The sequence below is a fragment of the Geotrypetes seraphini genome, chromosome 15 (genome assembly GCF_902459505.1).
Source record: "Geotrypetes seraphini chromosome 15, aGeoSer1.1, whole genome shotgun sequence".
Taxonomy (NCBI): Eukaryota; Metazoa; Chordata; class Amphibia; order Gymnophiona; family Dermophiidae; genus Geotrypetes; species Geotrypetes seraphini.
This window is the reverse complement of record NC_047098.1, coordinates 35,139,346-35,352,013: the sequence shown is the minus strand read 5'-3', so window position 1 is coordinate 35,352,013 and position 212,668 is coordinate 35,139,346. Positions and strand designations below refer to the sequence as shown.

At 43.5% G+C, this 212,668-nt stretch overlaps 2 protein-coding genes across 4 annotated transcripts; both read right to left on the bottom strand.

Moving 5' to 3' along the window:
- Positions 1 to 24,907: 24,907 nt before the first annotated feature.
- On the bottom strand, positions 24,908 to 99,570 carry NSRP1 (nuclear speckle splicing regulatory protein 1). The gene is made up of 7 exons (XM_033922710.1): positions 99,350 to 99,570; positions 83,355 to 83,442; positions 61,503 to 61,559; positions 54,088 to 54,216; positions 50,907 to 51,114; positions 37,616 to 37,724; positions 24,908 to 27,370 (listed from the first exon to the last, which is right to left on the bottom strand). The coding sequence occupies exons 1-7, from the start codon at positions 99,367 to 99,369 to the stop codon at positions 26,452 to 26,454; spliced, it is 1,530 nt and encodes a 509-aa protein (XP_033778601.1). The 5' UTR covers positions 99,370 to 99,570; the 3' UTR covers positions 24,908 to 26,451.
- A 10,992-nt stretch (positions 99,571 to 110,562) lies between these two features.
- EFCAB5 (EF-hand calcium binding domain 5) lies at positions 110,563 to 208,891 on the bottom strand. Of its 3 annotated transcripts, XM_033921236.1 has the most exons (22): positions 208,756 to 208,891; positions 204,533 to 205,082; positions 202,910 to 203,066; positions 196,129 to 196,192; positions 195,111 to 195,181; positions 185,830 to 185,985; positions 183,665 to 183,767; positions 180,124 to 180,426; positions 165,559 to 165,861; positions 157,027 to 157,116; positions 156,817 to 156,909; positions 154,458 to 154,672; positions 152,905 to 153,061; positions 143,406 to 143,692; positions 140,765 to 140,937; positions 137,831 to 138,059; positions 131,817 to 131,969; positions 130,911 to 131,017; positions 128,924 to 129,177; positions 119,562 to 119,791; positions 115,695 to 115,791; positions 110,563 to 111,169 (listed from the first exon to the last, which is right to left on the bottom strand). In XM_033921236.1, exons 2-22 carry the CDS (start codon positions 205,066 to 205,068, stop codon positions 110,967 to 110,969), a joined length of 3,981 nt encoding a protein of 1,326 aa, XP_033777127.1. In that variant the 5' UTR covers positions 205,069 to 205,082; positions 208,756 to 208,891; the 3' UTR covers positions 110,563 to 110,966. The 3 variants fall into 3 exon arrangements, with proteins under 3 accessions (XP_033777127.1, XP_033777128.1, XP_033777129.1); XM_033921238.1 differs by lacking the exons at positions 110,563 to 111,169; positions 115,695 to 115,791 and adding an exon at positions 117,811 to 118,035; XM_033921237.1 differs by lacking the exons at positions 195,111 to 195,181; positions 196,129 to 196,192.
- Positions 208,892 to 212,668: the final 3,777 nt, after the last annotated feature.

Sequence of the window (212,668 nt, the reverse complement as noted above, 5' to 3'; positions counted from 1 at the left end):
CAGCGGCAATTCTTATGTTCTGCTCCTCCACTCCACAAATGCAAATGGGTATAATGTAAGCCAATTTCCAAGTACCTGTGTTCCTCTCTGGCATTGAAAATCAGCACTAATGTGTATGGGAATATTTAAACAAAAGCAAAGCCTAGCCTAGCAGCAAACTTAAATTTCCAGAAAAAGGCTAACTCTTGCTTTCATTTAGCTTGGTATATCCCGATAAGTTTGAGATGAGACAAATTTACATCATGTACAAAAGTCTTACATCATCGTTTTGATTTTTTTTTTTTTTAGACTTATGTGCAGAGGCATAGTCAAACAACCAATTTAGGGTATTCCTGAGACCAAAGTAGATGGGCCCAAAATTTCATCTCCATCTCCCCTTCAGCTATAAGAAATACCTAAATTTTATGTCTGCCCATCCCCCTCCAAACTTTAAAAAAAACCAACCCAAAACCTGAGCTAGCAGGGTTCTCTCAAGTCCTACCAGTTGAAGATCTCCTTCCCATCAAACTTACACCTTCTACAATGAGCAGCAAAAGTGTCCTCATGCTGCCTTCGGCCTTCACACATGCTCAGTTTCAAGCATGTAGGCGAGCCAGAGGCTGTCAGCAGTGGCTCAGACATATACCTTGTGTGGTGAGTGGCAGTAAGTTCTTTCAGCAGGGAGGAGATCTTCAGCTGTAGGGATTTGGGGATCCCCACCAGCCACATTAATGGAATACAAATTTTAGCTATAGCACTGCTTATGTAAAGCACAGAGACAACCTACCTGTACCCTTCAAGAAACACAGGCTGAATGAGGGTATTTTCAAATCAACCTCAGTTTCATAGGGTGGGAAATGGTACAGGCAAGTCAGGAACTGGAGACCCTATTAATAATAGGAATACTTCCCAGAAAGGGCTCTGAGTCTGGGAATTAGTCTTTCTTCACCAGTGAACAAGTCCTGCCATTTATCTTTGCCAGAGAATGTGATACAGGCAACCGAGGCCCATTGCCAGAGCAGGAGGTTGGATTTTCACTAATACAGAAAGCAATTATGGATTTTAAAACTGCATTTTAACCTGGGTAATCTAGACAGACATACCTCGGAGAGATTTTTTTTTTTCTTTGAGCATGTGCGGTGCCCAGCCATAAGGAGAAGCAGATGGGTTGTGTTGCTGACTATCCTGCTGTCCATGGAGAACCTACATTACAGGTAAATACACTTTCTCCTAGGTCCCTAGGACAAGCAGGATGAGTCAGCCACATATGGGTGACTCCCTAGCCGAGGGATGTACCAATTAGCTTGTGGACTTGCACCCTTGCGCCTCGTTCCTCTCTTGCTTGGCTGTGGAGGCCATGCCAGGCAGGATAATTTGTGCAAATAAGGTTTTGTGTTTTTTTTTTTTTTAAATAAAGGTCTGTGTTACGGGCACTGGAAAAAGCAATAACTGGTCAACAACAATCAAGGGACAGTGAAAAACCAACTGGTCAACAGTGACAATCCGTAAAAGCATATTCAACATTCAGTCTACTTAATTAATGTCTATAACAACTTGGAACTCGTGTCCAACAGATAAGAGGTGACACTGAGGTAGCGTGTAGCTGACACACCATAGGTAGCACTATTTCAGCTTCAGGTTAGAAGACTGTAGGCACAGTCACAATTTGCTTGTGAAGGCTGTGAGGGGGAGGAAGTTCCCCCGGCCTGTGGCTGCTTTCCCTCCCGGGAGGTAAGGACCGCTTGCAAGACTGTTCGGCCGAATGCATTCGGGGCCTGGAATGCTCTGTCGAGGCAGTAGTGCTTGGTAAAGGTATGCATGGACCATGTGGCTGCATTACAGATCTCCTCTATTGGGGTGTGGTGTAGGTTAGCCAAGGTGGTGGCTATGGCTCTGAGCTGGTGGGCATGGGCTCCCGATGGCAGTTCGTGATGTGCTCTTCTATAGGTGAAGGAAATGCACTGGGCTATCCAGCGGAAGAGTGTGCGTCAGGTCTGTTGTGGTCATAGGAGATGAACAGTTGTGAGTTTCAAGTTTCAAGTTTCAAGTTTCAAGTTTATTCAGTTTTTGATGAATCGCCTATTATAAATTCTAGGCGATGTACATGATACAATTTTAATATAAGAAACTTACAAAATAGTTCAAAAATACAGGATATAAACGATACATACATGACTTAAGGAAAAGGGGGAAAAGTTACAATAATAGGGAGTTGTTAAAATAAAGGAAAGAACAATAGGGAAGGTATTATAAAAAACCAGAGCACAAGATAAAAAAAAAGAATTCCGAAATTGTGTTAAGAATCATAGGCGTCTTTAAATAAAAAAGTCTTTAAAAGAGATTTGAATTTAACAGAATCAGGTTCAGAACGGATATACTGTGGTAACATATTCCACCACTGAGGGCCCATAACTGTAAAAATGTCTAGTCTTCTGGTTCCAATAACCTTTAAAGACGGAACTGAAAGGAGACTCTGTTCTGATGATCTTAATGATCGTTTTGGTTTGTATGGAATTAATAACTTAGATATGAATTGCGGTTCGTTAAAAGCTAAAGTTTTAAAAATAAGAAATATTATTTTAAACATGATCCTATGGCCAATTGGTAGCCAATGCGCATCCTTCAAAAGAGGTGAAACATGGTCGTACTTTTTTGCGTTATAGATTAATTTTACTGCAGTGTTCTGGATAATCTGTAATCTCCGTTTCTCCTTGTTTGTAATATTTAGAAATAAAGCGTTACAGTAATCGAGTTTTGATATTATAAAAGAATGGATTAAAATTTTCAGGGATGAAGTAGTAAGGAATTTAGAGATTGATCTGATTTGACGAAGTTTAAAGAAACAGGTTTTAATTATAAGAGAAATGTGATCATGGTATGACAGATTCGCATCAAGAACTATTCCAAGGATTTTAACTGAAGGAACCAATTCAATTTGAATTTGCTTAAGATAAAAAGGATTACTAAGTGTTATTTCTTTTTTCCATGTAAACAGAATGGATTTAGTTTTATTAATATTTAACGCAAGTTTATTAGTATCCAACCAATTTTGAATTTTTTCCAATTTTTGATTTATATCTAAGATTTCTGAATAATTTCCAGGATCCAAGGGGTGTATTAGTTGTATGTCATCGGCGTAAGAGAATGGTATAAAACCTAAGGCCTGACTAATTTCTAGTAACGGAGATAAAAAGATATTGAATAATAAGGGGGAAAGTATTGAACCTTGAGGTATACCAAAAGAAGTGGTAAATGAGTTCGAATTTTCATTGTTAAATCTGACTATTGAAGTTCTATTTGAGAGGTAAGATTTGAACCATTGAAGTACTTGATCATTTATTCCTATTTCCTCAAGTCTAATTAAAAGTAAATCATGATCAATGGTATCAAAAGCTGCCGAAATATCAAGGGAGAAAAGAATAACAGATCTGTGGTGGTCTAAATAGTATTGAATATTGGTGGTCAGTCCTATTAAAGAGTATTCTGTATTATGAAATCTTCTAAAACCAGTTTGGTTCGGATGTAGTACGTTTGTTTTCTCTATAAAATCGGAGAGCTGATTATAAATTAACTTTTCTGTTAATTTTGCTATGAATGGTATATTAGCGATCGGCCGGAAGTTTGAAACTTCATTTATACTAGCTTTATGATCTTTGATGATAGGTGTAATGGAAGCCATTTTCCAATGTGAAGGGACAGAAGATGTAAGCAAACTGTTCTGAATAAGAGATAGTATAAATGGTCCGAAATGTGAAAAATATTTTTTAAGGTAGAATGGGGGTATCAAATCGAATTGAGAACTTTTTAGGTTCATATGCTGAAATAAGGATAGAATTTCTTGAAGAGATGGAACTTTGAAATTAGAACATTTTGACGTTGGAATAAATATGGAAGGAGAGTCTAATTTATTTAAAACAGACGGTGAAGAATGAGAAAATGTGTTTCGGATTTTATTTATTTTTTGGGTAAATGCATCTGCTAATTCTTGAGCTGTTAAAGTGGAATTTTGTATAGAATTAGTTTTATTGTTTCTTGGGTCCATTGATTTTAAGATTTTATATAGCATCGATGTGTTTTTTGCTTTTTCGATTTTTTTAGAATAAAAAAGTTTTTTTACTGAATTAATCTTTATTTTATAATATGAAACCTTATCTCTATATATTTGAAGATTCTCAGTTGTTTTATTCTTTCTCCATTTTCTTTCTAGGGAACACACTTGTTGTTTAATTAATTTTAGTTCTGAATTGTACCATGGATTGTTTTTATGACTAAAGGAGAGTAATTTAGTTTTTAACGGTGAAAATTTATCAAGGAGGTTAATCAGAGATGTGTTCCATGCCGACATCTGAGTTTCGATGGTATTTGAATGTATTGTTAATATTTCTGGGTCTAGTAATGAGGTTATATCTATGTTTTCTAAGTTATCATAATCTCTATAAGATATAGTTTTAGTTTTAGAGGGTATGGAAAGATTAGAGTTGTTAGTAAAATTGAACATAAATGTTATAAAATGATGATCCGACCAAGGAACAGTTACAACCGAAAGATCTGTAAGATTTGTTTGTTGAACTTGTGGTAATAGTATCATATCAATTGTGTGATTAGCTAAATGCGTGGGAATTGATATTTGTGGAAGCATCTGAAGTGGCGTTAAAATGTTAAGTAAATCCTTTGTATTGGAATTGTCTAAATCATCAAAGTGTACATTAAAATCTCCTAATATACACGGAATATCATTAGTAGTAGAAAAATCAAAAATAGTGTCCTGAAGCTGTGTCAATTTAGTTGAATCTACTGGAGGAGGTAAATATAATAGTAGAAAATGGACCTTGTCATTTAAATTACATTTTAAGTGTAGATATTCAATGATAGAGGCTTTTGGAGATTGGTCGATTAAATTTAAGAAATTATCTTTATAGATAACCGCAAGTCCTCCACCTTTACGGTTATAACGATGATTATAGAGAAAATTGTAATTAATAGGGCAACAGTATGATAAATATGCTTCCTCCCCCTCTGTTAACCAAGTTTCTGTGATAAATAGAGCATGTAATTTCTTATTTTCAATTTCGTCTTTTATTAAATGATGTTTGTTTTTAATAGATCTAGAGTTAATTAGCCCCAATTTTAGATTATTAATATTACATTTTCCTGAAATATTACTAAAAGGTAAAGAAATAGGGATTTGTAAAAGAGAAGAAGGAGTAGTTTTATGTGTTTTAAAGTTATTAATTATAGGTCTGTGTCCCCAAAAAGATGGGATATTGTTACCAATTGGGTTTGGTAACATCTTGTTCCATGATTGATTATTTGGGTTAGGAGAGAAATCCATAGTGAAAAAAATATTAAACAATAATGGGTTAATAAAAATAAAAGAAAGTAGACTATTGATTAAAAAAACGATCGTAAGGGTTTGAAATAGAAATTCGCCCTCAGGCTGCGCACGAAGGAGCGCACCAAGGAGCAGGGACTGCTCCTTATGCGCGCTCCTTCGGCGCGCGCCGAAGGCGTGCGCCGCAGTAGGCTGGAATATATAGTACATCAGCTGACCTGATGGGGGCGGAGTCCGGCGCGCCGCCGCTACGCGGCGGCTGAAGGAGCAGAAGGGTGCTGTAAGGCTGGAAGAAGGGTTAAATGGCACAACGATTAAAAGCAGGTACTTGAAAATAGTAAAACAAATAAAACCAATAAAAATACAGCAGTTAAAGTGCCTAGCATCAGGTGCAGGGTGCAGAGTGCAGTGGTTCAGCGTGCGCCGCAGTAGGCTGGAATATATAGTACATCAGCTGACCTGATGGGGGCGGAGTCCGGCGCGCCGCCGCTACGCGGCGGCTGAAGGAGCAGAAGGGTGCTGTAAGGCTGATGGGGGCGGAATGGTGCTGTAAGGCTGGAAGAAGGGTTAAATGGCACAACGATTAAAAGCAGGTACTTGAAAATAGTAAAACAAATAAAACCAATAAAAATACAGCAGTTAAAGTGCCTAGCATCAGGTGCAGGGTGCAGAGTGCCTAGTCCATTGTATCCTGTTGATGTATGTGGCCAGGGCCCACACATAGTCCAGGAGGTATCGCTGGGGTGCTCTGAACGTCCCTGTGGATGGGTGTAGAGTGCGGAGAGGATTATGACACTGAAGCCACCTTCGGCAAGAATTGGGGGTGGGTTCTGAGCACCACCCGGTCCTCGTACAGGAGTGCGTAGGGTGGGTGATGGACCAGGGCCTGGATCTCGCTGATGCAGCTGGCTGATGTGATGGAGGTTAGGAAGAGGGTTTTCCAGGTGAGGAATCTGGGATCTGCCTCCCCCAATGATTCGAATGGGTTGAGGGTGAGTTGATGCACAGCCAGGTTGAGGTTCCATCCAGGCAGTGGTGGTCTGACCAGTGGGTGCAAATTGGACAGTTCTTTCATGAATTTTGCAATTATTGGATGTCCCAACACCGGTGCGTTGTCTATGCCAGTGTGTTAAGCCGCTATCACGCTTAGGTGGATCTTGATGGGTGGTGGGTTTCAGATCTCCCTGGAATAAGCTGAGTAGGTACTGCAGGATGTCTGTGATGGGGCAGTCATAAGAGTCTCTCTGCGTGTTTGTGCACCAGTAGCAGAACCGGCTCCATTTCAACCCATAGCATTTCCTGGTTGAGGGTCTTCTGGCTGCCACAAGGATGTGCTCAATGTTGCGTAGTAAGTTCATCCTCTCAATACCCATGTTGTCAGGGCTAGAGACTGCAGGTTGTGGTGGACAGTGGAGCTCCCGTGTTGTGTCATGAGATCTGCAGTGACCGGGAGGCGGAGAGGTGGGTGAACCACTATCCATTGTAGGAACGGGAACCACGGTTGCTGGGGCCAGAACGGGGCAATCATAATCACCATTGCTCTGTCCTAGAGGATCGTCTGCAGGACCTTGGATATGAGAGGCATTGGTGGGTATGCATAGAGAAGTCAGTGGTTCCAACTCAGAGACAGGCTGTCAGGGCTGAGGCGGCAATGGGTCGGTCTCTTTGAGCAGAAGGCCATGCATTTGGAGTTCTGTTCTGTGGTGAACAGATCAATACTTGGTGTGCCCCAGGCACTGAAGATTTCCTTCATCACCGTGGGGTAGAGAGACCACTCGTAGGGATCCAGCTGGTGGCTCAGGCTTTTGGCCAAGGTATTCTGCTTCCCCGGGAGGTAGGTGGCCTTGATGGGGCAGTGTATGGAGTTGGCGAACTCTCATATGCGGCAAGCTTCCTTGCAGAGCGATGCTGACCCCGCCCCTCCCTGCCTGCTGGTTGTCCATTTGAATGAGGACTGTCCTGCCTACCACCCATTGTTTGAAGGTCTTGAGGGCATTCCCTATGGCCCTGAGCTCCAGTAGGTTGATATGAAGTGTGGACACCTGGGCAGATCATGTGTCCCTGGTGTGAAGGTGAAGAAGGTGTACCCCTCATCCGTGCTTGGAGGCATCTGTGGTGGCCACAAGCTGGTGAGGAGGTGGTCTGAATGGCTTTCCCTTTGCTAGGTTGTCTCGGGCAATCCACCAGTACAGAGTCTTGTGTATGGGCCAGCAAATGGGTATCTGAGTGACCAGTGATTATATATACTGGTTCCAGTGGCATCTGAGATGCCATTGCAGGGATAAGGTGAGGACGAGGAAGGGCTGGAAGGGGATGATGCGCTGCATGATTGCTGCTGCCCCTCTCTCTGGACCTCAGTGGCTGTGTCTCCTGCGTCCAGGAGAATGGTGGTTGCGCCTCCTGTCACCTCTCCTGTGGCTGTGGTGGTGGCGGCGAGAGTGCTCTCCCCGGGAGGATCTGGAGGCATGTCTCTGTCCTTTGTGCCGATGGGGAGAGTGCCGATGCCCCTCTCTGTGATGCACTGTGTTCTGCAGTGTTTTTGGGGCTTCTGCGCCATTAGCCTCCGTGGATTGGGAGGGCGTGTCCCAGCAATCTCCCTGCTCAATGACGTCAGCGATGGTGTGAGGAGCGAGTCCCCATTGAATTTTCCCTTCAGGGAGGCATGTCTGGCTGCTGATTGGCTGGTTCTGCAGGAGGTGAGATCCCGGAAGGTGATCCTCTGTTGCTGGGGGGCATGGCTGAGTGCTGGCTTGCTGCTTCTCAGGCTGCCCGCTGATTCGCTGCTCCTCCATTGCTGGGAGGTATGACCTGCCACTGGAACACAAGCTAGGAGCAGGGAGATGGTGTCACTTCCAGCCAACACATGGGGGTGAGGGTGAGACTGGGAGGTGCCCCGAGGGATGGCCACAATGATGAAGAGGCAAAGGGTGCTCTGGGGCGACAGTAGACCTCAGGAGGGAGGGGCTGGTGGGGGAACCTCGATCGGCTGCATGCAGGGGCTCAGGGAGAGACTTCTCTACAGGGTGCAGACAGAGGTAGTTGCTGGGCCAGGGCATCCTGGAGGCTCCTTACCACTGCTATTTTTTTAATCCTCCGCTGCTGCATTTCGATCAGGCTGGCTCATGCAGGATTATTCTCGAACCTCATTTCTCTTCAGGAAGTCTCTCAGTGCCCTCTTCCTCAGCTTGTGTGCGCACAGGGACATGCAGGCACAATGCAAACAGGACTGGTCGTCGTGCGCCGGACCCAAGCAGCGGACACACAATTCATGAAGATCCAGTGTATTCATCCTTTTTCTGCATCCCGGGCATTTGTTTGATGATTCAGGCATCTTCAAGATGGTGAATAGAAAAGCTGTAATGCAGAGCTGCAGAAAATCTGACTGATGGGAGCAGGCAGAGACTGAAGATGGGATTAGGGGGAAATGGGTAGTGCTTGGGCATGGGCCTCGGGCACCACACATGCTCAGAAAGAAAAAAAAATAGCTATTGGAGAGCTTATCTGCAAATGGGAGCTGTTGGGACATCACCCCCCCCCCCCCACACACACACACACACACACATGTGGCTGACTTATACTGCTTGTCCTAGGAGAAACACGAGAACTCAAGACTTTATACTGGCCTCTCACAAGCCTCAACCAGAAAGGGAACGAAAGGATAGGTAGAGCCCTTCTACTCACTCCAGGAATAAAGTCTGCAAGTAAAATTTCCCATTGCTTTCCATATCTAGTAACAGCGATATGGAATGAACTGCCACCTTGTATAAGATCTTGTCTATCTCTTCCACTCTTCTGCAAAATCTTAAAAACTGATTTGTTCCAACATTTTTTTAGGTAATACCTCCAAGTGCAAATAGATTCCTTTTCAGTAATCTAATTTATGTAAACTGAATCGAGCTCTTAACTTCAAGAGATGGCTCAGTATATAAGTATAAGATTTAGATTAGATTAGATTAGACTACAGAACTGCCAAATTACTCAGTTTCAGATATTATCTTTCGTGCATGCCACCTATGTGAAATAAATCACAAAAAGGTAGCAACACATGGCCTCAAAAATTCACTAGCTAGGATAGGAATAGAGGTGAAAGATCTCAGCATACAAGGGAAAATCAAAGGGGGGGTCAGCTGTCCCTTGCACCCTACAAGCACTGAAAGGACTGTCTCCATTAGCAGGAGTCCCTATAAGCCATTGTCTCCTGCTATTTACACTTTCCTGTGTAAATTGAGGATGTTTCAAGCTTTAGTAACCTACTCAACTGGAGTTATTTGTACATAATGAAACAGCTCTTCAATTACCTGTACATTATCACCTGCATTAAGTAATGCAGCTATTTAGGTTATGAATGTTCCAGAATGGATTGTAAGTCATCAGTATGTGCCTTTGTATTGTTAAACTGTCATTGTAATAAATTTAATCTCATATTAAATGGAGATAAATTTGTTGTACTTTCTGTTCTCTGGAAACTCACAGGTAAATTTACAGCCCTCTGTCTTTAAGAAAGGCTTTCCAAAAATTCAGTTTGGGGGTCATTTAAGATGGTCTAGATAGGTACATTGCCCATGCACTTTAACAATACGCATGCATTTGCAGTTTGAAAATCATCTAAGATAAAAGAGTTCCAATCATTTGCTAATTTATACAGCTAGTTTTTCTAAGGAAAAGAGACATGCAACTTTAGAAGATTCAAAAGTATACATGTACTTCCAAACTCCACTCCCATGGGTAAAAGAACACAGGGGATGAACAATGTGTAAAAGCCCATTTCTGTGAGTAAATTACAACTAAAAAATAACCCACAGCATCACTAGTTCAGTGAAACCTTTTCCAGGGCTGATCTGAATTCTAAAGGTGAACCCTAAACTACAGCCTTTATAGGCTTCTACAGCTAGGGAAGGAAAGAGGTAATTTGGAACTTTTTGAAGAACACTTTCCTTGAGTTTCAAATCCAAGAAGGCACTTGCAACACATGGAAAAGATTGCAGACACTTAGTAAGTATGTGCAGGTATTTTATAGATAGACCACTACCTGATTCTAAGGTCCATACTAGAGAGTTGCATGTGAATGGAGATTGTGGGACTCCTGCATGTATGAAGTACCATAGAATTCCCACAGAGTGCAGTCAAAATCTCTGGTGACTTCTGAATGAAGCTTGGAATACACTGATAAGAGGCAACTAGAGCACCAGAATGAAGCTTGGAATGCCCAAAAAGGCAGTTGTAGAGTTACCCTATGGCTCCAGAAAAAGGACGGATTGAGACATCCAGGTTTTACTTCCACTGAAAGCAATAGAAGCAAAACCCGGATGTGTCAATGCATCCTCCTTTTTCTGGAGCCATATGGTAACCCTAGGCCAGGGGTAGGCAATTCCAGTCCTTGAGAGCTGGAGCCAGGTCAGGTTTTCAGGATATCCACAATAAATATGCATGAGATAGATACATATTTGTGATATCTCATACATGTTCATTGTGGATATCATTAAAACCTGACCTGGCTCTCGAGGACCGGAATTGCCTACCCCTGCCCTAGGAATACCAGACTGAAGCTTGAAACAGTCATTGGTAGAATAGTGAATACCTTTGGGAATAGATGAGATTAATTAGGAATGGAATGGAGCTTAGTGGGGATGGATTACATTTTGATCCCCATGCAACTTTCTAGTCCATACCAGTGCCTGGAATCTGTTCTTGGTTCCTCTCAAGTGACACCACAGTAACACAGTAAATGATGGCAGATTTAAAAAAAACAACCCCAAAACAAAATGATCCATCTATTCTTCCCAGTTAAGATGTATCCACTTTGGGCAGAACATTAATTCTCATATACAACTCCCATGTCTTGAACTGTCCTATCAATCTTTATCCCACCAGTGCCCTCCATAGCTGTACCAGATACCCTCTACAAGCTGCTGATGTTTGGAGCATAGGTGAACCTCCTGATAAAGGTTATTCAGTTCAGTTCAAGAGCCCCACCCCTTCACTTCTTTGCTTTAAAATTTGGAATTGACTGCTGGGGCTTTCATTGGCCCTAGGATAACAACTTATTACCATCCTTCCTGCCCCATGGAGACTGGTGTGCCACACAATGGGCTTCTAACTGTAGGTGTGTCTTGGGATTTAAAACCGTTGGGAAACTTGTTCCAGTCTTAGACCTGCATCTCCTCATTTTTGGGCACAAGGTGGACGACGCATCGCTGTCATTGTCCTGTTAATGTACTTACATAAACATTCAGCTTTATAGTGAAAACTTCAGAAGACACAGAGGGACCTTTTACCAGGGCAGGATTAACCAATACGCCAAGTATTCATGTGCCTAGGGCCCAAAATGGTCAGGGGAGCCCGATGAAGGAGGGCATCAACATTGTTTTTTCCATACGGCAATGGGCCCCTCCAACATTGATCGGCAACGCGCCCAACCCCCCCTCCTCCCCCCATTGACAGAAAGTAAGACAAGCAAGCAACGCGGGTAAGAAAGGCAACAGGAACTGTAATTTTGCAAGCGGTGCTGCTTGCCCAAAGCTTCCCTCTGACGCAGCTTCCTGTTTCCACCTGGGCGCATGGTGGGGGTGGGGCGGGGCAAGGGGCCCAGTATACTTGTGTGTCTAGGGGCCCTCGATGAATTAATCCTGCCCTGCCTTTTACTAAAGTGTGGTAAATCCATAGTTACAATTCAGGCTAAACCATCAATGGATACGAAAGGGAAAACTGGTAAATATTTGTTTCAGTGCTTTTTTCAATGAACATGGTTTATATAATTTACCCAGTTTTCTCCGAGCTTGATGTCGCTGCTTTCTTGGCTTCATCGTCCAACATGTTCCAGGATTCTGGGAAGGCGCCAGGTCTAACAAAAGGAGAGCTGTCTTCTACTATTTAATCTAAGGCTTTCCTCTTTCATAGGCTGTGCATTGTAGTCTCCAGAAAGATTGAAATTTTCCTTTTTTTATATATGAAATGCTTTTGGTTTTCAGTGCATCATTGGTGAGATATTCCTCCTGGCAGTAGAGGTCCAACTATTATAGCTCACGGTCATTTATCAGAGTTGGGCTTTGGACACATTATGTGGTACGCCCTCTTGAGCTCATAACTGGAGACTACCAACCATTCTGCAAAAAAGCAGATATCCAATAAAGCCTTTACAAAGGCTCTAGGGCAGGGGTGTCCAGCCTTTTGGCTTCCCTGGGCCGCACTGGCCGAAAAGAATGTTTCTGGGGCTGCACAAACGCTGCAGCAAGACAGAGGAGGGAGCTGACAAGACGGTAAACACCCAGGGGCAGCAGAGGAAAACACTGCATCACCCTCAACCGGGGCCACAGGTTGGACACCCCTGCTCTAGGATCTGTTAACTCAGCGCTACCCCCACCCCCACCCCAGGACACCAAACATTTTTATGTTAGATCGGTGAATCTGATTTTCTTCCCATCTGCCTAATCTTAATTCCCCTCTCCACTCTATTCTCATCTCCTAGAGTCCCCCCACTTGCCCCTCTCAAGGCAGGCTGCCATGCCTTCACATTTCTTTAATCTTTCTGCCTTTAACCTTTTCCTATCGTAATAAATTGTACGCTACGCTGGTTCCAATCGTAATTATTTTAGCAAAGTTTTGTATTATTTAGCGTTATCATTTACGGCTATTGTAAACATAATGTAAATAAGTCATAAGTCTGTAAATTCAAATATTTTGTGTTCCTGGCTCTTTATTAGTCCATACAGACTGTTTATCCACTGTCTATGTCATTTTTGGAATGTCTCGTCATCCGGGATACATGATAGGAGAAGGTTAATTCAAGAAGCTCCTGAGATCAATCTCTGGCTCTTTTTCACCCTCATGTGATAGTTTGGATGTTTCTGCTTTAAGGCACTGTTCGGCTTTAGCCCCTAAATATATAACTGACCTTTTCTCCTTCCCAACCAACAAACATAAGAGAAGCTCACACTTAAATTTTGTATCTCCATCAGTTAAAGCATGTAAATTGAAGTCGCCACCAACATCTTCTCTCATATCAAGCAGTATTATGGGGTAAAGACCTGGAACAGTTACTTATGCTAGCTAATACTTACGGAGAATTTAGGAAATACCTAAAACATATCTGTTCCTGAACTACTTCGGCAACTGATTTGTACAATCTTTCCCACTTAACTGATCCCTAGAGCCACGATTCACTAATATTAACTTGTCAGTTCCACTCACTTTGTACTATTTTTAATCATTGTAAACCGCATAGAACTTCACGGTCCTGCGGTATATAAACTGTTATTATTATTAAGCTATCACCATCTTGTCTTTAAATGATCCAGGGATTGGTGACTTTTTAGCTTTTTCCAAGGTCTGCCTTGAACTGCAAGGTATAGGCGGAATAGAAGTCCCTAATGTAATGTAATGTAATTTATGCAAGTAATAGTCAAGTCTTCCCCACAGCAATTTTGGCGTATCTGTGGACTTATCAAGACCACTTCAGGATTCTCAAGTAATAGTCAAGTTTAATAATTTGGGCCTGTGGGAGCTTCCTCATATCAGCTCATATGTGGGCCAGAACCTGAAGTCACTAGACACAAACTTTGAGCACAACAAAGTTAAGACCACCGCTAGAGGCAATATTGGCAGCTGGGTGTCTATAATTCACAACTCTAAGCTATAAACCAATGATTACACTGCCTGTGCTGGTTCTTGAACCAATAGATCATCCATGAGATCAATTTTTAATGGTAGGCCAATCATATAACTTTAAACAGATAAAGTCCTATGTTAAATAAATTGTGAGCTCACTGGGACAGGGGAAATGCTTGAGTACCTGATTGTAAACCGCTTAGATAACTTTGATAGGCAGTATAGAAATACCTAAATAAATAAAAAAAGCTAGTTAAAAGCATGTGGTTTTTCAGCAATGCCACCTGAGCAGATGACATCACAGAAAATTAGCATAAAACCTGAAATAAATATACCTTTTGTACCCTTAGTAAAATGTTTGTTCCCACTGTCGTTGAACCCATGAATTATATATTCTCTCTATACATTGGGGGTCTTTTACTAAAGTGTGCTATGTTTTTGCACTTAGCACACCTTAACAGCAAAACATAAAACACACTAAATTCAAAGGCTTGGTGTAGTGGCGTAGTGAGGGCAGAAGGAACCCGAAGTGGTGGCACCCCCTGCACCTCTTTAAATCTTTGCCAGCATAAGCAGCTTCTTGGGCCTACTGCTTGTGCCAGCATTGGCTTTTCCTCTGACATCACTTCCTGGCCCCATGACCAGGAAGTAATTTCAGAATAGAGAGTTGCACAGGGACAGAAATCCCACCCGTTCCCACCCGTCACCGTGAGGAATCTCTCCATCCCCATCTGTCCCTGCGAGGAATCCCCTCTGTCCCAACCCATCCCCGCGAAGAATCCCTTCCGTCCCCATAAACTTCAGAAATAGTTATTTCATTTAATTATGCTACTGAATTAAAGGCTCTGGTAGAAACCCATTTACAAATAAGCAAAAAGACTTTATTAATTTGTAAATATTAATTGGGAAGAATACATACTTTGTAAACGAGTTTCTACCACAGCCTCTAATGTTTATAAATTTTTATCAACACAACTAATATACTACTTTATCCTGAAGCAAAAAAAAAAAAAAAAGAAATAGAATTTTTTCCCCTACCTTTGTTGCCTGGTTTCTGCTTTCCTCATGTTCTCATTCAATTCCTTCCATCCACTATCTCTCTTCTCTCTGCGTCTTCCATTTGCTCTGTTACTGTGCCTCTCCCTTTCTCCCCCCTTCCAAATTGGTCTGGCACCCATCTTCCTCCTCTCCGTTCCCCCCATAGTCAGGCATCTCTGTCTTCTTCCCTGCCAGCGTCTTCTCCCCACTCTCTCTTCCCCATTTCCTTTCAGCGTCCTTCTCCCCCCTCTGTCTTCCCCATGTCCTTTCAGCGTCCTCCCCCCATCTTCTCCATGTCCTTTCAGCGTCCTTCTCCCTCTCTGTCTTCCCCATGTCTTTTCAGCATCCTTCTCCCCCGTCTTCCCTATGTGCTTTCAGCGTCCTTCTCCACCCCTTTGTCTTCCCCAGTGCTTTCAGCGTCCTTCTCCCCCCTCAGTTTTACCCATTTCCCTTAAGCGCCTTTTCCTCTCCATTCCACCTTTCCTCCCTTTCTCTCTCCCTGCCCCTTACCTTCGTGGTGCTTCCCCGCCCGCCCGACAACAGAACAGGCCCGGTCCAACAAACCTCCCTGCCCTGTAGCCGCGAATCTAAATTACCTTCTTACAGCAGCTGGAGTATTGAAGCTGCTGTAAGAAGGTAATTTAGATTTGCGGCTAGAGGGCAGGGAGGTTTGTCGGACCGGGCCTGTTGTCGGTCAGTTGGGGGAAGCGCCACAAAGGTAAAGGGACCTGGCCAGCTGTGCACCCCCCCTAAGGCTGCACCCGGGGTGGACTGCCCTCCCCCCCCCCCCCCCCCCCCCCTTTGGTACACCACTGCCTTTCCCTACCTGCCCTGCTGCAGCACACAGCCAACCGGAAGTCTTCCTGATGTCAGCGCTGACGTCGGAGGAAGGGAGGGCTTTGCTTAAGCCCTCTCTCCGACATCAGCGCTGACATCGTGGAAGACTTCCGATCGGCTGTGTGCTGCGGCAGGGCAGGTAGGGAGAAGACGAGCTTCGCGAGTACATCCAACCCCGTAGGAACCCCGCGACCCTAGGGGGCGTCCCCACGGGATCCCCACGACCCTAGGGGGCGTCCCCACGGGCTCCCCATGACCTTAGGGGGTGTCCCCACGGGTTCCCCGTGACCCTAGAGGGCGTCCCCACAGGATCCCACTGACCCAAAGGGGGAACCCGCGGGATCCCTGTGGGTCCCGTGGGATTCCCGTCGTCCCCGTTCCTGTGCAGCTCTCTATTCCAGAAGGGACCCAGGCCAGCATGAAAGCAGGCTGGAGAAGTTGCTCATATTGGTGAAGATTTAAAGAGGTATGGGGCGGGGAAATGGATGGGGGCGAGCCTGGAGTGAGGGGAAGGAGAGGTGCTGGCACCTGGGGTGGTCCGCCCTCCCCTTCCTACGCTACTGGCTATGTGGTAATTGTTTTTAGGCATCCACTGAAAACTTCATTAGCACACCTAAACTTGATTGCAGTTAACATGAGGGCACTAAGTAAACCTGTGTGATATTGAACATAACAGCCATACTTCAGCCCGTACCCTGTTTCTAACAGTGGCCAATACCTGGCAGAATCCCAAAGAGTAGCAACATTCCCCCATGTCTATATCAATAACAGACTATGTACTTTTCCTCCAGGAACTTACTCAATCTTTTTTAAAAACCCAGATACTCTAACGTCTAACTGCTTTTACCACATCCTCTGGCATCGAGTTCCAGAGTTTCACTGAGTGAAAAAAATATTTCATCCTATTTGTTTCATCTGTGATTTAAGCCTGTGAAAAGAGATTTGCATACCTGTCACTTCTATTATATGCAAATCTCTCTCATGCATATTCATTAGGGACATCTTGAAAACCCGACTGGCTGGGGGTCCCCCAGAACAGGGTTGGGAACCACTTCTCTAAAGTATAATGTAGGCTTTTAAAACCCTGGCCTACATGTTTCAGATTTGCACCATTCTATAATGCCTAAGTGTGAGTGCCATGAAATAGGTGCCTTTCAGGCTCCCAATTACAGAATCTGTCCTATAGGTTTTCTTTTACTGCCATCTATGGAGACCATGTTGTGCTAATTTCCATAGTTAAACTATTACTCTATAATTGGTAGCCTACCTGTGTTTAATATGACTGATTTTTTTTTCTTCTATAAATTGCTTCAAAGTGTGTCATAAAAGGCTGCATTTCAAATTAATAAACGGTTAGAGCTATCTGTATAACTTTATTTTTATTTCTCTAAAATTATTGTATCTTTACCCTGCTAATACATGTCCTTTGAGTCTCTCTTCTGAATTGGATACATGTTCCAAACAGCTTTGCTACATTTCAGGAAGGTGGAACTGCATATGCAATTGGTGCTGCCACTGACCACATTAGTGTTTCAGATAAAAGGGCTGTATTTCTAAGTGCTATGTATTAATAGTTGGAGCCCTGCTTAAATTATTACATTCCCTCCTGTGACAGACTTGTAGTAACAAGAATGATAAATGAAAATGGTACTGAATGGCTGTAAAATGTTATGAAGTACAGAGAGCGCAGTGGTCACATCATGACTCAGCTGCTTGATTTAGTGGTCTACTTGTTTTCTGTATTATGTTTATAGATTTATTATTTCATGTATTTGCTGTTCATCACTCAAGACTGTAAATAGCTGGTGTATAAGATTCCCAAATGCATGCATTCCAACTCCCGCTCTTCTGCTTTTCTCTTGCTGCCCTTCATCTACATAAAAAGAACAGAAATGCCCACTTATTGGCTTTCTGTTCTTTAGGAGCAGTCAGGATCTGCATAGCAATAACTGAAATGAAGAGAGTGCAGGAGCGGCTGGGGCCCATATGCATGAAATTCGCCATGCTTTAGCGATCATTGCTAAACCAGTTTTAACCAATTTAGCATCAAAGTAGTGCATCTATCGATGGCCAAAACGGCAAATCATGGTCTTTTCCATGGTTTGTAGCAGCCTCCAATAATCGTATGTAAATATGTTACAATGAGCTCATCAATATTAAAATGAGCACTCCGATCAATGTCCACATGATGCACAAAAATGAAGCACCAATTTTTAACACTCTGAAATCTCCAACAGGTCTGGAGGTGCTGGTAGCGTTTAAACAAAAAAAAATAAATAAATAAAAAAAGTGCTTATGAGCAACTTTTTTAAAAAATGGGCATAGATGTGCATGTGTGTGTGTTACACACACACATTATCTGTTCCCATTAAAAATAAAAAGTCATGCTGGGACCTCCCCACAACAGCTCACATCCCCCGAACCTCAAAAAAAAAAAAAATGGTCAGGAGGGAAGCCTACACCCTCCTGCTTTGCCCACCCAGGCCTCTGCTCCCCTCACCTTTAAAGAGCAGCAGGAGGGATGCCCACTCCCTCCTGCCACTGACACCTCAACCCCATACCTTTTTATGAAAATCTGGCACGAGGGAGGCCCACTCCCTCCTGCCAGCAGGCCTGCCTCTTCAAAATGGTAGGCCTTCCCAGTGCATCTTGGGATGCACTGGGAGGAGCCTAAGATTCTGATTGGCCCAGGCACCTAAGGCCCCTCCCACAGGAGACATCTGGGCCAATTAGGGCAATAGGTCCCTTCCTGGTGCATCCTATGGCCAATCAGAGTCTTAGGCCCCTCCCAGTGAATGCCCTGGGCATCCCTCCTGCTAGATTTTCATCAAAAAGGTACAGGATTCTGGAGGGTGTCGAGGGACCTGGTGGCAGCAGGAGTGAATGGGCATCCTTCCTGTTGATCTTCTATTTAAAGGTAGGGAAGTTTGTGAGGAGAGGGAGATGTTCGTGGTGGGGGGGGGGCCCTGGCAGCAAGAGGAAGTGAGCATCCCTCCTGCTAAGTTTCATCAAAAAGGTATGGGGTTGTAGGGGATGTCAAGAGTTTGGGGGGGCATCGGGGGATCATGGGGGCCCCGGTGTCATGAAGGAGTGGTCATCCCTCCTGCCTATATTCAATTTAAAGGTGGGGGGTCTGAGTGGTTTAGGCAGGAGAGAGTGGGCTTTGCTCCTGCTGATATATACAGTATATACAGCAGTGTTCTCCCCAGCGCTTTTCAGCCGGGCGTGCCGCCCAGCAAATTTAGATTACCGCCCGGCTGTCATCTGCCGAATCCTGCTGCCACCACTGCTTAACGCGCAGCCTGAAGAGCCGCCGAAAGACTCCCGCCGGACTTTAAAATAAACAAAACCCAGCAAGCGACTCGAACCCGGCTTCCCTCCGAAACCGGAAGTTACGTCGGGGGGGGGGAGGGGGGTAGAGAAGAGAAGCCGGCACGGACCATTAGAGCACCGGAGCATGCGGGAGATAGGCCTGCCACGGAGGGAAGCTTACTTGCTCTTGCTTACTTCAGGTCTTTCTCGCTGCCGGGTCCTGCCTACTTTCTGTTTCCGCGAAGGCAGGACCCGGCAACGAGAAAGGCCCGAAGTAAGCAAGAGCAGCAAGTTGTAAGCTTCCCTCTGTCCCTGACCTTTGGGAGATAGGTCAGCGACGAAGGGAAACTTGCAACTTGCCTTTGTCTGTAGCGAATCTGCCGGGTGTGTGAGACGGGGGGGGGGGGGTGTGAATGGGAGGAGAAATGCTGCTGTACCCAATTAGAGGGGGAGGGGGAAGAGAAATGCTGGTGCTTCTGCTGTACCCAATTGTGTGTGTGTGTGGGGGGGGGGGGGGTTAAGAGAAATGCTGATGATGCTGCTGCTGCTGTACCCAATAGGGGGAGGAGGAAGAGTCATGCTGCTGCACACAATTAGAGGGGAGGGGGAAGAGTCATGCTGCTGCACACAATTAGGGGGGAGGGTGAAGAGAAATGCTGCTTCTGCTGTACCAAATTGGGGGGAGGAAAGAGAAATGGTGATGATACTGCTGTACCTAATGGGGGGAGGGGAAGAGAAATGCTGCTGCACCCATTTGGGGAGAGAGAGGGAAGGAGGGAGAAGGAAGATCAGGAAAAGGAGGAAAAAGATGCAAAGACCATGGGAGGGAGAGAAAGGAGATACCATACCATGGAATGGAAGAGAGAGATGTCAGGGCATATGGGGGGGAGGGGAAGCAGGGCCGGATTAAAGGATAGGCCCAGTAGGCACAGGCCTAGGGCCTGAAATGGCCAGGGGGGTCCTGCCAGTGCTGTGCTTTGGGGCCTCACCCTTGCTGGATTCGCTGGCAGCAGCAGCAGCAGCCTCATCATCATCCCGGGCACCCCCCCAACTCGATCTGACCCTCCTATCTCTCCCTCCTTCCCTCATCAGTGACGTGCCAGAGGGAATCACGGCAGGAGAAAGCCCTGAAGCAGCCTGCTTAGAGTAAAGCAGTGCTGTTTAGAGTCTCGTGATGGGAGGGAGGAAGAGATAGGAAGGTCGTGGGGGGGAGAGTAGCAGTCTGCCCCGGGTACTCAGCCTGGCATCATGAACTTCTTCGGCTAGCAACAGCATTTACAATTCACTGCTGTTGCCAGCTTCAGGCCTTCCTCTCTGCCGGGTCCTGCCTACTTCTTTTTCTATGAAGGCAGGACCCGACAGAGAAGAAGGCCCGAAGCTGGCAACAGCAGCGAATTGTGAATGCTGTTGCCTGAAGAAGTTCATGACGCCAGGCCTTGGGTGACAGAAGGAGGAAAGGGAGCAGAGGGGAAGAGACTTGCTGCACCCAACTGGAGGGAGAAAGAAGATAAGGGAGGGAATGAAACGAGATGCCAGGGATTGGAGGGAAGGAGGAAAGTATGCCAAACCAAGGGAAAAGGAAGGGGGAAAGGAAGAAGAACATGTCAGAGCATGGAGGGAGAGGGAGAGATGGAAGAAAAGGAAAGAAGTGAGATGCCAGAGAATCAGGGAAGGGAAGATACCAGACTGTGGGGTGTGAAGGAAAGAAAGGAGAAGAGAGAGTTCCCAGAGCATAGGGGACGGGGTGTTGACAGAGAGAGAAAAATGGAGAGGTGGCAGAGCTGAAATCAATCATGTCCAAAGGAGAAGAGAAGGGGCACAGGATAGACAGTTTATTGAAGGAGGGAAGATGCCCTATGGAATGGGGAGAGGGCGGACAGTGGATGGAAGGGGCAGATGCTGCATGGAAGACAGAGCGTACAGATGCTGGCTAGAAAAAAGAGTGAAGACAAGATGATTAAAGCAGAAACGACAAAAGGTAGAAAAAATTTTTTTTTGTTGCTTTACGTAGAATCAAGTAGTATTGTATCTATTGATTAAAGTTTATAAATAGGAAATGAAAATAAGGCAGTTTTTTGGGGACTAAACCCCTTTCCTCAGGTCAGGACAGGATACCATACCATAACAGCAGGGGTGCCCAAATGGTCGAGCGCGATCGACCAGTAGATCACAAAGGCAATGTGAGTCGATCGCGTTGCCTTGGCAATCTTTTTCTTCCTGCCTCCCTGAGCCAGGCCAGGCACGTACAAGCGCTGGACTCATAAGACTTCACCTCTGACGTCAATTCTGACGTCAGAGAGGAAGTTCTAGGCCAGCCAATCGCTGCCTGGCTCTTCCTCTACGACATAAGAATTGACATCAGAGGTGAAGTCTTGTGAGTCCAGCGCTTGTACATTCCTGGTCTGGCTCGTGGAAGCAGGGAGAAATCGGCATGGTGGCTTAGGGGGTAGGGAAAGAATCGGGTAAGTGGAGAAATTGGCGTGATGGCTTGGGGGGGGAGGCAGGGGGCGCGAGAAAGAAAGAGAGACAGAAAGAAAAGGGGAGGGGCAGAAAGAAAAAAATATTGGATTTATAGTCAGAAGAAGGAAGTGCAAACAGAGACTCATGACAAAAAGGTAGGAAAAATGATTTTATTTTCAGTTTAGTGATCAAAATATGTCTGTTTTAAGAATTTATATCTGCTTTCTATATTTTGCACTATGGCCCCCTTTTACTAAACCGCAATAGCGGTTTTTAGCGCAGGGAGCCTATGAGCATCGAGAGCAGCGCAGGGCATTCAGTGCATCTCCCTGCTCTAAAAACCAGTATTACAATTTAGTACAAAGGGAGGGGGTATATTTGTCTATTTTTGTATAGTTGTTCCTGAGGTGACATTGCATAGAATCGTCTGCCTTGACCTCTTTGAAAACCCGCGGAATATAAATGATAATTAACATTTTCTCTGCATACAGTGTGCTTTGTGTTTTTTTTTTAAATTTTATTGTTGGTAGATCATTTTGACTTGGTCATTTTAAAAGTAGCTTGCAAGCCCAAAAAGTGTGGGCACCCCTGCTGTACAGTCATTTCTTGTATGACTGGATGAGCTATATTTATCTTTTTTTTTAGTTGTTTAAATTCATGCAGAAATAAATGGCTAGATTGAACCTAATGACTTCATTAATGCCTTTCCCTTTTTTAGACCTCTATACCATTTGAAGAGGGCAAATACTTCTTAAATTTAGTAAAAATATTCTGGCACAAGTGTCAAACCTTAAAAAAGGAAGTCATATTGAGCATTGGAAAATAATAATAATAATTAACTAATAAAAATAGTATACATTTAGGGTTCCTTTTACTAAGTTCCGATAGTGGTTTTAGTGTGCGCTTAGCGCGCGGAGGAATTGCCATGCGCGCTAGATGCTAACGCCAGCATTGAGTTGGCGCTAGTTTTCCCATGTAGCGCAGGGGTTTGCGCGTGCTAAAAATGCTAGCGCACCTTAGTAAAAGAGGGGATTAATTTTCCCCACCACCAAATTTCCCCATCCCGCCCCACCCGGCTACTTTTTCATGCCACCCGGCTGGAAAAAATTTCTGGGGAGAACACCGATACAGTGTGTGTATACATATATATATATATATATATATATATATATATATATATATATATATATACTACTGTTTAAGCCCGTTAGATTAACGGGTGCTAGATGACCGCCTCTCCTGCTTTTGAACCTGGGCAGGGGCAGAGGCAGAGCCGGGGCGGGAGGGAGTGACGGTGGGAGAGCAATTTCAAAGCCTCGGAAGCGGCGGCTCCTTGACCAATCCGTGCTTACAACGTCCCCACACTCGCGGTCTGGCTGGCTCCCCCACCAAAGCCCTTCACAGTGGCAGCCCCTCCCGCATCCGTCCCCGCGTCCCAAGCCTCTCCGAAGGCCGGCTCACACGAAAATGGTACCCCTCTGTCCAAAGCCGTGGCGGCAGCCTCCCTCAAAACACATTTCAAATCTGACATATTGTAATCACAAAACAGAAAATAAAATTATTTTTCTTACCTTTTGTTGTCTGGTCATTATTCATATCATGTAGGGGTCCCAGGCTGGCTTTTGATAACTCGCTTGCCAGGGCCCCTTCTTTCTTCTTCCCTCTCTCCATCCCTGCAGCTGAAGACAGGCACCTCCCCCCAGTGGTCTGAGACAGGAGGGAGCAGTTAGGAGAGGGTCTGAGGGCAAAGAGGGGCTCAACAGCGCCCAACCACCTTTCCTTCCCTCCCTCCATCAGGTGCAGTGAATCAACCAATGTTAAAAGGAGCCGCGTCGAAATCGGAGGCCTGCCACTGCCGTAGCACGTTCCCCTCTGCCTTGGTCCCGCCCCTTCTCTGACATATGGGACCGCGGCAGAGGGAACGTGTTACGGTGGCGGCAGGGCTCCAATTTCAAAGCAGCTGCTTTTAACATAGACGGAGCTGAACTGACCTGATGGAGGAAGGGAAGGAACGGTGGGGCAAATTTCGGCAACGGCAGGAATTGTTTGGCGGGCCAAGCACCGGTTTCTTTAGGCAGCCCCGGTTGTTTACTTGGATTCAATGTGAGCCGGGTGAGGAAGTCCGCCGCAACCTTGCGGCTAGGTAGGGGGACAACAATGGCGCTTATGCTCAAGCCCCCGCCGCAGCTCCTCTCTCGATCCTGGTACGGTTCGAGAGAGGAGTCGTGGCGGCGGCTTGAGCATAAGCGCCATTGTTGTCCCCCTACCTAGCGGCGAGGCTGCGGCGGCCTTCCTCACCCGGCTCTCACGGCTGGCGTCCGGCGAACCCTAATGCTGACATTGAATCCAAGTAAACAACCGGGGCTGCCTAAAGAAAGATGGTAATCATATTCTGTTCTGAAAGCCCCCGCCGCAGCTCCTAGGCAGTTGAGGGTGGAAGGTTGTGTTCGGAGTTGCTAGGCTGCAGCGGATTGTGAGTTGCGAGTGTGGGGCCTGTAGCGGCGCGAGGTGGAGAGCAGGCTGTGGTGACGTAGTAGGCGCGCATGCGCACTCGTGTTTCCGCGACGGGACCAGGGAACACGATTTTTTTAGTGCGCATGCGCGTCCTACCATTTTATTATATTAGATATATGTATATATATTTATATTTAAAGTGGGGGGGGCAGCACAACTTTTTTTTTTAAGGGGACAGATGTGAAACACATGCTCATTTGTGCCCATTATTTAAAAAACCCCCAACTACTCTTCCTGCCCCAAACAGCTGAGTGGTAGGAGGCTGCTTCAGGTCTTCCCCTGCCGGCTCTACACATATGTCAATCACTTTCTCCAATGACTGATTGGATGGGATTACAGCGGACCTCTGGGAAACTCATTTGCATGCAAAATTGTTTGAACATCAATCCCCATTTTCAAATTGTACTATTTACCAGCCCCATAGCGACCCACGGATTTTAACGGCAATTTTAGAGCATCTGGGCCCTGGTCTTTAGAACAGCAAGTTGATAACTAGGAAAGCCAGAATTCAAATCCTGTTTCTCCCATTCATGCTTTATGGGATCTCGGGGAAGTCACGTCACCCTCCATTTTCTAACATAGCAAGTTCTCTTGGGCATGTACCTATAGGTGCAAATCATCTTGGAAAAGGTGAGTAGTTAAAATGCCTGGAACTACAGCCATAACTATATATCAATATTTCCTAAGGAAACATTGAATATGGCCTGAAAAAGAAACGTACCGATCATATAACCTCTATGGACACACAAGAGACAGACGCTCTGCACCCAGTAGAGAGAGTCAGAAAGACAATGTATATCCAAAGGCAGACGAGTACTCTAAATCTGCTGGAGGAAAAGACTGCATACTTTTTTCAGTTTATTTAAGGTTTGTGCAATAAAGAGATAAATGAACAAACTTAACAGCACATATATGGAAATCTTTACAAACATAGCCAAAAAAACTCGGATATTGTGAAAAAATCAATAATATTGAGAAAACACTTTCACAAGAAAAATGCACAATGTCTGATGGATAGAAACAGCACAGCTCAGGCTTAATTACAAAGTGCAATTGAAAAACAGGAGGAAAAAGCCTCAGACTAGGGCCCTCCCACCGCCACAAGAGGTGGTTGAAGGTGGTTAGGCGTTAACCTCATCGGCAAAAAACCTCCATTTCACTGCAAAGGATAAAAGCCTTGTGTGGTGCTATTTTGTGCTAACAGAGAGAAGAAAAGAGATTCAACTTATCTTTTGGTTGATCGGTACACCAACGGTGGCCAGCGTTTCACAAGTCTGCTGCCTCAGGGTGTAACGTATCCGATCAAGCTTCAAATGGGACGCCAAAATGCATCTCCTGCATCAATTGCACTTTGTAATTAAGCCTGAGCTGTGCTGTTTCTATGCATTTTTCTTGTGAAAGCGTTTTCTCAATATACTTTACAAACATATACTAATTCTTTCCCCCACATTTTTTGTTATTTATATAACGCAACATCTCTTTGCCACTTCCAAATTCTGAGAAAGGATTTTTCCTCCTAATAGCTAAACCTGCCCCTCGCTCCTGCTGTGAAGACCTACAATAATAACATGCAGAAAGAGCAGGAGTATTTAATAGGAGTTTTATGCAAACCCTCACCACCCTTCAGGATAAACTGTGTTGGCATGCAAAAAGACAACCATCACTCGTGCCGTTTTTTCTTCTCTTTCTTTCAGTGTGAAAACGGCCCTTTAATGTTTGAAGTACAAAACAAGCTGAAATTTACCAACCAAAGGATATGAATTCTCTCCACTGCTGCCAGGCACAGAGACACTACAATAGAATCTGCAATTAGAGGTGCATCTCTAGTGAGACAAAAGGAATCATCCAAAGGCAGGGAGCTCATTATACCAAACTAGGCTGCAGTTTACCGAGGTCAAACTCCATGTGTCTCTTCTGTACCTTGTAGAACAAATCCAAACAGTACACAGTAGAGCAGGGAGTGTATCCCGCTACAAACACAGTCTGCACTAAGCTAGAGAAACGACGGAGAAAATAAGCAGTATCCAGTGAAGCATCTAAAAGATAAGATATGTTTGCTTTTTCTTTTCTTTTTTCATTGTGATTCAAGCTGGCATTTTACTGCTTAGTTATTAGCCAGTGTTTGTGAACTATACAATACTTAAGACAGGGGTGGGGGGGGGGAGCCGTTGAGAAGGTATAGCTCCCCTTCATAGCTCCGATGCAAAGATTTGCCCCGTGGCTTCTGAGGCTTTTTCCCCTTTTTCTTACAGTAAAAAAGAGTCCCCTATTGGAGTTTCTGGCAATAGTGGTTGGGTCATAGGTGGCATCAATTGATCATAAGTGATGATCAATTGGTTTCCTCTTCTGCACCTGCCCTCTTCCATTTGCCAAGGCTAATCCTCCTCCTTCTCTATGTATGGCTTTGCACTCACACGTGCCATTTGCCTAGCGAGATATCTATCTCGTGCCGACAATATGGTTTCTTCATTGCTGCGCTTGGCAAACTTGCTGACATTATCTGGTTCTCTTTCCGCTGGCTCAGTTCCTTCATCTGCCCCCTCTTCCTCTGCTGCCTTCCGCTTTGTCTCTGGCAGTCCACTCAGCCTGGCACTGCTCTCTGGGTTCTGATTGTCCACCAAGGCCTCATCTTTGTCCCAGCCAGGCTGTCTCTCCTTTTCTGAAGGTAGGGAGCTGCTTTCCTCTCTCTCTTGGGTTTTTTCTATCTTCTCTCTCTTTTCATCTTTAGTAGGGTGCTGTCTCTGTCTGTGTTTCTCACTTCTTTCCCTGGCTTTGTCTCGGCATTTCTCACTTCTTTCTCTAGATCTGCCATCTTTACCATTTTTGTCTCTCTCTCTTTTGTGTTCCTTACTTCTGTTGCTCTCTTTTCTGTCTCTCTCTCTCTGCCTGACCTCCTCTTCGCTTGTCCTATAATTCCTGGTTGAAAAATGCTCCTCTTTTTCTTTTCTATCAGGTTTTTCACATTTCTCCTCATGCTCGTCATCTTTTTCCTTCTGGTCCATTTCACCATCTCCCTTCCTGTGGCTTTTCTTCTGCTCCCAATGGCTGTGACTCTCTCCACCATGAGCTTCTTTCTGCTTGTCATGACTAGAGTCCTCATCGCTGCTCACCAAGTTCTTCTTGCTAGCAAGCACTTGGTCTCCCTTCTGCACTTCCTTGTCTTCAGCACCACTGCTGCTATCACTTCCCAAGTCACTGTCAGCATCTGGATTCTTCTCCTGATGTACAGCCATTTGTGACCTCTTAATCTGACTGGGTTCATCAGCATAACCCTTGACCTTCTCTTCCTTAACCCTAGAAAGACAGAAATTGTCAGTTAGCCATTTTATTTACTAATCTTCAGAAACATGGTCTACTTATTTTCTACTAGCTGATGCCCCGGCGTTGCACGGGTATTTAATTATAGCAATAACACTGTAAATGGATTCAAATAAAGATACTTTATAGTGGTGAATGAAAGTATTTTTTTACAGCTTAATAAAAAGTACAATATTCAAATTATAAAGTGAAATATTTGACAAAATGAATACAATACAACTAACGCAAAACGTGATTATAAACAACAATTTTAGTTTCACCTCCTTGAGCAAGAACATATAAATTCTTGGGTGAACCCACCCTTGAGCAAGCAAAACAGAGTTATGGGCCGTGAGACCCCCAGAACATATCACCCCAGGTAGTGAGGGATCTGCATACCAAGTTTCGTCCAAATCGGTCAAGCCGTTTTTGAATTACAGTGAGAATGGCAGCTTTTTACATATTTTCCATTGACATGAATGGGTGAAATCTGATTTTCTGTTTGTAGCTCCGCCTACGTGCGCAGGAGGGCCGCGAGACCCCCAGAACATATCAACCCAGGTAGTGAGGGATCTGCATACCAAGTTTCGTTCAAATCGGTCAAGCCGGTTTTGAATTACTGTGAGAATGGCAGCTTTTTACATTTTTTCCATTGACATGAATGGGTGAAATCTGATTTTCTGTTTGTAGCTCCGCCCACGTGTGCAGGAGGGCCGCGAGACCCCCCAGAACATATCAACCCAGGTAGTGAGGGATCTGCATACCAAGTTTCGTTCAAATCGGTCAAGCCGGTTTTGAATTACTGTGAGAATGGCAGCTTTTTACATTTTTTCCATTGACATGAATGGGTGAAATCTGATTTTCTGTTTGTAGCTCCGCCCACGTGTGCAGGTGGGCCGCGAGACCCCCAGAACATATCATCCCAGGTAGTGAGGGATCTGCATACCAAGTTTCGTCCAAATTGGTCACAGTGAGAATGGCAGCTTTTTACATTTTTTCCATTGACATGAATGGATGAAATCTGATTTTCTGTTTGTAGCTCCGCCCACGTGTGCAGGAGGGCCGCGAGACCCCCCAGAACATATCACCCCAGGTAGTGAGGGATCTGCATACCAAGTTTCATTCAAATCGGTCAAGCCGTTTTTGAATTACTGTAAGAATGGCAGCGTTTTACATTTTTTCCATTGACATGAATGGGTGAAATCTGATTTTCTGTTTGTAGCTCCGCCCACGTATGCAGGAGGGCCGCGAGACCCCCCAGAACATATCACCCCAGGTAGTGAGGGATCTGCATACCAAGTTTCGTTCAAATCGGTCAAGCCGTTTTTGAATTACTGTAAGAATGGCAGCGTTTTACATTTTTTCCATTGACATGAATGGGTGAAATCCGATTTTCTGTTTGTAGCTCCGCCCACGTGTGCAGGTGGGCCGCGAGACCCCCAGAACATATCATCCCAGGTAGTGAGGGATCTGCATACCAAGTTTCGTTCAAATCGGTCAAGCCGTTTTTGCGTGATCGCGGCACATACACACACACATACATACACACATACATACCTCCGATTTTATATACAGTGGTGCCTCACACAACGAACTTAATCCATTCCAGGAGCAAGTTTGTTATGTGAAACGTTCGTTGTGTGAAACGCGTTTTCCCATAAGAATACATGTAAAACAAAATAATTCGTTCTGTAGCATAAAATATGCTAAGATGACATAAAAAAAGATAAATTTTTGGTTATTATTTTTATTTAGATACATCTAAAAACATAATTGTTTTTTAAAACAACACACATTTTTTAAATTTAAAGACAGACTAAGTAGAGTCTAATTTTACAGTGAGAGGGCAGAGTCTCAGCGGCAAAAACTGGGACTTAACTGTTCATTTTTTTTTTTTTTTCTACCGTGTTTCCCCGATGATAAGGCAGGGCCATCAAATAAGACAGCCCCCCCTTTTTAGAAAAAAATGTAAAATAAGGCACCCCCCCGCAAATAAGCCACCCACCGATACCTGCGCTTACCCGAATCGGGTGGTACGGTGGGTGACTCCGTGTAGTCCCTGGCACCCCCGACACGATCGGGGCAAGAGGGAGCTCAAGCCCTCTTGCCCCCCCGACTCCCCGACACGATTGGGGCAAGAGGGAGCTCAAGCCCTCTTGCCCCCCCCCGACTCCCCGACACGATCGGGGCAAGAGGGAGCTCAAGCCCTCTTGCCCCCCCGACTCCCCGACACGATCGGGGCAAGAGGGAGCTCAAGCCCTCTTGCCCCCCCGACTCCCCGACACGATCGGGGCAAAAGGGAGCTCAAGCCCTCTTGCCCCCCCGACTCCCCGACACGATCGGGGCAAAAGGGAGCCCAAGCCCTCTTGCCCCGCCGATTCCCCAACTCCCCGACAATATCGGGCCAGGAGGGAGCCCAAGTCCTCCTGGCCACGGCGACCCCCTAACCCCACCCTGCACTACATTACGGGCAGGAGGGATCCCAGGCCCTCCTGCCCTCGACGCAAACCCCCCCTCCCCCCAACGACCGCCCCCCCCCCCAAGAACCTCCGACCGCCCCCCCAGCCGACCCGCGACCCCCCTGGCCGACCCCCACGACACCCCCAACCCCCTTCCCCGTACCTTTCTGTAGTTGGCCGGACAGACGGGAGCCAAACCCGCCTGTCCGGCAGGCAGCCATCGACGGAATGAGGCCGGATTGGCCCATCCGTCCCAAAGCTCTGCCTACTGGTGGGGCCTAAGGCGCCTGGGCCAATCAGAATAGGCCCGGGAGCCTTAGGTCCCTCCTGGGGGCAGGGCCTGAGGCACATGGTCGGGTTGGGCCCATGTGCCTCAGGCCCCGCCCCCAGGAGGGACCTAAGGCTCCCGGGCCTATTCTGATTGGCCCAGGCGCCTTAGGCCCCACCAGTAGGCGGAGCTTTGGGACGGATGGGCCAATCCGGCCTCATTCCGTCGATGGCTGCCTGCCGGACAGGCGGGTTTGGCTCCCGTCTGTCCGGCCAACTACAGAAAGGTACGGGGAAGGGGGTTGGGGGTGTCGTGGGGGTCGGCCAGGGGGGTCGCGGGTCGGCTGGGGGGGCGGTCGGAGGTTCTTGGGGGGGGGCGGTCGTTGGGGGGAGGGGGGGTTTGCGTCGAGGGCAGGAGGACCTGGGATCCCTCCTGCCCGTAATGTAGTGCAGGGTGGGGTTAGGGGGTCGCCGTGGCCAGGAGGACTTGGGCTCCCTCCTGGCCCGATATTGTCGGGGAGTTGGGGAATCGGCGGGGCAAGAGGGCTTGGGCTCCCTTTTGCCCCGATCGTGTCGGGGAATCGGCGGGGCAAGAGGGCTTGGGCTCCCTTTTGCCCCGATCGTGTCGGGGAGTCGGGGGGGGCAAGAGGGCTTGAGCTCCCTCTTGCCCCGATCGTGTCGGGGAGTCGGGGGGGCAAGAGGGAACCAGGCGGAGAGAGGGCAGTTAAGCGCAGTGCCTGCGCGGAAGGATGCAGCTCGGGCGACTTCGTTGTGTGAAACGAAGTTCGTTGTACGGATCAAGACATAAAGTTCGTTGTGCGCAGCGTTCGCTGTGCGAGGCGTCCGTTATGCGAGGCACCACTGTATATAGATAGCAGGGGTGTCAAATGTCGGTCCTCGAGGGTCGCAATCCAGTCGGATTTTCAGGATTTCCCCAATAAATATGCATGAGAACTATTGGCATACAATGAAAGCAGTGCATGCAAATAGATCTTATGCATATTCATTAGGGAAATCCTGAAAACCCGACTAGATTGCGGCCCTCAAGGACCGACATTTGACACCCCTGTTCTATAGCAACATCCTACATACAGAATTAAAATCCATCTCTAATTTCAATTGTGGCACGGTAAGGGAAACAGATAGATAAAACATTTTGGAAACTCTTTACTAAAAGGCACTAACCCCTTAATGTACCATTAGTGTACTCTAATAGTCTACTGCAGGACATGTTAAAATGTTTTGCGGTATTTTGCCTGGTTGTGTATGGTAAACTGCACACTACATATTTTTAAAAATAGGGGTGTGTGCCATGGGCAAACATTGGCACGTTATCCGATTAACGAATTAGGATTGTGTGTGCTAAATGGTTTACGAAGAGTTAATGCAGCATCTAGTATCTTCTAAATAGGAAGTGGTAAGTGCTCCTTCCCACATTAATTTTTTGCAGGTTCTGTGCAATAGAGGGAACAATGGTGCATAACCTGCAAAAAACTGCAAACAATTTAAAAAAAGAAAAAGCCCTACAACTACGTCATGTTAAATCTGAGATTAGCAGAAAACTCCACGTTAGAATGTGCTAAGCCCAGATTTTACTGCACATTAATAAGAAAGTTCCTTAATGAAGAGACTAACAGGATACTTTCTTTTGAAACTTTACAATAATATTAGGGGTAGGAGATTTATGACAGCTTTAAATATTTACAAGCACGACATTATGCAGACGAGTTGTTATATCAGCTAGGACTGCGGTTAGAGATCATCAATAGAATTTAGTTGGGGAAGAATGAAGATTAATTGGGAAGTTTTACAAATATATTATGGCTAAGAGTGAAGGAATCCCCTTTTCAGACCATGATAGATAATGGGCACAAGATTAAGGGAAGGACCAAGTGGGGTCGAATTCCTTAGAACCCCACTAAGAAAGTGTTACAACTACAAAAGAATAGGAAAACATTCTCCTGTCATTTAAAAATGATAAAAAGACATTTTATGCAAAAAATCTAGCAATATTTTATTAAATGAACCTTCAATATCTGCATTTTATTATGGAAAATAACAGAAATTTAACATACTTGGCAAATAGCTAAACATGTACACTTTGGTGTAGTCATCTACCAATGGTGTTCCAAACACTCAAACATTCAATGTCTTCTTCAAACAGTCATGATAAAGCCTGTGATGCTGTTCAACAACTTGCAACAAGGCCTCATGCTGTCTTTCTTGATACAGGATATAGAGAGCCTGAAGAGTTATGGAATGACATCAAAACTGTAATTAGTGATGAAGCTAAAAAAAACACTCCAAAAGAGACCGAAAACCAAGAAATCGCCTTGGATCTCAGAAGAAACCAAAAAAGTAGCAGAACAAAGAAGACAAACAAAACTTTCTGATGATAGAAAAAAAAGTGTCACAAATGAACTGCAACATGTAAACAGAAAAACTAGATTAGTGTACCAGGATGTTAAGAGATTGCAGAAGAAATTCCAACCTCGATTAGGGAGGTTTAAAGATGCCAATGGAAGGATATTGAATGATACAGAGAGCATTAAAAAGAGATGGAAAATGCATATAAAAAAGGCAATGATGATAACATTGGGAAAATTGAATTGGAAACTGATGCTGAAGAAACATATTTTAAAAGAAGAAGTGATAGCAGCAATTAAAGCTTTATTGAAATACAAGTCATCTGGTATCAATGGTATTCCAATTGAATTAATCAAAGGCTTAGAAAGTGCTATAATGGCCCTCACTCAACTGTGTCAACAGATTTGGAAGGAAAAAATATAGCCAACCAATTGGAGAAGATCACTGTTCATACCTATACCAAAGAAAGGTGATGCCAAAGACTGTAACAACTATAGAACAATTGCATTAATTCCACAGGCCAGAAAAATATTGCTGAAAATAATGCAACGAAGGTTACAATCATACGTTGAGCAAGAACTACCTGAAGTTCAGGCTGGTTTCAGAAAAGGTCAAGGAATAAGAGATATTATTGCCAATGTTAGATGAAAATTGGAGAAGAGCAAAGAATACCAAAAGCCCCTATACTTTTGCTTCAACGACCACAGCAAAACTTTTGACAGTGTGCACCATAATAAACTATGAAGAACTCTAACATAAAATGGGAATACCCAGACATATAACTCAGCTGATAAAGAACCTCTACGAAAATCAAGAAACTACAGTGCGAACATAATATGACAACACTGATTGGAACGTGGCATCAGGCACCAGTAGCAGCATCACTAGTATTATAAACAAAATACATCCCAGCCCTCCCCCAGAAGAAAATATGAGCAATGGCTATGAAACAAGACAGATATAACAATGCAAGAAGAAAATGGCAAATACAATAATCACCCTCCCTTTGTCCCACAAACCCATCCAACTCACACAATCCCCCACTAAAAACCTGACCAAATAACAACCAGCTTAACCAACCCCAAACTGTTTTATAAAAGGAAGCTCTATCTCCTTTGGTGTACTAAATTGCATTATTGGAATTATCCTAACAGGGGTCACAAGGGAGATTAAAATCTACCCCCCAGCAAAATACCTTCCAGAAAGGAAACAAGTTTCTGCTCCAGGGTCACATAAAAATTTTCCTGATCTTTATTAGGAGCGTAGACATTTACTAATGTATATAATTGTCCCACCAATTCTACTTCCAAAAATAAAAAATCTACCGCCAGGGTCTCACTTATGCTCCTGAACTGTGCGCCATATAGACCTGTGAATCAGAATTCCCACTCCACAGATTTTCTGCCAGATTTATTGGAAGTCAAAAACACATTAGGATATCGCTTGTGATAAAACAAATATTCATGATGTGGCAAAAAATGTGTTTCCTGCATAAAACCAATGCCCATTTTTAAGTGCATCACCTCTTTAAAGTACAGTTGTCTCTTATAACATTATAAGAAAGAAATGTCAAGTTAGCCATAAGAGGATAAACATCAGCAGACTTCTAGCAAATGTCTCACAACCCCCGCTCACCACACTCATCCATACATCACACCTTCCAACCTCCCAACCCCCTCGCCCCTGCAGACACAGCATCATCACAAACTCCTAATTTTCCCCATTCACAAAACACATGATCATCCATTCATCATACTATAACCCCTCCCTGCCCCCTTATAAGCCATCCGAAGCATCCCCTTTAGCCCTCCCTATCCCCCCATTCTATTCCTCTCTCAAAATAGATACCTGCCATATCATAGCAGATCATTAGAAGAGACTAACACCTTAGCTTTAAGTCCTACCCTCCCTCCCCACTCTATGGGGAAAGAGGAGAGGCATAAGATCTCCAACCAAAAGTAGAAATAGCCAAAGTAAAAATTAAAGGCCAAATGTCTGATAGGAATTGTCATCCAGGCCCTGTGAGCCAGGTCCAAGAGTCTGGAAGCAAATCTTCCAGTGAGCAGATCTGATACTGTTTTCTAGCAACCATAAAAGATATTCCAATCAGGGAGAGCCATCAGTACCCAATTCATTTATTGTGAAGGATTTCAGTCCAGCCCTGGTACTCCTTCCGATGTTTAAATGTTGCTGGAGCCACGTCCAAGTAGATTCAATCTTGGAATCCCATACTATAGGGCCCATCATGTCTCCTCGCAGCTCAAAGTATCTGCTCCTCATCTGTGAAGTTATGGAAACAAACTATATCACCACGAGGGAAATTCCATTCTCTAGGTTCTGCCACTGTGTGCCCACTCAATTAATAATTCTCTTGTTGAAAGTTTATTGTGCTATTCTTGTAATATTATATGTATATGAATTACTTGTTGCACAATTGTAGTTTGAAAATTCAATAAAGATATAAAAAAAAAAAATTCTCTTGTTGAGGATGTGGTAGATGTATTTTGCAATAATTAATTGCAACACAACCTCTCTGCATTGGGCATCCACTACCATTTTCAGGAAGCCATGAAATCGAAGATTTTGGCAGGAGATCGGTTTTCTAAATCTTCTAATTTCAGGAGTATGGTCAATTGTAAAAGGAAGCAGGGGAGACCAAAGGACCTTTGACTGGATACCATCAAGAATGACACAAGAATGAACATCAAACAATTGAAAGAAGCCATGAAAAACAGGGAAGCATGACAAAGACTGGGTTACAGAGTATCCAAGGGTTGGATACGACTGAATGGATAGTAGTAGTAGTCTTCTTTTGCATCACTCTAGACTGATCACCTGCTCTCTGTAGGCATTCATATGGGTCTCCACCTTCCCCAATCGAACTCCAAAATCTTCAAGATCCATAACACTTAGGCAGACCCATTGTTATGTGCGCCTTAAAGATTACAAGTTCTCTGTTTAGCTCTGAAAAGTCTTCTCTGATCTCTTCCTGAATGTTGGTGTAGTCTCCACCTAGTTTAGTCTCTTGATCAATAGGCTTCATGGGTTCCATTGAGATCTGCACCATTTTTGCTGCCTTCCTTGCATTCTGTGGCATTATGACTTGAGAATAAGATTTAATATTGTTTTGGTGTGTTTTGACACTATTGCTCAGCATTAAAGAGTATTCTTGCCAAAGATACTCCAGTTTGGATAGCTCCCTTCGTTCAGGTCAGAGAATTTCAGATAAATTTGTCGGCGTGCCTAAGAGCTAAGCTCTTAGGCTGCCATCTCTGGTTGTGAGATCACTTCCTCCAAGGTAGGGCCTTTTTGAGAATAATAAAGGAATTTAATGGATGAAGACAAAGGAGAAGGGAAGGGGGAAATTTGGGCCTAGAATGCTTTTCTAAAACAATGAACAATTCAGATGTTTATTTGAAGGCCTGTATCTCTCTTTATATGTTCCATATAATGTACGAGTATAAGTTTACATTACTCTGGGAGATGGGTGGGGGCAGGAAGTTGGGGAAAGAATGAAACTGTAAAAATCTGAACAATCTGAGTGCTCATGAGATTGAACCTACATTTTTTGTTTGTTCAATAAAATTGTTTAAAGATAATGAAGTCGGGAAAAAATCTGACATGCATTTTCGGCTCTTTCACCATGGAACTGCACAGTACCATTTTGAATTTAATTCAATTTGGATTGAGTTATAGTTATGTGCTTATAGGGGGTGGGACAGAGAGTTCGGGAGGGGGGGAGATGCTGGGGAAGGGAAATGGAAAATGTTAAAATTATTAATTTTCACAGTTGTAACAGCTGGTGGTGTTCCAGTGTGAATTTTGGTACTGTGGCTGTATATGTGGCGGTACAGGGATTCAAACAGGGATTGGACGGATTCCTGAAGGATAAAGGGATCATGGGATACTGAGGGAGGAGCTGGGATGTAACACAAGTATAGAAAGCTAACCAGGTAATGAGTATAGAAACCAAACCAGGTCGTGCATGTGTAAGACCGGAGGGTTAGGACTTCGATAGGAAGACAGGACTTAAATGAGAAACCAAGGTGGCAAGGGAGCCCTTCTGGTGATACAGACAGGTCGTGACCTGTTTGGGCCGCCGCGGGAGCGGACTGCTGGGCAGGATGGACCTATGGTCTGACCCGGCGGAGGCACTGCTTATGTTCTTATGTCACAATCATAATTAAGATGATTTTTCTTAAAATCCATCTCTATTTCAAAATCTCTATGTGACAGTTCTACAGCTCGATCTCTTTCATGAAGCCTGCCTAGTAACGGCAGCTAAGAAGGCAACACACAAGCTGTCATTCAGGACTCGGGCTTCTTCAGGGTTGGGGCCTGCATGACAATTTCCAAAGGGGGGAACATGTTGCAAATAGTTTACTAACCCCCTCTTTTACAAAACCGCAGAAGCGGTTTTTAGCACAGGCCGATGCACTGAATGCTCTGCGCTGCTCCTGACACTCAGGAACTCTTGCGTGTTGGGAGCAGTGCAGAGCAGTTTTGTAAAAGAGGGGGGGGGGGGGGTAAATAAATTGGATCAGCAGCCTATTACATCTGGGTGACCTTTAGCATAGCTCTACACCAATTCTCACAGCCAGTGGCGCAGCAAGAGTGAGAGGCGCCTGGGGCAGTGGGGCCCCTCCCCTTTCCTTTTCTCCGCTCCTCTTCCTTTTCTCCGCCCCCCCAACTCTACATATTCCTTCTACGCCCCCTCCTGCAAAGTGCATGCCACTTCCCTTCCCCAGACCTCTGTTAACGTTCCTGGTGCGAGCAGCAACCACCCAGCTGCTGTCATGCCAGCGTTGGCTCTTCCTCTGCTGTCACTTCCCAGAAGCGGGTCCAGGAGTGACATCAGAGGAAGAGTCGATGCTGGTGTGACAGCAGGTTAGGAGTTGCTGTTCGCACCAGAAATGTTACAGAGGTACAGGGGAAGAGAAGCGAACTGAACGGGACTTGTCCATGGAAAAGCTATTTTTTAAAAGGCAGGAATCCTGGTTCTCAGTCTCATGCATCAGGCCACTCCCACCTCCTGATACAAATACTGGGCAAATATTGGCTTATTGAACTATTTCATCTATTTGAGAGCAGTGTTTCTATAAACTCAGAAAACCTGTGCAGGTAGCTTCGTCTTGAGGCTTTTACTTACCGAATTTCTCGCAAACTGCACTCGGGTGTCTGCTCCTCTCCCACAGTCTGGTTCAAAAGATGCCTGTAAAATCCACTGAGGTCTTTCTGTTTGGTGACATCCAAAGATGCTGGGGAGGGGACAGATCAACTGAATGTTACTATTGTGCGACAATGTTTCACTCCATTTTAGGCCAGCATTGAGTTTCGGGTACGATATTAATTCACTAACAGCTCTGAATCAAGATGATGATGATACAACAGTAGGTACAGGAAGGGACATCTTCTCAGCAGCTCTGAAGGATGCACTGAATAGAATCAGCTTCATAGCAGTCTCCCATCAAGTGCAACCAACATAAACTGATATGGTCAAGTTAGTCCAATGGTTCCGTAATTAATGCTCTGCACTGCCGGAGACCTGGGTTCTACTCCTGGGCCAAACCCATGGACCAAAGTCTGGCTGGAATAGTGTTGCTAAAGCCCTGAAAAACAGTGATCTGCTTCTCATTCATGTGATATACGAGGCAACCTCAACAGAAGCTGAAAAGTCTAATTGGTTTGGTCACTAATTTTCATTTAAGATTTCTAGGGAGTCATTTAATTACAGTATTTGCTTTCCCTCCCTCACCACTCCTGGCTCTTTGCAAGTTGAAGTTGGGTAAAATACTTATCCTGCCTAAAGAGAACATATAACCACATCTTTAAGATGTGCAACCAGAACTGCACATAATATTCAAGATATAATTACCATGTGGCGATACAGAGGCTTTACATTACGCTCTGTCTTGCTCTCAACTCCTTTCCTACTGAGTCCTAACATTCAATTTGCTTTTTAACTGCTACCACACACTGAATTGAGGATTTTAACATATTGTCCTCGATTATGCCTAGATCCGTTTCCTGGGTGGTGACTCTTAGGCCTGGATTCTGTAACCAGCACCGTGATCAGCGGCCGCCAATTGTGCATGAATCATGTGATGACGCCGGGTACAGAATCTTGTCTCCAGCAAAGTTAGGTGCCGGAAATAAGCCAGGGCTTTTCCTGGCCTACATTTCTGGCACCTACCTATGATGTCAATCGCGCCTAAAGAGGTGCTTTAGGCCACCTAACGCCACTTTCGGCATTATCCACACCCACAGTGGCGTTCGCCAGCCTAAAGCGCCTCTGTATGCACAATTCCAGTGTCGATTTTTTTTTTTTTAAGCACCAGTAGGCGCCTTAAAACTAAGTTAAAATGTCATTTGAATGGTGTTTTTAACTGAGTTTGGGTGCCTAATGGTACCTCAAAATTTGGCGCCAGTTCAAGAATCCAGGCCTTAATGTGGAATCGAACACTGTGTAGTCTGAATTAGTTTACCCTATGTGCATTACTTTGCGCTTGTCCACAGCAGGGCATCACCATTTGGGCACCCCAGTAATGAGAGGCGAGAACCTCTTCCATATGGACACTTAGGCACCCAAGTGTCCTTACGGAATACTAGTATACATTTAGGCAGCCTCTTTTATACCTGTCATACATGGGGGTGCCAAAATACTGCAGGCACATGGGAAACTTGCAGTATTCTGTATGTTCAATCCAATCCTTAGGTCTGCATCTGATTGCACTTTTAGAAAATTAGTTAAGACCTATTTGTTCAAGAAATTTGTTACCTGATTGATGACTATGTTATAGTCTTCATACTGTATTTTTATAATTGGAATATTGTACTGTGCCTTTTAGACTGCTTTGTATTATCACTGGAATGTTCATTCTTCTTATTTTGTGAACCGCCTAGAACTTTTTGGGTGTTGGCGGTATAGAAAAATAAAATTATTATTATTATTTATACCGGGTCATCCCTATGAAAGGGCTCGACTCGGTTTACAAGAATTGATTCTTCACATTAAGTTAGATCATTACAATTAAAATATACAAAATAGAAAAGCATCATTATTAATAATCATCTAATGTAAATTAGGAGAATCTATTAATGACTTCTGAAACAGTAGCGTTTTTAAAGATTTACAAAAACTTTGAAGTGAGGTATGGATTCTGATTTCATTCCAAATTTTTGCAAAGATAAATACAAATGAACGTTGCCCATCTAAATGTTTGCTCTGCTTTGCTCCTCCCCTCCTCCATTTATAAATACGCACTATGCCATTTGAGTGTCTAGTTGTAGGATACCATTTAGGTGCCCAAATGACATTTTCATGGGTAACTGTACACTTAGATGCCGCATAGTTGGCACTTGTCATAGACTTGCCCTTTAAATTTCATCTGCCGTCTGGATGTCCAGTCTCCCAGTATTGCAATTTCTCACAATCTGCTTGTAATTTAACAATTTGAATAATTTTGTGAAGTCTGCAGATTTGATCACCTCGCTCGTTCCCTTTCCAGACTGTTTATAAATATGTCAAAAAGCTCCAGTCTCAGTATAAATCCCTGGGCCACTTTACTATTTACCTTTATCCATTCAGAAAACTATTTAGATTTACTCTCTGTTTCCTATCTTTTAATTAGATCCCAAACTACAATAGGACATCGCTTCCTATCCCATGACTTTAGAATTTTCTCAGAGCCTCTCACGACAAATCTTCTGAAAATCTAGAAAAACTATGGGCTCCTTTTACGAAGCCGCATTAGCGGTTTAACGCGCATAATAGCGTGCGCTAATTTGCCGGCCACGCTCGCCGCTACCGCCTCCTCTTGAGCAGGCAGTAGTTTTTCGGCTAGAGCACACTAAAAATGTGCGTGCGATAAAGCCGCTAACGCGGCTTCGTAAAAGGAGCCCTATATCAACCAGCTCATCTTTATCCTTTAAAACAAGTAGCAAACTGGTGAAACCCAACTTCCCTTGGCTATATTCATGTAGGCTCTGTCTCATTAAATCATATCTATCAATATGCCGGCCAGGATAACACCTCGTTGAAAAACCAGAACACTGCATCAATGATTTTGCAGTGAGTATACTAAAAGGAAATTTTAAGACAATCCAGGAAGGTGAGACTTTGAAATCAGAATAAGAACATAAGACATTAAAATAGCCATACTGGGTCAGGCTAATGGTCCATGAAGCCCAGTATCCTGTTTCCACAGAGGCTAATCCAGCTCACAAGTACCTGGCAAACCCCCGAATAGTAGCAACATTCCATGCTACCAATCTCAGGGCAATCAATGGTTTCTCCAATGTCTGTCTCAATAGCAGACTATGGACTTTTTCTCCAGGAAGGTGTCCAAACCTTATTTAAACCCAGCTATATTAGCCACTGTTACCACATCCTCTAGCAACATGTTCCAGAGCTTAACTATTCTCTAAGTAAAAAAAATATTTCCTCCTATTGGTTTTAAAAGCTTTTTTTTTTTTTGAACATCATTTTTATTAAAGAGACCACAAGAGAAACAAGCATGTGTTTACTTTATCAAGTGTCCCCTAGTCTTTGTAATTCTTGATGAAGTAAAAAAAAAAAAAATCAATTCATTTGTACCCGTTCTACACACACCACTCAGGATTTTGTAGACTTCAATCATATTTCCCCTCAGCCATCTCTTTTCCAAGCTGAAGACTATATAATCTCTTTAGCCTTTCCTCATACTAGAGAAGTTTCATCCCCTTTATCATCTTGGTCACTTGTCTTTGAACCTTTTCTAATTCTATCTTTTTTAAGATAAGGTGACCAGAATTGAACACAGTACTCAGGTGGGGTCACACCTTGGAGCAATATAGAGGCATTATAATATTGTCAGTCTTATTTACCATACCTTTTCTTATTCCTAGCACATTGGGCAGGTTTCAGCATATTGTCTACAATGATACCTAGATCTTTTTCTTGGGTGCTGACTCCTAAGGTGGACCCTAGCATCCGGTAACTATGATTTAGATTATTCTTCCCAATCTGGATCACTTTGCACTTGTCTACATTCAATCTCATCTGCCATTAGGATATCCAGTCTCTAACTTCCTAAGGTCTACCTGCAATTTAACAACTTTGAACAGTTTAGTGTCATCTGCAAATTTAATCACCTCACTCATCGTTCCAATTTCCAGATCATTAATAAAATGTTAAATAGCACTCCACTATTTACCCTCTTCCATTTAACCCTACCCTGTGTTTTCTGCCCAATAATAAATTCCTAATCCACAACAGAACATTGCCCCCTATCTCATGTCTCTAAATTTCACAGGATAAGACCTAACAAATATCTTGGGTTTCTATAGCATTACAAACCATAGAATTATACTCCTTTGTCATCTTATCACCCAAACATATCTCTGTCTCTCACCCACCCAGCCCTCCCTGTTTCTCAGCTTGCCCACCCCTTCCCTCGTTCTGTGAGACCGCCCAGTGAAATGCTTGGTTCATAGACAAAATCACGCGAGACAACGGCACGCAGACAACTGAGTGCAGACAACTGAGCGCAAGGTTGACGGTGCGCTGAAGAAAAGCACTATTTTAAAGGGTTCCAACGGGGGGTGTTGGTGGGGAACCCCCCTATTTTACTTAACAGATATGGCGCTGGCGTTGTGGGGAGTTTGGGGGGTTGTAACCCCTCTCATTATACTTGAAACCGAACTTTTTGCCTGTTTTTTAGAGAAAAAGTTCAGTTTTAAGTATAATGTGGGGGGTTACAACCCCCCAAACCCCCCACAATGCCAGCGCAATGTCTGTTAAGTAAAGTGGGGGGGGGGTCCCCCACACACCCCCCGTCGGAGCCTTTTAAAATAGTGCTTTTCTTCGGCGCGCCGTCAACCTTGCGCTCAGTTGTCTGCACTCAGTTGTCGGCACGCCGTTGTCTCGCGCGATTTAGTCCCATCACCGAAAGCACAGTTACTTACCGTAATAGGTGTTATCCAGGGACAGCAGGCAGATATTCTTAACGCATGGGTGACGTCACCGACGGAGCCCCGGTACGGACACTTTTAACTAGAAAGTTCTAGTTGGCCGCACCGCGCATGCGCGAGTGCCTTCCCGCCCGACGGAGGAGAGCGTGGTCCCCAGTTAAGGTAAGCCAGCTAAGAAGCCAACCCGGGGAGGAGGGTGGGTCGTAAGAATATCTGCCTGCTGTCCCTGGATAACACCTGTTACGGTAAGTAACTGTGCTTTATCCCAGGACAAGCAGGCAGCATATTCTTAATGCATGGGTGACCTCCAAGCTAACAGAGAGGGAGGAGGGATGGTTGGCCATTAGGAAAATAAATTCTGTAACACAGATTGGCCGAAGTGCCCATCCCGTCTGGAGAAGGCATCCAGACAGTAGTGAACGTGTGGACTGAGGACCAAGTGGCAGCCTTGCAGATTTCCTCGATGGGCGTGGAACGGAGGAAAGCGACAGAAGCAGCCATAGCTCTAACCCTGTGGGCCGTGACAGCACCTTCCAGTGAGAGACCGGCCCGAGCATAACAGGACGCAATGCAGGCAGCAAGCCAGTTAGAAAGCGTCCGTTTAGAAACAGGGTGCCCCAGACGGTTGGGGTCAAAGGACAAAAAGTTGAGGTGAAGAGCGGTGAGCCCTGGTACGGTCCAGGTAGTATGCAAGGGCCCGTTTACAGTCTAGCGTGTGCAACGCCTGTTCCCCAGGATGAGCATGGGGTTTTGGGAAAAAGACAGGCAAGACAATGGACTGGTTGAGGTGGAAGTCCGAGACCATCTTGGGAAGGAATTTAGGGTGGGTACGCAGAACCACCTTGTCATGGTGAAAAATAGTAAAAGGTGGGTCGGCAACCAGTGCATGCAGCTCACTAACCCTCCTGGCAGAGGTGATGGCAATGAGGAAAAGCACCTTCCACGTCAGAAATTTGAGTGAAATAGTGGCAAGAGGCTCAAACGGAGGTTTCATGAGAACTGATAATACCACATTCAGGTCCCAGACGACAGGAGGAGGCTTCAGAGGTGGTTTGACATTGAAGAGGCCTCTCATGAACTGGGAAACCAGTGGATGAGCCGTGAGAGGTTTTCCGAGAATAGGCTCATGAAACGCAGTGATGGCACTGAGGTGGACTCTGATTGAGGTAGACTTCAGGCCAGCGTTGGATAAAGAGAGCAAATAATCCAATACAGTTTCCACTGCCAATGAGGTGGGGTCGTGGCGATGCAGGAGACACCAACAGGAGAACCTGGTCCACTTCTGATGGTAACATTGGAGGGTGGCCGGTTTCCTGGAGGCATCCAAAATGCGACGGACAGGCTGAGACAGATTCTCTGGAGAGGTCAGCCCGAGAGAAACCAAGCTGTCAGGTGTAGCGATGACAGATTGGGATGTAGTAGAGACTGATGCTGCTGCGTAAGTAGAGTAGGAAACACAGGAAGAGGAATGGGCTCCCTGGAGCTGAGGTGGAGCAGGAGGGAGAACCAGTGTTGGCGAGGCCACCGAGGAGCGATGAGAATCATGGTAGCTCTGTCCCTGCGGAGTTTGAATAGCGTCCGCAACATTAGAGGCAGTGGAGGAAAGGCATAGAGGAACCGATCCGTCCAGTCGAGCAGGAATGCATCCGGGGTCAGACGATGAGGGGAGTAGAGTCTGGAGCAGAACTGGGGCAGCTGATGGTTGTGAGGAGCTGCAAAGAGGTCCACCTGAGGAGTGCCCCAGAGAGCAAAGATGGAGTGGAGTGTGGGAGGATCCAAGGTCCACTCGTGAGGTTGAAGGATGTGGCTGAGGTTGTCGGCCAGGGAGTTCTATTCGCCCTGGATATAGACGGCCTTGAGGAAGAGACTGCGGGCCGTGGCCCAGGTCCATATGCGGATGGCCTCCTGACAGAGGAGGGGGGATCCGGTGCTGCCCTGCTTGTTTATGTAGTACATGGCGACTTGGTTGTCTGTGCACATGAGAAGAACCTGAGGGTAGAGAAGGTGCTGGAAGGCCTTGAGGGCATAGAACATGGCCCTGAGTTCCAGGAAATTGATGTGATGTTGACGTTCCTGAGGGGTCCAAAGGCCCTGAGTGCGAAGCTCCCCCAGGTGAGCGCCCCATGCATAGGGGGAGGCATCTGTGGTTATGATCATGGAGTGAGGGGGTAGATGAAAGAGTAGACCCCTGGAAAGATTGGATGAGTTTAACCACCATTGAAGAGATTGCTGAAGAGACGATGTCACAGAGATGGGATGAGAAAGAGGATCCGTGGTTTGTGACCATTGGTTGGCTAGAGTCCATTGAGGTGTCCTGAGGTGGAGTCGCGCCAGAGGAAGCACATGAACCGTCGAGGCCATGTGGCCCAGGAGGACCATCATCTGCCGAGCTGGAATGGAGTGTTGAAGGAGCACCTGGCGGCAGAGGCGGAGCAGGGTCCGTTGGCGGTCGGAGGGGAGAAAGGCTCTCATCAGAGTAGTGTCGAGGACGGCTCCGATAAACTGAAGTCGCTGTGTGGGAAGCAGATGCGACTTGGGGTAGTTGAGCTCGAATCCCAGGAGGTGAAGGAAGGAGATGGTGAGCTGAGTGGCTTGTAGCACAAGTGGAGACGTAGGCGCTTTTATCAACCAATCGTCCAAGTAGGGGAACACCTGAAGGTTGTGAGACCTGAGGAAGGCCGCTACCACAATCAGGCACTTGGTGAACACCCAGGGCAATGATGCAAGGCCAAAGGGCAGCACCTTGTACTGGTAGTGATGGTGCTGTATCTGAAAACGGAGGTAGCGACGTGAAGTGTGATGGATGGGGATGTGAGTGTAGGCCTCCTTGAGGTCTAGGGAACATAGCCAGTCGTGTTGAGATAGAAGAGGGTAGAGCGTGGCAAGGGAGAGCATTCTGAACTTTTCCTTGACCAAGCATTTGTTGAGGTCCCTGAGGTCGAGGATGGGACGAAGGTCTCCCGTTTTCTTGGGTACCAGGAAGTAGCGGGAGTAGAATCCCTGACCTCTTTGGTCTGGTGGAACTTCTTCGATGGCATTGAGGAGGAGGAGGGATTGGACCTCCCGTAGGAGGAGTGGAGTTTGGGAGGAGTGAGAAGCAGACTCTACGGGAGGATTGTCTGATGGAAGAGTCTGGAAATTGAGTGAGTATCCGTGACGGATGATGTTGAGTACCCACTGGTCTGATGTGATGACCTCCCAGCGTTGGAGAAAGATGGTGAGGCGGCCTCCGATGGGTTGAGGGAGAGGCACTGAAGGGTGGAGACTGGCTATGCCCTGGAGAAAAGAGTCAAAAGGGCTGAGTGGGTTTAGACTGTGGAGGAGGCTTGGCAGGCTGGTGAGATTGAGGACGGGCCTGGGCGTGCTGTTGTTGTCGAGGCCGGCGAGATTGCTGTTGAGGAGGATTGAGAGGTCTTGCTGTGAACCTACGCTGATAAGAAGAGTGTGGCCTGTAAGGTCGGGCAGGTGGAGTCTTCTTCTTAGGTTTTATCAGCGTGTCCCATCTGGTCTCATGGGCGGAGAGTTTCTGGGTAGTTGAGTCCAGAGACTCTCCAAAGAGTTCGTCACCCAGGCAGGGTGCATTAGCGAGGCGGTCTTGGTGGTTTACGTCTAAGTCAGACACCCTCAGCCATGCCAGACGCCGCATGGCAACAGCCAGTGCAGATGCTCGAGATGTGAGTTTGAATGAATCATAGATAGAGCGCACCATGAATTTACGGAGTTGAAGAAGGTTAGAAATCTGCTGCTGGAAAAGCGGGATCTTACGCTCAGGAAGGTATTTTTGCAGGGCAGATAGTTGTTGGACCAAGTGCTTCATATAAAAAGAGAAGTGGAAGGTATAATTATTCGCCCTGTTAGCCAGCATGGCATTCTGATAAAGGCGTTTGCCGAATTTATCCATTGTCTTACCCTCTCTGCCAGGAGGGGTAGAGGCATAGACACTGGAGCCCTGAGTCTTTTTTAAAGTGGACTCGACGAGAAGACTCTCATGGGGTAGTTGAGGCTTATCAAATCCCGGAATAGGGATTACTCTATATAAACTGTCCAGTTTCCGAGGGGCACCCGGGATAGTGAGAGGGTTCTCCCAATTTTTATAAAAAGTTTCCCGTAAAATATCATGGACGGGTAATTTAAGAAATTCCTTGGGAGGTTGGTCGAAGTCCAAAGCATCTAAAAAAGCTTGGGACTTTTTAGAGTCGGACTCTAACGGTATGGAAAGGGCCGTCGACATCTCCCTAAGGAATTTAGTAAAGGAGGACTGTTCAGGCTTTGAAATGGTATCCGCCATTGAGGGTTCCTCATCTGTGGAAGAGGCATCCTCCTCGGTACCGGGCGGAGATTGTTCCCATAAGTCCGGGTCCCTGATGGCAGGCTCAGTGTGGTGGGTCTTGGAAAGAGATTTTCCAGAGCGCATGGAAACGGTACCGGGAGAGGAAGATCGGTGTCGATCTCTGTCCCGGGAGGAACGGTGCCTTTCCGGGTCCCGGGAAGACCGTAGTCGATCCCGGTCCTGGGAAGGGTCCTCCGCAGCTAGAGTGTGCAGCTCAGGTTGAGCGGACAAGACCGGCATGGAGGTGTTAAGCGGTACCGAGGAGGCGGACACCGATGTGCGGGGCTCGGGCCGGTCCGGTACCGGAAGAAGCGGTGCCAATAGGGTTGGTAAAAGGTGTTGGAGTTGCTGCTGGAGCTGCTCCTGTAACTTATCCTGGAGGATGGCTGTGATGCGGTCCTCTAATGGGGGCACCGGTACCGTTTTTGTTTTCTTGGGTACCATAGGTGCCGCTCCACGCCCCGGCGATGAGGAGGCCGATGACGAGGCACTCACCGATATCAGGGCGGAGCGTTTACGGGGTCGGCGTGACGTCGGAAGGACCGGCGTCGCTACCATGGTAGGAGGGCGCTCAAGGGAAGTGGAAGGCTTCTTAGCCGGCTTACCTGGTGCCATCGACCCCGAGGAAGAAGGATCAGGTGGCGTCGAGGTAGTCGGTGCCGGTTTTTGCGGCGCCGTCGACGTCGGGGCAGGATCCATAGCAGAACCGGTGCCAAAGAGGAGATTCTGCTGGATCTGTCGGTTCTTAAGAGTGTGTTTCTTAAGCGTGGCACAGCGGGTGCAAGTGTCAGCCCGATGCTCTGGACCCAAACACTGCAGGCACCAGTTGTGTGGGTCAGTTAGAGAGATCGGGCGTGCACACCGCTGGCACTTCTTGAAACCCGGTTGGGGGGGCATGAAGGGGAACACGGCCTCCGCAAAATCAAACCCGGAGGCCTGTATGATGACAACAGGCCCCGCTGGGGCCGGTTGAAAAAATTAGAGAAAAAAACAAAAATTTTTTTTTTTTTTTGTAAAGTAGAAAATAATGAACCCGAAAGGGAAAAACCGAAAAAAGGATCAAAAAATCGCGAGCGGGAAGGCAAAAAGAGAGTTTTCAACAGCCGTTGAAAGCACATGCGTCTTCTTTGCTCCGCGGAAACGAAGAAACTGGGGACCACGCTTTCCTCCGTCGGGCGGGAAGGCACTCGCGCATGCGCGGTGCGGCCAACTAGAACTTTCTAGTTAAAAGTGTCCGTACCGGGGCTCCGTCGGTGACGTCACCCATGCGTTAAGAATATGCTGCCTGCTTGTCCTGGGATAAATGCTTTTATGCTTCACTTATATACACTGATGTTTGTCAACATTTGCTTATTTCTGATCTAAAGAAGTGTTACCTACAAAAGCTAAAAAAATAGTCCAATGAAAAAGGTATCACCTCATTTAATTTATGTTTTGTTTTATTTCTGTATATTACCAGTTCATTCCCAGAGGCCTTTTTAAAGACTGGCATTACACTAACCACCTTTCCAATCTTCAAGTACCATAGACAATTTGAATGAGTTACAAATGACCAATAATAAGTCTGTAAATTCACAGTTCTGAGTTCTTTCAGAACTCTAGAATGTATGCTTTCAGTTAAGTGATTTGCTACTCTTTAGTTTATTGTGATTTATGATTTTTGTTTATCCATATTTATTGATAATATTCATATTATGTAATAGTAGAAGGGAGACTCCCCCAGGTTCAGCTCCTGAAGAGGCATCATTTGTGAAACAAAAGACTATGTCGGGCTGAATTGTTGAACAAACTCCTGAAAACCAGAGAGTATAATGCAACAAGGAGAAACCTTGAGAGTGAGATTGTGGCTTACACTTGAAACAGGAGAAATCTGGCAATAATTCATAAGATTCAAGTGGTGAAAGTGTGGACTTTGGGGTGATTGAATTGGATGGGAGGGTTTTCATATATGATATGTGTTGAATGAATGTGCTTTTTTATATATGATTGTATGGATTTGATAAATTATTATGAATACCGTATTTCCTCATGTATAGGCCGCGGCTTATACATGGGTTTTACAAACCGGCCTAGTGGGTGCGGCTTGCTTAAATGGGGCGGCCTATCTTAAAATGCTGTGACAAAGTGCAGGAAGGCTGTGGCTACAAACCCGCCGTTGGAGCCAAGTGACTGACACTTGTTGCCGAGCAGTCCCCCACACACCGAAACAAGGCCTACATCCGCGAGAACATGTGTGCGTGCTCTCCCTCGATTGCGCGCCCCGGTCTCCTGCTTCTCTCGAGTTTAAGTAGAACTAACCCTGAATCAGAAGTGGCTACTGCCGGCTGGAGCACGTGAGGGGTTCACATGCAAGGTCCCTGATGAGGACTGTTTGACACAGTATCACCCTGCTCCCAGCACACAAACTTACTTGGACTGCTGCAGTCAGACGGGACATTACCTGCTGGACAGCTGCCGGTTGCCTCCTCCAATCTCGCTGTGCATGGCAGGAATTATGTTTTCGATCTCAAGCCTGACCCCCCCGCGCCACTTCCTGAATGGCTGCTGTCAGTTCTCGCAAGTACCGCGAGGGGGGAGGGGGAGGGGGTGGGGGGAGGGAGTGGGGAGGGGGAGGGGAGGGGATGATTTCCAAAAAGTTCAGCTACTCCAAGTACAGTATCGCCGCAGCTTATCTAATAAGGTAGCTTATCTAAAAGGTTTAAAATGGACATCGGCATTTTCTGCGGCCTATACAAAAGGAAATAGGGTATATTAAAAATTAAAATTTGAATAATTACTATTGTAGCAAATAGCGATTTGTGTAGGTAAATACTGAATATGCATGAGAGAGATTTGCATGTCTGTTACCTCCATTATATGCAAATCTCTCTCATGCATATGCAGTAGGGATATTCTGAAAACCTGACTGGCCTGTAGGCCCCCAGATATTCCTGATGGAATTCTGCGCAAATAAATTTAAAATTCTGCACAAAAAAATCCAATTTCTGTGCACAAAATTTGCACATTTTGAAAGTTTATTTGACAACATTTAAACAATATTCTTGCTAATTATTATCCAGAATTTCAGAACAATTTAGTATTTTTATTAAATTATACAAGAGAAAACAAAGAGCCTTCATGTTTTTCTTGCTTAGTGACTTTCTTCTAGAAGAAAGTATTAAACTGAACAGTGAAAAACTTCTCTCCGCATCTGTGAAATTAGAAATGATATTTATACAACTGAAGGTCAGGCTACATTGTGAACCAACCATTCCCTCCCCACCCCCCCCCCCCCCCCGATACCTGTTATGGTCAGCATTCTACAAAAAACATCAAATATCAACAATTTTGGGGAATTTCCAACCAAAGATTGAAAGAAATGCACTTTGGACAACTTTTTGAAACCTCTTAGACAGATTAGGCTGGTAGCATGAGGCCAAGAGCCATTTAAATGGCACTCAGTGTTCAAGCTGTCAAAGAACTGATCCCATGGAAACCATTTACTGCCCCCAAGATTCAAAATATTTTGAAATGCTATTCAGCATACAATTAGGTTTCTGTGTGCCAAAAATGATTGATATTTGACCAGTTTTGTAGAAGTTACGCTGACCATAACAGAGGTCTGGGTTTTGGTTTACAGTGTAGAATTTCAGTTAAACCCAGTATTTTCATTTAAATTATAGTAGAGAAAATAAAGAGCCTTCAAGTTTTTCTCACTTGGTGATTTCCTTCTAGAAAAAAAGCATCAAATTGTACAGTGAAAAACTTCTCTCTGCATCACCTCTCATTCTCTCTCCCTTATCCTCCCCGAGCCAACATTTATTGCCCTCCCTGTCCCCTTGAGCCAGCACCTTCTACTCTTTCTCCATCCTATCCTTCTGCAGGCTTCCCTTTGCCATTGAGAAAGAGGAAGTGACATCATCAAGGGCAGGAATGTGGTAGAGGGAAGCCTGTAGAGCCCATGCAGGCTGCTCAAAGATGTTGCCAGCAGCGATTTGTGCCACAGATGGAGAGAGGGAGTGCCAATGCCAAATTCTGCTCAGAACAGAGATAATTCTGTGTGCCTGGGGAATTCTACACAAATTCTGCATTGTGAGTTGCGAAGAATTCTGCCAGGAATACGCCTAGGACAGGTTTGCATACCCCTAGTCTAAAATATTAAATAAGAAATAGATCCCACCTTCTAGTGCTGCTTCTCTCCTCTCTCTCTCATCTTCTTCTGCCCTTTCTTGCAGCTTCTTTTTGTAAGCAGAGGTCACAAATGCCTCTTTGTCCTTGAACTCTTCTCCTTCCATCTCCCTCTCTTTTTGAACCTTCCTCTCGGTCCGTCTCTCCTGCTCCTTCTTCCTCATTTCTACTGCTTTCAGCAGACTTTGGATGTACTTAGGCTGTAAGAATTAAAATTAATCAGTTAGTCAAATGTCAAACATTAGAAAAAGATTGGATTCCAAAGTAGGGAAACATCAGGAGGCCACTATGCATAAAAAGTTATGCATTTGCTGCATCAAACAAACGCATTACTTGCCCAGGGCTGGCCTTAAAAAGAGGTGACAGGGTTAATCGCACAGGGCCCCACACTTCAATAAGTCAGCTTTGCAACTGGCCCTGACCAAAGTTAAGCTTCCTTTCCATCTCCATCTTTCTCTGGTTTTTTTCTCTCTCTCTCTCCCTCCCTCCCTCAATAATGGTGCTCTTCAGCACTGACATGCTACACTCTTACTGCACATCTCCTCCCCCTTGCCCTTTGATTTTACACTTTCAGAGGGACAGCACCATTTTATTGCCTTTTTGGTCCAGGGTTTCTCAAGTTTGTAAATCACTAAGATTACAATAAAGGATAAAGGGGGATGATATAGGGCTATGACAAAGCAAACTGATCGTGTACCAATCGGTTTGCGATCACTTTCCAACTATGGCTCGATTCACTAACCTTCCTCCAGACCCCATCTGCACCCAATCCGATCTGCACATGCAAATGAGTAAAAAGGCATGTAAATTTCTTAAGGTATCGATTCATGAAACCATTTCATCCAAACTGACTGGCCTTTCCGAACCAAAAAATTTTGGCTGCTGAGGACCAGTCACTTTACTTCCTCACCAACTATTCCTGCCTAGCAACTGCCATGTGCATGTTAAGAACCCCATTAAAAATATATATCTACCCCACAAAAAATCCAAAATATATCTAAACTTTAAATATATGTAAACTTTCATGTACATAAGCGTTAAAAATCTTTTTTAGATTTTTTTTGGAATGCGCATAGCGAGCGTGGGAGTGAATCTCAATTTTGTAATGCACATGGTGAGAAAATCACGGATTAACCCCGTGCTCTCCTTGTGCATTGTACATTTCATATATCGATGCCAAATTAAAAAAAAAAATCAAAAATAACTTTTAAGAGCCAGCTATCCCTCCCCCCCTTCTTTCCAGCTAGATTGTCTCATGCATCTGATGTCATGGGGTTGCCTTTAGTTGCTTCGTGCTCCACGGCAGAAAGAGCCGCACAGCCTCCTGGGATTCGTAGGCTGTATATAACAGTGTGTGATCCCAGAGCATTCAACTGCTGTTAACTGTTGTGCCTTCTAGCACTTAACTGTTGTGCCTTCTAGCACTTAACTGTTCTTTTCTTGAGTTGTTAAGCTGTTTGGAAGCGCGCAATAAACTTCGAGATAGATCCATAAAAATAGGACAAAATCGAAGAATTCCACAGCTCGTTCACAAACCTCCAATGCTATTTCTCCTTAAACCTCTTCAACAAATTTTTCAAAAAGCTACGGTCACAGCTTATACAGCTTGCAACAGCACTTAAGAAAAAAAGAGAGGTTGGTAAAAATTACAGTTCTTATATCGCATTTTTTATGACAACAATGCTTTGCGGTAGGCGCATTCGGAGCCCGCCAATGACGTCCACGATTAAACCCTGCCCCATTTCTACGCAGTGAAGTCCTAAAGAGCTAGCACATGTGTTATGTGCTTCAAAACCAACAAGGATACAGTGCGCACGTGCATCGATCGATGTTACAGCGAGACGTGTGTGCGAATGGGGGCGTGTTTACAATTTGATCATTTGCATGGACAAGCTTTACTGAATCGATCGGCCAGAATGACTCGGAAACGGATAGGACATGAATCGGATAGATTTGTGGACTTTAGTGAACCTAGGCCATAGTTGGCAATTGTATATCCCTGACACTTCATTTGCAATCTTAAGTCCCAGGCGGGAAAGGGCAACAAAATGGTCTACACAGGGCTCCACAATTGTTAAGGCCGGTCCTGCATTTGCCTAGCCACATACTGTAATTTCAGCTATTATATGGTGAAAATCTGAACTTTCAGCTTGCTAAATGGCCAGATTTTCCCATATAATAAGAGAGCTGGCAATTACTCATTTAGCTTCTAAACGGACAAGTTATCCATTTAATTCAGGTCTGCCAGATAGTGCCGTTACCACTTACACATATATTTATTAACAGTACTGTCTAAATGCTTTTAGTTCAGTATTAGGGCCAATACTTAAATCAGGGGTCCTCAAACTTTTTAAACAGGGAGCCAGTTACCTGTCCCTCAGACTGTTGGAGAGCCGGACTATAGTTTAAAAAAAAAAAACTATGAACAAATTCCTATGCACTTCAGAAAAAAAAGGACCCCCTTAACAGCAATAAAAGGCCCTACTAACTGCAAAATTAAAAAAAAAAAAAAAAAAAAAATAGATCTCCTAACTTAAAAAAAAAAAAAATCCTAACTTGTTCTTATCTCGGTCCTCAGGTAGCAGCAGGCTCTGCACAGGCAAGCTCGTGACTTGTCCGATCACACTCGAGACTGAGAGGAGGAGTCGAGAGACAGAGAGGAGGGGAATCGGAAGATGAGTCAGCTGCTAAGCAGGACAGGCAGTGGCGGCAAAAACACCCGGCGGACCGGATAAATGTTTTCAGCGGGCCGCATGTGGCCCGTGGGCCATAGTATGAGGATCCCTGCTTTAAATAGTGGCTAAATCAGGCCCAGATTTCCAAAGTGAACCAACTTTAGCAGGAAACGTGTATCAAACAAACTAGTTTTGGCCATGAAAAAAAAAGTCACAAAATAATTTCTCCTATAGACAAGGAAAGGGAGACGATACTCATATAATTAGGAGGAACATTATAAATTATTACTCAAAAGCAAAACAGAAATAAATTCAATATATCTCCTAAAAAGTCTTCTCAGTGAAAATGGGGAAACCACAAGTGCTAAATCAGTGGTGATCCTGCAGGCCAGGGCCAAAATTATGGCAACTATTAGACCACAAACTGCTTGCTGCCTCAGGTCTTATTATTTAAAATCTTTCAATGATGGTTCCACCAGTACACATAGTTGGCGCTACCTTTTTGTCTTTGACAGAGAGCAGCTTGGCATTATTCTCCTCCTTCTTACGCTGCAGGTCCATGTAAATGCTGTCATACTCATAGACTGTGGCATCTTCCTCCAAGGCCTTCTGCATCTCCAGTTTGGTCTTTATTAAAATAAAAATTTCAATGAAAGGTCAAAATCTTCAAATATGAAAAAAAGAAAAGCCCTCATCCTCTCTAAGGCTGCAGTTACAAGACCTGTGAGGGCAAATTCCACAACAGGGCACCTATGTGAGAAGTTCAAAAAGGTGCCTATAAGCCCTTACAAAAAAGTCTCCTACCATGTCCTCCAATAGCACACAAATCCTATATTTTGTAAAATATGTATGCCTATCACAAGCCCACCCTAACTATGCCTCAGGGAACGCCTAGGCATCGTGTACATCTTATTACAGTGCATGCTTACAGACATATTCATTTCAGATACAGTATGCAATTGTATAAGAGCCATTTTCTGATTATAAAACATACTCTACATGTGGAAAATGTTTTATAAAGTTACCCTCAAATCAAAGAAGGTAATTCCAGAGATCTTGTCCACAATGAGGGGACTGATATTCAAACTGTGGATATTCAATGCTGGGCCATTTTTGATGATCTGCATTGAATATCCGGGGGGGGGGGGGGTGTGTTATTGGCTGCTAAAATGTTAACTGGCTAAACCAGTGTATTGCAAACTGTGCTGCAGCAGATTCTAGGTGTGCTGCAAGATGCCCAAGTGGGAGAGGTGCCGGCGCCAGTTGACTGCTTCCAGGATGTGCCTCTTGTGGCGAGAGGCATGTCCTATAGGTAGTCAGCCGGCCCTGGTGTCTTTCCTGCTATCCGCACCTCTTCCTCTCTAGAACCCCACCACCGGTGGCAATAGGAGTCTCAGGGCCACGGCTGGAGCACATCTGCGGATGTCTATGTAATGACATCACACACACACATGATGTCATCACGTCGATATCCACGCCCTTCCGGATGCTCTCCAGGCACGGGCCCGCGTTTAGTGTGCCACAGCTTTAAAAAGTTTGCAGCACATTGGGCTCAACCAATATTCAGTGCTGACCGGTTGATAATGACTAAAGATAGGACTGCTCTTTATGTGGCCTGATTTGGCCACTAAACTTGACTGGTCAGCCCTCAATATTGGCAGTTATTGCGTGTTATAGCCAGTTAACGTTTAGCCGCTAATTGCAAATATTCAGCAGAGATAACTGGTTATCACGCTGAATATTCACATTTAACCAGCTATGCACTATTTAACTAATCAGCATCGTTTCTGGCCGATAGGTGCCTACAGTTCAGGCGCTAAGTGCGAATTCTACAAATGCAATTACACGCATAATTGCCATTACAGAATACTGACGTAAATCTGCAGTTAATTGTGAAACTTTAGGTGCAACCACTTATGCCATGTGAATGGCCCATGTCCCTAGGCACCCGGAGATTTCAGTCTATTCAGTTAACTCCGATTCTAGTGTGATGTTTAGAAACAAAACTTGCCAACTATTTAAATAGTATTTGCAGTGTTCACTTAGTAAGTTCAGCTGAATTTTCATTTAGGGGGAAGATTCTCAAAACTAAAATGTGCCAGAGCACAGTACAGGGGTTCAAGGAAGGTTTAGATAGGTTCCTAAAGGATAAGGGGATTGAGGGGTACAGATAGAAGCAGAGGTAGGTTATAGAAATGGTCAGGAACCACTTCACAGGTCATAGACCTGATGGGCCGCCGCGGGAGCGGACCGCTGGGCGCGATGGACCTCTGGTCTGACCCAGTGGAGGCAACTTCTTATGTTCTTATGTTAACGTACTCGCTAAACCAGTTCCGGCCAGTTTAGCATGCATGTATTTCAGCTGTGGAGAATCAAAACAGCTTACCGTGTTCTTTTCTGAATTTCCCAGCAGTCTCCAAAACTGCCATGCAAATGTAACACAATGAGGTCATTAATATTAAAATGAGCATCCTGAGCGATTCTCTATCATCGCCAAGTGATTCCCTAACCTTGTTGTGTCACATTTGCAGCCAAAATTTGCTGACAGGTCTTAGCTGTCATAGCCTTACTTTCTGTGCTCAGGCACTGACAGGAAAGTAAGGTTTGACAGCTCAGACCCTCTCCCCACGCCAATTAAAAACAAAAAATCAAATTGAAGATTGGCAGGAGAGATGCCCATTCTGTCCCGCTGTGACATGCAATCCCCCAGCACTACAACCCACCCCTCTACCCCACAGCGGGAGAAATGCCCATTCCCTTCTGCTGTCGCCCAATCCCCCCCCCCCAACAACTCCCCCTGTGCCCATGATGACCCCCCCGCCCCTCCCTGCTTAATTCATGAAGTCCAGCCAGAAGGATACCTACCCGCTCAGGCTGGTAGACCTGCCTATTACAAAATGGCAGGCCTTCCTCTTCCTGGTGCATCCTGGGATGCGCCGGGGAGGAGCCTAAGGCTCTGATTGGCCCAGGCACCTAAGGTCCCTCTTAGGAAGGCATTTGTGTGCTACTGGGGGGATTTTATAAATCCATATGCAAGTTCATGTTATCTTTACAAAATAGGTACCTTTTTAAACTTCACAAATACGAGAGGTGCCTTGTTATAAAATTAGCCCCTTAGAGTAAACATTTGAAAAGTGTTTCTCAAACGTTAACATGATTCACTCCAATCAATTTCTGAGTCTTGTTGTGCAATACTGAAAACCCTTGTGAGACTAAAGTCTTGAGCATTTCCAAGGGGGATGGGGCAGAAGCAAAACCAAGAGGACTTAAGGAGTAAGGAAGGCATAATCAAGATTGCAGAGTGTGAGTAGATATATCTAATGTGCTTTTTCCTAAGCCCTTGTTCTGAAGATTTTCTTAACTGTATCTGCATCTCCAGTACAAAGCAATGAAAAGAACTCTTCTAATTAAGAATTCTGGTGTTTTGTCTCTGCATTTTATAATCTCTAGTACAGCTAGTAATACTGTGATGAAAGCATGGATTCCTCTGAGACGTATTTGCTTCTTTATTAAATGGCTTGGGTTCTTAGAAATGAAACTTCTGTGAAATAAAAGATGAGGTAGAGCCAGGGGCCATGGTGTGGAAAGATTTTGTTAGAAGTAGCAGTTCCCTTGCAGCCAAAAGAAATTCAGTGTTTATGTAGTACGTAAATGAGCAAAGATTAGATGGTTTGGATTAGAGCAGGGGTGTCGAACTCAATCACGTAAGGGCCGAAATCTAAAACATAGGCTAAGTCATGGGCCAGATTTTTTATTAAGATACTTAGTTTCCTTTTATTAAAGTACGCTAACCGATTTAGCGCACGCTAAATGCACACCTTAATAAAAGGCCCTCTTAGTCTTAGTAGAAGTATAGGGTTACAACCTCTCCAACCCCACGCTGGCTCTGTGACGTAAACAAAATAAATAAATAAGACTTTTCCTCTCTCTTTTAGCTCCTAGTTCACGCTTGCTGTCTAACACCAGCTCTGGAAAAATACACATTTCAATTGGGGGAAAAAGTTGACTTGAGTATCAACCAAGGGTTTATATATAAGTATAGGTATTAGTAGTCCAGTGGTGAGCCGGGACAGGAGTAATCCCTCCTTGTCCTGTCCCGGCCGGATCTGCACCCCCCTGCCCCCTCCCTGACCTGTTGCAGGCCTCCCTGGGTCTGCCTTAAGTCCTGGTGGTCCTGCGGTGAGCTGGGACGGGAGCGACTCTTCCTGTCACCTGTTCTGGTTGGCTCTACACCACCTCACCTTCCCAACCTCCTGGACCCAGCCAAGGCTTACCTTGTATGCCCTGGTGGTCCAGCGATGACCCAGGGCAGGAATGTTCCTGTTATTCTCCTGCCCCATGCAGAGCCGCTAAAGAAAATGGCTACCGCAAGTTCCCGCTGCAACCTTGTGAGTTTGGCACAAAAAATCTTGGTTTATATTTGAGTATATATAGTATGTGCTAACCTTTTAGAATACCATCAGTTACATGCATTAGAGTGGGCTAGCATTTAAGCGTGAACACACAACTTGGCAACCACCAAGTCATCAGATTTGACAAAAAAAAAACCCCAAAAAACCTCTTGGATTAACTCCAAATTTTTAGGACTAAAGGATTAATTTCCTTATAGCATCAACACTGCTTGGAGGATTAAAACACTGCTGTGTTAGAAATCTAATCAGCATATCAAGGTTTATCTCCAGGGGAAATACAATTGTCCCTTCATGGGTTAGCACAGTGTATTGCAAACTGTGTGCTGTGATAGATTCCAGGTGTGCCGCGAGACGCCGGAAAGGAGGAGAGACACTGGCTGACTGCTTACAGGACATACCTCTTGTAGCGAGAGGCATATCCTGTAGGCAGTCAGCCGATGCCGACGACTTTCTTCCTCACCAGCATCTCTCCTTCTCTCCCTGCACCTCCTTTCTTCGAGGATCCCCCACTGGCGAAGTGACAGATTCAGGGTCTTGGCACTTCCGGATGCCTTCTAGCTGCGGCATTGGGTTTAGTGTGCTGTGGCGCTGAAATGTTTGTGGGACACTGGGTTAGAGGACAAACTGAAAGTGAAAACAAATGGATATCCACAATTAAACTATTTAAAAAACGCAAATATTTCCTAGGTAAATTCTCAATAACTCTTATGCAGCTACAGGACCACCTATATTCTGCCCCTGCTGAATCTGAGGATAGGATTACAAGAGGAAGCTACATATATGTATTTGAATATTCAGTAAATATAGATGCCTAGTAAATCTAGCAAGCAAGACTTAGATGCTCTGTGCTGTCATTAGCTGGTGAGATTCCTTTAAAAATTGCCCTCCACTTTTGCAGTTGCAAAATTAGTCAATGGCTCCCACACCTCTATAAAATTCTTCAATCTTCCCTGTTTGGCCATACAACGCTCCATTTTATATGTATAACACAGGGATTCCCATCAGAATGTATAGTTCAACCTATCCCAGTTTTTCCAATTTCTTAAAATAAGCTGCATGGCAACCCCTGTCATCATTAAAAGAAGCTTGTTATTATTCATTGATAGTTGACTTTTGGCTCTCATAAGAGTACCATATAAAATGGTATCATAAGATAAATCCACTGGATTTTCTAACATGTTATTTACTTGATTCCAAATAGACCTCCAAAACTGCAGAATCAAGGGACAATAGTAAAGTAAACGATCTAAAGTTCCAGCATCAAGATGACAATGCCAACATCTATTTGACTTGGAACTATCTAATTTATGTAAACGAACAGGGGTCCAGAAAGCTCTATGTAATAAGAAAAACCAAGTTTGTCTCATAGATGCTGACATCGTATATCTCATCCTCCAAGACCAAATTTGTGGCCATTGAGACACAAGTTAATGTGCTGCATGAGATACAGTTCTTTGAAAATTAGACTAATTTAAGAAACATAGAAACATGATGGCAGATAAAGGCCAAATGGGCCATCCAGTCTGCTCATCTGCAGTAACCATTATCCCTTCCTTTCTCTAAGAGATTCCATGCTTTCTTGAATTCAGACACACTCTCTGTCTCCACCACCTTTACTGGGAGAATGTTCCACCCTTTCTGTATAAAACTATTTCCTTACATTACTCCTGAGCCTATCACCTCTTAACTTCATCCTATGCCCTCTCATTCCAGAGCTTCCTTGCAAATGAAAGAGACTCGACTCATGCGCATTTACGCCACATAGGTATTTAAACATCTCTGACATATCTCCCCTCTCCCGTCTTTCCTCTAAAGTATACATATTGAAATCTTTAAGTCTGTCTCCATATGCCTCATGACAAAGCCTTCCTCTAAACCGACTCCATCCTTTTTATATCTTTTTGAAGGTGTGGCCTCCAGAATTGTACACAATATTCTAAATGAGGTCTCACCAGAGTCTTATACAGAGGCATCAACATCTCCTTTTTCCTACTGGCCATACCTCTCCCTATGCACCCTAGCATCCTTCTAGCTTTTGCCGTCACCTTTTCAACCTGTTTGGCTACCTTAAGATCATCACATACAATCGCATACAAATGGCTGCCACTAAAAATGGGATATTGTTGATTTTCATAAGATTTGGGATGATTTTATCCTATGAAACATAGAGAAACATAGAGTATGACGGTAGAAAAGGGCCATAGGCCCAACATGTCTGCCCATTCGAAGAACCCTCCCCCTAAGCACTTCCTCGAAGTGAACCCACATGTTTATCCCATTTTTTCTTAAAATCGAGCTACCTGAAGTGGAAGATCATTCCAACAATCAACCGCCCACTACCTCAATCTCAGCTATAAGAATAATGAATTTGAGAAGGTGATGGGGGGATTTTGATTTTGTTTCCTTTCCTATTAGCAATGCCATGCAAATATTTATGCATTTATATACAGAATACAAAGGGATTTGGATTTAGCGCACACATTTTAGTAGTGGTTCAAGATAGAGGTACAGTAAATATTTCTCTATCTTCAAAGGGCTTTCAATCTAAGTTTTTCACTTAATGCAATGGAGGGTTGAGGGACTTGCCCAATATTACAAGGAGCATCAGTAGGATGTGAACCCTAACTTCCTTGGTTCTCAGACTCCTGCTTCAATCACTAGGTTACTGTATCAACAAAGAACTTATATGCTGAACCTTCCGCCCAATGTGTGGCTGCGGTCAAAAAAGCAAACAAGATGCTAGGAATTATTACAAAAGGGTTGGTAAACAAGACTAAGAATGTTATAATGCCTCTGTATCACTCAATAGTGCAACCTCACCTTAAGTATTGCATTCAGTTCTGGTCTCCTTATCTCAAAAAAGATATAGCGGCACTAGAAAAGGTTCAAAGAAGAGCAACCAAGATGATAAAAGAGATGGAACTCCTCTCATATGAGGAAACATCAAAGAGATTAGGGCTTTTCAGCTTGGAAAAGAGAGGGCTGAGGGGAGATATGATTGAAGTCTACAACATCCTGAGTGGTCTAGAACAGGTACAAGTGGATCAATTTTTTTACTCTGTCAAAAATTACAAATATTAGAGGGCACTCAATGAAGTTACAGTGATACTTTTAAAAACAATAGGAGGAAATATTTTTTCACTCAGAGAATAGTTAAGCTCTAGAATGCATTGCCAGAGGATGTAGTAAGAGCGGTTAATGTATCTGGTTTTAAAAAAAGGTTAAGACAAGTTCCTGGAGGAAAAGTCCATAGTCTGCTGTTGAGATGGACATGGGGGAAGCCACTGCTTGCCCTGGATCAGTGTTGTGAAATGCTGCTACTATTTGTTTTTTTTGCCTGGTACTTGTGACTTGGATTGGCCTCCGTGAAGACGGGATACTGGGCTTGACAGACCATTGGTCTGAAACAGTAAGGCTATTCTTATGTTCTTAACCTGGTCCTCACTTTTCCAAAAGAACGGCAAAGATTTTCTGTCTCCTACAGACAGTCAGACACAGTACCTGCTTCATCACTCGCTTCTTCAGGGCTTCCTTTTGAAGGCTCTCACCAACAGACTCCTGAAAGAAAAGACAAGCCTTTAAAAGAAACACATAATCAGACATCATATTTAAAGAGGGATTATGAGATCAAGATTTTGTTGTTTGCTGTCTGGAGAGCTATAAGAGCCCAAGCCTTTCAGATTCTGAATGCAGATTGGTTCATGGGGAAGGGTGGGGGGTGATGTAGGATTGAAATTGTTGGAAAAATTCATTCTTTGGTTGACATTAATTTACTGAATGTTATGTCTATGTTTTTGTATTTATTCATATGTAGATTCTGTAACCCATGAAACAGGTGGCTTTTGCCAAAACACGGCTCCATTTCAGGTCTGTTATATTGTGATGCTTTACTAATAAACCTTTTGTTTCAGATCTGCCTTTTGACTCCTTGTAGATTTCTATTGTTCTAACCTACTTTCTCTCTTTTTTAGAACTTGAACTCCAATCTTAGGAGCCAATATTTATACTCATAACCCAGTAATAGGAAATCAGAACAAAAGAAAAAGCAGGATAAAAAATGAACAAATATTGTTGCATGTTTCCTAAAGGGAATTAAGCCTTAACATGTGTTAACAGGGGTACCACATGGCAGTATTAAGGCATTCTTTGGTAACAGGGAACTTTTCTGGAAGAAGGCGTGACATCCGAATGGCCACATTATTCTGCTAGAGCATTCTAGTGAAACTGCACCAATTGGATAACAGCTGAGTTAACTGTGGGTCACTTAGCACCTCCTATGTTAAATCCTAGCTTTCACTGCAAGCTACCGTAATGACTACAGTACCCCCTCCGAATCCGTGGTTTCAGTACCTGTGGATTCGATTTTTCGCAATTTTTTTTTTTTAAAGAAACGCTGCATCCCAGACCTTACCTGGTGGTCTAGCGGCGACACGGGGCAGGATCGATCGTCCTACGCTCCTGCCCCGTGCAGAGCCATCATCAAAATGGCTGCCGTGAGTTCCCGTTGTAGTCGCTAGACCACCAGATAAGGTCTGGGGAAGGTCTGGAACGCAGGAGGGAGGCGGGAGTGGGTCAGAGCCGGCCCTGAAAGTTATCCGCGATATTTCAATATTCGCAGGCCGGCTCTGCCCCTAACCCCCGTGAACATTGAGGGTCTGCTGTATATTGAATCACAACGTGCTTAAAATATTCCCTCAAAAAGAAAAGCATTAGATTTACCTTAAATCCATGTTAACTCCTTTAGAAAACATGCCCCGTTATCGATTAAAAGTACCCTCTGGCAAAGCTGTAATCTTTAAAAAGATCAGATAGCAACATTAGCTGCCATTAGCTTAGACTTATTTGCGCATGCAACCAGTATCACCCATATTAGCACCCATTTTTTGCACTGGGCTTATTTACATATCACTTGGTTACTGCACTGGAAAGCAAACATTGGTGTTACTCCTGTTTTAGGAATCTGTGCACTAAAGCATTAGAATAAAGCTTTAACGCAGCATTTCTGCATCTGTCCCTGAGTTAATGGAGAGTTAAGTGATTTGTCCAAAATCACAAAGAGCACCAGTAGCATTTGAACCTGGCTTCCCTGGTTCCCAGCTTCCTGATCTAATCAGACTACGGTACTTCTCCATCTAGATCTATTCTTTGGCTGTTCCCTGGGGAATGTATCAGGCAGCCACTGCACACTTCAAACACCAGAATCCCATTTGTCAACTCCTTTGCTTGGCAATGGAAGTAGAGAAACAATCAGAAAAAGACAATACCAGCTTCTGAGCATTCATTTCTGCCCTCACTCCACCAATTTTCTGAGGATTTTGCTGGCCCAAGAACCAGAGGTCCGAGGAAACAAGGCAGCAGATGGCTTGCAAGATCCAAGATGGCGCAGACAAATAGCAGACCAGATAAAGAATATTCACCACAACATATAATAAAAACTATATGGGTGAAATGTGGCCAAAACGGCCTTAAAAAACCAAAATTATATATTACCAATAGTACGATAAATCCAAATCACAAGAATTGGTAAACAGATATTAATCTCCTCAACTGGACATCCTACAATGGAAAGATCATTGCACCGTCAGCTATGTTCCAATAAACGAACCATTCAAATAGGAAATAATAAAGAAAGGCAATCAGTACAGCCTTTCTTTATTATTTCCTATTTGAATGGTTCGTTTATTGGAACATAGCTGACGGTGCAATGATCTTTCCATTGTAGGATGTCCAGTTGAGGAGATTAATATCTGTTTACCAATTCTTGTGATTTGAAATGTGGCCAAGTCAGGCATTTACGGCCTCTTTTACAAAGCCGCACTAACGGCTGCGCTGCGCTAATGGCCCTGAAGCTCATAGAGATTTAAAGGGATTTGGGGCTGTTGCTGCGCAGCTTTGTAAAAGAGGCCATTAGTTTTATTATACTTTGTGGTAACTAAGGGCCCCTTTTACAAAGTCACGGTAGCAAGTCCTGGCCCAGCAAATGTGACACATCCCACAGGAATTGACTGAGCTGTATTGCATTTGCTGCGCGGAATCACTACTGCGGCTTTGTAAAAGGAGTCCTAAATTTAGTGACACTCTTCATCTGATCTGCTATTTGTCTGTGCCACCAAGAACCAGAGGGACACTTCCTTTTTAGTGGACACAACATGACAGTTGTCCATCTTCCCTCCCCCTCTCCTTGTGTCTGAAGGCACCGGTTTTGTGCCATACCCAGCTTTATTGGTCCAAACCCCTTATCCTCCTTTCTGCAGCACTTCTGCCACAGAACCAGCCCAATGACAGACTATTCCAACGTATTACTTGTCCTACAAATTTTACCAACATTACAAGCCACATGTGCAACTTGTACTGTTATGTCTGTAACTATTTATTCTTAACTACACAGTATATTTGCTTAGGTTAAAACAAAGCCAGAGGGCCATTCCATCCAACTTTCTAATTCTTGGCTGACCCTGTATCAACTACTTTTCCTCAAACACCATGTAATTGTTGCTGGCTCTCCGATAGAAAGATAATGAGAAAAAGGAGAGAGAGAACCACAGACAAAGAAAACAGACACAGCCAACTACATGGAACCATGAAACGGTGAAGACTCAGCCCCTCAATGTCTCCAGCTCCTGATTTCTTGGACATAGCTGCACTGCATCCTTTGAGTTCTCTGGTTTTAGTCAAGAACACATTAATAAGCAGAGCTCATACATGGAAAACAATGTCAGCTTTTGAATCCAGGCCATAAAGAGGGTAATATTACATAATAGAAAGCATAGGTTGGAATTCCAAATGAACATTTATTTTAAGGTTACTTTATAGATCAGGGATGGGCAAACTTTTTGACTCGTGGGCCACAAATTTGACAAAGGGGTTGGACCAAGAGCATTTTTCTATCTTTCCCTCCCTCCCATCCCTTGAGCAGCAGAACCCTTGAGCCACCACCGCGCAGCCGAACCCATGCTGACCTTCCATCTTTCCCTCCCATCCGAACCCTGCCGACCGTGACCCCTACATACCTCCCTTCAGAGCAGCGTTGGGCTGGCAGAGTTCTAAACAGGCTGATTCGCAGCCTTCTCTCGTCGGGGCCTTCCATGTGCTATGTTACTGATGACATCATCAGTGATGCAGCAGAGGGAATTCCCCGATGAGAGAAGACTGCGGAGCAGCCTGTTTAGACTGCTGCCGGCCCGAAGCTGCTCTGGAGAGAGGATTGTAGGGCTCACGGTCAGCGAGGTTTGGATGGTCGGCGGGCTGGATTAAAAAACTAAAACGGGCTGGATATAGCCAACGGCCGTAGTTTTCCCATGACTGTTATAGACACATAAAGGCCCATTTTAGATAGACTGTGGAGGGGGGAATTGAAACATCCAAGTTGAAATGTGCTCAGTTCCCCTGTATTTTACTAAAGGCTCTGCTGCACACAGAACCTTCTGTAAAATATCTAGAAGGGCATGCTGAAGTGCATGCTCCTTTGGAGGAATGTCCAGTGGGAACAGCAGTTTTAGAAATAAAGAGCTTGAAAAGAAGATTGTCCCCTTTTCATACTTTTGTGTTGTTACAACCAGAAATACAGCAGCTTCCTGGCTACAGCAAACCAAATAGCAGACCCTAAGTCAGGCCCACTGTCTGTAAAAGGGCCAGTGGTGGTTCAAGTCCTCCCCCCACCTCAAATGATATTGGCGAGCCCCATTTCATCCTCTTCCTACACCCTTCCCTGATATCACTAAAGATGATCCCTCCCTATCTCTGATATCTCACTGGGTTATCCTGGTGGCCCAGCAAGGAGCAGAAGAAACACCCAATTGCTTTTGCTCCTGTTATTCCTTGGTGTTTCTTAGGAGTTGGGGGTAAAAGGCCAAAAAGCTCCTCTAGTGGCAACACTCTGTTGAATGCCCAAGAAATAGTTTTTCTCATCCTTAGCAGTAGTCTTGCAATACTACCACTAGGGGTCAGTGGCATACCAAGTGGGGGGTGCGGTCCGCCGTGGGTGCATGCCCCAAGGGGGCGCACAGCTGGCCTCCCACCGGGGAATAGGCTGCCGCCGTGGAAAGGCTGCCACTGCCGCCATCGGGAACAGGCCAACGCCGAGTTCTCCCTCCCTGCTTCTCTTCCCTGCGGGCCGACCAACTCTCACCGCCCGACGTCATTTCTGACATCGGAGAGGATGTTCTGGGCCAGCCAATCTGCCTGGCTGGCCCGGAACGTCCTCTCCGACGTTAGAATTAACATTGGGCGGCGAAAGTTGGCCGGCCCGCGGGGAAGAGAAGTGGGGCGAATTCGGCGCCAGCCTGTTCCCGATGGCAGCAGTGGCAGCCTTTTCCCGGTGGCAGTGGCAGCAGCATGTTTCCCAATGGCAGTGGCATGGGGGAGGGCAGGGAGAAAGAAAGAAAGGAGGCAGGGTGAAACAAAGAAAGAAAGAATAAAATGGGGCATGGGGAGAGAGAGAGAAAGACAGACATAGAGAAAGAAAGGGGGCATGGAGAGAGAAAGAAAGAAGGGGGCAGGGTTAAAGAAAGAAAGAAATGGGGCACGGAGAGAGAGAGAGAGAGAGAGAAAGACAGAGAAAGAAAGGGGGCATGGGGAGAGAGAAAGAAAGAAGGGGGCAGGGTGAAAGAATGAAATGGGGCACGGAGAGAGAGAGCGAGAAAGACAAACATAGAGAAAGAAAGGGGGTATGGGGAGAGAGAAAGAAAGAAAGGGGCAGGGTGAAAGAAAGAAAGAAATGGGGCATGGAGAGAGAGAGAAAGACAGACAGACATACAGAAAGAAAGGGCATGGAGAGAGAAAGAAAGAAGGGGCAGGATCAAACAAAGAAAAAGTTGGGGGAGGGAATGAGGTCTGGAGGAGAGGAAGCATACAGGAGGCTGAAAGAAGGGAAGAAATATTGGATGCACAGTCAGAAGAAGAAAGTGCAACCAGAGACTCATGAAATTACCAAACAAAGGTAGGAAAAATGATTTTATTTTCAATTTAGTGATCAAAATGTGTCTGTTTTGAGAATTTATATATGCTATCTATATTTTGCACTATGGCCCCCTTTTACTAAACCACAATAGTGGTTTTTAGCGCAGGGAGCCTATGAGCGTCGAAAGCAGCATGGGGCATTCAGCGCAGCTCCCTGCACTAAAAAACACTATCACGGTTTAGTAAAAAGGGAGGGGGTATATTTGTCTATTTTTGTATAGTTGTTACTGAGGTGACATTGCATAAAGTCATCTGCCTTGACCTCTTTGAAAACCTGCAGAATATAAATGATAATTAACATTTTCTCTGCATATAGTGTGCTTTGTGTTTTTTAAATTTTATTGTTGGTAGATCATTTTGACTTGGCCACGAAGGTAAGAGGGAGGGAGGGAGGGAGGTGAGCTGCTGAAAGACATCTAGTAATCCTTGCAGGCTTGACTGTGCAGGAAATTATTTTTGTAAAATCATGTTTTGTTATATGACTGGCATTATTTAAACTTTAATTTCTATGAATGAATAGAATGAAAATGATATAAAATTACTTGCTTGTTTTTATGTGCGTGCGCTGAAGGAAAGTGGAGAGACAGTAGGCTGAGGATGCTGAAGGGAAATGGGGAAGAGAGAGTAGCGAGAAGATGCTGATTTATAAATTGACAATTGTATAGAATATTGTTTCTTTTTATACTTTAATATAATAAGTTCAATATAAACAATTCAAGGCTTGTGGGGGTGGAATCAGGTGGTTTGTGGGGACGGGGACTGAGCTTACGGGGATTAGTCCAATAAAATGGTATTTTCTTATTTCTCATTATTTTTTTATTTTTATTTGTTAATTTGTAAAGTGGTGATTGTTATGTATCAGTTTTTTCAAATTTACATCTACTGTCTTTATATTTTGCACAGTATTAGAGGACATGTATTACTGTTTTTGTGGTGTTGTGGTGTTGCATTGTATGCAGAGTCTGGTTTCTTGGCGGTTCAGTTTAACTTTTGTCTACATATTTCTATTTTTAGTTTGTGATTATTCCATATTGGGCGAGGGTATATCTGTCTGTGTGTATGAAAGGGACATGGCTTTCTGATAGCATCGACTGTACAGGATCAATTGACTGTGTAGGATCTGGTTTGTTTAGTTTTACAATGTATGTGTTGGTGTTCTAGTGCTCACTGCAGTATTTAAGATGCTGCCTTTTCCTAGGTACACTCTTGTTGTGCGATATGTGGATTGTTACTAAAAATCATATTTTTCATATAGATGGGGGGGGTCAAAAAATGATGGGCCCCAGGTGTCACATATGCTAGGTACGCAAGCTGCCAAATAGAGCCAAGTGAAGGTGCCAACTCAGATGGTGTTGGGGACTTCACTGAAACCTGGTGTGACAAGTACTTGCCACAAACGAGGCTGTTGCTGACACTTTTGATTCCCAAAGCTAGTGCTTCAAATTGCCATTTAAGAATCACGTCCACCTTGCAATTTTGTGCATCCTTTAACATCACTCCTCCCTCACTAGGGAGGGAGGTGGAATCCACCTTTGACTGACTAAACAGCTGCTGAAATTCCGGAGCCATAGGGTAAAGTTTGGAAATAGTTTTGGCCACTTTTAGGGAGCCTTCTTAAGTCTCTCATTGTTCAGTGACAAGCAAGGTAATGTCCGGATGCAAGGAAAAAAAGGTGGTCTGGTATTTGTGCCGCTAATGACTATAAACTCTGAGGTGGAGGCTGCTGAGGCTCCAACTTCAACTCCCTGAGTGTATCCATAATGATATGTGGGATGGTAGCCAACTTGAATAGTTGCCGCGTCGATGGATCATCTCCCTGGTCGAGAGTAGAGAATGACACGGGGACATATTTTTCCCTGTCCCCACAGGAACTAATTTTCCCATCCCGGTGAGTTCTTTTCCTGTCCCTGCCCCATTCCTGCAAGCTCTGTCCTCATCCGCACAAGCCTCAAACACTTTAAAGTCATAAGTGTTGAGGCTGTGTGGTTAAGGCAGAACTTACAGGAATGGTGCAGGGACAAGGACAGTAACAAAACTCACAGGGACGTCAGAATTGACATCAGGGGAAGGCTTGTGAGTAGGCCGCATGAGAGTCGCTGCACGCACCATGGCCCGTCCCTGCACGGATTATTGCTGGGGGGGGGAGCATGTTGACTCTAGAGAGGTTACAAAACACGAACCCAAAAAAATATATAAAGGGAGGAAAAAATATAATATATAACTATAGCAAAACCTCCCCAACCCCAAGAAAAACAACCGACAAGGGGGAGAGACAAGAGAACTCTGACCACGACCTGAATTAACCTACAATTAATATAATGTGAAACAGGAAAACCCTCAGTAACACAGCCACCCGCTTGGGGAAAGGCTGTCACCGGCTGACACTCAGAAAGAGTGTAAACTGTGAAACATCCCCGGGTTTTTCCTGTTTCCAGGAAAAACCCGGGGATGTTTCACAGTTTACACTCTTTCTGAGTGTCAGCCGGTGACAGCCTTTCCCCAAGCGGGTGGCTGTGTTACTGAGGGTTTTCCTGTTTCACATTATATTAATTGTAGGTTAATTCAGGTCGTGGTCAGAGTTCTCTTGTCTCTCCCCCTTGTCGGTTGTTTTTCTTGGGGTTGGGGAGGTTTTGCTATAGACTCTAGAGAGGTGGCAGGGTCAGCTTTGGGGGTGGTGCAGTGGGCAGGCAGACAGGGAGGGATCCCTGGCAGTGGCAGTTTCAGCGGGGGGCAGCAGGGATCCCCAGCGGGAGGCATCCCCAGTGGGTATTTTTCCCTATCTGTCCCAGTGGACTCACAATCTACCTACAGTATCTGGGGCAATGGAGGGTTAAGTGACTTGTCCAGGGTCATAAGGAGCAACATGGGGATCGAACCCATGACCTCAGGATGTTGAGGCAGCAGTTCTAACCACTAGGCCACTCCTACAGAGCTGATTCATGAAACAAATATGTGTTTCTGCATTTTTGTTAATACATTTGTTGTTTTTGTCAACTTTCAGATGATTTGAGCAACCTCTAGAAATTCAAATAAAATATTCAAACTTTTAGGCAAATATTTTTATATAAGATGAAACTAGAGGGGTAAGACCTTAAATCAGCATATTTATTTTTCCTATTCTTTAAGCTTCACCCTATCGGAGATGTTGCATGTGTAGACTTTTCTCTATTGGCTTGAAATTGGAAGAGTTCTGCTAGTCCAGCACATTGGACTTTTTGGTGTAAGATAAGCCTCAAGCTGCTGCTGATCTTGACTGCTTTTATTTTATTTTTGCAACCAGTGTTCACACTGAGCGTCAGCTATCCAGGAGCGTTTACGGATTTTACTCAACATTGCTGTAATCCATATAGTTCTCAACTAATGAAGCATAGGACAACTCGGACCCCTGAGGAAGGAGTGTTTCTCTGAAACACCAACCGTGTTGGGTCCTGTCCCCTTGCACACGAGAGCCATCCTTTGGATATAATTTTATTGTATTTTTTTTTAAAAAAATTTTTATTTATAAGATTTTCAATTTTAAATACAAGCATTGCTTTTGCATGATGCTACAGATCCAAAAATTATATTCAATAAAACTTATAAAGGAAACATTAACTATCTCTTATTTAGTCCACAAAAAAGGGATCAAGAAAAGAAATAAACTTCCAAGGAGAAATAACAAAATTAATTAAGGTCACGGCATTAGACTCCCGAATTACAGCCAGTTGGTAGGTCATACATCGCTAGACATGGTTACCAACTTTTCTTTTGATCCAATAAATTCTAAAAGTTGTTTAGGCTCAAAGAAAAGAAAATTCTTATCTTGATAAGATACATAACACTTTGTAGGAAATTTAACAAGAAATGTAGTCCCCAAAGCAAGAGTTCTTGGCCTCAAGGACAAGAACTCTTTCCTACGTCTCTGGGTTTTCTGAGCTAGATCTGGAAAAACTCGAACATTAGAGCCTAAAAACTTATCATTTATATGACGAAAATACAAACGAAGAATAAATTCCCTATCACTCTCCAAGGCTCGAGTTAACAGCATGGTAGTTCTATGGGTGACAACCTCAAGGAAGTTTTCCAGGAACGAAGACAAGTTCATGTCCACTGCTTTATCCACGGGAATTTCTGTAGGAGTGGATTCCCCTTGTGGCATCTTTATATTCAAATAAGCTCTAACAATTGGAGGTAAATTTTCTGGTGGAATGGCTAAAGTTTCACGGAAATATTTTCTAGCCATCTCAACTGGTGATATAATAGGGCACTTTGGAAAGTTCAAAAATCTTAAGTTATTTTTCCTCAGTTGATTTTCAAAATTCTCCATCTTATGGGAAACATAAGATCTCTCTTTAATCAATTCCATTTGTACCTTCTTTACTTCATTCAAATTATTTTCTTGTTCCTCCAACTTTTCACTCAAGTTAGTAAGAAGTACCTCCTGTTGTTCCACCTTGGAAAAGACAGTTCCATAGTTTGTTTTAATAGTAGATAAACTCAATTTAAGATTGGAATCCATGACTGATATGGCCTGCCACAGCGCCTCCATATCTATTTTATCTGGTTTCTTCATCTCCCCAAAGCTGATAATGTTCTCTCCCGAAGCGCCTCTCACCTCTTCCTCTAAAGTGCAGGGAGATTTCTGATGGTTCCCATCTCCTCCTTCTTCCGAAGGGCTTAGTAGGGATGTCCCTCCTATGCTGGGGTCGAGCTCTCCCTCTCGGGGCCGCCGGACTCCAGACATTCCCTGGAGCACTTCCGGGTTGGGGAGGAACCAGCCTCTGCTCGGGGCTCAACAAAGCCCGACTCTCTGCGCTGAGGTCCCCCAAAGATTCCGGACTTCCCCCCAAAGTAGTTCGGGTCACCTCACCCGAATGAGCAAAGACGCTCGTTAACATCATCTGGATCAGCCGTTGAGGGGACTCGACTGCTGGAGGGGCAAAGCGGGAACTCCCTTTCTCTTCCCATACCGGGAAGGAAACTTACAATGCGCCTCCAGGTGAAACGAACAGCACAGTTCACTCAGGCATCTGCTCCCAACACCATCTTGAATCCTCCTCCCATTCTAATTTTATTGTATTTTTAATAAAGTTCCTGCAACTTGTACATTTTCCTCTGCAGTTTCTTTTTGTTCTACCTGTTCACTGCAAATCTGTTGAATTTCTCTTTGTTTTTGCTTCACTGCTTTTGGACAACAAGGTCTAGTTTCCACTGTGAGTAGACGAGATTGGCGATTCCAGAGACTTGGCTTCTCTTCTCCAGCTGACATTGATGATTACTCTGAGTGCCGGCTACCAAGAACAGAAATCTCTGCTGTACTGTCTCTCTCATCATTTAAAGGGCAGGGAGTTCTTGGCTTGGTTAAGTTTTGCATTATCAGCTCCTACAAACCCCCTAATCCCTTTAAAAGGTTGTGCTCCATTCCGTAAATCTTTGGCTCTTTCAGGGCTCCATCCATCTAGTCTTCCTGTTATAATAAATTATCTTTTGAGAATATTCAGCTGCTATTTTCTCTCATAATAATGGTATGGTACCTGGCTCCAACTGAAGTGTCAGACAGGTTCATGAATTCCAAAATGAATTGGGCAAGGCTTTTAAATTCCCCATTTTCATTGTTGCAATGGTGTTAATCAGAAAGAAAAGCTGTCTACAAGAAACACTCTTTCTCCAAGTGTTTCATGTGGAAACCCTTGTTTTCTCATCCTTGGTAGACTGATGCACTTCCTCACATCATGGACAGCATAATTTAGTTAGTGTTTTCCAGTTTTCTGTTACTAATTTATTTTGAAACATTAAAAAAATGCATTTTCATAGTATTTCTGGAACTTGGTTTTTTGGTTGTTTTTTTGGGGTTTGTTTTTTTTTTTTGGGGGGGTTACCATTTTTCTTCTTCATCTATCCTCAGTATAAATTGTGAGATCATGGTTCCTGTTGGTGACTCAGGACTGACTGGGAGAACTGTTTTGTTACTTCCATACTAGCTGAGGTATCATTATACCGGTACTTGTCTTGGAGCCTGAGCACCTCACTTGACACACGCTCAAATACAAATCATCTGTACTTTAGCTCCAGTCTAAGAAATACTACTCGGAGCGGCATTGAATAAAGAGATGTATTCTACAGGATTTTGCTTCTTAATATATATATATATATATATATATTATGAGGCCATTATTTAAAATAATTTGTTTTCATTTAGAGACCTGTGGAATGTTACATTTTGGCATTTCAAGTGGCTGAATGCCCAGAATTTATCATCTCAGTTTGGGTGGGACTGGAGCCAAGTTTAAAGCTATATGGCCAAACAGCAAGTATAACTTTAAATGGGTAGGTTATCAGTATAAAATAATATTCACCACCACTGAAGATATGTATAAAACTTAAAGAGATTAGGTTCTTACCTTGCTAATATCTTTTCTAGTAGATAGGTGCTTCTCCTGACAAGCAGCAGTGGCAAAATAAGCAAGAGCACAGACAGTATTCAGGCATGTGCTGTTGGCTTGCTGGTCCCCTGCCCTGGAACAGGAAGTTGATGTCAGAGGGCGCAGGGAACTAGCAGAGCTGACAGCACGTTTCTGAAGACTCTTCCTTATTTTGCTGTTGCTCATCAGCAGCAGTGACTCAGCAGAAATTCCCGCTTTGATGAGAGATGACCCGTCAAAGTGGGAGGCTTGGCAGGTCTGAATTGACCCCCCTCTGCTGCTTTTTACCGTTTTGCCGCTGCTGTTGCTCATCTAGAGAAGCAACAGCGGCTGCAAGGAACAGAAGACACCACATGGAGGGAGACGCAGGAGATGATGAACAGAAGGGGGAAGGAACGCGCTTTTGGTCTTCCATTATTCATGTTATGGGATTGGGTCTGGGCTCACCTATTTTGTTGGATCCCTGGGTGTGCTTGTTGGGCTTCCACGACAGGTGAGGATGCCGCTGGAAAGTGTGCTTTAAGAGACTTTGCTTTGCAGAGGCTAAATGCGCCATAGCGCTCAAATGGAAGCAATCGTGTGGCCCAACACTTTTAGATTGGCGTTTGAAATTGACATCCTTGGTCGAATTGAAAGGTCACTTGGACACACAAAGTCAGAGGCGTGAAGAAAGTACAAGAGGTTTATTCACAGCATGCCGGACTCTAGTGCAGTTAACAGCCTGCCTACTAGAGTGTCAGAAACAGGAAATACACGGACTTTTATGCCCTTTTCGCAAACTAATATATGCAAAAACTACAATTTTCATTTGTTACTTCTATAACTTTCTACAATTATTATTGGTCCTAAGCCAGCACTTATGATAGGTTCAGGGATACAACTTATAGTCCTATAGGAAACTAGCTCATTTCTCTGCTTATCTAAATTTTACAGGTCTAAATGTTACATGTACAGAAGGGCAGGGCACATCAAGGCTCAAACTCTTATCTATTCAGCTTACAATGTGTTAAGGCAGAGACATACATTTCAGGCAGATGAAGTCAATAGATTGTACACTGTTTTCAGCTATGTAGGCCAGAGCAATATTTTAAACAACAGTTAACTATTTCATGACCCTACAGAACTGGAAAAACTGGCTGATAAATATCATGGTCATTATGACCTCCACTCAAGAATTATGGACTCAGTTGGATTAGATTTTGCACAAGTAATTTGGGGAGGTTTGGTACAGTGGGGCTGATTCTACTGTTCATTTCTTTTTGCCGACTTCTGCTGTAGGGTGCACTTGGTATGGGGGGAAGGTGTCTAAGTGAATTTCTTTGGGGTACATATTTGCTGGGTTTTTTAAATTGGTTTTGTGCATTTGTGCCCCCATGGGGGGTTGTTGCAAAGAATTTTTTATGCTCTACCAAAAGGTTAACAAAAATTTATTGAAAACAAAAAGGAGGAAGGAACTAGATGGAAGAGGTTTTGGCATCTGAAAGCTCATCAAAAAATGTATTAGGCTACTAGTCCAATAAAAATGTATCATATTCCTTTTCCAAGTGCCTGAACTGAGCATACACAGGAATGCAGGCATCGTGGACTTCTGCATTGCTCAAACAGCACAGCAAGAGGCACAGCCATGAGGTAGAGTAGGCAGAGCTGGGGCATGTACTAAAGTCTCCTTCCCAAAAAGGCAACTCCATCAATACATGGAGGTTCGTGATACCTATTGAGCAGATCAATAATACTGATAAAGTGGAATACAAACATTTAAATGAAATCTATATATATATATAAAATCGGAGGTATGTATGTGTGTATGTATGTATGTATGTATGTGTGTGTATGTGCCGCGATCACGCAAAAATGGCTTGACCGATTTGAACTAAACTTGGTATGCAGATCCCTCACTACCTGGGGTGATATGTTCTGGGGGTCTCGCGGCCCACCTGCACACGTAGGCGGAGCTACAAACAGAACATCAGATTTCACCCATTCATGTCAATGGAAAAAATGTAAAAAGCTGCCATTCTCACAGTAATTCAAAAACGGCTTGACCGCTTTGAACGAAACTTGGTATGCCGATCCCTCACTACCTGGGGTGATATGTTCTGGGGGTCTCGCGGCCCACCTGCACACGTGGGCGGAGCTACAAACAGAAAATCAGATTTCACCCATTCATGTCAATGGAAAAAATGTAAAAAGCTGCCATTCTCACAGTAATTCCAACTACCTGGGGTGATATGTTCTGGGGGTCTCGCGGCCCACCTGCACACGTGGGCGGAGCTACAAACAGAACATCAGATTTCGCCCATTCATGTCAATGGAAAAAATGTAAAAAGCTGCCATTCTCACAGTAATTCAAAACCGGCTTGACCGCTTTGAATGAAACTTGGTATGCCGATCCCTCACTACCTGGGGTGATATGTTCTGGGGGTCTCACGGCCAACCTGCACACGTGGGCGGAGCTACAAACAGAAAATCAGATTTCACCCATTCATGTCAATGGAAAAAATGTAAAAAGCTGCCATTCTCACAGTAATTCCAACTACCTGGGGTGATATGTTCTGGGGGTCTCGCGGCCCACCTGCACACGTGGGCGGAGCTACAAACAGAACATCAGATTTCGCCCATTCATGTCAATGGAAAAAATGTAAAAAGCTGCCATTCTCACAGTAATTCAAAACCGGCTTGACCGCTTTGAATGAAACTTGGTATGCCGATCCCTCACTACCTGGGGTGATATGTTCTGGGGGTCTCACGGCCAACCTGCACACGTGGGCGGAGCTACAAACAGAAAATCATATTTCACCCATTCATGTCAATGGAAAAAATGTAAAAAGCTGCCATTCTCACAGTAATTCCAACTATAAAACACTTTCTATGACACTATAACCACTAGGGACATCGTTTCTATTCTACCACGGACACCATACATATAGAGTTTGTATGTTCTAACTGTGTTTGTAACTGTTTCCTTCATGCACCCCAGTTCATAATGTTATTATATTACATGAGTACTCACATATGCTGAACTAGGAACACAGGTTCCATTCTGAACCGGGAAAAAACTGCATGGAGTTTCTTTTCAACCTGAGTTTCCACATATTGAGTTGTTTAAATCAATACTGAAACTTTTGGATGCCACTTATTCCAACAGATCTTCCTTTTCAGTTTAAGAGATTGCAAATTCCAGTGAGACTTGCATTCTCTATCACAATCAACAAATCACAGGGACAGACTATTACATACTGTGGAGTGGATTTAAGATCCCCCTGTTTTTCCCATGGACAACTCTATGTTGCTTGATCAAGGGTGGGTTCACCCAAGAATTTATATGTTCTTGCTCCTGGAGGTGAAACTAAAAATGTTGTTTATAATCAAGTTTTGTGTTAGTTGTATTGTATTCATTTTGTCAAATATTTCACATTATAATTTGAATATTGTACTTTTTATAAAGCTGTAAAAATATAATTTCATTCACCACTATAAAGTATCTTTATTTCAAACCATTTACTGTGTTATTGCTATAATTAAATACCCATGCAACGCCGGGGCATCAGCTAGTAATATAATATATACAACCAGCACACCTGTTGACAGCAAAACAACAAAGCACACTCATGATGAGTATACAGGGGCTATATACATAGGGTTACTAGATTTTCCTGAAGGAAAATACGGACCCATGGCCAAGCCCCCAGGTCCGTCCAGTTCCGCCCACATCACACCCCCTTCCTGCTCCCAGCCTCATCCCCTTAACCTGTTCATGCGATGGGACAGTGTTCACAGAAGCCATCCCGACGTCAGAAGCTTTTCAAAACCCAAAGTGCCGGGTTTTGAAAAGCCGTCCGGACCTCCGGACATGTCCTCAAAAGGAAGACATGTCCGAGGAAATCCGGACGTCTGGTAGCCCTAGCTATACATGCATGCACACTTGCTAGATCAAACACATGCACCGCTCTTTACACCAGACACTCTGTGTACTTCTACCCCACATTTACACATGAGTTCCCTGAATACCGGGCCTCAAAACTCTGGATTTGATAATAAATTTGCTTGCTTAATAAAAAAGATTCTTCATCATTCTTCTTTTTCTGATAAAATGCTGAAGAGGCCCACCTGCTGCTTATTTGCGCAACGTGTCGGCAAAGTTTGCTAACAGCAACTGCCTGCAAATACCTCTCCCATGACAATTTCCTGCAGTGCCACCAGCACTGATAGATGCTGACTTCCTGTTCTTTTGTCTTGTCTTTACTTATCATCAGCCCTTTTATTAAAGGCCCTGCAATTCAGCAATCTGTTTTCATGCTTCTCTGTTTGCCCAAACCCCAGCTTTTCTTTTAGAGGCTCAGCTTGCATTTTAAAATCTTTTCTTCAAGGTGATAATGTATTAACTCTTCAAGGCTAGCAGAGTCCCATTTTAATATACTGCATTCATTTATAACATTATGCCATCACTCAGACTTGTCTGTGACGAGTTTTTTTTCCCCATACTATACTATACTGACACAACCTCGTTTCATGTAATCCGACCTTGAACTGAATAGGTAAAGGCAGAATAGAAAACCTGATTAATAGGATAAAACATAACATACTGAGGGGGATTCAAATACTCAATGCAATCTTTCAATCCATTTCTTCTCTCACACGTCTTTCTTACTTATAGGTCCCAAACTGAAAATAAAAAATAAAAAAAAGTATGTGGCCAAGAATTAGAAGCAGCCTCCAAAGTACACTGTTCTCACAGATGTCATCTTAAGCATGAACCATGGGTGCTCTAAGCCAGAATTTGGTCTGCCAGGAGGGCAAGTCTGGCCTTTTTCACTCTTCACATTTCATGGATTTAATATAGGTCATGAGGGGTAGGAGCTCATCAAGGAATAGTCATTTGAGTTAAGTTAAATAAATTATTCAAAAACAGTAACTTGATGACTTTAGGAAATCCCATATCCCACTGCCAAACTATCAGTTGTGACCCCTTTGTTGCTTTAGATTCAAACACAACCTTCAGTAGTTGAAGACGTAAATACTGAACCTCCAGAATCAGAACCACTGCTAAAGGAGGTCAATCATTGCCTTTCCCTCGGAGATTGTGCCCCTAGCAATAATCCCTGGTAGTACAAGAAAACCAAGATACTATATCCAGTGAGGTGGGTATAGTCTTAAAATGAAAATACTAGACAGAACCTACATTTCCGTTATTATATACTAAACAGCGGTAAAATGGACTCCATTGAAAAGGTTCTGGAAGAATGCTAAGAGGTCCAGGTTACACACAGTACAATATTATGCCCACACTGAAGTCCAATTGTGGAGGCAGTGGAACTTCACCATCTCCTCAGTACATGTACTAGTGAGCTAAAACCACGAGGAGGCTAGTCATAGGTCTTAAAAGGAATTGGTTGCCAGGATGAAGGAACAAAGACAAAAGGATAAAATATGCAAAGCAATATTTCAAAAGTTGATTCTATCTCCATTCAGATCACTACTACAAAGTCAGGTATACCGAGTCCCTAGCCCAGCCTTTATTACAGTCCAGATATAAATACTCCATCCACCAACACTAGAAATGGATTTCCAAGTGATAAGAGGCAGGAAATGAATCCAGCCAACATGCTTCTCCCTATCTCCCACAACTCAGAAATTATTACACAACTAATAAAGCAATTTTTATAAGAAAATATATATACAACTGATCTTATCTGCTTTTCTTTTTTCTCCAGATAAAGACAATCATAAGAGAGAATGATTATTGCATTTTGCTTCGCTGTATAGCATGCAAAAAGTTAGAGTATTGCAGGACAGTTTTCATTATTCATTCTATGTACTTTCATGAACAATATCCACAGTAATCAGGAGACAGGGAGTTCCAAGTAAGCCAAAGACTCCAGGTCAAATATTCTTAAGGTAATAACAACCTTTCCCCTTGGAATCCTTACAAAAGGCAAGTTCCAGGCTGAGCCAATAGCTTAGTGTCAGCACCGTTCGCTGCCATTCAGGGGATCTGGGTTTGATTTCCAGTCAGTTTTTGGCTCCCCTGGCCAGCTACAGTTAGGACAGCACTCACAGCCCCTAGGGTGAAGGAGAGGGTTCCAGACATGGTGCAATAGCACCAACTAGTGTTCCAGACTTAGGGTGCTATGATGACTGAATTAGATAAGAGAGGGAGGATTGAAGAGGGTTAAAACTAAATGGTTAAATACTCTTGGGTAGTTTCAAATGAAAGCTCATGGCACTACAGCCCAAATAAGGCTCAGCTCTAAGTGAAAGAGTAGTTTGTAAAAATCAAAAAAAGTTATTTTAAGATGGCAGGTAGCATAAACAACATTTTATTCTGCCTTTTTCCCAACATAGTAGATGACGGCAGGTAAGGACTGAAATGGCTGGTTGGTCTTCTGCCTAGTACAAAGCAGTTGATAACAGAGGTTTATAGTTGCAAATGCTCAGCGCGACCGTAGAATACAAGAGCTTCTGGAGCTGAACCAATTTGTCCTCTATTGAATTGCAACCTTTCATCCATTTAAATATGGATTGTCCCATAACACTGTAGGGCTGACTATTTCATATCTTCAGATAGAAACACAGGATTTTAGAGGACTAATATTCAAGTCTTTTCATGCAGGCACAAAAGATACATGAAGATCCAGTTTCAGATTGCCACCCTGCAACAAATGTCATGGCCCCCCAACCTACCATCCAAAAGAGATTAGAAATAATGACATATAGGATTACCAAATTTCCTCTTTAAAAAAGAGGACATCTGGCCCTACCTCATTCCGCTCTGCCCCAGCTCTACCTCCACACGAACAGAGTGTCTCCTTCCCCAAGCTTGGGGCCTTATCTGGATGTCCTCTGCGCATGCCTGTGATATCATCATGTCGACGTCTGCACATGCATAGAGGACATCCAGACACGGCTCCGAGCTTGGGGCCTTCCAAAACCCGAACAAACTGCCAAGCGTAGGAAATCCCTCCAGGCACCTGAGCAGTCCTCTAAAAAGAGGATATGCCTAGGTTTTTCAGGTAACCCTAACTAAAACTTTAGACAAAAACCTAGTATAGAAATATATAGAAATTAGATTGTGCTAGTGGTGGGCCAGCGGTGAACCAGAGCAGGAGCAACCTTCCCATGCTTCTGCCCTGTGGAGAGCTGCTAGTGATTCCTCAACAGTGATATGAAAGACTGATATCAAATTAGTATAATGAATGACTGGCTTCTTGTTATTCTGCCTCTCTTGCCAGCTGCTGTCACATCCCCTCCAAATATTGCAGTTTGCACTGATGAAGATGGTAGGCCATTTTCTGGAGGTTTTCAATCTGAGTGTGGCTCTTGCAGCTTACACATTTATGAAGACACTAGTATTTAAGCCCGTTACATTAATAGGTGCTAGAATATATGTCTGTCTGTCTTTCTTTATTTCTGTCTCTCACCCTCCCACTGTCTTTCTTTCTGTCTGTCTCTCTCCCTGGCCCCCTTTGTCTGTCTGTCTTTCTGTGTCTCTCCCTGCCCCTGTGTCTTTCTTCTTTTCTTTCTGTCTCCCTCCCTACCACTGTCTGTCTTTCCTTCTATCCCTCCCCCTCCATTTTTCTGTATAGCAGCAGCAGCAGCAGCATTTCCCTCCCCCCACCCCACTTCCCTGTGCAGCAGCAACAGCATTTCCCTCCCCCACACTTCCCTGTATACAACAGCTGCAGCAGCATTCCCTCCCCATCCATTTCCCTCCCCTCACATCACTTCCCTGTGCAGCAGCAGCATTTTCCCCTACCCCCTTTCCCTTCCCGCGGTCTGGCCGGCTCCCTTAGTCCCTTGCCGCCCCCCCCCCCCATTCCCATCCCGCGGTCCTGACAAACCTGCCGACTGAAGCAGCATCGGCAGCACTCTTCACACGCTGCTTCGGGGCCTTCTACTGCCTTGATTTACTCTGGCACGTCCTTGATGACATCATCAGAGACACGGCAGAGCAAATCAGGGCAGTAGAAGGCCCCGAAGCAGCATGCGTAGAGTACTGCGGACGCTGCTGGAGTCGGCAGGTTTGTCGGGAAGGGAAGGGGGCAGCAAAGGACTAAGTGAGCTGGTCAGACGCCAGGAAGGGATGGGAGGGTCAACGGGGGTTCGGGTGCTTCAAGAAGGGGTGCGACGGGGAGGTGCGACGAAGAAATTACTTACTGTGAGTGAGGGGGGAGCCGGCAAGACCGCAGAGACCGTTTTATGCACGCATGCGCACTCCTGCCTGCCACGGACATACGGATCACAGAACACGTAGGTAGGAGTGCGCATGCACGCTTAGCATTTTATTATAGTAGATATGAAGGAGGAACCTCATGAGGCCATTCAGCTAGTCATTCATTTACACTAATGGGACAATTTTTTTTTTTGCAATGACGACTTTGAAATGAATGTGAATAATCCCCGATGAAGAGCATTTGCTCAAAACACAGTGCTGAGTTGAATATTTGCACCAGTATTGAAGATTTATACTCTGCTTGATACCAAGATAAATTTCAGTTTTGGACATTGACTTTTAGTTGGGATATTAGTACATACTGCATAGTAAGGATTGTGATTAGTAAAATACTGGATCCGTGATTGATATTACGGTATGCCTGGCAGCACTCAACACTGTCCAACTAAAGTTGTTGATTGTCCTTTATACTGAGGTCTATACCACCTTAAAATTAAATTTTGAAAGAGTGTTTCATTTTGCTATGATATTATGAGTGCTATGTTGAATTTCATAGCAAGGGATATTCTGTTATTGTATTCCTTTGTTTTAATCACTAAGCTAGAGTCAATAAAATCCTTTACAGAGAATTTTACTTCTGAATGACTGAACATTAGGATTTCATAGACTTTTTTTTTCTAGAGACTAGAGATGAGTGAGGAGTTCATATGGCCAGACAGATACATGGGCTGCAGCACCATCTGCTGGAACAAAAGCAGAAACAAAATTCTCAATTTTTTTTTCTAGCAGGAATTTATTAAAGTAAAGAATAGGTAGAATCTCAGTGTTTTAAAACTAGAGTTCTAATGTTTCTGGCTCACCAGTATGGCATCCCAACTGAACTACTGGGTAAAGATGTAAACACTGACGTTCCCAAAGTGTAGAACTCAACAACAAAACAAAAAATAGGAACTGTGACTATTTCAGCCTTTGTAACCAAAGCGGTGTTCAGAACCGTGTAGCGGTGAGAAAATCACAAGTGAGTGTTTTCAATCGTCTATCATTGCACCATCTTCATTTGGTAGAAAGGTAATGAAATAGACTTCAACAAAATTTTAAGTGTTCATTATAGTGTAGGACAAACTCCAAAAACAATTTTTAAATGAAGCTCATAAAATGACATGAAAAATTTTTAAACTTAACTTGACTGGAATAAAAAAGTAAGGAAATTGTTTCACTCCAGCGGGTCCTGACGTGTTTCGCCAGTGGCTTCCTCAGAGAGCCCCCATTTGCTGGCTGTAATCAAAGAGTAAAACTTCTCCCTGACAAAAGAAGAAAGAAAGCCATTGATGATGTAAAACATATCGAACAGGAAGCAATGTAATTTTGGGAGCAGAGTAAGGCATCCACCAGCAGCGACGTGAGTTTGTGTGAAACACTTTATATGTTTTACATCATCAATGGCTTTCTTTCTTCTTTTGTCAGGGAGAAGTTTTACTCGTGATTCTGCGAGTAACTATAGCTTTTTAAGATGTAATTACCCATCTGTAATTAAGATGTTTGTACAAGTCTTGTTTGCTCCATTTTGTGTACATAACTTTTGTAAGGCCGCCTAGGAATAGGCAGTTGACACATTTTTTAAAATAAACAAGTAGCAGAAATTCAAATGTTTTAAACTCTACTTCAGAACTGAACTAAACTCAAAGGAAGCAAGTAAGTACACTTGTTCCAACTAGTACATGAATCAACTAGAAAAAAATTGGCCGATGTTTAAATACGACAGCAGTTCACCTTCTGTGTAAACGCATTTCCAGCAGAATCGCAGTAGTAAGCTCAATGTCTTACCTCTTCATCGGAATCCTCAGCAAATGCCGCATGCCTTGGTACTTCAGAGAGCTTCTGCTGAATTTTCTTTGGTAAAATAAGCCCATACCTGTGACAAGGAAACCACAGAATTATTTTGGGTCAGCTAAACGGCAAAGTTGTGCTGAGAGCCCAAGGGCCAACAAGAGTGCTACAGTTTCAGGGATGGACTTATTCTGGGCACTAAGTCAAACCACTGGACTGTGTATCAGTTTTCAAAGGGAGGAAACAGTCCCTGCAGAGACATGCACCTGCTTTGGGGAGAGTGTGGCGCAGTGGTTAAAACTACAGCCTCAGCACCCTGGGGTTGTGGGTTCAAAACCCACGCTGCTCCTTGTGATCCTGGGCAGGTCACTTAATGCCCCCATTGCCCCAGGTACATTAGGTAGACTGTGAGCCCACCGTGACAGACAGGGAAAAATGCTTGAGTACCTGAATAAATTAATGTAAACCGTTCTGAGCTCTCCTGGGAGAATAGTCTAGAAAACTAAACAAATAAATAAATAAAGGTACTTTTTCAATTGAAAATGCGCATAGGGGGTCTTTTACTAAAGGTTACCACACAATTTATTCCTAAGGACCCCCATAGATTTGAAAATGTCATTTACACATGTTATTTCAACCCCTCCCTTGGGAATGCCTACTTATTACCTTCCTAAAAGCCTGCACATCTTGAGTATACTGCTAGGTGAGTAAAGGCTGGGCAATTTTTAAACAATCAATATATCCAGGTAATGGGTTCTGAAATTGTCTTTTGCAAGCTTAGGACTTATTTCCTTTGAAAATTCACAGCTCCATTTTGACTACAGAGCACAAAGAAAGTTAAAGCTGCATTTTAAGTAGCCAGTAAAAACAGATGGTGATGTTAAAGCGCTCATCAAGGATGTATAGTGCTATATACTCTCGGTAGGAAAAAATAACAATTCAAAGTTACTTCTTCAGTTCAGAGCTTGCTTCCAGATGAAGTTCACACTGCCAAGAAGGAATGAACAAGAGTTCCCATGGTGTATGCCAACCTCAAATCACTGAGGAAATATTTTCATTTAAAACTTTTCTCTTTTTGAGGTTTTTTTAAGTCCACATGCAACATTTTAAATCTAGCAGGCATGATTGCATTACTAGGCCAGCTCTGGAACTAGCTCTGGAAGTCAAACTGTCAAAATAGATATAGATATCAAGCAACCAAGTGAGTCCATGTCAGAATTCAGAGGGTGCGCCAGACAGGCATTACCCGTTACTGCTATGAGCCTGTCATCCTGCCTTGTGAACAGAAATTCTTGACACAACTAATGAATTATGAACTGGCAAAAGACATACAGTATTTTCCATCAAGACACCAGAGCAGATCTATATATGAACAGTATTTTGGTGACTTATATGAAACATGATATGATATGCACGGATGGGGAGAAGGGCCTTGGGGTGATAATGTCTGAAGATCTAAAGGCAAAGAAACAGTGTGACAAGGCAGTGGCAGTTGCCAGAAGGATGCTAGGATGTATAGAGAGAGAGAAGAAAGAAGGTGTTGATGCCCCTGTACAGGTCGATGGTGAGGCCCCACTTGGAGTATTGTGTTCAATTTTGGAGACCGTATCTGGCAAAGGAGATAAGAAGATTTGAAGCGGTCCAGAGAAAGGCAATGAAAATGGTAGGAGGTTTGCACCAAAAGACATACAAGGAGAGACTGGATGCCCTGAATATGTATACCCTAGAGGATAGAAGGGACATAAGAACTGCCATCTCCAGATCAGACCTTCGGTCCATCAAGTCCGGCGATCCGCACACGTGGAGGCCCAGCCAGGTGTACACCTGGCATAATTTTAGTCACCTATATCCCTCTATGCCTCTCGTAAGGAGATGTGCATCTAGTTTGCTTTTAAATCCTAGAACGCTGGATTCCGCAATAACTTCCTCTGGGAGAGCATTCCAGGTGTCCACCACTCGTTGCGTGAAGCAGAAATTCCTGATATTTGTCCTGGACTTGTCCCCCCTTAGCTTCAGTCCAAGTCCTCTTGTCCGTGTCACATTGGACATTGTAAATAATTTTTTTTCCTGCTCTATTTTGTCGATTCCTTTCAGTATTTTGAAAGTCTCGATCATATCCCCTCGCAGTCTCCTTTTCTCAAGGGAGAACAATCCCAGTCTCTTAAGTCATTCCTCGTATTCCAAGTTCTCCATACCTTTTATTAGCTTCGTTGCTCGTCTCTGCACCCTCTCCAGCAGTTTTATATCCTTCTTTAGGTTGGGAGACCAATGTTGGACACAGTATTCCAAGTGTGGTCTGACCATTGCCCTATAAAGCGGCATTATAACTTTCTCCAATCTACATTACATTACGGATTTCTATTCCGCCTATACCTTGCAGTTCAAGGCGGATTACAAAAGATTTGACTGGACATTTCCAGTGATGAACACATTACAAAAGATTTGACTAGACATTTCCAGTGATGAATCTACTTGCGATTCCTTTCTTTATCCTGCCTAACATTCTATTTGCTTTCTTTGCTGCTGCTGCGCATTGTGCTGATGGTTTCAGTATCCTATCTATCAGTACACCCAGGTCCTTTTCTTGTTCGCTCTTACCCAGAGTTGCACCTGACATTCTATACTCGTGTTCCTTGTTCTTTCTGCCTAAATGCATTACTTTGCACTTTTCCACATTAAACTTTATCTGCCATTTCTCCGCCCATTTCTCTGACACAAGTCACTCTGAGTTCTTCACTATCCTTCTGCGATCTGATTGCCCGGCATAGCTTTGTGTCGTCTGCAAACTTGATGATCTCACTGGATGTCCCTTCTTCTAGGTCATTGATGAAAATATTAAATAAGATGGGCCCAAGTACCGAGCCCTGGGGCACACCGCTAGTCACTTTCTCCCAGTCTGAGAACTTCCCATTTATGCCCACTCTCTGCTTTCTGTTCTCTAGCCATTTGCCTATCCATCTTAGTATATCTCCCTCTATTCCATGGCTTTGTAGTTTCCTGAGAAGTATGTCATGTAGAATCTTGTCAAACGCTTTCTGGAAGTCCAAGTATATTATGTCCACCGGTTCTCCATTATCAATTTGTTTGTTCACGGTCTCAAAAAATTGAAGTAAATTCGTCAAACATGATTTCCCTTTCCTGAAGCCATGTTGACTGGATCTCATCAGGTCATGTGTATCCAAGTGCCGGACTATGCTATCTTTAATCAGTGCTTCAACCATCTTTCCAGGGACAGACATAAGATTCACAGGTCTGTAGTTGGCCGGTTCTCCTCTTGATCCTTTATTGAAAATTGACGTGACGTTTGCTATCTTCCAATCGTCTGGTATCTGTCCAGTTCTAACTGACAGGTTGGCAAGTTTTTGCAAAAGCTCTCCGATTTCAACATTCAGTTCTTTTAAGACCCTTAATGTTCTATTGAAAGAAGTGACAATATGCCAAACTCTGTCTCTGGAGGCTTGGCTGGGAGAGGGAGGAGAATGTGAATTATTTTGTTTGAATTTTAATAAATTATTCATTAAGAAATGGGCGATTATTTGTAAACTAGGCAAACTGTAACTTACAAATCACACATCCTCTTCCGGGACACAGCTGTAAGTTTTTGGTGGGGGGGAGGGGGGGTCAGGAGGACCTTACATATGCAGTAATATAAAGATGGAACGCTAATACCAATATTAAATACTATTAAAATGTTTTTAAAAAAAAGTATTACTTTATCAAGAAATAGTCCATTAGTTAAACTGATATCTTTTCTTTATTTCCAGATCTCCAAAAAAACAAACAAAAAACACTTTCTTTCTTTCCACATGTGAATTCCATCAGGTCCAGGGGATTTGTCGCTTTTAAGATTGTCAATCTTGTAGTATATCTGGTCCAAGTCCACTTCTGCTGTGATGAGGCTGTCCTCTATTACTCCTTTGAACACTTTCACTGTTTCTAGGGAGATATGATTCAGACGTTCAAATATTTGAAAGGTATTAACATATAATAAAATCTTTTCCAGAGAAAGGAAAATTGTAAAACCAGAGGGCATAATTTGAGGTTGATGGGTAGTAGACTCAAGAGTAATGTTAGGAAATTCTTCTTTACAGAGAGGGTGGCTGATTCGTGGAATGTGCTCCCGAGGGAGGTGGTGGAGAGGAAAATGGTGACAGAATTCAAACAAGTGTGGGATGAACATAGAAGATATCTAATCAGAAAATAATGGTATATATTGAAGAACTAAGGCCAGTACTGGGCAGACTTGCACAGTCTGTATCCCGTATATGGACTTTCAGTTGAGGACAGGCTGGGGAGGGCTTCGATGGCTAAGATGGTTTAGATGGAGTGAGCTTTGATAGAGTCTCCAGTACCTAAGCACACTACCAGGCAGAGCTTTGGGTTTCTGGCCCAGCAATATCTAACAAAAAGGACCATTTAAATTATTAATTTATACAGTGTGAATGGTTGGGCAGACTGGAAGGACTATTTGGGTCTTTATCTGCCGTCATTTACTATGTTACTATGTTACATGTAAACCTGCAACTCTCCTTCATTAAGTATGAGATTCTCGCTTTGGAAAAACCTCTCCTGCTCAAAATCAGGTCTCTTCCATGTAACACAGGGGACTTGAGACTTATCCCTGGATTCTGTACAGATCATCCAAAGTTGGGTATGGATCCCAAATCCATGTATAAATTAATTAGTCAGTTAGGGCTAATAATTATATTGGAGCTAACAAGCACTTAGTTGTCAATAATTAGGAATTATGCGCAAATATTCCTATGCCCTATCCCAAAACACGTGCACCTAAATTTCATAGCGTGCAACTCAAAAGGGGCATGGCCACGGGTGGATCAGAGGTGTTCCTAGAAATTAGGTGTGATGTCACAGAATTCCAGCATTCACTCACCTAAGTGCCATCTGTTGGGTATGAGCATTTACACCAGCTTTTAGCAGGCATACTGTCTACGCCCAAAGTTAGGTGCGAGCAGTGCACAAAACCAGTATTCTGCACAGAGCGCCCTTTGTAGAATGGTAGCTTAACACAAGGGTGCCTAATTTTGGGCATCATTTACTGAATCTGGCCCTTACTGTCCAGCTTGTCTCTCTCTGACCCAACTACAAACAGCTTAAGTCGCACAGCCCACACGTCCTGATTGCAGGCAGAAACCATCTGCCTGCGAGATTTGAAGATGCTCAGGGCCATTAGAAAAGTGCTACAGAGTGGGTGGAGTGGAGCAGGGTATTGGCATAACATGAGCTGGATTGGGAAGTGGAGCCAAACCTCCTACTGAAAATGTTTAATGTAAGATGTTCATGAGATGATGGTTTAGCACAAGCATTAACACAAGGTTTTCTGAGGAGGTCAAGTATTTGGGTGTATTGATGGACTCAAAATTGACATTTAAAAGCCATGTTCAAGATCTAATCAAAAAGATCTTTTTCAGGCTGCGCCTTTTGGGTAGACTTAGGCCATTTTGCAGGATGGCACATTTAAGATCATTTTACAGTCAATGTTACTATCGTGTCTCAACTATCATAATCTTGTGCTTTTGGGTTTACCCGCAATTTCTTTACGCGCATTGCAGGTTGCGCAAAATTTGGTAATAGGAACATTTTTTCGGTTGGGGTGAACTGAGCATCTGACAGAATGTTATGTGAAGTTATACTGGTTAAAATTGGAGGACCGTCTATGTTATAGGTTGCTTGTATTGGTTTATTTGTGTATGCCCAGCCAAGCACCTGCAAGCCTGATGAGCACTATTCAGTCTTATATTCCATTATCAAAGCTGTGCTCTGTCCATCGCGCAGACTTGCTAGCACCCTTTAGTTAGGTGTCTGAGATTGAACATTACACGAGCAAGCATGTTTTCGTGCATCGGCCCACAGGAATGGAATCGTGTGCCTTCGCTTAGAAATTTTTATAAGCGTTTTTATCAAATTTTAAATAAACTTGAAGTATATAGAACAGCAGGGTAATCTTGGTGTTTTTAAGAAGTTATTGAAGAGACACCTGTTTTATAATATGAAATGTGGGACTTGATATTCTGGTTGCTTGTCTGTTTTAAATGTGTATGATTTGTATTGTATATGTTTATTCTGTTTTGTGAATGAGCTGACATGGTCTGCCCGGATTGGCTGGTTCGTGTTCAGCTGACCTGTCACGTGATCTTTCTCCTGACAGGGCTGGAAACGGTTATAAGCCCCACAACAGTGCTTTGAAAGTTGTGGTTGAAAGCAGCAGTTAGGATCTGTGTACTGTAAATAGTTGAATGAGCTTTTGCTCTTTTTCAACTTTTAGCAGGTGAGCAATTTCATTTCCCTTTTGGGTTTGTGCTTTGTGTTATAGGATAGCCTGGATTTGGAACTAAGGCCCTGAAGCAGTGGTTACCGGCCACGAAACGATCATCTACCTGGCCTGTTTGTGTTTATGGTTTTTACCATTAATCATTCTCAGCTATTTTTTGCTCCCACCTGCTAACTTTAAACTTGTGCAAAAGTTTTTTTGCCTATGATGCTTTGGTGGAAGAGTGTGGGTACACCTCTCCGTTTGTCTGAGGCTTTTCTTTCACTTAAGTAATAAGCTAGCTTTCTTGGCTTGTGTGGTGCTTTTGTTTTGGAGTGATATTTTTGAATTTTTGTACTATACTTCCCTCCATTCCTCCCTGTTTTTTGTGTTTAAATTGTGAGCCACTTTGTAAAAAAGAGGGTTATAAAGCAAAACAAATAAAGCATTACTGGAGTGGGCCCTCACACTGAGATGTGGTAGCAGGCCTTTCAGGCAGGCAAAATGAATGATTGGCTCGGTAAAATTATTACAGGTATTTCATGTTATTATTCTTTTAGAAAATTAGTAAAGACGCAGTTATTTGATAGATTTATCATGTACTTCTTATGATTTGTATAAATCGCTGACTGTTCAGTTTCTCTTGTTGTAAACCACCTTGAACTATCATGGTCTGGCGGTATATAAGAATAAAGTTATTATTATTATTAAAACCATGATAGTTGAGGGCAATTGTCTTGCTAGGGGCTGTGGACGACTGAGCACCAGATACTGGGAAGGTAGAGAGGAAACTTTTTACACTTGTTTATGTTGTTAAATGTGTATAATAGCTCGGGTTGGTTTAACCAAATAAACCACGGCCCTCTTTAAATCCCAGAGTGGTGCTGGGTATGTTTTCCCTTAAAGGTAAGGCAGAATAGGGAGACCAGAACCCTTGACAATGCTAATACTTTTCTTAGCACTGGAGTGCTCCCCTTTTAGTTCCTGCCCCACCACTGCAGCATGTACTTAATACATCTGGCAGGACAGGAGAAAAGAGGGATCAGTCCTGTCCACCACAAAGAGTAGGAGGGAGAGCTGGGGTGTTTTAAAGCACTTTAAAGTACCGTATGTCAGTGATGGCTTGGAAGGATGAGTGCATACCCCTAGCTTCAATAAACAACTGTGCATATGTACCATCATCCCTTCCATGAAAATGTAACTAATCTAAGAGACCAATAACTGAACAAGCATGGGTAATGATTGGAATTTAAAACCACCAAAGACTGATGTTGATTGTGTGTGTGGGGGGGGGGGGTGTCAGACGACGGAGTTTGCACTGCTGTGTGCTACTTTTTATTTAAACAGCTAAGAGACCATTTTTTAAGTCTTTGGCCTGTTACAGAGGCTTGTCTGACAATTTCCCTCCCTTAACCAAGAAAAAAAGTGTGTGAGCTTCCAGAGCATAGCAAATTGTTGGGTTCTTGAACACTGCATGATGGGTAACGCTAATAGCTGTCAAAATGCTGATTGCTGTCTTCTAGCATTTCCTTTCATGAAAGGAATAAGAGTTAAACCTGTTCATAATAAATCCTTTAGTTATCTTTCAGTAAAGTATGGAATTCATTTCCTTTAATTGAAAGTCTTCTAATCAATTTTTGAAAAATGCTGAAATTTTATTTCACACTGTAATATTGTATGCTTATATTTTTGGTTTTGATGTTATATTTAGTTGTTTGATTGTTACCTGCCTTGAACTTGCTTCATCAGGAATATGGTGGGATATACTGTAAGCACTGAACATAACATAATCTAATGCTTAAGTTGAGGGCAGCATGTATACATTAGACTTTCAAACACACAGATGCTGTTTTGCTCTTCCCTTGTTCACACAAACAGCAGGTGCAAATTATACAAGTGCTTTTATCAAAAGCACAGGGAATGTTTGGGTGCTGGAGTAAAGTTTTGGGGTTTACTGATTATATATGCATGATACATTGTACAGTATATCATATTTTATTATAGACCTAATGATTATAACCCAGAAGGATTTTTTTTTTCATAAATTTGCAACAATAAATTAACTGACTGCTTTGCACTAGGCCACTGGTTCTTAAACCTGTCCTGGGGGACTCCCAGTCTTTTGGGTTTTCAAGATATCCCTAATGAGGCATATTTGCATGACCAGTCACCTCTATTATATGCAAATCTGACTCATGCATATTCATTAGGGATATCTTGAAAACCCGACTGGCTGGGGTTCTCCCAGGACAGGTTTAAGCACTAGGATAAGGCTGTCTATATGTGCTATGAACCCAACAGACTACTCAGAATTGCCCTGTTATGTCTGACAGCAGACTTCTGCTTCTAGTATTACCATACTGGAAGTGTCCAAAAGAAAGTTAAAGGGTAAAGCATAATTTTGACCCAAATGTAGAATTTGTGAAGGACAGATCAGTAGCACTACTGCATACTACAGCACTATTCAGATGGTGCCCAATTTGTTCTCTGTAATCTTCTGCTCCCAGGGTCAGCAATGTTGCAAAGGCAGCCATCATACAGCGCCTGGGGTAGGAGGGCGTTATGATCACTGGTTAAGGGTGATACCTAGTGGCAGGATTCAGACTGAGTCAATGGCTGTGGCCAAAAACTGTCACTGAAGTCACTAAGGAACTAAGGAAGAAATATGAGGGAGGACACAAAATAGGAGAAAAATCCCTGGATAGTTGCAAAGAAAGACCCAGCTCCGATTTCAGTTCAACTGGAGCCCAGGGAAAGAACTGGTTGGAAAAAACAAACAATCTCAGGACTAAATGCACGGGTTCCCTTCTGTAAATATTCTGAGCTTAATAGGTTTTCCTGGAAAGGCCAGAAGCAAAAGATAATAGCAGAGGTTTACAAGCATATGAGGGTATAATGAAATAAAACTTTGTAAAAATTATACTGGTAGGAATGATTAAAAAAATAAATAAAACTGAACACACAAAGTAGAAACCAAAAGGTTTTATTATTTTTGCATCTTCGGAGTGAATGATTATTTTAAAACAAGCAAGAAATATGTACAGTTACAAGATTCACACGATACAGAGCTCCTCTCCCAGGAAGAGATGTTAGTATAGCAAATGTTCCAGGTAAATGTTCCTCTCCCATTTTGAGAGATGTTAGTATAGCAAATGTTCCAGGTAAGGAACAGAATGATCAGAGAACTAAAATGCTGCATTGAAATCCTAGCAGAAATGAGATTCTTCAGATGACTTTCTATACGTTTATTCCTAAAATGTCATGGTAAAGCAGCAGAATATGAAACGTCCTTCAAAAATATGTTTAGAAAAAGAATCTCCATCAAAAGGAAGATTGGAGAACTATCAACGGTTAAAACCCAGTCACGTTTCAAGGGCTGGACACAGACCAAATTTAGTATCAAAAGAGCAGAAGTAAGTTGTACTTAGGATGGGAAAACTTTAACCATGTACTGTAACTCATTCAGGGAACATCTCTACAAATGAATGTATCAATAATAAAAAAAAAAGATTTCTACTTTTAATTCTAACAAAGACCTAATTGAGAAATGGTTTAAAATTCCACTCTATACATAAAGCTCTAAATTCTAATCTAGATGCATTAATATATCGTGTAGTAAGCAACGAATCATAGAAAATGATGGCTGATAAAGATCATGGCCTGGATTCTAGAAACAGTGCATAAAACTGCATCCTATTCTGTGATGTGCATGCAACTAAATTGGTTAACAAGCCAACTAGCACCAATAATTGGGTACTAACAATTATTGGCGTTAATTGGCAATACACATGTATGATGCTACAAAAATCTTATATACAGTAGTGGAGGGGGGGACACTGCCACGGGTGCCGTCTTGGTGGGAGCGCCGGCACCTCTCCGCCCCCCCTTGCCACATTTGCGCCCTCCCTTCCCCCACCCCCATAACTTTTTAAAATCTTCACCAGCACAAGCAACTACTCTAGCCTACTGTTCATGATGGCCTGGTTCCCTCTGAAATCACTTCCGGGTCTTGCAGCCAGGAAGTGATGTCAGAGGGAAAGCCAGTGCGAGCAGCAGGCCAGAGAAGCTGCTTGCGCTGGCAAAGATTTAAAGAAGATGACACCAAACTATTTAGGGGAGCTCGGACTAAAGAGGACTGTGAGGAATTGCAAAGAGACTTGAACAAACTAGGGGAATGGGCGACAAAATGGCAAATGAAGTTCAACGTTGAGAAATGTAAAGTATTGCATGTGGGAAGCAGAAACCCGAGGTACAACTATACGATGGGAGGGATGTTATTGAATGAGAGTACCCAAGAGAGGGACTTGGGGGTAATGGTGGACAGGTCAATGAAGCCGACGGCACAGTGCGCAGCGGCTGCTAAGAGAGCGAATAGAATGCTAGGTATAATCAAGAAGGGTATTACAACCAGGACGAAAGAAGTTATCCTGCCGCTGTATCGGGCGATGGTGCGCCCACACCTGGAATACTGCATCCAGTTTTGGTCGCCATACCTTAAGAAGGATATGGCGTTACTCGAGAGAGTTCAGAGAAGAGCGACACGTCTGATAAAGGGGATGGAAAACCTTTCATACGCTGAGAGATTGTAGAAACTGGGTCTCTTTTCCCTGGAGAAGAGGAGACTTAGAGGGGATATGATAGAGACTTATAAGATCATGAGGGGCATAGAGAGAGTAGAGAGGGACAGATTCTTCAAACTTTCAAAAAATAAAAGAACAAGAGGGCATTCGGAAAAGTTGAAAGGAGACAGATTCAATACAAATGCCAGGAAGTTCTTCTTTACCCAACGTGTGGTGGACACTTGGAATGTGTTTCCAGAGGACGTTATAGGGCAGAATACAGTACTGGGATTTAAGAGAGGATTGGACATTTTCCTGCTGGAAAAGGGAATAGAAGGGTATAAATAGAGGATTACTGCTCAGGTCCTGGACCTGTTGGGCCACCGTGTGAGCAGACTGCTGGGCAAGATGGACCTCAGGTCTGACCCAGCAGAGGCATTGCTTATGTTCTTATGTTAATATGGTGTGGGGACGCCACCGCCAAGGGCGCCTCCCATCCTCACTGCTTAAAGCGTGCAAAAGGGAGAGGACATGGGACAAGCATGGGCAGTTCAGGGCATTCACTAAAACTGTGCTTAACTTATTTCAGTTGGTGTAAATCAGTGTCTCTCAAACTTTTCCTGCCCTGTGAGCCGCGGAACACTTAAAATCTCAAAAGGCACACAGTTTGCGATACACTGGTGTAAATCCTCATGAAAATCAGCTCCAAGTGCTATTCTATAAAGATTTCAGAATGAGGGCTGAATTTTGAGTGCCATTTACTGAATCCAGCCCCATATGGCCTGTCCAGTCTGCTCACCATCGAAACATATACACATGATGGCAGCAATTTCTGTCTTCTAGGATTAAATGGCTAACGTCTCTTTAATACATCATCTAATTGTTAAAAGATACTTTAGAGGACTATTATGGCTTAAACTTCCAACAAGGCCACTATTACCAGCATGGCATCTTAACCTTGTTCTGAATACATTCATACATGCTCCCATTGAGCCACTGGAAGAAGCAGATTTTAAATGTTTGACACAGAATACCCTTTCTCTGGTCACAATCACTTCTGCAAGAAGAACAGGGGAAATTCAAGCACTGGTACACTATAGACCATATACCCAGATCTTACAAAGTACTATTACATACTCATCCTTAATTTTTACCAAAGGTGGTCTCGCAATTCCATCTGAATCAAACCATCATCTTATCTACTTTTTGTCCAGCAACGCATTCAACAGACAAGGAACAAAAATTATATACTCTGGGCTGCGCTAGAGCACTCACAATCTATTTGAATCATACTTCTCTCTTATCAATCACTAGCAAACCCAAAGCTGGTGACAAAAAGTACCCTGTCAATTTGGATTGCAACCCTCATACGATTTTGTTATTCGGCTTCACAAGTTCCTTCATCTACTTCTAGTCCACATGTCACAGCCCATGCATTAAGACCAATGGCCACGACACAATCATCTACTCCTAGTCCATGTCACAGCCCATGCATTAAGATCAATGGCCACGACACAAGCTCATTTCTAACGAGCATCACCTCAAGAAATATGTACTATGGTGACATGTACATCAACTCATACATTTACTAGACATTATTGTATTGAAGTGGCATGACAGCAAGATTCGACCTTTGGACGAACAGTTCTTCAGACCTTTATTATGAAGCGTCAACTCACCACCTCCTCCTACGATAAAGGTAACTGATTCCAAATGACTTAAATGATGTTGCTATGCCTATATCTGTTACCTTATCAACTGGGGAGGCACCAGTTGCATGGCTGAACAGATCAGTTGTCCAAGGAGAAATAAAAGTTGCTTACCTGTAATGGCAGTTCTCCTTGGACAGATCTGTTCAGCCACACAAACCCTCCTGAGTTGCCACCAGCTCTATACAGAACTGGGAGGGGAGCGTGTTTTGTACAGTAGGTATAGTGAGTATAGTAGGTGGGAAGGCAAGCATAGAGAGCTTTTCCAGAGTTTTCTAAAGCTTGAGACTAGCTGAGGTTGGCTCCGTCTGGGTGACATCACCAGTTGTGTGGTTGAACAGATCAGCTGTCCAAGAAGAACTACTGTTACAGGTAAACAACTTTTATTTTCCACCAACTCCACTGGGGAGCCGTTCATTACATCCACCACCCTTTCTATAAAGAAGTATTTTCTTAAATTACTCAAGTCTATTTCACCTTTATCCTATGCCCTCTCATTCCAGAGCACCCTTTCAATTGAAAGAGACTTGCTTCCTAGGCATTTATGCCATAGAGCAGTGTATCTCAAACTGTGTGCCGTCGCACACTAGTGTGCCTCCTGAGATTTCAGGTGTGCCATGGCACACTGGGGAGGAGAGGCACCGGCTGACTACAGGACATGCCTCTCACAGTGAGAGGCATGTCCTGTAGGCAATCAGCCGGCACCAAAGCTTCTCCTTCTCCGTCCCTCTTCCCTGCTGGCACCCCCCACTGGCATTTCAGGGCCCATCTGGAAGGCCTTCGCACATCTGCGGACGTGATGATGTGCATGTGCGTAACATCATCACCATGACGTCCGTGTACTTCCGGAAGCCTCGAGCCACGGCTGCTACATTTAGCGTGCCGCAGCTCGAGAAAGTTTGCGGGACACTGCCTTAGAGGTATTTAAATGTCTCCACTATCTCCTTCCTCCCACTGTACAAGAATCACAGCAGGTGCTCTATAGAGTGGAGGAGTTGCCTAATAGCAGCCTGATGGCTTGAGAACCTGGAAAGCTAGGGTTCAGATTCCACCAATGCTCTTTGTGCTCTTGGGCAAGTCACTTAATCTTCCATCGCCTCAGATACAAACTTAGATTACAAGCATGCTGGAGTAGGGAAATACCTACTGTACATGAATGGCCTTGAGCTACTACTGAAAAGGCATGGGCAAAAGCTAAATCCCCTTCCCTTCCTACAGTTACATGCAGACTGAACAAGGAGCCTGACTGGTGTAACATACCCTACCAGAACTGTTCAAATACGATATTTTTCATCTGTTAAAAATAACTTGCAAATCCCTGGTTTCAATCTAGCAGAGACAGAGGCAAAGCTTTAAAAAGTCTCAGGAGAAATCAGGTGACTGTCACATTGACACAGCAGTGCTGTGTTTGCAGATATCTGCTGAAGGAGCTAGTGTCCTATTTCTGTGTGTTTCCATTGAAATTACACCTCAGGCTTCCTGGGACACACCTGAAAGTTCAATAATTTCTGAACTATAGCATAGTCAAAGGTTAACAGCTGTACAATAATTTGTAGGTGGGTCTTCCTAGACTTCAAAATTCTGGGGACGCTTCTTTTGAGAGTTAGAGAAGTGTAGCAGGACAATAAGAACCAGCCATTTTTCCTACTGCGCCTGCACTTTCACGGGCAATTTTGCAACTAAATATCCCCTTTTAGATATCTCAATGCCATGCAGTGAACCCCTATTCTGTAATGACCTCGGCACCAAGATTCCTTTATAGAATACTTGCATAACCTGGCATCTTCTCGCCTAACATTTATGTGCCCCCCTCCCCAGTTAAACCAGCCATAGACCTGGAGTAAATGTGGGTGCTTCAATGTGGTATGTGCACATGCAACTTACAGAATACTGTAAGTGGGAGCCTCGCCTATGTGCTGCCCTTGTGTATGACACTCTTACGGATTAACATCTGGGCACCCTGTTAACACTTACATGTTTAAGTGTGGATTTAGGAATAAAAAAGAAATACAAGAAAAAGGTCTTGGGTTTTTGCCAAGTACTGTGACCTGAATTGGCCACTGTTGGGAACAGGAAACTGAGCTAGATGGACCACTGGTCTGACCCATTATGGCTGCTTTTATGTTCTAAGGGGGAAAAGAAAGAAAAAAAAGAAGAGACTCTAAAATATTACATGACCAAGATTAAAAATGTTAAAAAATATGGTCACTGTGTTAAGCCACTTAAGAATACAGAAATAAGAGCAAACAATCTGCAGGTGGTTCTCATTTATTGGATTATCTAAATGTACTGTTAACTCAATAAAAAAAATATCTCCTGCAGTTTGTTTGCTGACCTTTATTTCTGTGAACTAAAGATGAGAACAAATAAGTCAGACACAAAAGATTTGCTCCAGCTGTTTCCTCTTGTTTCTTTAGGCTCAATCAGAACTAGAGGCTGCCACTATGAGCCATTTTTAACTACCTGGGGATTTTGTTCAGTATTCTCTCCTGGTTTGGAACTCTATACTCATGGCACATGAATCCACCCAATAGTCTAGATCAGTGGTTCCCAGCCCTGTCCTGGAGGACCAACAGGCCAGTTTTTCAGGATAGCCCTAATGAATATGCAAGGAGCAGATTTTCATGCCTGTCACTTCCATTATATGTAGATCTCTCTCACGTATATTCATTAAGGCTATCTTGAAAACCCGACTGGCCTGGTGGTCCTCCAGGACAGGGTTAGGAACCACTGGTCTAGATGCTATATTTAGAGATTTTAGGTGCCATCTTCAAGCAATGACCACAATGTCCTCCTAATCAAGACTAACCCAGGCAGAAGAAAACTCAGCTCAGGGATTGAGCTGGTGATCTTGCATGTGGTACTAACCCCCAAATAATTATAGTTTTCTGAACAGGAGTATTGTACTATTGTATTGAATAACTGTTTACATGATTTTCTGATTGCTTACAGAGCCAGATATAAAGATACTTTGTAAACATTAAACATCTACAGTCTGCAATCCTTATAAGAGACTGTACTACAGTATTGCTCATTTTAAGTCATTAAACCCTTTTGCAGATGCTAGTCAGTAAAAGTCTTTTAGAGTCTGCTATAACTCTGAGGACATTAGACAAAAATAAGCTGCAAGAGCAATTCCATGAGCCACCAAGCCCTGCACTTCTCAGGCCACTGTTGGCATTCTGGGATTTGTAGTGCTGGTTTCAAATATATCGAGGGGGAAAAACAACGCAACACACCACAATTCCCACGATACACCGGAACAGACAGAGACCGTTTGAACGTATGTAAACAGGCCATGCTCGACCCTGTCCTCCAGCCACACGGATTGTCAGTTCGGCAATCGGTTCTGTAAGGCCCCCGTACCCCGCCCAGCCACGATCCACGGTTTCTCCCCCAAGCTCTAGTCTCCGATTATTATTTTTTTCTTTATCAAACCCTGCCTCTCACACTCACTGTTTCTTGGGAGCCGCCATCTTCCCGCCTCACAGCGAGTCTTACGATTCGCAGTCGCAGATTCTGCGGACTACCTGGCAATAATAATAAATATAATAATAAAATATAAAATAGAAGGGATGGACCGAGCTTAGCTATGATGCTACTGCTTGCGGAAGCAGCTCAGCTTTTAAAACTGCCGAGTAGACTTGAAGAAAGTACGGATGCGAAACCTTCTGCTGCCGGGGCCCAGTTCCAAGTAGCCTTTTAAGTATCCTGTGAAAGCTAATGCCATACCTGGGACAGCTCAGACAAGAACGGGAAAGTGATCAATTATTCTCTCTGTTTCCTATCTTTAACAGCATCTTGGTAATTAAAAGATAGGAAATGGTGGGTAGGACTAAAATAATTTGAGTGCCTCAGGGAGCTGTGCTAGTAGGAATGCTGTTTTTTTAGCATACAGTATTTGTAAATGAGAAGAAAAGTGAGATGATCCGCCTTGCAGATGGCACAGAATCATTCGCAGTTATTAAAGCACAAGCAGATAATGGGAAAGTACAGGACTAGTGACTGAGATCAGAGCTGCCAAATTACCCAGTTCCAACTCTATCTTGTCGCATTATGGGACCTGCGGCTCTGATGGCAAGGAGTAGAATCAAGGACTACAAATACCACATTGCTTTCCAGATGCAAGCTCAAAACCTGGACTGGCTAAATATTCTCCATCCCAGAACTGAGTAAATTGGCAGCTTATGAATAGAGACTGGTTAACCAAATGGCATATTAAATTTAATGTGGACAAAGTAAAAGGGATGAAAGACCACAAATTACAAAACCTTCAAAAAAGAAACAAAAACCCTACTCTTCAAAAAATACATAAAACCTATTTAACACAACCAGATCCATCCCAAGCTTCACCTAATATACTATCTACTCCTTATCAAATCTAAAATGTTCTAATTATCCATTATGTATTACCTAATTTTGCGACAATTCTTATGTAATCCGCCTTATATATTTTGTAACATCATGACAATTCTTATGAAATCCGCCTTGAACTGCAAGGTAATGGCGGAATAGAAATCACTAATTTAATTTAATGTAATGTACACATAATATTATTACCTTACTGCTCTTTCTTGTGATTGATATCCAACTCTATAATCTGTCTATAATAAAATAAAGACAAAAGATGAGACAGCTGCCTAGAAACAGGATCAAAATAAGATATAGGAAAAGCAATAATTAGGCAACTTTTTAGCAGGAAAAGTTACTCTCCTTGATAATCATTTGAACCCTGTAAGGTGACCAAATCAGTATCTATTTCTATTAGCATAATTATTCCTTTGGGTATTTTGCATATAAAGCAAGAATGCCTGTGGCAGAGGTTTTGTCAATTTTATCAGTGAAACATGGGTATGTGTATTCACAGACTGTAAAGAAGGGCAAAAACTAGGAGGTTGTAGGGGAACTCAGGCCCATTTCTTCCAAATGGCAGCCTTCCTCTTCCCAGTGCATCTTGGGCCTAAGCCTTTAATTGGCCAAGGCAGCTAAGACCACTCCCATAGGAGGGGCTGTAGGCTCCTGGACCAATCAAGAGCTTAGGCCCTTTCCCAGTGCATCCTGGGATGCAAAGGGAAGGGCCTAAAACTGATTGTTTGAGATACCAAAGACCCCTCCTATGCACTTGGAGGGGCTTGACTCTGATTGGTTCAGATACCAAAGGCCCTGTCTGTTGGTATATACCCTGTTTCCCCGATGATAAGGCAGGGCCATCAAATAAGACAGCCCCCCCTTTTTAGAAAAAAATGTAAAATAAGGCACCCCCCCCCCGCAAATAAGCCACCCACCGATACCTGCGCTTACCCGAATCGGGTGGTACGGTGGGTGACTCCGTGTGGTCCCTCTGTCTACCGTATTTGCCTCCATGGCTGCGTGCCGCGCCTCGTCATAAAGTGAAGAGGAGGAAGTGACAGGACTGCAGCGCGCGCACGTGACTCCGCGCAAGGAAACACAGGCAGCTTCCCTCATCCCTCCCTAACGGAGACTGCAGGAGTTTGTTCACGGCCAGAACATCCAAAATTGAGACACGCAGACAGGTTTCTTTTGCTGTGAGCAATACCACTTACTGTATATAAAGCCTTTTTAAAATGCATACGGTATATAAACAATGGTTTCACATTGTCAAGTCCCCTCTGATGCTGCACTACAGAATAATCTCTTTACTGTGTTTCCCTGATGGAGAACATTGGGGACATTAAATGGTACAATATATGGTATGATGGATAAAGCTGGCCATACACGGTACGATTTTTCGGCCGACCGATTCTTCAGCCGTCAAATAAGACAGCCCCCCCCTTTTTAGAAAAAAATGTAAATAAGGCATCCCCCCCGAAAATAAGCCCTAGAGCATATTTTGGCCTTCCAAAAAAAATAAGACAGTGTCTTACCATCGGGGAAACAGGGTATCTGTTAATTTATCTGCCCTAGGTGCAGTCTATGTGTTAAGAAATTTGAAAAAATTCAGAGTTTCAGGTTTGTTTCCCTTCTGCTGAGTGCATTATTTTCAAGCAATAAAGGTGCTAGTACTCAAATACCAGGCCATTCTTCAAGAGTTGGGTTATCACTGAGGGACCCACCCCACAGTAGCCAGGCCCCCTGCAACCAGTCACAGAATCCTTGAAAAGCCTGCACAATGTGTGTGGAAGCTGAGCTATTAATATTTGGGGACATAGGTCATTTTTATCAAGCAACAGAAAAAGTGCTGGTACTCAGTACCTGAGTTTTCCCTCAAAATAAGTCCTGCTGCTTCTATTGGTTTTGCATGAAAGTCAGCGCTCACCAATCTTTCAGCAACCCCAATTTGTGTCATATAGGAGTATACCCTTGTTCACATTTAGGCAGATAGAATAGATTGGTTTGCTCCTCTTTCTGTATAATCCTTTCACTCAGGTCAATATAGTAACATAGTAGATGACAGCAGATAAAGACCTGAATGGGCCATCCAATCTGCCCAACCTGCAGGGTAGCACTCTTACATGACAGGAAACTGAACAATCAAGACTCTAGCTTGCTAATCAGTAAAATTAAAGATATACCTCTTTCATTGTGCAAAAGTGACCAAACCCCTGACTTCTGGGATAGGGGGAGCTTATTCCAAAAGGATGGACTTCACCTTAACCAGGATGAAACCAGGATGCTGGCACTAATGTTTAAAAAGGAGTAGCTTTAAAATTGAGATGGGGGAAAGCTAACAGTTGCCCAGGAGTGGATGGTTCGGTGTGGAATATCCTTGAAGAATACTATTGAAACAGGATATTTAGGGAGTCCCAATAGAAAGATTTCAATAATGATGAAAGAAAGCCAGGAGTGTTTAAGAGGAAGACAGAGCAAAGGACTCAAATTATGCCTGTCATCTTCTCAGCAGGCTATAGATACAAGGAAAAAACACAATTTGAAGTATCTGTATACAAATGCTAGAAACCTAAAAAATAAAATAGGAGAGTTAGAGTATACTTAAGGTGACCATGCGTCCTGTTTTCAACGGGACCGTCTCTTTATTGGACTGGCCGTCCTGTTGTCCTGACTCACCGTTTCAGGATGCCAAAATGTCCCGTTTTCAAGGACAGCGTCCCAAAGCTGTGCGCAGGAACAACAGGACAGGCGATCACTTCCCCTCCCTCCAGCATTGATTCAAACCCCCCATCCACCCACCGCCGCTGCACCTTCTTCTTCTTCTTGACGCCCAGAAGCCTTCTTCCCAGCGTTAATTCTGACGTCGGAGAGGAAGTTCCGGGCCAGCTAGGCAGCGATGATACCTTTCTAGGCGTAAAAACTTTGAATGACCTTACTGAAATGACCAGGATGGAACCTAACCACACCAAATTCCAGAAGAAACTGAAAACTCATCTATTTGACACCTGCAGGGTAGCACCTGCATGGTAGCACTCTGTAACACTGCAGGGTAGTACAAGTGATGCAAAGGCCCTTCCCTTTGCATCACTTGTATCCTCTTCTCCTCCTGTATCTTCCTGCCCTTCATTGTCCTCCCTACCTTCTTCTAACCCCTTCCTCTGTAATGTCGCCAAGAGCACAAATGGAATAAATAAATAAATATTATAAGCATTTCAGAGATCTGGTGGAAGGTGGACAAATCAATGGCACTCTGTTACCTGGGTACAAATTATATCACAAGGATAGAGTAGTTCAAACATTCTGCATGACATAGATAGGAGTGTGGAATCCATATCAATAGAAATTTCATGTATGAAGGGAAGCAATATGCAGGTAGGGTTATGCTACCATCCTCAGGAACAGAATGAGCAGACAGATGAAGAAATGTTTTTAGAAATTAGGATAGCTGGAAAATTGGGCAACAGTATAATAATGGGTGATTTCAATTACCACAAACACAATTTTCTATTCTACTGAGGAAGAGACCGTAAAAATACTATGGGGTTCATATTAAAAAAAAAAAAAAAAAAAAAACATCTACAAAGTGTCCTAAATGGCTACTTGGACAATCAAAAAGCCTGATTGTCCAAGTACCCATAACCAAAGCTGATTTTTAGATGTATCTAAAACCAAATTAGGCCTTTCCCCTGCCTCTAAACGCACAGAGAGAAAAGAGGCGTGTATAGAGGAGGGGAAAGGGCAGGCGGTGGGCGGGAGGTGGGCCGACCTACACCTTGGCGTACAGCAGGTATAACCAAAACCGTAGGTGGATTGCCTAGTCGGCACTTATACCTTTTTGACTTAGACAAAGTCAAACCAGGTCTAAGTGCTGAAAAAGGGGCCGCTGAGCTAATGGCCGCTGGCGCGATCAGTTCAGTGGCCCGGCAACCTACCCACCCACCCACCGCAACCATCGCGGCAGGAGAGATGCCTCATCTCCCCTGCCGCGATGCCATCACTCCTCTACCCGAACTGCTTGGGCTCCCTCTTGCCCCGATATCTTCGGGGGTGCTGCGGCTGCCGCGGAGCAAGAGGGCTTGGGCTCCCTCTTGCCCCAATGTTGTCGGGGGGGTGGGGTGCCGCCAGTGCCCGGGGCAAGGGGGCTTTGGTTCCCTCCTGCCCCGATGTGTGTGTGTGGGGGGGGGGTTGGGGGGATTCTGTAACCGGTGTTGTTTTTGACAGACACCGGTTACAGAATCCAGCTTTTAGGCGAAGGACTGGCTCCTCCTTCGCCTAAATGCCCTTGTGTTGGACGTTTTGGGCTTATGCATTTTTTTGGTTCATTATGGGGTATAAGTGTAGATGTCATGGGGGTGTACTTGTAGACATAGTGGTTGGCTGGGTGTTTAAACAGCTGAAGGTAGAGGTAGGCCATAATCAGAACAAGGACGTTTGTTTTGGTTATGGACACTTTCCCTGCTTCTGCTTTCAACGTTTTAGGCCTTAGGCCAAAAAGGGACTTAGACAGTTTTTTTTATTATGCCCCTCCACATGTAGATAAAAGACCTCACAATTTGTTAAGGAGCTTAACAAAACTGCCCAAGTTGAAATCTAGTAAACTCACACTTCATCATAGGTCAGAAAAAAACTCACATTTTTTTCTCTACAATTGAAATGTAGTATTTTTGTGGTCTCTTCCTCAGTAGAAGAGAATAGAAAAGTCTGGTTTTGTGATATTATACTATTCTGCCCACTGAGGTTTTGGTCTTTTTGCTAATACAAATGATTTCTATTACCCCAACATTGACTGGGTAAATGTTACAGTACATCAGGCAGGGAGTGGTAGGGAGGTAAAATTCCTAGACATCATAAATGACTGCTTCTTGGAGCAACTTAGGATCCGACAAGAGGAGATATTTTAGATTTGATCCTTAGTGGAATTCAGGGCATAGTACGGGAGGTAATTGTGTTAGGTCTGCTGGGAAACAGTGATCATAGCATGATCAAATTTGAGCTTCTATCAGGAATGACGTTGTTAAAGAAATCTACCCTTTGAAAGGGCGACTACGATAAAATGAGGAAAATAGTTAAAGAGAAGCCTAAAGTATCAGTGGCAAAGGTTAGGACTGTAAACCAGGCTTGTATGTTATTAAAAAAATAAAAAAATATAATGTATTCAGGAACACACTAATACATGAAGAGATAGTTTGCAGTTATTATTATCAAGTGGAGAAAAGACCTCAGTGTCATGTTGGATCAAAAAACTAAATCCTCTGGACAAAACAACTTCAAATAATAATTTGAAGATATGAACACATCCTTGGTCCATGGTCCTTGTTTGAGTAGAAATATAGCATTAGTCAACTGCGGTATACAAACATTGGATGAACAGGGTGGAGTTTTTTAAGACTAAGGATGTGTTCACATCTTCAAATTATTATTTGAAGTTGTTTTGTCCGGAGGATTTAGTTTTTTGATCCAACGTGACACCGATGTCTTTTCTCCACTTGATAATAATAACTGCAAACTATCTCTTCATGTATTAGTTTGTTCCTGAATACATTATATTTTTTGATTTACTATAAAGAGTATTCAACTTGATTGCTGTTATTATTTTTGTTATTTAAAAATACTATTGTAGGATCATTAGGTGATCAAGGTGCAAAAGTTGATGTAGTGTATCTAGATTTTCAGAAAGCTTTTGACAAAGTTCCTCTTGAGAGGTTCCTGAGAAAATGAAAGAGTCATGGGATAGGAGGCAACGTTCAGTTGTGGATAGGACTTGGTTATTGAACAGAAAACATGGGCATCAAAACATCCATCTAAGTCCAATTTGGTCATATGGTGCTAGACGCCCAAGTCGACAGCAGGGAAATGCTCATTCTTGAAAAATATGCCTAGAATATATATTTTTTTGAAAATCATCTATCTGGACATCCAGGCTATTGTTTGTCCAGACCGCCAGTATGTCTATCTTTATACCACATTTTCGACCAAAATTTCGTCCAAGTCCCAAACACCAAGAACAAGACCATGTGGGCGTGGAAGGGGCCAATCTTGCAATGGACTGGCCACATGGCAATATAGCAGTGGGCATTGCTGTAAACTTCACAAAAAGGGTGCCACATAAACATCTCACCACAACTCCCTTATAGGTTATGTGAATCCCTCCCCCCAAAAAAAACCAAAACAAAAAAACATTCCTAAGATCCACTATACCCACCTGTCTACAACCTCAATAGCCCTTATGGCTGCAGGTGGCAGCTATATGACAGTAGAGTAGGGTTTGGGGGGGTTCATGGGTGCACATGTTCCACCATAAATGTAGTGGATATAGTGGCTCATGGACCTGGGTCCTCCTCTCTAAGGTTCACTAGCCAACCCCAGGCTATTTAAGACACCTCTGTACAGCTCTACTAGGCTTTCCTATACCAGGTGCTGATGTTCTGGAGACAGGTATGTATGTTTTTATTCCGATCTTTGTGGTATGTGAGGAGATCAGTGAACACTGGGGGAGTGTGTGTGGGTGTTTACTTTGTTTCTGCAGTGGTTATCTGATCACTTTGGCTACCTTTTTGGCACTTACACCTGTTTTTACATCGTCTAACTCATAATGTTTAAGTTTCATCCAGGATGTCTAGTAAAACCTTTGATTATAATAATAATAATAATAATTTTATTCTTATATACCGCCAAAACCACGATAGTTCAAGGTGGTTTACAACAAGATGTGCTGGACAATCAGCGAAGTGGTTACACTATAGAGTTATCAAATATAAGCCATGATGTTTCGAGGCAGTTTACAATGAAAGGTGCTGGACAAATAGCAAAGTGGTCACAATACAAAGTCATCGAATACAAGCTTACAGAATGGAAGAAATGGAAAGTTATAAAATTCTTAGGTTACAAATCGATTAAACAGATTCGTTTTTATAGATTTTCTAAAATTGAGGTAGGATGAGGAATGCGTGATAATGTTACCCAGCCAATCATTCCATTTGCCTGCCTGAAAGGCGAGAGTTCTGTCCAGGAATCTTTTGTAGTGGCAGGCCTTTATTGTCGGATAGGTGAAAAGATGAATTCTACATGTGAGCCTAATAGAACTATCCAGATTAAATTGAGAGACCAGGTACGTGGGGGCCAGACCAAATGTTGATTTGTAACAAAGACAGAAAAATTTAAACAGAACTCGTGCTTCCAGGGGCAGCCAATGAAGTTTTCTCTGATGAAGATTATCTCTGCAGGACGACTAAGTCTAGATCGGCTCACATCCCGCCCATATCCCACCCTAACCACTCCTTCAGATACGCCCCTTATAGCTCTGGGCACACAGCGGGATTCAGAGGCCTAAAAAGTCCCTCGACACATCCAGAAAATTGACTTGGGTAGGTTTTTAGACGTGTTTAAGTTTTGATTATGAGCCCCATAGTATAGGCTTAAATGACCATTCTTCTCAATGGAGGAGGATAAATAGTGGAGTGCTGCAGGGATATGTACTGGGACTGGTGTTATTTATTTATAAATGATCTGGAAATTGGAATGACAAGTGAGGTGATTATATTTGTAGATGACACCAAACTGTTCAAAGTTGTTAAAATGCATGCAGGCTGTGAAAAACTACAGGAAGACCTTAGGAAATTGGAAGACTGGGCATCCAAATGGCTAATGTGGACAAATGCAAAGTGATGCATATTGGGAAGAATAACCCAAATCATAGTTACCAGATACTAGGGTCCACCTTGGGGGTCAGCACCCAAGAAAAAAATTTGGGTGTCATTGTAGACAATACGCTGAAACTTGCCCAATGTGCAGTGATGGCCCAAAAAGCAAACAAGATGCTAGGAATTATTAAAAAATGAATAATTGCCTCTGTATTGCTTCATGGTACAACTTCACCTAGAGTAGTACATTCATTTCTGGTTGCCTTATCTAAAAAAAAAATTAAAAAAAATACAGTGGAACTAGAAAAGATTCAAAGAAGAGTGACCAAGATGATAAAGGTGATGAAACTCCTCTTGTATGAGGAAAGACTAAAAAGGTTAGGGCTCTTCAGCTTGGAAGAGAGACAACTGAAGGGAGACATGATTGAAGTCTACAAAATCCTGAGTGGTGTAGAACACGTACAAGTGGATAATTTTTTTACTTCATCAAAAATTACAAAAGACTAGGGAACACTCAATGAAATTACAGGGAGATACTTTTAAAACCAATAGGAGGAAATATTTTTTTCACTCAGAGAATTGGTATTTTATGATGTTTTAGTAAGAGTGGTTAACATAGCTGGTTTTGAGAAAGGTTTGAACAATTTCCTGGAGGAAAAGTCCATAGTTTGTTATTGAGACAGCTATGGGGGAAGCCACTTTTGCTATTATTTGGGGTTTTGCTAGGTACTAGTGACCTCAATTGGCCACTGTGAAGATGGGCTACTGGGCTAGATGGACCATTGGTCTGACCCAGTAAAGTTATTCTTATGTTCCTCTTCTGGGAAATATTTACATTCACTGTGACCCCTTAGTGTGTAGTGACAGAAACCCACAAGCAGCAGCAAGGATTATGTGGGGATAGATATGCAGAGCTGCCACATCCACTTCAGTCCATTCATTCACATCTCATTACCTTCAGAATGGGATTCCTAGCAGTGCTCCAAGGACTGTCCAGATGCGTGCATGTTTTTTTCTCACGTGAGCAACAAGTTCTAAAAAAATTGTTTTCGTGTGAACGCCACATTCTAAAACCCAACAAATTTCCAGATTTGCAAGTATTTTTGTGGGCAACCATGTAAAATCTATGAGCGATTGCCCACATGCTTTGCTTAGAGGGAATATACTACAGATTCCCAGAGTGGCGATTTGGTCAGTCTGTCCTCTGGAATCTCTTGAGGTTTAGAATGTACCTCTGTCCTTTGTACGGCCCATTCTTTCATTTTCAGGCTGCTTTCATTAAAAACATAACATTCTAAAATATTTGTGCTTATTAGATACTGCATAAGTATTGTCTCCCTTTTAGTAAGTATTATATAAATAAATATTAGGTCAGCAGTCTCAAGAAAACCTTATGGGAACCTTGTTTGGAAAAATTGATTTATTGGAGATCTGGGGGAAGATGCCTTGGTTGTTGGTCTAGAAACCAGGGTTTTTTGTGTTTTTTTTTTTGGGGGGGAAGTGTATCCTCTATCACTGGATGGGTGATGTTTCCCCACCGCAATGGCTCTAGAAAAATAGACTACATTTGCTTATGCTGCTAGAGCTGTAGCACTTAAGCACACATTTAAGTGGAGGGCTTCCTGCAGATGTGGGAACCATATATACAAGTGCTTCCATCTAGAGCCACAGTCTTATCTTAAATGATTTTGATGAAAACTGATGCCTTAGCCAAGGGACTTAAGATCAAATACTTCTAGGCACAAGGGGATGGCGTAGGTATACGGGGGTGGGGCAGGAGATAATATGCTAGTTGTTAAATGTGTTGTTTGATTATTGAGTTCTCTTTGGATTAATAAAAAAAATTTAAACATGACATGTGCAAAGACATTGTTCCTAGAAATATCCGAGCTGCTAGTCTGAATACCCTCCCCCTTCCGCTGCAAAAGTTAGAAAGCCGTCAAAGCGGGCAGTTAGATAACCATGGAGATCATACACAGTAATAACAGGAGAATCTTATCTGAGAATAAAAAGTATAAAATACACCAGCTCCAGACTCACATTATAAAATAACTGGTAGACATCACATCTCCAGTGAAGAAAAAAAAAATCTCATTTCCCAAATTTTGATTAAAACCCTGCGCCTCCCATCAGATGCATTATTACAAAGATAGAATCTCAGCATTGCCTTAAGCCTGACTTTAGCTGCCTGCTTCAGACACGGCTAAAAATGGCTCAGGCTATCTCATAACTGAGAAGGAAATCAGCACTTGCACAATAGGTTGTATGGTTTCCTATTGAAATGAAGCAGAAGTACTTCTTAACAAGTCCATCAGCCTTCTAGTGGCTTTTTAGTCTCTACAGCAGTCTGCAGATCTGAATTCCCACTGAACAATGGGGTAAAACCAGGACTACCTCTGCCTCTGACTTAGGGATGAGCACAAAAGAGTGACCAGAGGAGGGGCATTATGCCATCCTCATGCATGAATCTGAGCCCGAAAGGAAAGTAGAGTGCACTTTGTCCAGGAACTCATCCTGGAAAACTCCAATCCAAAATTCACTGTTCACTGTAAAACAAATTGATTGTCCTTCGTTCCCAATGGGCATTCTTAATCTTGAATTTGTATATTTAAGGTGTAGAAGAGAGTCAAAGTACAACACATAAACAGAAGCCAAAAGCATCCAAGGGCCATCCAAGTCTGAGGCAATCAAACAGAATTTTATTGTTGGACCCAACATGGGCCGTGTTTCAGCATACATCACCTGCGTCAGGGGTCATGCAATAGAGACAATGTGCAAATGAGAAAACAAAAGTGTTACACCACCATTGAGTGAAATCAGAATTGTACAAACTGAAATTATTTGAGACTGAATACTTGTGCAGCCTATCAGCATCTTCATGGATACATTTGGCTCTCTATCATGCTGTTTAAACTACAGTACTGTTTTACTTAGATCTTATTTGAGTATAACTGGGGCGTGGGAAGAGTTCACACTTGTTTAATAGAATTCTGCAGCTTTGCTTCTTTTCACATGTAAATCCGAGTATGATGGGAACAGTATTACAGATATTTGACATAACACACATAAAATACAGTATAACATCAGGAAGATGAGGGATCTCCATTGGTGCTGGTTTGTTCATTTTCAAATAGAGAGGAGTCTGATGGCAACGTGATCAGAGAAGCTTGCTGTGTTGCTCGCAGCTGGGCAGTGAGCTCCATCAGGGACAGGCAGGTAAAGACCCAGTTATAGAGGTATTCCGCTGGGATGGAACCATGCTTCCAGACTGCTCCTCTCTGAATACCTGCAAAATATCATTTATTTATTTGGGGGAGTCATTTGATATTGCGTTATTGGTTGCAAGATATCACGGTGGTTTTACAGCAGTGTGTCGCAAACTGTGTACCGCACTGTGCCTCCTGAGATTTCAGGTGTGCCGCAACACACTGACGAGGAGGAGTCATTCACGCCGGCTGACTGCCTACAGGACGTGCCTCGCGGTGAGAGGCACGTCCTGTAGGAAGTCAGCTGGCGCAGATGACTCTCCTCCTCTCCCCGCAAGTGCCAGATCCCTCCACCGAAGTGGGTCGCGGCCAGAGGGGCCTCTGCGTATGCATGGATGTCATTGCGTGGACGCCCATGCACTTCTGGGTGCCTTCTGGCCGGGGCACTGGATTTAGCGTGCTGCCAGACGGAAAGTTTGTGAGACACTGTTTTACAATATCACTGTCAGGAGTTGTTTAAAGCATAAAGGCTGATATTTAAAGTGATTTAAACAGCCCAGAGAGGCTCTTGGCCATTTAAGTTTCTTGTGCAGGGCTATTCACAGATACTCAGCAACTCTTTATCAGATAGTGTCACTGAATATCCTCTCTAAATGCCTATGCCAAAACTGGCTAGTTTCTGGGCGTTCCAAGGGCAGAGTTAGTGGCGATTTTCGGTCTGTTCACTGGCCACATAACTGCACAAAATTAGTATGGCAAAACAGTTATCCTAACTTTATGCAGTGAGCAGCAGCCTGAATATAAATGGGTGCCCGGATAACTTCTGGGTTGGTACACCATTCCCGTCCCCATGGATAACCATGGGAAATCGTTCCATGTCAGTCTTTAGTGTCTATCTCAACCTCAGTTCTTTTACACCAGCATTCTTCAATGCAAAGCTTGAGGGTCAGTGGCTGAGCCCATTCATACTATGATTCTTATGTGAGCCAAGTAAAGGATAATGAACCCATTGTGACATCACTGATGAGGTTGGCTCTTAGGCATTGGTGGAATGAGGCATTATGACATCACAATCTCAGCTCTGGAATGTTGCTAGTCTTTGGGTTTCTGCCAGGTACTTGTGACCTGGGTTGGCCACTGCTGGAAACAGGATACTGGGATTGATGGACCTTCAGTCTGTCCCAGTATGGCAACGCTTATGGTCTTATGTTCTAACCATCCTATGTCATTCTTTAGTATATGTCTCAACCTCAGTCCTTCTACACTAGCATTCTTCAATGCAAGGCTTGAGGGTCAATGGCTGTGCCCATTCATACTCTGATTCTTCCCTCTTTCCTTAAAGAATGACATGGAGATGGTTTCCCGCGGTTATCTGCGGGGACGAGAACGGTGATGAGTTTTGTCACCGTGTCGTTCTCTATCAACCAGAAAGCATATATGTCCAGGCACTGAATATTCAGGGTTAGTTCGGCCCATAACTGGAAGTAGCTTAGCAGCCATCTACTACTGTGGACTAAATACTGGATCCTAGCCCCCCCAATTCTATAAAGTATGCCTAAAGTTAGGTGCCTACATAGGTGTCTACATTGGTGGCTAAATCGTCATTCAACACTTCTTTAATTGACACTAATTGGAGTTAATTGAAAGTTAGGCACCTAACTTTGTAGGTGTGATTCTACAACAGTTAGGTGCCTAGTACAAAATGCATAGTTGTTGGGGGCGGATCGTGGGCGTGTATTTGAGTTAGGTGCTGTTGGGCACCTAACTTAGGTTCAGGAATTTAGGCCAAGAAAACCCTGGCCTAAATGGGTTGCACCCAAATGTTAGAACACTTAGTGCCGCTTAAGCGCGCTTAGCCAGGGCTACGCGTGATTCTATAATGGGAAGCTACCTTATATAGAATCGCATTTAGAACCACACTAGTCGGAACCAATTTTTAGGCAGCATTTATAGAATTAGGCCCTAAATGCCAAATGGTTAGTCTAGGACAGTGGTCCCCAACCCTGTCCTGGAGGACCACCAGGCCAATCGGGTTTTCAGGCTGGCCCTAATGAATATGCATGAGAGATTTGCATATAATGGAAGTGACAGGCATGCAAATCTGCTCCATGCATATTCATTAGGCCAATCGGGTTTTCAGGCTGGCCCTAATGAATATGCATGGGAGATTTGCATATAATAGAAGTGACAAGCATGCAAATCTGCTCCATGTATATTCATTAGGCAAATCGGGTTTTCAGGCTGGCCCTAATGAATATGCATGAGAGAAATTTGCATATAATGGAAGTGACAGGCATGCAAATCTGCTCCATGCATATTCATTAGGGCTAGCCTGAAAATCTGATTGGCCTGGTGGTCCTCCAGGACAGGGTTGGGGACCACTGGTCTAGGAAATTACTTTTTATAACTTAGGTCTCTATTGTGGTTCTTATTTTGGTCTGTTCATCTCTCCCCTACATTTGATTTTAGTTAGCTTTGGGGGGGGGGATATTTTGTGAACCACTTTGATATTATTTTTGATTGGCAGTATATCAAATAACAATGATACTTGATAGAGAAAGAACAGAAGCTAAACATTAAAAACATCAGGCCCGTTATTCAAGATAAGCTTAGCCACTAAATTTACGAACCTAATTCGGTCCCTGATCTTCTATTTTCATCGAAACTTGGCAGTCTATGAGCCCTTTTACTAGTTAACATGTGAATTAGCATGCACTGTTACCCCCAGCACTGGTAATTGTTACCGCAGTCGCTTGAAATTTAGGGGGGAATTCATCAACAGGAGCTAAGCAATTAGTGCAGGCTAAACGGTTCATAGTCTTAAGCGCGCGAGATTGACGCGTGCCAACAAACGAGCGCCGACAATTCAGTGCAGGACTTCATCGCGCCGAAGAAAAACCTTCTTTTAAAGGGCTCCGACGGGGGGGTGTCTTGCTGGAGAACCCTCCCACTCTACTTAATAGTGATTGCGCTGGCGTTGGGGGGGTTTTGGGGGGGTTGTAACCCCACATTATACTGTAAACTTAACTTTTTTTCTATTTTTTAGGGAAAAAGTTAAGTTTTCAGTATAATGTGGGGGGTTACACCCCCCCCCCAACGCCAGCACGATCCCTATTAAGTAGAGTGGGGGGGTTCTCCCCCACCCCCCATCGCAGCCCTTTAAAAGAAGGTTTTTCTTCGGTGCAATGAAGTCATAGAAACATAGAAACTGATGGCAGAAAAGGGCCACAGCCCATCTAGTCTGCCCATACCAATGTCCCACCCCCTAACTCCCTCCGTGAAGAGATCCCACGTGCCAATCCCATTTTTTCTTAAAATCTGACACGCTGCTGGCCTCAATTACCTCTAGTGGAAGACTATTCCAGCGATCAACCACTCTTTCGGTGAAGAAATATTTTCTGTTGTCACCATGAAATTTCCCACCCCTGAGTTTCAAGGATGCCCTCTTGTTGCCATGGGACCTTTAAGAAAAAAGATATCTTCCTCCACCTCGATACGGCCCGTGACATATTTGAACGTCTCGATCATGTCCCCCCCTCTCTCTGCGTTCCTCGAGTGAATATAGCTGCAACTTATCCAGCCATTCCCCATACAGGAGATCCTTGAGTCCTGAGACCATCCGGGTGGCCATTCTCTGAACCGACTCAACTCTCCGCACATCTTTGTGGTAATGTGGCCGCCAGAATTGTACACAGTATTCCAGATGGGGTCTCACCAAGGATCTGTACAAAGGCATTAAATCCTGCGCTGAATTGTCGGCGCTTGTTTGTCGGCACGCATCAGTCTCGCGCACTTAAGACCCGTCACCGGCTAAACACTAAGATGCCCATTGAAATATAATGGGGCATCCTAGTGTTTAGCATGTGCTAATCATTAGCATGCTCTAACATGGTTACCACTTACTAAATGGCTTAGTGGTTGTTGATGAATTTTCCCCCTTCTCCCCCCACCCCCTCCTTAATGTGTGCTAATTCATGCTTAGCATGAAAAAGAGTGGACTGCACCTTGTACTGTAGTTAGCCCAACTTAGCTTAATTACATGCAGTTACTGCAGCAGATAATTGGACCCTGAACCCGTCACTTCAGTGAGGGATCCTGGAGGAGGGGCAGGAAGAGGAGGAGAGACGCCGCCAAGGAGAAGAGTTGTCGGCGCCGGCTGACGGTCTGCAGGAGGTGCTTCTTGCCGCGAGAGGCACGTCCTATAAGCAGTCAGCCCATGTCGATACCTCTCCTCCTCACCTGCGTCTTGTCAGGGCCCGTCTGGAATCTGCTGCAGCACACAGTTTGCAATACACTGACTTAAGAGAATACTGTAAATTACATACGCCCCCAGTGCATTTATGTGACTGAAAGGCATGCCAGGTCTATGGCTGGTGTAACTACAGGCATGTATTGAAGGCATGCAAATGCTGTGTTTCACTAGTATTCTCTAACAGAATCTGGGCGTCCAGATGCTGATGTAGAATCGGTTCTTCTTACTGCAAGGCATTGGGGTGCTTTAAAGAGGGCTCTCGCTTAGAGATCTGCGCCCTTACGGTCTAAAGAGCACACAGAGCATTGCTGAGTTGGTGCCGTCATGATTGTAATCAGGGGGGTAAAGTTTACCTTTGATGTATTTTGCCAGCAGCTCTGGTTGGATGTCTACAGATCGAGCAGTTGGATCAAAGCAGGAAATTTTCCGAATCAGGTCATTGTTAACTTTCTGTAATATACAGAAGGAGAATACTTAGTTTAAGGGGAAATATGAGTGCTCGGAGACCTTTCACAGCAGCTGTGAGTCCTTTTCTCTGTCCTTTGTGGGTTTCCACTCTGTCTTTGTAGTCAGAGGTTGTCCTCTACTGCTAACTGCCTCTCAATCCTTGTAACCCCTCCACCTCTACCTCTACCCTCACCTTGTACAGCAGGGATCTCAAAGTCCCTCCTTGAGGGCCGCAATCCAGTCGGGTTTTCAGGATTTCCCCAACGAATATGCATTGAAAGCAGTGCATGCACATAGATTCATGCATATTCATTGGGGAAATCCTGAAAACCCGACTGGATTGCGGCCCCTTTGAGACCACTATTGTACAGGGTACAGTGATGTATGCATTCATATTGATAGGATTGGCAAGGCATCTGCCAAGCCCTATTGAACACAGTAGGAGTGATATAAATACCTCTGCTTTCTCCTGCTCTCCACCCACCCAAACACTTGAAAAATTTCTAGGAGACCCTCTGAGCCCTTTTCTATGCCTATTCCCCAATGACTGTGCTGCCAGTCCCATTTTCCATATAAATTGGTACTCTCTGGAGGTGTTTAAAAGACAGGATAAAAGGTCTATATGGCCCTAAAACTCACCGTGGTATCCTTGATGATTTACTGACATTTACTTCAAAACTGGTGCTGACTCCTGAGTAGCTTGCTACTTTGGAGGGATTTGAACGTGCATTTAGAAGAGGAAAATTCTAGCCTTGTATCATAGTTTTTGGTTGTTAACCAGATGTTAGAGCTGGTTCGTTGTATCAATATCCCCCCCTTAATTTTATTTCATGTCATTGTAGAACAAAAGCTATGCTTGAATCAAAGATATTGTAGTCACTCAGGTTCCTTGGTCTGACTATTTTCTGGTTCATTTTGGAATACAGAGCCATGTAGGGGGGCATGCGCAAGTAGTGAGCAGCGATATAGGCCCATTGGATCAATAAATAATTTGACTCCAGAGAATGTTGGACAAGAAAATTAGCACAAGACCACAAGAATCCAAAACAGAGACATAAAATTTAACAAGGGACCACTTTTAACATAGGAAGAGCCTACACTGCCACTTTTCACAAGAGCAGGCTGCATCAGGGGTCACAATCCTTTGGAAATTGTCTCAATTAAATAAAAACTTGTGGTGCCTCTTAAAGCTGACACACATCAAACAGTCACACAATCTAAATGTAATCAGGGAAAGATTCTCGTACAGGTCACAATGACTAATTGGAGTTATGAGATACAGAAATTAGAGCATGATGTAGGCCGCTGTCCAGGCCTACCTCGGTAATGAGACCTCGAACACTATATACTGGTTTCAATAAGTATATATTTATTTATCCAATCAATAACAGCTTACAGGAATAAATCATTTAGTATATAGCGTAACAGAAGGCGGCTCAGAAGGTGACCTCTAGGCCTAGAGGTCCTCTGATGTCTGTTCTGACCTCTCCCTTCTAAAGGCCTGTTTTTTATACATTTCTTAGTGGCCAACACCACGTTGGTTCACATCACATGATACATCCTTATTGGTTATTTACTTATGCATTACTGCCTAGCTACATTCATTTATTGGCTATTCTCCTCTACGTCATGTTATATGTTTTACTCTGTTTTCCGTAAAACCTACCTTTTCCCCGAAATGCCTGTTTCCCCACCATATTAGTATTTCCGAGCACAAGCCCCCCTCCCAACTTTAAACATCTCCGATACTTTCTATTAGATGATATTTCTTATGAATTCTTTCTTCTGAGAATTCTGTCTTCTGACCACGGTCTGTTTATCTCTTTATGGTATCTGGCTGGGTGGGCCTTGGTGTGAAACCACAGCTAGCCCACAGCCTCAGAACCTGTTGCTTTTTCTCTAGTTTTAGTAGCTAATTGAACTCATAAAACAGCGTATTTCTCCATCTTTGCATGTTCTTCAGTTAATGGTGAAATATCTTTCCATAGTTAATCTATTGTTTCTATCATCTGCAGAGATAGATAAGGTAGATGTCAGTTGCAGGGGGTGAGGGCAGGTTTTTCTGTAAAGAGAAAAGTGATCTTTGTCTTCCTTCCATCCCCCTTCACCTGGCTAATGTCAGGACTTTCCGGGATGTATCCATGCTTTATTCTCTCTCAAGCAGCCTTTGACTTTTTGTTCCCAGTCAAACAAATATATTTGAAGTTGAGGAAATCAACCCCATTGGATTCTTCAGAGCTGAAGAACCTAAAGAATGGGTGTAAGAGGAAGGAAAGGGCATGGCGTAAATCTAGAGAGATCTGAGTATTAGCAGCATGCTACTGAGTATATGAAAGTAATTAAAGCTAGATCACAACTTCAAATGGCTTGATACCATTAACGGATCCATTACTAAATGATCACCTGTAGCTGCTCTCCAGTTCTCTAAAAACATTTCCTTAGACACTCATATACTCCTCAATTACAGTAGCACCAATCTCACTAGAGATCTCAAAAAACACTGAGCTCTGTAGCCTTGTCCTTGTATTCCCTAGAGTTGGGTTAATTAACAGAGCTCTTTAACCTCAGCCTTGTATTCCCTGAAGTGGTTTATGAACACTGAGCTGTATAACCTCAACCTTGAATCCTCTGGAGTGGGTCTATTAACAATGAGTTAAATAACCTCAACCTTGAATCTTCTGGAGTGGGTCTATTAACACTGAGCAACCTCAACCTTGAATCTTCTGGAGGGGTCTATTAACACTGAGCTGAATAACTGCATCGAGTGAATTTAACATACTACTGTCAGCCTAGCATTGCTAGCAGTCAGCATTTTTGGTTGGCCTAACCAATGTCATCAAAGGACTATGGGAGATCATATCATTCATGTCTGATCTTAGGGCGTGTCATTGCAAACAGCCTAAATTAAAGGTAACAAGATGTGTTAATGTCTGGTGCTTAAGATATACAATAAGCTCAGCTGCATGTTCTAGCATAGATAGTTAAGGTAATCAGAAACCATTGTCAAAGAAAGGCATACTGGAAATTACATTTGACTCTAGTCTGTAAGGGACAGGTTCATCCTCTAGTCTTCTCCAGTCTCTCACACCTCACTCACCTTCCTTATCAATGAAACTAACCATTGTTTCAAACAGTTTACAAAAGATAGGGGTACTTAACTTCAATGGATTCAAACGTAGAAATATAATGGGAGATTAGAACTCCGCCCTCCCCCCCCCCCCCCTCTTGCTCTGTGTCTGGAATATCACCACCTTCTTCTCTGTCTTTCCTCTGAACTCTGTAAGGCAGGTAAACTGCCTATTCTCTCTCATTAATTGTAATCCTTGATGTATCTGTATGAATCTTGCTTTTCTGTAATATTAAGCTTATTTCTGCATAATATATATATTTTTTATGCAAGCACTCTTAGCGGTCTTTGTAAGTAATTTTACTTCCTACTGAATCTTCTACGAGGGTATTGAACCTGGGACCTGGCGGATTGTAAGGCTGGTCACCTCAACATTACCCCTCCAAACCTTACATTTGAGGGACTAAACCTTACAACTACGTCATACTAGAGTTATTGGGATTTGCACACATATGCCAGCTATCACTTTTCTATCCACACTGTAATTCCTTTTCTCCTCTCTTATCAATATTTGTATTGTAAAGCACCCAGAGAGTTCTCTGATTGGACAGTACATTGAATAAACTTGAAACCGAGAGTGCATTTTCTCTGAGGGTCTCCAGAATGGAAAATCATTTCTCCATGGGTAAGAGAAAGGAATACTCACTAGTTTGCACTGACTCCAGCTCTCAATCTCAGATGTGCCAGCCCACTGGGGGCAGAAGAGAAGCAGCACAGCCTTCAGGATATCGTGCACCAAGGCAGGAGGCTTCTTATAGCTCTTTAGCTCAGCGAATGACTGTAGGTCGAGTTTCTGCACGCATTCCCTTAGATCTTGTAGCATGAAACGGTGGAATAGGAGCCCCACCCGCTTGTTCTCTCCTATCTGTTCTGCCTCTGTAATGATAAGTACCATTAGAAGCCACCTGGCACCACATCACCAACCAGTCTCAGCTCCTTGCCGTGTTGTGTATCAGCCCTGGTATTCCAATGCCCTTGACTCGAGAGGACTGCAGAATACCAGGATGGATGCCAGGAACCCCACACTGAGCAAAACTAAAAACTCAAGAGTCTAAAGAGCATAACTGAAGAGGAAGAAAAAGATGTCTTGATTTCTGGTACGTACTTTGTTAATAAAGTTGTGTGGTTGCCATGCTAGTTTATCTGAACGCACAGAAATAAAGTTAACATATGAGGATTTATTCATAAGTCATGGCAATTTTTTTTTTCTCTTGAGAATGTGCCAACATTGGAAATCTAATATATACGTTTGAAAGTGTGTGACATGTACTTCTTAATGTTGCCACCAGATGAGAGGTGAGTGCAGTGGTCTCTGGAAGGGGGTAGAGAGTTGCGTGGGGACAGAAATCAAACCTGTCCCTGCTGGAATTGAATCCATTCCTCCCCGTCTCTGCAAGTAATCTCCTCCATCCCCGCTGATCCCCATAAACCTTAGAAGTAGTTATTTCATTTAATTATGCTACTAAATTAAAGGCTCTGGTAGAGACCCATTTACAAATAAGCAGACACTTTTTAAATTTGGAAATATTAATTAGGAAGTATACATACTTTGTAAATGGGTCTCTGCCAGAGTCTCTAATGTAAGTATAAAACATAAATACTCCAGCTGATGAGGACCCTCAAGCTATGTTAGCTGAAGACTTCCTCCGAAGATGGCCAAAAATCCCTTTTACCAAGCTTTGCATGCAGCAGCAATGTCCCTAAGCCACAGATGCTGGCACCTCAATGGTTCTAGGATGTTGCCAACTTAGGGTTAACAGATTTTATGACATGTCCAGGGAAATCCGGACGTCTGGTAACCCTATGCCGACTGCTACACTTGGTAGAAGGGAGTTCTGGCCACCTTTGGAGGAGATCCTCAGCTGATGGTGCCTGGGAATACCCACCAGCTACAGCAAAGGTCAGCAAGTACTTCAACACTGGAGAAATAAAACCAGAAATGCATTTCCTTTTCTGTTGAACACAGTACAAAGACATCTGTTATATACATTTCTAAAAGCTAATATATTTCAGTCAATAAATTCCATTTTTTCCTTTTGTTGTCTGGAGTTTATTTTTCCATCAAGTTGGTTCCAGTTTCTCTTTTTTTTTCTTTTTTTAAATCTTTATTGATTTTCCAAACAACAGTGCAAAACACATATATATATATATACATATAATAATACCAAGAAAAGCACATTCATCTTACAGATATACATGAGCAGTCATTTTAGCCCTCCCCCCCCCCCGATAATTAACAAGAAAACACAAAGCCATAGAATCTTTCTATAACCTTTCCCAATTTGGAATAATAGTGCATTTTCCCCCTTTACCCCCCCCCCCCCCACCCTGGACCAATGTTAATCAATTATCATTCCTTACAGAATTTTGTCAATGGTTCCCAAACATCCATAAATTTCCTATAATGTCACTGTTGTATGGCCATCATACATTCCATTTTAAAAGTGTGGCATAGAGATTCCCACCAGAAAGTATCACTCTACGCTCCTTGCACGCGGCACCTTGTTTTACTTTGTTTTACTATTATTTAAAAATTTTTAATGTTTAGTATTTAAAATTTCAACTGTTTTACCTGATTTTACTTTCTCCTGCAGTCTGTCATCTGACCTTTTGCCGCCACACAGCGGCGGCACGCTGAGGACTCCGCCCCCAATTATCCCGGTACATGGCCTTTAAATTCAAGTCTCTTGCGGCGCACGCTCCTTAGGTGCGCTCCTTCGTGCGCAATCTGAGGGCGCCGCCACCAATATTGCTTTCAGAAGAAATCACAACCAACTCCTCTATTGGAATTTTCACCAAATTAACCTTTTTTTTCTTGGCCTTATTTTCTTGCTAATCATGTTAACCCAAGTCTTCATCCAAAATAACCTGAGCCCAAACTCATCCCTCAGTATACCAATCCATTGGGGCTTTCGTCCCCCTGCTAATAATAAAATACATGTACCACGTCACCCATCATTTATACCAATTGCACTTAAACAATTCATGCTCACCAATAACAATAACTCTATTCCCATTATTTCTCCATTTGTCCGTTGTAATTCCACTACTCCAAGTCAAACGAACTTAAAAATAGGACTCATAAACATCAGATCCATCAAAGGTAAATATCATCTAATCAAGGAAAAGATCATTACAGAAGGTTTCCACCTTCTCTGTTTAGTAGAAACTTGGTTAACAGAAGGGGAAGAAGCCTATTTGTCCTATTGTTGCCCCACAAACTACTCATTTATATTTAATCACCGACAGAAACGAAAAGGAGGAGGACTAGCTATAATCCATTCAAAGGACATCATAAAAACCATTGATCACTCCACAGGAAATGCAGAAATCGAATTTCTTCAAGTTCAACTTAACACTAATCCAAAAACAGATATACTATTGCTCTATATTCCCCCACCAATTGTACAGAATAACCTATTTCTTCTACAAAATCTGATTTTTGACTTCAGCTCCTCTTCTGAATATCCGCTAATCCTGGGAGACTTTAACTTCCATTTTGATGAACCTACTAATTCTCTCACTAAAGAACTTCTATCTTACACTGATGCATTAAATTTACAACCCCACATTCAAGAATCTACACACTTGGCAGGACACATCTTGGACATGATTTTTATTTCAAATACGAACTATCTTTCCTACTCTAATATTCTAAATACACCGGTTCCTTGGTCTGATCACCACCTTATCTCATTTAACTTACTATTAAGAAAGAAAATTGCATTAACTTCCTCTCCAAAAAAAATTACCTATCGAGACTATTCAAAATTAGAACTCTCTTCAGTCTCCTCCTTTCTTCTTTCAAGACCCCCAATCTTAGAGACAGACCCACTTGAAGACCAACTTAACTCATGGAATGAAACAATCCAACTTCTATTAGACAAAGAAGTCCCTTTAATTAACAAAACAGTCTCTAACCAAAAAGTCCGAAACCCCTGGTATTCACCAGAACTCTTACTGATTAAAAGACAACTTAGGTCTATAGAAAGAAAATGGCGTAAAAACAAAACCATTGAAAATATGAAATCATTCAAAGAACAATCTCAATTTTACAAAACCAAAATTAATGAAGCTAAAAGAACTTATTACTCCAACAAAATTAAAATAGCCAAAAACTCATCTATTTTATTTTCTATTATAAAATCTTTTAACTCAAACTCACAACAAGAAATTAAAAGCTCAAGCCTTTCAGCGCAAAACCTGGCAGATGCCTTTTGTAACAAAATTATCAATATACGAAACAAATTCGCCTCTAACCCAATCATTACCCCGCCTGAAACATTTAATAACTACAAACTCCCCTGTGCCAAATGTTCCAACTTCAATATCCCAACATTAACAGAAATTAAACTAATTATCCAACAAATAAACTTAAAGAGTTCTCCATCTGAGATTATTCCCCCAGTAATATTAAAGAAATATCTTTCTTGTTTTGGACCATTTATACATTCTTTTATTAAAAAAAGTCTCAACTCTGGGTTTATACCCAAGACTTGGAAAACATCTACTATACTTCCCATAATAAAAGACCACAAAATCAGTCTTGACGACCCTACGAACTACCGTCCTATTGCAAACATTCCATTCTTAGCGAAAATCACAGAGAGAGTGATATTTAACCAGTTATCAGATTTTGTCAAATCTACAAACATATTGCACCCCAACCAAACTGGTTTTAGGAAACATCATAATACTGAATATTCGTTAATTGGTCTCACAATTAATATTATCTATAATCTTGATCATCACAATTCAGTTATTTTGTTTTCCCTCGACCTTTCGGCAGCATTCGACACTATCGATCACTCTCTCCTCCTAGACAGGCTTCAATCAATAGGCATCGATGACTTATCACTACAATGGTTCACTTCCTTTCTATCTGACCGTATTTCTATGGTACGCTTCAACAATTCTAACTCTAAACCATTTTCCTATAATTACGGAATTCCTCAGGGTTCAATCTTGTCTCCATTGTTATTTAACATCTTTTTATCTCCACTTCTTAACCTTACCCAATCTATAGGTTTCACCACTTACGCCTATGCAGACGACATCCAACTGATTCATCCGGTTAACCCAGAAAATTCCAACGAAATAATGCAAATCAATCAAAAATTAGAAAAAATTAAAAATTGGCTCACACAAAACAAACTCGCCTTAAATATATCAAAGACAAAGGCTTTACTCTTCCCGTCAAAACAGGGATTAAAACTTTCTACCCCTTTTTCAATAGACAATACAACTATTGAATTAGTAACATCACTAAAGATATTAGGAGTAATAATTGATGACAAATTTTCTTATCAAGAGCATATTAGCAATATAGTTAAAAGCTATATTTTATCGTCTACGCTTAATCCGCTCAATGTCTAAATATTTAGAACCACAATCCCTAAACATCTTAATACACTCTCTTATAATATCCAAATTAGATTATTGTAATTCACTTCTGTTAAATATCACCCAAAAAGAAAAAAGACGCCTACAAATAATACAAAATACCACTATTAAAATAATTCACAAAGGGAAGAAATACGACCATGTAACTCCTTTTTTAATAAAATCACATTGGCTGCCCATCAATCAACGAATAACATATAAAATAGCATTACTAGTGTTTAAAACAATATCCACCAATGAACCACAATTCATAGATCGGCTTCTAATACCTCACACTTCAAATCGCTCCCTCCGATCTGATTCACAAGGGTTGCTTATGGTCCCTTCATTGAAAGTAATAGGAACTAGACGTCATGACATTTTTTCAGTCATGGCACCTCTTACCTGGAATACTCTTCCTTTATATATTAGAGAAATTAAGGATCTCAACCTATTTAAAACTAATTTAAAAACTTTTCTTTTCAAAACTACATTTAATCTCTAAAATTAACCATTTCTCTACGATCTAAAATCGGGGACTTCTTTATTAGCAATATCCTAATCCAAATGTTTTACCCTCCCTACTACAACCTCTCTTTCTCCCCTACGGGAAACAACAATTTGTAACTTTACCTCCTTTTGTTTTTTCCTAATGTATCTTAGTTTGTCTGTATTGTCAGTCTATCGCCGCCCCTTTTTTTTATGTAGTATTATATATTTTAATGTTATATGTTAAATCTTTTTTTTTTATTGTAATTCGCTTAGATTATAATAAGCGAAACATCAAATTCAAATAAACTTGAAACTTGAAACTTGATTTAACCGATCCCAGTTTCTCTTTTTTCTGATTTCCTTCTGCTCTGCAAATTCTTCTGCATGTCTTTTTCTTCTCTCTCCTGTCTTGTTCCATTTCCTCACTACAACTGCCTCTGATATATTAATCTTTCCATTCAGCTATCCCCCCCCCTTTTTTTTTTTTCTACCTATGTCCATTCAATTTTTACCCTCTTTCTCCCTTCTCTTCATTTTCAGCTTCTTCTCTCACCCACTATAATCACTATCCTCTGCTCATTTCACTGCCAAACCCCACCTCTCCCACATAGTGCCACCATTCCTTTCCCACTGTACCACAGCTCTCCCTCCCTTCCCTCCACCACCATAGCCAACATTTCTTCCTCTTGCATCCCTTTCCATCTGTCCCACCCTTCTCTCACCATAGCATTCAATATTTTTCCCTCTCTTCTCTCCACCACCATATCCAACAATTTCTCCATTTTCTTCCTTTCCCCATGTGCACCATTTCTCTCTCCCTCCTGATCCATGCACCCATGTCCAACCATTCTCCTTTTCTCTTCCCTCCCCCACCAGCAGCATCTCTCTTTTCTTCACTTCCCACTTCCCAGCCCGTTCAGCATCTCTTATACTCTCTTTCCACCCCTCCAGCATCTCTCTTACCCTCTGTAGCCCATGCAGCATCTCTCTTACCCTCCTTCCCCCCCCCCCCCAGCCTGGGCAACATCTCTCTTACCCTCCCTTCCTCCCAGAGCCTGTACAGCATCTATCTTACATCCCCCCCCCCCCCAGATCATGAAGTTCCAGTTAATTTTTCTAAAATGTGCCACCAGCAGTGGTTACTGCATGCTGCTGGCCGCTGATCTGAAAGGCCTCCCTCTGATGCGTTTTGCTTCAGAGGGAAGGCCTCTATGCAAAATGTGACAGAGCCTTCTGGGTCAGTCATAGCATGTAGGAGGAAGCAGCACTGGAGGCAGTTTGGAAGGTTTCCCTCTGATGCAAAATGTGACAAAGCTTTCAGGGTCAGCAGCAACATGTAGGAGGAAGCAGCGCTGGAGGGAGTTTGGAAGGCTTCCCTTTGATGTGTTTTGCTTCAGAGGGAAGGCTTCCCTCTGATGCAAAATGTGACAGAGCTTTCAGGGTCAGCCGCAGCATGTAGGAGGAAGCAGCGCTGGAGGCAGTTTGGAAGGCTTCCCTCTGATGCGTTTTGCTTCAGTGGGAAGGCTTCCCTCTGATGCAAAATGTGACAGAGCTTTCAGGGTCAACCGCAGCATGTAGGAGGAAGCAGCGCTGGAGGCAGGCAGACTGGCCAGGTGCACTCCCAAGGGAGCCCCCAAGAACCATAATCCATCCCCGTAGGATTCCTGCCAACCCCGTTCCCATGCAGCTATCTAGTAGGGGAAAAGTAAAAAACATGACATTTGAAATCATAGTTTTATTATGGCATACAGTGTACTATATGAAGAACAAAATACAAGTACAAACTGTTTACTGTTAACATCTTTCAAAGTAGTTTTTCAGGTTGTCCTGTGTGTCATTCAGTTTGTGAGGAATACACGGTGAATGCACAATATTACAAGTCATTTCTGCAGTACCACCTGCTTCGTGATAATGCTACACCTACAGCTCACACAGCAGACAGTTGTAACAGCGTTGGGGATGGGAGACTGGAAGGATGCTAACAGTTAAACCAGGGCTGCCCAAGTCCGGTCCTCAAGATCTATCGGCAGGCCAGGTTTTCAGGATATCCACAATGAATATGCATGAGAGAGAGATTTGCATACGAAGAAGGCAGTGCAGACAAATCTCTCTCATGCATATTCATTGTGGATATCCTGAAAACCTGGCCTGCCAGTAGATCTCGAGGACCGGATTTGGGCAGCCCTGAGTTAAACATACTCACTCGCAAGTTAATAAAAACGGTGATTTCAAATGTCATGTTTTTTTGCTTCACCCCTACCAGAGACCACTACACTCATCTCTCATCTGGTGTCAACATTAAGAAGTACATGTCACACATTTTCAAACGTATATATTAGATTTCCTGTGTTGATGCGTTTTCAAAAGAAAAAAAAAAAAATTGTTGCCATGACTTATGAATCAACCCTTGTATAAAAACAACAAAATATTATACTGGACTAACATAGTACATCTCTTATCTAAGTTTTGGGAGCTAAGAGATTGTTGGCTTGAGGAAGGAAGCGTTAGCTCCCAAAAGCTAATCACGAAATGCTAAGTTAGTCCAATAAAAAGAAGCACATTATTTATTTTTGGTTTTATCTATTAACCTTTATTTCTGCAACAGCTTTTAGCCAAAAAAAAACCCCTTGAAGTTACAGTTTATGTCATTTAAGAAACATGCATTTAGCCAACTCTGAGAAGGGTGAATTGGCAGCGCATTGCTGATCTGTACATAGCTTGTCACTTTGAAAAGGAAAGAAAACGTGACATATTCTTTGGAGGGCTCAGGCTCAGCATCGTTTCCATGTGTCCCTTTGGATAGTGTACTCTCTTGGCGCCATCGTGTGGTGAGAAAAAGTATTAGACCCTGGTCCTACTTCAAACACGTAAGGGGCCCTTTTACCAAACAGTGGTAAAAAGTGGCCGTAGGGTGCCCTTACACAGGTTATTCCTGCACGCTAAGGCCATTTTTGCCACTCCAGTAAAATGCCCAATTTTCAGAATTTTTCAATATTGACCACATGTTAATGTCCACATTAGTGTGTGGGCCCTTTCCACCACCTATTTTGTTGGCAGTAGGGACTCGCGTGCCAAACCTACGCTAATCGGTTAACATGCAACGTTGTAGTTGTAATGATTAGCACAGAACATGCCCACTCTCCACCTCCAGACAACATCCCCTGTGCCACAAAATATATATATATATATATATTTTATTTTATTTTTTAGCGCATGGGTAGTATGCTCAATTACCACAGGACACCTCAATGTGGAGCGTGCACAATTTTTTGCAGCAGTGAGCATGGGTTAGTGTTTACCTCAAATTTATAAAAAGGACCCTTAAATAGGCAGGTTTATCCTAAACCCTGTAATGACATATCACAGATTGCCCTATTACAATTTCTTTTCCCCTTGACTGTGTAATAAGACACCATATTTTTTTCTTTTTAAGAAGGGACAGACTCTAGTATATGCCTGCTCCTGTATGATGTGTATAAGTGGATGATGTTATGCCCTGCCAAACTTGAAGTAGTTACTGACAAGCTTTGTGGAATGAGGTTCTAACCCATAAAAGAAAACCAGACGCTGGGATATCCATAAAAGAATTTAAGAGCGCTGGAGGAGCCTCGACCCTGAGGAAGTAAATTGAAACATGATCATGTTGGAAGAGGCGCTCCTTGCAATAGCCTAGAACAGATAAGTGGCTTTGAAAAAAATATTGAGATATAAAAATATGAAATTATAAACATAAAGTGAAATAATAATTAAATAAGAGTAATAGTGAGATTGATCCAATGACAACAGTGGCTCATATGATGGACATATGAACAAGCCTTGAAGAGCCAGCTGAGGATCTATTAAAGAGATAAGAAATTGCTTAGGGGAAATATTGCTATATATGCTGTATATAAGGAGAAGCCCAAGAAAGATAGCTAAAGAAGTGTATATCCTATTGTGGAGTAATTGAAAATGCCCTACTAAGAAGCATCATATGACCATCTCGTGGGGATCAAGAAATGCCACATGAATCACCACAGAAAGCCAGGAACTGGGCTACCTTGAGTCCCTCATCTTTCATTCCTGATTTGCTTCTACTACAGGTCTGTGTTCTGCCCTTCACACAAGCACACTGGACATCAACTTTGCACCGACCTAGAATGAAGATTCTCTGGGTCTCCCCAGATGATTCTTCCAGGATCCCAGAGCAGGCTCCTTGCAGCATCTGGAGCATTTTCTGTAAGTCCTGCATCTCATGATCTGGCAGTTCTCTGCATTGTCCAGTGCTGATGTCAATTACCCCCAGTGCCCGGCCTGTGGGCTCTCGGAGAGGGACCACGATGTGCCGCTCTCCATATGCATCTGTGGTAACGGCCTCCGAGCTGTCAGCACACTTGAAAAGATAATCCCTAACAAAGAAGACCAAAGGTGTTAGAGGAGAGGAGTCCCAAGGATGGGCTGATTCTCTCTTTGCACTGCTCCTTATCTACACAGCCATATTCCAGTCAATCCATCTCTGACTCATGGTTTTAATATGGGCATTTATATTCTGTCCTTCTGGCATCAGCCCAGGCAAATTAGACAATAGATAATAAGATATACAAAAGAAAGTAGAAAACACAAACCAAAAAGAAAAAAATACATGAAATCAAATAAAAAATACAATAATAAAACCAACAAACATTTTAAAACTTTATGCTATAGTTAGCATGATAAGAAAACTGTCTGCTGTACTGTTCATTGACAAATGTTTTGCTCCATCTTAGTTTTGGAACTTACTCCCAGAGCATTGTAGGATTTACAGCCCTACTGCTTCCAATTGAAATGGGTACCACAAAACCAGAGAGCTAGCCTAAAGTCTCCCTACAAGGATCTTGGTTGCTTGGCAGTTCTGTATGGTTCAGCATTATCACCACACCTATGGCCCTGAGCTCAGACAACAGTGCAGAGGTAGGCAACTTAGGTACAAAGAAGGCCACATAGAAAATTTAACACATGTGCCATACAATTCCCCGCCAACAAAACCAAAATTCAATGTGATGACTGAATGAACATACATTATTCCCTCTGATGTGTTTTGCGTCAGAGGGAAGGCTTCTGGGTCAACTGCCGGCAGCGTGTAGGAACTGCTGCCAGTGACCTGAAGAAATGGTACATGGGCTAGGAGGTGGAAAGGGAGGAAGATAGGGAATCTGCTGCATGGGTTGGTGGGGTTAGAAGGGAGGGAGAGAATGACACAGTGACAAAATTCATCACCGTTCCCGTCCCCGCGGATAACCGCGGGAAACCATCTTCATGTCATTCTTTAAGGAGAGAGGGAAGAATCAGAGTATGAATGGCCACAACCACTGAGCCGCAAGCTTTGCTTTGAAGAATGCTGGTGTAGAAGGACTGAGGTTGAAACAGACACTACAGAATGACAGTCTCTGGTATCCAGAGCAGATATTGTAATGTCATAATGCCTCATTCCACCAGTGCCTAAGAGCCAATCACATCAGTGATGTCACAATGGCTTCATTATCCTTGGCTCACATAAGAATGAGAGTATGAATGGCCACAACCACTGACCCTCAAGCTTTGCTTTGAAGAATGCTGGTGTAGAAGGATTGAGGTTGAAATAGATACTAGAAAATGACATGGGATTATTTCCCATGGTTATCTGTGGGGACGGGAACGGTGATGAATTTTGTCACTGTGTCATTCTCTAGGAGGGAGAAAGAGAGAGAATTCTTTGCACAGTTTGTGGAGGTGAGAAGGGTGGGAGAGAGAATTTGCTGCACAGGCTGGGGGTGGGAAGGTACGGAGAGAGAGTCTACTGTACGGGCTGGGGGGTAGGAAAGGCTATGCCACTGGTTACCATAGACTTCTGGCTTTCCAAACAGTTGCTAACACTGCCAAACAAGTTAGTCCTATTGTATCCTTCAATAATTCCACTGGGAACAAAACTCTGGTTATTGACATTTTTGCAAGCTGTTTTTTTCTGTATACTGTACTTCCCATAGTCTCACAGGCCACATGTTGCCCACCCTGCAATAGTGGAACATTTTCAGACAGGCGAGCAGACCATAATCTGACCAAAGTGCTTAGAGCACAGAGGGGAAGGGAGAATCCAGAGAAGCACTAAAGCACAAAATCAGCTGACCTGAAAAGGTTATCCTTCCTGTGCAGGGTGGCAGGGTTCGAGTGGATTTCCGACATCCCTGTGTTATTATCTGTTGTCATCATCTTCCGCAAAACGTAGTCATCTGTCTACAAAGCACACAAACAAGGAACATTCTGGGCCTGAATTCTGATTTTCCTACTAAGACTTCTTGTGATTTTTATCTCCCATTGCCTCAGGTTCTGGGGAGAGACTTATACTCTGCTGAAACAGAATTCTGCTCAGCCCCTAAAGTCCAGCTCCCGTTTTTCCCAGTTTCTGTAGAGAGCTGGGCCTGTAGTTGGGCATGGCCATCAGGCACAAGCAGTGGAGGGCTAAGAGTCATAGGCAGGAGCCAGAGAGTCAATGACCCGAGCGATGGGCTAGTCAGAATCAGATAATAGAAAACCGAGTTGTGATTTATGTGCTGCATTCGCATCATGCTGTTTAACATGTGGGAGGCCTTGTCAGAAAGAGCCAGAAATGAATGAGCCCCCAGGAAGATCACCAGGGAAGGAAGCTCATCTAAATAGATCAGATCAGTGCTGGCAGCCCCCCATAGACTAAATAACACAAGATTAGCACATGTTCCCCTGTCTGGAGTTAGTTAGATACATTTTTCCTGTTTTGAATGGGATTCATTATCTATAATTGTTATGGCAGGCCTGTACCCACAGACTGAATTATTTGGCCAATTTTCTTCTGGGTTTGTGAATCCTTCTGCATGTTTTTATTGGCCTTGTAATCTGTTATGGAATATAAGTGTGGATGTAATCTTGTGAACATATCGCAAACTAACAATCCCTTACTAGTACCAACACCACTCCCAACCCCACCACCTCCAGTAAATAGTCTCCCTATCCTCAAACTGGTTTTCTTCTCTCTCTCTCTCTCTCATCCAATCTGTACCTTCTCCAGGCCGGGTTCCATCATGTAGGTAGTGACAGTGTGGATGGTGGGAGCTCGATTATAGATCCAGGCCAGGGCACTCGCCACCAGCTGCAAGACATTCTGACGGTTTCGGACGTGATGGTAGGCTGTGCTAAACACGTTGCAAACCCCCTGAGGAGAGAAAGAGCAAAATATGCCAACAATATTAACAGAGGGTTCAGCTTCCGTAAAAGCTGGTGAAGGGGGAACATGATCGATGGCCTGGGCATAAGGAAAGAGAGAGCATCATTTAGCTGCCAGCGTGACTTTAGAATAACAGCCTGTGATGGAGAGAATAGCATTCAAACCAACCTTTGCAAAAAAAAAGTTGCAAATCTTGTTAGAGAACATAAGAACATAAGAATTGCCGCTGCTGGGTCAGACCAGTGGTCCATCATGCCCAACAGTCCACTCACACGGCGGCCCTCTGGTCAAAGACCAGCGCCCTAACCGAGACTAGCCCTTTCAGCGTACGTCCTTGTTCAGCAGGAACTTGTCTAACTTTGTCTTGAATCCCTGGAGGGTGTTTTCCCCTATGACAGACTTTGGAAGAGTGTTCCAGTTTTCCACCACTCTCTGGGTGAAGAAGAACTTCCTTATGTTCGTACGGAATCTGTCCCCTCTCATTCTCCCTACCTTGGAGAGGGCGAACAACCTACTAAGTCTATTCCCTTCAGTACCTTGAGCTGCATGAACAGTCCTCAAGGTAGCCACTTCCTGTGAGCGATCTGCACAGGGCAGGAGCGTGGAAAGATCGCTCCTGCCCGAAAACCCGCTAGACCACCAGGTAAGGCTTAAGGGGGGACTCACAGGACTTAAAATAGCCCCAAAAATGAAAATGATTTTTTTGGCAGAAAATTGCGAATAATCGATACCGTAGATACGGAATCCGCAAATACGGAGGGGAAAGTGTACAGCGACCAGAACTGTGGAGCAATACCCTTAAGTCACACCATGGAGCGATACAGAGGCATTATAATGTTCTTGCTCTTATTTACCACCCCAGTTCCATAGCTGGGTGCCACAAATTTCGGCAGGCTAATGCCATGCGCTGAGCACCAATTCTACAATGATCTGTGTGGCATCAAGATGCAATTAGAGAACAGTAGCTTAAGTGGACACTGACGTGTCTAAATGTAGGTGTGAATAGTTAGGCCAGGTGTATGGCAGGTTTAACTGTACAGCTAAGTGTGGCACGCAACCTACAATCCACATGCATATCCCTTACACTTACTGTATGTGCTAAGGCCCGGAGTCTATAAACAGCGCTGCCGCCGCCTTAAAAATGGCCACCGTTCGCATGTCAATCACATAATAGTGCCAATAGTGTCAATCACTGTAGCTTCATGAAAAGTAGGCGCCAGAAATATAGACCAGGATTTTAAAGACCTATATTTCCAGTACCTACCTTTCACGTGAATTGTGCCTATGGAGGCACTTTACGATGCCTAATGCCACTTCTGGCACTAGCCAAGCCTACAGTAGAGAATGACACGAGAACAAATCTTTCCCTGTCCCCATGGGAATTCATTTTCTCGTCCCATCCAGGTGAGTTCTTTTCCTGTCCTGCCCCAATGAGTTCTTTTCCTGTTTCTACCCCATTCCTGCAAGCTCCATCCTCATCTGCACAAGCCTCAAACACTTTAAAATCACAAGTAGCAACATTCTAGAGCTCAGATTGTGATGTCATACTGCCTCATTCCACCAATGCCTAAGCTCTATCCTCATCTGCACAAGCCTCAAACACTTTAAAATCACAAGTAGCAACATTCTAGAGCTCAGATTGTGATGTCATAATGCCTCATTCCACCAATGCCTAAGCTCTGTCCTCATCTGCACGAGCTTCAGGAATGGAGCAGGGATGGAACGGGGAAATTGAGTTTCTGCAGGGACAGAGAAAAATTTGTCCCCATATCATTCTAGTTTCAAGTTTCAAGTTTATTAAAAATTTGATTAATCGCTTAATCCACATTCTAAGCGATTTACATATTACTAAAATTACAATAGAAGGGGAAAAATACACTGAATAAGACTGAAACATACTATTGACAAAAATTTAAAAAATAAAAAAAAAACACATGAAACATGAGGAAAAGCATGGGTAAAAGTTACAATATATTTTAAAGATAGAAAAACAAGTAGGGAAAATACACAAGGAAAAGGAAAAGGCTGAATATTTCAGTAAAAGATTAGAGGTAAAAGAATTATTATTAATTAGTGTAGAAATGATTAATTAGAAAAGGCATCTTTAAAGAGAAAACTCTTCAGCTTACCTTTGAATTTTTCTATGTTTGTTTCTTCCCTTAAATAGATAGGGAGAGAATTCCAGATTTGGGGGGCTGAGACAGAAAAGATAACTTGTCGTCGAGTATTAATGAATTTAAGAGAGGGGACCGATAGCAGATGTTGTTCTGTAGATCTTAATATTCGATTAGTAGTATATGGAATCAAATATTTATGAATAAATGCTGGGGGTTTGAAAAGAAGAGTTTTATATGTAAGCAGGCATATTTTATAAGTTACACGATGTGTGACTGGTAGCCAATGGGCTTCCCTAAGAAGAGGTGTCACATGGTCGAATTTCCTTGCTTTAGTAATCAATTTTATAGATGTGTTTTGAATAATCTGAAGGCGTTTAAGTTCCTTTTGAGCAATACCATTATATAGAGAGTTACAATAGTCTATCTTAGATAAAACGAAAGAATGGATAAGAATTTTAAGAGACTTTTCACAAAGAAATTGAGAAATAGAGCGAATTTGTCTGAGCCTAAAAAAAGATAATTTGACAACACTGCTGATATGATCATGAAAAGTGAGTTTATTATCAAATATAATTCCTAAGATTTTTATTTTTTTAACTTCTTCTAACGGAATGCCCTTGATAGTGATTGGGAAATTAAGACTTAAATTATCTTTCCAGGGAAAGAGCATTATATTTGATTTATTTATATTCAACGCCAGACGATTGATATTTAACCAATCTGATATTTTTTCTAGTTTCATGGTTATTGTTGAAATGTCCAAAGGGTTATTAGTATCAATGGGATGTAATAATTGAATGTCATCGGCATAAGCAAAGACATTAAAGCCGATGGACTGACACAGGGTAAGGAGTGGTGCAAGAAAGATATTGAATAAAAGTGGAGATAATATAGAACCTTGCGGAATACCATATGTTAAGGAGAAATTATTAGAAGTTTCATTATTGAATAACACGGAGGATGTACGATCGGAAAAGTAAGATTGAAACCAATCTCTAGCCTACAGTGGCATTAGCTGTCATTAAATGCCTCTATAGGTATGATGTGGGTCCTGTTTTTTTAGGCACCAGTAGACGCCTTGAATTTTCTTTTAGATTGCTTTTAAATGGCGTTTTGCATTTAACTTAGGCACTGGTAGGGCACCGTTTATAGAATATGGGCCTAAATGATTTGTGCATGCAAATGATAGAATATCACTTTATCTTGGGCATAAGTATTCTATAACATACCTGTAGATGTTTTGCCCCCATTTCATGTGTGCCGTTTCTTGTCTATAGGTGCAGAAATGGCACCTAAATTTTGACACTCTGTTACAAAATTAGGAAGTATATGATTTACGTAATATTAGACAAATATAAATTGGTGTGGGAACTGAAAGTGGAACTGGGGGCAGAGCTTGAGTCCCCCCAAACCAAAAGGCATTCTGGTTTCCCTGGGGAGGGGGATGAAAGAGAAAGAGAGGATGCCAGACAGGGGTGGAGTTGGAGAAGGGAAGAGAGAGAGAGAGGAGATGCTGGCTGGATGGGAGGGGGGGGGGGGAAGACACTGGCTGATAGGTTGCAGGGAGGTGCCAGAAACCTTAACACTAGCCCTGGAGGCTGGTTAAAAGAGGGTATATCTGAGGCAGAAAAGAGGGGTACAGCTAGAGCTGTTCACAATGAGTAAAGATGGAGTCACCTGGGATTAAATATAAAGGAGATGGGACTTGATATACTGCCTTTTCTGTGGTTACAATCAAGGTGGTTTACATATGTCAGACAGGGACTTATTTTGTACCTAAGGCAATGAAGTGTTAAGTGACTTGCCCAGGGTCACAAGGAGCAGCTGGGGACTTAACCTACAACCTCAGGGTGCTAAGGCAGTAGCTGTAACACCTGGCCACACCTCCACTCAATATGGAATGTGCCCTTTGGTTGTTCCTGTAGTTCTGGCATATTATTATTTTTGCATGGCTATCTTTTGTGTGTGGGGGGGGGGAGGAGTATGATATTGTTTGTCACATAAAGTCCTTTTTAAGTTATGTGATGAAGGGATTAATTGATTGGTGGGGGGGAAGGAATTATGAAATATTCTATGTACAATATTTTCTTTGCTAAGTTTCCAAGTTTATTATATAGTTTGATTAATCGCCTATTCTACATTCTAGGCGATGTACAAATTGTTAAAAATATCTAAAATATGGGTAACATATTACATAGACATACAGATATGGACATTCTTATACAGAGATTAAATCATTTAAATTAAATAGTTTGTAAATACAATATCAAAACAACAGGGAAATTATTTAGTGGTTACAATCAATATTAAATTTAATATATTAAGGTAAAAACATTAGGAGGGAAGACAAACATGAAAAAAAGAAATGTAAGATAAGGAGAGATAAAAGAATTATTTATTCACTAAAAGCATCATTAAAAAGGAAACTTTTAAGTTTAGTCTTGAATTTGTCTAAATTCTTTTCCTCTCTTATATATAGTGGGAGATCATTCCAAGACTGAGGAGCAGTCACTGAAAAAATAGTATGACGCCTCGTATTAGCAACTCTCAGTGAGGGAATGGCCAATAAATGTTGATCCTGTGATCTAAGCGTTCTAGAAGTAGTATAGGGAATTAAAACTCTAAAAATAAAGGCGGGAGTTTGGAATATTAATGATTTAAAAGTAAGTAAACATAATTTAAATAAAATGCGATGTGCAACAGGTAGCCAGTGTGCCTCCTTGAGTAATGGTGAAACATGGTCAAATTTTTTAGCTTTGTGAATTAATTTAATAGAGGCGTTCTGAATAATTTGAAGACGTCTAATTTCTTTTTGTGGCAAGCCTTTAAATAAGGCGTTACAATAATCGATTTTGGAGATCACTAGAGAACGTATTAGAATATTCAGGGATTTTGCACATAAAAATTTGGCCACGGAACGAATTTGGCGAAGTCTGTAAAAAGTGGATTTAACCACTTGGCTTATATGATCGTGGTATGATAATTTATTATCAAATATTATTCCTAAAATCCTAATGTTTTGGGTTGTCTGCAATGAAATGCCTTTAATAGAAATTGGAATAAGCAGTGTGCTACAGTCCTTCCATGGAAAGAGCATAACTTTAGTTTTATGAATATTTAAGGCTAGTTGGTAGGGGATATAGCAAAATTTTTGAACTTTTGAATTATTACTGTACATAGTACATAGTAAATGACGGCAGATAAAGACCCAAATGGTCCATCCAGTCTGCCCAACCATACATGCTCCATAAATTAATTTAAATTGTCCTTTTTCTTAGATATTTCTGGGCCAGAAACCCAGAGCCCTGTTGGGTTAATGTGCTTAGGTTCCATCTACTGGAACCTCCATCAAAGCTCACTCCAGCCCATCTTAACCATCCCAGCCATCAAAGCCCTCCCCAGCCAGTCCTCAACTGAATGTCCATATACGGGACACAGACCGTACATACTGATCATTGTTCTATATTTGGTGTTCAATAAAGATTGTTTAAATGTAGAAGGGAGGGATGCGCAGAGTAAGATCAAGGGGCCAGAGAGCAGAGGAACTGGTCAGTAAAGAAATGGCTAAGGCTAAGGCCTGAAGCAAGACCAGGGGGACAGTATACACAGGCAAAGAGTGACCTATGAGGCACAAGAACTACAGCTAAGCAGGAAGCGACTGCTAGTTCAGGGTACACACTGGTACTATAAATACAAAAGCAATGCAAATACGCACACATAGAACATCCGTACCTGGTAAAAACTGATCTCATGGGTATAGAAGATGGTCCTTTCTTGAGTGTCTCGCATGGTGTCAATGGTGAGGGTCCCAAAGGTTCGGTTAATGATATCCTGCAGTGGCATTACCAGCAGTGAGCCCTTCCTCTCCTCTTCCGGGCGCTCCATGTTCCAGAAGTGGACGCTTCCGTGGTACTGGACCTGGGGAGCATGAATGGGCCTCCCCTCGTTGATTGCAGTGAAACTGTGACAAAGAATGCAGTGACTTACAGTGATGCCAGAAATATATTAGCTGTTGGCAAATGTCCCCTCAAACATTTCTGGCCTTTCCACTGTATTGTTAGAGGCAACATTTGTAATAAGAATTGCCGCTATTGGGTCAAACCGGTGGTCCATCATGACCATCAGTCCACTCACGCAGTGGCCCTCTGATCAAAGACCAGCGCCCTAACTGAAACTAGCCCTACCTACGTACATTCCAGTTCAGCAGGAATTTGTCTAACTTTATCTTGAATCCTTGGAGGGTGTTTTCCCCTATGACAGACTCCGGAAGAGCGTTCCAGTTTTCTACTACTCTCTGGGTGAAGAACTTCCTTACGTTTGTACTTTAGAGAGTGCTCTCTTGTTCTCTCTGCCTTGGAGAGGGTGAACAACCTGTCCTTATCTACTAAGTCTATTCCCTTCAGTACCTTGAATGTTTCAATCATGCTCCCTCTCAATCTCCTCTGTTCGAGGGAGAAAAGGCCCAGTTTCTCTAATCTTTCACTATACAGTAACTCCTCCAGCCCCTTAACCATCTTAGTCGCTCTTCTCTGGACCCTTTCGAGTAGTACCGTGTCCTTCTTTATGTATGGCGACCAGTGCTGAACACAGTACTCCAGGTGAGGGCGCACCATGAACTGGTACAGCGACATGATAACCTTGTCCGATCTGTTCGTGATCCCCTTCTTTATCATTCCTAGCATTCTGTTTGCCCTTTACGCCGCCGCCACGAATTGCGCGGACGGCTTCATCGACTTGTCGATCATAACTCCCAAGTCTCTTTCCGGGGTGGTCTTTCCAAGTACTGCCCCGGACATCCTGTATTCGTGCATGATATTTTTGTTACCTACATGCATCACTTTACACTTATCCATGTTGAATATCAGAGATTAAGCACCAGCAATTCCTTATTGTAAATGAAGGAATTTAAGTCTATCTATGGATAGTGGGTTTATGACTTATCTTAAAACCCCGAGGTTTGTGATATCACCAGCATTTTATAACATTAAAATTAGCTTCTGTCATGCTTCCTCCTGTACATTATTCTCTAGGTAAGTGGTCTCCAACCTTTCTCATGTAAAGGGCCGTAGTGTGAATACGAGAGAGCTCTGAAGGCTACCAAAAGATTTCAAGCTTACTGCTAATTTTGTAAACTGCCTTGACCTGCTTGTTCAGACTGGCTAGTAAACATTAAAAATTAATACTAATATTGATTCTACAACACTTCCAAAGATATATTTTTAAAACTTGCCACCAACCCATCCTCAACCATCTCCTACCCTTCCCCCTTCCTCCTGAAAAGAGAAATAGGCAGGAGGGATGCCTACTCCCTCCTGCCACCGGATGCTCCCCCGAACTTCATCCTCACTCCCTGACACCACCCCCCCCCCCCAATACTTTGCTAGATGTTGGGAGTTGGAGGGAAGCACGTCCCTCCAGCTCCAAGCCCCGCCTGTGGAAAATGGCAGGCCTTCCCCTCCCTTGTGCATCATGTGATGTACAGGGAGGAGCCTAAGGCCCTGATTAGCTCAGACGCCTAAAGCTCCTCCCTCTGTATCTGGTGGCAGCAGGGAATGGGCATCCCTCCTGCCTTTTTTTCCCAGGGAGAAAGGTGGGTCTCCATTGACAGGAGGGAATGGACATCCCTCCTGACAATTTTCTCTCATGGGAGGGGGTAGTGGGGACAACATGGCAGGAGGGAGTGAACATCTCATGGGGGGGATTCCTGGCTCCACGTTGTCGGGGGTCGTTGGGGAGGGCTGTCATCGGCGGTGGGAGACTTTTCATTTTATTTTTTATGGGACAGATATTTTGCATATGTAACACATGTAAAAAATCTGTGCCATTGAAAAAAAAATGATAAACCCCCCAGGCAGACCTGTCAGTAACACAGTTTTTTTCTGATAGCTAAAACCCCTGTTTGTTTGTTTTTTGCATAGCCAAGTGATGTTAGTGCATCAATCGCTTGGCTATTTTGCATGGGGTGTTAGGTAATTTGCCGGATCGGAAAATGGCTGGATTGGAAAATGGGCGATCAAGGGGAAAAACACATGGTGAGCCGTTTTGTGCATGGGTCGGTAAAAACGATTGTCACTAAAGCTGTGAAAACAGGTTTAGCGACGATCGCTGACTTTAGTGCATCTAGCCCAAAGTCCCCACTAGGCGGCCTGCCTGACCGGCGCCTTGGTCCATGGTGCCTACAGGTGTCTAGCAATGCTGAAGGCCAGCAGTGAGCACGGGTAGGGCTGGTGCCAGCCTTTAGCATCACCAGGTGACACTAGCCGCGATTCACAAAGGATCCTAGGCTAACGGTATGCCCGATTCTATATGCGGCACCTGTCGGTGATTGACACGTGGCAGGTGCCCATTTGCTAGGCAGCTGCCGCGGCAGGCACCACCTATAGAATCAGCGCCTATGTGCTATTCTATAAATGGCACCTACTTGGGGCATTTTTTCGACATCCAAATTTGGGCGCCATTTGCAGAATCTCGTCCTCTTTGTGCAACCATGCGCTCCATTGCTGGTACAGGAAAAAAATGACATTTCGGATCTTTCCTTTCATTTGGCTTAGAAATGAAATGATACGACGTGAGAAATCCCCATGTGATTTCAAACAAATGCACATCCCCCCCAAAACATAGGATCTGTAGAATGAATGGACAGTAGTTGATGGGATTTTTACTTACCTCACGCCTTGCATGTCAATGTGAAGAGTTTTATTCAAGACATATGGGGCATCCTCACTCGTGCAGGCCACATATCGAAGCTGGACCTCTGACTCGTCACCCTGCTGTGGGTCCTTCTCCAGCAGGCCAATGCTGGCACTGATTCTCTTGTTGTTGCCGTGGGCCTCAGCATCCTATGCAGAGGAATTCTGCTATTACTAAGGAAGGATTTTGCCCCTCAGCTGCCAACAGAGCACACAGAAACACAGATTTCTGCACTAAGACAATGGGTGACCCTTCAAATACGCGCAGGACATTGACGTGCTGACAATTCCACCCCGACAGTTGTGCGCAAAACAAATGTGTGCCGCCCCCATGCCTTCCCATTTGCGCACGTTTGGGGCGGTTTGGGAGGGGTTGGGGGGTGTGGGGGGGACCCCCTACTACACTTAAAACTCACGCTGTCCTCCTGAAGCCTTTCTGTTTCTGCTCTGAGGGGGGTGGGGGTGAACCCCCTCACCATAATTCCACTATCCTTCAGGGGGATGCTGATGCACTCAATTGCTGCAAACCCCCCCCCCCCACACACACACACTACACTTACCATTGCACCCCGAAAATCCCAGTCCCTTCATGCACGCACTTGTCCCTGCGCGCATTTGACAGAGCGGAATTGTCGGCGCACCGATGTCCTGCGTGCTCCTGTCGGTGTACCAAGACAATGCCAACCCTTCAAGATGATATTCTTCTGCTATTAATCCTCGATCTAGAGCAGAGCTGCTTGAACTAGTCCTTGGGTCACACCCAACCAATCTGGTTTTCAGGAAATGCACAATGAATATGCATGCTACCTCCACTATATGTAAATCTATCTCATGCATATTCATCGTGGGTATCCTGAAAACCTGATTGGTAGGGTGGGTCCCGAGGACTGGGTTGAGAATGCCTGCTCTAGAAAAAGCAAACAAAACCGTGCTCTAAGCCAGGGGTAGGCAATTCCGGTCCTCGAGAACCACAGGCAGGTCAGGTTTTCAGGATATCCACAATGAATATATATGAGATGAATTTGCATGCACTGCCTCCTTAAGATGCAAATCTAACTCATGCATATTTATTGTGGATATCCTGAAAACCTGACCTGCCTGTGGCTCTCGAGGACCGGAATTGCCTATCCCTATTCTAAGCTAATGTTTCTCAATTCGGTCCTGGAGTACTTCCCTTACCAGCCAGGTTTTCCAGGATATCCACAATGAATATGCATAAAAGATATGTGCATATAATGGAGGCAGAGTATGCAAATAAAGTTTATGCATATTCATTGTGGATATCCTGAAAACCTGACTGGTAAGGGGAGTACTCCAGGACTGAGCTGAGAAACACCGTTCAATGCAGACAATCCTGGAGAAGGGGACAGAGCTCCCAGATACCTCTCCAGACAATCAGAACCTCCCTGTTTTGTTTTGTTTTTATATCGGGCAACACTTTAGCCTTAGGTCAGGGGTGTCCAACCTGCAGCCCCGTGAAGTATTTTGTGCGGCCCCGGATAAAGGCGATGCAGTGTTTTCCTCTGCTGCCCCTGGGTGTTTACTGTCTTGCCGGCTCCCTCCTCTGTCTTGCTGCAGCGTTTGTGCATTTGTGCGGCCTCAGGAACGTTTTTTTCGGCCAATGCGGCCCAGGGAAGCCAAAAGGTTGGACACCCCTGCCTTAGGTGCTTGTTCTAAAACTGAGCCTGTGAAACATGAGTTTACACCATATTGCAAAACAGTTGTCTTTCACCCCCCCCTCTCCCCCCCACTTCCTTCCATCATCAAGGAACCTGCAGCTGGCTCTTGGGTATTAACACAAACCAATGCCATGAGCAGGGAGAACAGTGCCTGAGTTTCATCCACTATTTGTACAGATCAGTGGCAGAATGCAAACAAGTGAAGTCCAACTAATGGGCAGCCATCCATGACACTGTAAGAAACGGTTCAGCTTTAATGTGGAGCTACTGTCAAATATTTGTGGTGTTGGCTTGAGTGGGCCTGAGCCCAAAGTGGGTAGGCATGACAACCCCACCCCCCTGCTGTCTGGCATCTCTCCTGCCAGATGATGTGTGTGTGTGAGGGGAGGGGGGTTCCCTGACTCCCTCTGATCCCTTTAAATCCTTTTGGTCTTTGCCAGCAGTGAGCAGAAACTCATTCCCCTTGCTCATGCCAACTCTGAATCTTCTTTATGACACAACTTCCTGATCCCATGAACAGGAAGTTGTGTCAGAGGGAAGGCTTGGGCTGGTGCAAGCAGGGAAAATGTGTTGGTGTTTGCTGCCAGCAAAGAACTAAAGGATTTAAAGGTACTGGGTCGGGGGAGTGGCCTTAAGTGACCCCCTGATCTCCTGGAGGAAGAGATGCTGGGAATCTTCAGCTGGCAGGGCTTGGGGGTCCTCATCAGTCACATTGCTGCTGTGCCACTGCTGGGTGGGCCTGAATCCAAAGTGGGTGGACCTGTGCCCACCCGGCCCATCTGGGGCTACACCACTGTTCAGTGTTGCTAGTCAGTGCTGTGTTGAGCAACCCCAGTCATTCTAAAAGTTCAGCTGCTGTACCCTTGCGTGCCACAGATAAGGAGGTGGCTGTGGCACAATCTGATGAATCATGAAGAGGGTCATGGACACAGCACACACCTTGTTCAGTGCCATGAAGACTGCCCGATACACAGGCTCCAGGTTCCCTGCGCTGTTCTCAGCCGCTTGCAGAATTTGGTGCAGCCATTTCCTGCGTGCCGACCCCCGCAGGCGCTCTGTCTTTGTCTTCTCTGTACTCGATGTCAGGTACGCTACCAGGTTCTCGAACCCCATCTCGTGCTCATCCGAGAGCTCTTTGACAATGGATTCAATGTAATGCTGAAAGGTCTTGGCAGATAATCTCAGTTCCCCACTCTGACCCGGGGGAAATAACAGATGATCTCGTCCTAAGAGGGTACAGAAAAGCAAAGAATGCCTAAATTTCTGGAGGCAGACCTCAAATATGAAATCTCCTGGGATTGGGAATTCTAAATATCATTTGTGGTAACATTCATGTATCAAACCATAGTACCCTCTTGTACTGGTTAGTGGTGTGGCTAAGGGGAGATATTGTTTCTGCTGTTGGAGGTTCTCCAGATAAGACTCAGAGAATGCAGAACTTGATGTGACTTTTTTTGTGTGAACTCATGGTTATATAATTACTTAGGATTTAATGAGGTCAATATTCAAAAGCACTTAAGCAGATGGTGCTAACAATTCATTATGCACCCTAAATCACAGTTCTTCAACCACCGGTCCGCGGACCGGTGTCGGTCCGCAAAAAAATCTTGCCGGTCCGCGAAGGATTCAGGACCCCGCTGCAGCAAAAGGTGCTGGCGTCAGCTGACGTGCAACTTCCTGTTGCCGTCGCTATGCCGGCACTCCTGCCTGCCACCACCGACTCCTGACGCGTATGTCTCCGCAACCCCAGAAAAGCAGCGGCAGGGCTGTGTGCTTTTAACTTCGGCACACAGTTGCCCCTAGGCAGTATTTTAGCGCGGTTTCATGAGGCAGCCTCGGGGCCTTTGGTAGGCCCCATCATCGAAGGGGACCGGCCTACCAAAGGCCCCGAGGCTGCCTCATGAAACCGCACTAAAATACTGCTTAGGGGCAGCTGTGTGCCGAAGTTAAAAGCACACAGAGCTTCCGCTAGCCTACATAGAGGAAACATTTGCTGGAGAGGGAAGGAGGGAAGGGAGAAGGGGTACTCCTGGACAAGGGAGGGGAAGGGGCTACTGCTGACAGGGGAGAAGGGGAAGGGAAGGGATGAGAATTACTGTTGGATAAGGGGAGAAGGGGTACTCCTGGACAAGGGAGGGGAAGAGGCTACTGCTGACAGGGGAGAAGGGGAAGGGAAGGGATGAGAATTATTGTTGGATAAGGGGAGGAGGAAAGGGAGAAGGGGTACTCCTGGACAAGGGAGGGGAAGAGGCTACTGCTGACAGGGGAGAAGGGGAAGGGAAGAGAGTTACTGTTGGATAAGGGGAGGAAGAAAGGGAGAAGGTACTGCTGGACAGGGGAGGAGGAACATTGGAAGGAAACAGCTGGCAGGGAGATTAGAGGAGGGGAAGGAGTCAGGATGGAATGGAGAGATCAGATGAGGGAAAGGGGAGAGACAGAGGAATGACAAGGTAGAGAGAGATAGATGCTGGGAAGGGGGGTCAGATGAAAAATAAGGAAAGAGGGACAAAGATGCTAGATCTGGTGTAGGAGAGAGGAGCATAGAAAGAACGCAGATACCATATGGGAGGGGTAGGGGTAGAGGGCAGACAGTGGATGGAAGAGGCAGATGCTGGATTGAAGAGACAGAGGGCAGACGCTGGATGGAAGAGAGTGAAAAGACGATGAAAGCAGAAAACAGAGACGACAAAAGGTAGAAAAAAATAATTTTATTTCTATCTTGTGATTAGAATATATCAGATTTAAAATATGTATCCTGCTAGAGCTGATGTTAGGCACAACTGGTGAGTGCAAAGCCCAGGCAGTGTGCCTTTAGCTTCCAGCTGGTTTAGGGCTCTCTCTGACCAGTTGCCCTAGTTGCACTCCCCCTAACACCATTCCTGCCATGTGTGACTGCGGTATTCTGTTAGCATGATATTTGTGTAGCATTCTGTAATAATTTGGCTTATTCAGTTTTCTTGATAGTAGAGGGGATATGTGTGAAGGGGAGGGGAGACGGGGGTTTTGTTGATCCTTGCCCTGTATTATTTATATTTATAAAATGACAATTGTACAGAATATTGTTTCTTTTTATACTTTAATAAAATATGTTCAATATAAAATCATAACTATTTGAGGCTTGTGCGGATGGGATCAGATGGTTAACGGGACCGAGCTCGCGGGGACAGGGCGGCAATGGGGTTTTAAAAATTTTAGTCTTATTAGTTTGCCGGTCCACGAAATAATTATTTTATTTCCGCCGGTCCATAGGTGTAAAAAGGTTGAAGAACACTGCCCTAAATGATCTATCCAGGAAGGGGACAGAACATAAGACTAGCCATAGTGAGTCAGACCAATGGTCCATCTAGGCCCAGAATCCTGGTTCCACAGTTGCCAATCCAAGTCACAAGTACCTGGTTGAAGCCCAAAGAATACAAGGGAGAAGAACCAAAAGATTCTGCAGTGAAGGGTACGGAAGCAAAACAAAGAAAAACTGCAGAAACCCGTACAATGATGTAGCCTACATCCAGGACAGGATTAATTCATCGAGGGCCCCTACGCACACAAGTACACTGGGCCCCCTGCCCTGCCCCATCCCACCATGTGCCCAGGCGTCGTCAGAGGGAAGCTTTGGGCAAGTAGCACCACTTGCACAATTACAGTTCCCATTGCCGTTGTTACCCATGTTGCTTGCTTGTCTTTCTTTCCGTCGATGGGGAGGGGCTGCGTTGCCGATCGTGGGGGACCTGCATTGCCGATCGATACTGGAGGGGCCCATCGCTGTTTGATGCTCTCCTTCATCGGGCCCCCCTGACCATTTTGGGCCCTAAGGCACGTGCCTACTTGGCCTATTAGTTATTCCTGTCCTGCCTACATCATTGTACGGGTTTCTGCAGTTTTTCTTCGTTTTGCTTGAAGCCCAAAGAATAGCAACATTCTGGAATCCCAAAGAGTAGCAACATTCCATGCTACCGATCCCAGGGCAAGCAGTGGCTTCCCCCATGTATGTCTCAATAGCAGGATTTGGGACATTTCCAAACAGTACAGCACAGGGAGAATTAGCCCTGGAGGTTCAATGCTGGACACTGGCACTGAATATCCAAGGCTAATTTCTAAAGAAAATGAATGTGAGGGCAGGAAAGTATGATGATGGGGTGGGGTTAGGGGGACGGGAGAGATGCCTTAGCCATAACATCCTCTGCAGAAGTCATTCAGAACAATGTAGTAGAATTACTAACAGTGGACACTAGAGGGCACTCATGTACATCTACAAACACCTAGATTTGTGTTTCTGCAAAGGTTGGAAGATTGTATTAATACATGTTCAAAGGGCTTTTGGAGCACGATTGGCATAGACATTTTCATGGGCAAAACATACACACTCTCTATGTGGTGAGGTAGGTAGGCGGGGAGGGACAGCATGAGGCTGTACCACACAAGTATTCATGCAAAGTCCCATTCATTAAGTTGTGTGTTTCGTGCAGTGGCTCCTTTCTCTCCTTCATCAGATAAGAATAGCCTTACTGGATCAGACCAATGGTCCGTCTAGCTCAGACAATCCAAATTACAAGTACCTGGCAAAACACAAATAATAGCAGAATTCCATTCCACCGATCCAGGGCAAGCAGTGGCTTCCCCCATGCCATGTCTTTCTCAACAGTAGACTATGGACTTTTCCTCCAGGAACTTGTCCAAACAGTTTTTGTAACCAGCTACATTAACCGCTCTTACCACATCCTCTGGCAATGCATTCCACCGCTTAACTATTCTCTGAGTGAAAAAATATTTCCTCCTATTGGTTTTTAAAGTATTACTCTGTAACTTCATCAAGTGACCCCTAGTCTTTGTAATTTTTGATGGAGTGAAAAATCGATCCACTTGTACCCGTTCTACACCACTCAGGATTTTGTAGCCTTCAGTCATATCTCCCCTCAGCCGTCTCTTTTCCAAGCTGAAGAGCCCTAACCTTTTTAGTCTTTCCTCATACGAGAGGAGTTCCATCCCCTTTATCATCTTGGTTGCTCTTGTTTGAACCTTTTCTAGTGCAGCTACATCTTTTTTTGAGATAAGGAGACCAGAACTGAACGCAATATTCAAGGTGAGGTCGCACCATTGAGTGATACAGAGGCATTATAACATTCTTAACTTGTTTACCATCCCTTTTCTAATAATTGTAATAATCATTGCTCTGATGAGAAGGTTGCCAACAAGAAATGCAATCAGGTGTCCTCACCAGTAGGAAAAAAATCTTAGTAGACTGCAGTTTTATCTCCTGCCTTCAATGATTGATTAGTTCACTGGGCTCTTAAGAACCAATTAGCCTTGAGGGATTAAGCTGCATTTTCTTCAAATGCACTTTTCAAAGATACAGAGTAGAAGGGAGAGTTAAACAGGGGAATAAAGTGGGAAGAGATTGATTCTCCAAGAACCTCTTGGATTTAACTGACCAGAAACGGCTCCTGGCTGGTTAAATTGCCTGGTCAAGGCTAACTGCCTATAACTGTGGGGTAGTGTGGTTTATAAATGTTTTAAATAAATAGCAAACCACTAATTTTTGTGGGCACTTAGCACTGCTGAAAATAACTGGTTGGCACTCAACTAAAAACTGGCTATTTTGGGGGTGGTCAGGGGTGGAATTGGCACTTAGTAGGTTAAGCGTAGATGTTCAGCATTTAATTGGCAGGTCAACTGCATAAACAGTACCATATAAAAGTTATTCCTGTCTTTATGCAGTAATTCATAGTTGGTTAAGTGCTGAGTATTTATTTATTTATTTGGATTTTTATCCCGTCCTCCCAGTAGCTCAGAACGGTCTACAAATGAACATACACAGTGGAGAGTAACTATACATATAAGTAGTACAACAGGTTTAAGTGATTGGACTTATAGATTGTGGAGAGAATTAAATACAGGGAGAATACAGCAGAATGAGAGAAGGGGGAAATACAGTAGTTTAGTTTAAGGAAAGTTATATGTGTTTAGGTACAATTTGTCGGTGGAGAGAGTAAGAGAGGATTATACTGGAGTTTGGGGAGGTGATAGGAGAGAGGAGGGGTGGGGCGTAAGGGGGGGAGAAGACAGAGGAGATCTTTAGTTGAAGAGGAGGGTCTTTACCGATTTACGGAATGTTAATAATGAGTTCTGTTGTCTGAGTTGGGGGGGGAGTTGGTTCCAGAGGTGTGGAATGAAGTGGCTGTAGGATCGTTTGTGGGCAGTTTCTGTGAGCAGGGATCTTCTGGGGGGGGGGGTGCATAGGCGTATCTCTGATTTTGAGCGAAGGGTGCGAGTGGGGTTGTAGATGGGAAGCTTGGATTTTATGTAGGAGGGGGTGGTGGAATAGATTCTCTTGTGGGCAATTGCCAGGGCTTTGAAAGTACAGCGTTGGCTAATTGGGAGCCAGTGTTCAGCATGGAGTGCCGGGGAGATGGTATCGTGGTAGTTGAGGTTGTGTAGGAGGCGGATGGCTGCATTTTGGACCCGTTGGAGGCGTTTGATATTATTTTTGGTTAGTCCATTAAATAGGGAGTTACAATAATCCATTCTGGAGAGGACATATGCGTATAGGAGTTGGGCGAGGTCTGGTGTGGAGATGTAGGGTTTAATCCTTTTCAGTTGGCGAAGGTAGTAGAAGGAGGTGGAGACTACTTGGGATATGTGGGCAGCTAGGGATAGGTGTCCGTCTAGGGTTACTCCTAGGCTGCGAACTTGATCTGCTGCCGTTAGTAGAGTGGAATCCCATGTTAGTGTAGGTCGCAGGTATTTGGTGTTTTTGTTTCTGATCCATAGGAGTTCGGTTTTGGAGGCGTTAAGTTGAAGTTTGTTGTTTGACATCCAAGTTTTCATGTCAGTGAGGCAGAGTTCGAGGTTAGCAATTTGGGATGGCCGGTTTTCGCCTAAGGGGAGAAGCAGCTGGATGTCATCTGCATAAGAGTGGATTTTGATGTTATATTTTTACGCTATATCGATGACGGGTTTGATGTAGAGGTTGAATAGGAGGGGGGATAGAAGGGCGCCTTGAGGAACACCATATTTGATAGGCTTAGGGTTAGATTTATGTGTCCCTAGTAGGACAGTTTGGGTCCTTGGTGGAGGAAGGAGGTGATCCATTGGAGGGCTGTGCCTTTGATTCCGAGGTCGTGGAGTCTAGATGTGAGGAGGTGGTGGTCAACTGTGTCGAAGGCAGCGCTAAGGTCAAGTAGGACTAGTAGGGCATCACTGCCTTTGTCGAGTATTGACCAGCTGTCGTCGATAATATCAAGGAGTACTGATTCTGTGCTGTGGCCTTTACGGAAGCCGGATTGGGCTGGGGATAGGGCAGCTTGTTCTTCAATGAAAGGGTGTAGACGGTGGAGCACAATTCGTTCAAGGAGTTTGGAGACAATTGGGAGGTTGGAGACTGGGCGATAGTTGCCAGGTTCGTTAGGATCAAGGGAGGGTTTTTTGAGAGTGGGCTTGATAATAGCTGATTTCCAGCTGAGGGGGACAGTTCCAGTAGTTAGAGAGGTGTTAATGATGGGGAGGATGGATTCTGCCATGGCGTCTCCGGCGGACAGCAGGAGGCTGGACGGGCAGGGGTCGAGGATGGTGTTGGAGGGTTTGAGTTCTCTCAGGGTTTCGAGGACCTCCGCATGAGTAGTTAGATGAAATTGGGAGAGAGTGGCGGAAGGGGGGGGTATATGGAATTGGCTGGAGCTGAGTAGGAGTGGGTTTGGTGTTGGCGTCGAGGTTAGCTCGGATGTTTTGTACTTTGGACTGGAAGAAGTCCGAGAGAGTCTCGCTATCGAGTTCTGTTTGGTTGGTTTGATTATTCCTTTGGGCGTTGGTGAAGAGATGGTTGGTGAGGGTGAACAGTTGTTTAGATCTAGAAGGGGCTTGTTGTAGGAGACGAGAGTAGTAGGTCTTTTTTGCTTCTAGAATGGCAGCTTTGTATGTGGTGGATATGCTTTTCCAGTGGGTTTTGGTTTCACACTTTACTGGCTGTGCATTAGCTGGCTCCGCAAACCCAGAAATTCAATGCGGAAGGTCGGTCATAGCCCAGCATTGAATTTCTGGGTTTAAGAAGGGTTTGGACAATTTCCTGGAGGAAAAGTCCATTGTCTATTATTGAGAGAAGCATGGGGCACGCCACTGCATGCCCTGGATCGGTAGCATGGAATGTTGCTACTCTTTGGGTTTTGGCCAAGTACTAGGGACCTGGATTGGCCACCTTGAGAAAAGGCTACTGGGCTAGATGGACCATTGGTCTGACCCAGTATGGTAGTTCTTATGCACTTATGTGTGCCCAGTATAGGACAATCAAGCCATTGTAACATCACTGATGAGGTTGGCTCTGAGGCACTGTGGAATGAGGCATTATGACATCACAATCTCAGCTCTAGAATGTTGCTCTCATTGGGGTTCCGGAATCTTGCTATTCTTTGAGATGCTGGAATGTTGCTTCTCCTTGGGCTTTGTGGCCAAGTACTAGTGACCTGGATTGGCCACCATGAGAACGGGCTACTGGGCTTGATGGACCATTGGTCTGACCCAATATGGCTGTTCTTATGCTCTTATGTAAGCCCGGTGGCAGTCAGCAAAACACTGATCACGCTTGGCCCCAAATTTATAACTAGGGTCATCATATGGCTCCAGAAAAAGGAGGAGGTATTAAGACATCCGGGTTTTAGTTCCACTGCTTGCTTTCAATGGAAGTAAAACCCAGATGTCTCAATCCATCCTCCTTTTTCTGGAGCCATATGGTGACCCTAATAATAACAGTCCTATATGTCTCCCACTTAGGGATCAATGTAATAAGCTGCACCATCCTTTAGCTTGGAGTTTAATCTCAATTTTACTACTAGTAATAATTTCTATAGCACTAGTAGACGATAGTCAGTGCTGTACACATTATGGATCTTTTCCAGATAAGCCCTGCCAAAAAGTTAACCCCCGCCACCCAAAAAAAATTATAAAAAAGAGGCGCGATCTGTAGAAAGTAAAGTGGGGGGGGGGTTCCCCCCCACGCCCCCCCTTAAAAAATGGTCGACAGTTTATCCTATTTTTTTATAATGTTAAGTTTCATATCCTCTTTTTTATAATCTTTTTTGGGTGCTCCGACGGGGGGGCGTGGGGGGTTCCCCCCCACTTTACTTTATACACATCGCGCCACATTGTGGGGCCGTTGTGCTGAGAACTTCACTGGTTAAGGTTGTGTGCGCTGGCAAAAGGTGGCAGGGCTTAACTTTCGGCGCATCCACTTTTTCCATTAGTGGTGGGGCTTATCTGGAAAAGATCCAACATTATATATTCAGCCACTTTCTCTGTCATAGTCTGTTTTTGTACCTGGGACAATGGGGAATTGGGTGACCTGCCCAGGGTCACAAGGAGCTGCAGTGGGAATTGAACCCAGTTTTCTAGGATCAAGGTCTGCTGCATTAACCACTCCTTCACTGTGAGATTGTCTCAGATTAATCTTCCTTAGGGTTACAAGACATCCTTATGTATCCAGACAAGTCCTTTCTTTAGAGGACTGTCCGAATGGCTTTTCAAAACTCGGCACTTTATCTGGATTTTGAAAAGCTGTTCAGATGCACTCCAGGCTCGGCCCGAAGAGTTAAGGTTGGTGTGGGGCTGGGGCGGGGGGGGGTGGAACGGGGCAGAAACATGTGCCCTCTTTTTCCAAATGCATAATCTAGTAACCCTAATCTTACTCCAGACACAATAAGGATTTTTACAGCAGGAAAATTGGCAATAAAAGGTAGAATGGTGGGCCGACAAAAGGCTGAATTTTAAATTGCTCCTGATTTAAAAAATTGTGCTAAATTTAAGTGCAGTTTTTTTTTCTCGCATTTAATCTTAACTCCCGGTCAAGGATCTCCCGTACGAGGAAAGGCTGGATAAATTACAGCTCTACTCACTCGAGGAACGCAGAGAGAGGGGAGACATGATCGAGACGTTCAAGTATCTCAGGGGCCGCATCGAAGTGGAAGAAGATATCTTCCTTCTCAAGGGTCCCACGGCAACCAGGGGGCACCCGTGGAAAATCAGGGGAGGGAAACTGCACAGTGACACCAGGAAATTATTTTTCACTGAAAGAGTGGTTGACCGCTGGAATAGTCTTCCACTTCAGGTCACTGAGGCCAGCAGTGTGCCTGATTTTAAGGCCAAATGGGATAGACACGTGGGATCTATTCACTGAGTTAGGTGGGGGAGGGTCATTGCGGTGGGCAGACTAGATGGGCTGTGGTCCTTATCTGCCGTCTATTTCTATGTTTCTATGTTTCTACGTAAGGCCCTTGCACACCCAGCAGATACAGAGTATCCTGTATTTTTGCCATCCTTCTTCATGCTGGCTGCTCCTCAAAGAGAACGTGCACAGTTTTGCTCCTTTCTGAAAACTAGCCACCGAGACAAATGAGGTGCAGGAAAAGTACTCGCTCACTTTGCAACCAGGTTAGCTACTCAAAATGGCTGCACTCACCTTTCATTATCGCATTAGACTCTGAACCATCCTTGTACTTCAGGAGCTGGGCCTCCAGCTCATTCAGGTGCACAAAACCACAGCCGTCATTATCCAGCTTCTGGAACAGCGCTGTTACCACCAGTTTCCTGTGAGCCCGGAGAGACGCATTTTGAACCTAAGTCGGGAGTGCAAAGAAGAATAACAATCAGACCCAAACCAGAAATTCTGGTTCTTATCAATCTTTTTGTTGCCATGACCCTATAATCACAGCCAAATAAAACTGTGACCTCCCTCCCCACTCCCCCAATGAATTGCAGAATAATGCACTTATTGAGCCCACCCAGGTTGCGACTCCAAATAAGGTTTTGGTGACCCCATTTGAGGTCCTGACCCACAGTATGGGAATCTCTGAGGTATCTCAAGGGAGGTGTGTTAGATTGTACACATTCCTCTCATGTCCTCTTTTTAGAGTCTACAAACCCAAAGCTACTGAAGAATAGCTGAGTAGAGGACATGTCTGGGCGTCCGGAGGGGACGGCTTTCCAAAACCTGACACTTAGGGTTTTGAAAAGCTTCCTCTTTAGATCGCGTCAGGAGGGGGCATCCATGCATGCGCGGATGCCCTTCCAACCGACTAGATCAGGCTGAGGTGGGGGGGGGGGCTAGGGGGAAAGACTGGGGCATGGCATGGGCAGAACAGGGCGGGCCTGGAGGGTGGGTCTATGATTTTACACAAGGAAAATCTGGTTACCCTACTCTCATTTCCACTCTCACACACAGAGATGGAGTTTCCCTCCTCCCTCCTGTCACTGGATTCTTAAACTGGTCTCACTTACTCTCATCACTGGCCTAACACACTATGAGAGAGTGTCTCTCCTCTCATCACTCATCTCACACAGTGTATTACAGGGATCTCAAAGTCCCTCCTTGAGACCTGCTATCCAATCGGGTTTTCAGGATGTCCCCAATGAATATGCATTGAAAGCAGTGCATGCACATAGATCTCATGCATATTCATTGGGGAAATCAAGAAAACCCGACTGGATTGCGGCCTTCAAGGAGGGACTTTAAGATCCCTGGTGTATTGGAACCTCCTCCCATCACTGGCCTCAACTCACTGTGAAAAAGCCTCTCGCCTTTCTTCCATCACTGAATTCATACACTGTGATGGAGCCTCTCAATCTCTTTCCATCATTGGCTTCACGCCATGAAGGAGCCACTCTCCCATCTCCTGTCACTGACTTCGCACACCATGATGGAATCTCTCTCTTTTTTCCCCATCACTCCCCTCATACACTGATGAAGTATCTCTCGTCTTTCTTTCCAACCACCACTGGCCTCACATAGCAGTGATGCTGTATAATTGACTAGAACAAGCCCTTATTTCCTGCTTTCATTAATGAAAGCAGCTATTCTTTTTTTTTTTACCAGGCTACAAGTTTCTAATTTAGCTATAGCGGAAGAAAAAGACTCCAGGGCCTGGCTTGTCTCTTTTTTGAGATATTTGGCCTAACTTGCTGTACATTCCCTCTCCTATTTGCAGCCTCTGCAGAGACCACCACAGCACCTACATTTTCTTGATGCTGGTGTCTTTCCTCTTCTGTCTCCACATAGTTTTTTTTAATGTAGGTTACAAGCTTTTCCACAGCAGACTGGGAGGCCTCTTCCCCGACAAAAGTCTCCATGAGTTGCAGGAACTGTGGAAGGTTTAATGTACTCCTACTGAAGGCGCTTGCTGCACGAGAGGGTCCTTGGGAATCAAGGTCTGTGATGAGTGGCTGCAAGTCTGGATATGAAAACAGAAAATTAAGGTGATCTCAGGAGCCACGTGGACAGAAGTAGCAGAGGCAGACTTACTGTAGAGCAGGGGTGTCAAAGTCCCTCCTCGAGGGCCGCAATCCAGTTGGGTTTTCAGGATTTCCCCAATGAATATGCATGAGATCTATTAGCATACAATGAAAGCAGTGCATGCAAATAGATCTCATGCATATTCATTGGGGAAATCCTGAAACCCTGACTGGATTGCGGCCCTCGAGGAGGGACTTTGACACCCCTGCTATAGAGCATGAAAAATTCAGACTTACTTCTTTATCCTCCATTGCCCTCTCTTCTTACAACAGGATCCTAATATTGTCATAAATCAGGCTTGTCCAACCTAGGGCCAGAATCGGGCCCTCAGAAGCTTGAAAATTCATTTAAGTTTGAACTGAGCAGTGCTGGAAGTTTGGACTAGTCTCACGGTTTCAAGTCTTGTGAGACTTGAAACCATGAGACCAACCTGAACTTCTGGCACCATGGAGCTCAGACTTGAAGAGCCAAGCCGTGGTGGGGAAGCTGGAAGCCCATAGTTTGTTCTGCAACTGAAGCCAGGTGAGGGGAAAGTGACTGGGTAAAATCTGGAGGGTAGGGGGGTACATGAGAAAGAGCAAATAGACTGGATGAAAGCTGCGGGTAGATGAGAGAGAGAGAGTAGCTGGGAGGGGACAACACACTGCTGTATTCTGCCACCATTTGATGAAGCATATGGCAAAACATAACTGTGTGTTTTGGCCCTCTCAATGTTACAAAATATAAAATGTGGTCCCTGATAGAAAAAGGTTGGACAAGCCTGTCATAAATCCTTGATATTCATTCCTATTCTACAAGGGCTGCCAGCATGTGAGATTTTCAGGATATCCCTATTGAATATGAATCAGAGAAATTTGCATACCTGCTAGCTCCAAGGATGATGCTAGAGGGCTTTGTTGGACTAGAACTTGACCAACTTCTTTTTAGATCTTTATCTCATCAAGTCACTAGGACTGGAACCCGAATTGGTGGCACATAACATACAGATAATGAGGAAGAGGCAGATGTGTGGTGTCGATACTTATTTTGCAACAAATATTCATCTACTTGTGTATCCCTGATTAATGTGTACAGTTTCTTTGGTGGGGCATCTTTCCTTTTTTTTGTGCGCACATACACTTATACACTAGCTCTGAAGTAAGCAAATCTTACCCATGCATATTCATTAGGGATATCCTGAGAACCTGACCCATTGGAAGCTCTCAAGAAATGGGATTGAATACTACTGTCATGAATGTCATAGATGTCATCTCCTCTTCCATCTCTGTACCACTGCCATGTACATAATGGATAAACTCTTCCAGTCACAAAGGTCACTATTCAACCCTACATCCAGAGGGAGCGGTTCAATTTAGGGGGTGAAGAACTTCTCTGCAGTAAAGAGGAGTGGGACTTGGGTGTGATAGTATTTGATAATCTTAAGGTGGCCAAACAGATTGAAAAGGTGACAACAAAAGTGCATAGAGAATGGAAAGGCCAGTAGGAAACAGGAGGAATTGATGCCCCTGTATAAGATGCTGGTGAGCTCATTTACAATATTGCATACTGTACAATTCTGGAGACTGAACTTTTAGAAATATATAATCAGGATGGAGTTGGTCCAAAGGAAGGTTACTAAAATGGTTGATGGTCCACTTCATAAGGCCTATGGGGACAGACTTAAAGATCTCAATATGTATACTTTGGAGGAAAGGCAGGAGAGGGGAGACATGATAGAGACGTTTGAATACCTATGTGGCATAAATACACATGAGTCTCTTTCAATTGAAAGGACACTCCAGAGTGAAAGAGCATAGAATGAGGTGAAGAGGTGATAGGCTCAGGAGTAATCTAAAGTAATATTTTTTTGCTTAAGGGGTAGTAGATACATGGAATAGTCTGAATTCAAGAAAGTATAGGAAGAGGAGGGGCTAGTGGATGCTGTGGATGGGCAGACTGGATGGGCCATTTGGTCTTTACTGTATCTACCGTCATATTTCTATGTTTCTAAGTCTCTTTTAGGACCCATGTACACTGCGCCCAGGACTGAAAGACAACAGACTGTTCAGTTGACGTATTATAAGATAAGATCTGATTTAGTACCTTTGAATTTGGAGTTCATTATGTTCCATTCATCCTGGATTTTTTGCTCATATAAATTATATTTGTGTGCAAGGTCAGAGGTCAGCAGGTCACCTTCAACAAAGAAGTAGAGGAGAAAGGGTTAATAAAGCATCTTAAAATGAACTACTATGAGCTGGACTTTGTCTAAAGAAGGCGGTAAACAAATAGCACAATATATAGCATACTCACCAGACCAGACTGTCTCATCCATATCCTTGAACAAGTCTATGCTGGATCTATGGGTAGAATCATGTTCCACCAAAACCTCTGTGGCTGAAGCTTAAAATAAACATATTCACAATCAGAATAAACACTTGAGGCTTTGTTGTTCAGAAGTAACCATACAAGATAATAATAATAATAATAACAACTTTATTCTTTTATACCGCCATAACCAAAAGTTCTAGGCGGTTTACACTAAAAAGATCTGGACAATCAGCGAAATACAATAATACAGTAAAAAATACAAATATTTGTAAAATAGAATTTCAATAATAAAACTCACTAAGTAATAAACTTATCGAACAAAGTGGTCTTAATTTCCGAAAACTGCAATAGGATAACTTAGCTTGCTGAATACATTTACCTAACCAAGATTGTTGCCTTCCAGCTTCAAATGCTAGGGTCCTATCTAAGAAGGTCTTATATCGACACCCATTAATTTTTGGATAAGCAAATAAGTAGAAGTTTCTAGTTTCTCTTGATGGTCTATGCAACACAAATTGAGGAAAAAGGTAAGCTGGAGACAATCCCGATATCAGCTTAAAGCAGATACAGGAAAATTTGAATAATACTCTTGCCTCCGGGACTTCTTGACCCAGACTTTGGGACACACCTGGCTGGTCAGGATTCCCACAATGAATGGGCATGAGATAAATTTACGCTCATGTTTATTGTTTGTTTGTTTATTTATCCCCCGCCCTTTTCCAGGGCGAGTTACACAATTACATAAAAAATAAGGCATCACATTTAACGTATACATCACATTGACATGAGCACACTATAAAACAAATTGCACATTTATATACCAAATATAAAATTATATGACACATACAAGTCGCTTCAACGATAAACATTATAGCCAAGAAAAATGGCCAACCACCCAATTCCTAATAGAAAATTTAAATTCCCCCCCCCTTGAAAATATTCCACCAATAAATAAAGCCTATTATCTATCAATTACTAAGGATACAAAATCTGCTACTGGAGATAAAATAGAAAAAGCACTGGGTGAAGATAACCTGCAAAATTTAACAGCAATATTAGAAGATTCCCTATCTGATGTCAAAGAGAGAGCGACTTTGATTGTAAGTTTTGTCTTTGAACAAGATCTAAATTGGATAATGAAAATGTACTTCAAAAAGGGAGGAATTCTCTTTTGTGGCCAAAAATTGTTAATTTACCCTGATGTCACCATATCCACACAAGAGCGGCATAGAAATTTCCTAGCCATGAGCGAAGAAATGAAGAAGCTTGGGAGCTTCCTTTCTCTTGCCTTATTCTTGCAAGTGCATTGTTAAGTATCTAGATTTGAAATATATTTTTTTCCTTCCTGAACATCTGAGAATCTTTCTGGACCTCAAGCAGTTAACCGGCGCAATGGTCAGAAGTTCAAGTTAATTTACCGTGCGGAAAGCCATCTAAGCTAATTTCTGTATTGACTCAATTTTGTTAAAATTCTCCCTTATTTTTCTTTCTGTATTTCCCCCTCCCCCCCCCATTGTGGTATTTGTTGAGGTCTAAGGAAGAACCTAACCCTTTCTTAACGATTTTTCTGCAACATAATGCTTTACTTTGTTGCTTGATGGTGTTATGATTTCTGTATTTCTTAACAAGTAGTTTTATTTGTAAGTTTTGGAAAATACATCAAATATAAAATTGCATGTAACATACAAGTTGCCTCAACGACGAACGTCATTATAGCCAATGAAACAGACCAGACCATGGAATACATCTGTGAACAGCACTCTTCACTCAATAGTCATCACTCCTCCTCCCTCAGCCAATCTCAGACCCTATATTTCATCTTACAGAACAAGTGTCTTTTCAGTACTTTCTTAAAGTTCTGTAGATTTTGCTGTTGACGAATATATTGGTCATTTGATATACTGCCTTTCACCATAAACAATGTGGTTTAGAATAGAAACATAAAATGAAATTGTAAGGAAGTACAAATTGCATAAAGGAAAGAGAGCTAAAAGAAAAGATGAGAAAAGTAGCAAGGAGAACAGAAGAGAGAAAACATATAACACCCATCCACTCAGCCAAAAAGCCATATCGTGCCAATGCACCTGGCAAAGCTTGAGAAAAAAGATGAGTGATCAATAAGGTTCTGAATAAATAAGAGAGGTTCAGCACAAAGATTTTCAGAGGGTTGTGTTCATGAGGAGCTAGCTAAAATAAAGGTAGACAAAGCAATGGGGCCAAAGTGATGGGCTGGGTCAAGAACTGGTTGAGTGGAAGGCGACAGAGGATAAAGATCAATGGAGATCACGTTGAGGAAAGGGATGTTACCAGTGGTGTGCCTTAAGGTTCTGTTCTTGGGCCTGTTCTTTTTAACATTTTTATAAATGATATTGCTGAAGGGGTTGTCGGGTAAGATTTGCCTCTTTGCGAATGATACCAAAATCTGCAATAGAGTAGACATGCCAGATGGTGTGAATAACATGAAGAAAGACCTGGCGAAGCTTGAAGAATGGTCTAAAATTTGGCAGCTAAATTTAATGCTAAGAAATACAAGGTCATGCATTTGGGCTACAAAAACCAGAGGGAACGGTACAGTTTAGGGATGAAGAACTTATGTGCACGACCGAAGAGCGGTACTTGGGTGTGATTGTATGTGATGATCGTAAGGTGGCCAAACAGGTTGATAAGGTGACACCGAAAGCTAGAAGGATGCTAAGTTGCATAGGGAGAGGTATGGCCAGTAGGAAAAAGGAGGTATTGATGCCTTTGTATAAGACTCATTTAGAATATTGTGTACAATTCTGGAGGCTGCACCTTCAAAAAGATATAAAAAGGATGGAGTTGGTCCAGAGGAAGGCTACTAAAAGGGTTTGTGGTCTTCGTGATAAGGCATATGGGGACAAACTTAAATATCTCAATCTGTGTACTTTGGAGGAAAGACAGGAGAGGGGAGATATCATAGAAATGTTTAAATACCTACATAATATAAATGTGCATGAGTCAAGTTTCTTTCATTTGAAAGGAAGCTCTGGAATGAGAGGGCATAAGATGAAGTTAAGAGGTGATAGGCTCCGAAGTAATCTGAGGAAATACTTTTTTACAGAAAGGGTGGTAGATGCGTGGAACAATCTCCCGGAAGAGGTGGTTAAACGGAGATTGTGTCTGTATTCAAGAGGGCCTGGGATAGGCACGTGGGATCTCTCGGAAAGAGAAAGAAATAATGGTTGCTGTGGATGGGCAGACTAGATGGGCCATTTGCCCTTTATCTGCCATCATGTTTCTATGTTTCTAAGAGGGGGCAAAAGAGCAGCTATAAGTTTCGGGATGGACAAAAAACAAAACAAAACACTCTGCCTATTATATTCAAGCTTAGAGCAATGGAATTAAGGGAATAAATGTTCACTAGCAGAACCAAGGAGCATGAAGGGTTAGTAAGAGCACAGAGGGGGCACTAGTACAGAGAATCTTATGGGCTATCAGGTGGATAACACAAATTTATCTCATGCTTATTCATTATGGTCAGGGACGTAGCTACCACTGAGTGAGCCTGGCAAAATGCCCAGGGCCATCCAATTGTGGAGGCCACCTGAAGTTGGAGCCCTCTTACCCCCCTACCCATACACGTGTAGGTCTGTCATCTGCCTATTTCATTTCCCACGCCCTCCGGACCTCCAAATGCTAGCAGCTCATGGCAGAGGCAGAGCTGAAGGCTGCTCTCTGTCCTCCGGGGCCTTTCTTCTACCACGTCCTGCCCGCAGGAAGTAGCATCAGTGAGGTGGGACATGCCAAAGAAAAGGCCCTATCAGACAGAGAACAGCCTTCAGCACTGCCTCTGCCAAAACCTGCCAACGAATGGAGGTGGTCAGATGTCAAACCCATGTAGGTGGGGTGGGAGGAGCAGGGGAGAAAGCCTGGATCAAAGTGGTTTGAATATGACATTTTAATAGAATGTTATTTTGTAGAGGCAATCCTTAAAACAGTATTACCGAAACATGATTCATAATGGAGAGAGGTCTCCAAGCCCAGTGTTTCTCAACTTCTTCAAGTCAAGTACCCCCTAAGTCTAACAAATATCAACCGAGTACCCCTGCCCAAGCTCTGCCCCTGCTTTTGCCCCTATAATATTATGTAGTACTTACTAATTGTAATGCAGTTTCTTCCATTCATTTTTCATATACACATAATATAATCTTATTAACAATACATAATGGTAACCACAAAATTAAACTACACAAAGCACACTGTACGCAGTGAAAATGTTAATTATTCTGGGGGGGGGGGGGGGGTTTCCAAAGAGGTCAAGGCAGATGACTTTAAAATATGCAAATGTCACCTCAGTAACAGCTACAGAAAAATAGACAAAATGTAGTGCAAAATATAGACAGCAGATATAAATTCTCAAAACTGACACATTTTTTGATTCCTAAATTGAAAATAAAATCATTTTCCCTACTTTTGTTGGCTGGTGATTTTATTTTTTAATCATGCTTTCCCAGTCTCTGGTTGCACTAACTGTGCATCCATTAATTGTTTTTCTCTCCTTCTTCACTTTCTGCCCTGCATCCATCTTTGGCATTAACTTTTAACATTCAACTTTTTTCCCATTTTCTGTTTTCTTCTCAAAATCTACTTTTCCATGTCTTCCCTTCCTATCTCTCTCCTCTCCCATGGTCTGGCATCTCTCTCTCCTTCCCTCCCTCCTCCCAGTAGTCTGACATCTCTCTCCTTCCTTTCCCCCTTTCTACAGTCTGCCATTTCTCTCTCTCTTTCCCTCCTCTTTCCCATGATCTGACATCTCTCTCCCCTCCATCCCCTCGCAGGTCTCTGCACCTCTCATTCTTGTATTTATTTGTGATTGAAGCCAGTGGGCATTCCAGGCAAATAGGAAAATGTAAAGGATCAGAGCTGCCCCTTATATATAGTGACAGGCAGGACTCTGTCATGGCCAAAAAACTCTCTTCCCAGATCAGAACAGGTTAAAAGCAAGCCTATGCCTAATGAGAGAAACAGGATTATAAAACCCCTTAAGGAGGATAAAGCCTCCCTGGAAACACAGAGGCTAGAAACTAGGGTAGAAAGAACCCCCTCCCCCAAACCATCTATTTGCCCTATCATTCCTTTTCCATATCCATCGGGAAAACTGAGTCTGTTTCAGCAGCAAGGCTGCAGGACAAACAAAGGGTTAAAGAAAGGGAAGGTTGTAACAGAGCCAGTAAAATTCAGGCTCATGAAGGTGTGGCCCAGGGAAATGGGAGACAGCTAGCCCTACACTTGAATAAATTCCCTTAAGCTGTGCACAGGGGGTAAGAGACTCAGCTCAGAACTCCTGGGCTGAGGAATGCTCCAGGCATGCTAAGAAGCTTCAAAGGAACCAAGACACTCTTACCAATACCTGGCAGAAAAGTTCAGACAGAGAGCAGTAAGAGAGAAAGGTATTAGCTCCTAAAGATAAGATTTGCAAGGGGAAGTTTTACCTGAAATTTCCCTGTAAATGTTTGGTTAAGTTACAAGATATTGAGTATGCCTTTTGGGACTCTATACAACTACAACAATTTTTAGTTGCACGAGAACAGAAATGAGTTTGTTTCACCTAGCTGAGAATATGAGGAGAATTAACTTAAAATAATATCCCATCTAGTAAGGAATGATTCAAGGCTCTCTAGTGTGAACCGAGAATTATAGTCCTTTATTTTCTTGAATTTACTTGATTAGAAATAGTAATATGTGCTCCCCATTAATGTGGGCTTAAAAGGAATTATGTATGCATGGTTTGATTATGTATTGTTTTGTGTGATTTTCATTTTTTCCTTTTGAATTATTGGATATTGTAATGTATTCAAAATTATAAATAAAAAAAAAAATAAAAAAAGATTTGCAAGGTTGAAGGAATACCTTTCTGGGGAAGAGTTAGAAGCTAATTTAAAGAAGCCTTCACACCCACAGGTACAGGGTGGGGAATCAGAGCCATGAGGAAGAAGCTCCCATGGAGATAGAGGAATATGATGCAGTTCTAAGTGACACAGAATGAGACATGGAATGCTCCTCTGAGCAGGGATATTTAATGTAAGAATGCATGCATGAATGAATTAAGGCAGTGTTTTTCAACCTTTTTTGGGCAAAGGCACACTTGTTTCATGAAAAAAATCACGAGGCACACCACCATTAGAAAATGTTAAAAAATTTAACTCTCTGCCTATATTGACTATATATAAAGTAATTCTCTTGAATAGGAATCAAATAAACACAAAGAAAGTATTTTATAATTACTTTATTACAAAATAAAAATTATAAAAATTATAAAATACTTTATTCAGTGCGAAACCTGGGCCTGTTTGGCTGAACACAAAGCTGATATTCTGGCTGGAATCGAAGAAAGACACACACGTAGCTCTTCGTCAACAGCTCTCAGTCTCTCTCTGTATTTGGTTTTTATAGCATACAAAAATAGACAAATATACCCTCCATCCTTTTTATTAAACCACAATAGCAGTTTTTAGCGCAGGGAGCTGTGCTGAATGCCCAGCGCTGCTCTTGACGCTCATAGGCTCCCTGCGCTAAAAACCACTATTGCGGTTTAGTAAAAGGTGACCATATTGTAAAATATAGATAGCAGATATAAATTCAGAACTGTGCATAGTAAGTGAAGGGAAGTTTTCATCTCTGGGAATTTACCCAGTTAACTATTAAGTTATTTGGGCAAATTCCTTTGAAAACTGTGGTAATACTGCCTCCACTTTGCTAAATTTAAAATAAAATCATTTTTCCTACCTTGTCTGGTGATTTCTGGTTGCACTTTCTTCTTCTGACTGTGCATCCAATCTTTCTTCCCTTCTATCAGCCAGTATGCTTTCTCTCCTCCACACCTCATTCCCTCCCCCAACTTTTTCTTCCTCTCTCCCTGACCTTTCTTTCTTTCTTTCTTTTTTTCTGTTTCTCTTCTTTCCTTCTGTTTCCCTGCCTGCCCCCTTTCTTTCTTTCTCCCTGCCGTTCCCCAAGCCACTGCCACTGCCGCTGCCATCGGGGAACAGGACCCACCAATGGATAACAGGCCCCAAAGCCGACTCCGACGCATGCTCTCCCTGACGTCAATTCTGCAATCGGAGAGGAAGTTCCGCCCAGCCAGGCAGCGATTGGCTGGCCCGAACTTCCTCTCCGACTGCAGAATTAACGTCGGGGAGAAGAAGACTTATCGGCTCGATAGATTAGATCGCCAAGACAAAGTGAGTCCTGGGTGATCGACTCACTTTGCCTTGGCGAGCTACTGGCGCCCCTGCCTCGGGCCCCCTGTCAGCTCCGGGCCCGGCGGCCCTGCGGCACACCAGGCAACATCTCGCGGCACACTAGTGTGCCGCGGAACAGCGGTTGAAAAACACTGAATTAAGGGATTGGTGTGGCTTAATGCTTTGATCCTGAGTAGGGAAGTCACTGAAAGTACAGTGTGTGGAAGCAATTCAGGAAAGGCAAGGACAATGCTTTAAGGGGAGGAAAGATGTATAAATGTGTTTAACCAGATGCAATACTGTCTCCAACTATTATTAGGGCAGTATTGTGTTAGTGTCATAAAGATACAAAAGAAGTAATTGCAAAATAAGGGGGGGGGAGTTTCCATTAAATGAAAAGACTCCTATAGGGAGACTGGCCAGGGTGGTGGCCTAGCCCAGCCAGCAGGCCATGGGTCTGGGACAAGGTTCCCCATTGCAGGACTCCCTAGACTGGGGGAAAGGAGGAGATCCCTCTAGAAAGGCATGGATTTGAAGCAGGGGTCTAGCATTAAACTATAACTGAAAATTTATGGACTGAAACCTGCTATGAACTGCAAGTGTGCCGTAAATCCTGATGTATGGCATATTGAGACAGTGCCTTGGTAATACTGTGGGAAGAAGAAAGATAAATGTGGGGTTTTTGTTGTTGTTTGAATAAAAACTCAGAGACTCTTCTTGGAAATACAAAAGAATTGCAAAGGTGATAAACAACACGCTCATGGCAGGTCCATGCCCGGCCACAATATATATATAATAAAATATATATATTATATTATATATAATAAAATATATATATATTTATTTATTCATTTATTTATACAAAAAGATTGATGCCAGAAAACCTCACTTCATTTTGAGATGAATAATTGTGCCCATATAACAATTTCTATAGACATCATTATCAATCAAGTGGTCTGAAGTTTAAAAGAAATTTATAAAAGTGGGATTTCTGCTGCCTGTATAAATGCTTCTGCATGTCAGGCTGATAATTGTTACGACTGTCTTATTTTGAACATACTGTCAGAAGAGAAAGATCATTGGAGAAGGACATCGTATTTGGGAAGATCAAAGGAATTGGACAAAGAGGACGACCTGCAACCAGAACGTTGGACACATTGAAAGCAACCATGGGGACGATGCTAGAGGACCTTACTGGACTAGCACAAAACCAAATTCTTTTTAGGTCTGCAATTCATCAAGTCGCTAGGATTTGAGCACGAGTCGAAGGCACCTAACTAACTAAATAATCGTTACCTGCACTGGTTAATTTTACCTGCCTTCTGCTCTGCAATAGTGGCTTCATCTCCTAGACTTTGATCTGAGATCTCAGGACGATTCGTCTCTGTGTCTGTAGATGTATTCTGTCCATCCTGATTGACTTCTGGGATTATCACATTTCCGGCGCCATCTTGTGGGCTTTCCTCTTCCTCTGATTTCTCTTGTACTTGAGGAGAGCTCTTGCCAGAATTTGTGGCACCCAGATCACTGTTAACATCCTGTGTTGTTGCCTTCTTGCCATCATCAGACTGGGAAGAATCGTCAGCGCGATGTCCCTCTGCCAGCTCAGTCACAGACCCTAATTCAGAAATGAGCTGTTTTAGTTCTTTATCAGGAGCTACAAACTGTTAAATTATAATTTATTAACAATGTCCCACCATCTCTTGCATCTCTCTATAATTAAAGCATAGTGGAAATGGGCTTTCATTTAAAACAATTGCTATGTTGATTTGTTTCATTTTGTAAATCAAAGAAAAAACCCAACAACTTACCAGGAAACAGACTGTAGATGTCTGTCCGGCACTAGCCTACAGTATCTGTTCAGCCATGATCTGGGCAGACTTCTACAATCTGTGCCCTGATCATGGCTGAACTGATAGACCAGGGCCGGGCAACTACGCTGTGAAAGAGTAAGGGGTTATCTTCTGCTAATGCTACCATTCCAACTCCATACAGCAGGGGCTGCTAGCCCAAGGCTGAGTGGACTACATGTCCCAGACTGCACTGGGCTTTACAGCTCTGTGCTGAGCCACCTTCACAAAACCCTGCTTAGTTAGGGGGGGGGGGGCAGGACACAGCACGGAGGTGTTTTCTGCCACAGAGGAAAATCACTGGGGGAGGTCCTTGTTAGAGAAAGGGACTCTCGAGCTTTCCCTTAGATGTGGCTGAGGCAGCAGCCCTGAGGGAGCTAACGGCACTTGAAAGAGAGCAAGTTGGACTGTACCAGGTGACACAGTTATTGATAGCTTGGCTGAGGTAAGCCAAACTAAAAACTGTGAAATATATTCCTGGGTCTCACTGAGGCTGTTTATATGAACTGAGAATAATTTTCAGGGTCTTGTAAATAAATAAAGGTTTTGTGGCAGTTAAAAATGTGTCCAGGTATGCATGCACAAACTTTACCTCCTAAAACCAGAGGGTAAAACTCCAATCTGTCACATATGCATATGTAGTATCACATCACCCATTACGAGTTTATCTTATTGGGCAGACTGGATGGACCATACAGGTCTTTATCTGCTGTCATCTAATACGTTAAAGCCTGCACCCTTCTGTTTATACCCAGGTGTATAAGTAAATTTAGAAAGCAATGTGTTAGGAAAATTTGACATTATGATTTCCCCGGACATGTCCTTCTTTTGAGGACATGACCGGGGGGTCTGGACGATTTTCAAAACCCGGCACTGCCCTCCTGGCTGACGAGAGCAGGCAGCGGGATGCAGAGCTGGGGTGGGGCTAGGGCAGGGTTGGGGGCATAACGGGGCAGGGATGGGTGGGCCTAGGTCTAGGGGTCTGGATTTTCCATTTGGAAAATCTGGTAACCCTACTTTATGATAACTAAGGGAAGTAATGTGTTTTATAACTTGACTATTCAGTGCCCAGGACATATCAAGATGGGCCATCTAATTAGGGACTCTAGAAACTTGTTAAAGATTCATGAGTTACATTCCACAGCATATTCAATCCCAGTCCTTGAGAGACAACAGGTCAGGTTTTTACAATATCTCTCATAATTATTCATGAAGGAGATTTGTGTACAAAGATGTCAAACGAAAAAAAACTTTATGATAACCTAATAGCCTCCAAAGCAGCTAAACTGGACAGACAAATCACCACTCTGTTATCTTCGGCTACAGACTACAAAGCCTTCAGGAGAGACATTAAAACCATACTCTTCAAAAAACACATAAAACCTATCCAGCACAACCAATCCCAACCCAATATCCAACACTCTATTTACCCTTAGATCTCTCTAATACTCTTTTATCTACCAAATGTTACCTAAAACTCATAATTTCACCCTATTCTTATCTCCTAAAGACCTCCACTTCCCTTTGGTAACTCTTTACCCAATATATATTACCTTAAAAATTCTATGTCATCGATTACTCTATTCCTTCAAATTTTGAATGTAATTTTGTTTTAGGTTGGATGTAATCCGCCTTGAACCGCAAGGTAATGGCAGAATAGAAATCACTAATGTAATGTAATATTACCTCTCCACTGTATGCAAATCATGCTCATGCATATTCATTAGGGATACCCTGAAAACCTGATACATTGGTGGCCCTTGATGACTAGAAGAGAGTACCACTGCAGTACAGGAAAAAAAATATTTGTTCACCGCATCGAACTTACTGGTTATGCGGTATAGAAATGACTTGTTATGTTTTGTAAGTCTTGCTGCAACTCCGAAATATCCAGTAGTATTGGAACAGCAGTTGTACTCAAAACTAGAGAAAGAACTGCAAATTCTTTTCTTTACAGTCACTGTTTAAAATTTCTATATATAACAAGTCAGTCTCCTGTACTGCAGTGGTACTCTCTTCTAGTCATCAAGGGCCACCAATGTATCAGGTTTTCAGGGTATCCCTAATGAATATGCATGAGCATGATTTGCCTCTTTGCGAATGATACCAAAATCTGCAATAGAGTAGGCACGCCAGATGGTGTGAATAACATGAAGAAAGACCTGGCGAAGCTTGAAGAATGGTCTAAAATTTGGCAGCTAAAATTTAATGCTAAGAAATACAAGGTCATGCATTTGGGCTACAAAAACCAGAGGGAACGGTACAGTTTAGGGATGAAGAACTTATGTGCACGACCGAAGAGCGGTACTTGGGTGTGATTGTATGTGATGATCGTAAGGTGGCCAAACAGGTTGATAAGGTGACACCGAAAGCTAGAAGGATGCTAAGTTGCATAGGGAGAGGTATGGCCAGTAGGAAAAAGGAGGTATTGATGCCTTTGTATGACTCATTTAGAATATTGTGTACAATTCTGGAGGCTCCACCTTCAAAAAGATATAAAAAGGATGGAGTTGGTCCAGAGAAAGGCTACTAAAAGGGTTTGTGGTCTTCGTGATAAGGCATATGGGGACAAACTTAAATATCTCAATCTGTGTACTTTGGAGGAAAGACAGGAGAGGGGTGATATCATAGAAATGTTTAAATACCTACATAATATAAATGTGCATGAGTCAAGTTTCTTTCATTTGAAAGGAAGCTCTGGAATGAGAGGGCATAAAATGAAGTTAAGAGGTGATAGGCTCCGAAGTAATCTGAGGAAATACTTTTTTACAGAAAGGGTGGTAGATGCGTGGAACAATCTCCTGGAAGAGGTGGTTAAACGGAGATTGTGTCTGTATTCAAGAGGGCCTGGGATAGGCACGTGGGATCTCTCGGAGAGAGAAAGAAATAATGGTTGCTGTGGATGGGCAGACTAGATGGGCCATTTGCCCTTTATCTGCCATCATGTTTCTATGTTTCTAAGAGGGGGCAAAAGAGCAGCTATAAGTTTCGGGATGGACAAAAAACAAAACAAAACACTCTGCCTATTATATTCAAGCTTAGAGCAATGGAATTAAGGGAATAAATGTTCACTAGCAGAACCAAGGAGCATGAAGGGTTAGTAAGAGCACAGAGGGGGCACTAGTACAGAGAATCTTATGGGCTATCAGGTGGATTACACAAATTTATCTCATGCTTATTCATTATGGTCAGGGACGTAGCTACCACTGAGTGAGCCTGGCAAAATGCCCAGGGCCATCCAATTGTGGAGGCCACCTGAAGTTGGAGCCCTCTTACCCCCCTACCCATACACGTGTAGGTCTGTCATCTGCCTATTTCATTTCCCACGCCCTCCGGACCTCCAAATGCTAGCAGCTCATGGCAGAGGCAGAGCTGAAGGCTGCTCTCTGTCCTCCGGGGCCTTTCTTCTGCCACGTCCTGCCCGCAGGAAGTAGCATCAGTGAGGTGGGACATGCCAAAGAAAAGGCCCTATCAGACAGAGAACAGCCTTCAGCACTGCCTCTGCCAAAACCTGCCAATGAATGGAGGTGGTCAGATGTCAAACCCATGTAGGTGGGGTGGGAGGAGCAGGGGAGAAAGCCTGGATCAAAGTGGTTTGAATATGACATTTTAATAGAATGTTATTTTGTTGAGGCAATCCTTAAAACAGTATTACCGAAACATGATTCATAATGGAGAGAGGTCTCCAAGCCCAGTGTTTCTCAACTTCTTCAAGTCAAGTACCCCCTAAGTCTAACAAATATCAACCGAGTACCCCTGCCCAAGCTCTGCCTCTGCTTTTGCCCCTATAATATTATGTAGTACTTACTAATTGTAATGCAGTTTCTTCCATTCATTTTTCATATACACATAATATAATCTTATTAACAATACATAATGGTAACCACAAAATTAAACTACACAAAGCACACTGTACGCAGTGAAAATGTTAATTATTCTGGGGGGGGTTTTTCCAAAGAGGTCAAGGCAGATGACTTTAAAATATGCAAATGTCACCTCAGTAAAAGGTACAGAAAAATAGACAAAATGTAGTGCAAAATATAGACAGCAGATATAAATTCTCAAAACTGACACATTTTTTGATTCCTAAATTGAAAATAAAATCATTTTCCCTACCTTTGTTGGCTGGTGATTTTATTTTTTAATCATGCTTTCCCAGTCTCTGGTTGCACTAACTGTGCATCCATTAATTGTTTTTCTCTCCTTCTTCACTTTCTGCCCTGCATCCATCTTTGGCATTAACTTTTAACATTCAACTTTTTCCCATTTTCTGTTTTCTTCTCAAAATCTACTTTTCCATGTCTTCCCTTCCTATCTCTCTACTCTCCCATGGTCTGGCATCTCTCTCTCCTTCCCTCCCTCCTCCCAGTAGTCTGACATCTCTCTCCTTCCTTTCCCCCTTTCTACAGTCTGCCATTTCTCTCTCTTTCCCTCCTCTTTCCCATGATCTGACATCTCTCTCCCCTCCATCCCCTCGCAGGTCTCTGCACCTCTCATTCTTGTATTTATTTGTGATTGAAGCCAGTGGGCATTCCAGGCAAATAGGAAAGTGTAAAGGATCAGAGCTGCCCCTTATATATAGTGACAGGCAGGACACTGTCATGGCCAAAAAAGTGTAGTTACTTACCTGTAACGTAGGTTCTCCGTGGACAGCAGGATAGTCAGCCACATATGGGTGTTGTCCCAACACCTCCCAATTTGCGGATAAGCTCTCCAATAGCTCAGAGAGATTTTTTTTTTTCTCTGAGCACGTGCAGTGCCCGGGCCCCACTGGGCATGCCCGAGCCCTACCCATTTCCCCCTGCTTCCCCCTAATCCCCAGGATGTTCCTAGCTGTGGCCGGGTCGGCCGTATGGGGAGGCGGTTGGGTTGTGTGGCTGACTATCCTGCTGTCCACGGAGAACCTACGTTACAGGTAAGTAACTGCACTTTCTCCTAGGACAAGCAGGATGAGTCAGCCACATATGGGTGACTCCCTAGCCGAGGGATGTACCGACTGGACCTGCGCCTTAGCGCTTTGTGCATCCCTCGCCTGGCTGTGGAGGCCGAGCCGGGCAGGGTAATCAGGCAAAGCAGGTAAAGTTGTGGAAACAAGGTTTTAGATAAAGTGCTGTGTTAACTGAGCAATAATACTCACAGAACAATGAACTGGTCAATGACAATCAATGAACAGTGAGAAACCAACTGGTCAACAGTGACCATTCGTACTTGCATGTGAGAATTCATACTTGCCTATTCCACATTCAGTCTAGACAGGAGTGCTGGAAGACCTACTTAACTCACAGAACAGCGAAAACTGGTCAATGACAATCAATGAACAGTGAGAAAACCAACTGGTCAACGGTGACAATTCATAACTGGTCAATAGTGACAATTCGTACTTGCATATGAGAATTCATACTTGCCTATTCCACATTCAGACTAGACAGGATTGCTGGAAGACCTACTTAACTCACAGAACAGTGAAATTGGTCAATGACAATCAATGAACAGTGTGAAACCAACTGGTCAACAGTGACAAATCGTACTTGCATGTGAGAATTCATACTTGCCTATTCCACATTCAGTCTAGGAAGGAGTGCTGGAAGACCTACTTAATCAATATCTATAACACCCTACTTGAACAGTGTTTGTCGATATTTATAACCCCCTACTTGATTAGTGTTTGTCAAGGCTGTGCTAGTGGTTGCTGTCCCTCCCGGGAGGGAAGAGCCACTTCCAAGACTGCTCGGCCAAATGCATTTGGAGCGTGGAATGCTATGTCGAGGCAGTAGTGCTTGGTGAAGGTGTGCATGGAGGACCAAGTGGCTGCATCGCAGATGTCCCCTATTGGTGTGTGGTGCAGAAGTGCCGTTGTGTTGGCTATGGTTCTGCGCTGGTGGGCGTTGGCTCCCACCTGCGGTTGATGCTGCGCTTTTCTATAGGTGAAGGGAATGCACTCTTATATCCAGCGTGAGCGCCTGCGTTTGGTGGCTGGAAGTCCTGGTCTGTTTTGGTCGTAGGAGACGAACAATTGAGGCTTGTCTAATCTGCTGCATAGTCAGGGCCCGCACACAGTCTAGGAGGTGTTGCTGAGGTGGCAGTGTGCCTCCCTGTGGGGAGATGTAGAGTGCCGGGAGGCACGCTGAAGCCACCTTTGGCAAGAATCGGGGGTGGGTTCTGGGTACCACCCTGTTCTCATGAGGGAGTGTGTCGGTAGACACGATGGTCAGGGTTTTCCCAGCCAGGAATACGGGATCTGCCTCCCCCAAAGGTTTGAAGGGGTCGAGATGAGATGATGCGGCACCAAGTTGAGGTCCCATCCGGGCGGTGGTGGTCTGGCCGGTGGGTGCAGATTGGACAGTCCCTTCATGAAATTTTGTGATTACTGGATGCCTCGACACTGGTTTGCTGTCTAGGCCAGCGTGGTATGCCATGATTGCACTTAGGTGGACCTTGATGGAAGTGGGTTTTAGGTCCCCCTGAGATAAGCTCAGTATGTACTGCAGGATGTCCGGTATGGGGCAGTCGTAGGGGTCTCGCTGCGTGTCTGTGCACTGGTAGTGGGACCTTCTCACTTTCAACCCATAGCGTTTTCTGGTTGAAGGTCTTCTGGCTGCCATAAGAGTGTGCTCCACGTCTTGTGGTAGGTTCATCCTCTCATCATCCATGCGGTCAGGGCTAAGGAACGCAGGTTGTGGTGGAGGGTAAGGTTCCCGCGTTGTGTAATGAGAACTGCACTGATCGGGAGCGGGGAGAGGTGGGTGAACCGCTATCCCTTGCCGGAACGGGAACCATGGTTGCAGGAGCCCGAACAGGGCAATCATGATCACCGTTGCTCTGTCCTGAAGAATCTTCTGCAGGACTTAGGGTGTTCCAACTCACAGACAGACCGTCGGGGCTGAGACGGCGATGGGTTGATCTCTTTGCGCAGAAGGTCGAGTATTTTGAGTTCGGTTCGGTTGCAAACAGGTCGATGCTCGGTGTTCCCCAGGTGCTGAAGATCTTCTTCATCGCTGCTGGGTTGAGACACCACTCATCGGGATCCAGCTGGTGGCTGAGTCTTTCTGCCAGGTCGTTCTGCTCCCACAGGAGGTAAGTTGCCTGGATGGGGCATTGAATGGAGTTGGAGAACTCCCACATGTGGCAAGCTTCCTTACATAGCGAGGTCGACCCTGTACCTCCCTGTTTGTTGATATAGTGCAAGGCCACCTGGTTTTCTGTTTGGGTGAGGACTGCCCTGCCTGTTTGAAGGTTTCGAGGGCATCCCTAAGGCCCTGAGCTCCAGTAGGTGGGTAGTCAGAGGTTGGGTAAACTGGTCCCAGTGACGTCTGAGGTGCCCTTTCAGGGATCACATGAGTAGTCTGGTGTGCTGCACAACAAAGACCGGAGCGTGCTGACGATGAGCTGCTGGCAGGGATGCACTGGGCCAGGGATGTCATGACGTCGATCTGGTAGTCCCGTAGGACGGCCTTGGTCTGCGTGGTGTTGATGACTGCCCAGATGAACGATATCCCCTGGGTGGGTATCAGGTGGGATTTCATGTAGTTGATGATGAACCCCAGTTCTTGGAGGAGGGTTATGGTGGTTGACGGGGCTGCCAGCTGTCAAGATAAGATAGGACGCGCACCCCTTGAAGGCGAGGATGTGCCACTGCCACGCACTTTGTGAACGCTCTTGGAGCCGTTGAGAGTCCAAGGGGCAGGACCTTGTACTGGAGGCGTCTGTCTTGGCTTTAGAAGCAACGATGCCTCCTGTGGGCTGGGTGCATGGGATACTAGCCAATACTCGGGCTGTAACAGGGCCAAGACTGTACCCAGAGAGTGTGTCTGGACCTTGTGTATGCATCTGTTGAGCTTACAGAGATCCAGGAACGAGCGTTGTCCTTGTCCATGGTGACGCGGGGGTTCCTGGAGTAGAAACCCCTTGGTGATCTCCTCTGTTCGTCACCGCCTCTATTGATTCTGCCGAAGCAGGTCCTCTCCTTGCTGCAAGAAAGTTGGGTCGTCAGATGGAGGGTGCCCCGCCCACTCGGGGGGGGGGGGCGGGAGTGGAGACGAATTCGGAATCCCTGCTTGATGATGCTGAGGGCCCACTGGTCGATGGTGATCCTGGGCCAAGCCTTCGCAGACAATCTGATCCTGCTGGGCCGGAGGGTGATCAAGGTTCTGTTTTTGACTTGGGGAGAGGGCTGCCCTTGGATGCCCCTGCCCCTCGGGCGGTGCTTGTTTGCGTAGCAGTTATGTTACTGTTGCGAGCGCTGGGGCACAGACTGCTGCCAGTGTGGACTGGCTCAGTTGTGAGCTGGAGTCTCTATTTTATTTTATTTATTTATTTTATTTATTTATTTATTTCCTTATTGGCCTCCTGATACAGCCGCATCTGGAACTGGAGCGCAGTCATTCGTGTGCTCAGCATTGCGCCCTCGAAGGTCTTTTTTCCCGTGGAAACCAGGGTTTTTCAGGTCCTTCCCTGACGGGGGTTGGAGGGGGGGGGTCATGCTGCCCTGTTTCTCTTAAGCTACCGCAATGTCCATGTAAGGCTGCTGCGGGTTGTCGAATCCCTGGGCTGGAAAGATCTGGTACTTCAATCCCAGTCTCCTTGATGTTGGTTGCCCTGAGGAGGGAGTCAGCCAAATCTTGTCTCTGCAGTCCAGGAGGTTCTTGTGGACTGGAATCGCCACTGCCTGCGTGAAGTACTGGTACTGGTAGTTCAGGCCTTGTAGTACTCTGTCTTGGGTACTTGTTGTCCACCCACATAGATCTTGAGAAAGGCTGTGAGTTTCTGGAGGGACTTAAGGTGAGTCCTTGTTTGTGGGTTATTTTTTTTTTTTTTTTTTAGTAAATATTTATTTATTTTTGTGGGTGGTGACTCGGGGCGTGGCTGGAGGCTGGTGTGTAGCTTGTTCCTCCGTTGCTTGGGTGCATGGCATGCCGCTGAACCGCGCCATGTTGTTGTGCGTGGCTCCCTCTAAAGGGGGACATAGTGGGGAGTGTAGCCTGCTGAGAGAGGAGTGGGTCAGCAGGAGGATTAACTGTGGCTGCTGGTCCCACCCCTGGTGGTTCGCAGGTTCATGTGCTGCTCCACTTGACTGGTTGGGTGGCTCCATGTACCTCACTGCCCTTCTCTGTCCTTCTTGAGAGGGGGGAGAGCCTGCAGAGAAGGGGCAGGATGCACCCCTTCATCTGTGCCAGTGCTCCTGGCTGCGTTTCCCACTGTGCCTGGAGGCAGAGAAAGAGGAGTGATAATGCCTCTTGAGTGGGCTTCTGCTGCTGTACTGCCTATTGTATATTAAACTGTACAGCGCTGCATATGCCTTTCAGTGCTATAGAAATCATGAATAGTACAGAGTCCCTCATGCTAGCTGGAAAAGCACTCTGCCTAGGTTTTATGAAGAGCAAACAGCTTTTTAGACTGAGGAGTTTCAAACCCCCACCTTTGGAGAGGCAAGGTCTGACATGCCGCATCTCTGAAGATATCAGCCCCCTGCTGAGAAAGGCAGACTCCTCGTTCCCAACATGAGAGGGGGAGGGGGGCGGGGTGGGAAAGGTGTGAATTGTAGACTCTGCAGGACCCCAAGAGGGAAAGAAACATCGAGTTGGGTGGGTTTTTTTTTGTTTTTTTTTCAGCATGTCCTTTATAAGCTGAACTCTGGGGCAGCATATCTCCTACTGGGGGGAGAGGTCTGCAGGTCCCCTCCAAGGGAAAGAAGCATGGGAGATTCTTTCTCCTTAAATTCAGATTGGGAGGAGGGTGGGGCAGAGCCCTCGGGGCTGCAACAGATTATCAGAGGTTTTCCCAAAAACAAGCAGATAGGACTTACCTTTGAACCCCAATCGGATCCCTGCAGAGGCTGGCTGTAAGAGGCAGCATGCCGTCTGGAGGGTGAAAGCCCCGATCTGTTGCTTGCAGAGGCTGTGGATTTACATAGCAGCATGCAAGACTCCTATTGGCTGCCCTGCAGAGGATGGCTGTAGGTGGCAACATGCAGGGATTCCTGGAGAGATCTCTCTACCGGGCCAAGTTCAGGCGGGGGGATTAGCTGAGCCAGGGCATCCTGGAGGCTCCTTGCCACTGTAGCTTGTGGATCCCCCGCTGCTGCATTCTGATGAGGATGGCTGCTGGAGGAAGATTCTCGGGCCTCACTTCTCTTCATGCCTGGCTGTAAGCAACAACATGCAGGAACTCCTGGAGAGATCTCTCGGTCTGGTGAGACTCCTATCGGCTTCCTGCAGGGGCCGGCGGCTAGCGACAGCATGCAGGACCTCCGGGAGAGATTTCTCGACTGGGCAAGTTGCAGTCGGGGGGGTTGACTGAGCCAGGATGTCCTGGAGGCTCCTCACCGGATTCGTCTGTGGATCCCCCGCTGCTACGCTCTGATGAGGATGGCTGCTGGAGGAAGATTCTCGGGCCTCACTTCTCTTCATGAAGTCTCTCAGTGCCCTCTTCCTTAGCTTGCGTGCACGTGGTGACATGTGTGCACAATGCAAGCCACACGGAAACCTCGAGCGCCAGATCCAATCAGTGGGCGCACAATTCATGAGGATCCAGTGTGTTCATCCTCCTCCTGCGTCCCAGTTGTTTCTTTAGATGATTCAGGCATCTTCAAGTTGATGAGTAGAAAAGTTGTAATGGAGAGCTGTAGAAAAATCCGACCGATGGGAACGGGCAGAAACTAAAGACTGGGGATTAGGGGGAAGCAGGGGGAAATGGGTAGGGCTCGGGCATGCCCAGTGGGGCCCGGGCACTGCACGTGCTCAGAGAAAAAAAAAAAAAATCTCTCTGAACTATTGGAGAGCTTATCCGCAAATTGGGAGGTGTTGGGACAACACCCATATGTGGCTGCTTGTCCTAGGAGAAACTCTGTTCCCAGATCAGAACAGGTTAAAAGCAAGCCTATGCCTAATGAGAGAAACAGGATTATAAAACCCCTTAAGGAGGATAAAGCCTCCCTGGAAACACAGAGGCTAGAAACTAGGGTAGAAAGAACCCCCCCCCCCCCAAACCATCTATTTGCCCTATCATTCCTTTTCCATATCCATCGGGGAAAACTGAGTCTGTTTCAGCAGCAAGGCTGCAGGACAAACAAAGGGTTAAAGAAAGGGAAGGTTGTAACAGAGAAACTCTGTTCCCAGATCAGAACAGGTTAAAAGCAAGCCTATGCCTAATGAGAGAAACAGGATTATAAAACCCCTTAAGGAGGATAAAGCCTCCCTGGAAACACAGAGGCTAGAAACTAGGGTAGAAAGAAACCCCCCCCCCCCCCAAACCATCTATTTGCCCTATCATTCCTTTTCCATATCCATCGGGGAAAACTGAGTCTGTTTCAGCAGCAAGGCTGCAGGACAAACAAAGGGTTAAAGAAAGGGAAGGTTGTAACAGAGCCAGTAAAATTCAGGCTCATGAAGGTGTGGCCCAGGGAAATGGGAGACAGCTAGCCCTACACTTGAATAAATTCCCTTAAGCTGTGCACAGGGGGTAAGAGACTCAGCTCAGAACTCCTGGGCTGAGGAATGCTCCAGGCATGCTAAGAAGCTTCAAAGGAACCAAGACACTCTTACCAATACCTGGCAGAAAAGTTCAGACAGAGAGCAGTAAGAGAGAAAGGTATTAGCTCCTAAAGATAAGATTTGCAAGGGGAAGTTTTACCTGAAATTTCCCTGTAAATGTTTGGTTAAGTTACAAGATATTGAGTATGCCTTTTGGGACTCTATACAACTGCAACAATTTTTAGTTGCAAGAGAACAGAAATGATTTTGTTTCACCTAGCTGAGAATATGAGGAGAATTAATTTAAAATAATATCCCATCTAGTAAGGAATGATTCAAGGCTCTCTAGTGTGAACCGAGAATTATTGTCCTTTATTTTCTTGAATTTACTTGATTAGAAATAGTAATATGTGCTCCCCATTAATGTGGGCTTAATAGGAATTATGTATGCATGGTTTGATTATGTATTGTTTTGTGTGATTTTCCTTTTTTCCTTTTGAATTATTGGATACTAGCTGATGCCCCGGCGTTGCACGGGTATTTAATTATAGCAATAACACTGTAAATGGATTCAAATAAAGATACTTTATAGTGGTGAATGAAATTATTTTTTTACAGCTTTATAAAAAGTACAATATTCAAATTATAATGTGAAATATTTGACAAAATGAATACAATACAACTAACACAAAACTTGATTATAAACAACATTTTTAGTTTCACCTCCAGGAGCAAGAACATATAAATTCTTGGGTGAACCCACCCTTGAGCAAGCAACATAGAGTTGTCCATGGGAAAAACAGGGTGATCTTAAATCCACTCCACAGTATGTAATAGTCTGTCCCTGTGATTTGTTGATTGTGATAGAGAATGCAAGTCTCACTGGAATTTGCAATCTCTTAAACTGAAAAGGAAGATGTGTTGCAAGTTTCGTTCAAATCGGGCAAGCCGTTTTTGCGTTGGCAGCTTTTTACATTTTTTCCATTGACATGAATGGGTGAAATCTGATTTTCTGTTTGTAGCTCCGCCCATGTGTGCAGGAGGGGCCGCGAGACCCCCAGAACATATCACCCCAGGTAGTGAGGGATCTGCATACCAAGTTTCGTTCAAATCGGTCAAGCCGTTTTTGCATGATCGCAGCACATACACACACACATACATACACACATACAAAAAAAAAAAAAAAGATTTGCAAGGTTGAAGGAATACCTTTCTGGGGAAGAGTTAGAAGCTAATTTAAAGAAGACTTCACACCCACAGGTACAGGGTGGGGAATCAGAGCCATGAGGAAGAAGCTCCCATGGAGATAGAGGAATATGATGCAGTTCTAAGTGACACAGAATGAGACATGGAATGCTCCTCTGAGCAGGGATATTTAATGTAAGAATGCATGCATGAATGAATTAAGGGATTGGTGTGGCTTAATGCTTTGATCCTGAGTAGGGAAGTCACTGAAAGTACAGTGTGTGGAAGCAATTCAGGAAAGGCAAGGACAATGCTTTAAGGGGAGGAAAGATGTATAAATGTGTTTAACCAGATGCAATACTGTCTCCAACTATTATTAGGGCAGTATTGTGTTAGTGTCATAAAGATACAAAAGAAGTAATTGCAAAATAAGGGGGGGGGGAGTTTCCATTAAATGAAAAGACTCCTATAGGGAGACTGGCCAGGGTGGTGGCCTAGCCCAGCCAGCAGGCCATGGGTCTGGGACAAGGTTCCCCATTGCAGGACTCCCTAGACTGGGGGAAAGGAGGAGATCCCTCTAGAAAGGCATGGATTTGAAGCAGGGGTCTAGCATTAAACTATAACTGAAAATTTATGGACTGAAACCTGCTATGAACTGCAAGTGTGCCGTAAATCCTGATGTATGGCATATTGAGACAGTGCCTTGGTAATACTGTGGGAAGAAGAAAGATAAATGTGGGGTTTTTGTTGTTGTTTGAATAAAAACTCAGAGACTCTTCTTGGAAATACAAAAGAATTGCAAAGGTGATAAACAACACGCTCATGGCAGGTCCATGCCCGGCCACAATATATATATAATAAAATATATATATTATATTATATATAATAAAATATATATATATTTATTTATTCATTTATTTATACAAAAAGATTGATGCCAGAAAACCTCACTTCATTTTGAGATGAATAATTGTGCCCATATAACAATTTCTATAGACATCATTATCAATCAAGTGGTCTGAAGTTTAAAAGAAATTTATAAAAGTGGGATTTCTGCTGCCTGTATAAATGCTTCTGCATGTCAGGCTGATAATTGTTACGACTGTCTTATTTTGAACATACTGTCAGAAGAGAAAGATCATTGGAGAAGGACATCGTATTTGGGAAGATCAAAGGAATTGGACAAAGAGGACGACCTGCAACCAGAACGTTGGACACATTGAAAGCAACCATGGGGACGATGCTAGAGGACCTTACTGGACTAGCACAAAACCAAATTCTTTTTAGGTCTGCAATTCATCAAGTCGCTAGGATTTGAGCACGAGTCGAAGGCACCTAACTAACTAAATAATCGTTACCTGCACTGGTTAATTTTACCTGCCTTCTGCTCTGCAATAGTGGCTTCATCTCCTAGACTTTGATCTGATCTCTCAGGACGATTCGTCTCTGTGTCTGTAGATGTATTCTGTCCATCCTGATTGACTTCTGGGATTATCACATTTCCGGCGCCATCTTGTGGGCTTTCCTCTTCCTCTGATTTCTCTTGTACTTGAGGAGAGCTCTTGCCAGAATTTGTGGCACCCAGATCACTGTTAACATCCTGTGTTGTTGCCTTCTTGCCATCATCAGACTGGGAAGAAACGTCAGCGCGATGTCCCTCTGCCAGCTCAATCACAGGCCCTAATTCAGAAATGAGCTGTTTTAGTTCTTTATCAGGAGCTACAAACTGTTAAATTATAATTTATTAACAATGTCCCACCATCTCTTGCATCTCTCTATAATTAAAGCATAGTGGAAATGGGCTTTCATTTAAAACAATTGCTATGTTGATTTGTTTCATTTTGTAAATCAAAGAAAAAACCCAACAACTTACCAGGAAACAGACTGTAGATGTCTGTCCGGCACTAGCCTACAGTATCTGTTCAGCCATGATCTGGGCAGACTTCTACAATCTGTGCCCTGATCATGGCTGAACAGATAGACCAGGGCCGGGCAGCTACGCTGTGAAAGAGTAAGGGGTTATCTTCTGCTAATGCTACCATTCCAACTCCATACAGCAGGGGCTGCTAGCCCAAGGCTGAGTGGACTACATGTCCCAGACTGCACTGGGCTTTACAGCTCTGTGCTGAGCCACCTTCACAAAACCCTGCTTAGTTAGGGGGGGGGGGGCAGGACACAGCACGGAGGTGTTTTCTGCCACAGAGGAAAATCACTGGGGGAGGTCCTTGTTAGAGAAAGGGACTCTCGAGCTTTCCCTTAGAAATGGCTGAGGCAGCAGCCCTGAGGGAGCTAATGGCACTTGAAAGAGAGCAAGTTGGACTGTACCAGGTGACACAGTTATTGATAGCTTGGCTGAGGTAAGCCAAACTAAAAACTGTGAAATATATTCCTGGGTCTCACTGAGGCTGTTTATATGAACTGAGAATAATTTTCAGGGTCTTGTAAATAAATAAAGGTTTTGTGGCAGTTAAAAATGTGTCCAGGTATGCATGCACAAACTTTACCTCCTAAAACCAGAGGGTAAAACTCCAATCTGTCACATATGCATATGTAGTATCACATCACCCATTACGAGTTTATCTTATTGGGCAGACTGGATGGACCATACAGGTCTTTATCTGCTGTCATCTAATACGTTAAAGCCTGCACCCTTCTGTTTATACCCAGGTGTATAAGTAAATTTAGAAAGCAATGTGTTAGGAAAATTTGACATTATGATTTCCCCGGACATGTCCTTCTTTTGAGGACATGACCGAGGGGTCTGGATGATTTTCAAAACCCGGCACTGCCCTCCTGGCTGACGAGAGCAGGCAGCGGGATGCAGAGCTGGGGTGGGGCTAGGGCAGGGTTGGGGGCATAACGGGGCAGGGATGGGTGGGCCTAGGTCTAGGGGTCTGGATTTTCCATTTGGAAAATCTGGTAACCCTACTTTATGATAACTAAGGGAAGTAATGTGTTTTATAACTTGACTATTCAGTGCCCAGGACATATCAAGATGGGCCGTCTAATTAGGGACTCTAGAAACTTGTTAAAGATTCATGAGTTACATTCCACAGCATATTCAATCCCAGTCCTTGAGAGACAACAGGTCAGGTTTTTACAATATCTCTCATAATTATTCATGAAGGAGATTTGTGTACAAAGATGTCAAACGAAAAAAAACTTTATGATAACCTAATAGCCTCCAAAGCAGCTAAACTGGACAGACAAATCACCACTCTGTTATCTTCGGCTACAGACTACAAAGCCTTCAGGAGAGACATTAAAACCATACTCTTCAAAAAACACATAAAACCTATCCAGCACAACCAATCCCAACCCAATATCCAACACTCTATTTACCCTTAGATCTCTCTAATACTCTTTTATCTACCAAATGTTACCTAAAACTCATAATTTCACCCTATTCTTATCTCTTAAAGACCTCCACTTCCCTTTGGTAACTCTTTACCCAATATATATTACCTTAAAAATTCTATGTCATCGATTACTCTATTCCTTCAAATTTTGAATGTAATTTTGTTTTAGGTTGGATGTAATCCGCCTTGAACCGCAAGGTAATGGCAGAATAGAAATCACTAATGTAATGTAATATTACCTCTCCACTGTATGCAAATCATGCTCATGCATATTCATTAGGGATACCCTGAAAACCTGATACATTGGTGGCCCTTGATGACTAGAAGAGAGTACCACTGCAGTACAGGAGACTGACTTGTTATATATAGAAATTTTAAACAGTGACTGTAAAGAAAAGAATTTGCTGTTCCAATACTACTGGATATTTTGGAGTTGCAGCAAGACTTACAAAACATAACAAGTCATTTCTATACCGCATAACCAGTAAGTTCGATGCGGTGAACAAATATTTTTTTTTAAACCCAATATAAATGGGGAAGATTTAGGGCTGCGTTTAGGGTATTAACGCGCGGAATAGCGCTTGCCACAATGCTGCGTGCGCTAGATGTTAACGCCGGCATTGAGCTGGCGTTGGTTCTAGCCACGTAGCGCGTGCTAAAAATGCTAGCGCACCTTAGTAAAAGGAGCTCTTAATTAGTTAGCAAACAGATGTGTTTTCAGTTGCGTTTTAAAATGACGATAATAATAATAATAATAATAATTTATTTTTGTATACCGCCATACCCAGGGAGTTCTAGGCGGTTCACAACAAATAGATGAATTACATACAGTGCGATTGGGAAAAGAAGAACATAGCAAGGCAATTGAAAGGTCAAAACTAGTTTACATTGACAATTTAGGTGAGGGAAGGGCTAATACACAGCATATACAGTATGTACTGTAAGAGAATACAATTGGATTTATGAGAAGGGGGAGCAAAGCATGTTGGGTAAGAGGGGGGAGCAACAATCTTGGAAGGGTTGTGAAAAAGTGAAGGAAGAGGAGAGAAGCGTTGAGGAGGCTCAACAGCAAAGGTCCTTTTACTAAGGTGTGCTAATATTTAGCGTGCGCTAAATATTAGCATGCGTTTAACGCCAACACATCCATAGAATATAATGGACGTGTTAGTAAAAGGACCTGTTAGTTCCTTATCCCAGCAAGCTCCCTGGTAAGAGAGTGAATATTGAAGATTTTTTTTTTATAATGACAGCCTTTAATTGGTGGAAAATTAAAGAGACTATATGAGTGCCGAGGGCATTTAGACTGAACAAAGGAAAATAATTTGGTTAGATAAATAGGTGCCCTGCCAAAGAGCATTTTATAACAAAGGCAACCTCGGACCTCTATTGGAAGCCAGTGCAATTCTCGATAATAAAGGCTCACATGATTGTATTTTTTCAAACCATAAATCAAGCGGACCACAGCCTCTATGGATTCTTTTGTGGGCCAGTGATATGTTTAATGGGGACCTTGGTAATCGGTGCCACAACAGAATCTCTCTCTCTTGCTCTCTGCTTACACTGCCGAGGGTCCCGGAATCTCCATCCATCTTCATCCATGTTGTTGCTGTCATAGAAGTTCTCCAGCAATGTCAGGATGCGTGGTCTGTCCAGGAATCCCATCTGGAAAAGCACATTTTAAGATGTTTCAGTGTGGTGGCATTCTAGTTCATTTTGTTCTATTTTTCTGGCCGTGAGGAGCATGTGACAGTCTACATCAGAGCTTCTCAACTCAGTCCCCATGACACACCCAGCCAGTCTGGCTTTCAGGATACCCACAAGGAGATAAATTTGTATGCATGCATCTGTTGAAATGCAAATCTCTCCCATGCATTCACGGGCTGATGCGCAGAAGCTAACACCAGCACTAGAGGCGATTAGCGCTGGAATAACACCAGTATTAGGGTGGAGAGAATGCTCTAATGCAGTGTCTCTCAAACTTTTCTTAGCTCCGGCACACTAAACGGAGCGAATGTTTTTCCCGGCACATTATAATTGAAATTATAAAATTGCAAAACCGACAAAAAATTAAATTTGAATGCCATTTATTTATTTATTTATTTAACGTTCTTTAAGTTATGTATGGGTAATCGTAACAATGGTGAAAGTAAAGTAAATAGAATAGAATTGCTAATCAATGTGATGGATGTGCTTGTTTTTGAGTGAAAATTAGCTCAAAACGCGGCTCGATAGTCGACAAGCAAACACACATTTCATCATCTACTATCTGCAGCCATTCTTTTTTTTTTTTTCAATTTAATTTCTGTCAGAGTTGAAATTCTAAGTTTGCAAAGATAAGAAGATCCAAACAGTAACAAAGCCTTAATTGCTTTGTTGCTCAAGTTAAGATAACTACTGCATAGAAAAAAATAAAATTACTTGCTTAAGTTTCAAGGACCAATCACGTCAAAGAATGATGCTTGTTTGGGTAGTTGCATCCTTAAGTACACAGACGCTCATAATATCGATAGACTCTTGCATACGTAATGTTCATGTCATCTATTCTAGTGTACTGTATACTTATGAAAGAAATTTTAAAAAATAAACTAAAATTCTCTCGTGGCACACCACTATGCCGGGGCACACAGTTTGAGAGATACTATTCTAATGATTTCAGTACCAGAGTTTTTCTCTTATATAATACAGGCCCTGCTCAGTGCATCCCAGGATGAATCGACCAGGGGCAGGGTGCTTCTATTTTGATGAAGGTAGGACCACAGGCAGGCAGAGGACATTTCTCCTGCCTCTTACACAAGGAATATGGTGGGGTAGGGGTGGGACTCCAGTAGATCACTAAGGCCAGTGGTAACTAAGGGGTTGTGCTTGGTCCAGGTTGGGTTGGGTGGATGGATCTGCTCGACCATTAGGGAGGGATCCACTAGACCAGGGGTGTCAAAGTCCCTCCTCGAGGGCCGCAATCCAGTCGGGTTTTCAGGATTTCCCCCATGAATATGCATGAGATATATTAGCATACAATGAAAGCAGTGCATGCAAATAGATCTTATGCATATTCATTGGGGAAATTCTGAAAACCCGACTGGATTGCGGCCCTCGAGGAGTGATTTTGACACCCCTGCACTAGACCATCAGGGACGATATAGGTTTCAGGTAGGGGGAGGCTCAGAGAAGGGGAAGGGGCTGCAGCATGCTGTGGTATGGTTTCTTGTTTTAAACTTTCCTGTCAGGCCTGGTCCAATTGGTGCTCAGGCACTGACAGAAAAGTTAGCCCAGAGTAATGAGCAGCTGAGCCACACATTGAAATATTTATTGATGAAGGGTGGGACATTAACACTGCTTTTTGTATGAAGGTCTCAACATTTTAAAGGAGGGAGTCAACATATTCTGACCACTAACTTTATAGTTTATTAAACTGTTCGTTACCACCTTTACTGATTGGCAGATTCAAGCGGTTCACTATTCTAAAAACATTAACATAAAAAAGAAAGAAACAACAAAATTTTTGAAAGGACAGATACCGCTTTCATTCCGAGACATACAAACTAGCAAACCTTTGAAAGAGAATGGAAAAAGAAGGGTAGGTGGAAAACAAAATGGGGATGAGACAAGGTGGGGGGGGGGTTGAACTGGGAAATAGGAATATGGAAAACACTGGCTGAGCAGATGGGGCTACCACTGCCTCCCCCTCCCACCAATCATGACAGAGAGGAAGGGGCTGCAACCTTACCTGTCCTCTGTCACATGTTTTGAAGAGATTTGTGAACAATCTCCGCCACATGTCTCGTTGGACAGTCTTCTGGAAGCCATCAGCACACTGTGAGAGGTGATGCAGGAACTCCTCTAGCATCTCTGTGCTCAGCTCTTTGATGTAGGAGTAAAGATACTAAGGAGGAATAAGAATATTCTTTACATATTTTCTCCTTATAGTGCTGCAGTTCTTGTAATGTGTTGTCTCTCGATATACTGTGGGGGTCATATTATAAAGCGTTATCCGTGCCTAAAGCATGTTTTGCATACATAAAAAGGGCTCTTATTAAATTGCATAAGTACCTGTAGATACAGCAAACATAGGTATTTCCAGAAGCAAAGAGTAGATAAAGAACTACAATGTGCATATTTTGAGGAGTTGCCTACTAGTGCAGCAGTCTGAGACCCTGGCAAACTGTGTTCAATTCCCACTACAGCTCCTTATGCCTCTGGTCAAGTCACTTAACCCTCCATAGACCCAGGTACAAAATAGGGATCTCAAAGTCCCTCCTTGATGGCCGCAATCCAGTCGGGTTTTCAGGATTTCCCCAATGAATATGCATGAGATCTATGTGCATGCATTGCTTTCAATGCATATTCATTGGGGAAATCCTGAAAACCCAACTGGATTGCAGCCCTCAAGGAGGGACTTTGAGATCCCTGCTGTATATCATATCTAAACCACAGAAAGGCAGTATATTAAGGGCTAGATTCTCTAACCTTCAGATCCGTGTCCGATCCATGGGCAATTGGAGGCAGGCCAACCGATTCACCATTCATCTTCATGCAAATGGGGGCAATTGGGCAGTGATCCTGACACATGCGCAGACCATCTACTTTGCCTGTAGATGGTCTGTGCATGCGTTTGCAGTCCATGCTTTTTTTTTAACTTTTTTACTTGCGAGCCCGCGGTTTTAACCTGCAGGTTTAAAGCGGGTTAAAACCATGGGCTTGCGCTGCAGGGAAGGGAGGGTAAGCAGGAGAGTATAGAGGGGCAAAAGGCAGGAGAATCGGGGCTGAGAAGGGCCACAAAGGGCAGGAGAATCGGGGCTGAGAGCAGGGTTTTTGCACAAGCGACTGGTCCTCAGCGGTCAATTGTTTTTGGATCGGCCAGCCCAGTCGGTGTGCCTGCTTTTTGTTAGTGAATCGCAGCCCTTCCTACTTTGCATGCCGTTTCCCCTCATTTGCATGCACGGATCGGAATCAGACCGGCACAGAATCGGGTCAGAGGAAAATCGGGTTGCAAAGGGGTCGCAAACTGGGGAGTGTGTGGCACAGTGGTTAAAAGCTACAGCCTCAGCACCCTGAGCTTGTGGGTTCAAACCCACGCTGCTCCTTGTGACTCTGGGCAAGTCACTTAATCCCCCCATTTCCCCAGGTACATTAGATAGATTGTGAGCCTGCCGGGACAGAGAGGGAAAACTGCTTGAGTACCCGAATAAATGCATGTAAAGCGTTCTTAGCTTCCCTGGGAGAACAGTATAGAAAACTGAACAAATAAATTGGTTTGCTTAGTGAATCTAGTCCTTAGTCCCATCGGTTCATAGACAACCCTGCGAAAGACAAAGGCGTGCGCCGACAACTGAGCGCAAGACGGAGGCGCGCGCCGAAGAAAATTACAGTTTTTAGGGGCTCTGACGGGGGGTTTTGTTGAGGAGCCCGCCCAGTTTACTTAATAGAGATCGTGCTGGCGTTGTGGGGGGTTTGGGGGGTTGTAACCCTCCATATTTTACTGTAAACTTAACTTTTTTTTTTTTTTTTTAATTGTTTATTTATTGCAATTTTTTTTAAGTTCAAATATTTTATTAAGTTTCCAGCAACAGAAATAACCATTAAAAAAAATTAACTTTTTCCTAAAAACAGGGAAAAAGTGAAGTTTTCAGTAAAATGTGGGGGGTTACAACCCCCAAACCCCCCACAACGCCCCCACAACGCGGCGTGATCTCTATTAAATAAAGTGGGGGGATTCCCCCCACACACACCCCCAGTCAGAGCCCTAAAAACAGTAATTTTATGTGGCGTGCGCCTCTGCGCTGCGCTCAATTGTCTGCGCGCGCTTTTGACCTGACACCGTCCCATCTGCTTTTATGAGATAACACATATACACCTTCTTCAGAATGTGAGAATTTGTGTACTACAGGGACTCATTCTGGGTGCCTGTTTTGTAACCAAAAACAAAGAGAGAACTGTGGAGATGATGTTCTTGATTTAAAAAAAAAAAAATTTTAATGATGCTTCACAAATTAAAAGTGATGCATTCCAAGAAAAGTCGAAACATATAACATGCAACAAAAAGTTGTGGTGGAGCTTTTACCACAGCGATCTGAGATTTAAAAAAAAAAAACTCACAACTTACACAGCTTGATAAAAGGGGACCTAAATTACTATTTACACTCTTATTTTTTTTTTTTTTACAATATATTTGTAAAAAAAAAAAAATGTTCCCATTATTTTTCCAGGTTGACAGAATAATGAGGAAAATTGGATGGACCACTTGGCCTTCTGCTGCTGTCATTTCTTGTGCATATTGCGTAGGTCTTATTCTAAAAGGAATAAGATCCCATAGAGAGAACGACACGTAGAGACTCAAAGAGAGTGACACAGAAAGACAAAGAGAAAGACACACACATAGAACTAAGCATATCAGTTGCCTATACATGTTGCATTTTATTAAGAAGATCTTGTAGAGTGTAGATCTCACAATTTTGCCATATAGGCCAGTTCAGGGTAGAGTTTTGGATTTTGAAGGTGTCATTGTTCCATTGTTGCATTTTATGAACTCTTTGGTGCAATGCAAGTACTATGGTGAGCATTAGCAGCAGTGGCATTGTAAGGGGGATGCGAGGAGGGGGGCGGTCCACCCCGGGCACAGCCTTCCTAAAGACGCGGCGCCCCTCCTCCTCTCCATCGCCTCCGCTCCTCTCTTTGCCGTGCGCGTGCGTCCCTTACCTTCCCCCCGTACTTTTTTTTTTCTTCCCCGGCGCAAGATTGCTGCCCACATCGGCATCGGCGCTCTCTCTGATGTCACTTCCGGGACCCGTGCACAGGAAGTGACGTCAGAGGGTGAGCGGACACCGACGTGGGCATGCTGCTCATGCCAAAGAAGTTAAAAATGTATGGGGGAAAGGGAAGGGGGTGCGCGTGTGGCAGGAGGAGCAGGGGAGGGTGCCATCGTCCCGGGCGCCACTCACCCCACTGATTAGCAGTAGATTTGAGAGACTGAGACCATACTCCATAGGACTGAGGTTCATTCTGTTCATGGTATGAGCACAAAAAAAACCACATTTGGAGACATTACCCCCTAATGCAGGGGTATCAAAGTCCCTCCTCGAGGACTGCAATCCAGTCGGGTTTTCAGGATTTCACCAATAAATATGCATGAGATCTATTTGCATGGACTACTTTCATTGTATGCTAATAGATCTCATGCATATTCATTGGGGAAATTCTGAAAACCTAACTGGATTGTGGCCCTCGAAGAGGGACTTTGACACCCCTGTCCTAATGAATCAATATAGATAAGGACTGCTAAACCATCTAGTCCAGTGGTTCTCAACCCTGTCCTGGAGGACCACCAGCCAGTCAGGTTTTTGGGATAGCCCTAATGAAAATGCATGAGACAGATTTGCATGTAAATCTGCCCCATGTATATTCATTAGGGCTATCTTGAAAACCTGACTGGCTGGTGGTCCTCCAGGACAGGGTTGGGAACCACTGAACTAGTCTGCCCAATTTCAATTCTGCTGCAGTGTCATCGACCCCAGCAGATCTCTTTCTTCCCCCTTCGTTTCTCTGCATCTAGAGCAGGGGTCTCAAAGTCCCTCCTTGAGGGCCACAATCCAGTCGGGTTTTCAGGATTTCCCCAATGAATATGCATGAGATCTATGTGCAATCCACTGCTTTCAATGCATATTCGTTGGGGAAATTCTGAAAACCCGACTGGATTGCGGCTCTCAAGGAGGGACTTTGAGATCCCTGATCTAGAGAGATCCACTTGTCTCAGGCTTTTCTAGAATTCTGTTACTGTTGTGTCCCCTCCACCTTCACCGGGAGACTGTTCCATGTATTTCAAGCATCTTTCTATGAGGAAAAGCTTCTCAGATGTTCTCTTGAGCTTCATTTTCTAAGCTCTTATTCCAGAGCATTCTTGACAGTCCACGAAGATCAACTCAGGAGCAACATTAGGTAACATTTCTTTACAGGAAAGATACTGGGTGCATGGAATGGGCTCCAAGATTATTGGTTCAAAGGACAAAGAAAGACAGGAATAGACTGAACAAGACATATGGCCACAGTAGAGAATGGCATGGGGATAAATGTTTCCCCATCTCTGCAGGAACTCAACTTCCCCATCCCGTCACCGTGAGTTTTGTCGCTGTCCCTGCCCTATTCCTGTAAGCTCTGCCTTAACCGCACAAGCCTCAAACACTTATGATTTTAAAGGATTTGAGGCTTGTGCAGATGAGGACGGAGCTTAGGCATTGGTGGAATGAGGCATTATGACATCACAATCTGAGCTCTAGAATGTTGCTACTTATGATTTTAAAGTGTTTGAGGCTTGTGCAGATGAGGACAGAGCTTAGGCATTGGTGGAATGAGGCATTATGACATCACAATCTGAGCTCTAGAATGTTGCTACTTATGATTTTAAAGTGTTTGAGGCTTGTGCAGATGAGGACGGAGCTTAGGCATTGGTGGAATGAGGCATTATGACATCACAATCTGAGCTCTAGAATGTTGCTACTTATGATTTTAAAGGGTTTGAGGCTTGTGCAGATGAGGACAGAGCTTGCGGGAATGGGGCAGAGAAAGGAAAAGAACTCGACGGGACGGGAAAATGAGTTCCTGCAGGGATGGGGAAAAATTTGTCCCTGTGTCATTCTCTAGGCCACAGTGTAGCAAAAAGACATCAGGTTCAGACTGGCATACAGGTACATAGTAATAGATACAATATATATGGACAGACTGAGAGACACATGAATAGACTGAAGCAAAGCAACAGCGAGACAAACAGGAGCAGACTGACAGACACAGCAATAGCACAACAGAGAGATTTATAGACACTGACTGACAAGACACAGCAATAGAACAAGGTTATTTGGTGCATCATGATGAAACTTTGATAAATATGCATCACTTTATACGAGTATCACCCTACCTTCCAGGGGCATAAGCTTAATACCTGATTTATAATAAAGATCTCTGTCCTGATGGCGACTTATTGATCATTAGTGCACTCCTCCTGCCTTGAATCATAGTAGATGATGGCAGATAAAGACCCAAATGGTCCATCCAGTCTGCCCAACCTGATTCAATTTAAATTTTTTAATTTTTTTTCTTAGCTATTTCTAGGCAAGAATCCAAAGCTCTACCCGGTACTGTGCTTGGGTTCAAACTACCGAAATCTCTATTAAAACCTACTCCAGCCCATCTATACCCTCCCAGCCATTGAAGCCCTCCCCAGCCCATCCTCCACCAAACGTCCATACACAGACACAGACCGTGCAAGTCTGCCCAGTACTGGCCTTAGTTCAATATTTAATATTATTTTCTGATTCTAGATCCTCTGTATTCATCCCGCGCTTATAGTAACATAGTAGAGATAAATCCTGGACTGGTATTTCAGAGCAAATGCAAATCCCAACCACTGCATTTGCAACTCTTGCAAATGGTCGTACCACAAACTTAATGCTATTAAACATGGGATTTATAATATGCTGCAGACTGGAAGATGCTTTAGCATTTGGATTCATCGCTAGTGTATCTCTCATAAGCTCTGGTGGTACTATTCCGGGAGTGTGGCTTATGAGGTGGAATCCTGCCCCGAATGAGCAACGACAGGTCTCAGAGCTCCGCCAAAGGGAAGAAACTTAGTGTACAAGCATGTGGCAGAATGCTATGTGGTTTTCTTAACCCTTTGTCAAGGAATTGGGAAATAAGTCTGGAAAAAACTAGGGGCTCCTTTTACAAAAGTGCCCTAGCGTTTTTAGCACGCGCACTATAGCACACGCTAGCTGAAAAACTACCGCCTGCTTAAAAGGAGGCGGTAGCAGCTAGCGCGCGTTAATCTGTGCGTTAAGGCCCTAATGCACTTTCGTAAAAGGAGCCCTTTGTCTAAATGTAGTATATGACTGACTGCCAAACATATATCCAGAGCTAGGGCAAAGTTATTAGGCACCTCATGATAAATCACCAGACTCTTCCAATTGACTTGTAGCCCTTCCCCGTCCCCCTCCCAGCAATCATGATCACCACACCACCACTTCTCCCAAAATAATCTAGGTAAAGGGGGGGGGGGGGGATCCAAGATGGCCGCGGTAGCGGTTCACTGAGCTACCGCCCATAGAAGTTTTTCTTTCTAAAGCTCATTTTTGACGTTGTTTCGTCAGAATACATACCCAGCTATGCCGAAGAGGAGAGGTAAGAGCGCCGCTGGAACCTCGCAACACTCCGTAGCAGCTGCCTTCGGTAATATTGAGGACTTGCTGAGGTGGATGCAAGGCATCCCAGTCCCGTCGGTGATGCCCTTACCTGAGACGCTTCCGGGGAAGGGAGTGGAGGCGTCTCTGCGGGCTTTTGAGACCACTTTAAATCCCAATGTAAGAGCACCTCCCCCTAATCCTCAGGCCACCAGCTCCCCGGGGGTTGAGAGGCAGCTGGAAGTCGACTTGCAGTCTCCCTCGGAGGTTGCTGGGGATGGTGAGGCAGATACCGATTCGGGCTCCCAGGTTTTCCAACAGAGCCTGAGTATGGACGAGGATGGAGTAACATCGGGGTCAGAGCCGACCCAGGAGAGAGGAAGAGGAGGGGACCCTTCGGTTGGTGAGCAGAACCTTACATCATTAGACTTGCAATCTCTTAATATTGTAAAACCCCAAGAAGTAACTTTGGACGCTTTGTGGGACTTGGTTGCCAATTTAGTCAGAACTGAGAATATTAATCATTTGCAGATTGAAGAAAAGGTAAAAGAGCCAGAGAAGGAAATTGTTCAAATAAAACAGGACTTTGGTGAATCAAAAATAACAATCCAGAATATTAAAGATGAACTTAAATCTTCTAAACAAATTCAAGAGATATTAATGAAGAACAATGTTAATCTAAGAAGGAAGATAGAGACATTTTAGAATTTCTCCAGGAGTAATAATCTCAGATTGATTAATTTTCCTCGAATTACAACAGTTACCCCACAAGAAATGTTAAAACGTTACCTGCTGGAGATACTAGAAGTGCCTGAAGATTCATTACCTCCATTCACACGCAGGTTTATTACTTGCCAAATAAAAATCTGAATCAACAACAGGAAAGAAACCAAGGACCAATGAATGTATCAGCTTTACTTGAGTTATCAGATAAGGAAATTGCTATATCAGCAACGCTAATAGTGACTTTAGCCCTTACTTTGGACAAAAATTGGCTTTTGAGACTTTTCTTCAAAAATAAAGAAAAAAAGTTTTTGGATTTCAAGATACAAATGTTTCCTGATTTGGCAAGAAACACACAAAAGCGTAGAAAAGAATTTCTCTTATTAAAACCTGGAGTTCTAGCCCATGGGGCGACTTTTTATCTGCATCACCCATGCAAGTGCATAATTCAGTATAATTCTCAGAAATATGTTCTCTTTGAGCCATTCCAGCTGACGGCTTTTCTCTCTTTATCCCGCCTGGAGAAGGAAAAGAAATGAGGGCTATAGAATGTTTTAGACGCCTGTATTTCAGTTAATCATGTATCACGCTTCTTATATAAAATTTTTCCTTATTATTCCTTTTAAATTACATCTTGGATCTTATTGAGGACTTGAGTCGATTAAGCAATACTTACTTCTTATGTATTCTTATAATTTTTCTTTGCTCTAGATCGCTTTCTGTACAATGTTTAATTGTAATGTGGAAACTTATAAAAAAAATTTAAAAAAAATCTAGGTAAAGGGGCTATATGAACTGCCCACCTTCTGCTAAAAGTACCTCCTGTTATTTCTTTGAGTTTATGTGGTTGTCAGGACCTATTGTTTTGTCGCACAGAGAGCCATGCTGAATGGCCCGCGCTGCTCCCGACACTCATAGGAACTCTATGAGCGTCGGGAGCAGCATAAGCCATTCAGCACAGCTCACCGCACTAAAAACTGCTAGCGCAGTTTAATAGAAGAGGGCGTTAGTCTCTTTAGCAGGAGCGACCTTATGGAATAATTTAACGGGACCATTAAGAGCCCTCTTGGATTTTCAAAAACCACCTTATTCGTGGAAGTATTTAAATGATTGCTTATTTCTGGTCCGTGTAGAATATTTCCACTGACATGTAGGTGACAATGTCAGATAATTGTTTCTGGAGAAACTGATGTCTCTATTGTGTGTTTGTACAAAATTATTGTATGTGCCTGCATTTTATGATTGTATTTTGTAAACCGCCTAGGAATAGGTGGGTAAAAAATTTTTTAAATAAATAAAGGTTGGGCCAGCCATGAACATATATCTCATTTATATGAAGAATTAACAAATAGATCTCATGCATATTTATTGGAGAAATTCTGAAAACCTAATTGAGCTGTGGCCCTCAGGGACCAAGGTTTCTCACTCCTGATCTATTATGTAACTGCTGCATGTCAGTAGGAAGGAAGAAGGAATAGAGAGTGGATAGGCCTTGAAAGTTTATTTGCCACCATGTATAAAGTTTTACAAGGAATGTCCCAGAGAACATAAGAATAGCCTTACTGGGTCAGTCCAATGGTCCATCAAGTCCAGTAGCCTGTTCCCATGGTGGCCAATCCAGGCCACCAGCACCTGGACAAAACCCAAGGAGTAGCACCATTCCTTGCCACCGATTCAGGGCAAGCAGTGGCTTCCCCCACGTCCCTCTCAATAACAGACTATGGACTTTTCCTCCAGGAACTTGTCCAAACTTTTCTTAAAACCGCTCTTACCACAACCTCTGGCAATGCGTTCCAGAGCTTAACTATTCTCTGAGTGAAAAAAATTTTCCTCCTGTGGTTTTAAAAGTATTTCCCTGTAACTTCATCGAGTGTCCCCTAGTCTTTGTAATTTTTGACAGAGTGAAAAATCGATTCATTTGTACCCGTTCTACTCCACTCAGGATTTTGTAGACATCAATCATATCTCCCCTCAGCCATCTCTTTTCCAAGCTGAAGAGCCCTAACCATTTTAATCTTTCCTCATACAAGAGGAGTTCCATCCCCAAGGGCCCTGGTAAGCAGGATCTCAGGGTTAGAAAGAAAGAGAAGGAGAATCTTTATAATTCTTCATAGCTCACCTCCACAAATTCTTCTCCATTGAGTTTCTGTTCCCAGTTATTGATTATCTCTATTTCTCTGGCGTATATCGCTAAAATGGAGAAAAGACAAGGGTCAGGATGCAGTACAGGTAGGCTCAGGAGCCATAACTAGGAACAGGCACAGATAAGTTAAAGAGGGTCAGATGGGGGACAGCACAGACAGGTGGAAAGGGGTCAGCAGCAGGATGAAAAGAATAGGCACAGATAGGCTGATGAGCGTCAGAAGCAGACAAACAGACTCATCCATTCTCAGTCCTTGGGGATTATTGGTTTACTAAAACTAGAAGGAAAGTTGTGATTTTTGCTCTAGAATGACGTAGATCAGTGGCCTCAAACTCGCAGCCCGCCAGGTATGTTTATCATAATCACAAAAGTAAAATAAAACAGTTTCTTGATCATTTGTCTCTTTAGCTATAAATTGCAATATTATTATTAAGACTTAGAAAAGATTTATAAACTATAAAGAGTTTTACCTCATGCAAAATTGTCATTTCTTTAATAAGACATTAGCTATTTTTTCTGCGGCCCTCCAAGTACAGGGATACCTTGGAATCTGAATGCCCCAGTATTCAAACAATTTGGAATCTGAACTAAAAATTCAAGTAAATTTTACCACAGAATCCGAACGCTGCTTTAGAATATTTGTTAATATTTTACCTTAAAATCCAGTGTATTTCCTGTTAAAATTTGAGTTTGTGGGACCCAGGAATGGATTAATCCATTTTCTATTATTTTCAATAGGCAAAATTTTCTTGGAACTTGAATGCTTTGGAACTCAATCAGGATTCTGGAACGGATTAAGTTCGGATTCCAAGGTATCACTGTACCTACAAATCCAAAAGGTGGCCCTGCAAAGGGTTTGAGTTTGAGACCACTGACGTAGATGAATTTCCCTAACTTGTCTGTTGCTGTTTCCATGTTCCCTTTGAGATGTTGCTAACATCTAAATGCCACAACAGCTTCACTTTCCCTATCCTTCTCAAATGTCTCGTCTCACCTTGTGTGCTGTCTGGCAGATTCTGAAAAACAATGTCCTGGAATGACGTGAGGGCACTTTGAATCTACAATTGAAGTGCAAGATTTGAAGAACACATTTATTTTATTTAGATCTATTTTCACTAAAAAGCAGAGCCCTGACAATCTTAAGGTATCAAAGCACAGAAGAGAAATTCAGAGTACAAACTGCAAAGGAACAGAAGAAAAACACAAAGGGCATTCAAGTTCCAGGTAATTCTACTTTAATGATGGATCTGACATGGACCGTGTTATGGCGTCTCCACCTGTGTCAGGGGTCAGAAAGCCTTATAGTTCAGTATAAAAGATCAAAATACCAAAGTCACAATGAAAAAACTGCCCAAACTTGTGGAAAAGGGGCAGCTTAGCTTTTTGTGGCACCAGATCAACCTTTAGACATTAGTATTGACAAATGTTTTTCCATTGTGACCCCCCTTTCATAAATCTTTTGTAATCCGCCTTGAAGCGCAAGGTAATGGCGGAATAGAAGTCTCTAATGTAATATAATGTAATGTAATGTAAAGCATGTTTCTTCTCCATCAGTTTGGGCAAACTTTTTTCACTGTGACTTCGGAATTTGATCTTTTATACTGAACTACATGGGTTTCTGACCCCTAATGCAGGTAGAGACACTGAAATGCAATCCACTGAGGAAAGGCACGAGAGGGGAGATACGATAGAGACGTTTAAATACCTACGTGGTCTAAATGCACATGAGGCGAGTCTCTTTCATTTGAAAGGAAGCTCTGGAATGAGAGGGCATAGGATGAAGTTAAGAGGGGTTCATAGACAACCCCGCGAAAGACAAAGGCGTGCGCTGACAACTGAGCGCAAGACGGAGGCGCGCACCGAAGAAAATTACAGTTTTTAGGGGCTCCGACAGGGGGTTTTGTTGGGGAGCCCCCCCCAGTTTACTTAATAGAGATCGCGTCGGCATTATGGGGGGTTTGGGGGGTTGTAACCCGCCACATTTTACTGTAAACCTAACTTTTTCCCTAAAAACAGGGAAAAAGTGAAGTTTTCAGTAAAATGTGGGGGGTTACAACCCCCCAAACCCCCCACAACGCCCCCACAATGCGGCGCGATCTCTATTAAGTAAAGTGGGGGGGTTCCCCCCCACGCCCCCCCCCCCGTCGGAGCCCTAAAAACAGTATTTTCTGCGGCGTGCGCCTCCGCGCTGCGCTCAATTGTCTGCGCGCGCCTTTGTCCCGGCGCACTTTTGACCTGACACCGTTAAGAGGTGATAGGCTCAAGAGTAATCTAAGGAAATACTTTTTCACATAAAGGATAGTAGATGCATGGTATAGTGTCCCGGAAGAGGTGGTGGAGACATGGGATCTCTTAGGGAGAAGAGGAGATAGTGGATGCTGCAAATGGGCAGACTGAATGGGCCAATTAGCCTTTATGTACCATCATGTTTCTATGTTGGGTCCACTATTAAAGTAGGATTACTCAGAACCTAAAGGTTCTTTGTGCTTTTCTTGTATTCTTAAGGTTTTAGACAGCTGTCCTTCAGGTTGGTGCTAATGTGCCTGTGATGCACTTGTAACCAACTCCACCAGACATATTGTTCCCTCTCCTTAGTCATGCACCCCGCAGTATAAATGTGCAGCTGACAGGTGCTTCCTCCAAAGAACTGAAACATAGCCAAAGAAAGACTGACAGCACATGAGGACTAAAAGCTGATGACTTATTTTTTGAGGGAGTATTCAGTAATTTGACTGAGTGATACTGGCAGACACAATTTAGATTTGGTATCAAGGTGGGAGCCGTGGGGGAGAGGGGAAGCATCTGAGCTCTGGCCCCTGACCTCTAGGTTACAGTGCCATAACTATAAGTGAAAATCCCAAGAACACTCTGCTTAGACTAGTCTTTTAAATAAGACCTAGGGGACTAAGGAAAATTTTATGTGCTTGTAACCTTCTTTCTCTTCTTCTCCTCTTTAGTCTCTGCTTTCTCTTCTGCTTAGTATTTGATGAATGACAGCAGAAAAAAAGCCAAGCAACCCATTTACTCCGCCCAGCTATTTCTGTCTACTTTATGCTGTCGAAATTCAAAGTGGTTTAAATGGCCATATAAATATGGCGTTTGACAACTGGACCCATAAAGGCTTAGAATCACTTGAGTGAAGAATTAAGGACGCCTCAGCCCCACCACTCCACCGCTGTAATTTTTATTTAGTATTACACCGGGAAGGCTGTGTGGTGCCTCATCATCGGCAGTCCATTGGAATTAATTTTTTATTTATTTTTGTTTAAACGTTTTATCTTTTTGCAAATTTTATTAATCCATTACTAATATAAATGTTATATACTAATATAAATGTTATATTAGTAATGGATTAATAAAATTTGCAAAAAGATAAAATGTTTAAACAAAAATAAATAAAAAATTAATTCCAATGGACTGCCGATGATGAGGCACCACACAGCCTTCCCGGTGTAATACTAAATAAAAATTACAGCGGTGGAGTGGTGGGGCTGAGGCGTCCTTAATTCTTCACTCAAGTGATTCTAAGCCTTTATGGGTCCAGTTGTCAAAAGACATTGAATTGTGATTCAGGTATACTGGACTTTATTGTCTATACAAAAAAAAGCCAGCGTTATCAATACTAGCATATAAATATGGCGGCAGATAAAGGCCAAATGGCCCATCTAGTCTGCCCATCTCCGAGAGATTCCACTTGCCTATCCCAGGCCCTCTTGAATTCAGACACAGTCTCTGTTTCCACCACCTCTTCCGGGAGACTGTTCCACACATCTACCACCCTTTCTGTAAAAGAGTATTTCCTCAGAATACTCCGGAGCCTATCACCTCTTATCTTCATCCTATGCCCTCTCATTGCAGAGTTTCCTTTCAAATGAAAGAGACTCGACTCATGCACATTTATATTGCGTAGGTATTTAAACATCTCTATCATATCTCCCCTCTCCTGCCTTTCCTCCAAAGTATACAGATTGAGATCTTTAAGTCTATCTCCATACGCCTTATCACGAAGATCGCACACCATTTTAGTAGCCTTCCTCTGGACCGACTCCATCCATTTTATATCTTTTTGAAGGTTGCAGCCTCCAGAATTGTACACAATGTTCTAAATGAGGTCTCACCAGAGTCTTACACAGAGACATCAAAACCTCCTTTTTCCTACTGGCCATACCTCTCCCTATGCACCCTAGCATCCTTCTAGCTTTTGCCATCACCTTTTCAACCTGTTTGGCCACCTTAAGATCATCACATACAATCACACCCAAGTCCCGCTATTCCATCGTGCACATAAGTTCTTTACCCCCTAAACTGTACCGTTCCCTCTGGTTTTTGCAGCCCAAATGCATGACCTTGCATTTCTTAGCATTAAATTTTAGCTGCCAAATTTCAGACCATTCTTCAAGCTTCACCAAGTCTTTCTTCATGTTATTCACACCATCCGGTGTGTCTACTCTATTGTAGATTTTGGTATCATCCGCAAAGAGGCAAATCTTACCCGACAACCCTTCAGCAATATCATTTATAAAAATGTTATAAAGAACAGGCCCAAGAACAGAACTTTGAGGCACACCACTAGTAGCATCCCTTTCCTCAACGTGATCTCCATTGATCACTAACCTCTGTTGCCTTCCACTCAACCAGTTCCTGACCCATCCCACTTTGGGACCCATCACGAGGGCACTCAGTTTATTTATAAACATCTGTGTGGAACACTATCAAAGGCTTTGCTAAAATCTAAATACAGCACATCTAGCGCAATCCCTCTATCCAATTCTCTGGTCACCCAGTCAAAAGAAATGATCAGATTTGATAGGCAAGACCTACCTCTAGTGAATCCATGTTGCCTCCGGTCCTGTAATCCATAGGATTCCAGAAACTTGACCATTCTCTGTTTTAAAACGTGTTAATTTGCTTACCAGAGAAGTCAGACTTACTGGCCTATAATTCCCTATTTCTTCCTTACTTCCAGTTATGTGGAGAGGGACAACATTCACCCTTGTCCAGTCCTCCGGTACCACTCCTGACTCTAGAAACACGTTGAAAAGGTCAGTCAGCGGAGCTACCAGAACTTCTCTAAGTTCCTTCAGCACCCTCGGATGTACACCATTTGCCCCATCGCTTTGTCTACCTTTATTTTAGCTAGCTCCTCGCGAACACAACTCTCTGAAAGTCGATCAGGGTCTATTACTCCTCCATCCCTATTCACGTTTGTCTTCTGCGGTCCTGCTCCTGGTGCTTCAGCCATGAACAACAGAACAGAAATATTTGTTAAGCAGCTTCTACGTATTCCTTCCCTTCACCATGATGGGCTCCTGGCTGGTTAAATCACTTATGCACATCTATCTGGCGTTATTCAGTGGCACTTAACCAAATAGTGCCATTGAATATCCCCTTTAATTACTTAAGCCGGAACCAGCTAGTTTTGTGGTGATCTGGAGGGTGGAATTAGGGTGGGACAGAAACTTCACTAGTTAGCGGCAATCACTGACGTAATGAGGGTTGGAAGTGCTCAGGGTGGTGGCATCCCCTTTGCCCTCTTCTCTACCCCCCATCTTTCTCTGCACCCCTGATGTGTGTATGCCCCTTCTCCCACACCTGTTTAGCTTCTCACGCTGGCTCTCTCTCTGACATCACTTCCTAGTTGTGGGATCTGGAAGTAACATCAGAGGGGAGCGCCAAGGATGGCATGAGCAACAGATTGGAGTTGCTGCTCATGCTGGCATAGAGCTAGAGATACATTGGGTGGGGGGGAAAGTGAAGGCACGTGCGCTGTGGGGGAGGAATGGGAAGAAGTAGGGGGGGTGGAGAGGAGAAGAGGTGCCGACGCCCCTAACAAGATGGTATCTAGGGTGATCCTCCCCCATCTCTCCTTACCACACCACTGGTGGCAATTTTCAGTCAGCTGACCAGCTAAATAATTGCATAAAGTTAGGACACCATCACCCCTCCCCCTTTTACAAAACCACGATAGTGGTTTATAGCACAAGCCAGCACACTGAATGCTCTGCGCTTCTCCTGACACTCATAGGAACTCTATGAGCGTCTGGAGTAGTGCAATGCATTCAGCATGCCAGCCTGCGCTAAAAACCGCTATCGTGTTTTTTAAAAAAAGGGGGGGGGGGAGGTATGTGTGGCAAGTTAAATGACACCAGTGCTCAGTTATCTTCTGGGTTCTATTCTATTCTTATTTATTTATACACTTACTCCTTTATATTCGCGGTTTCATGGTCTGCGGTTTCGGTTATTCATGGTTTTTTGATCGAAGGCCCCGCCCCCAAATTTACATCACAGGAAATCGCTGCTTCCAGCGTTGCACAGAGAAAATTGCTGCGCCCAGCTGCACTTTCTTCATTGGAACAGGTCAGGTTATTCGCGGTTTTGTGTCTTTTGGGGGGTTTACAGAAAAACCGCAAATAACATACGAAAAGTTATTTGTGGTTTTCCTCTATTCGCTGCCTTGCCGTTCCCCTATCACCGCGAATGCTGAGGGGGAAGTGTACTCCAATCTAGTCTCATAATAGATTCTAGGTGGATAGCAAACAATTTAAAAGACATTGTATCAAACAAATTATTCCATTATCATCTTTTAAAAATAAAAGCAAATTTTAAACAATTTTCTAAAAATATGATAAGAAATTTTTCTTGACTCTGTTGGAAGATCATTCCCAAGCTTATTCCCTATAAACCCAAAGGTTTCAAACAACCATGTGAACTTATTAAGTAGCTAAGCTTTAACGACTGTTTATATTGGGAATGAACCCTATTTACTGGAAAAATTATATATCTCACTAAGCTTTCTGGGCCTATTCCCTATAATAATTTATACATTAGTCTAACCAGCTTAAAATTAACTCTCTTTTCAATTCTCAACCAATATAATTGATTCAAAAGAGGTATAACCCGGTTATATTGAAATGAAACAAAAAGTGTGGAATAACTTATAAATTCCATGGCTCCACATCATTCTCTTTTTGGTTGGGATGAAGACTTTTCAGTGGCCTCTCGTAAGTAGATGGCCAGACCTACAAAGTCTCCTACATTGAACATGGAGCCTTCTTGCTCAAAATCGGAAGCTCCTGCAGAATATGGGAGACTCGAGAGCCAGTCAATTGTTTCTCTGCCTACACATGCCCATGAGCATCTTCAGACCTCACATCCAACACTTCCTGCTGCAAGATTGACAGACTAAAAGCATGGGCAGCGAGTTCGAGTTTGCAGTGGTAGTACAGGTAGAGAAATGTGTCAGAGGAGGTTTATGGGGGCAGGCCATTGGCAGAATAGCACTGGGCAGGAACTGAGTTGGGGGTGGGGCCAAAATCTCCTGTTTAATAATTGGTCCCCCTTGTGTAACCCAGCTGCCATTTGTGAAGTCTCTCTCCTTATCCAGGCAAATTTTGTTGTCTTCCTCTTTTGTAGTCTGCTTCTGTTTTCTAAAGCCGAATCTTAGCCTACCTTGATGTGAACTTTTGGGAGTGTATTTTTTTTTTTTTTTTGAGAATGAAGCCAAATTATATACTTCAGGGGATGTCCAGCTTCAGCCCTTGAGAGCTGCAATCCAGTCAGATTTTCAGGATTTTCACAATGAAAATGCATGAATCTATTGCCATACAATGAAAGCAGTAAATGCAAATAGATCTCATGCATATTCATTAGGGAAATCCTGAAAACCCAACTGGCTTACAACCCTCAAGAATCAAGGTTAGATGGGCTTGACCTTTAAGCCTTGAAGTTACCACTTAGCTCAAAAATATTTCAAGCAAAATTTGAAGAGGAATTACAATTGGTAGTGGAATTCTCCCAGTGACATCCAGTGTCCAGTCCTGGAACTGCAGACCTAAAGCTTCCTTCTTCTTGTTTCGTAGTTCAGTTTCGATCCTTTCAGTCTCTTCTCTTAACTGTTGGGTTTCCTTAATCTTTTCCTTCAGCTGGGTCAACCTGAGAGGATGGAGAACAGTACTCAGGGACATCATGAGTATCTCAGTAACTAGCTCTCCTAACACTGACATTTTCAGGAGGTCAGAAATTCTAAGTAGCACATCAAGAACCTAATGTATTCACCTTACAAAAATGGAGTTTTAATTATAGTGAACAATTATGTCAAGAAACTGTCTATAAGATCTTAACAGCTGGGAATGGAAATTCTGCCATCTACTGGAATTAGAGAATGACACGGGAAAAAAAATTATCACTGTCCCTGCCCCATCCCTGCAAGCTCGTTCCCCATCCCCGCCCTGCAAACTGTCAGATCCCACCCGCACAAGCCTCAAATAGTTATGATTTTATACTAAACCTATTTTAATAAAGTATAAAAAGAGACTATTCTGTACAATTGTCATTTTATAAACACAAATAATACAGAGCGAGGATCAACAAAACCCCTGTCTCCCCTCCCTTTCACAAATATCCCCCCACTATTGTGAAAACTGAACAAACCAAATTACTATAGAATGCTACTTCAGTCACACATGGCAGGAATAGTGTTAGGGGAGTGCAACTAGGGCAACTGCCCCCTGGTCAGAGAGAGTGAGCCCTAAGCCAGCTGGAAGCTAAAGAAGCACAGCCTGGATTTTGCGGTCCCCAGTTATGTCTAATACCAGTTTTAGCAGGATACATATTTCAAATCTGAAATATTCTAATCACAAAATATAAAATAAATTAATTTTTTTCTACCTTGTGTTTGGTAATTTTATTCTTCAAATCACATTGGTCTCAGGTTTTGGTTTTGGGCTCCTTCTGTCTTCATCGTGGCATGGCTGGCTCCTGAAGTTAAGAGGAGCTGGGGAGGAGATGCCGAGTCTGAAACGGGTGCAATTTTTTTTACCACAGGAGCAAGACTTTTCACCGCTTCCACAGGGCGGTGAAAGATCTTGCCTCCATTCCTGCGGTAAACCAGTTGCAAATGTCCCCATTACTGCGGATTTACTGTGGTGACCACGGTTTACTGCGGTACACGGTCCCCGTGTTATTCTCTAACTGGAATGTTACAAAGCAACATTTTAGACTTTCTATCAAAAACACTTTCTTCATCTTGTAAAACCATACTAACAAGAATAAAGTTTGCCCTGACCACTCTTCTGATTAAGCTGTACCTCGTGGAGGGGCAGCGTGTGTGTATGGAAGATACCTATATTGTTTCTGCCTGTGCTGTACATCTTCTGTGGAAAAGAGGCATGTGCGTGTGTGCGCACAAAGCTTGCTCTACTGCTGTCTGTGCTGTACTGTCCGTCATAGAAACTAATGCTCCTTTCATGTTCACTGCGTAGAGAGCATTTCTTTTAGAATCCTAAGTGGTGGGTGGATTAAGATATTGCAGAAGTCATAAGAGAGAAGATGGGCATGAGTGTCTAATTGTGGATACCCTGCTCAGAAAGTGCAGCTAAGCAATATCTGATCGCACTCACCTGCTGAGTTTTACTTTCTGGGTCAGAGACTTAAGACTCTGTATCACCTGCTGCATCCCCCTCACATAAGGAGATGGTTGAGAACAATAATGAAACTGAGGGTTGTTCCTCATAAGATACTGTCCCAGAAAATTAAGTGGGTTAAACTTCAACTGGCCTCCTTCCTTTTCCAACAGCTTCCTTGTCTCTACTTCCTTCAAAAGTTTTTCTATTCCTGGAATAACAGTCGGCATCAATTTCTCAAGTAAATAGACCCTGGTGTCCACTGTCAGTTTGTCTTCATTGAGCCATTCTTTTGCTACCACGTCTGGTGGATCTTTCTTGTTCGCCTTCTCATCCTTCTCTTTCCGAATATCCATCTTCTCTAAACTGTTTTGCTGCATGTTTAGCACTCTCTGCTGTACCTTTTCAAAGAAGGCGGCTTTCCACAGACCGTCCTGTTTCTGGGTGAAGACACTACTTTCCGCCATAGCTGTATCATTCCTATTATCGTGGACTTTCCGAGTCTGTTCTGTTTCTCGTTGATGATGAGCCATCTTTTGTTCTAAAACTGAGGCACCACAAACAAATGTGATCAATACATAGAACAAAAATTAATGTTGGAACCCAGATATGTGACAATATCCAGGATAAGCACAACTCAGTATGACTACACCAGGGTAATTTCTCTTGATTCTGTTTCTTTTCACAGATTTGTGATGTCATAACTGTACTTTCAATCTACCATTCCAACCTACATATTAAGTCACAAAACAGTCTCATTGCCCAATCAGATTGCAGCTTTTATCCCTTAGCATCTATGGCTGAACAATAATAGCCATTGGTTGAGAAGCTGTAAAATCAGGGCGTTTTTATTTATTTTTTTCATTTTTCACAATCATTACAAAATTACTCTTATCTTAAAAATACAGAAAGGAAACAAGAAAATATATAATTTCTTCCTTTGATCACTATAAAAGGAGAGGGAGTGAACACTGAATTAGAGGAGAAAATGAAGAAACCCATCTTAACTCTCAACAGAGCGCAAAAGGCTTAGCACAGATGATCATTCCCACTGACTTCCTCAAATCATTTTCTTCAAAAGAATCTAGGAAAGCTCTTAATTGCTCTGGGGTAAAGAAAACACATTTTAGACCTGCTAATTTAACAATACATTTACCACCCCCACTCCACCCCCCCCCCCTTTTATGAAAATGCATTAACGTTTTTTATTGACGGCTTTAGTGGTAAAAGTTCCAACGTTCATAGGAATGCGCTTCCAGGAGAGGTGATAGGACAGAGTACAATATTGGATTTCAAAAAGGGATTGGATGACTTCCTGAAGGAGAAAGGGATTACAGATAGAGGGTTACTATACAGGGTACTTCAGGATTAGGGTATGAACAATTTAGGTGGTGGAGAACTTACAGGTCATGGACCTGGGGGGCCGCCGCAGGAGTGGACTGCTGGGCACGATGGATCCCTGGTCTGACCCGGTAGAGGCAATGCTTATGTTCTTATGTTTTCCGCCACGGCCAGCAATAAAAAAAACCAAACCTAACACAGCTTTATAAAAGAGGGAGGGGGGAGAACATAGGTAAGCTAAAAAAAAAAAAAAAAAAAAAAGTAGCAGGGCTTTTTATTTATTTATTAGCATTTTTAATACAATACAAGCAATATAGCTTTACAGGAATTATGAAAAAAGAATCCAAACCAATTAAACAATTGGATTTTTAAATCTAACCCAAAGGGAACAAATCTTGTTTAATCATAGTCCACTAAACTGAAAAAGAGAGTCAAGAACGAAAACTCTCCCAGGTTAAGAGATAATTGTATAAAAAAAGAAAACGTAGAGGAAATAAAGCATTATTGCTTCGGGTTATATTATTCTACAGACACGAGTTACATTGGACCAGGGCTTTTTTCTAAGAGGTACTGAGCCATTGCCTTCTTTAATTGACACCTCTAATGCCCTTACCGTATGAAACATTATCTTCATTTCTGCTTTGGTTATCAGATGGGATCCCCCCTTCCTTTTGTATTTCCCCTATATGACTCGCTTTCCTATTTTATAATGTACTTCTTTTCCTTAATCCTATCGTTCCAGTAGGTCCTGTATGTTTTAATGTATGTTACCCTATTTTACTATTTGGCACTCAAAGGCACTCAGAGCAAGAAGATGTATGACAATCTATTAGTGACGCAAGCAGCGAAACTTGACCATACCATCTCCAACCTGCTGATAACAACGAGTAACTTCAAATCTTTCCGAAAAGAAATCAAAACTCTGCTATTCAAAAAATTTATCCAGATGTCTTAACTCTAACCCTGGTCTTCCTCTTCTGTGTAAATTCCCCCTTAAACCTTTCTTCCTCTCCCGTTATTCTTTCTCCTCAAAGTCTCAACCAGGTCAATTTACTGGAATTGTCCAGCCACCTTTTTGTAATCCATAACCCTAAATTGCAATTTTCCTGGAAATGCCTAATAGTCTCTTTTGTAATCCGTCCTATAATTGCATGTAAACAGCTCCCCAAATTGTAAATCTACTGGATTAGTCCAGTCATCTTTTCTGTATACAATACTCTAAATTGTAATTCTCCTGAAAATGTCCAGTTGTTTCTTTTGTAATCCACCCAGAACTGCAAGGTACGGGTAGAATAGAAGTCAGTAATGTAATGTAAAGTAATATTATGCACAAACCGCTTAGAAGACTGAAAGGCGGTAGATCAATTTTTTATTAAACTTGAAACTTGAACTTGAACACATTCACCCCAAGTATTAATTAATTAATTTTATTTATTTTTAAAATTTCTATACCATTTTTATCCAGAACGGTTTACAAAAAGTTACATACATCAAATATTATTTTAAAAAAATCAAAACAAGATAGGAATCTTTACATAAGGTCAATTGCTCAAAGAAATTTATCTACAAATAGTTGAGTTTTTTTACATTTTCCTAAATGAATTCCTGTCTCTACATTTTCAAATTTGACCAACAAGGCTATTCCACAACTTCTGCACATGTGAAAGTCATGGCATTCGTTTCCACATATTTAGGATTAGGCGCCTTCGCTGAACTTTTGGAGCGCAATGATCTTAATGGTTCATACCCAGGCTCTGCACACCAATTCTGTCTTGCCATAGATTCTGTGGCTGGTTGCAGAGGACCTGCCTATTGTGGGGAGGATCCCTCAGTGATGATCTCACCCTGAAGGATGGCCTGGCATATGCTAGAAAAAAAATGCACCATGTAAAAGCATCGCCTTTATGATTTCAGTGTAGATTTCTTGGCTTCTTTTTGTCTAAACTCCAAATGCAGAGTGTGGGTCAATATAAGATGATGGGTAAATGTCTTGTCTCCATACTTCTACCAGGGCCAATAATTACCAAAGCAAAAACATAGACACCCCGTTACCCAGGTCCAGGATGGAGATTTTTTGGCCAATCGTGGTTTTAAACTTATATTCCAAAGCAGTGGAAGATTTATAGTACCTGATCCTGCCCATTACAAGAATGAGGTGGTCAGAAATTCAGGGTCTTCCAAAATCTCCAGCCTGGAAATGGGTAACTTGGCATCTCTGCAAAATTATTAAACCTATTGTGAAAAAAATGTTTGAATAGTCTAGGCCAGGGGTGGGCAACTGCGGTCCTCAAGGGCCAGAATCCAGTCGGGTTTTCAGGATTTCCCCAATGAATATGCATGAGATCTATCTGCATGCACTGCATATTCATTGGGGAAATCCTGAAAACCCGGCCCTCGAGAACCAGAGTTACCCACCCCTGGCCTAGGCCCTAGGCAAAGAGCTGCTCTTTTCAGAGAAGTGCAGTGGCTGTGCAAGTCCCGACAACCTTGTGGGGCATCTCAAACCCAGACTGCTTTTAGCTTGAGAAAATCACTGGACAGAAAGCTAAATTTACGCTTTCTTAAATGTTCCAGTGTGTGCTTCTAGGAAGGTGTAACAACTCTAGTTGTACTATGGAAATCATTAATGCCAGTATCAGTAAGAACTGAGATCATTACTTCTGTCAGAAAAACACTGGGCCATTGTCCCTTCCCCTTTCACTTTTCATGAATTGTCCTTGAACCTCTGATGCTCTGACTTTGCTATACTACCCCACAGGCACTGGGCCTGGCACTGACTTCCTGTGTTTCAGAATGTCTCTGCCTGCACCTTGCTGCCCTAGGGCTTAAAGGAAAGAATAATTTTGGTTGTGGAATCTGCAGAGCACCTCCTCACTTACCTTCATTATAGTCACCAGTACATATTTCTCTTTGTGACCTCAACCAGCAGTAATTTAATGTGCAGCCATCTGTTCTTAGTTAATAAACAAAACCCATGTAGTTAAAAAGGCTGGATCTCTGAAGCCAGGCTGCCACTTTTCCTCCTGTGTGTTTGGAAGAGCAGGTTGCTAAGCAGTAATCCTAGAGTACAGCTTGTCACTGCCTAACTTGTTGGCCAGCTCTAAATAACCTGCTGGTGGCTGCTTTCCTTTTCTTCTCTCAAGCAAGCCTCATTTAAACCCTCTATTGTAAAGCTTTTGAGAATCAGCAAAGAAAAGAAGTGACACAATGATGCAGCAGCTTCACAAGTGTTCAGTATCATTCAGTGGACGAGAAGTCTCTTGGTACTCAGTAGTAGGGCTCTGGTCATATGTTAGATCAGGGGTGTCAAAATCCCTCCTCGAAGGTCACAATCCAGTCGGGTTTTCAGGATTTACCCAATGAATATGCAAGAGACCTATTAGCTTACAATGAAAGCAGTGCATGCAAATAGATCTCATGCATATTCATTGCAGAAATCCTGAAAACCCGACTGGATTGCAGCCCTCAAAGAGGGACTTTAACACCCCTGCGTGAAATATAGATATCTATATGCTGTCCTTGAGCCCTCTATAGATATTTGCTTCCAGAGCTGCAAAGATACTCAGTTTAATCAGGTCCATATCCACAATCTCTTCATAGAGGTGGTTAATAAATCCCACCAAATAAATAAATACATAAACTCAGCCTGGTTTTTAGAATTTCCATAATGAATATGTATGAAATGTGGACAGCTGCAAAGTGATGCACATTGGGAAGAATAACCCAAATCACAGTTACCAAATGAGCTAGTGCCCAAGAAAAAGATTTGGGTGTCATTGTAAACAATACGATGAAACCTTCTGCCCAATGTGTGGCGGCAGCCAAAAAAGCAAACAAGATGCTAGGAATTAGTCCAAAAAGGGATGGTTAACAAGACTAAGAATATTATAATGCCTCTGTATCGCTCCATGGTGCAGCCTCAACTGGAGTATTGCGTTCAATTCTGGTCTCCTTATCTCAAGAAAGATATAGTGACGCAAGAAAAGGTTCAAAGAAGAGCGACCAAGATGGTAAAGGGGATGGAACTCCTCTTGTATGAGGAAAGACTAAAATGGTTAGGGCTCTTTAGCTTGGAAAAGAGACATCTGAGGGGAGATATGATTGAAGTCACTCTTTGGGTTTTTGCCAGGTCCTGGTGACCTGGATTGGCCACCGTGAGGATGGGTTACTGGGTTTGATGGACCATTGGTTTGACCCAGTAAGGCTATTCTTATGTTCTTATAAGGCCCCTTTTACAAAGCCGTGGTAATGATTCTCCTGCGGCAAATGCACCAATACCCAGTGCTTTTGCTATTGGGGAATCACTATTGCAGTTTTGTAAAAGGACCTCACAGTATGAAAATCCTGAAAACCAGGCTGGGTTGTGGACTTCAAGGACTGGATTTGAGGACCCCTGCACTAACGTGACTAGCCCAAAAACAATCCTCCAGATCTGCTGACTTTACTGGAGAAAATCGGAGATGGCGCCGGGTTAGGTTGCTGTTGTGGTACCTCCCGCCTTTTTCTTTGTTTGTATTTTTGTGGGGGGTTTTTTGTTTCTTTTTTTATTTAATTTGGTTTTATTTGGTTTTATTATCTACATTTATACTCCTGTAACATTCTTTTCTAATTTTTTTTCATTTTTGTTGATCTTGTTGTTTTAAATTTGGAGCCTGCTGTCTTTTCTTGACGGTTTGGCCCGCATGCAACGGTCATGGTGGCCTTCTCCTGTGGTCGGGGTCGGAGGTTGGTGGCGACTGGGGTTTAGCGGCGGGTCGTTCTCCGCAGCAACAGCAGCAGCCAAGAGACTTCGGTCGCCTGAACCGCAGTACCTGTCGCCCAGACCCGAACACAGCGGCGAGCTGAGGCTGAACAGCTCTGACAGGAGTCACCTGCTGAGCTGCGGCGGCGGGGGCTTAGGAAGCGCTGGCTTCAGTGGACTGCCGAGACAGGAGATGGCCGGTCCCCCGGCCCTGGGAGGCTCCGCCTCACCCCAATGTCCGGCTTCAGCACTCCGTGGTCGGTGCAGTCCTCTTCGCCGCCTCCACCTGTCTCCTGCGCACCTGGCTCCAGCGGTGGCGGCCTGCCCGGCCCGGAGTCTGGGAATTTCTGCCCCAGAGTCCCATCGTCCATCAGCCCGGCTTTTCTCCAGAGCTTCTCGCCGGTGTCGCACAGTCTGTGCGCTGTGATGAACGCAGCAGCAGCAAAGCAGGGGTCCCCTGTCAGCCCCAGCTCCAGCGGCGCCAGCACACACCAACAATAGCATCGGGCGGCTTTTCCACAGAGGAGGAATTCTTGCAGTCACCGTGGGCCTCATCTGGGGCAGTCTCCTTGGAGCAGCAGTTCAGGGTGGCGGCTGGGGCACGGGCAGTGTGTCGTGGGGAGGAATGCATGGAGGAGACCATCGCAGGGGAGGAGACATGGGCATCCTGGGACTGTCAGCCAAATCTCTTCCCTGAAGAAGCCTTTTTTCTGGGAACGTCATCGCTCCTCCTAAACTTACTTGCTCCACTTTATCACTGACGCTGAAACCGTGGATTGAAGACAATGTTTTATTTTTATTTTTCTTTCCAGTTTATGAATTATTTTTAATCTTATTCATTGTTTTGCCACTTGTTTTGTTTTGTTCTATTTCTATCATTTAAATTTCTCCAGAATTCTATTGTTCAACGGTTCCTCCTCCTGCATCTATTCCTTTCTCTCCTCTCTTCTACCTTCCAAAGTACTTAGATCAATGCAGTCTTGGTAGAATGTTTCTTATTTTTTCTTCTATCTCTATTTTTCACTTCTTTATTACTCTCCAGGTACTTTAGTTAGATTGTGAGCCTTCGGGACAGTAAAGGAATTTCTAAGTACCTTTCTTACTTATAATTTTAATGTATATTTTCTGCAAACCGCTTAGAACCTAACGGATTAGCGGTATATAAGAAATAAATTACATTACATTACATTACAAAATATTTCTTCACTCGGTGTGTAATTAAGCTCTAGAATTCTTTGCCAAAGAACATGGTAAAAGCACGTAGCTTAGCAGAGTTTAAAAGGGTTTCTTAATAGAAAAGTCCATATGCCATTATTAAGATGGACTTGGGAAAATCCACTACTTTTTTCTAGGATAACAGCATAAAATCTGTTTTGCTCTTTTGGGGATCTTGTCTGGTACTTGTGATCTGCATTGGCCACTGTTAGAAACAAGATACTGGGCTTGATGGACCTTCAGTCTGTCCCAATATGGCAATGCTTATGTTCTTATCAAGGACTGCTTTATGGAGCAGCTGGTTCAGGAACCGACAAGAGGTGAAGCAATTCTAGACCTAGTCCTTAGTGGAGTGCATGATTTGATGCAGAAGATAATGGTGCTGGGGCCACTTGATAACAGTAGAAACAGAGAAACATTAATGCAAATAAAGATGATATGGCCTATCTAGTCTGCCTAACCATGCCATCTACTATCCCCTCCTCTCCCATAGAGATCCAACATACTTGTCCTAAGCTTTCTTGAATTCAGATATTCTTTCTGTCTCCACCACTTCCACCAGGAGACTGTTCCATGCATTCGCCACCCTTTCCATGAAAAAGAATTTTCTGAGATTACTGTACTTCTCCTTTCACCTTCATCCTATGTCCCCCTCATTCCAAACTTTCCTTTCAATTGAAACTGCCCCTTAATAAAACCAACATATTTTTTCTCTCTAGAATGTCTGAGTGTTACTGGCATTGAATGTATGAACATGACACTTATGAGTCTCATGCAGTTCTTATCAGAAAGTTGTCATGCAAGGCCTCTCACCTTCCTCCTTCCCTTCTGGTTCT

Coding starts and splice junctions, on each gene's coding strand:
- EFCAB5 (XM_033921236.1), bottom strand. CDS start 205,068: ATGGCTCATCATCAACGAGAAACAGAACAGACTCGGAAAGTCCACGAT. Junction 154,673..156,816: donor AATGAACTCCAAATTCAAAG/GTACTAAATCAG, acceptor TTTCATATCCAG/ACTTGCAGCCACTCATCACA. Junction 143,693..152,904: donor GTCTAATGCGATAATGAAAG/GTGAGTGCAGCC, acceptor GTACCCTCTTAG/GACGAGATCATCTGTTATTT.
- NSRP1 (XM_033922710.1), bottom strand. CDS start 99,369: ATGGCGGCTCCCAAGAAACA. Junction 83,443..99,349: donor ATGGCGGCTCCCAAGAAACA/GTGAGTGTGAGA, acceptor TCCTTGTCACAG/GTATGGGCTTATTTTACCAA. Junction 54,217..61,502: donor AGAAGCGAGTGATGAAGCAG/GTACTGTGTCTG, acceptor ATTTTAATAAAG/ACCAAACTGGAGATGCAGAA.